General features: G+C 47.1%; 31 protein-coding genes and 1 long non-coding RNA gene across 56 annotated transcripts in view; 13 read left to right on the top strand and 19 right to left on the bottom strand.

Annotated features, from left to right (window-relative positions):
* gipc1 (GIPC PDZ domain containing family, member 1) overlaps nucleotides 1-830 on the bottom strand; it is a 3,132-nt gene extending 2,302 nt beyond the window's left edge. Inside the window, exons 1-2 of one of the 5 annotated variants that reach the window (XM_084678285.1) lie at nucleotides 718-817; nucleotides 574-629 (exon numbers count right to left, since the gene is read on the bottom strand). The gene's annotated coding sequence lies outside the window, so the exon portion shown is untranslated. Of the gene's footprint in view, nucleotides 1-121; nucleotides 446-467 lie in introns of those variants that run through there. The other 4 variants (XM_084678286.1, XM_084678284.1, XM_084678287.1 and 1 more) reach the window with 4 other exon arrangements.
* Nucleotides 831-980: 150 nt separating this feature from the next.
* On the bottom strand, nucleotides 981-4,753 carry dnajb1a (DnaJ heat shock protein family (Hsp40) member B1a). Its single transcript, XM_084678283.1, has 3 exons — nucleotides 4,188-4,753; nucleotides 3,177-3,760; nucleotides 981-3,013 (listed from the first exon to the last, which is right to left on the bottom strand). Exons 1-3 carry the CDS (start codon nucleotides 4,396-4,398, stop codon nucleotides 2,783-2,785), a joined length of 1,026 nt encoding a protein of 341 aa, XP_084534409.1. The 5' UTR covers nucleotides 4,399-4,753; the 3' UTR covers nucleotides 981-2,782.
* Nucleotides 4,754-6,089: 1,336 nt separating this feature from the next.
* Nucleotides 6,090-11,541, top strand: tecra (trans-2,3-enoyl-CoA reductase a). 6 transcript variants are annotated; one of them, XM_084678280.1, is made up of 11 exons: nucleotides 6,090-6,148; nucleotides 6,443-6,813; nucleotides 7,555-7,606; nucleotides 7,729-7,773; nucleotides 7,948-8,051; nucleotides 8,781-8,896; nucleotides 9,150-9,328; nucleotides 9,403-9,446; nucleotides 9,555-9,612; nucleotides 9,705-9,793; nucleotides 9,998-10,818. In XM_084678280.1, the coding sequence occupies exons 2-11, from the start codon at nucleotides 6,649-6,651 to the stop codon at nucleotides 10,169-10,171; spliced, it is 1,026 nt and encodes a 341-aa protein (XP_084534406.1). In that variant the 5' UTR covers nucleotides 6,090-6,148; nucleotides 6,443-6,648; the 3' UTR covers nucleotides 10,172-10,818. The 6 variants fall into 6 exon arrangements, 5 of the variants coding, with proteins under 5 accessions (XP_084534406.1, XP_084534403.1, XP_084534405.1 ...); XM_084678277.1 differs by having other exon boundaries at nucleotides 6,099-6,176; XM_084678279.1 differs by lacking the exon at nucleotides 6,090-6,148 and adding an exon at nucleotides 6,156-6,176 and having other exon boundaries at nucleotides 6,440-6,813.
* samd1a (sterile alpha motif domain containing 1a) lies at nucleotides 10,816-16,274 on the bottom strand. The gene is made up of 7 exons (XM_084678276.1): nucleotides 15,822-16,274; nucleotides 13,496-13,823; nucleotides 13,191-13,309; nucleotides 13,004-13,064; nucleotides 12,818-12,902; nucleotides 12,350-12,461; nucleotides 10,816-12,103 (listed from the first exon to the last, which is right to left on the bottom strand). Exons 1-7 carry the CDS (start codon nucleotides 16,167-16,169, stop codon nucleotides 11,957-11,959), a joined length of 1,200 nt encoding a protein of 399 aa, XP_084534402.1. The 5' UTR covers nucleotides 16,170-16,274; the 3' UTR covers nucleotides 10,816-11,956.
* Nucleotides 16,275-19,854: 3,580 nt separating this feature from the next.
* On the bottom strand, nucleotides 19,855-31,885 carry prkacaa (protein kinase, cAMP-dependent, catalytic, alpha, genome duplicate a). Of its 4 annotated transcripts, none has more exons than XM_084677250.1 (10): nucleotides 31,180-31,885; nucleotides 25,138-25,199; nucleotides 24,145-24,273; nucleotides 23,928-24,026; nucleotides 23,592-23,674; nucleotides 23,273-23,399; nucleotides 23,013-23,108; nucleotides 22,275-22,397; nucleotides 20,391-20,555; nucleotides 19,855-20,117 (listed from the first exon to the last, which is right to left on the bottom strand). In XM_084677250.1, exons 1-10 carry the CDS (start codon nucleotides 31,223-31,225, stop codon nucleotides 19,992-19,994), a joined length of 1,056 nt encoding a protein of 351 aa, XP_084533376.1. In that variant the 5' UTR covers nucleotides 31,226-31,885; the 3' UTR covers nucleotides 19,855-19,991. The 4 variants fall into 4 exon arrangements, with proteins under 4 accessions (XP_084533376.1, XP_084533373.1, XP_084533372.1 ...); XM_084677247.1 differs by lacking the exon at nucleotides 31,180-31,885 and adding an exon at nucleotides 28,838-29,033; XM_084677246.1 differs by lacking the exon at nucleotides 31,180-31,885 and adding an exon at nucleotides 26,450-27,030.
* A 1,034-nt stretch (nucleotides 31,886-32,919) lies between these two features.
* asf1ba (anti-silencing function 1Ba histone chaperone) lies at nucleotides 32,920-35,145 on the bottom strand. The gene is made up of 4 exons (XM_084677817.1): nucleotides 34,763-35,145; nucleotides 34,396-34,511; nucleotides 33,974-34,150; nucleotides 32,920-33,679 (listed from the first exon to the last, which is right to left on the bottom strand). The coding sequence occupies exons 1-4, from the start codon at nucleotides 34,869-34,871 to the stop codon at nucleotides 33,488-33,490; spliced, it is 594 nt and encodes a 197-aa protein (XP_084533943.1). The 5' UTR covers nucleotides 34,872-35,145; the 3' UTR covers nucleotides 32,920-33,487.
* Nucleotides 35,146-35,781: 636 nt separating this feature from the next.
* On the top strand, nucleotides 35,782-39,746 carry crb3a (crumbs homolog 3a). The gene is made up of 4 exons (XM_084676798.1): nucleotides 35,782-36,304; nucleotides 37,000-37,192; nucleotides 38,166-38,221; nucleotides 38,315-39,746. The coding sequence occupies exons 2-4, from the start codon at nucleotides 37,105-37,107 to the stop codon at nucleotides 38,522-38,524; spliced, it is 354 nt and encodes a 117-aa protein (XP_084532924.1). The 5' UTR covers nucleotides 35,782-36,304; nucleotides 37,000-37,104; the 3' UTR covers nucleotides 38,525-39,746.
* Nucleotides 39,716-42,437, bottom strand: tubb4bl (tubulin, beta 4B class IVb-like). Its single transcript, XM_084676797.1, has 4 exons — nucleotides 42,287-42,437; nucleotides 41,516-41,624; nucleotides 41,283-41,393; nucleotides 39,716-41,081 (listed from the first exon to the last, which is right to left on the bottom strand). Exons 1-4 carry the CDS (start codon nucleotides 42,341-42,343, stop codon nucleotides 40,024-40,026), a joined length of 1,335 nt encoding a protein of 444 aa, XP_084532923.1. The 5' UTR covers nucleotides 42,344-42,437; the 3' UTR covers nucleotides 39,716-40,023.
* Nucleotides 42,438-42,945: 508 nt separating this feature from the next.
* On the top strand, nucleotides 42,946-45,950 carry LOC146253301 (E3 ubiquitin-protein ligase TRIM35). Its single transcript, XM_084676795.1, has 6 exons — nucleotides 42,946-43,641; nucleotides 43,931-44,026; nucleotides 44,113-44,343; nucleotides 44,456-44,478; nucleotides 44,611-44,729; nucleotides 45,016-45,950. Exons 1-6 carry the CDS (start codon nucleotides 43,237-43,239, stop codon nucleotides 45,549-45,551), a joined length of 1,410 nt encoding a protein of 469 aa, XP_084532921.1. The 5' UTR covers nucleotides 42,946-43,236; the 3' UTR covers nucleotides 45,552-45,950.
* A 70-nt stretch (nucleotides 45,951-46,020) lies between these two features.
* On the bottom strand, nucleotides 46,021-47,004 carry LOC146253300 (G-protein coupled receptor 183-like). Its single transcript, XM_084676829.1, has one exon. It carries the CDS (start codon nucleotides 47,002-47,004, stop codon nucleotides 46,021-46,023), a length of 984 nt encoding a protein of 327 aa, XP_084532955.1.
* A 24,583-nt stretch (nucleotides 47,005-71,587) lies between these two features.
* gcgra (glucagon receptor a) lies at nucleotides 71,588-100,162 on the bottom strand. The gene is made up of 14 exons (XM_084678266.1): nucleotides 99,950-100,162; nucleotides 79,424-79,572; nucleotides 78,596-78,692; nucleotides 78,234-78,341; nucleotides 78,047-78,135; nucleotides 77,814-77,920; nucleotides 77,368-77,533; nucleotides 77,092-77,251; nucleotides 76,896-76,956; nucleotides 75,476-75,545; nucleotides 74,003-74,091; nucleotides 73,344-73,488; nucleotides 72,568-72,609; nucleotides 71,588-72,424 (listed from the first exon to the last, which is right to left on the bottom strand). Exons 2-14 carry the CDS (start codon nucleotides 79,469-79,471, stop codon nucleotides 72,044-72,046), a joined length of 1,563 nt encoding a protein of 520 aa, XP_084534392.1. The 5' UTR covers nucleotides 79,472-79,572; nucleotides 99,950-100,162; the 3' UTR covers nucleotides 71,588-72,043.
* Nucleotides 100,163-118,016: 17,854 nt separating this feature from the next.
* On the bottom strand, nucleotides 118,017-122,406 carry slc25a10a (solute carrier family 25 member 10a). The gene is made up of 11 exons (XM_084678011.1): nucleotides 121,861-122,406; nucleotides 121,030-121,149; nucleotides 120,770-120,884; nucleotides 120,632-120,680; nucleotides 120,312-120,353; nucleotides 120,161-120,204; nucleotides 120,021-120,091; nucleotides 119,853-119,945; nucleotides 119,515-119,592; nucleotides 118,946-119,002; nucleotides 118,017-118,821 (listed from the first exon to the last, which is right to left on the bottom strand). The coding sequence occupies exons 1-11, from the start codon at nucleotides 121,948-121,950 to the stop codon at nucleotides 118,720-118,722; spliced, it is 861 nt and encodes a 286-aa protein (XP_084534137.1). The 5' UTR covers nucleotides 121,951-122,406; the 3' UTR covers nucleotides 118,017-118,719.
* Nucleotides 122,407-123,658: 1,252 nt separating this feature from the next.
* mrpl12 (mitochondrial ribosomal protein L12) lies at nucleotides 123,659-126,225 on the bottom strand. Its single transcript, XM_084677633.1, has 5 exons — nucleotides 126,002-126,225; nucleotides 125,020-125,212; nucleotides 124,859-124,930; nucleotides 124,547-124,684; nucleotides 123,659-124,296 (listed from the first exon to the last, which is right to left on the bottom strand). The coding sequence occupies exons 1-5, from the start codon at nucleotides 126,058-126,060 to the stop codon at nucleotides 124,180-124,182; spliced, it is 579 nt and encodes a 192-aa protein (XP_084533759.1). The 5' UTR covers nucleotides 126,061-126,225; the 3' UTR covers nucleotides 123,659-124,179.
* Nucleotides 124,105-128,195, top strand: LOC146253296 (methyltransferase-like 26 B). The gene is given in 8 exon segments (XM_084677634.1): nucleotides 124,105-124,338; nucleotides 126,471-126,520; nucleotides 126,733-126,852; nucleotides 126,854-126,951; nucleotides 127,165-127,292; nucleotides 127,295-127,324; nucleotides 127,594-127,648; nucleotides 127,724-128,195. Coding segments are annotated over 6 exon segments (639 nt in total). The 5' UTR covers nucleotides 124,105-124,338; nucleotides 126,471-126,520; nucleotides 126,733-126,738; the 3' UTR covers nucleotides 127,938-128,195.
* Nucleotides 128,196-128,263: 68 nt separating this feature from the next.
* hgs (hepatocyte growth factor-regulated tyrosine kinase substrate) lies at nucleotides 128,264-138,521 on the bottom strand. 8 transcript variants are annotated; one of them, XM_084677626.1, is made up of 20 exons: nucleotides 138,330-138,521; nucleotides 137,021-137,105; nucleotides 136,619-136,694; nucleotides 136,394-136,486; nucleotides 135,194-135,311; nucleotides 134,816-134,868; nucleotides 134,587-134,655; nucleotides 134,140-134,264; nucleotides 133,723-133,855; nucleotides 132,874-132,972; nucleotides 132,682-132,777; nucleotides 132,496-132,534; nucleotides 132,195-132,371; nucleotides 131,738-131,951; nucleotides 131,249-131,421; nucleotides 130,989-131,129; nucleotides 130,651-130,828; nucleotides 130,334-130,461; nucleotides 130,029-130,211; nucleotides 128,264-129,776 (listed from the first exon to the last, which is right to left on the bottom strand). In XM_084677626.1, exons 1-20 carry the CDS (start codon nucleotides 138,364-138,366, stop codon nucleotides 129,672-129,674), a joined length of 2,322 nt encoding a protein of 773 aa, XP_084533752.1. In that variant the 5' UTR covers nucleotides 138,367-138,521; the 3' UTR covers nucleotides 128,264-129,671. The 8 variants fall into 8 exon arrangements, with proteins under 8 accessions (XP_084533752.1, XP_084533754.1, XP_084533757.1 ...); XM_084677628.1 differs by having other exon boundaries at nucleotides 133,741-133,855; XM_084677631.1 differs by having other exon boundaries at nucleotides 133,741-133,828.
* Nucleotides 138,522-140,013: 1,492 nt separating this feature from the next.
* cldnk (claudin k) lies at nucleotides 140,014-142,165 on the bottom strand. Its single transcript, XM_084677701.1, has 2 exons — nucleotides 141,792-142,165; nucleotides 140,014-141,092 (listed from the first exon to the last, which is right to left on the bottom strand). The coding sequence occupies exon 2, from the start codon at nucleotides 140,913-140,915 to the stop codon at nucleotides 140,271-140,273; it is 645 nt and encodes a 214-aa protein (XP_084533827.1). The 5' UTR covers nucleotides 140,916-141,092; nucleotides 141,792-142,165; the 3' UTR covers nucleotides 140,014-140,270.
* A 62-nt stretch (nucleotides 142,166-142,227) lies between these two features.
* btr02 (bloodthirsty-related gene family, member 2) lies at nucleotides 142,228-145,473 on the bottom strand. The gene is made up of 7 exons (XM_084677700.1): nucleotides 145,374-145,473; nucleotides 144,183-144,455; nucleotides 143,981-144,058; nucleotides 143,635-143,877; nucleotides 143,368-143,515; nucleotides 143,245-143,271; nucleotides 142,228-143,136 (listed from the first exon to the last, which is right to left on the bottom strand). The coding sequence occupies exons 2-7, from the start codon at nucleotides 144,450-144,452 to the stop codon at nucleotides 142,592-142,594; spliced, it is 1,311 nt and encodes a 436-aa protein (XP_084533826.1). The 5' UTR covers nucleotides 144,453-144,455; nucleotides 145,374-145,473; the 3' UTR covers nucleotides 142,228-142,591.
* A 286-nt stretch (nucleotides 145,474-145,759) lies between these two features.
* On the bottom strand, nucleotides 145,760-147,021 carry LOC146253292 (GTPase IMAP family member 9). The gene is made up of 2 exons (XM_084676629.1): nucleotides 147,006-147,021; nucleotides 145,760-146,914 (listed from the first exon to the last, which is right to left on the bottom strand). Exons 1-2 carry the CDS (start codon nucleotides 147,019-147,021, stop codon nucleotides 145,884-145,886), a joined length of 1,047 nt encoding a protein of 348 aa, XP_084532755.1. The 3' UTR covers nucleotides 145,760-145,883.
* A 957-nt stretch (nucleotides 147,022-147,978) lies between these two features.
* Nucleotides 147,979-152,769, top strand: rsad1 (radical S-adenosyl methionine domain containing 1). Its single transcript, XM_084677965.1, has 9 exons — nucleotides 147,979-148,401; nucleotides 148,512-148,645; nucleotides 148,775-148,979; nucleotides 149,145-149,510; nucleotides 149,637-149,700; nucleotides 149,807-149,954; nucleotides 150,118-150,172; nucleotides 150,266-150,369; nucleotides 150,482-152,769. The coding sequence occupies exons 1-9, from the start codon at nucleotides 148,261-148,263 to the stop codon at nucleotides 150,573-150,575; spliced, it is 1,311 nt and encodes a 436-aa protein (XP_084534091.1). The 5' UTR covers nucleotides 147,979-148,260; the 3' UTR covers nucleotides 150,576-152,769.
* An 842-nt stretch (nucleotides 152,770-153,611) lies between these two features.
* On the bottom strand, nucleotides 153,612-154,508 carry rasd2a (RASD family member 2a). The gene is made up of 2 exons (XM_084678198.1): nucleotides 154,255-154,508; nucleotides 153,612-154,160 (listed from the first exon to the last, which is right to left on the bottom strand). The coding sequence occupies exons 1-2, from the start codon at nucleotides 154,493-154,495 to the stop codon at nucleotides 153,640-153,642; spliced, it is 762 nt and encodes a 253-aa protein (XP_084534324.1). The 5' UTR covers nucleotides 154,496-154,508; the 3' UTR covers nucleotides 153,612-153,639.
* Nucleotides 154,509-160,301: 5,793 nt separating this feature from the next.
* epn3a (epsin 3a) lies at nucleotides 160,302-171,509 on the top strand. 2 transcript variants are annotated; one of them, XM_084678949.1, is made up of 11 exons: nucleotides 160,302-160,571; nucleotides 162,795-163,558; nucleotides 166,152-166,270; nucleotides 167,384-167,464; nucleotides 168,076-168,165; nucleotides 168,787-168,873; nucleotides 169,112-169,235; nucleotides 169,496-169,690; nucleotides 169,774-169,842; nucleotides 169,944-170,180; nucleotides 170,280-171,509. In XM_084678949.1, the coding sequence occupies exons 2-11, from the start codon at nucleotides 162,961-162,963 to the stop codon at nucleotides 170,573-170,575; spliced, it is 1,896 nt and encodes a 631-aa protein (XP_084535075.1). In that variant the 5' UTR covers nucleotides 160,302-160,571; nucleotides 162,795-162,960; the 3' UTR covers nucleotides 170,576-171,509. The 2 variants fall into 2 exon arrangements, with proteins under 2 accessions (XP_084535075.1, XP_084535076.1); XM_084678950.1 differs by lacking the exon at nucleotides 167,384-167,464.
* A 526-nt stretch (nucleotides 171,510-172,035) lies between these two features.
* arl16 (ADP-ribosylation factor-like 16) lies at nucleotides 172,036-173,277 on the bottom strand. Its single transcript, XM_084678952.1, has 5 exons — nucleotides 173,089-173,277; nucleotides 172,878-172,936; nucleotides 172,639-172,755; nucleotides 172,338-172,453; nucleotides 172,036-172,208 (listed from the first exon to the last, which is right to left on the bottom strand). The coding sequence occupies exons 1-5, from the start codon at nucleotides 173,147-173,149 to the stop codon at nucleotides 172,043-172,045; spliced, it is 519 nt and encodes a 172-aa protein (XP_084535078.1). The 5' UTR covers nucleotides 173,150-173,277; the 3' UTR covers nucleotides 172,036-172,042.
* Nucleotides 173,278-173,412: 135 nt separating this feature from the next.
* Nucleotides 173,413-176,017, top strand: fn3krp (fructosamine 3 kinase related protein). The gene is made up of 6 exons (XM_084678951.1): nucleotides 173,413-173,698; nucleotides 174,052-174,203; nucleotides 174,294-174,385; nucleotides 174,522-174,604; nucleotides 174,710-174,832; nucleotides 175,171-176,017. The coding sequence occupies exons 1-6, from the start codon at nucleotides 173,558-173,560 to the stop codon at nucleotides 175,507-175,509; spliced, it is 930 nt and encodes a 309-aa protein (XP_084535077.1). The 5' UTR covers nucleotides 173,413-173,557; the 3' UTR covers nucleotides 175,510-176,017.
* Nucleotides 176,018-176,120: 103 nt separating this feature from the next.
* On the top strand, nucleotides 176,121-200,861 carry tbcd (tubulin folding cofactor D). Its single transcript, XM_084678946.1, has 39 exons — nucleotides 176,121-176,701; nucleotides 176,820-176,870; nucleotides 177,222-177,319; nucleotides 177,404-177,505; nucleotides 177,674-177,820; nucleotides 177,953-178,008; nucleotides 179,185-179,317; nucleotides 180,167-180,212; nucleotides 180,321-180,453; nucleotides 180,549-180,691; nucleotides 180,792-180,852; nucleotides 181,128-181,202; nucleotides 181,314-181,408; nucleotides 187,107-187,263; nucleotides 190,323-190,380; nucleotides 190,540-190,569; nucleotides 190,840-190,925; nucleotides 191,718-191,798; nucleotides 191,909-191,982; nucleotides 192,221-192,338; nucleotides 192,540-192,600; nucleotides 192,834-192,856; nucleotides 192,957-192,988; nucleotides 193,107-193,169; nucleotides 193,288-193,364; nucleotides 193,492-193,573; nucleotides 193,669-193,787; nucleotides 193,945-194,036; nucleotides 194,468-194,608; nucleotides 195,655-195,738; nucleotides 195,857-196,015; nucleotides 196,975-197,113; nucleotides 198,774-198,895; nucleotides 198,996-199,073; nucleotides 199,180-199,269; nucleotides 199,368-199,455; nucleotides 199,765-199,874; nucleotides 199,996-200,080; nucleotides 200,636-200,861. The coding sequence occupies exons 1-39, from the start codon at nucleotides 176,515-176,517 to the stop codon at nucleotides 200,648-200,650; spliced, it is 3,591 nt and encodes a 1,196-aa protein (XP_084535072.1). The 5' UTR covers nucleotides 176,121-176,514; the 3' UTR covers nucleotides 200,651-200,861.
* Nucleotides 181,462-186,060, bottom strand: znf750 (zinc finger protein 750). 2 transcript variants are annotated; one of them, XM_084678948.1, is made up of 3 exons: nucleotides 185,839-186,060; nucleotides 183,021-184,331; nucleotides 181,462-182,882 (listed from the first exon to the last, which is right to left on the bottom strand). In XM_084678948.1, exons 2-3 carry the CDS (start codon nucleotides 184,310-184,312, stop codon nucleotides 182,273-182,275), a joined length of 1,902 nt encoding a protein of 633 aa, XP_084535074.1. In that variant the 5' UTR covers nucleotides 184,313-184,331; nucleotides 185,839-186,060; the 3' UTR covers nucleotides 181,462-182,272. The 2 variants fall into 2 exon arrangements, with proteins under 2 accessions (XP_084535074.1, XP_084535073.1); XM_084678947.1 differs by lacking the exon at nucleotides 185,839-186,060 and having other exon boundaries at nucleotides 183,021-184,628.
* Nucleotides 200,862-222,147: 21,286 nt separating the features above from the next.
* Nucleotides 222,148-224,218, bottom strand: LOC146253284 (uncharacterized). Its single transcript, XR_014731878.1, has 2 exons — nucleotides 224,113-224,218; nucleotides 222,148-223,070 (listed from the first exon to the last, which is right to left on the bottom strand). It is a non-coding gene; the product is annotated as an uncharacterized LOC146253284 (long non-coding RNA).
* A 4,385-nt stretch (nucleotides 224,219-228,603) lies between these two features.
* Nucleotides 228,604-235,728, top strand: metrnla (meteorin like, glial cell differentiation regulator a). Its single transcript, XM_084678325.1, has 4 exons — nucleotides 228,604-228,954; nucleotides 230,810-231,198; nucleotides 234,657-234,716; nucleotides 234,889-235,728. The coding sequence occupies exons 1-4, from the start codon at nucleotides 228,857-228,859 to the stop codon at nucleotides 235,200-235,202; spliced, it is 861 nt and encodes a 286-aa protein (XP_084534451.1). The 5' UTR covers nucleotides 228,604-228,856; the 3' UTR covers nucleotides 235,203-235,728.
* An 8,731-nt stretch (nucleotides 235,729-244,459) lies between these two features.
* LOC146253282 (uncharacterized) lies at nucleotides 244,460-247,081 on the top strand. The gene is made up of 3 exons (XM_084678307.1): nucleotides 244,460-244,647; nucleotides 244,723-244,751; nucleotides 244,945-247,081. The coding sequence occupies exons 1-3, from the start codon at nucleotides 244,528-244,530 to the stop codon at nucleotides 246,287-246,289; spliced, it is 1,494 nt and encodes a 497-aa protein (XP_084534433.1). The 5' UTR covers nucleotides 244,460-244,527; the 3' UTR covers nucleotides 246,290-247,081.
* A 583-nt stretch (nucleotides 247,082-247,664) lies between these two features.
* Nucleotides 247,665-254,969, top strand: slc16a5b (solute carrier family 16 member 5b). Of its 3 annotated transcripts, XM_084678397.1 has the most exons (6): nucleotides 247,665-247,859; nucleotides 248,057-248,819; nucleotides 249,144-249,649; nucleotides 250,996-251,136; nucleotides 251,256-252,107; nucleotides 253,088-254,969. In XM_084678397.1, exons 3-6 carry the CDS (start codon nucleotides 249,160-249,162, stop codon nucleotides 253,339-253,341), a joined length of 1,737 nt encoding a protein of 578 aa, XP_084534523.1. In that variant the 5' UTR covers nucleotides 247,665-247,859; nucleotides 248,057-248,819; nucleotides 249,144-249,159; the 3' UTR covers nucleotides 253,342-254,969. The 3 variants fall into 3 exon arrangements, with proteins under 3 accessions (XP_084534523.1, XP_084534521.1, XP_084534522.1); XM_084678395.1 differs by lacking the exon at nucleotides 248,057-248,819; XM_084678396.1 differs by lacking the exons at nucleotides 247,665-247,859; nucleotides 248,057-248,819 and having other exon boundaries at nucleotides 248,833-249,649.
* Nucleotides 254,970-255,319: 350 nt separating this feature from the next.
* Nucleotides 255,320-260,822, top strand: LOC146253280 (medium-chain acyl-CoA ligase ACSF2, mitochondrial-like). The gene is made up of 15 exons (XM_084678050.1): nucleotides 255,320-255,503; nucleotides 256,073-256,268; nucleotides 257,066-257,194; nucleotides 257,409-257,462; nucleotides 257,652-257,770; nucleotides 257,935-258,097; nucleotides 258,205-258,300; nucleotides 258,424-258,575; nucleotides 258,960-259,128; nucleotides 259,216-259,323; nucleotides 259,461-259,612; nucleotides 259,911-260,052; nucleotides 260,150-260,260; nucleotides 260,353-260,421; nucleotides 260,530-260,822. Exons 1-15 carry the CDS (start codon nucleotides 255,385-255,387, stop codon nucleotides 260,578-260,580), a joined length of 1,830 nt encoding a protein of 609 aa, XP_084534176.1. The 5' UTR covers nucleotides 255,320-255,384; the 3' UTR covers nucleotides 260,581-260,822.
* ndel1b (nudE neurodevelopment protein 1-like 1b) lies at nucleotides 260,823-268,926 on the bottom strand. 2 transcript variants are annotated; one of them, XM_084678051.1, is made up of 10 exons: nucleotides 268,772-268,926; nucleotides 267,005-267,101; nucleotides 264,889-265,042; nucleotides 263,977-264,125; nucleotides 263,623-263,759; nucleotides 263,306-263,479; nucleotides 263,106-263,197; nucleotides 262,713-262,858; nucleotides 262,429-262,515; nucleotides 260,823-262,160 (listed from the first exon to the last, which is right to left on the bottom strand). In XM_084678051.1, the coding sequence occupies exons 2-10, from the start codon at nucleotides 267,088-267,090 to the stop codon at nucleotides 262,064-262,066; spliced, it is 1,122 nt and encodes a 373-aa protein (XP_084534177.1). In that variant the 5' UTR covers nucleotides 267,091-267,101; nucleotides 268,772-268,926; the 3' UTR covers nucleotides 260,823-262,063. The 2 variants fall into 2 exon arrangements, with proteins under 2 accessions (XP_084534177.1, XP_084534178.1); XM_084678052.1 differs by lacking the exon at nucleotides 260,823-262,160 and having other exon boundaries at nucleotides 262,425-262,515.
* A 696-nt stretch (nucleotides 268,927-269,622) lies between these two features.
* LOC146253278 (RING finger protein 222) lies at nucleotides 269,623-270,557 on the top strand. The gene has a single exon (XM_084678538.1). The coding sequence runs from the start codon at nucleotides 269,710-269,712 to the stop codon at nucleotides 270,382-270,384; it is 675 nt and encodes a 224-aa protein (XP_084534664.1). The 5' UTR covers nucleotides 269,623-269,709; the 3' UTR covers nucleotides 270,385-270,557.
* Nucleotides 270,558-273,719: the final 3,162 nt, after the last annotated feature.

Below are 273,719 nucleotides of genomic sequence, written 5' to 3'. Positions count from 1 at the left end.
TATAAACTCAAAATGTGGCACTGGCTACATAGATAGCTTGACTGTAAATGTTAAATGGATGTTAGCTAGTTATCCAGCCAAACGTAAAACATATTTTGCAAAAATCGTACTGCCTACCTACCCGAGTCAGGTAGCTAGCTTCTCTAGCTAGTAGTAGTGATTATCCAATTCCCTTCGCGTACATAGGCTATCTGATGTTGAATCCCTAACCCCAACATTAATTGGGTTTTGAAGCTAGTTAGCTTAGGTAGCTACTACTATCTGCGATCTTATTAGCTTGATAGTAGCTGCGAATGCTGAAAAACTCTCTACAGTTAGTAGCTAGCTAGTTAGCAAGCACTGACTTGGCATTCAACTATCTTTATATACTGTTAACCTAATAGTGCTGAGCCAGAAAGCTAGTCTCTAGCCAACAAGCAAGAAAGCTTAACGTTACTGTACTTAGCCTGGCCACAGAGGATCTTAACTTTTAAATCGGCGGTTCCATTTGATTGCCAGTTTCTCAAAGCGGCTGATTACTCCAGCTAGCTACAGTGGCCCGGAAACATAGCAGGCCAGTCATCTTATTCTTACCAGCCAGGGTCAGAGACATGGGATAGCCAGTTCGTCTAGGTACCTAGGCTACCAAGCTAGGCGAGTCCAAGAAAAAAAAGGGTCAGTGAAAAGTAATAATTCCGTTAAAGTTAATGAAAGGCCACCAACCATCAAATTGCTTACTGGTGAGACAGGGATGCCCCTGCCGGTGTATGCTGCTAGCTGTCTATATACCGTTAACAGGCTAGTAAGACAACAGCATGGGTCCTCCGCCTAGTCTAATCTGACTGCTTGTGTTGTCCTAATAGCGACATTCACCTCACAAGGCTTTGCTGCCCTCTAACGGTGCGGCAGCTATTGTTCATGAGGGGTGTCTGTCTGGCATGAGACGAGTTTAATAGATTTCATTGTAGGACTACAAGTTAATTTTAATAATGACACACAAAATGTTTTGACAATTTATTTGAAAAACAAACACGATGGTTCAAGAGAGCTCTTTGGAGCTTAAATAATACCCATAAAGAGCTAGTGTTTATATATAGATAGCTACATTTATTTGATATATGCCAGTGATCAAACCAGTACAACAGGTGTGCTAATGGTGGACTTGTTCTTGTTAAATGTGAGGGTGGGATTAAAATACTTTTCCTTAAAAAGTAAAACATCTGCAAAAAAATGCAAATCTTTTAACAAAAAGAACAGCATTAAATAGATACAATCTAGTCATTTTAGCCACATGTTGGTATGTCCCCTAGAACAAACACAAACTCCACCTGGAGTGGAATGATCCATAGGAGGCAGTATATTGACAGTAGTAGTTCCCAATATTCCACCGCTTGATGTCAGACTAGAGTAAACATACATTTCAAGTACATGAAGTTGTGAGGGACAGTCCAATAATTGTATGACACATTTTAACCACATCTGATTAAAGGTATAACAAAACGGAACTACTGGCAGATAGCCTTGTTAACGAGACTATCATTTCAGAACAATGTTTTTATTTTTCCTAAAATATATTAATTTTGCTTCAGGTTCTGCTGGTCAGTTGTCCTTTGGACAACATTCAGAATCAACCTGATTTAGTTCGCAATAAATTTAGTACATTGACTTGCATAGAGCTCAGGGGGAAAAAACTGTTTGGGGGCTTATTTCACAGCTTAAAAAGAAGAAGAAAAGGCAGGGGAACAGCAAAATATAACAGGCACTGACTTGTGTTCAGTTTACAAAAGTCAAGCACAAATATTATTGAAGAATGGGAATACATTTGTATTGGACAAATACAAGAATAATGGTTCTCAAATTATAACCAGGTCCCACAAAAGTCAAAACTTGCTACAATTGTAGTTTATATACATTTGTGGTCCTTTTTCTGTTACACCCAACCCACAGAGGCCTCACACACACATTCATCATTGACTGTTTAGCATGCACACAGTTCTTTGGCAAATAACGCTCCTATTAACCTCCACTATTTTCTCAGGCTCTGAGTTTGCTAAACAGGATTTATGAGTTCTACACAATAATCCTGCCATTTTGCCCCCCCCCCCCCCCTTTAAGTGGAGGGAAAATTCTCAAATGTCAATATGCTCTCAGGCTTTCCTAGCAAACTTAAACATGTTTCACATATTTCACTGCATAGTAGGCTAATACCACAAAATGTATATAGGTAGCTCTGGATCATGATCCATACAAGCTACATTCAGGCATGCTTGCACCTGAGATCAGTTCATAAGTTGCCAGCAACATTTGCCATGGAAGCACTCAAACAACTGTTTGAACACACACGTCATTTCATGACACTGCTTCACACTGACATCCTCATCTCAAAGCCTCACACTTTATAGCCAAATCCATTGTCTTTGTTAAATTGGCTGCCAACTACTGCCTTATGTAAAAAATAAAATTGAGAAAAGCCATCTGTGGCCCTCCAAAGCGTTTAACGCCTCCTCAGTCAAATACAAAATCACACAAATCAAGCTGGGGAATAAATCAAGCATTAGTATAATTTTGATAATAATGATATGCTGATATTGTGAAATATTTTTGAAAACAATAACCTCCTATTGCATCACTTTCTCTTCTATACCAACCAGACTCAATCAAATTGTTGACTGGTAAATGAGTTAAATCCCAACATCTGTCCTGGGTGAGGCAGGGCCAAGCCTTCAGCTTAGAGCTGTACATGTTATTAGAGATGTAGATTGGTTGTCCGGGAACTGGCATTTTCTCACAGCCACCTTTTAATTCAAGGAGGAAGGATCTGACTTAATGCATCACGAGCATTCTGACCCAATTTTTCGGGGAATTTCACCACAAACTCCAGAACCATATCTCCTCTCTTCTCAGGGCACTTGGACAGGGGCAGTCCTTCTCCAACAATGCGTTTCTTCAACCCAGGTTTGACGACGTCTCTGGAGCTTACGGTGACAGTCCTGCCATCCAACGTGGGGGCATTGACCGTGCAACCACACAGCGCCTAGTAGGAAAAACAGAGACAGGCAAGACACATTTAGGGTGGTTTGCTAATAAGAAGATCCATAAATATGACTTGTCAAACATGACATTTGATTCCAGCATCAAAAGGTTAAATCAATGGGATTGATAGCAGGTTTGTAGATGTGGAGGCCTCCAGCACTCACTTCTCTGAGGGATATTTTTGCAGAGAAGATGATGTCAGAACCCTCCCGGCGGAAGACAGGGTGGGGTTTGTCTTTGACGACAAACACCACGTCAGCTGGAATGTTGGCCGGCGTCTCGTCCCCTTCTCTGGGGAAGGTAATCTTGGTCCCTTCCTTCCAGCCACGCTTGATGTCTACGGTCAGGATCTTGTCCTCACTACGCATGGTGTAGCCGTCTGGATTCAGGCGCTTGCGGGAAATCTTCATCTTCTTGGTGCAGCCGGAGAACACCTCCTCCAGGCTCACCTTCAGCTCATGCACCACTGGAGGGTCCTTCTTCTTCTCCCGTCCCCCACAGGACCCTCCTGGTTTTGACTTGAAGGACCTCTGGAACCCTCCTCCCATACCACCCATTCCCCCCATCCCGAAAGCAGCAAAGGGGTCATCAATGTCCATATCATTATCCCCATTGTGTGGGAAAAACTGTTCAAATGGGCTGCGGCCACCGAAAAACTCGGCAAACATGGCATGTGGGTCACCATGAAATGTGTAGTTAAAGTTCTGGCAGTTAGGACCTCTACTTCCACCCATGGGCCCCTTCAGACCTGTTAAAAAGAAAAACAAACATTTTTCCCACTTCAAATATTGAAAATGGTATGCTACTACTTTTTTTCATGCCAGTTTAGAACTGCAAGACCAGTTGCCCACACCTTTCCACACGTTTCTACAATGATGTGGGTATTCCATATACTTTTATTTATTACAGGACTGTGGTCTGAACAAAGAACAAGTAGGAAAGTTCCAGCGAACTTGAGAACGGTGACAACTGTTCTGTTATTCAGTTAGCCAAACCGTGCTCAAACAGACCTGTAACAATCATTCCAACAGATTCCTAAAATAAGAAGTAACGCAAAATAAATTTGACAGAAGACAGCACAACTTGCTCATGCCATGTTATGTTATCGAGTACCCTACCACTTGCAGCTTGCAAGGCTACAGTAAAATGCCAAAATAAATCTTGAAACATGTTACCTTCCTCTCCATATTTGTCAAATACATCCTTTTTCTTCGCGTCGCTGAGGACATCATACGCCTCGGCAATCTCTTTGAATTTATCCTCTGCCCCGGCAGACTTGTTTTTGTCGGGATGATAACGCAAGGCCTGTTTGCGATACGCCTTCTTAATCTCGTCCTCTGACGCGCCTTTCTGTATTCCCAACACTTTATAGTAGTCTTTACCCATTACAATAATCCGTTTGTTTGTTTTTAAATTTTTGCAAGCATTGTTGAAGGAGAAATCCTGACTGTTTCACAATTTACAGGAATGCAGACACGGCTTAACCTAGGTGGCTCGCTAGCTATATATGCTTCCTAGTACAAATCCTGTGCGCGGTATTTGAGTGACTTACAAACAAGCTTGTCGAATTAAATACACAAATGAATATATATAAAGATATATGTTACAGATATATTACGCTCTGCTAAGGAGAGCACTTTTTAACACTGGTGAGTAATGTAGTCTAGCCCTCATGCGCTCTTCAACACGTCGACAAGAGAAACTTCTAGAACAAGCTTGCTGATGTGCATTGAGTAGGAACATCACATTTCCTCATAAGTATCCACGCCCCTTGCCACGTCACGGAAGCTGTCATAGTCTAGGTTGAATGGAATCAGTCATAATGGTACTGCAACCCAGGTACAGTCATAATTGTACGTCAAAATATGCTGATGTGGTACGAACACGCGAAGTATGCATTATCCGCGGAAAAACTATACTTTAGGTTGTTATTTGGTTGTTAAAGTCCACATTCCAGAAGACTATCTCTAAAGATGTATTTATGTTAACTGTACAAATCATAATAATGTAAAAGGTTCTCATATCTCAGAACATATTAGAACATTTATCAAATACAAGATTTGAGACAATTAACTTATTTGACTAGACACTACTAGCCTGGACAGCTGCTACAGCCTAACCTCAAAAAAGCGTACTTCAGCATTGTTCAGTTTGACGACCGACCACACTGTGGCAGCATTACTTAGCTCCGAGCTTTTTCATGTGGATCTCATCTAATGGACTCACAATCCACAACAACTCAAAGTAAAGTGTTGATTGAACTGCAAGTCACGTAGGTTATTCAATTACTAATACTGATATGACCAACTTGATAGACATTATCTTGTTTCTTGTGGGATGCATTGACTGGATACATAGACGTCATACAATTACAGTGGCGTGGACAACAGCAGTGCTTATCAAGAGCCTTTTTTTGTTTAAAGTTCAGGTTCAAAGGTAATGAAAGTAACAGGTAGGCCACGGTGGGGCATAAACACCATAGCAGCAGCATGAGTACATCATCTAAAACATAGATAGCCATATGTTCTCTTTCTCCCTCTTCATCTCTATGTGTGTCTGTTGGGCTCTGAGTGCCAGTGGTGAGCTGCCGGATGGCCTAAAATACAGATTGTTCATTGACACTAACCACTACTACATTAGCACTATGAGCTTTTTGTCCTTGATTATCTGCTGCACTTAAACACATTGCATTGGATAGAATATTTTGCTCATTGAATAAGTGCAAATGAAAGTGCCAAATAAATAGCATGTAGAATATACGTAGATCCGCTGTGTTGACATATATTCGAGATGCTATTTAAGGATGTAAGACATCTTTGCATCGTTGACTTCTCCACAGCCATGCCCTAAGAATACATCTCCACTCCTGCACCCCCAGAATAGGGCATTTATTGGAACAAAAGATGGTGGCTAAGACTCTAGGAACAACACAGTCTGAAAATAAACACGTGTTTGTCTTTGTTCTTGAGGTCATTGAGGGAGAAAAAAAAAACACACACACACGCCAGCACAGGTGGTCTAGAGGAGGGGCATGTGTTGAAATGTCTGTCTTTCATCCAATGGATCGGGCTCATAGCGGGTACGGCGTGTGACGGGAGCGAGGAGCCGAGAGGAGAAGAGATGTGTCTTTGGCCTAGTGAGAGCAGAGTGGGATATGTCGCTGGGTAGGGTTTGTGTGTGGCTTACCAAGGTTACCAAGCTGGTGCAAAGCAAAGCAGGCAGCTTATATTTAGCCTTGTGAATGGCGTGCTGTGGATTATGTCTTGGGCCTCTCAGGTTTCGTCTTTGATGGGTTTTGGGATGTAGAAGGGGGTTCATGAGGATTTGGAGGCAGCTCTTCAGGTGAGGTTGTGGCTGACATCTCCTTCTCTGTACTAACCGTATCTACTTCTTCTTTGCTCACTTGCTGTCTCACACACTCGCACAGAAGAAGTGTTCATGGCCTCCTAGCCTTTCCCAGGCTGAGAAGTGACAGGCTATTTGGACGGAACAGTTCATAGGAAAAGTGGACCAAGAGAACAGTAACTTCAGCTGGACTACAGTGGGATTCTGTCTCTGATTGAGATATCGTTGGATCACTTTTTTCCACCAGTCTAGTTGTATAGAGGTTAATACGATTATAGAACCGCTACTGTCATGGATACATTAGCATTAGAGGCAAAAAATGCAAATGGTGATGTAGAGAAAAAGTCTTCTTCAAGACCAAGACCAAAGCCTCCCAAAAAGGCCAAAAGAATAGTTTACTTTGAAGTGGAAATATTGGATGCCAAGACAAAGGAGAAGCTCCTTCTGTTGGATAAGGTGAGTTCCACTTTAAATGAACAGTAAGATACAAAATTAAGAATATAATGCAAAAGGTATTTTAGAGTACAGTGTACTGTCAACAAACAATGCAGTTTTGTCATGTCTGTCACATCTCTGTCAATTAACAAATAAGTTAAGAAAAAAGTTCCAAAAAGGTTTTTAAAGTACTTTTTAGACTTGGTTCATGGTCCAAACATAGTTCAAGGCTGTGTAATGAGTTCATAGGAAACTTGTTTGCTTTAGCTCAAGAAGTACCCAGTCATCGTTTTGACCAGCAGCTAATTTTACAGCCGGTCATCTACTTCACAGACGGCATGGCTAAGTGTGGCAATTATTGGCGGGATTCTACTGAGATAGTGTTGCAGTTGGAAGGTGAAAATGCCCCCTGCTCTGGCAGGAATCTTCTGGACTTGCTATGTGTGAGCTCTGGGTTCTTCAGCCATTGGACTATGGCCTAGCACATGTGTTTAGGGGCTTCTGTGAATGTGACTAATGTCAAAACAATAATGAATCATTGCTAAGATAGAGTGTCACTGGTCTTACACATTCTTCAAGTCATCGAAACCTGGCAGTAGGCCTAGCAGTCTATAATAGTCTTCAATTTGTCAGCAGGGGAATCAGTCTACATGGTCTGCGAGTGAAACACATCTTGGTGACATGACACCATTGGAATCAGAATTTTTTAATTATATAATTAGATTTGTTTGTCTGTGGTTGAGCAACTTTTACTCTACGTAGGTGGAGCCAACATCCACCGTTTTGGATATAAAGACTTTGTTTCACAAGTCAAGTGAGTACCACAGGGCACAGTATTATAACAGGACATATTTACACACATATTGCAGTGACACTGACATGAGACTCCTGCCTACTCTGGTTCTGTTTAAACAACCAAGTGTTTTGTTCTGTCAGATCCAAATGTGTACCCAGCAAGGCAGTCCTTACGCCTAGACCCTAGTAAGTCACACATTTCTAACATCTCATATTTGACAGTATTAGTGACCTTCAGTGGTTGCTGTGCATGAACAATGTTTGTACGGAGATCATTAGAGCAACAGAGAGGTGTACTGTATGGTTCTCCGTTGTCTGTGCAGCATTATGGATGACCATGTGCTTTGTCGTACTTCCCAGAGGCCAAGTGCCTGAAGGATGAAGAGATTCTACAGACACTACCTGTTGGCACCACGGCCAGCTTCTACTTTAGTGACCTAGGATCACAGGTTACATGGGGAACTGTGAGCAGACACACACACAGGCATGCATGCACACATACACACACACACACACACACACACACAAACATACACCCAGAGAAGAATACACATACACTTGTGTTTAAATATACACAAGTTCACTCAATCAACCTTAGTCTTGCATATAAATAAACACCCACACTGACAGATAGATGCACTGTAGTGCAGTTCAGTTTTCTCTCACCTCCTGGACCCCCTATCCCCTGTCCTAGGACACATAATCTCATGGCCCCATTTCCCCACAGGCGTTTATCCCTCTGACCTCCATTTCACCCTTTCTCTGGCAAAGCCTCCTCATCTAACCATGCTCACCCAGCCACAGCCCACTTCTGCACCCACCCACCCACCCACACACCACCTCCTCCACCTCTCACTGACCCTGGAGGAGGGCAGTGTTCTGGCACCAGAGGGGGGGGGGAGATCAACAGTAGCAGTATCAGTCAGTTGGACTGAGCCAGGGTGTGAGAGAGGCTGCTGAGTCACAGATCCATGTCGTCACCATCCAAGTGTCAAGCTGAGCTTGTTTAGGCCACATCTCTGGGTAGGCTGCTGGTGGAACAGGCCGTCTCGTTAGCTCTGCCCCACGAGTTAAGTGTACATTGAACATGCCCCCCACCACCAGCCCACTACCACCCCATCACGACCCCACCACCACCCCACCCCACCACCACCCCACCACCACCCCACCACCGCCTTCCTGTGCCCTCTCAGGTCTTCCTAACAGAGTGCGCTGGGCCACTCCTCATCTACCTGATGTTCTACTTCCGTTTGCCGTTCATCTACGGACCAAAGTATGACTTCACCAGCAGCAAGCATTGGGTGGTACAGTGAGTTTCTTTGTATTGATTTTCATTAGCTTACATACAGTAGGGTTTGATGATACATGACCATATTCCCACTGTTCTTCACACTTTTACAAGTTGGTAGATGTTCCGATCCACATTGATGTCTGTAGTTCACATTTTCTATTCCAACTGTAACTCAGGGCCATGTGTGGTAGATGGTCTGCCATTGCTTTAACTGAGTCCCAGTTGAAAAACGAGCCTAAAACAGAGTAGTGTTTCCTTTCCTCTGCTACAGCCTGGCCTGCATGTGTCACTCCTTCCACTATGCCAAGAGAATACTGGAGAACATGTTTGTCCACCGCATCTCCCATGGAACTATGCCAATGAGGAATATATTCAAGAACTGTGGCTACTACTGGTGCTTTGCTGCATGGATGGCCTACTACATCAACCACCCTCTCTACACGCCACCTTGTAAGTCCGTGTATTCTCAAACACATTCTCGTATGCTTTGAACGCAGACATTTCACCTATTTGTCTGTTCCCAGATTATGGAAAGCAACAGGTGAAGACAGCTCTCATTGCTTTCTTGGTAAGATGGACGTGTATGTGTTGTCTGCGCTGGGGTTTGGGCTTCTTCTTGGTTTTTCTGCCGTGTTTGTTGGTGTCTCGTCACTGTTAGCTCTATCTGTCCCCACAGCTCTGTCAGCTGGGTAATTTCTCCATCCATGTTGCTCTGCGCAACCTTAAACCCCCCGGTGAGTTAGTGTCAGTAAACACAGCACTGTTTGTTGTAAGAGTTTGGAATCCACATTTCCATTTCCCACCAACTCTCCCGATTCTATCCTAGGTTCCAAGGTAAAGAAGATACCATACCCGACCAAAAACCCATTTACATGGATTTTTGCATTGGTTTCTTGTCCACATTATACATATGAGGTGAGATGATGTTACTGCAGTGAGACTCTTAAGACTCTTTAGCTTCCCAAGATACAGTGTGCAATGCGGGACCAGCATGTTGTTGACCAAGGATGTGTGAATGTGTGTTGCAATATGGTAAGAATGCCCTCTGCTGGCTTCAACCTTGGCTCTGTGTTTGTATCCACATGTAATATGTTTCCCATGTGTTGATCTTGCTGACAGCTGGGGTCCTGGTTGGGCTTCACGGTGATGACACAGTGTGTGCCCGTGGCCTTCTTCACCATTGTGGGCTTCATCAGGATGACCGTGTGGGCCCGAGGCAAGCACCGCAACTACCTTAAAGAGTTCCGTGACTACCCCACCCTGCGCTCCCCGATTCTGCCCTTCATCCTTTAGGGAGGAACTGGCCCAGGCTGACACCCTCCCCATGTCAGTGGTCAGTCCCTATGCTATCACCACGGGGGGGGGGGAGGTCCCTGCTTCCGCAGGGTTGTCAGGTTCCCAGGCGTCTCTGACTGGACAGGAGAGTTAGGGACATCACTGGGAGACCCCACGCACCGTGGCTGTGACAGCTGCTGGACTGACAGACCCTGGTCTGAAAGGAGCTATAAGACCCTTTGAGGCCTAAATGCAGATGAGTCTTAATGTAAGGAAATGTTCTTGGTAAAATGAGTGACAAGAGACATCTCTCCAATTTTTACTTTTACTACTATAATTGCTGTTTTTCAAAGAGTATAGTGTGCAGCCTGCTTCTGTGGTACAGATGATATCTCATTTGTATCTCTGGTATTTAAAATGACATTTTACTGTGATTAAATAGCAAACATAGATTAAGTAGGGCAACATGTGATTATGTAGGTGACGGGGATCTGGGACACTTTCTTTAGGTCCTGTTACAGCTTCTAAGTTACATTGAACAGCTGACGACTGCTCACTCACTGTGTGACGGTTGGGTTTCAGACAGTAACACTAACCCATTTAAATATTTATTGTACTGAGGCTAACTTTAGACACAGATGTAATAAATATCATGCTTCAAGTAACTGGAAAAGAGACAAGAGCTTTATTTTTGGCCCTGGTCGGGGTGCCTACATTTAACAAGGAACCATGAGAGACATAACAGATGGAATGTTAGTTTTTGGTGGCTGCTTTTCACTACGTTAAAGCCAGCTAGTTTAAATCGGGTGAGCAACATGGAGCACTACATTTCTTCTGCTATTTATATATTTAAAAGGGCATGTATGTTGTTGTATGGAGAATGTAAACACAGTTAATGATAACATCACAATAACACTTTCTAAATACATTGTTTTTTCTATTCCCTTGAAAATAATGTAAGCATTTCCCCCCCCCCCCTAACACCAAGGTAGGCCAAAATGTTTACATTGAAGGCATGTTGAAAGATACATCCACAACATTTTAAAATAATATGAGGAGACTAAATAAGAAACAAGACAAATACTCCATATTCTGATGCTTATTAAGTATGCATATTTTGCTTAGTACACATCAGTGAAACGATTAACAGTAACAAGGTACACTGGTAGCTCCTGGGACCATGAGAAACACTGGAGACAAACTAAACTGTCTTTGCTGGTGAGCCTGACAATATGAAAGACTAATTGCATACTGTACATTCATTTTCAGATAAAACTGACATTGCCTGAAAAAACCTGGGGAAAAGTCCAACAAATAAATGTCTTGTTGAACTTATGAGGCTTGAAATGTGATCTCTGAATAAACAATGAAATGACGTTGGTACCTTAGTTGATCAACTGAGCGTTTAACTATAATTTATCTTGTCAGTATTCAGGTGACAGCACTACAGTGTGCAGTCATTTCTCAAGTCCATGTGTGGTCCAAAGAGAGCAGGGTGAATCTGGTCACCTCATCAAGGTCAAACCTTCTCCACTTTAAACACCCATACCAAGGATTCCTCTTCCTTATAGAAGACAGATCCTACAGGATCAAGGTCACCAGAATGGGTGAAAATCAGAGTTTTGCCCGGTGCAAGACACAGAGGTAGGGTGATGACCTTGGAGGCCATGTCAAACCCCCGTCGTGACAGCAGTCGCTGTTTCCTCCCCCCCCTCACCTCCCGGCTGACTCATTAATGGTTCCAGGGAGAACTGTGAGAATGGCAAATGCAGGCAGGTGCTCCTCGAGTGAGGTGCTGTATCATCAGAGATCCACCTCGTCCAGGAAGTGGGTCCGCTGCAGAACCTTCACGTGACGCTCATAGATCTTCAGGGCGGGACCAAGACGGATGGACAAGCCAGTCAGCACATCGCTGCGCTGCATCAGGAGGAGGGACTTCCCATCAATTTCCTGTCAGGAGACGATGAAAGGGCATAATTCAAGGTTGTCCACAGGATTAGGTCTTACAAAGCAGTTAGCAACACCGAATATTTATCCAGCATATTTATCCTTGGGCACAAGATTAGACCTTTTCATAAATTAGGAGAATTTTCATATGTCCTGGTATAGAAAAGGACCTTCGTTTCAGTCATTGACAAGTATTCTGAAGGATGCTACCTCCCCCATGTGGTGGTTTGTGAAAGTGCGTGTAGCTACCTGTGTTCGAAAAGCTATAGCCTGCTCTGGAAAGCCTGCAGCACAGAAGTACGTCACCACATCTGCCACGCTCCACTGCAATAAGTTCTGGCTCATCTTCTCCTTGAGAGAGCTATGGGAAGACGTAAAGAGCGAGATGCAGACAACGATAGAAAACAAAGAGAGAGCAATGGAGAGATAAAGAGAGCGAGATAGAAAGAGAACGAGACATTGTCAAGAGAGAGACTTCACGCTGAATACACGTGTTGTGTGGTCATTTGCTTCTTCCTCAGGGGATTATCGACTCAGTACGCCATTTTACTTGTGTGTTGTCTTAGAGAGTTTGTGTAGACAGACCCGTTTTGCCTGTACAATGGCTGGGATCGTGACTAAACAATGGAGGTATGGGAATGAGAGGTGGGTTCCAGATGAGCAGTAGGGGATAAGTGCATTGTACATATAAGGCCGTCCACGGCAAGAGTCACTCACATTTCTCCGTTTTTCCCTCCGTTCATGACACTGTCCTGGGCCATGACATAAGAGGCGACGTCCATCATCTTCTTATACTCGGCACCTACACACATAACCCAGTAAAAAAAAAAAGAAAAGAGTAAAACGTGTAAAAAGTCCCACTTGATATACAGACTAGCGATAGCGGCACAGGAGGCCACTCACAGTTCTCCGAGGGTAGAGCCAGCGTTTGGGGCCTTCCACTGGGAACGGTCTTGGCGCCGACCTAAGGGACGGAGAGCGACGTGAGAGGTGCAGCTAGAGCTCCATACGTGTGCTGAACTCTGGGGGGAGCTCAGACACAAACAGATAACAGTGCGGGGGGGGGGGGGGGGCTTCTCTGCTGCGTTACCTGAGTGTCCACACAGTCAGGAACCAACTGGTCAGAGATTAGGGTTTGAGCGGACTCCTCCTTTATCTCCCCATCCTCTCTCTTCGCTGAGGTTTTCTGGACACAGGTCTTTGAGGGCCCTGCGACACACCGAGACAAACACCCAAATGAGACAAAACAACACTGAATGCTTGCCAAGGCCGTGACACCAATAACTCTTACTGCCTAGCATAAAGATCCCCGTCACTGTTAAGGTACAAAGGCATCCCTGCTTTCTCCTAAACCCTCCCCCCCCCACTAGGCTGCGTTAGGCACCGTATGAGTACCTTTGTCTCTCGGCATTCCTGGGGTCACAGTCTCAGCAGGGCAGCAGGCCGGCCCACAGGCACAGTCTTTCGGCCTCAGGGCCTGGGGGCTGGAGGGAGGCAGGGAGCTGGCCCGCCGGCAGCTCTTCCAGCCAGGAGAGCCCCCGGACCCAGAGCTGGTGCCAGGGCGGGAGCTGGAGGGGGAGCAGGGGGCTGAGTGGGCGTGGGCCGGATCGCCCTGCGCAGCGTTGTCCTTACGCCCAAGGTCGGGGGAGGTGGCATCCTGGATCCCCTCAGCTCCATCCTCCTCCACTGTGCTGTCTGTATCCACAGACATGGGCACCTCAGCCTGCGACACAATAAGGGAACAATACAACTGTTTCATAAAGTAAAGCGAAACCAGTGAGAAACATCACTTAAATGTAATAAAAAAAAAAAAAAAAAAAAAAAAGAAAGAAACTCATACATGAGGAGCCAAAACAGATTTTTCCTTTGAGAGGTCAACAGGTTATTACATATTCGGACAATGAGGTCAAGAAAGGGATAATCTTACCAGGTTACATGACTTTAACCAGAGGCCTATATATCCATTATTGCCATTGCACACATGGGAATAGCCTACTGCTACAGCATGGCTGTCTAGTCTTGATACTAAATACAATCACTTATTGATCTGTTTGGTTCAACAAAGATAATAGGCTTGGAGAGACTGGTAGGGAGCCAGAGGTACAGCGAGATAGTCAGCATACAGTGCATGCCTCTTCATAGGAGGGGGAAGGGACAATGGCAATGGGGGGAGGGGTCTATGAAAGAGCTGAGAGTGTGTCCCCCTTTCTCTAACTACATTCTGCGTTCTTACATGAGTCCAATTCAGAACATTGCATTTCAAACAAGGACAGGCCACACAGCACACGATCTGTTATGTCTTACTCGTGACGCAGAAACACGTTATGTTTCACAAACGCACCTTCGGAAAATCTGATGGCAAAAACTCGCGCATGCGAAACCTCTATTGGGACAGTTTCACGGGGCAAGAGCACATCACATGAGAGCTACTTTGAGGCATGTCCTAAACGACACGCTTGCATGGTAGGCTACTGATGTTGCAATTTGACCGCTGTCGATAATAATTGTCTTTAGAGGCCCTGTCCCCGCGGTGCACATGATGTTCACACTCCTGTCAGTGAGAAAGCTGCCAGAGCTACATACCGATTTTTCACCTAACAAATATTAATGCGAGTTCGAATATATTTTCCCGTTCAGAACTTAGTAACCAAGTAAAACTAACATTAAATTCGCTCTGTTTTGTCGATGATTGATCGCCAACACGTACGCAATAGGACAGGGATTGTGTGCGTGTCCATAACCACAAGGCGCGAGTGCGAGCGCGCAACTCAAGCCCGCCCCGCACCTACATACAGGCGCGTTGGGCAGACATTATAAAACTACTTTCTTCAATGAATAATTAACATTTCAATCATACACTTATGCCAGTGACAGAGTAGGCTGTTAAAGACATTCGAACACGATGTACGTCGCGCCATCATCTAACCAAGGAAAAGATGTGCTTCGCAAACTCTTCATTGAAACATGTGAGGCTAGAGAATCGGTACGCGAAAACGTGAAAAAAAAAAATCTACAATTCTTTTCAAAGAAGTGCGCAATGGAGGACTCGCGCGAAACACCTCCCCGTTCTCGCTTGGCTAGAGCGCTCCCGGATAAAGCTAGTCCCAAAAACAGAGTCCTCGTCTTGTATGAGCACACTGAGCCTTTACCTTGAGTACATTTTCTCCCCGAGAACGTTAAAAGCTTAACCCTAACTGTTTACGACATAGTCACCACATTTTGTCCCAGAATACACGAACCACTATCCCTCCGGGTCGTTCACAGACATCCGAGGTGTTTGTGTGACTTTTTCCCTTCAGCCCCCTCCGCCGCAACGCCGAGTTTAGGCTTGAAAAGCGCCTTCGGCTTATAATGGTGGTTGTTGCAATAGCAGGCAGCCGCGTAAGTTTAGCAAGCATTTTTGCACGTGAGGTTTCACGCTTTACTAACTCGTTTCTACAGTGAAGACCTCTTTTTACATTACAAGCGCAGATGCCATTGTTGGCAATTTTCACCTCCGTCGCGCTCGCGCGAGGTACAGCCGCTCCCCGTCTGCGGCAGTTTCTAGGTGCACTTGTATTTACACGCCTCCGCTCACTGACTAGGAAAACTGCACAATCAACCGTTCCTACACATCCTATAAAATATTTCAGTTGTTGTAAACGACTTGGTGCGGTTTTAGTAGCCTAAATGAGAAGGGATGTGCTGTCATGCCACTGACTGTCTGTTTGCCTTGCGTTACCTCAAAATCCTCCGTCTCATCTTGGTCAATGGGACCGAGTGCGCTGTCCCCGTTGCTCAAATCGGAGTGGCTGGCGTCTTCCACCATAGTCCTCCTGATTGTAATATCGTCCTTTTTCCTGCCTTTTCTGAGAACCTTAGCTGCATTTCGATACGAAATTGAACCCTTGTAGTTAACTTTCAGCACAGTTTGCTCTTGGATCAGTCTAGCGAGTTCCGCGCAGGTTCGATCTGGCTCCGACCCATGTCGTCTCCGGACCATTCGACAAATTCGTTCAAGGTCTGGTCTAGCTTTTCGAGACCGCAGTGAGTCAATGGTGTCCAATATCCATTCGCGGTATTCAGACATTTTTTAGATGGTTAGTTTGTTTTTCCTCAGTGCGTCAACCTTGTTCAGACGTTTTTTTCGTGATCCGCGGTCCGACTTCGAGCCCGGCTGATAAACGGAAACCTTGCTGAACGCTTGCGTTGCTTGTGCGCTTAAGGTGGACCGCTTGAGACCCAGCGCTTCCACAGGAGTTTTTAAGGTGGTATTACCACGCTGTTTTTTTCTCCATGCTGTGATACACTAAAAACGAAACAGTTACGTACCGGTCCTAGTTAGGCCGATAACTGTATTCTACATACAATATCTAACGAAGCCCACAGGACAGACTGTTGGTTCATGATTGATGTAATATATTTCATACGAATTATGCTATGGGGCTACCGTCAGAATTCCACAGAAAAGCTGCAATGCTGCTCCAACCACTCACGGAGCTTCTCTGGACAGATGGGCTGCAGCTGGAAGGCCATCTGTAAGGCCTTGAGTGAGGGGCGGACGTATTCACGTGGATATAACATTGACAAACTCACTCAGTTATGAACACATTTTTTTTAAATCTCCATTTAATGTACGACCACAAACCCCCTTTGATGTCTGCATTGACTTCATGTTGGCTATCTTCTCGGCCAACACAAATAGGTCTACAACTTCAAGAGAAACAATAAGTGTGTTACATCAAAGGTAAGTTCACAAAATAGTGATACCATATTAGTTTCAACAAGTAAAACTTTATTGGAATGATACATGTTGCAAAATATTACTTTATGTATTTTCTTAACATACTCATTGTGTCCTAAGGGTATTTGTCAAGTTCTCCAGAAGGTAAGATAGTTAAGACTGTCAAAGGCAGAGATATACATATTGTTACCCAAAGGGGCACAATAGACTACACCATCACTGTACCCAGGTCAGGAGGAGAAAAAATATATTCATGTTTTTGAAAATACACTGAAAAGATGTGAAAATAACGTTTTTTTTTCCATGATGTTAAATGTGAAACGTTCAGATGAAGTGAATGGAACTAGGTGCAAGCAGAGGATTGAAGATTAGCACAGACAAGTAAGGTGATGGGAACAAATGACAAAGGGGCAGGGGCAATAAAACAAAGAAACTCGTTCTTTTGACAAAGGGGCAGGGGCAGTAAAACAAAGAAACTCGTTCTTTTGACAGGAGGTTGATAAGAGAAGCCAAAACAAAGAATGTAATGCCTTCGGTGGTCTCGGGTTTATTGAAGCTCATGTTTCCTTCCGTATTCCAAAACTCAAAAGCTAGAGCTGTTCGTCAGATCAAACAATCTTCAAACCATGAAAATGAGCGTCCATGTCATTCCAAACAGCGAGTTCTTTTTCTTCTTCACAATTCTATAAACCATATCTTATCTGACAAGTGTGCTTTGGAGGGCCTTGGCAAGGCAGCTGAGAGGAGTGAATACCTGTAGGTGGCACTCCACCGCTCTCAGTTACGCTCAAACAGACCATACGTGACACTAGCAGAATATTAGTGGGCTATGAATGGTTTAAAATCCTAGTGTCACATACAATAAACAAGCCTAAGGTATCATTTGCTCTTCACTTGTTCTGCAGCATGCAAAAAATGCCATACAGATGCATCGGAAATGTGAGTTTGAAATGGGAAAAAAATGGTGTCATTTCAAAACAGCCTTGACGACGGGTTTTTCCAAATTTCTCTAGAACCACCTCTTTTCACCAGACACATCCAGATTAAATCAGACAAACTGGATTAAATGTTAACGCTTTCGACAACAACCACATACACAGACTGGCAAACGTCTTAAGGAGTAATCACAGAAATGCATTCTGAAGGGTACAAGAAGGGCCAAACATTTGCTGCTGACTGTCGAGGGCCCATACGATTGGCTTTCCAACAGTGGTTGGTTATACTATTACAATGCTCATTATCTTTAAATAAGTGCACAACGTAGCCTGTGGAGAAACTGCTTAACCAAGACAATGTGCTCCATCTTCACCACGCATGTCTACAAACCAGCCGTCAGATTTGGGTTGCGATTGTCTTGCATCCAAAGATGATCCACTTTCCAAAAAAGGATATTCACAGGACAGCTTCACAATACCCTCCTAATACCAGATCTTTATACATACGTTGTCATTAAGTGAAGAAAAACACAATTTTAATCCACGCATGTCTGTAGTCCCGACAGGTTTTATATCTGACTGGGGACCCATTCTAAAGTGTTTCATTTCGGGGGAAATACAAGAGAAAACGCAAAAGCTGGATGAGTACAGCTGCTAAAAGGACAATTAGATCAGCAAACCGCTTGAACACTGAATGAAAACAATCAACCATGATTCCTGGCAAAATAGTGGGCATTAAACCATTCCAGAAAGCTGAGTGTCAGTTTGACCAATCACCTCAGTATTCGTCTCATGATCCACTGCCCAACCCAGAGCGCACACTTTTACACCTGACTTTTAAAAGTGATATAGTACAAAAATAACATGCAACTTTTGCTGAAACGTTTTTGCTACTTTTGTTGCGTATTAAAACCCACCATCTTCACAGTTGACTAACAGAAACCTTTCAATTAAGCAATGTACTTAATTTGCAAATTTGGCAGAATTCATACCTATTTATTTCTGAAATCTTCATTACGGTTTCAAAGCTATGAGACAATGATGGGAAAAATATGGATAATAGCTATTATATATCAACATACATGTATACATGTGCTTTCAATTAAATAAACAATAGCCAGGAGTGTGTGATCAAAATGTTAGTCACTGCCAAATCACTGCTTTTAACCCACCCTAGAACACTAAATAACACACAAGCACATACTGACTGGAAAGGACAAAATGATCACCAAAAAGATTTAAAAATGCTCTAATAAATTTAGTTGAGAAGACAGACTTGACATTAGAAATGCTGAGCTCATGTACACTTTTTCCCCCCCCCCACAGGTCCCGAAAAAAAGAGAGTAAGACCTAGATGAAATTCGTACAGATAAAATGATTTTTTTTACTCTGATCATAGTGGTCAGCATTGCCTGAACTGCAAGCAGTGAGTGAATCCTCTGTACCCAATAATCATGCCACGAGCGGACAAAGGCGTGTGCAGAGAGTTTCAAGCTTCAACTAGAACGGGCACAAGGGCTGATGCCACCATAGCCAAAGCTCTGCACCAATGCTTTTGACACGGTTTTGCAACCAGTTGGCGTAATGATAGGCACGTCTGTTGGACTTGGTATTGCTTGGACAGATTCAGGACGGAGAGACAGGAAGGGGCAGGGGGAGGAGGAGGAGGGGGGTGGGTGGGTGGTGGACGGGGGTCAGGGTGACAAGATTGGACCGGTTGAAGACTCACAAAACAAGGGAGAGGACGCCTTTGTTCTTAAGAGGCGCGAGGAGAGGACCCCACTCACGAGGGGCTGAGCAGAGTCAGTACCGGAACAGAACATCGAGGCCTTACCCTGCCGAGATCCAACATGTGTCCCTCTACCTGCAGAAAGATTCAGACCCAAGAGAAGGGGGCTGGAGCCCCTTGGCTCTCCAGCCCCTGCCATTAACACGAGGGAAAACATGACAACAACAACAAAAAATGGATAGATAACAGGTGAGACACAAATCAGAATAAGCAACACTGCCGGTTCTGTCGGGTCCCTCCTCTTCTCTCAGTCAACTTGTTCTTCGTCGGGGAGGGGGTGTGTGGGAGGGGGGGGGGGGGGGGGGGGAGGTTACATTGTTGATGTCGTCAATACAAGATGCAAGTAAGCAGTCCAGCTTAACACCTCTCCTCCGGCTTCCTTTCGTTTTTTGTCCCCCCGGTTCTCTCTACATGCCTGTCTCTTTCCACTCCTCCTGGTTGGGCCTAGAACTCGGCAAACTCCTTCCCGCACTTCTCCGTGAAGGAGACCCGGATCTCCTCTTCCTCGTAGTCGTCAAAGTTGCTGGTGTCGCCGGGCCCTTTGCACTTGGGAATAAAGGGGGCCTCCACCTGAAACAGGACATTTACATTGAGTCATTTAGCAGACGCTCTTATCCAGAGCGACTCACAGCGAGTACAGGGACATTTCCCCCCCCCCCCCCCCCATCTGAATCATCCTTTTCTCTAAACCAGCCACCCCTCCCCCCCCTTGACACATTCCCTCTAGGCGTGCGCCCCCCCCCACACACACACACACACTCTCTCTCTAAATCAGACGCTGGCCCTCCCGGGGCGAGGTCTGAATACGGCAGCGTGTGACGGGTGTCATGTCCGTCCTCTCACCTTTCTCTGGTAGATGGCGATCCAGTCGGTGGTGGCGAACCACTTGTGGCCCTTGATGTCGTTGACGCCGTTCCTCAGGTTCCCGAAGCGCTTGGTCAGGTCCACCTGGAGCAGGTTCCTCAGTAGGTCCTTCAGGTCGGAGCTGAAGTGGGAGGGGAAGCGCACCTGGGACACACACACACACACGTCATGTCACGGCTACTCCGTACAGGCATGGTGGAAGTGAAGCGTGAGGAATGTCTTCTACATGCCGAGTGTCCATCAGGGACAGGCAAATATAATGACAGAAATTTAATTTGGGTAAGTTCATTTCGATCTATGCTGTCGGCAATGTACATGGGTGGGAAAACGTTGCTCACTGTGAGACAGCTAATTTGTTGGTACCCCTCCACCAAAGAACGAAGAATGCACAATTTCCTCTGAAATAACATGAAACTGATTAAAAGTAATTCTGCTTCCACTCCATTGTTTAATACATATTTAATAGAAATCAGACTTTGCTGTAGTTATGTACAATATGATAGTTTCCCAACACAATATTGTATATAATATTGTATATAATAAAACAAACAAAAATGTCAGGGACAAAAATGATGGGACCCTCAACCTCAGATTTAGTTGCACAACCTTTCGAGGCAACCACTGCAAATCAAACATTTCCTGTAGCTCTCAATGTGTTGCCTCACAGATAGTTAGCCCGCTCTTCCTGAGTAAACTGGTCTAGCTGTCACAGGTTGGATGGGTGCTTTCTCTAGACTGCAAGTTCCGGCTCTTTCCGTAGCTCTTTCCAGGATTCCGAGCAGGACTCATAGACGGCCACTTCAGAACAGTCCTATGTTGGGTGCTTTCAGCTGTGTGATTTTGGGTCACTATCCAGTTGGAGGACCCATGACCTGCGACTGAGCTTTCTGACACGGGGCAGCACGTTTTGCTCCAGAATGCCTTGATAGGCTTGAGATTTCATTGTGCCATGCACAGATTCAAGGCACCTTGAGTACGGGGCAGCAAAGCAGCACTAAAACACAACCGAGCCTTCTCCATGTTTCACCTGTAGCTATGCTGGTCTTTTCTTTGAAAGCTTCAATTTTTCATCTGGGTCGATTTTCCTCTCGCGGCCGCGCCCAGGGCGGTTGGCCACAGTTCCACGGACCTTGGAACTTCTGAATATTTGCAATTATTGTGACAGGAACATCAAGATGGTCTTATAGCCTTTACCATGCTGGTCTATTATTTGCTTTCTGATCTCCTCAGACAACAGTCTCTTCTGCTCTCTGATCCGTGTTCAGTGTGGTGCAAAGAACTTAACCCAAATGGCACAGTGACTTTCCTCTGTTTAAACAGGCTGAATGACCGATTGCACGATTGGAGACAGGTGATACTAATTAAAGAAAGTGATTGGTTTGGAATATCACTATAATCCAATTATTTATTACATTTTTCGAAGGGGCACCAACAAAACGTGTCCAGGCCATTTGGGAGGATCTTTGTACAAACGAGCAATAATTCATCTCTTTCCAGAGCGTCTTTGCTTTATTGTGCGACACAGCCCACGTATGCACAAGGTACATGACGCCACCGTTTGTCATGTCGTCACTTTTCACGAGGAAGAACGCGTTACTTCAAGGGAGCTGCAGGGGTACCGACACATTGGAGCATGTCTGTATGTGAGTCACGTGCAACGCGGTAGATTGTATTAACTGCCGAGCTGTGGAGTCAAGCCCTCCAGAGGCCAGGCGAGGAGGCAGGGTTAACTGGGTTTCCAGCGCTGAGAGACCAAGGGGGTTTCAGATACACAGGCCGTGTAAGACAACTGCATTATCTGAGGGGGGAGCTGTTGAACGAGGACGTCGCCGTGCGGGGGTGGGTGGGTCCGCCGAAACTCACCTTCCCCGATACGATCTTCTCATAGATCTGGATGGGCTGGTCCGCAAAGAAGGGAGGGTAGCCGGCAGCCATCTCATAAATCAGCACCCCGAGAGCCCACCAGTCCACCGCTTTATTATAACCCTGAGAGAGAGAGAGAGAGAGAGAGAGAGAGAGAGAGAGAGAGAGAGAGAGAGAGAGGGAGAGAGGGAGAGAGGGAGAGAGGGAGAGAGGGAGAGAGGGAGAGAGGGAGAGAGGGAGAGAGAGAGAGGGAGAGAGGGAGAGAGAGAGAGGGAGAGAGGGAGAGGGAGAGGGAGAGAGAGGGAGAGGGAGAGAGAGAGAGGGGGGCAGTAGAGCGAGAGCGAAGCGAGAGATAGAGGGGAAAAGAGAGAGAGGTGGGGGTGAAAAACATCAAAAGGTAGAGAGATAGATACCCAGACAGACACAAAAGAGAGGCGGTGGGCCAAGGACAGAGGTCAAAATGTTTCCTGAGCCAAAGGCGCAACGAATCACTCACTGACACCGCGATGCGCCTCATAGAGGCTCTACGCGAGACCTCGTCACGGTGTGACTTCAGTCGCATGCCCTCCGCGCTGCCGGCGAGGGCTGCGATGCTGCAATGCCGTCATAGACGGCAGGCCAACGTCTAACTGCTCAGGTGTTCTGGCCCCCGAGGAGGGGCTTTGGTGCCGCACCGGGGCCTGGGTTGGGGGGCCTGAGGGGAGGAGGAGGGCCTGGGGGGGGGGGCAGCACACTCACTTTGCTCAGGATGATTTCCGGGGCCAGGTACTCCGGGGTGCCGCACAGCGTCCAGGTCCGGCCTTTCACACGCTTGGCGAAGCCGAAATCCGTCACCTGGAGCACGGAAGGAGACGCTTTGTGATCGTCATGCAGCGGTATCCACGCGCAAGCTCCGTGCGGGGAGCGGTCGTTGACCCAGCCTACTGGGGGTATAGGCCCCCCCCCCCCCCCAGGTAGGCAGACACGGAGGGGGGGGGGGGAGGGGGTGAAGCGCCTACCTGGATGTAGCCCTGCTGGTCAATCAGCAGATTCTCAGGCTTCAGGTCTCGGTAGATGAGGTCCAGCGAGTGCAGGTACTCGAACGTCAGCACGATCTGGGCGGCGTAGAAGCGGGCGTGCGGCTCGCTGCAAGAGAGAGAGAGAGAGAGAGAGAGGGCCGTGTCAGCAGGGCTCCCTACCCTGGCTTCAAGGCTGACCTTGCCTGCTGTGAAGCAGGGCCTCGAGGAAAGAGGCCCGGTGGACGTCACGGTGGTTCTGGACCGGGCTGGTGGGGGGGGGGGGGGAACGACACAGTGTCGGAGGGAGCAGGGGACTCACCTGAATCGGCCAATTCTCCTTAAATGGGAGAACATCTCGCCCCCGGGGACGTACTCCATGATCATATACAGGTTTGTGTTGTCCTGCAGAGAAGGGGAATGGACATCAGCTCCCCCCACTTCCTGCCAGCTCAGTGCCTCACACCCACACATCGAATACACGCACCCTTAACATATACCAGAAGGTTGCCGGATTGATTCCCCGCCGTGCCAAATGACGTTGTGTCCTTGGGCAAGGCACTTCACCCTTGCCTCGGGGGGAATGTCCCTGTACTTACTGCAGGTCGCTCTGGATAAGAGGGTCTACTAAATGACTCAATGTAAATGTATATGGTACCTTAAAGGAGTGCTCCAACCGCACCAGGAAAGGGAAGCTGACTGCTTGCAAGATGCGCTTCTCATTCAGCGTGTGTTCGATCTGCTTCAGTTTCACCACCTGTGGGAAATGAGACAGGGTACAGAAGATTGGTCTGGCAACAGAGACTGGAGGCAAAAGAGACTACCCCTAGCCCCCCCCCCCCCCCCCCGCCCCCAGAGCCCAACAGGCCATTTACCTTCTGTTTGTCAAGTATCTTCATAGCGAAATGCTGGCCTGAATCTTTGTGCTTGACCAGCATGACTCGACCGAACGAACCTGTGCCCAGAGTTTTCAGACGATCAAACTGGTCCAGAGCCGCAGTTTGCTAGAAAGGACAGATGGATGGATGGAGGGGGGGGGGGAAGAAAGAAAGAAAGAAAGAAAGAAAGAGAGAGAAAGAAAGAAAGAGAAAGAAAAGAGAGAGAAAGAGAGAGAAAGAGAGAGAAAGAGAGAGAAAGAGAGAGAAAGAGAGAGGTGATATAATCAGTTACACAAACACTTCTCAGAAACAATCAAACAAATGTAGTCAGGAAGTAAAAATAAAAACATATTTTTTTCAAGGTGGATAATTTATAGAGTTGAAAGGATTTATAGAATTTAAAAGGTGTGTGTGTGTGTGTGGGGAGGGGCTAGCCTGGCTGCCAGCCCAGCTTAGCCCCGCCCACAAAAAAAAATGGTAGGGAAGTTGGGTCTGGAGTAGCTCGGTTGCGGAAAAACTATACCTGAACAGGAGCTGTTCGGACCAATGAAATTGTCAGGGCGGGCTTTATACGATAATGGACAGATGATCAACAGTAACGTAATCAACCACGTCACCAAAGAACGCTTGGGTTGAATTTGTTTTCAACAAACAACATATTACGTTGCTCTGATTGGTTGAAGGTTTATCCAAAGAGGCATTTGTTTTTACGAATTCGGTTGAAACACGCCCCATACTCACAGCCCAACGGAGAGTTATCAGACTCATATTCTGACTAGAATTATGAGTATGACAACGTCAGGTTAGGGGGGGCACAAGAGGGCACATCTTTTAAGATCTGTTTCCACTAGTGCCCACCAGAGGGCACACATCCTCTCTCCAAAATAGAGCAGTATTTTTGATAATGGGCGGGAACATGCTGGGGTCGGCAAGCACTGATGTGTGAAAGTTATTAACACTCCTGTTGCCCTGCCTTCTCTTTTCTCTCACCTGGGCTGGGTTCTCCCATTTCTTGAGGAAATCTTCTTTGGCTTTGGCAAGAAACTCTTTCACTGGAACAGAAACAAATAAACAACAATTCATTAGGATCGGCTTAACTTTTATTTATCCATTTCTTTAAAATCGGTCCAGTTTTTAGTCACATCAAATTGGATCCGTCAGTGACCAGACATCCTGCTTGTTCCTTCTGTGCATCTAAATGTGTTTGTGTTTCTGTGTGTTGGAATGTGTCCATGGCTACAGGCTATCTGTTCTAATTTCCACTGTTGCTGAAGCAAAATCGACTGGGCTTGTTATTTAATACATCCTGCCCAAGCCATGATGGAACGAGAGCAGAGTCAGTCAATAGCGATGGTGTGTGTGTGTGTGTGTGTGTTTGTGACAAACAGTATGACTTGACAACCTCTCCCACATTCACACACAGACACACACACACACACACCCTTTTCTCTCCGTCGCTCGCAAACTGCCGTCCTCATCTGCCCAGAACCCCCTTCCGCAAAAAGCATGGCATGCAGAAGTTCACATATCTCCCGCTTATCTTTATTGGGCTAATCTCAGTACTCTGTAGGGACATGCAGACACCAGCCCTTCCTCATTCCTCTCTGCTGCTATATGTGCACTCGCACCGGCCACTGAGCAACTGTCGAGTCAAAAGGAGAAAGGCCAGAGAGCTGGGCCATCGACCGAGTCAGTGAGGAAACGACTGAGTCCTTCCCCCACCGACTTTAGCTAACCCTGACAAGTCGAAAGCGGGCGAGAGGTTTCGCGTAGGGACGCCGGCTTCTCCGCGAGGGTCCTAGGAAAGCATATCAAAACGCGCCGAGCCTCCACAGAAAGCAGCAGCAAAACAAGCCCATCCCTCTCCGGAGCTCCGACTGCAGGAGTGGAGGGCCAGAGAGCACAGCTGAGACCAAAGTTCACACAAACATGGCTCGGGGTCACGCTGCTCCCATGTCAGACTCGCAGGGGGAAAGACTGCAACCAGAACGACCACCAGGGAGACCACCATCATTCCCAAGAGGCCTAACTTCTCAGTCGAGTGAAACTCGGAGGCATGTTCTCCACAGAAAGGTGCCCCCCCCCCCCCCCATTCCAGCCATAGAATCAAGACTAGTCAGTGGGCTGGAATGCTGTCAACCGCAGCCCCCAATAGAAAAACCAACCAGACGCCCTTGAGGAATTTAATTTGATCTGGTGGAGGCCGTGTTTATGTTAGATCTGTGGGTGCCAGGCAGCCATGACTACCGTGTGTCGGGCGCTGACTCAACCGTCCCTCTCTAAGCCCCTGCTCCCCTCTTACCGTCTGGGAGGACTACGGCCACCTCTGCTGTTGTCCCCGGTTCTGCAGACCGCTGGCTGGACTCCCCGGAACGAGAGCTCGACTCCCCGGAACGAGAGCTCGACTCCCCGGAACGAGAGCTCGACTCCCCGGAACGAGAGCTCGACTCCCCGGCACGAGAGCTCGACTCCCCGGAACGAGAGCTCGACTCCCCGGAACGAGAGCTCGACTCCCCGGAACGAGAGCTCGACTCCCCGGAACGAGAGCTCGACTCCCCGGAACGAGAGCTCGACTCCCCGGAACGCGAGCTCGACTCCCCCGAACGCGAGCTCGACTCCCCTGAACGCGAGCTCGACTCCCCGGAACGAGAGCTCGACTCCCTCTTCCCAGCATGCTTCCTGGAGCTCTTCCGGTCACACATCCGCCCTACTGCGTTCCTCGTTCCTCACAGCAGCTGGCTCATTCCTCCTCTATGAAAGCTGCCTGGCTCCCAGATCCCCAGAAAGCATTTAAGCGCACCTTGTCCCCTCAGAGTCCTCTCTCTCTCTCTCTCTCTCTGAATAACTCCACTCCTGTGTTCCAGTCAGCCAGAAGTCCACTCAGCCCACAGCTGCCCTGCTCCTGCCCGCTGCTCTCTCCCCTCCCCCCCCGCCCCTCAGTCAGATCAATTGGACCTGTGGCCAGTTTGTATCAATATTTATTCTGCACAGAGTGCCCTCTCTCTGTTCCCCAACCCCCCTCCCTCCCTCTCACCCCCCACACACACACACACACACAAACAACTAGCCTGGTCACCGAGGGGAGGGGCATCACCACAGCGCGAACGCGCCAGGTGGCGTTTGTAAAGCCCAGAGAGGACTCTGAGTGGAGAAGTGAACCAGGACCCTCGGAGAGAGTCCTGCACGGCCGAGCCGAGCGCGGCTCGAGAGAGTCGCAAACAGACAAACGGGTGTCGCAAAGCACACACCGAAATCCACACCGAAAACCCATTCCCCACAGCGATCCCAACTACCGCGCAGGACGGTGGCAAATTGATCCTCCGAATCAATCCCACCTCTCCCCTGGGCCTGGCCGTCTCTCCCTCTCTCTCTCTCTCTCTCTCTCACTCTCTGACGTAAGAGCAGAGGGCGAGTTAGGGGCTCACTGACCGCGATTTAACTCTGCGGCCCGCCAAGCCGTATCCAGCTCACATCAGGCCTCATTTAGGAGCACGCAGCCCCCAGGCTATATGCATCAGAGCCAGTCAGAGCGCGAGTGAAGCTGCGCACACACACACACACACACACAAACACGGGACGACAAAAAATGTTGCGCGCGCGAGAGAGAATAGCGTAGACAGACGCGGACAAAAGCCCTGCAGACCAAGCAGTCACGGAGCTTGCACCGTAAACACTCTTGTCTGTAGGCTTGGCTTTCCGGCAGAAACCGCTGGTGGCGTGCGTCCACATCCTCTTCACCAGCCTCGGCGGCTTGGCTCGACGGGTTCCCCCGCCCGGGCCCCCGTCTCCTGGTCGGGCCTGCCTCTCCTGCCCCGGGGGGGGGGGGGGGGGGGGTTGTCAGGGAGTCTGCTCTGATCCACAGACAGCGGGGGTGGGGGCCTCGACCCAGGCCGCGCGGCGCGATACAGTTATGTCCCTGTTATTCAAGCCCGTCAGACAGAGCTGTGACCAGCGCGATGTGAACTACGCGGGATATTTATAGGACGCGGTGAAAACGGCACCTTCCCACCGCGCCACACCGTGAGAGCACAGCCGGAGGCCGTCGCGGATCGTCAACGTACCACGGTGAGGAGAACAACGCCAGGTCAAGGTGCTCGTCAGCCATGCGGCAGACACGTCGATATCAAGAGTTAGAGGGTACTCTAAAGATCAAAGTGAAGAGTCTCATAGGGGGGGGGGGGGGGGGGGGACCCTGCCAGAGAGAGAGAGACAGACTACTGTTTCCGTGGAGACAGACAAACGGCTTCCCTGGAACTCGGGCTTGACGCAGAAGACTCCAGGCAACGGCGCAAACAAAAGGAGCAGTACAGAAGGAGCTGTGTGTGTGTGTGTGTGGGTGTGTGTGCTGGATACACCACAGCGCGCCAAAATAATCACAAATCATATCTTCACTAGCCTAAAGGCATCTCCTCGGTCCACATCAGAGTCCACCACAGTACATCCCAACACACAAACACACACACGACTACCAGGAATGTACCTTGTTGTTACGAGTACTACGGCACCAGTTGGAAAAACTTGTGGGATTATGTCCCGACAATACAGTCGGACAAACAACTTCCTCACCCTGTCCACCCCACGCCCAGCTTGAACCTCGAGCCCCTATTGGGTTAGTCCATTCCTCCCCCCTCACCGGGGATCCAGGCTCCACCCACACCACCCCTGCCACAGTCCCAGCCAAATCACTCACTCCAGAAGTAGGCCTCTGGCTCCTCCTCTGGCCGACTGTCTCTGCCCTCTCCGCTGCCCATGTCTCCCAAACAGGGCCCTGCTCGCTGGAACAACCTCCCTGCCAGCCTCTGTAGAACAGACATCATATAGGACTGGAGTAGGTACGAGGACGGGACGTATAGCCAGGCCTTCCACCGTTAAGTCCCAGAGAACCTCGGCAAAAAGTAGGTCGCCCCCCCCCCCCCCCCCCCCTCCTGTCCTCGAAGGTGAGGAAGGCCACCGGGGGGAGAAAAAAAAAAAACGGCGGGAGCGTTTTCGGGCTGTCCGTCCTTCGGGCTGCGCGGCAGAGACTGGCTCGGTGTTGTGCGGAGGCCGGGACTGGACCTTCCCTGCTCCTCCGCTTCCTGCTGCAGCCCGTCCGCCCCAGCTCCTTCCTGTGGGCCTGCTCTCAGCTTTCCAGAACAACAGCGACTCTTCCCCCGCCCCGTGCCCAGACCGGCGAGAGGTGAGGATAGGAGAGATCGCCTTCCTCCCGGTGGGGCCACCTTAGCCTCCGGAGCTTTAACCCTCTATGTCCTTATCGTCGGAGCCAGAGCGGGCTGCCATGTTGTCCTCTCTCCGTGGCTGCTGGGTGGAAAATAGCGTTCCAGGCGCGGGCCTCTGGACCCCCGGTCTGCACCTGTCTCTGGGGATCAGGGCGGGCCTACAGTGATGAGGCTGATAAGGATGTGGAGCGTGGCATGTGAACAAACCTTGACGGGCCGGGCCGAGACCTTACTCTGCCACTGTTTTTAGCCACACGCTACACCGCCCCCTCCCCCCCACCCCTCAATTAGTTTGGCGCCATAAAAAAAAATAAAAAAGACAACAGAAAAAAAATAATAATAATAACTGTGCGTTGCTGCGAAGCGACAGGCTGAGCTCAGGTCTCGCGGCGGCAGGACCCAGAGGTTGAGACGGCCGGCAAACTGCAGGCCACTCTTTACACTTACACTCTACCATCAACAAGGAGCTGAGGCTCATTTAACAGAGGCCTGTTCAAACCCACACTCCTGCCAGAGCTTTGGTGTTATGCCTGCAAATGTGCAACCCTTTTCCATCTCACACCTGTTCAAGGAACAGCAGCACACGCAAAACACACACACACACACGGTGTAGACAAAACAAATTGTCTACAGAACTTGCACTTCACAATGAGTGAAGAAGATGGGACGTTTAGGCTTGAGAGCAACAGCAAGAGATTGGGAACCATAAAAGCAAGGGCGAAGATAGAATGGGTGATATAACAAGAGTTCAAAAAGATAGCTGGGAAGGGAGGTGTGACCCAGAGGGGAGCAGGGGAGGGCGAGCAGCGACCGTGTGTGTTCAAGACACACACAAAGTGCTCTTGTTCTCAATGCTGCTCATCACATGATATTCAAGAGACTCCTCAGCGTCAAGGTTCTGCCTGAAGAAGATCACACCGCATGCATCATATGACCCCGCCCCTGTGGCTTCTCAGGCCCCGGACAAAAACCCTTCTTCGTCCTTCTTCCACTGCTCTCATGAAGACTGTGGGACCCGAGGCTTTGTGACCAATGGTTTATGTTTACAAAAAGGATTCCTCTGGGTAACTTCCCTTATATAAACTGACTCCATTTGGAGGAAAAGGAAAAAAAAAAGGGTCTTTACTGAAAGTTTTACAAGCTGGGGCTGGGTTAGTGACTGGAATCTGCTCTACATTTTGCTTTTTATTTTTATTTTGACGGAATACTTAAATGTGGAACCATTTGAATAATTAGTATGAATACGTAAAATACATTAATATGAAAATATTTGAACTTTTAAATATATTTAATAATTATATAGTTATATGGTTTTTATAACTAGACAACTTTTTTAAAGACTTTCTGTCGTTGAAATACAGTACATAATTGAATAGAACCGTATAGGCATTCCGATGTGCAAGCCATTGGAGCCATCAACTTTCCAACTGTGCCTTCCTTGGCAGACATGGGCGTGTATGTTAGCTTGTATGGGCCACCATCACTCCTTCAAAACAAGCGTTCACACCTAACTGTCTATATAACAAGCTACAACACAAGACCTTTCATTAGCGAATAAAGCAGAGGATTTGGGAAACTACAATAGTGTATGCATTTTCATTAAGATCATTGACAACGGCCTGAGTCAGTGCACAATGCTGATGTGTAACATTTTTGGTTGCTAGCAAGACATTCTGCATAGTAGCCATGTCCTCGAGCTAAATAGGCATTTAAACCATTTCAATGCAAATCAGAAGCAGACATTAACGTCGGTCTACCACTAGCAGGCTGTTATGCCTGCAGGTATATAGGAAGCAAGAAAGGTAACTAGACTCACCACTCTCCATCTCGTTGCCCTTCTTGGCGGTGGGCGCGTTGCCCATGACTGCAGGCCAATGGGGAGTCTCTTAGTAAGCGTTTAACTGTAGTTTAATTAACGAATCGTCAACGTTTGGTCACTAGCTAATGTTTTCTATATCTAAGTGTATTGTAGCGAGCGGCACCTAGCTGACTGCTGCTACCATTCCGAGTCAACGGGTTGTATATCTTCCACCACTGTTCCTTTATCAAGGTTGGAAAAAACTCCGGGCCGTATCGAGAATGCTCGCTCAGCTGGCCAGCAAGCGTACCAACGCTGGCTAGCCAGAGACTTTGCTAGCTTCACAATATTCCTGTTGCTACTGTTGCTCAGCTTCCACTGCTCCAGTCCATCCAGAACGTCGAAACCGGTTCTTATTGCTTAGTTAGGCTAGCTGTCAAGCTGCTACCAGCTAGCTAGCTAGTAGTATCTAACGTTAGCTTCCTAGCTAGCTAACTATCTCTGTCTTGCAATAAGGCCCTGCCTTTCCAATTATCGCGAGTCAATAAACTAACAGATTTTTAGACAAGAACAAGAATTATACAATTTAATGTTATCCCCGTCGTTTCCACGCAGAATCCCAAGCCCGCTGATTTCTCAGGTTTGAAGACCGATCAGCTATGGTTTACATGCCAATATCAACAGTCCCCTCCATTAATCCTCAGACTAGCTACAGCGAGCAAAAAGGAACTCCTCCTGCCTCACACAGAGATCCAGCCCCTGCATATATCTCATTGGGCAATATCTTTTTGACAGACATTACTATACAACAGTTGATTGGACATATACTTAATTAGATTTTCAATGGCATATTATGATTTGTCTGAACGGCTTTGTCCCGCCTTCGTCAACCACCTAACCTATTTCATCTCGTACGATTTCACATGACTCCATGTTCAATTTGCAAAACAATAATTTCACATTAGTAAAAACAGTAACGCATCTATATCGTCTGATGTGCACACACAACATTTTATTTATTGAAGGACAGAGTCAATAGAAGATAAACTGTTCTTGCCGAACCATCCTGCTCCACAAATCTGTGATTGGCCATGTGACGTCAAACCTGTCTATTTTTAGTAACTTGAAAGCACGTGGAGATCCTACGTTCTCAGAATATCAAAAGTGTATCCCTAATCAGAAAAACAGGTAGTACAGTTCAGTAGATAAATGTCTTATACGTATTTAATCGAGTGCAATGGCAGTTGGTCAACAAGTGTTACCTTGTTGACTGCACATTTTGTAGGTTCATATATGGCTGACCTCTTCCGCGAATGTAGCTGCTCCAATCTCATGTCTGTGATCTCAATTTTAGATGGTGCAAGAAACTTGCCATTGTCAAAAAGTTTGTCAAATGATGAGGGTCTAACAGACTCAATCTATATATGTGCAGAACAGGAAGGCCCACATACTGCTGAAATGTGTGCCAGAAGGAAAAAGGTTCACTTGACGGCTACATCATAGTATTACCAGTTCATGCAGTGCACACAAAATTGTAAGTTGCTTGGCAACAAGGAAGCAGGGCTTTCACTTTGTTCCTCTCTCCTATTGGAAGATCTCAGTGCACCTGACATACCAGACTACATTTTTGTGAATGAAATCCTTGACTTGGATTTGTCCATGCAAAGCAAATCCATTATAAACCAAGCTATAGTCAAGCTATTGGATGGTTCACTGAATGTATTAACAAGTCTTAAATATTTGCACTATAGGTACAAATATTTGTAAACAAAAACATTTTATTTGAGAAAAGACATGTTTCATGAAATAAAGATATATACATATCATGCCTCTAGTACTATTACCCAATCCAATAGACTACAGCACTTGATAGCTGGTAAACTATAACCCAGTGCAATAGAAAGAGAAATATAATGGCTGAGGAATAGCCAAAAAGCGCTTGTGTAGTACGATAAGTTTAACTGTCTGATTATTTTCCAACCTATGCTTTACTAGCAGTGTGAAATCATCTTTTTATCGTCACAAATCACAACTCTTAACAAAGCAAACATGTCTTAACAAATACACTGAATTGAAAAATACAGGTCAATTGATTAGTCCAGTAGAGATATTCAGTTTTACTAGACACAATAATCCTTTCTTGAAGTCCACGACGACGGGGGGGGTATAGTTAACAGTTGTTAATCGTGTATCTAAGACAAAAATGGACAGCTGTATGGAAACGCCGCATGTCTGGCAGTCGACAACCATATATGAATGTCCAAGGTCCATTCCGGAACAAGGGTTGGCGAGGGTGAAGACAAACAGTTTGTAACTTTGAGTGTTTCTATAAGCAGTCCATAGAGTTTTCTGGAAGCAAGCCCATGGGTGGGGCCTTGCCTGGAAGACAGGAAGGGGGCAGCATAGAATTGGGGGAAGGGTCCACATTCTCAGAGTCTTCCATCCGTTCAGCACATCCTTCCCAATTGATATGGAATCGTGTTACACGTGGGTTTGAAGCCAGGATATTTCTCTGCAGCTGAAAGACAAACAAACAATGTTAGGAGGCATTCCATTGAAGGAAGTGTGAATGATATACGAGTGTTGATAAATGTACACTGACAATTGTATTTGAACAATAGATATACTCAATTTAACAACACTTTTTTTGTTATTGTTTTTCTGCAGCCATACATCAGAGACAACAAGCATCTGCCCACCAAAGTAAATTGTGTAAACTACTTGGCGAACTTTAAACTTTATTCTGATTCATCTAATGCTACATGGTGTATATCAATTCATGATAACTCAGTATAATTCACCTTGGACTTACCTGTGCATAGTCTGGCTTGACAGGAGGGTTCTCACGCAGTTCAGGGTCTGTGTACTCATTGTTGACATAGTATCCGATCCTAATGAACTCTTGTCCACGATATGTGCAGGTGATAAGCGCCACAGTGACACCTACAGCATCACTCTCTGGAATCAGAGCAGTGTTTGGGGCATCAGCCTGTGGGTTGACACAGGTTAAGTCACAAGGTGAAGGAATAGAAGAGCAGCTTGTGTCTCTATAGATGTCTACAGCTGTTTAACAATGACGAACTAGTCGTTGTTCAGTGTATGTACAGAATTGTATAGAGTACAGTAGTAAGGAAAGACGTTCACTGAAAAAAGCACTGTTGTGACAAATGTTTTGTCACTAACTAACGTAGCTAGCTACTAAGGTTGTAATCCTATCAGATTTGAAAAACTCACTTGAAACACAAACATGTGTCTTCCTGCTGGTACTGGGCCAACCAGAACAGAATCAAGGGTCTGGTCGTATTCTTCGCTCTCTGCTGAGCCCACATAGATGATTTTCCATTCTAGGTCTACAACACATAACATGTTTCACACTGTGTTCAAACTTTAAATTTGCGCGCTAACGTCTAGCAAAGTCAGATGTCCAGTTAGCTCGCTACAGTAGCAAGGTAGAAAGTAGCTAATGTAGGTTAGCTAGCTAGCACTGGTTAGCTAGCTAGCTACCTAGTTGCTGTTCTGGGTAGAAAAAACGAGTTAGCTAACCTAGCTGACTATTTCGGAGAGCCACAGACTAGTTCTGGCAACAATCATATCAACTTACCTTCAGACAGGTCTTCCATGCACTCGAATGTTATTTCAAATTGGAAAGGGTTTCCGAAAGGACTAGGGTTATCAAGAACAGCAACATTTAGTACTTGGACCTTCGCCATTGTTGCAGTGTTGCCGCCGCAAATGCTGGGCTGGCGCGTAAACCAAATGCTCAAGTGTCAACGTTGGGCCCAGTTCGAACATCTAATGATGTAGCCTATACTTTCTGCTTCCTTCTTTCAGGGAATCGTAGGAATAATCAAAGCATTATATTGAGTCTTAATGGTGCAACGCCGTAAATTGCATAACACTATATTGATAAGATAATGGAAGTTTTGTTGACAATACTATTGTTAGTGTGCAAGGTGAGTGTGATGTTAGTCGAATGGGATCCCTTTGGAAAGGCATTGTTATTCATGTAACAACCAGATGAGGGCAGTTCATTTGTATGGTGCAGTCGTCTCTTTCACTCTCAGCGTCTGCATACAGAGTATAATTGTAGCTTAAATCAGCAAAACTTTTAAATAAGTAAGTTAGTAACAGCGTACAAACGGATTAAACCGAAACATATAAAATTTTACAACATTTGCACCAAAAAAGATTCACACAGCATACAGCATAATTTGAAGTGCCCCAATTGGGTAGGCTAATTATTGTTGGGATGAGTGAATCACCTGTCACTACGCCAATTTGAACGCCAAATAGCCCAGTCCTACAATGCACATTTACATCTAGCCGAATCTTTTTACTCTTGTAGGCTACATGACACTGCTGTAGTTACAAGAAAGGATTATTTTCGATAAATCCATTGTGGTATTTTAGGAATGTGTGATCTACATTTGAGACTACGATAAAAACGCGTTTTTGTGCACACCACTAGATGTCATATTTCACACTGAAACCAGATTAAATCTAAATTGTTATTACATCATAATAATGAGAATTGTAATAATAATGAGAATTACACGATCATATCACAAATACAGCCATGGCCTATGCTATAACTGAGATTAGACTACAATTACAGTTAAAACATATTTGGTAGAACAATTGTTAAGAGGCCAGTCATGAATTCCATTTAGAAGTTGGACAGAAACGTCAACGAAATCGACATGAAACGCAATATGAGAGGGGCCTGCATGAGTGTAGTGATAGGTCCATTGAGCAGGTGGATTTTCTCCTCTGCCTCCCTCTTTGACTCGGGTGTGCATACAAAGGCTATCTGTTCTTCCCGTGCAACGGGTTGGTACTATGCACAGGTACTGTAACATGAGACATGACCATGTGACCAAGGCCGAAGAGAGGGGGAAAAAAACTGTTTTACATAGTTAAAGCCACAGGTAGGCTAGGCTACGATGATGTCGAGACGCATTGATCATTTATCATCTTAAAGGATAACTTTAAAAAATCATTAAGGCATTTGATGAAGTTTGGATGTTCAGTTGGTCTCTTGATAAGGTGAGGCGGAAGTAAACAGTTGTTTTTACACGGAATCTACTTACTACTTATTTTCCGGTTGCCTCACCTGGATATCTATTGCAGGCAGAGCAAGTCGGTATGTACTTCATATTCAATATAGTTAAACATATGATGGTATAGGCTTACTGTGTGTAGAACTGAAGCGTTGGTCTTTCATTGGGCACGGATTACCAAATAGCCTACAGGCAACTGTTGCGGTTGAAGTACGCTTGAACTAAGTGACATAGCATATTTTGAAACCAACTATTACAATTTATTAAATCCATGATACGATTTCAGCTGTTATTGTTTTGATATAACTACTATTGAAAATATTTTCTATTTAAACTCGGATTGATTGTTATGGATGTATCGTACCATACACCCTTCCTTTTTGAACAGGTGCAATTTTAGACAGCGCCTTTTGCCCTTTTGGATTTCGCACGCACTATCAACAAAAGTACTTTAAAAAGTAGGCCTATTGCAATTGAAAACATCTATACCTATATCTCCTCCGCATATTCCTGTGCCTGACAACACTGGCATGTAGGATTCCACAGGTTTACTGTATCTCTAATCCTTGTAATGTGGGCTCAGTGGTCAAATCAAAGGATACCCAAATGAATCTTTTAGACACCACTGACTAATGTGTAGTTTTGGACCCATGTGGCATGTAACAGTACATTAACTTGACAATGATAACAACATTGATTAGACTCCCAAATTGGAATAGTTTTGTATTCATACACAAGCCATGTGATTTTTACTGTAACATTTCTGTTCACAATCTAGACAGCCTCTAGGGTTGTGTTGAATGTTGGTCCTGCTGAAATGGCCCTAAATTGATGTCCCAATGGCAGTCTACACTCTATGAGGCCCTCCTGGTGCTAGATAGACATGGCACTGCCCCTGGATATCATTCCGATGCCTGGTCTATTGGCAGGGAGTGTCCTGCTACTGGTGCTAGCCATTAATCATGCCGAAGGTGAGTCACTCCATCCCTACGTCCTACAACTACATTCATTCTGTTAGCCCTTCCTCTATACAGTAAAGTGTATTATACAACATGAAAACACACCCAGTCTCAATTATTGTAGCCTCAAAAGCTGTTGCAGTTGCTCATAGCTCAGAGAACCAGACATGTTATGACATGTTGCCATAGCAAGACCGTCTCATAAGATTTGGTTTAAATGTAATGTGACTGTGCTCAGGAATGTGACCACAATAATTGTTTAAAACCTCTGTAACGTTCAAACTGTCAACGTTCCATTGTATTGCAAGCTAAAAGTAACTTGCCAATATTACTGCCCTAAACATGTAGAGATCCAATAGAGAGAGCAAATGTATTCACCCTCCCCCAAGTATACCGTTTCTTTTTGTGTGTTTTTTTCAGAAAGGTGTACTTTTGTCCTTGAGAAACTTTCTGTTTACTCTAGTTAAAGATTAACTCACTTTAAATCCCCTGAGCGGACTGATAAGGCTTCTAAACAAGACACCTTCGACCATTCAATTTCTCAAAAATAAGCATAATGACAAGTTGACATGTGTTTTTTTATGATTTTAAATGAATGAGTTTGGAAAATGTCACTGACCACAGTCACAGGCTGCATTCCAAGCACTCACCTCCCCCTCGCTGTTCAAGCTGTTACTGTGCTTGTGATCTCAAATAAAAATCACATGGTTGGCCATGGATAAAGTTCCTGAGACACAGTTGCAGTAGCTGGACTTGAATACTTTTGCAAAGCAACACCTTGTGTATTCTATATTACCTAGAACATGAAAGTCCACATTTAGTTTTTGGTTAATTTGACACATTTACACATTACACACAGTATTGCTGGTTTAACTAGTGTTTGTGTTGTTTTAATGCAGTGTTTATAATGTCACACTGCTTTCATGACCAGGACTTTGATACATTTTTATTCAAAGGTAATAACAATCTTGGACTCTTTTCATAGGTCAGAACAATTCAACTACCAGTCCCCCTATAAATCTTACAACAACAAGTGCCTCGGTTAGTATGCTATTCACATTTTCTTCCTGCATAAGTTAGGCCATTTCACTACTGAAGAGAGTAGCTTTAATCCTTGTGTTATTCCACCTGCAGGGGCCAAACATTGCTGCCATTGTTGCCCCAACTGTTATCCTGGGGCTTTTGGCTATAGCTTCTGCGGTCCTTGCATGGCTTTTTTGTGTGGTTAAGAAGAGGCGGCAGACTGAGGGGACGTACCATCCTAGTGCTGAGGAGCAATCGGGGGCTCGCAGTGTCGAAGCACCAGACACACTCAAACTACCCAAGGAAGAAAGGCTCATTTGAGCCTTGCTCGTGGTGTTTGGGGTTGCTATTTGGTGGCAACTCAGCACCTGGAATCATTAACACCTCATTTGACCTTATTATTGGAGGAAGAACTACCTGTGCAGAAATGCAGAAAAGGATGTGTGAGCTGCAAGATGTGAAAGGTCATTACAAAAAAAGCCCTGGAAAAGGACATTATCAAGTTCTGGGTTCATGATCTGCTTTGGTAGCCACGGATAATCCCTGACTTTTCCACAATTGTTGACTGTAAATAACAATTGCTTATTCAAGAGGAACAAATGCTAAAATGGTCTTACGGACGGAGGTATCAGACTACTGCACTAAATGAAAGAGGAACAGTATTTTGTCATTACGCATTTCACTGATGTTGTGACCTATCGGTCACGGCCAATCTGTCTTGCTTTTCAATAGCTAAATGGTGGAGATTACAACCTATAAATACATTTCTGTTTCAGGATCATTCATTCAGGATGATGCGTTGAATACTGAATTCTGAATACCACTATTGACTGTTGATATTTATGATTTCTAGATCATTTTACTTCAGTACTGCACTGTATTTCAACCACAGACTAGTGTTGTTGAAGGAAACACTATGGACTTGCCTTTTATTGGTTATTAACTAGTCAATTATCTAATATCTAATATCAGTTGTTCTGTCTTATTATATTGATTCAAATAATTTTCAGTTAATACAATAGTATTGATTATATCACCAAAAAGGAATAAATGTTTACACTTGAATATTTAATCTTCCAATTATTCCACTAAGTAAATGCTGCAAGATTTCTAGAATTTGGTATGTCAATGAATAATGACACTGATGTGGAGATATTTAGCAATGTTTTATCTATGCGCACAGTGGAATAAACTGCTGGTTATGTTTAAAATTATTTACCTAACGTTGTCACAACATTAGCAATTGTGTAGCTGCTTTCTCTTAATGAATTATAGGAATGCAGAGTCTGCTTGTGTGTCTCATGATCACAGTAGGCAAAGCATATTGTTCTTATTTTGCAATATGTGGTGAATTGAGACTTGGATTTGAGCTGTCTGGCTATTTCTCTGGTTGTTTGACATGTTTTGAAATTAATACGATCATTCAATGTCAATGCTGCCATCTGGTGGCACACGTGTCACAAGTATTGTTTTTCAATACGTATCAAATTAGCATTTCTTTTTATATAATAAAATAAAGACGGTCAGCAAGATTATCAGTTAATCAGACACCAACTTTTAATTATTTTCCAATTCAAGGGTTTCACAGTTAAATTCACTTTCTTTCATAATAAAATTACTGGATGGATGTGGGTATGGGAAGAATTCATTGCATTCAAAACAAAGACACATAAAAGTTCACTACTATAAGTTAACATCACTGTATGCCAAACCATTTCATGTAAGGCAAACAATTTAAAGTGAGTTGAGACACAAAGGAGAAAGATAGGTATGGAGTTGGGAATGTAATGAAATGTTTAGCAATAAAGTGGCCGGAGGGTTTAGGCCACTTCCTCTTCTCCTTCCTCCTCAAACTCGCCCTCCTCTGCAGTGGCGTCCTGGTACTGCTGGTACTCCGACACCAGGTCGTTCATGTTGCTCTCGGCCTCCGTGAACTCCATCTCATCCATGCCCTCGCCAGTGTACCAGTGGAGGAAGGCCTTACGACGGAACATGGCGGTGAACTGCTCAGAGATACGCTTGAACAGCTCCTGGATAGCAGTGCTGTTGCCGATGAAAGTGGCGGCCATTTTGAGCCCACGGGGAGGGATGTCGCAGACGGCCGTCTTCACGTTGTTGGGGATCCACTCCACGAAGTAGCTGCTGTTCTTGTTCTGCACGTTCAGCATCTGCTCGTCCACCTCCTTCATGGACATGCGGCCGCGGAACACGGCGGCCACGGTCAGGTAGCGGCCGTGGCGGGGGTCGCAGGCGGCCATCATGTTCTTGGCGTCAAACATTTGCTGGGTGAGCTCAGGCACGGACAGGGCGCGGTACTGCTGGCTCCCCCTGCTGGTGAGAGGGGCAAAGCCGGGCATGAAGAAGTGCAGCCGGGGGAAAGGCACCATGTTCACGGCAAGCTTACGCAGGTCGGCATTGAGTTGGCCAGGGAAGCGAAGGCAGGTGGTCACCCCACTCATGGTGGCAGAGACCAGGTGGTTGAGGTCTCCGTAGGTGGGAGTGGTGAGCTTGAGAGTGCGGAAGCAGATGTCGTAGAGAGCTTCATTGTCAATGCAGTAGGTTTCGTCTGTGTTTTCGACCAGTTGGTGCACGGAGAGGGTGGCGTTGTAGGGCTCCACCACAGTGTCAGACACTTTAGGAGAAGGCACCACACTGAAGGTGTTCATGATGCGGTCAGGGTACTCCTCACGGATCTTGCTGATGAGCAGGGTACCCATCCCTGAACCAGTGCCCCCTCCCAGGGAATGGGTGAGCTGGAAGCCCTGGAGGCAGTCACAGCTCTCAGCCTCCTTCCTCACCACGTCCAGGACTGAGTCCACCAGCTCAGCCCCCTCAGTGTAGTGGCCCTTGGCCCAGTTGTTTCCAGCACCACTCTGGCCTATAGAGAAAGCAGAAGATTTGAGATGAACAGAAAAGCATTAGAGGATTACCCGTTATGATACTAAAAAGGCCTGAATTGAAGATAAACAACACATCTAGCATAACCAATCAGAGACAATTGAAAGTAGACAATGAAATTACAATGAAATACATGACTGGACTCCATACTGTTAGACACCTTTGATTAAAAAACACCTACCAAAGACAAAGTTGTCAGGCCTGAAGATCTGTCCGAAGGGTCCCGACCTGACTGAGTCCATGGTGCCAGGCTCTAGGTCCACCAGGATGGCACGAGGAACATACTTTCCACCTGCAAATGTGACAGGTTAATCCCTGATTGTTTTCACTGGTTCATGATGATGCTGGTATAGCATGAACTATAATGGTTTATTTAGGATAGGAGAGTTATACGTATACAGCAAAAATAACGACCTGAGGCCTCATTGTAATAGACACTGATCCTGTCCAGCTGCAGGTCACTGTCTCCATGGTAGGAACCAGTGGGGTCGATGCCATGTTCATCACTAATCACCTCCCAGAACTGAGGGACAGGGAGAGAGAATGGGTGTCGGTTGGGGAAAAAGGATGGGTGTAAGGATTTTGACTGATTAATTGCTAGTTTTGAATATAAACCTTACATATTTGCGTCTCATGAGCCATGCATATGTGATACATTGTGTGTTTGCAGCTGAACATTGTTATGCAATAATGGTAGCTTGAACTCCAAACAGGCAACTAAATCATAAGAAAGAGAAATGTAGAATAAATAGGTCAAGTTGATTGGGCAGGGAATGACATCTGATGGCATCAGTTTGAGACACCATGACAGTATACTACAATCTTCCTCCTCAATGATTATAACAAGGTAGACTAACAATGAGGAGCTACAATGCATTTGACATTAATTTGTGTGACCTATATTCAATAATTATAGGCACAAAAACAATAATGCTATATGATAAAAAGCGAATTGGATAGTCTACAATAATGTATTTATTTCATGCACAAAATATGCTAAATCTTCTGTTCTGTAAATCATGCAGTTTCATGATGGAAATTCAGGGATCCTCCATTTTCTGCGGCTTTCTAGCGAATTGTGATAGGATTAGTTGCCTTTCAGCTGCAAGAAAATGAATCCTGCAAGCAATCATGCATGTAAATATGTTTTTTTAAATCAAAATATCAAACTAATATATTTCATACCTTTGCTCCAATCTGGTTACCGCACTGGCCAGCTTGCAGATGCACAATTTCGCGCATTTTGATAAGAGGATTTGACAGAGAGCTATGGACTCAGGATTCTTCTCGCAGAACGCTCATGCGCTTTGGCAGTCTAGGTCACGCCCGTCTTTAAAACGACAATTGGACCAAATCATTGATGCAACTTTACGTCATCCCCATGGTAACCAAAGACAGGAGGAGGAGATGATCTTTGTTTGTGATAAAGATAGACATTGACAAGCTAGATCGACTAGAAGCTACGTGATAGCAGTAGCAAATATGATCAAAGATCATATGATTACTTTGCCTGTTTACGGGAAGTCAAAGTAAATGGGCCTGTATAATATAGCTCGTTTGAACACAATCAGTCAGAGGCGGGGCGGCCTCGGAGCCTTCCCAAGCGACACCCAAACTGACTAATAAATAACACCACAGACCTCAACCCTCTTCTTTTTTTTCTCTCATCTTGAATGTTTTGTATGTAGAATGTTCTATATAGTCATTGAATCAAGTATTCGAGTTTCAGACATTTCTATACCTTACACGTAAAAAAAACCATTCTATTCTAAACGAGTAACAACAAGTTTGAAACTATTTCACATTTGACCTACTGTAGGCTACCGAACAGGCTTGGCTTCCTGTTTCCCAGGGTTTTTGCATTCAGTGTGTCAAACGTGCTCTGCGTCTCTGGAGTCAAACCGAAAACAGGAAAATGGTCTTTTCTAAAATGGTTTGCTCTGCGTCAAGAACAATGGAACAACAAAGACTTTAGACTTTTCATTATACGCTAAATGCTGTCTAGATTTATGTAACGTTTAAAACAACCTATTTTTCTTCCTCTCTATTACAAAGTGTAGTTAGTCTTCAAGGTCGGACAAGTACTTTTTGGGACATTGGAGCTGCTGTAGCCAACCCCTGACCAGGTGAAGGACATGTCATGTGGCGTCTCTCTCCCCGAGGAGGACCTCTCCTGTCCTGTTTGCATTGACATCTTCAGTGACCCTGTCCTGCTGACATGCAGCCACAGCGTCTGTCGGAGCTGTCTGCAGCGCTGCTGGGACACCTCAGCCTCCAGAGAGTGCCCAGTCTGCAGGTGCAGGGCCTCCAAGCGCAGCCCACCCTCCAACCTGGCCCTGAAGAACCTCTGTGAGGCCTTGGTACAGAGCAGGCGGGAGAGCCATGCAGGCAGGGAGAGATTACTCTGCAGCCTGCACGGGGAGCAATTGAAATTATTCTGCCTGGCCGACATGCAGCCCGTCTGTGTGGTGTGCCAATCCTCCAAAATGCACAAACACCATGAGTGTTCACCGATAGAGGAGGCGGCACTGGATTGCAAGGTGAGTGAGAGGTTTAGTGACTCAGTGCCCACACAGAATAACACAAAAACAGATGACTCAAATAACCATGTTGTTGCATTCCAGTCAGGTTGAAGGTAGAATGCTTTACATTTTGACCAGGGAATTTGAATGTCAAAGCTTAGGTTTATCGCCATCTAACAGTTTATCACCATCTAATCAGGGGTCTTGATGCTGTCAAATACAAAACATTTCATGTTTAGAGTATACAGTAAGTGCATGAAAGTATGGATGGATGGCCTGGTTCACACAAATAGAATTCCTCTTCCAGAATGAGATCTGTGCTTCACTGAAGACCCTGAAAGACACTCTGGACTCCCTCACCAGGGTACCCAATACATTAAAGACCACGCTAGCACACATTAAGGTAACTCCTAACACATCACCAGTCTGGTGTCCAAAAATTCACAGAAAAAAAAAAAAAAAATGTATCTGTGTTTTTATGTTCTTCAGAGTCAGGCTCTGGAGACTGAACAAAAGATGAAAGAACAGTTTGGACAGTTGCACCAGTTTCTGTACGAAGAGGAGACGGCCATGTTAGCAGGTCTGAGGAAGGAGGAGGAGGAGAAGAGGAGTCTTGTGATTACAGCGATGACAGAGACTGCTGCAAGGACACTGTTTCTCACAGAGACTATCGCAGTCCTCGAGAAGGAGATTGCGGAAGATGACATGGCATTGCTACAGGTCTGTATACATCTAGGATACCGTCCAATTAATTGAGACAATCGACGAGGATCTTAACAGCGCTAATGGTATGTTAGGTGTGAACTTGACACAATGTGTTTGTTTTCCCCAGAACTTCAAAGCCACTTTGGAAAGGTATTTGAGCACACTGTCTGTGTTGAACAACCCCCCCCACACACAAACAAACACACACACATGCACTCACACATAAACACACATACACACATCCTTCCTTTCAAACACACTTTGCTTCCTATTTTGTTTCAGAGGGAGCTGTGCGCCACAGCCTTCAGTGACAGTTTCAGGGTTACTTGTTGATGCGGCCAAACATCTGTGTAATCTCAAGTACAGAGTCTGGGAGAGAATGTCACACCATGTGGATAAAGGTAAAGTAGTAGAGAGTCAAATGGCTGAGTGTTTAGGGAATCGGGCTATTAATCAAAAGGTTTCCAGTCAAATTCCCGGCCGTGCCAAATAATGTTTTGTCCTTGGGCAAGGCACGTCACCCTACTTGCCTCGGGAGAAATGTCCCTGTACTTACTGTAAATCGCTCTGGATAAGTGCGTAACATAGTATATGTAATCCAACAGACAGTCTATCTATTAATCCAGCAGGGAGATGGAAACTCTTTCCTGCCCTCTAATCTTAACTTTCCTATTTCCTTTCCCTCAGCTCCTGTGATTTTGGATCCAAACACAGCCCACCCCTGCCTCATCTTGTCTGATGACCTGACTTCACTCCACTACAGCAGCTTGCCCCTGGGTGTCCCTGACAACCCTGAGCGCTTCCACATGAGTGCAGAGGTAGTGGGCATGACAGGACTCGGCTCAGGAAGTCACTGCTGGGAAGTGGAAACAGGAAGTAACGAGGACTGGATTCTGGGTGTGGTCAGTGAGTCTGTACCCAGAGCGGCTGAGGTGTTAGCCAGGCCTGAGAATGGCTTCTGGACCTTGTGTCTGAGGAATGAAGAGTACAGAGCCATGACTTCTCCCCCAACACTGCTGGCTGTTGCTAGGAAACCCCAAAGGGTCAGAGTGCAGATTGACTGGGACAAGGGGGAGGTGTCTTTCTTTGACTCCACTGATCGAGATGCGGCCTTGTACTCATTCTCGCAAACCAAGTTTACAGAGAGAGTTTTCCCATATTTTTATACACAAAGTAAACACCCGCTGAGAATCCTTAATGAGGAAAAACAATGTGTTGGATGACAAGAGTTATATTTTAATGACAATGTCACAAATGATGAGGTTATGAAAAGGACAGAGTGACTTGAGAGTTTCATTTTTACTTCATGTAATGTAGTTTCCATATTATATGAATGATGATCAATAATGTATTTTTTACTTTTCAAGGAAATGATCTTGAATATAAAAATGTGCATTATGTTTCCACATGCAGTTTTAAACTTGTACACATGGTGGCGCCCCAGCTCCATCTGAATGCGATCCATAGAGAACAGGATGACGCTTACCCATAATATCTAATTTGCTCTTTATATATTTCTTCGTTGAAAATGTACAAGCTGATGTGGCTACATCAATACATCACTATTTAATAGAACTCTGCCTCAAACTACTTTTCCTTTGACTACTTGTCCATACTTTAAATCACCTAAGAAAACATACTATATGTTTAGCAAAACAACCTTTGGACAAAGACGTGGTTAATCTTTGACTTTTAAGCAGCATTAACAGGAGGTGAATCGGGCTTCTCCTTAGAAGTGTTCCATCTCTTCAGGCAGAAGTCAGGAAGGAAGGGAACCTTCTCAAGGCGGGAGAGGTAGATGAGTGGCTGGATGCTGCTACTGATGTTGACAAAGGCAAAGCCCACAGGCTGCACATAGCAGCGGAAGGCATGCGGCGGGTAGTAGTCCTGGAAGGGGAACAGGGCTACAGGTGGCAGGTAGTTAAACACAACAATAGCCAAGATGGAAAGCACCATGTTAAACGCTTTCTTCTTCATGGGGTGCATTTCATCCTTGCCTGCCCCACGGGACCTTTTCAAGGCCAACAGGATGGCAATGTTGCAAAAAACCATCCAGGTGAAGCTTGCCAGGATCTCACCAGTGAAGACCTTTTCAAAGTTACGGAGGCCCCCAACTGTCTTGGCCGAAGCATAGGCAAAGGTGAGACACAGCACAAAAACAGAGAGACCTATCCGGTACTTGTTGTCCTTGAGTTGGCTGAAAGCTATGGGGAAGATAACTGCCACAAAGCGATCCAGGCAAATACAGGAGAGGAAGAGGGGGCCACTGGTGTCTTTGACACCGTAGGAGAACTTAAAGGCCGACCACATCTTCATGCTTTCCCAGTAGTAGAGATTTAGGTAGATGAGGGGGACCATGCAACCAAAGTAGAAATCCATGAAGGCAAGGCACCCTAGGAAGATGTCGGACGTGGAGGGCTGGTGGCGGTTACGGATGAGGATCACCATCACCATGATGTTGGCAGGAATGCCCACCACCACGTTGAAAGTCTGCACGGTCAGGTCAAAGAGAATGCCTTCCACCATGTCGTCGCAGCCATCGAACACGCTAAAGTGGTGCACGACCGTAGCGTTGGCTAGGGTGTCAATGGGGGCGTCACGGGTGGATGGCAGGGGGGGCGGGGTGGTGGTGGTGGTGGTGTTCACTGTCAGGTATTTATTCAGAAGGTCCCACATGATGCCCTCACAGAGATCAGATTGAGATCAACAGCACGAGTCTGAAGGGAGAACATAGAGAAGGGTTAGGTTTGGTAAACATCAAGACATCCAGATGTACTCTCTCTCCGGCTTTGGCTCCATTAGTCTCATCAGCTCTCCTGAGTCCCTGATGATTGGAACTGGTCTACTGTGCCACAAAACCCTGTTGAAAAAACAGCAGGGACAAACAGAAAGAGGGCATCCCGCAGGCTGTTATTCTGTTTTTGAGTTGTGGTGAGGCACCCTCTGGGCCCTGTTTCTCTCTGGAGAACCACTTCTCTGTACACACCAGGAAATCAACTCCCAACTGACTCGCTCCCCCAGTGCTGTTCCACCAACCCCGCCCCTCTCACATGGAGATAAAAGGACACACGGCTGTGTAACCGGGCGTTAGAAGTCCTTGTCAGGCATCTGTGGTGATTGGTGCATTCAAGCAATTGTTGTGAGTCTTGGCTGACATTTTTCTATTCAGTTATTCAGAGTTTTTTTTTTTTTTTTTTTACACAAATGCAAGCAAGTCATCTATAAAACATGGCTTTTTGAAATCCAGGAGTTGCCAGAATACATTGTTGACAACAAATATCGACTTGACTGATGGAAACAGTTCTGCCAAGGAACTGTCAGACATCCTAGTCCTGATTTCCTTCGACAGTCTAAGTCCTGCTGTAGTGTGCGTGCCACAGGCAGGAATCATCCATGCTCCAGTACTCTGAGGGCCTGCTCTGGGTCACACTTTTTCCCTTCTTACCCCTCCTTACTTGTATGGTGTGTCATCGTTTTCGTATGTGTATTGTATGAGACCTGTGAGTTTTTGTATTCAGGGCTTTTATGTATTTATCTATTGTTTTTACTGTACAGCACTTCACACAGGTGTTCACTTTGGATTTTAAAGTGCTCTATAAATAAATGTGGCTTGCTTGCTTGCTTATTCTTTCCAGGCCTTTCTAGGTTTCTACCTCACCCTCTGACCTCTGAGCTGGTCCTTTTTCTCTTGTGGAACCAGAGGCCAGACTGTTGTTTTGTGCCGATGGTACTACAGATGCAAAACCGGATCAAAACATTCTTTGTTTATAACCAGCTGTGAAACCAAAATAAATGATGGCTGAGTTGGCGTGATGGTGACAGCCGGTGTTAAATGCCCATATAACACGATTACTGTTGAAAGCATTTAGCATCAGAGTCTAATTTGGTGTATTAGAACATTGGAGGAATTATGTGATATGAGAAGGTGATCATTCATAATCAATTTAGAATGTCACCCGTCACCTCAAGATGTCAATGTTTCATCCCGTCAAGGCATGTTATTCAACCCAATCCATGTTATGGAAACCTGTCACAATAACACTGCCTTTCTGTCTTCACTCTGGAACAGGAAATGAATAAACATTTCCATATTGGGAATGTTAATCAATCCATAACGTTAACACAAATTCACAACAACTGTTTTGTTTGAGACCTTCTAAGCCAAACTGACAAGGCAATCAAAATAAATCCATGTTGTCATTCAAATGATCAGCATGTCTTGATGTAAGCCTACAACACAGGGTAAAATGACAAAAAAGATCAAACATACACTTACCTCAGCAACGACGAAGCTCTATCTTGCAGAAAGTGGAGGTTCTCAAAGACGGTGATTTATTTGTGGGTTTCAGTTTATATATTCTCTGAAGAGGGATTTGTTTGTGCTGGGGGAAGTAAATGGGAGGTCCTTCCACTTTTAGGACATGCTCCTGTGGGGTCTAACACGTACTCTCTTATTGGTTAGCATGTGGTCCTCTATGGTCCACGCCATCCTTATCACCTCAAAGTATTTCTGAATGTTGGCTGACCATATCTACTAATGCCAAAAAATGCAAGTATACATTTAAGTAAAAGTATAATGAAGCATGATTGTTGTAAAAAAAAAAAAGCAGTCCGTCGATGATGAGTGGATCCTCTCGATCTACAATGTTACAGCTTGACTAAACGGCCTCCCTGATGCTTATACGAAGGAGGTGGTGTTTTGTGTCTCTCGCTTCAGCCCTCCCTGGGCCCTCCAGGCTCTCTGAGTGAATCCAGGGGCCTGATGGGCATCATGGGACTGGTCCTGCTGTAGCAGTTGGATTCAGTCCCCCCCGGGGCCATGTGTGTCATTTTCACTCAACACTTCATCTCATCTGCTGTACAGCCTGAGTTGGGGAACGCAGGTGTTCCAGCCGCCACCCCCCCCCCCCCCCCCAGAGCGGCACGGCGTCCACATGTTGATCACGTCACTCAGGTGACCTGATACACGTGTGTCCGCGCGTGTCCGCGTGTGTGCGTCTGGGAGTGGTGGTGAGGAATACTGGTGAGCACGCATGGACCTTTCGCTCACTCCGAATGTCTACCATCTCAAGGTGCTGCTGTTCAATTCAACTGGAATTGGAGCCGCGTTCCACGTGTTTCCAGGAAAACACGTTGCATTTGCAACTACGGATAAAGCATGTTTATGCAAATCATGACTGTTTCTTGGTCGGTCCTGTCGCTGCTGCAAAACAAGCAAGGTGAAGGATGCTCTACACCTTGTGTGTGGCCAAGTGTGTTTTAAAGTTTATTGGGATTGATTCTGGCACAGGGCGGTTAAGCGCGTTAGCCTGTCTTCTAGCAGGAATGAAAGAAGCCAATGTTCTGTTCCCACTGTGGACACGTTATCTGAGCAACACAATGACCCTGGGACTGGAAGACAGCCGAGGCAGAAAGACCATACACTTGATTGACCACAGGGGGCAGCAGTGATCTATAGTTTTTTAATTCCAGAAATCTGTGTGTCACCTACATCTCACTCACCGACGGCATCACAGGCACTGTGCCCTATCTATAATTCCAGGAGTGTGTGTGTGTGTCACCTTCTTCATCATGGGCACTGTGCACTGCATCTATCTATTGCTCAAGAAATCTGTTTGTGTGTTTCTCAGTTATCTTACATTTACATTAAGTCATTTAGCAAACACTCTTATCCAGAGCGACTTACAGTAAGTACAGGGACATTCCCCCGAGGCAAGTAGGGTGAAGTGCCTTGACCAAGGACACAACGTCATTTGACTCACCCGGGAATCCAACTGCCAACCTTCAGATTATCAGCCCGATTCCTTCACCATTCAGCCACCTGACTCCCTTCATCACCAACTGCACCATGGGTACTGTGCACTAATGAAATGAATGAAGTTTACAGTTCCAGTTGTACTTGAGGTTTCAATACTAAATCCTGATATTTGCCGGACTACAGCTTTGAGGTGGTATTGATGTGTCATCTTCCTACATCAGAGCCACTGGTGTGTGTGTGTCTCAATTGTATTATTGTCTCAGTATTTCACTGCGCTGTTGCGCCCCACACACCATTAAACTGACACAGGACACGTATTTTCACTTGTTTGTACCTGGAGGTGAAGGTTCAATCACTTGCCGTTAAGGAAGGTGGTACTGTCGGTTGCAGAGCAGCTGTCTGGCTGAGTAAATGTGGTGCAGTGCTATGGTGCCTCAGGAGATTTAGCTTTTTGAGATATGCAGGAGAACTCAAAGCCCCGGAAGGAATGAAAACATGAATATAGCATGGCTCCCCGCCATCTTAACGTGATGGATATCCATTGCCATCTCATACTCTAAAGCATAATATTCAGAGAAACAAATTCGGACGTATTTCCTACTCTGCTCTCCCAGTACTCTCCCAGTCTCTCTCTCTCTCTCTCTCTCTCTCTCTCTCTCTCTCTCTCTCTCTCTCTCTCTCTCTCTCTCTCTCTCTCTCTCTCTCTCTCTCTCTCTCTCTCTCTCTCTCTCTCTCTCTCTTTCTCTCCCCCCTCCTCTTTTTTTTGTCTGTCTGGGTAATTATCTCTCTACCTTTTTATGTCTTTCACCCCCACCTCTCTCTCTCTCTTTCCCCTCTCTCTCTCGCTTCTCTCTTGCTCTACTGCCCCTCTCTCTCTCTCTCTCTCTCTCTCTCTCTCTCTCTCTCTCTGTCTCTCTTGTCTCAAACCTTTGGGTGTAGAGCAAATGCTAGTGGGTCCATGAGGTCATGGCCTCTGTGGGATGCTGGTTTAGGTCACGTAAAGTCAGGGGATTATTGAAAAAGCAATAAAGAGAGATGACAGTCATAATGAGTCATAACTGGAGGAGGCTGAAGAGAGAAGGAACAACACAGTGAAATGAACTTCACTTATTCTAACAAGACAGTTTGTTTTCAAGGGTTTCTTTTCCCTGAAAATCGAAGGATGACTTAACTTGTTGCGTAAGTAATGGCAATTATCCAACACTGTCTCTTGCCACACCATCAATTAAATCAATGATCACAGGTCCTCTATTTGGAAAGCTCTAGAGAAACTTGTCACTCTCTGGTACCGACACCAGGGGGTCTAAACCAACCCATACGGCTTGTCCAATCTTCATGAAACTGTGTGGGCTTGCTGTAGTAGAGACAGATGGACTCATTAAAAACTCTTGTATTACAATCAATCAAATAGCTCACAGCCGTTTCCAAATTAAACATTATTGGACTCATTATAATTTGGCTGAGGCATGCCACTTCCGTGGACTTGGAACACCTGTGATTTAAGTCTTCTATCCTCCCAGTATTTTCCCATCTAAAGCATGGTGGAAGACATTTGTGGATCAATTTGTTTCCCCTGAGTTTCTCTTCGAACATATTATGTTGTAATGTCCGCAAGTGTATGCTGACACACGTACATACTTCAGCGGCCATGGTCTGCCCAGCTGGTATCAGCACACGGATCCCAGACACTATGAGAACTGTGGACTAGTCGTGTAAGGATTGCAGGAGATTCAGTTGTTCGTTTTGGAACGATAATGATTCAAATGGCAAACAGGACTGAAGTTTAGAATATGCACCCCCCCCCCCCCCAGAAACATAGCACTGTTTTGCACCTATACAACAAACCATCGAGAACCAGATGGAATCTGTTCGGACGGGAAAGAGAGTGAAAGAGAGCGAGAGAATGGGAGAGAGGGAGGTTCTATATTTCACTCAAATTGATCAGTGAGCAACAGTTTTTCACCTCTTGTTTACAGTCCAGGGTGTAAACCTTTCCTGTTTTCAAACTGGTCACAGTCAATCACTTGCCGGGGACAAAAAATACAACAGGGTCTTACCTCTGCAATTACTTTAATGGAACAGAAAACATGACACCTACTGCAACCACAAATCAAGCAGGCATGGAGCCAGGCACAGTTAAGTAGCGAATGAAACCATAGCCGTGGCCTTGTGGATGTGAAGTCGAGCTAGTCACGACACAAGCCTATGCTCCGTCACAACAGACATCCCCAATTAGTGGATTGGAGAATGCTGGTGGACAGAGAGTGAATGGGGGATGGTTGTTGGTCAACAAAGAGGCTTTGATTGCACCGGTATTAGCTGCCACATAGGCCATGGGTGGCTCATCAGACTCCTGTTAATTATCCAATTATGCCAGTCAAAATGTGAAGCAATTATCATAATCATGGGCATTAATGTGATGGCACATTACCAACAAACAAACAACCTGTAGTCTCATTTGACAATCTCTGCTTAATGGAGTTCATTATGAAATGAAACAAGAGGAAATCGTTATTCATAAGATAGCTTTCAACTTATAAACAGTTACTCGAGACAAAGAAATGTCACATCTTTTTTGTTGAGAAGTACTTTTTAAAGCAGCTCAATGAGAAAACTCTGCAACGACTGTGGAACTTTGAGTCAATGAGAGCCACAACAAGCTGGCTCACGTCCTCTGGTGAACGGAGGTCCAAGGGTACTGTGACACCAATCTCTGACTCACAACCCCGCTCCTACTGTGCAACCTCCTCATGCTGATTGAAAAATGATTTTACACAAGAACAATTCGAAGGAGACATTTCAAAGTGGAAAGATGTCATAAGAAAACTTGAAATGACTCACTCAGGACACTACAGTGTGTTTTGCTACAAAATATACTTCATCTGGACAAGCCTTTCAATTACAGTACAATGAACTTTGGAAACTTTCAGGTCAGTTGTAAAATCATTTGAAGATTCACATGGTCTGGTCAAACAAAAAGACAGAAATCCATGAGGATCCATGTTTTCAGTGTTCACAGTAGCCACAATGTCAGAAGTAGCCCACTTCAAATGTTTAAATATAAAATATACATATACAAGTACGTATACATTACATTTCTTATCTTCTGAGTTAAAGTGTTTTAAATAATCAATATAGATGGTTAATTTGTGATGTGTCATACAGGTATGTAACAAAGATAATGATTTAATTTAACGGGACAAAAATATACTTACCAAATGTCTACCATGAAATGAATGTATTATGAAATGTAATCAACAACACTAAACATGCCCCCCTCCCCCACCCCTCTGCCCCAGTGACGTTACGCTCGCTCTCATGCAGCGTGCTTGATAGTTTTATCAACATTATAACTCTGCCGCCGCTGTTCTGCACAGCCACTGGGTAGAACTCCCCCATTAGACAACACCAGCTAGAAAGGTACGTTATGTTACAGCAGTGCCTTTGTCTTTGCCTCCTACCTGATTTGATTAACACGACAAGCGAGGGATGAAGATAAAGTGAAGCATGCACAGGGCCTTGGGTTGGCAGGCCTATCTCCTCATCAGGGTTAGTGCAGGTGCCAAGGCATGGCCCTCTCCCGCGTCCTCGGAATGAGGGGAGAGAAACAGCCCCCGGGAGGAATGCAGCCAAAATAGCTGTGCAAGTAGTTGGAGAAACAACAGAGGCTGTGTGAGAGAGTCAGCAGTGATGCTACTGCTGCGCATCAAAAAGGTTGTCAACGGTTGCGTGAACAGGGCACAGCCGGCTTATACTGTACGCCTTGGGATTTTTCTGTATTCCGTCAGCAACTCTTATTTTTCATCCAGTCTTGAACAAATTACTGGAAAATCTAACATTACACTTAGGAGGGGCTGTTAATCTAACCAGTACAAGAACCCAAAGGGTCTATTATATCTGTTGGTTCAGCAACATGAAATTCAAATGTCTTGTCTAACTATTTGACCTGACTGTTTCCACTGGGTTGCGGTGTGATTGCTGCAAGTGTTTTAGTATACAGTTTCTCAACAAGTGAATACACGACAATGAAACTGACAAAAATCCCTACTATTGTATTTGTTTTTTTTACATTTAAATATGCATATACAGTACATACACCACAGAAATTGTTAAAAGTCAAGGCGAGATTTTACATAATCCTTCCCAAAACACATTTTTCTTTCTTTTATAAATTGTGAATAATTGGTCTCTACACTGCAGAGCGCCTTGCGTGTTAAACATGGTTGTGTGAAGATGGGCCGACCTGAGCCCCGAGGCTTATCTATCCCCATTGGTGATGTAACACCAAACTAAATTTGGAAGTATTTTAGTTTGACCATCAGGGATGCCTTCCTGACTCAGAGCTGATTGTGCTCCATGGACACAAAATCTTTCAGGTCAAAAATGAAATCTGCATGAAAGACATCCCTCTGTCAAAATACGAGACAGAACATCTGTTAAAAGATTGTGTTTTCTGCCTCCTTGGCTTGGGTACAGTATGCGCTGCAGTCAGATACTACTCTAGCATTAGTGTGCTTTATCCCATAAACAACATGTTTTGTTTTTACAGAATGAAGGTAATCAGTAAATTACAATTACATCTATAAGTTTCCGGAGGCTTCTATCTCATTACTTGTGTCATGACTCCAGGCTCCTTCCTCCTCCACCTCTGTGTGTGTAGTCACAGTAGCTGACCATGACCTTGTTACTTTGATCATTTTCACCTGTTGTTGTTGCTCTCTCCATTTAGACCCTGTCTGTTCCTCTCCTCTTTGCCGGATTGTTTTGCAGAATTCATGCGTCTGCTGTGTCGGTGTCGGGAGTGTTGAAGTGGCCGTCCTAAAGTTGAACAGCTCCTAATAACCTAACTTCCTCTGATGTTATGTTATCTGTGCTAAGCAAGGACACCAGATGAAGTGTAGTGGGTGGAACAGATCCCAAAACAGCGCTCTGTCTCACCCGGACCCATGAAAATGAATGCACAAAATACAAACATGCAGATGCACACACCCACTCACAAACTAAGGAAACAAACAAGCGCGTGTCAACTGAATTGTTCAATTATTTCCAGATAGAAGGGCGCTACAAAAGAGGAGGACTAGATGTTAATCCTGCAGTTTGGACCCTGAGTCAGACATGAGACTTGGGATGTTTGCTCTCACGTCCTCTCCTTCACCCTCCAGACATATTTCGTCAGCTGGAAGACATTTCCCTGCCTTTTGGTTCACTCCATGTGTTGGACAGCTAAATAATCCCAATTAATAATAATCTGAAATTAGATGTGGACTGCATTATAACCACCAATTGTTTTCATTTCAAACCTACACTTCAGATTCAACCTGAGCGCTCTCTCTCTTCTTCTTCCCATGTCTCTTCACCACAGTAATAATCCACAGATTTGAACTGGGCAGGTTTAAACCTTGACATGGCTGTGAATCAGGTGAGTCAAGTGGCTGAGCGGGTAGAGCATCGGGCTAGTAATCTGAAGGTTGCCAGTTTGTGCACATGACGATGTGTCCTTGGGCAAGGCACTTCACTTCACCCTACTCCCTAGGGGAGAATGTCCCTGTACTTACTGTAAGTCGCTCTGGATAAGAGCGTCTGCTAAATGACTAAATGTGAATGAATCACATCTAGTCCATGTTGAGCCAGTTTATAAGGAGCATCAAAACCACAATGTCTAAGGCAACAGCTCTTTTATCAAGATTTGGGTTCCAGACACTGGTGAAACCATTGAATTAACTTGGATGAGAGACAAGAACAAAGACAAAGAAACAGAGGAAAGCGGCAGAGAAATAAAGCAGGATGTCTTGATTTGATTCATTTCAACCAGTACTGCCAGAACATCCTCACATGCGACCCAAATTAAAGATAGGGCCCGGAGCATCTCTGATACATTATCTTAAGAAAGTAAAGGCAGCTTTGTGAGCTTAGTTTTTTAGCTTAAGCTGGTTTTGTCTGGGCCTGGAAGCTTATCATTAAATGACTTTTTTTGCGGGAGCAGACAGGACAGCACTCCCACAGGTTTGTAAAATTAATCAGAATAGCTGTGAGTTTGGAAGCAGAATGGATTCAGCCCATTCTGAGCCAGCTGGGATCACCGTTTTTAATAGAAAGATGCTAAATGAACCCAATCAACAGAGGCAGAGGAAAGTCAGTTATGGAATCATGAATCTGTCTTAAATGTCTGGTGCTAAACTAATCTTGTTTATGCATGTTCCGCTCCAAACATCTTTTTATACAAAAATAATTCACAGCAAAATAAATGTAAATCACTGAATTGTTCATTATGGAGAGTCAATGCTTCAGAATCATTACAAATATCTTCTAGACATCCTAAATGACCCAAAAACATTGAATAATCCAAAGATCTCATTGTCTGCTTTATCCAGAACTGTCAGAACACCTGATGCCCCCCACACTGCCCCCACACTGTAGGAGAGACAAGACCAATGTATCTCTAAAACTGAAGTCAAACTGGAGTCAAAAAGCAAGAGTCTTTCACTTTCGTCAAAGTGTCTTCCTCTTGGTTGCTCATGTCTAAACCCCGGGCTACAGTGATGACATTGAAAAAGCCAAACTATATGAACACCGACTTCATCACTCAGCTTTCCAAAACCTTTTATGCATTATAATGGATAAGAACAAACAGATTTTCCATGAATGTCTGATGTTTTTGGGCATTTTCATTAGCTTAATTAAATTCTCTTTTGCATTTCAATTATGGATAATTATACACTCTGTCTCTCTATTTTATGATGCTATTATAATTCCATCTACATTTAAATGAAATAAAAGGTTGAGAGAAAATGAGAATCATAAGATTGATTTTTTAATATACTAAAAACCATTACTCACACTCTTGAATTCATCTAGCATTGAATACTTCTTGAAGTGACTATAAAGGCAGTTCAAATCACAATGTGAAACTAAAACACATTTAGTCTCCTCAGCCTTGACTGACACATCCCTCTGGATGGGATCCTGGGACTGTTACGGGTGCACACTCTCCCCACCACTGAGTTAGAGATGCTGTAAACTCAGATTGTCAGCCCCACTTGGCCCTACAGATGTCTTTAGATAGAAGGAGAGAGTCAGATAGAAGGAGAGAATTAAAGAGAAGCAGGATTATGAAGTGGTCTGTAATACTACAATTGTAATTTCGCTTCAGATACAGGACTGCCTGGGGGATATCAGATATTCTAATGATCGTGTGTATGCAATTTTTATGGTATTACTGTACATGCAATGGCAAGCACTTACACGTGGAGATGATGGGATGCATTTTATTGCTAAATTAACGTGACATTCCACCCATGTCTAAAAGTGGAGGAATACAGTACATACATGATCCAATCTTGTCCCATTGTAGTGTCGGATTTCAAACAGGCGGGTTCCTTATCGTGACCACAGTCCATCTACTGACTTGTAATTCTAGAACTCTCATGGACACTGGACAAATCACTGTTAATCGGTATTCATGCAGCCGTTAACAATCTACTCTGCAGCATGACTGAATCTGTATTGGTTAAATACAACATGTTTGTCTGATTGTGTGTATGCATGTGAGTTTACATGTACATATGTGCATTTCCTTCAGTAGTAAGAAGTGCAGATTGACCATATTTAACCCCAGGGCAGTCTTAATGCTTAACCTTCTCAGAGAAGCAATACTGCTCAGTGAATAAAGGTGTGAATATTGCCCTGATTCTGTCTTTGATCAAGGAGATCGTTCCATTAGCCATCATCAAATGATAGCTATTTGTGTTGAGAGTCATCCTGGGCTCCTCTCAGCTCTTAAAGCCTGAGTAAATTAGCATCTTCTTGTTGTTTAGGTATGAACACTGGGGAATAAACATGAAGTAATTTCAGCATATCTCTTAATGGGTTGTCCTTAGTATCATTACGGGTTTAAGGAGACTGTTTCAATACAGTACACCAGCTAACGATAACTGCCAGCAGGAGAGTTTTAAATGGCAGAGGAAATGTTTACGCAAACCCATGTGTTGAAGAACCATGTAATCTCACTGATGGTAGTTTTTCTGCCTCTAGCTCCTTATAAGTAAGGGAACATTTCCTGCTTTACTGAGCAAGAGAAAACCAAGAGCAAAATAAATACAACGATATAAAATGAACCCTGGGGAGATGTGCCACAGTGAATATATCCTCAAAGCATTTAAAAGGGAATAGCCACCATTTCATGTAGAATTTCCTTTCAGAAAATGTGTTATTGAACGCAGAATAAAAGTTGTACAAGCTTACATAACATTCCTTTCATTGAACCGTTTCTGACTTGCACAGGGACGTAACATTTCTGAATGTGAACATGAATATTGTGTACTCAATGCTACTGCAGCACCCATGGGGCACTTTGTATTGACAACATCTCCCTCATAAACCTCTAAAGCTGAATAATCTAGAAGGAGATCTGACACCTACAGTATTTCAGAAAATGAACTGTAAGAATAGTCCTGCTGTGATTCACAAGGGACAGATATTTCCCCTGTGAATGAAAAGCGAGAGTTACTTTTGGTTTGAGGTATTTGTACCTTTTCTGCTCGTTAAAACACTCAAAGATAACCAGAGGAGGACAAGGATTTGACATGCGCATTTTGGTTCATGCCCAAGTAAATGCATGTTTGTTTAAAAGATAGCAAACTAATGGTGTAGCATCTGTGAAGAACTGTATGGAGATATGGTCTGCTGTAATGCATCTTTAATCACCGCTTTTTCCAGAAGTCATTATTGGAATGAGACTGAAATTTATAATGCCTTCTTGTCACCAAAGTGATGTTGACAAAAATCGAATTAGCAGAACCAGTTCTTAATGGAGCTTTTGTCAGTAAGGTCCTTAGGTGAGGATCTGAGAACCTGTGTTGAAAACCCACAACCACCCTTTCCTATGGGTGTTCTTAGCAAACTATGTTTGTAACTTTATCTAACATCCGAATCAGGAACAAAGTCAGTTGTTTACAATCTAGCAAAGAGCATGCAGACAATGGGTACTGACAATTTATCACATTCACTCACTCTCGCATGATAACCCTGCATCCTCCTCTGAAGACAAAATAGAAAGCGTATGTTTACATGGATGTAGGGCTGATTGCATCAACACTAGGGATTCAAGTTAAAGGTAACTGAGATGAGGATTTTCACTCAGGAAGACTTTCTTAGTGACAAATAAGGGGACTCCAAGTCAAGACACCAGGCCCACCCAGGTCATCAACACAGGAACAAACCAAAATGTATCTCATTTACCACTTCAGGGTGGGGTCCCAGCTCATGTGAGAGATAAGTGGACAGCTTGCCCTTTGCTTGTTAAAGGTTGTAGAAAGTGTTGGAGTGGTTGACTGTGCTTTCAGAGGTTTTTCTGGTTTGATAGCTGGACAAGTTCACACAGTTTACACCAGTAGTACACCATCAGTCATGGGTGATGATGAGTGACAGTACTCCCATGACAACTCCAGTGCAAGAGGGGGCGACCAGGTCAGATAACCCTGGCCCTCAGGTTTCAGGCTGGAAGTACTGGTGTGATGAGATCCAGTCAGCTGTGGATGAGCAGGCTAACACCTCCTGACGCCCACACAGCTAACAGTCTGGAGCTCACCCAGTACGAACCTTCTACCTCGAGAGAGCTAACAGCAGCCAGGCATCTAGGGTGTGTGGTCACCTATTGCATTTGAATGCAATGTGATAGGAACCGATTCCAAACCCAAGCAAATCAGCTGCTTGTCGACCCAGATGTTGACCCAATGGCAGGAACTGTTTTTGAACTCGGTTTCATACATTTTCAAAGGAAGTACACATCTGAGAGTTTGGCCATACACTTTGAATGTCCATTGTTCTCTCAAATATACGTTAATGAGTGCAATTCTGATATCATGCCAAAAAAAAAATTCAGCCGTGAGAATTTTCCATTCACCCAAAGTAAGATTGTTAATGTGACTTCCTCTCATCCTCACCATTCTTCTTTCTCTCCCACGTACTCATCTGTGACTCTGGATGATCCTCCACCAGGAAATTACTGTAAGGTTTAGACAGTTTCCACTTGGCTCCCTCTCCAGGGCTATGAGTGGGCAATCTCCACCTGCAGCTGTGAAGACGATGGAGGAATCCCCGACCCAGGGGATTAAACATGTGCATCAACAACCATGGGTTCCAGCTCAGCTGTCCAGCTCCACGCCTTCTCGTAAGTGTCATCCCATTGGCCGAAGGGTGAGCAGGCATCTGTCCTATCCACATGCGAACATGAATCCTACCACGATGAACTATGGGTCCTCCATGACAGTCAATTCATGCATAAGGATTTAGGTGTTTGTCTCTAAACATCTTCTCGGTAGGCAGTCAGGCTCTGGGTAAAACCTTTAGTTCCAGGCCCAGAAAGAGAGTGTTTGACTAAACAGCTTAAGTCTCCAGTCAGTATGTTCATACAGCCAGTTCTGTCTTTCAGAGGAAGCTCCAGCTGTCTGAGGAAACAGAAACTCTGCTGCTGATCAGACTGTCTCCAGGGCTCGCACACACGGCAATAGTACACACCACAAACCATTTTTCATCACCCCCCCCATCTCTCTCTTTCCTGCACTTTCTCCCCAACCCCATATGTTTTTGGGTCTCTCTCAAGCCCACTTTCCACACCAATTATTCTTTGTCTATCTCCCTCACTTACTGGTTCTCTCTCTCAGACACAAACACAAGCAGAGACATACACTAATTGTCTTCCATTTCATTCGTTCTGTTATTCATGGTTAATTTCTGAGATCAGAAGTTGACAGTGGACATTAGCAGGCAGATGCCTTCATTTGCAGGGACATTAGTTAGGTAATCGAGAGGTAAAGACCCAGGTTGCACTTCATAGTTGTGTTGTACATACATAGTAGTACAGTTAATAGTATTCACAGTAGTGTGTGAGAGTCACAGTCTGGCTGTTCATTTTCAAGGTCACATATTTGGCCCACTTGTAGTGAACTTGTGATCATATGGTATATTGATAATCAGGGGTGTGAGGGCATAGAAAGGGCATGCATAGAAAGTGCATGTCATGTCAAGTCATGTTCTTCACAATTACATTTTTACTGCCTGGTTCATGGTATTGTTCTACAGGCATCCCTGATTTGCTTGATACAAAAATAAATATATATATTCAAAACAATGAACCTATCTCGACCAGCTTTTTGTATGTTTGGTGTCTCATGTCTGTAAAACGAACTAACCAAAAAGCCATCAACTTCATCCGGAATGACAGATGGTTGAGGTGAGAATCTCTTAAGTGATCTAAGCAGTCTTTCCACAAGAAGTAGTTGAGGTAATATAACTATCATAGGAATAATTTTACAAAATGACTGACATCTTGAGAGGCATTGAGATAAATTATCTATTGAAGCCCTTCTCTTTGACATTTAGAAGCTTTAAAAGGCATTATAACAGCTCTTTATGTCATTCTAGTTTGAAAGGGACTGGAATTACCCTTTTCAAAGACTTTTGACTGTCCATGACATTAAGGATGTCAGAAATATAAAGACTATCAAACTGAAAATAGATGTACATTCACAGTTATTTCTTTGGTGTGTGATGTCAATGTGTTGTGAAGGTGATGGTTGTTATAGAAAATCTCTGACATGAGTTAAGCTGGGTGTCAGACTGTGGACAATGAACATCCTCAAATTTGCAATGGTCAAAAGTTCCTGTGCCTGGTCCTTCCACAAGCAGGAGGAGGGTGGGAAGAGTATGGGAGGAGGGAGGGAGAAGGGTGTGGTGGGTGGTGAGAGATGATGGTGAGTGGCTGGGGGGGGGGGGGGGGGGTAAGTAGGTATGTTTAGTTGCTTCTGACATTTAAGTCAAATTATGGTAGCTGGATCCTTCAATCAAAGACAACCCTCCAGCCTCCTATCTTTGTTAATACAACTAAGAGTGGGTGGACCTCATCAAGCAGTCCTATTCTCCCCCTGGGTCATTTCACCACAATCATAATGTTCACTACATGAACTTTATAATTAAAGGGTAAAGGGACTTTTTCAACAATGGCTGTGGGGGGAAACACTTCACATCAAATGTGGTAGATTAACAATTCTCACTGGGCAACCACATACTTCAGACCAGACAGTGGAATTGGAACCGTGTGCTGTCACAGGTACATTGACTGGAAGCCCCTCATGACCAATGGCTGTTGAAGTGCCATGGAGGTGTTAAGCCTCTTTGAGAACATGAGTTCGACAGGATTACCCCAGTGTTCAACACACACGCGGGCTAGAGAAGGAACATGGAGAGGGGACAGGTACAGGGTGTCCTTTTAGGGTAATACCTTACAAGAGACGTCAGCTGTGACCAGAGAATCATCCGGGTCCTTCAGAGGAAACTCCCACTGATAGGACGACTCGCCTCTCTGCTCACCTCTGGTCTCTCCGACCAGGCAGGGACAATGCAGGGTGACGGGCAGCCCTCCTCCCTGGGTCTCACATAGGAAACGTCAGAGGAACGTGCCATCTGGAAGCCCGAGTCAAGGGAAGTTCTGTTTATTCATGTGCAGAAAAGCGCTGTATAATGTATTCCTCGCATGCCTTGCAGCGACAGAGTGTCTCTGTGCGAAGCTGCATTAATATTCTCCACATCGAAACGCCTGTCTCTGTCTCTGCCCCAGGCGTGGCCTGAGTGTTAACTTGTGTAGCGTGTGCAGCACAGCTGAGGCTTGATGGAACACACACAGTCTGCACTCATCCCATTCCTCAATATCATTTTGATTAACAATTACAATATACTATCACAATATGTTAACTTGCAGGTCAATGAGGAATGGATGCTGAGCGCAGGCCAACCCAGAAATGCAGGATGTTGAAGGGTATTTTTTGTGGGTTTTGTTTAGCTCAGCCAAACATGAATGGAATTAGTCTTTCAGGCTTTCATGGACTGACGTTAATTGCCCCTAATTTCAAATGACTTACAATATAAGACGAGTCTCTGATGCAATACTGTATCCCTCACGTTGTACCCAAAGCTATATTTTGACAAGACACATACAAGAATGGATGTTCCGTTTAGAGAAGTCCTGTTTACAAAACCGGTTTTGAATTCCTATGCCTATTCCTATTCCAATCCTGAGCACATATACTACTGTATGAAACAGGTAAGCAATTTTATCCAGCAGGAGAGTGAAGTCAGCTCATTTTTAATCATAAATACGGTTGTAAATGGCAAAGTGCATCAGAGAACAGTGTGATCCCTATGTCTAGCACTGCAGATTCTCTAAAGTCAGTGCTCTGTGTGAGACACTGTCCTGCTCTCCACTCTCAAACAGATAGCAGGTGAACTCAGATGCACTTCAGAGGAAACCCATTGCAGTGAAGCGGTGTTCCTTTGAGGGACTGAAGCTGTCATGTATCAGGGGGAAACAAGCTTCACCTCAGGGTGGCTACCCAGGATGAGAGGATGCGTCCTGAGACTGCAAAATGCTTCATTCTTCTCCACTAGAAACGACTAGAAACACCTGAAGGGGCCGAGTTGGTGCACAGCAGCCTGTGGACACTTTCATATGTCATCATCGATGAATGTATGGCCTGAAACCTATGATCCTTTCATCCACACTGAATCGTATGAGTGAATGTGTGACGAGAATATGTTGAATGACATGTAGAACTCATCATTTGTTCAGATGACTTGGTTCTGTTCTAGGACGCATAACTCATTTATGTTGTACATGTAACAAAAGCTGAAATGTGCAATAGAGTGGAGTGAATTAATTCATGCCTTAGCATCTTTGTCATTGTTCGTAATCTCCATGAAGTAGATTCTATAAAGTAATTGAAACCAATGGTTGGGGTAATGAGCTGTATTAAAGGGGAATTACCAACACTCCACAGATGTATTTGCTACTATTTGGTGTAAGTATTCTCCAATTTGCAACAGTTGATGTCTCTCAATCAACTAAACAACATTGTTAGGAGTTCAGATTCCCATGATTAATTCCCATCTTATCAGCTCTGTGTACCATACATAATGTCTGACTTATCTCATTAGAGATTAGGAGCCTCAGATGAACTATGTCAGATTCATGTCGACAAATGCTAATGTGAAGGATAATAACAGCATCAAATGCAGATTGGTGGGAGCATGACTCTCAGTGACGATTCCAGATTTGATTGACTCCTTTAGCGTAGGAGTTGTCTTGGCTGCTTCCGCAGTGGGGGATGAGAAGGACAGTTTCATGAAACGGATGTGGTAGAGCATTAGGATTGCAGTAGGATTCAACGTGTATGGTGTCAGTTTGTAGAAGACGTAATAATGGCACATTCAATGGGAGAATGAATTAGCCTGTCAAGTTGTTGCCTTTGCCACTATAGACTGGGGTTAGAGAGAGGATGTCATGCACAAATTGCATTATATTATTTAAAGCAAATTAAATTGCCATCATTAGATTATTTTGAGCGTGTTGTTGCTCTGGAATATAGACATGAAGAAATGAAAGACAGGACATTTTATTTCACATTTCCATTATGTATTTCGGGACTTACTTGAGTTAGAGAACCTATTCATCCTCTCTCATTTTGTATGACAGTACAAACAAGGAGACGGAATGAAACCTTTAAAAGCTTCCTGGGATATGTGGTCAGTAATATGATTTAGCGGATGGACTTTTGACAGCTAATCATAAGTTTTTACTTGAGGACATTTCACTGGGTGCTTCCCAGAATTAAGTAAACTGGTTCAGTAAGATAAACAAGTTCAACAACACATGAACACAATCACACACAAGAAGTTTTACATTGAGCTGCAGCATTTCATAGATTTGTATCTCTGGATGTCGATATACTGTGTGGGATGGTGGGTCTCCTCCAAGGAGCTTAGGTCTGACTGTATAAACATTGTACTTAAGTGTGCAGGTTGGTGTCAGATGTTAGGTATTTAAATGGTTGAAGTGTTTGCGGTATGTAATATTACAAAACTGTAAGTAATGAGTGGGATCTTGTAAAGTGGCAATTTAAAGTTGTTTTACCAACAACATCAATTCTGACATGCACTTTTAGCCTTGGAAAACCCAACCTCCCCAAAAAACAAAGTTTGATGTGGGAAATAAGTATTGTATTGCTATGCAGTTACATGGTAGTTACCGTAAAGGCAGGATAGGCAAGTTTTGCAAAGCTAGCAATTTTAGCTTACTGTAAGATTGAAAGGATTCAAACCAAAATATCCCACCCCCTCCCTTCAAAGCCACTCCTAATAAACACATGAATGTCCTGCCTGACTACTGCCAGGAGTCGGTCCGAATGCCATCCAATCATCAGTGCCGGTCCGACCTTAATGATTGGTCGTGTTTACTGTATTACAGTCCAGCGACGCCCACAGTAATCAGATTGATTTAATTTTACTGTCAAACCTTTAGACTTATTGGTAGCTATCAGCAAGGCTGGATCTACCATATGGGCAATCTGGGCATGCGCCGAGGGGCCCTTGGGCATAGAGGGGCCCTCCATGATCGGAGAATTGTATTTATCCTTTTTTTGGCTACATAAAAACAGTCTACACAAGGTTTGCTTGGCCCTCGATCTTGATCGTTATCCAATCAGAATAAAATAAAAGTTGTTTAGAAAAAATGAATTATGAGTGGGGGCGGGAGGGGGCACGTGAGTTTCAGGGCCCAGGGGCCCTTTGGGGTACTAGTCTGGCCTTGGATATCAGGATGTGAAGTTTATTTCAGAAAATATGACGAAATGAGATTCTTAACAACATGACCTAACCTGCCTTTAATGTATCCTAATGAAAAGTGTTTCCCAATCAATGATTGTTGATTCATCGACATGTGAAGAGTGAATGTTGTGTCATGTTTGAGAATTATACTTGTGTGTTGTGTCCGTATCAACCATACTATATGTTCAGTGGATTGTTGCTGTGGTTTGAAGATAGTCCAGTTTTGTTTACGTAAAGGCCTGACATGTCTACGCTTGCTTATTCTTTGTTCTTTATTGGAATTTGGCACGGTAACTTTCTCACAGTTTTGTTTGTATGGCATATGGCAATATACATGTGACAATTTATATTATTCAATACAATGCGTTGTTTTTTGAGTTGATGTCAATCTTACTATAAGCAGGGCTTTGCTGTAAATATGCCACTGAGCATGCTGGACCTTTACACATACACACTTAGCACATTTCTCAGTGGCCATTTTCTGAGAGAGAAAGAGAGAGAGAAGTAGAGAGAGAGAAAGAGAGAGAAGGAGAGAGAGAAAGAGAGGGGGGGAGAGAGAGAGAGACAGAAAGAGAGAGAGAGAGAGGGGGGGGGAGAGAGAGAGATAGATAGATAGAGAAAGAGAGAGAGAGAGAGAGAGAGAGAGACAGACAGAGAGACAGAGAGAGAGAGAGAGAGAGAGAGAGAGAGAGAGAGAGAGAGAGAGAGAGAGAGAGAGAGAGAGAGAGAGGGTGATACAGTTAACAGGTTTCCATACATGCAGGGAGCTTGCACAAGTGAGATAACAACGACTTCTCGATCACTGCTAATGAGTGCTTGGATATTGAGACTGTTCTTGTATAAACGGAAGACGGCCTACTCTGTCTAGACCACTGGCCCACAATCAGTTAGCTATTTCTGCTCCTCAGTCAATGAGTTTAGAGTCAATCATGCAAGGGTTTTGGCAGCTTTGGAAAAATGAATGTCTGAGCATTGTCCTGAGACCTTTAAGGTGCTGCTAAACAACTGAAAGTTGAAAAGCTTCCAGCCTATTGTAATAAATGTTGAGGTTGAGACGGGATCTCCTTCAGGAGCTGTACTTTACATTGTTTCAAATTGGAAGAATTTGAAGATTAAACTTGCTGCTTTTGAAAAAATTAACCAGTGCACACTTGACATGCACTTTAAGCATAATTTCTAGTATTTTGTAAGTGATATAACACACCAGCTTACGTTCACATCAATGTGACAACTACCTTACCTTTGTGACAAATTACAAATTCTTAAATAACTTCATTTGGATAAAAAATAATAACCATATAAGTACACTATAACCAACATAGGTAACCTCTAAAAGCAAAGGAAAACAATTAGGACCAAACCTTTCAGTAGAGTAAAAGGCACTATGACAACTGGCCCCAGACTGTTTTTTCATATTACACAAACTAGATTGTCATCATGTCAAATATTGTGGTTGGCCAAGTGAGATAGATCAGTGGCTGTTGTATGACCACTGGAGGGTTGGATGGGGATTAGAGGGGCAGCCAGGCAGACTGGCCGTGCCCAGTGCCCACAGTGAGCCGCGTGGACAGACTTCATAGTGTGTGAGATGGCTCCAGCCTTGATACAGGACCAGGGAGACTCGCCATGCATGGGAATTTATTAGCCTCGTCTGTTGACAGAGATTCACTTCTAAACACAGCTGGGCAATCATTTACTTCACCGTGCGATGGGGCTACATTCAGCACCCATGTGTATTCTCTGTGTACAGCACAGCCGTGGACACATACATGTTTGTACACTCACACACACACTAACACACACACACACGCGCGCACACACACAAAGTTTGACAGAAGACGAACACATGAATGAATCTACAAAAAGGCGGACCAGGAATAGGAGTCGTTTGCCTCTGGGCCTGCATTTCCATTACATAGTCCTGCATTCTGCTGTTTTGTTCTCATTATTTCCGAGACCATGCGTTGACCTCTGGTATTATCCACACAAGATTTCAAATACCATCGGGCACATTTCATGTACTTTAACTCATGAAATGATTGCAACGTTTTAATTTGTGCGTGGAATAGCAGTTTCCCCAGCATCACATAATATTAAGTGTCACATGATTTTTCAGGTTCGGATTCCTTTAAGGCCCATGTCAATCATGTTACTATTCTATGTAAATCAGAAAAACCCTGAGGCCACTGTCACAAATCAAATCTGACTGCAAGGTGGCATTTAGTTTCACTGATATGTCTTTGACACTGGCATGTCGTATTGGAAATGTTAGTATTCATGCACAGTCTTCACTGACATGTCTCCCCAGCGTCGGGTTCGCTCCCGCTGTTGGGCTTAATGGAGCCTGGGAAAGGGCCTATCACTGGGGAGTCAGAGGCACAGAAGGCCAATCACAGCCGCAGAGAGGGGACCAACTCACTGGCTGCACAGCCAATTAGATTCCTTTTGTCCACATCGGGACACAGGCTGGCTCAGGAACTTTAAAAGGACGTGAACATAAACATGGGATTAAGTCTTCCCATGTGTTGGATACAGTGGGGATTCTGGGTTGCCTCGTCACATTCTCCGCACGGAGAGAGGCTTGGGAATTGACGGTCTGTTTATTTCATATTGATTTATTTCATGTTGATTTATCCTTTATGGTCATCATCACTTGGACAATTTGAAGCTGGAACAGGCATTCTCTATAAATAACTATTTGTTACTTTGTCTTTAAGTTGACTCTACTTCGATCAGTACTTAAAGAAAAAAAAAGGAATTGTCTGTGGTTTTAGAGAAAGTGGTTCTGAGTAGACTTCCTCTCTCAGATGACTGTTCAGGGGGTCTGACAGTGAAACAGCAGCTTGCTGTGGCTGTTGGCCAGAACAGACCGTGGGGAACAGTGCTTTTTAACACCTGACCCTAGGGTCCAATCAATGCTCACCTTCCTCGAGCACATCCACTTAGTCAACACCCCTCACCACACTGCTGGAAGAAACACCTGCTTGTATTAGGCTCCATTTTGTGATAATAACATTCAAACGTTTTAAGAGCTTTTTCAGGTGTTTTGAGTTTGAGGAGTTACAGTTGTAAAAGAAGGCGATGAATAGACAATCATGTTCCACACAGTCATTTAATTCTTTCCCATCATCTAGACTAAATTTGGCCATGGAACACAAGAAACATAATGTATATACAATAAGGTAGCATTCTGCTCTCTGTCCATCTGTTAGTTTGTCACACAGGATATAGGCTTCAACAAGCTCTTATGAGGGAAGATGGAAGCATGGGAACATGGGACAGAACTCACTGTGGGGAATACATTCAGACAGAGGCACTGACCCAGAAAGGGGAGCAACCTAAGTCACAGCAGAATATACACTTGTTTCAGCCAGAACAAGAACAAAGTTATTTTTAAATATGACTGCATACTAAATGAAAGCCATATCCACACATTACAAAATTATTTTCACTTAGTGGCACAATGATTGTAACAGAATTGCATTTATGCTATTTATAATGATTGTTCTCTAGAATGATATGTTCACTGCAATGTAAAACAAAACAATATGATGTCTTTTTTTTCACAGCTCGAAGGCATGGTGTCTGGTTATGTTCTTCCACTCCATTTGGAACCAATTGTGTGTGTGTGTGTATGTATGTGAGTGTGTGTATTCACCAGAAACCCCCTCCTCACCTGCAATGTGTTTTGGCATGTCACCTGGCTCGGATCTCTTTAGTTTAGACAGACAGCTGGCGTCATCCAATCAACAGTTCACTCAGCATCCCCACTCTCTGAGATCCTCGGCTGAAGGCACGACTGCTCACCTTCCTCCTGCCTCGTTGAGGCATTACTGCACACAATGTTAAACGCTGTATGTCATGTCATGCATGCGGGCTCTTTACGTAGTTGACATGCGATGGGGAAAGCCGACAGAGAATCACAGGAACTCTCAGACTTTTTTTCCCGGAGCCTGTGGGCCCAGAGACTGTCCAGCTGTAGCCAATGGAACGGTTTAGCCTAGCACAGTGCAAGCAGAGGAGGGAGGACTCTTTACTCCTATCAAATCACCACATTCCTGGAACCAGAGTCACCACTCCAGACAGACACACGCACGTGTTTTCATGCTCACACACACACACACCCACACACACACACACACACACACACACACACACACACACACCCACACACACCCACACACACACCCACACACACGCACACATGCTCACATCTACCCACACAGGTACAAACCCCCCCCCCCCACCACCACACACACACACATTATAGACATTGACATGGACAAATATTACAAATATGATCATGAACTAAATAAATCACTTGAATGTCAAAGTACACATATTTACATATTTACCATCATAAATTAACATGTGCAAATAGCCATACAAAGTCACATTGAGCAACACCGTGGTAACACAAATGATACGTATTTTTGTATGAGTATTCCCTTCTGTCGCAAACAACATTACACTTAATCAGATACACACTTTTCAATGACTATCACCTCGTGAAGGTTCATGCTGCTTTCGACATGGCAACCACGGGAACAATGTGCATATCACTACACCGGTTTTAGCCACAGAAGAAAATGACTGAACGGATTCCATTTTTGTTCATCAAATCTGAGTTTGTTCTACACTGACCACTGGCCACCACAATGTCATAGGACAGAATCTAGCACACGACACTGACGTTATGTTATAGATTGAGTTTAAAGTTCACTTGACATGGTGGCCTGATAAGGACTGGAGGGCCAGTCCAGTCACAGCCAGGTCAGTCTCAGTGGAGGAGCTTGCCAGGGGGCATGTAACTACCGTCCACACAAACCGGATGTGACATGTTTCTCTGGGAGGCAAGAGCTGTCTGCCAATGAGTCACACCACTTAAGCTTATTACACTTGTACAATCTGCATGCATGATAGAAAAGCTATTTGAATCGTGACAAAAACAAATTTTCCTTGAAGAGAGAAATGCTCTCATGCGTCACAGTGATGGCTTCATACTTCTTCATATACTGCGCGTATAGCCTTAGAGTACATTCCTGCCGAATGTGGATATTGGTTGGATGTATTATATTTTCAACCTTGATATGAACGTACAGTTACCTATACCAGTGTTCACCTACAGTGGCCCCAGGTGATGCATTTTGGGAAATGTATTCCCATGCTGTGTTTTTTTTAAATACCTGTGCAGCACAAGCGATTCTAAAATACCTTGATACTGGTGATCACCAAATAGATGGAGTCAATGCACCATGCACATAGTCTTTGTTTGATCGGACCTGGCCTCAGCACCACATAGCTTCCCTCCTCTGCTCGACAACACACGCCGATCAGGTTGGCATCAGTTTGAGTAATAATACAGTACATGCCCAAATTGATGCTTGTGGTCTTCGGTCGGTGTACTTAGAGTAGCAAAAAAAAACACACACACACAAAAGTCTATGGAGAGGATGAACGTGTGTGTGTGAATGATAAGACTTGATAACAGCTTGCTGGACCCCCCCTGCGCACGCCCTCCTGTGATACAAGCAGCTGCCAAGTTCCCATGAATCCTGGAGGAGTGTGTGTGTGTGTGTGTGTGGGGGGGGGCAGTGGTGCTTCCAAGATCAGGGTCTACCAAACGTTGCCTTTCAGTCTGGCCTACTTCATCAACAGGCAAAGGGGTCTGCCGTGACGTTCTGGCTCTCAAAGCATTCACTGTCTCTGTGATGGAAGTCATTTCGTCTGCTTGCTTGTGTATGGTAGGTTACATTTCCTCAATGTCCAGTTCGTCTTCTAGCCTCCAGTACCACAAAACACCAAGTTATCACACGATATACAGCAGAAGCTAAAGCTACGACCCTGTTTTTTGTTGATATTATTTACTTTATTTGAGGTTTGTCTTATTATTTTACATGGCATGTTTGCTCTGGGTTTTTTTCTCTTCAGTCCAGCATAGGCTCTGCATGCAGCGGTCGGCCACGCTGCCCTTTTGACGCCCACGTCAGACTTATCCGACATACAAGCCCGACAGGTGTCCAGCAAGGAAGCAGCGATGTTTGTCCTCAGCATGGTTGTCCTCTCTGACGGCAGAGAGGGCTCTGTGCCACCGTCTCCCACTCCCACTGGTCCCAGGACCAAGACTATCCCCACAGACAGACCCTCTCCCTTCCCCCGGCTAAGACCGCCGGCTCCTCACCGCGGAGGGCCGGGGGGGGTGGGGGGGGCGAGCGAGGGAAGAACGAGGAGAAGGGGGACGGCGGGGCGCCATGTTTCCAAAGGGATGACGTCTGTCTGCCTCGTCCGCTCGTCCCCCCCGGCTCAGAGATGGCTCTCTGCGCTCTCCACGGGAGTCTCGTAACGCCGGACCCGGTCTGGCGGAGGCGGAGAGACGTCCTCGATCTGGGCGCCGCGGCCGATGGCGCCCTCGCGCGGCGGCGGCGGGCCGGCGGGGAACGGCCCGCTGGACTTCCTGCGGCTCGTGCCGTTGTGGCAGCTCACCACCAGCGAGTGTTTCTCCTCGGGGGTGCAGGCCAAGCCGGAGGAGGCGGTGATGTCGGGGAGGTGGGCCAGTTGGGACACGTGGGTCACCATGCTGCAGTTCTTGGTGTGAGAGGGCTGGCTGTAGGTGTGGCGGTACTCCTCCTCGATGTTCCTCCCCAGCTTCCAGCGTTTCCATTTCTTCTGGATCTCCGACTGCACCTGGGAGCCGAAAGGGTCGCACGATGGATGGAGGGAGAAAAGGAGAGGCACAAAGGAGAGGAATGCTCCATTAGACAGCTGTTCTCACGGGAACTGTATGTTATGTCGGGAAGTGGCCGGGGAGAACGTAGACCCGCACGCACCTCTTTGTTGACGAAGCAGTACAAGATGGCCACCAGCAATCCCTGTTGAGACGTCAGATTGTGTTAATTTGCCACTAATGTGTCTCACCATGTGGGTCATATACCCAAGCTCACCACAGGCAATTGGTACTTTAAGCTCAAATCGAATCTTTTCCTCCATGCGTGTGGCCTTAGTGAGGTCATTAAAATGTGGCAGAGCGACGCCTATCACTTGAACTCCCTCAACCCTTCTCTCGCTCTCTCTCTTTCTTGACTTAGAGAGACAGAGACGGAGTGAAACAGAGAGAGAGAGAGAGCGAGAGAGAATGAGGGGGAAGAGAGAGAGCTCTCCATCTCTGTGTATTGTGGATGATTATCTTCATCAGGGTGATTCCTCTGATGATGCGGTAGAAGCCCGACTCCTCGCATCTGCGCCCCTCCCCAGCGTGTCACATTTAGTTCATCACAAAGTGAGTCAGCAGCAGTTATAACGACAACCCTCCCCCCCCCCGCCACACACACATCAGAATAATATCCTGTGCTCCCATATTGTTTTATCACACGATCTCTCACCCTTTCTGGACGCGTCAGAGCAACTCGCTGAGCACGACAGTACTATCGTCGTCATTGTTGCCTCGCAAATAGCTCTCACATTGTCGAAATCTCTCCACGTTAGTGTAACTGGCATGAGCAAAGATCTCAAAGATCCATTTGAGAGCGAACGACACATGGCTATGAAGCTCGTGGAGCTGTTGGAGGAAGGGTGTGTTATTCCCCCCCCCCCCCGCCAGTCTGACCTGGAAGGAGGTGAAGAAGAGATCTATGAAGAGCTTGGTGAGGTGCAGGGTGATGGAGTCCTTGGTGGACTCGTCAGTGATGAAGACAAACACCACCAGGTGGATGCCGAGCAGGGGGATCAGGGTGAGAGTGGACTTGGCCAGCCTGGAAGGAGAGAGAGAGAGAGAGACACAGAGAGAGAGAGAGAGAGAGAGAGAGAGAGAGAGAGAGAGAGAGAGAGAGAGAGAGAGAGAGAGAGAGAGAGAGAGAGAGAGAGAGAGAGAGAGAGAGAGAGAGAGAGAGAGAGAGAGAGAGAGAGAGAGAGAGAGAGAGGGTGATACAGTTAACAGGTTTCCATACATGCCGGGAGCTTGCACAAGCGAGATAACAATGACTTCTCGATCACCGCTAATGAGTGCTTAGATATTGAGACTGCTCTTGTATAAACGGAAGACGGCCTACTCTGTCTAGACCACTGGCCCACAATCAGTTAGCTATTTCTGCTCCTCAGTCAAAGAGTTTAGAGTCAATCATGCAAGGGTTTTGGCAGCTTTGAAAAAATGAATGTCTGGGCAGAGAGGATGGGGGCAACAGAGACAAATGAGAAGAGCAACAAGGGGGGGAGGGGGGGGGGGGCAAAAGAGAAAATTCACTGAGCAGGAAAGAGGGGCTGACTCACCGAAATTTGTAGTCTGAGTATCTCATCTGGTGCGCTCTCAGTTTCGACACGAGGATTTTGATGATGTGCATAAAGATGAAGAAGTTTATCTGTTGAAAGGGAGAGAAAACATCCAATATGGATGAGTTGACCAGATATACACACACAAAGAGGAAGCAATAAATGACAACACACTAGAATATTCCAGGCATTTCCCTTTTTACAATCCTAACCCTGGCACGACAGGGCAGCAGAGGAGAGAGCCAGACTAAGGAAATGGATTATTGTCTACCGGGCTTCCATGTTTGAAAGAACGCTCTTTGGGGACTTTCTCCGACAGACACAGCGACCAAAACTGCTTCATCCAGATGAAGACTGTGACCTGTTCTGAGTCAAACGACTGGATCATCTGATGCTCGGTGTAAAGTGTGGTTGCTCTTCATTGGCTTACATTTCGTCATTTAGCAGACGCCCTTATCCAGAGCGACTTACATTAAGTACAGGGACATTCCCCCGAGGCAAGTAGGGTGAAGTGCCTTGCCCAAGGACACAACGTCATTTTGGCACGGTCGGGGATCGAACTAGTGACCTTCAGATTACTGGCCCGATTCCCTAACCGCTCAGCCACCTGACTCCCATGCTCACAGCATTGCATAGTTAAACAACTGGAGGGACGGCTAAGCGCTCGACCACAGTGTTCTTGTACCTGAGCCACCTCTCCTCCCTGTGAAAACTCAAACACAGGAATTCCTGCCGTGCACAGACCACTTAAAACAGGGCCGCGCATGGAAAATGTTATTCCATCGGTGGAACAGACCGCACATGGCGGCCGTGACAAATGAGCCTGTTGTATAAGCGCAGGAATGACCTTTAGTAACCGTGGCTACGACACTGTCAGCTCGGGTAGGAATGCTCGAGAAACCCTGCTGAAAACATCCCAAATGATCACTCAGTCTGAAGGACCTGTGCATGCCAGCATCACTCGGCGCTCTGTACCAGGAGTGAGGGGCGCCTATAGGGTTGAGTCCCTTTTACCCCTCATGTATAATAGAGGTCTCTTGAATATTGTAGAGTGTGTGACTGCGAATGTCAGCCAAAGTGCCACATTGTGAACGTGTGGCTGATTGAACGGAGGAAGGTGGGAAAGGAGCTACACACTGTCGACCCGCACCAACAAACACGACCTGCCCTGGTCTTGAGCGTTGAAGAAATAAACAACATTACTTATTGACTAAATGTGTCACAACGGACATCGCCATCATCATTATCCTTGCATCATCCTCTGGGGAGGGAAGGAGGGAGGGAGAGAGGGAGAGAGGGAGAGAGGGAGGGAGGGAGAGAGGGAGAGAGGGAGGGAGGGAGAGAGGGAGAGAGGGACAGAGGGAGAGAGGGACAAAAAGAGACAGAGAGAGAGAGGCAAAGAGAGAGAGAGGTGAACAGACACAGAGAGGGAGAGCAAAGGCAGAACAGACAGAGAAGCAGTGTCATTCTTACCACAACCGCCAGCAGGATAGGAGAGCGTATGATCCACCAGTATTGCATGTTGCTGTTAAGCTCCCAGCATCTATGAGTAACACAGAGCAAGATATAGTGAGGACCAGGAGAGGAGAGAGGCCCAAGGCCGCTTCATGAAAAAAGATGATCCTCACACAAACACTGTGCAGACACACACCCGTGTGTAGTTACACATGCCCGTACACACAAACTCTCTATCTGTCTCTCTCTTTCTCTTTCTCTCTCTCTTTCTCTCTCTCAAACACACACTCACACGCGGTTGAAGCCGCCCCTTCCCACATTCATTTGTTGGGTCTAGCGAGGTCTGTGTAAATGTCAAAGTGAAAGTCAAAGAGTCTTAGTCCACCTCCTGGGGATGTGAAATGGTGAACCTCCAAACCCCAGAGACAAAGACTGTGCTTTGCCTCGAGTTCGGCAACGTTTTTCTTCTTTTTTAGATTGTTGTGAGGGCTAGGGGGCAGGCTTCATCTTTTTCCTCACTGAAGGAACATTCAGGGGACACTGAAGCACTGAAAGCCCTAACAAGGATGTTGTTTCTCCAGGGGAAGATCACATCCACGTGAGCACACACACATAGACAGACAAGCGCTTAGAGACACATGGACGCACACACGGAAACAAGCAGTTGGGCACACATGCACGCACACATGCATGAGCATGCTTGCGCAGACACATATGCACTCGGTCCAGACTTTTGTGTTCATGGTGTTCAGGTAACAAAAAGTTGAGGTTTCAAGACAAGACAATAGCAGTCGTCTCTTTGCTTTCGTATGTCTACTGGCACATTAAACCTTCCTACAGTGGGTGAAACAATACTTGACTTAAAAATACAAGTCAAGACCATTTTTCAGGTTTGGCCTTTTCCCTCAAAGAAGAACTGCAGTTAGCTTCAAAATGGTTTGATTTACTGTAAGTAATCGCTGTAATTAATCCATGAACTTCCAAACAACTATACCCTTCCCACAGTGCAGTGTAAAACTGAGGTGAAAATTAATCGTTTGACTGGTTTTAGTAAGATGATACTACATTACGATCAACAACACTCATCTAAAGGTCACTGTGCTTGACTTCCCTGAAATGCTGGGCTCCCACACTGAGCAGTGAGAAAACGGAGGGAGAAAGAGAGGGGGAGGAAGAGAGAGAGAGAGAGAGAGAGAGAGAGAGAGGAAGAGCAAGAGAACGAGAGAGAGAGAGAGAGAGAGAGAGAGAGAGAGAGAGAGAGAGAGAGAGAGAGAGAGAGAGAGAGAGAGAGAGAGAGAGAGAGAGAGAGAGAGAGAGAGAGAGAGAGAGAGAGAGAGAGAGAGAGAGGAAGAGCGAGATGGACAGTGAGAGAGAAATAGAGATAAAAGGAGAGGGGGCGAAGCACACCAAGGTTGGAGAAAGTAAGCTAAGAACTTACACTTCGTTTTCATACAAGTATTTCACTATGACCCAGGGCACCAGGAATAACAGAGGAGCACCTGTTGGAAAGTAATGGATAGAATCAGAATACACACACACACACACCCACACACACACACACACCCACCCCCACACACACTCAACCCCTGCCCCCCCCTCCCCTAACACACATACAAGCACACACACAGCCTCACCCCAGCCAATGCACAGGTAGATGTTGAAGTAGTTCCTCTCAGTAAACACAGCAATGACAAGGAGGTTGTGGAGGTAGATTCCTTCCACCAGCAGCCAATAGCAGTTGGCCATGATGCTGTACTGCATCATTACCACAGCGATGCGACAGCCAACCACCGTCTACAACACACAAACGGGAAGAGGCTTCTGTCTATTCAAATACCTGTGGAACACAACTGCTGGGGGGGGTCGCGTAAAGTTGTGTTTGTTTGAATGGAAGAGGAGGAGGAGCAAACCTCGTTGTTGACGAGCCTCTCCACCTCCGAATCAGGGGAGAAGTCCTGGCCGATGTTGAGAGGAGAGGGCTCGAGCAGGGCGTCTTTGATGAGGATGGACAGACCTCGCAGGATGAAAGAGGCAAACAGGTTCATGTGGATGTTGTTCCTCATGCAATGTAACTTCCTGGGAACAACGAGGAAAGGGAGGAGGTCACACAAGAGGCGGGACTGAAGTGTCCGGCGTCAAAAGCGCTGCCGTTTGGAAAGTCCCTGAGGTGTCAGAAACCTTGGATTAGGGTCATTCCTTTCTAGCTCTCTCTCTCTCTCTCTCTCTCTCTCTCTCTCTCTCTCTTTCTCTCTCTCTCTCTCACTCACTCACTCACTCTCTCCCCCCATTCTCTCTCTCTCTCTCTCTCTCTCTCTCTCTATATGTATCTCTCTTTCCTGTTAAACCTGGGTTTTACCTGAAAGATATCAGGATACCCAGTGCAAGTACCAGAGCTGCCAGGGATAAAGAATACCCCACAGTGTACATGGTCCGAAACTTCCTGAGGATCTTCCCATAGTCGTTCTGCAGAATCACACAAACACACACACAAACACACACAGATTGTAACCGATGGGGAGTGTATTCCATCGTGTATCGAAGGCCAGGATCACACAGTTCACAGCGTAATCTCCCTCTGACCTTACTCACATGTTCAATCTCGTCGCACTCGCTCGTGTTCCTCCGAGTCACCCACTGACCTTCCGCATCACACTCTTTGTACACGGAGCCATGCTGGACTGGAGCACACACAGAAGGCAACGTTTCAGGGCGCGTGGGCGCGGGGGGAGGAGGGTGAGGGTGCCTGTTCTGGCTGTGGGCAGCAGGAGGTACTTACCTGTGGTGTACCAGGGCAGGAAGAAGGGACAAGGCACGCGCACAGTGGTGTTGGGCTGTCCATCAGGCCAGCAGACGTACATGTCAAAGGTTCTGTTGCACACCACTCCTGTGGGGGGATGGGGGGGGGGGGGGGGGGGGGCAATGACAGCCAATCAGATAAACACAGACCGTTCCCTTGCCCCTCCCCTCCCGCCCCCGCTCTCAATAATCGAACCGCTCAGAAAATGACAGACCTCCCGGGTTCATGTGCCCCCAGGATGTCCAAATCCCCCACTGCCGCCCCCCCCCCCCCCCCACACACACACACACACACACACAAAAGTTCCCAGAAGTGAAGCTCGAGCTGGCTGGCCAACTCACCACTGGGCAGGGGCTCTCTGCTAAAATTGCGGCTGCACTCCTCCTTATACATGATCCATTTGGTCACCACCAGCTTCAGTGGCTTGGCGGGGGACGCCTGAGGGGACACAGAGAGAGGACAAACGCAGCAGGTGCCGCACGTGTGATAAACTCCACTCTCTTTCTCGCGTTAGCGTCTTCATCGAGTGGCCTCGGGTCAAGCCCAGGGAGACAGTCGTGGGATCTTTCCTACGACTGCACATGAGGAGTTCACAGATGTTTTGGCACATCTGAGCGATTGCGTCGATTTATTGTCGTGTGCTTCCCGGGGGTTGTTTAATTCTGCGTGTTTCAGGAGGTGAGATAATGTGTTCGGCGTGTTTAGCAGCGAAGGTCAGTGTTATGGTCTCCTTTCAACACATCTTCAACACATTCCACTTAGATGGTTCATTTCATCACTTGGTTTTTAAACACAGGGGGTGCAGAGAGAGCATGTTTAAGCTGCCAAACAGAGGCTGTTCTCAGGGGATTCAATCCCTCCCTGTAAACAGCGGTGATGAAGTGTTACTAACAAGGGGACTGGTGTACCAGGGGCCTGTAGCTCTCTGTCTCAGATGGCTTCCTACTGTACCCTCCATGTGTATGTGTGTGTGTGTATGTTACTACATATGTACAATCGCGTGAGGGAGTTTATTTTTGTGTGGGGGCTTGCACTGTATCTTCTGTGGCAGAGCATTTGTCTCTGTGTGTGTGTGTGTTTGTACAGTACCCTCTATGAATGTGTGTGTGTGTTTGTATGGTACCCTCTATGAGTGTGTGTGTGTTTGTGTGTGTGCGCACTGTCCTCACCGGGATGCTGGAGGTGAGCAGGGTCAGAAGAACCAACGCCCGTGACATCCCTTAGTCCTGCTGTCGAGGCTGAGAGGGAGGGGGGGGGCTGAGGGGTGAGGGGGGGGGTTCACCTCATAGGGTGGCTTCACCTAGGCACACCACACTACCTGGATGACACAGAGAGATACATGAGGCAGGGCTTAGAACATACACACAGACACACACACCTACACACACACACACACCCACACACACACACACACACGCACACACACACACACTGTTGACCACAACCAACTCCAACCTCTTCCAAACCAGCACATACTGCAGGAACAAAGGAAATAACAGGAAGAAGTCCATGTTGACATTCAGCCTACACGTGAACACAGCCAAACCATGAACAGCTGTGTTCCGTGGAACATTCTGCAGGACTCCTCTCTGAGTCTGGATCCACCGTGGACCATTGTCTCCACCCATCCGAAGCACTCAGCTTTTGTTTACTCTCAGCTGCCTGCCTCCCAGCCCCCCCCCCCTCCACCAGTCCCCCCCCCCCTCCACCAGCCCCCCCTCCCCTCCACCAGCCCCCCTTCATGCCTGTTTCGCTAGTCCTAATTAGAGAAGCTCTGAACTGATTAAGGAAGGACGCTATCGACCACACAGGACAGAACAGACCGCTGGGAAGGCCTGCAGAGGTCAAGAACCCTCAGGGAAGTCCAGTCCCATTAGACATGCAGAAAAGTTTAGACCACATTCCATCACAGACGCGTCTGGCTGATGTCCATGTCAGGCTCAGTGTACGTGTGTGCGCGCGTGCGTGTGTGAGGGCCAGACACCGTTTGTTTTGGTTTGATCTCAGGCAGAACAAGCCGTCACTCACCTGCTTTGCGATCCGCACGCCACTACCCCCCCCCCCCTCCACCCCCCCACCCTCAGAGCTTCAGTTGAAGTTGGAGAACGGAACGAAATCTGAAACGTTTCTGCAAAAAACACCTTTACCATGGAAACATTTTTGGCTAAAACGTTTCAAATTCCATTCTGTTCCAATCTCTTGGCAGGGAACGGTCAGGCGAGGGAGAGCGCGTGTTAGGATGTTGCTCTCTGGTGGTATAAGCTCAGCAGACAGGAGAACACAGCCATAGCACAGATGCACGTTGTTAGGCAAGCTCAAAACAAACAGCTGGCATCCCTACTTCCTGTCCCTCCATGGCAAGGTTCTGGTGAAGGGGCTACCCACAACACCGTAGTAGGGCACAGGTCCACCTCGGGAACGACAGTCACCCGCCCCACATGACACAGGTGTCCAAACACAGACCGGGCTTCACATGACACGACCCAGGACCGGACGGGTTCATCGGAAGGGTGGAGAATTTTATTGCGGATCAAAAGGTTGCAGGTTTACATTTACATTTATGCGTTTAGCAGACGCTTTTATCCAAAGCGACTTCCAAGAGAGAGCTCATTGTAGGTTCATTGTAGGTCGCTTTTAAAACAATTATATCAGAGCTACTGAGCTAAAGAGCTGGCCCGAAATCACCCTGTCACTCATGACAGGATGCAGTTAGCTGGCTTTACTCAAGGACCTCAGGGCGAAGGAACACCTCGCCAATGACGTTCTGACTGGTAGATCACTGGTAGTCATGTCAACTCGAGTCAGGACCTGTCAATCATCTGGCTACAATGATTCCTATATAAAGCACAGAATGAGCAACGATCCTATTCAAGCACTGGAGGTGATGTCCTATGTAGCCCCATCCAAGGATATAGGTTTGGAGGTGAAAAAAAAAACTGTCAAACCCTATGTGCCAACACTGCCCCTGCTCTTCATGAATTGCCCCTCTTCAATGGTCTTTGGTGGTGACATTGGTAAGGACATGCCTCGAAGTGAGCTGTCTGGAGATTCTTAAGGACAGAGACCTGGGCCAGACGTCCACGGAACAGAGGGAGAACTGTCCTCTCTTTCACCTGTGCGAGTGGGTCATGAGCAGACCCGAGGCCAAACCCAGACACCACCTGTTTGCACTCCAGTACTAACAAGATGAGACACAACATACAGGTGCAGCCTGCAGGACTCTGATCACCATAAAACATCAACTCAGATTTCATATGAAGGGCTAGCTGCGGAACGAAACACTTTGCACAATTTGATCATATGGTTGATAACACTCTACAGTGATGCAGTCTACCCCGGTTAATCACTATTAACACCCATTCACGTCCAATGCATCCAATCGATCCCAGTCACGTACTGCACTGTATACTTTAACCAGTGGGTGACCTGTTACATGGTTAATGACTTCTAATTAGTTCCTCGATTAATTGTAAGAACTCAAGCAATTCACTTCAGCGCAGCGCAACTGCCAATCAGAAACAGGTTTATCCATGAACTCAAATAGTCCACTACCACAATATTTCCATCCATGGTAGCTGAAGGTTCCTAGTGCTTACCAGAGAGAAGAGGCAGAGCACCTTGTGCAGACATGCTGGCTCTGAGTGTGGCTCCAAGTGGCCCGAGAGGCTGGCAGGGTGGAGAGCACATGGTCTCGGCTCACCAACCGCATGGCCGGAGAACGTCATCACCTCATCAAGGGTTCCCCCATTTCCTCTCTCTCTCTCTCTCTCTCTCTCTCTCTCTCTCTCTCTCTCTCTCTCTCGCTCTCTCTCTCTCTCTCTCTCTCTCGCTCTCTCTCTCTCTCTCTCTCTCTCTCTCTCCCTCTCTCTTTCTCTCTCTCTCGCTCTCTCTCTCTCTGTCTCTCTCTCCTTCTGTGTCGCCTGTTCTCTCACCTTGTTTTTCTCTCGTCCTTTCTCTCTATCTCTTTCTGTTTCACTCCCTCTCTTTCTCTCTCTTTGCCACGCGCACACGAGCAAACTCTTTTACTAACACATTACCCGACTTACTGTGAGTTTTGCCACGAAGCACACGTAGGTGCAATGATTAACCAGACACGACTCCATGAGACCTCATGACAGAGGTAGAGAGAGAAAGCTTGATAGACAGAGTAAGACACGTTAAAAAGGAGAGAGATAGGGAGAGGCCCAGGGGCCCAGGGGTATGGACATGGGGAGGTGACTCCAGGGGTGGTGACTGACCATTCATTAACCAGGACCACCGGTCAAGGTCTGACATTATGCAACCAATACAGAGAAAAACAGCCAGTCCAAATCTCATAAGCGGCTGCAATCTGACTGCACAGCTGCTGCCAGTGTAGCCACTACTAGACTTAGCGGGCAGGTTTCGAGATAAACGTCATTCTGTAAACATAATTATTCAGTTTGAGCATACATTCCTTGGGTTCGTTCAAAGACATTCAGGGTTACCACAATGCCACGCATTATCAGACTTTGATTTGACTGCCCCCCCCCCCCTCCCCCCCCCATTTAATGCTTGATACAGGACAGAATCAGTCCTGGCCCTTAATAACACCAAGGACTAAATTGTGGTATTCTCATCCCGGAGGTGTGTAACACATTAAATTGCGTCTTGTAGCAAATCTCCTAACACTAGCTAACTTGGCGGAAGCCAAAATTATCCCCCGTTGCTTATTAGCACGGAGGACGGCAAACAACACCTCCAGACTGCAGGTCCCTGGGGCTCTCCATCTGCACTTAGCTTCCCCAAACATGTCAACATCTTTAATTACATCAAGGGCTCAAATGGCGAAAAACAAGCCAATCTGGGAATGGACGCTAGCGTTGTTATTCCACAGAGAGCAGGGAGTAAACAACACGTGCTGGACCAGGGTGAGGGTCTAGCGGATGTGGAAGGCCCCGAGGACTCGCTGTGGTAGGGGGGAGACCTCATCGACGGCAGAAAATAGGCCTTATTAGCCCAGTGCAAAAGAGCTTCACACCTCCGAACACGTTAATTCCACTCCGGCGGAGTTCCGATGGCCGGTGTAATTGCCGTAATCCACATTACTGTGAAGGCACTGAGGTGGACATGTGTACGTGAGAAAATAACGTGGACCAGGCATGAGACAGCAGGGAGCATATGTTCCATGCATTGATTACTTCTTGTGTTTTGAATGCCTTCGATGGTAATAATGAGAGGACTATTCTTGGTACAGCTATGTCATGCCCTTTTCAGACACTTAAAATAGCCAGATATTCATGGGAGCAGAACATATTCTCAAAAGCATGCAGCACATGATAATTGCCTCTATTTGTCAGGCACAAAACACCGTGCCACACAGTGGTCAAGTATATTCAATGGGCCCAGTACAATAGCCATTGAAAACATATTTTTTTGGAGGATGCTCATATTTGATTTGATTACTGTGTATGTGTGTGTGTGTGTGTGTGTGGGGGGGGGGGGGGGGGTTAGGGTTAGAGAGATTCTGTGCAAACAAAGAAAGCTTTACATTTGTGTTGAATAACCACAGTATTTCTCATCTACAGTCCAGCTGCTCACATGACCCTCCTCCCCTCCTCTCATACAGGGAACACGGCTAAGCAAGTTTCACAGTCATACAGATTCAGAACTCAGTTTCCTAGAATACCCCTGGGATGAATTAAACAAATGAGAGTAGCCACAGTCTTAACCTTCCTCGTTTTATTATCATCCATGTATGAAAGATCCAATGAACCCTAAAACCAAATTGAAAATAACAGAGGTAACCAAGCTCAGAGATTTCACGTCCTTTTGTCCCCACACTCTCAGTCGGACTTTAGGAGATAAGTACTGAGCCGATCAACACTGTAAGTCGGTTTACCAGGAGTTCAGTCCACTAAGTCTCTTCCAGTGTTCTCCCCTCTCCGTATATCAGGCTGCAAAAGCCATCGAAATCTGTGTCTGATAACACTGTAGCTGGGGATAGCTGGCTGGGGATGACAGCGAAGAGAGGACAGGGGGAGGAATTCGGGCCATTCACCCGGCGGGCTTCTGTGGACGTGACAGTGAGATGCACTGCTGCATGAGTGGTCGCCTGGGCGGTAAGAGGGTGAAGCAGAGTTCAGGGGCTTCTCCGGCTCGTTCTCCGGGTTCGTCAGGCGGGCAGATGGGAAATGGTTCCTGACTGGATGTCAGACATGGCGGGTTTGCCAGATACCTGTCGACGATGATTCTCCACAAGTCTCAATTACATTTACGACTGTAACTTGACGTTTGACTGCAGGAGACTCTTGGAGACTCTTGAAGAGTTGACCAAACACATGCATCCTGGCAGTGAGCCAGAATGTTCACTTCCCCCACGGTTTCCTAGTGCTACCCTCCCTCTATCATAGAGGAATATCAACAAATGTCAAGCTGGTAATGATTCTGAAACGACATGCTATTTCACCCTTCAGGGATTCTAACTCTTACCACTATCTTTGGAAGATGCCAATACTGAGGCTCGAACCAAAGCTGTTGAATTGCTGCCCTGCAGCAAATTGACCTCGCTGCAATTGATTGGTCCACACAGTTGTAAATCAGCGGGTAATCGAATGGCTTCAATCAAACTGTCAAACGAGTGATTGTCTCCAGCTGTTTAACATCATTGCACGCAGTACGTACAGTGTGGTATCAATAAATATGCTTAGAATGGACCACCCCCTTCGATACTTTAGAAAGAAACTGATGAGAAACTAAGTTGTACCTCGGGTTCTTATTGAATTGAATTAACAATGAGAGCCTGTGGGTTTCAGACTTGGATCTGTCCTGGCGGCTATGTGTGTGTGTGTGTGTGAATGTGTCTGTGCACGCGCGTTTGAGTGTCTGAGTGAGCGTGCGTGTGTCTACAGGCGCACGTGTGCATCAGTGTACCGGGTCGTGTGCCTGTTCCCCGTCAATCGCTACCAGCAGCAGAGGCGTTGGTCTGTATCACCGGGCCTGATGACATCGTAAAGTGCTGGTGCAGTGATGACTGATGGGACCGTGCGCCTTCCAGGCGCTGATTAACTCGATGTCACCACTGATAACTCATTCAGCGCTCTCGTGCCATTGGTCTCTACATAACCCAGAAGACGCATACATCATCTCACCTCTCTGCTTACAGACAGACACGGACCTGGTAGGGCTTAGTGCTGGGGTTAGCATGTGCTGAGCTCAGTCACCCACTCGTCCTCTCAACCACCACGCCTCGAATTCGGCATTTAAAATGTATCTACGTGAAGACAGCGTTTCAAATAACCCAGGGTACGAATAGAAATATTGATGAGGTCCTTACCCAGCACAGAGTATCGGGAACTTTTATTTTGAAAGAAAAGTCGGTGCCATTCCGCGAGATGAGAGCATGGAAATCGTGAGATGGCACGTACGGCCTAACTGTTTCCTGACTCTTTCCCAACCACACACCATCGCATTGTGCGCTGCAGAGCCGCGCCTGCACAGTGCACAGGAGAGAGTGACATTCCCCCGAAAATCCGAGTGATGAGTGGGACCGGAGGGGGGTTCAAGACAGGAACACCCAATGTGGGATTGAACCAGAGCAGTTCTGTCTGTCGCCAGCATCCTGAAACCTGTCATCCTTCATTCGAGTCTTGCGTTCCTCCCTCCTCTCCTCCGCTCAGGTCCAGCCTTCCTCCTCTCATCCCACCATGATGGGAGGAAACTCAATGAGTCACTGACTGTCAGAGGTCGACTTGCCAGGGCTGTCTGATTAATAATTAGCCACTTTCCAGGTTCCTGTCTGGAGCCATGTAGTGTAGGGCCGTGCTTTTCTGTTTAGACCAGATGTCATTTACTTGATTTTCCTACTGAAGTCTACAAAAAATGACCTCAGCCTTATATTACAGGTATGACAAGCATTGAGTTCCCTTTTTGGAAGTAAAATAAGTCTCGAAACTAAGTCAATAGACTTTGTGAAGTGAGTTTAATTGCAGCAGAGTCAGTGGAAAAGATTCAATCCCTTGGCGCCTGAATAGCACTCCAACAGTACTGTCAGTGGGCCAACTTTAAGATAGTACGTTAGTTACGGCTATCAGAGCGCATCCGTTCTGTAATACCATCTGAAATCTACTTTAAACAGGGACTGTGCTGAATAATTTACGCAAATTTCACTCCCTTTAATTTGATCAAAAATGTATCTCTGGTACCATTGCCATATCACCAGCCGATTACAGTTCTTTTCATCAGAGGCAGGCAGAGATGCTGGCTCAGCAGGGACACGGCATCTTTAAAGAAGCCAATTAATATTACCACAACTTCCCATTCGTCTCATCACGGGCCAGTCACACCGTACCCCAGCACTCGGCCCACTTGTTTTACAACCCAAATGTGTGTTTTAGTGGGACATTTTCACTTACTACGTGTGTGGGTTTCTCTCTTTCTCCCCCCCACCCACCTCTCTCTCCCCCCCCCCCCCTTCTCTCTCGCTGTCTTTCTCCCTGGCGTGATGAGTGAGCGTCCGTGGGATAGAGGATGCAACGTTGCCTCAAGGTGTGCTTTGAAACTCCCATCCTTCTGACTCGTGGCCGTGGACGTTTTTAGACGCGGGTTACGGCGGGAAGAAAGCACAGAAAGGACGAGCGGCGCGTGGATGGCCGCGTCGCCGGGGAGCGTAAATGACGGTTGTGAGCTCGCCAGTGACTCTTGACACAGTGGGAGACCGGACTTTACACAGTGTGACTCATGGCTTTGGGCAGACACAGCTACCGTGACACGGAGGTGAACCGCTCCAGGGCTCGTTCCCGTTGGTTGGAAGCATGCTGAGTCATATCGAGAGAGGTGTGAGGTGCAGGCAACCGAAAAAGGGGACTTGAAACGCTATGCTCGAAACTCGACAGGATGATGCTTCAAAATTTGAGAGTGGCTCTCTTCATGTGTTTGAGTGGCCAAGCACTTTGACATGGATTTGAGTTTATTTATAGTCCTTTCTAGACACCGGGGGCTGTCGTGAGGAGGTGGTGGGGCTTTATATATGTTATATAATACGATTATTTACCTGTATATGGAATGGATTCATTTTGACTGAGTGGGAGACTGGAGTTGACTGTACATCCGCTCATGCACTCTTAAACAGGCTGTTGTGAGGGCACACTAGCATCACTTCCCCAGCAGCAGATGCTCAGTGTGTGTGTGCGTGCATGTGTGTGTGTGTGTGCGTGCATGTGTGCGGCTCTCAGTTTTAACGTGAACTGTGAATCCACAGCTGGGCACGCTGGTAGTATTAGGTTATTAGCTGGCAGCTGTCTATCCCACTTTTGAAACACATTTCGTGCCTGTCGTTGAGCTCAGAACTTAAAATCGCTCACAAGGTTATTTACAGCTCTGATTAGTTTTACTGATATGACTCAGCCTTGCAGTATTCATAAAATTGTACGCAGGAAATATCCCTAATCCTTTAAGTGCTATGGAGTAGATGGAGTTGTCCATTCACCTCTGTCCTCCCTTCAACCTCCCCCTCCTCCGAATGCTGTCTATGGATTACAAAGTTTCTTTCTCCATGTATTTCATAGATAAAAACAATTCAGAGAGAATTTTGACTTCCATTATGTGCTGAATGCTAGGAGGAAGAAAGGAAAATGTCAAATCTTGTTGTTACCAAGCAGACCACGGATAATCCAGCTGGACAAAGTCCTGCAGAATATTCTGCTTGACTGTAAAACCTCCCGTCGTCTTCAGACTGGAAAGCCTATACCCTGGGCCTTTATTATCCACATAGTTAGACAAGAAAAGACAACAATCAAGCCACAACTTTTCAAAAAACGGGAGGAAGTACACAACCCTGAACGAGACCGCCGCCTCACAGTGATGTGCAGAAAGCACTGCCAGTGCCATTTCACGTTCCACGCTGCCGCTTAAAGGCGACCTCCATGAATCACACGACACGATTGCTTTCTCCGAGTAGTAGATGTTCAGTCACAGCAGAGCACATTCTACAGCCGTGACGTTCCCACTGTGTTCCCGTCAAGGACCGAAGCACAAAAGAACACAAACCCAACATTGTCATCTCCTCCATTGATGACAGCAGCAGCCGACGCACGCTTCCTGTCAACGCCTGCAGTTTACCCAGAGACTCCCAGCTCCTGACTGTGAGTGTGGCTTTAACGCTCTCCAAAGTGGCCTTCGCCAAAAACGCTAGCACCAAAACGTGTGACATGGTTCACCCCACGACTTTACAATGTACGTCTGTGACACACACACACACACATCCATGCAAACAGACATACTATCACACACAGACACAGTACATGCAGACCCTGGCACATACTTACACACACACACACACACACACGCTGTTGTCCCATCACAGCCCACTGTTCAGATGCTCTGGTGAGGTGTGAACAGGTGGCTAGTGGGGATGAGGGTGGGGTAGTCAGCGATCCTACCTTCTGTCATGGTGAGTGGTTGCTCTTTTCATGCTGGGCCGTTACAGTAATTAATGAATATGTGTAAATGTAAACGAAAGGATGAGCAGGTTCAGCAGATCTCCTGGACCCTCCATTTATGAGTCAAACTGAATGCGTCTGCTCTCCGGTGAAGATTACATCACCGGTGGACAGTGCTAAAAGTAGCTGTTTGACGAACAAACAGCCTTATCAAAACCATAAAGGCAGTTACCCAATGAAGTCCATATCGACTGGGTGTCTCTAAGTTCATAAAGACTGCTTCTATGAGGGATGGAGAGAGATAAGAGATAGCACATCGAGAGAGAGGGCGCGAGACAGAAAGAGGAGAGACAGAGGCGACACAGGGAGAGAAACAGAGACATGTAGAGAGACGGGAAGAAAGAGAGAGAGAGATAGAGAGACAGAGACATGTAGAGAGACGGGAAGAAAGAGAGAGAGAGATAGAGAGACAGAGACATGGAGAGAGACAGGAAGAAAGAGTGAGAGACAGAGAGAGAGACAGAGACATGGAGCGAGACAGGAAGAAAGAAAGAGACAGAGAGACGTGGAGAGAGACAGGAAGAAAGAGAGAGAGACAGAAAGAGAAATAGAGAGATAGAAGGAGAACGGTCGCGCCACAGCTGTGCGTTATCGCTTATCCAGTCACTCGTGCACAACAACCACCACCATGAGAGCATGCCCAGGAGGGCTCACAGAAGTCCCGACCTCACCTAGTTCATGTTAATGAGTTCCACTGAATAATGAAGCATTCCTCCACATTGTGGGCCCTGTATAAGAGGTCCTCCCCAGCTGCTCTGGATGCGTCGTAGGCCATTAGTGTGTGTGTGTGTATGGGTGTGTGTGTGTGTGTGTGTGCGTGTGTGTAAAGGCCCAGGGCGACGTTCGTCCTGCGGCTCTGTCCGCGGGCGGGGACGTTTCACCGACACGAGACGATGGATCGACCTGCTCATGCTCATTGAGCTGTGTAGAGTCCCAACAGTGTACGAATAGGGGGCCCAACAAAGGAAGAAGCACACACAAGCATGCACACACACATACACACCCACACACACACAAATGCATGCCATATACATACACCAGTCCATCTGGTAGATAGAGATGGATTAGCGGGCAGATGGCTAAAGGGAAAAAGACAGGGCACTGGAAAGAAGGCACTTCATGCCTCTGTAGAATGGACATGTTGCTATGAATAACAAGACACAAAGTCAATATTTATAAAATGTGATGCTTGCACTGTAGGGTTGCCATCATATCAGAGGATACCAGGGTTTGTCCCCTCATGCCTTGTCATGAATAAAATGTCTTACTGAACACAAACAAGGACAGGAGTAATGAAGACTTCGCACTGTGGGCCCGCGCCAGAGTGTCTGTGCCTGTTTGCAAGTCTGGCAAAACGGACGGAAGGGAACACGTTGCGTGCATGTAGGGGGCACCTCAGGAACTGACAAAGAGTGACATGAGCTGATACTGTCCTGGGCGACCCCTGTGAAGCACCACAGTCTCTGAAATATTCACTGTTGTTTACAGTATAGGCCCGAACCATGGCGGTTCAGCGCCGCTCAGATGCAACTAAAACCGACGTCTGTGCGTTCATGATATATTCATGGGTTTCAGGGAACATGCATATTTCCCAGTTTGGGATAGAGAGGGACAGCCCATAGAGTAGCTGAGGGCCAAAGTTGTTTTGTGGAGGAAGTTGTAAAAAGATTTCCATGTTAAGATGACTGGAAATGTCTTCTTCCTGCATTCACTCCACAGGGAAACATCAACATAGATTGGGGTTATTTGTCTCCACTACCGATGGGCACCGCCTTGTTTCATTGAATTCCTGTCTCGCTCATCAATGTTTCTTCTCTCTGTTTTCCCCTCTGAGAAAATGGATCCTCAGACCTGATCTGATTAGCAGGACGTCCTATCGAAAGAATAGGACGGTACAATGTGTATGCTGTCTTACGGTATACTTCAGTATTCTAGCGCATACTGTCTCTCTGTCTCACACACACACACGCACGCGCACACACAAAGACACACAAGATGCTTTCAGACATAATTATGTAAACCTTGCCTGTGGGCCTCCTTCTTTTCTGGAACAGTGAGAGAGAGGGGGGGGGGGGGTCTCATTTGTTCAGCCTTGTCTGACAACAAAGTCGAGCTGAAAGTGACAGACCGCTCCACCCTCTCCTCATTTCTCATCCCGCTGCCTGCCAAAGGCCACATTCGAAGACGACTCCTTGGTGGAGCTAATATCGTAGCTCTCTTAACACCGGCATCAGGCCTGCAGACTGGGGCCCGGCGCTCACTTACTGGATCCAGGATGCCAGGACCCTCTGGGGGCCAGTGGAGCTCCTGTGGCTCCCAGTGGCTCCCTCGTTCTGATCCTCTTCTCTCCAATGCATGGCTGTGAGGGGTCAGGCACTGGCAACAGCCCCCTTGATGAACGGGCTGAGCACGCATGAATAGAAGGCCCCTGGAACAGACGGTACTTACAAACCCAGCTCTGTCGGTGGAGGCAGCTCACCAGCAACAACAGGGTACTCGAGCGTGAAGCTATGCTAAGAGTTAAACAGCTTTGTTTTTAGGGCTCTAATTGGGCGCGAGACAGATTGACATTTCCGCTTTCTCCGTCTGTGGAGAGTTTTCAACTTCTGCCAGCGGACACGCTGGTCTCCCATCTCGTATCTTCTAACCAGACAGAAGTTTTCAATCTTTATGTATTCATGAAGGAATGAAGTGGAAGCTGAGATATCACCATGCCATGCAACAGTGAACAACAGAACCAATGGGGAGGAGAGATGTCTCGGTCAGGGAAAGGGACAAAAACGACTGGAAATCAATCACGCCCTTCAGTCTGGGGACTGGGACTATCCTGGGAGCAACTGTAAAAAGAAAGCGAAATGATCATACAAGTGAAACAGGGGCTTAGATAACGTTCTAGTCTCGGGGGGTCGAAGTGCTTTGAAACAGGCGGCAACCACAGAAGCCCAGGGAGAGGACGGGTCAGGGCGGACCATTCTGCTGAGGCCATCTGTCACTCTTTGAAACGTGTCGGACGACAATAAACTCTCGTGATTCATCCCAAATGTCTTTGGAATCCATTGGAATACTGTGAAAGAGTGACAGGTGTGTGTTACGTTCCAGAAGGATGGAGCCCAACACACAACTGTGCCCAGGTGAACAGGTACAGGAAGATCCAGCTGCAGAGGGGTGTCGAGACAGCACCCACCGGCAGAAGTTACTGTGCACATACTGTCATGTAAATGTATTCTGTAAACAGAGGACAACTAAGCAGTATAACAGATGTGCAGTCACACACACACACAGGCAAACAAGCACACAGACACACACACACACACACTTACACATACAGACACACACACACAGATGCAAGCGCACACACATCCCTCCGGCTTAGAGTCTATAGACACGGAACTGGGCAATTAAACACTGATGTCACTGAGTGTAGGGCCAAGTTGAGGTCAGCTGCTCCCCATAGAATACTGTGTCACCAGGGAATGGTCCATAGGGATGACAGCCCAACGGGCTGGAACTCTGCCCTCACAGCGATAAGCAGCGAGAATGACAACAAGACATAGGCAGAGACATGGCAATGTCTTTTATTGGACTAAAACATACTCTGATTGTCACACTGAAGTCATACGGTTCCATTTTTTGTGTGTGTTCTATTTTCTGCTGTGGTGACATCCAATTCAGGGATTATCTCCATTTAAGATGCAGCTAACATCAGCAGGCCCACTGATGAAAATGTACAATCACAATGAATCCAAGCAGGCAGCATATCCCTATGATGGATTAGTAAAGAAGGACTGTGATGCTGTTCAGCCCTATGGGCACTTTGATTCGATTGGGAAGACTTTAAAACACAGCTCTTGAGAAGCCTCACCTCAGTAAAGCCTTACTGGTCTAGCCTCGTCTCCTAATCCTGACCGTCCTAACCCCCCATCTGGGAGAGATTTACAGATAAGCAGACTGTTAAACGCCAACCTTTCTCAGAGAAAAATGCTTGATCTGTTTTAAAGACTTCTCTCATCTAGCTGCCGTTGAAGAGCATTAAGAGGATGAGGTTTCGTGGAAAGCGGCAGTCAAAAGTTGGTGCCGGGGCGTCAGTGGACTGGTCCTTCGGCAGGTGGATCATTCGCCTGGGGGAGGTCATTGACTCCTGCTGTGTACACAGCAGCTGCAGGCCCCGGCCCGGCCCCCGCGGGGGCCACAAACATCCTGACATCAGCACTCCTCAGCATGATGCGGTTTGTCATGTTGTTTTGCTCCAGCCACTGGGAGCAACTGCTCACAAAAACATAACGGAAAGGCTCTATTCATTAAAAGGTAACACTTGAATGCGTAGAAGGACATGGCTCTGTTAGAAATAAATCGGATGCCGTTCGAATCCCTATGTCTTCAAAAAGAACAGAACCACTGTGGTGATTCGGCTGGCCATAGCACAGTGATGTCATTTTTGAGGTAGCAGACATATTTGTGTGGATAACATCACAAATGTTTTGCCCGTCGAACGTGTCAACCTATGTCTGTCAGGTTGTCCGACGTGATAAGCTTCTATTTTATTGCCCTGAGTGGGTCTTTTTTTCTGAAATGATTTACCACCTTTTATTTAGCCTTCAATCCTGTGCTATCGAGTGGGCTGCTAATCTTAGGTCACTAGAGAAATCTATAAATCACTGGCAAATCTCCACTTGAGTGAGGGCTAAGTGTCTGAACCCTGTACACAGCAACGCCTGAAAAACAATTTCTTACCCTGGCCATGATATGAGAAAGCCCTGTCCCCTGAGGATGGATTGTGGCACTGCGGTACTTAACCACAGTCGCACAAACTCACCGAGTCATGCGCTGACCTGGCATTGTATCTATCGCCTGGAAGGACCGATGCTGGACTTTATAACGCTGAACCACTTGGGTTCAGGTCAGGCAGGTTAAAAACTGTCCACATCTTCACTTCCCAATTTGACGTGTCATTCGAGGAGCATTGTCTGAGTTGGAGGCTCCAACACTGGTTGACAGTCTGGGATGTTGTAGAGCTGTCAGTAAATGTGATCTAATTGCACTAATTGCGGTAATTGTAATACAATCACGACCTACAGTGTGTATGAAAGACTGGTGTCCCTTGGCATAAACAGTTGTCAGATGCCCAAAAGGTTTGCTGAAAACTGCCTTACTGAACTTTTTTCAATCAACAACACGAGACAACCAATAAAATGACACATTTAGCAACGACCAAGTGTGTTGAAATTTGTCTGTACCAAGTCAAACAAATATGTTCAGTATGCCAAAGGACAAGAAGACAAGTGAAATGTGTCCAGAGAGAACTGGGTTTTCTAAGCCCAGGCTGAGGCTAGGCTTTGGCTGTTTTCAGTTGAGCACTTGCTGAAATTGTTTGTGTTCTGTACTGGAATATAGGTTGTGTTTGTGAGCCAAAAGAATTGACCCTCAACCTGTTCACGGAGCAAGAGGGGGAGGAGGGTATTTTTTGTGCTGTGAGTCCGCACAAACATCAAATGACCAAGCACAGTTTACTCCTATGTTTACAAAGCAGTTCATGGAAGAGCAAATGCTCGTTGCCGTCTTTCATCCTCTCTTTGTCCAGGGATCCAAATGTTATTGATGAATCCCCGTCTGAACGTATCTGTTTGTTTCCCATCGATAACTTGCTACTCCCACTGCAACAGGTCTTTCACCATGTTTGCTCACAGGAAATTGCTAACCAACTGAACCAAAGGTTGAATCTCTCCCTGGGTGAGATCCACAGGGAGCACTGAACAAGCCCACCCAGGACCTCCAGCCAGTCCCACCACCCTCCAGTAATTACAACTGGGGAACAACACAAACTTTACTACACCTTCCCAGTGAAGCAGTAATACAGGTACTTAATGAGTAATTCTCCATTTTGAAGTGTAATAAAGCGAGACCTGTATTGATGAAAGTGTAATTCCTCATTTGAACCGGAAGAGCAGAGTACATTTCCATCAAGATAATACATTTATACACTTTGCAGATCGTATTATGCGTCTGCTTGGCCGACTCAAATCATGAGCTCAGCTACATGTTGTAACCAAGCTAATCTAGTACTGAGATCTATAATTAAAATTTATGGACTGTGCTACTACCTTCATACTGTTTTATGAGATACCAGGTGTCCACTGCACTCAAGAGTGATCATTTTTTATAACCAACTGACCTTAGAAAGAGGCCACCTTAAAGTAGCTAATGGTGAATCTGTGGGAGGACATGAAGTAAAAAAAAACTGCAATGCTAGTTTCAAACCCATTTTTATGAATTATGCATTTCATAGACAGATTTGACAGACAGATTCAGATCAAGGAATTTCAGAGCACCTGAATGTCATTGGACAAGTACTAACTAGGTTAATGGCAAGCAGACAAAGCCAAATGCTTTCATCCATATACTCTCTTAGGTTATCCACTGAAAAAAACACTATTCTACTCTTACCTCTCTGCTCCAAAATCCTGTTGCAAAGGGTCATAATCCTGTTATTTCTTTAAGGTGATTGGCTTAAGGACAGAAGTCTTTTGCATCCTTGTACAGTTCTTTGAGAATGTAAGCTTACCCTCATGCTTTTTGGTCAATCATAATGCTTAGAAGAATCAATGGCCTCTAAGAAATCGAGGGCCTCAGAGGCAGAGAGACAATGACAGACAATAGTTTTTGGGCTTTCCTGAGGGGTGCTGTTCTTGTCTGTGGTAATAACTCTTTAAATTATGAAGTTTGTGAAACTGGGAAAATATATTATGGCAGATGTTTCTTCACTCGGAGGCAAACACACACAAACTCACAAACATATGCATGCATGAATGCACCCACCAAGCAAACACAGACAAACAAAAACAAAAAGGGTTTAAAAAAAAAAAACGCATTTTGAATTTATGAAACACACCACACATTACTGCCTCATTTGGTTGTTGTTGCTCCCTAGTGTTTTCAATTGCCCACACAACCAAACAGAAAACCAAAAGTGCTGATGCCTTTTGCCCTCCATGCAGAAATCATTCTTTCTGTCCACTGTAAAGGGTTAGGGCAATAATGGAATGTCAAATCCATTTCTCCAAGCCATCATAGCACAGACTGCATGAAAACAAGCAGATCGTTGTTCTGCAACGCAAGATGTTGGCAAGCCTCCACCAAGCAAATGTTGTAATGTCTGGATCAAATCTGGTCTCAAACAAAGCAACCAGGATCAAAGGTTCCCTGGCAGCACTGCTCCCATGTTGGGAGTTGCCCTGAGAGAGAGACCTGTTAGGATGGAGTCCAGAAGATGGGCACCAACACTGACACTTCAAGGGCATCCACACACACACACACACACACAAATGAGCAGATAAACAGCAATGGACACATTGTTGAAACGATGCTTCTTCATACACAAAGAGAAAGATCTTCACTCATGACACGTCAAACTATTTGTTGGACGCCGTTCAAACGTCACGCACATGTGCAAACATGAACACATCATTGTATGTGTGCGTGTGTGTGTGTATGTGTGTGTGGGGGGGGGGGGTGGTTAGGTAGCCTACTTGAGCAGTGTGCAGCATCATTGTCCATAGCTAAAGTGTGTTCGCTTCTAAAAGACGGTGAGAATGAATTAGAGGAGATGGGTTTGGCTGCGTGCACACTGTTAGGTGAACAGGGTAAGATTGAATAAACTCACAACTAATTTGTTTCATTTTGCAGGGTGACCGGCATAATGGCTATCAAATGAAAGCTGGTTAAGACTGGGAAGTCAATACCAACTTAATAAGACATGGCTAAATGTTTCCTCCTGCGACAGGAAATGTTTGTCCTGATTTCTCACGCGCGTTTGTGTGTGTGTGTGTGTGTGTGTTGAGTGGGTGAGTGTAGCTAGGCCCTGAAGCAGTATCCAGTTCTTATCATCCCTCTAGCATCTCCTCTCTGGAAACAGAGGCTGACAACCCATTGTAGCAGAGGCTATTCTTAGAGCCTGTGGGGCCACCATGCAAGCCGTCTTTGAACCCAGAGTATCCCAGAGTACAGGCTGTGTTGCTGTCCTGCTCTCTAATCCACTGTGACACGAGCAGTTTGGCGCACACAGTCCCATCTGATGTCCCATCTGAGGATACTGTTTTACTGCACAGCAGACAGTCCAAACGCCTGGCCGTAAAAGCAACAACAATGTCCCCTCATATCACCTCACCCCTGCATCATCCAACCACACTTCAACCCCCCCCCCCCCCCTCCTCCACCACCCTTGACCAGGGATGTGTTCTGACACGTGTATTTTCAACCTTTGTTTTAAATAGTATGACAAAGTCTCCCTCTTATCAAAGGTAAATAGTTGATACTGAAGTTTCAAAAACACAAGTAAAAAATTACAGCAAGGATTCCATTTCAGTGTTGAAGATGCTAATTGTGAAACTGGCATGATAATGGCAATTTCAAAGCCTGTATTATGGCAGATAGCGAATGTCCTCCCACACAAATTAGGGGTTATCTTGGTCAGAGTTTTACTTTCACATCCAACACCTTCCCTTGGGTCCCTGAGAAAACCGAGGAAATGGTTTTCCTCTGTGAAGAGGAACAGCCTCACACGTATGTCCCTGCCAACACACTCTCCTCTGCTCCACAGCCATATTCCCATTCCCAACACTACAACGAGGATGTCTATTCAATTTCAGTGCCCAGTCTGACCTTGTGTTGTTCTGTGTACCTGACAACTTAAAAACTTGAACTTCAGTAATAACACGTCTAAAAACATTTCCCATTTCCATTTTCACTTGAGTCCTTTAGCCAACCCTTGTATCCAAAGGCGCTCATGATATTTGATCATGATAGTTATTGAAGTTACTGTACATTCAAGTCATCTCAATGGTGCCTTCTTCGAGAACAAGCAACATTAGCAGTCACCGTGTAAGATCACCCTTTTTATTCTCACTCAAAATACAAACCCGTCTCTTGTCCCAAAAGAACGACATGACTTGAGAAGATCTTCCGGCTGATCACAGGCTGTCTGCAAAGTGACTGAAAGTGTTGCAGGTGCAACCCAGGATGCTGATCGGGCCGTCGTGCCAAGGACCTGAGACTTCACTGATCGATCACATAGATCCTCTCTTCATCCAGCATCCTGTATCTGTGTAACCAATACAGATGCAGAGCTCCAACCACCATGATGACCTCATCACTAGCTTGAGCCAGCGTGTTACCAAATGTTCGTTGGACACATTCCAGAATCCTTAACAAAGTGATTCGCTTCCATACTGTATGCCTGTGCCGTGAAGAGATCCATCCACACTCTGAAAACACATCGCACTTTTTTTTACACTCCCGGGACGACAAAATGGTGCAGTTCAAAATGGTGCAGCATCAAGAACAGGCAGAAACTGCCCCACGACATATAGCCTGGGAATATGTCACCAGCAGCAATGCACTGAGATTTACTTATCTCCAATACACTGTCACAACAGGGCATGAACCCTCAGCCCTGTGCTAATGAGGGGTCTGTGTTTCTCCTTACAACCTCCCTGGGGTTGTTCCTGAACTCGGCCCAAATAGAGACAGCTTTGAATAAATATGCTTCCATATTGCATAACTGAAAGTGTGAGACAATATTCTCCTCTTGGGCACAGCTAACATAGAAACATTGCATGGAGGAACCAGATGGCAAAGGAGAGAGGGTATACAGAGGAACTTAGGGTGCGGGTTGGGGGTGGCAGACAGACACAGGGGGCAGGTTTGAGATGGGGAGACATGGGGTGAAACTGGTTGTAATACGTAATGTTTTTATTCAAGTCGCACATTGTATCCACTAGGTTCAGATGGAGAAATGTATTGTCATTCTAAACTACACTTATCTTGCCATAAATAATTCATAGCAATCCTAGACATACATCAGGCGAATGGGGGTGTTCAACTGAAGAGTCTGCCTGCGATGTCAGAGCTGCAAATGTATCAGAGTGGCCATACGTTAGGTCAGGGTAGTTGCCTGTAATGGGTTTGACCAGAACATAGCTAACCTAATGAGGCAAAGACTTGAGTTTTTTTGTTGTGCTGCTCAGCATAGGCATAGTAAAGGTGAATCACAGAAGCCCAGCTCCCTATCTGTGCCAGCTGCAGAGGCTCTGCACTTAGATGTTACAGATAGATGATACATACATAAGCACCTGTCATGGGGAATTTAGATAGTGGCCTTAGATCTTGGTGCAGTATGTTAATGAATGAATGTCTGGAGAGTCTAAAGATAATCTGCATGCTCTACAGGCTACAATTTCTTTCATGTACTTTAATGTTTCAAGCATAAATATGACTTCCATATTTAATTCATATTTCTAAAGAGGTCCTGCTTTTAAAGAGGTTGTATATAGGTTTTACACGGTGTCATGATCCTTCCATCTAAGATGTAACTTGAACATTCAATTCGGTTCTAAAGAGTTCTGTCACATAGTTTAAAACCACATAGACCTCCTCTGTGAAATGCAGGAAAAACTCAGTTGTAACTGGTGCACTAACCTATGTGAATAACAAAAATTGACAGAACAGAAATAGTCTGCAATACATAATGTGGCTATTGAAGTAGTTGTAAATAAATATAGGTTATTAGTTTAAATAGCTCCCAAACAGACACCGGCTTGGCTCCAGAATGAATTGGATGGGGGGGTATTTGGTGTCCACAAGGACACATTTTGTATATTGATCTCATAGAAACTACAGCTTTATTCCATTTGGTGGGACATTGCCCGTCAAAGCACACCCCTTGGAGCGGACCCTGAACAGACATCAAATCTTTACTCTACTTGTTGGTAAACCCTGCATGCCTAGACTGCAAATTTGTAAAGAATAATCCATATGTCGGTCCATAATCTTGTGAATCACCGCTCTTTACGAAACATTGTAGGATATATTACATGAGATTAAAACTGTGATTGATTTCACATTTTGCAAATAAGTTACTTGTGTGCACTAGGCTACATGCAATTTAAATACGTTCAAGCGCAACTAGAAATCCAATAATTATCTTACATAAAACGTTCATTTAACGTTCATTTAAGGTACAAAATTAGCTTTCGCAAATGTGCCTTATTACAGAAATAATTCAGGGGCAACATTTTTGAGCTTGCAACATTTCAACACCATTTCAAACTCCAATGGAATTCCCCATGGATGCGTAAAACGCGGTTTAGAATGAAGATACAGCCGTCACAATTATTTGTAAAAGTGAAAACTACAATAAAGTTTTCTATAGGACAGGCTTAATATGCCTGGGCACTGAGAGCCTACCTTTAACTGCATTGAGCTCCGCTTGTTTTACTATCTTCACTTCGCAAATGCCGCTCATCTTCTGAGAAGCATTTAAAATTGAATTATCCTTCCGAATGAGTTGCGGGGTAATCCAATTTAAACGACAATGAAAACAATGGTACTGGTAGGAAAGTTTGACTGTCAATTTCAGATCAAAGACTGTGCAGTTTTTATTTTCAGAAGTGCGAAAGGGAACCGGCGCGCGTTTCAGTGAGAGCTACAGTAATAAGCGCGGTGCGGGATTCGAAGATTTGTGCACTTGGACTTACAGCCATGTGACGTCACCAGAGCTTCAACGTCCTACAGTGGTTTAATTTCTCTCTCTGCACAGTTATCAGTGGACTAGGCGATGTACAGGTATGTGCTACATCCTTTTTATTACACTTATGAAGTTTATCCTCCCATTTCAAGGACTCAGCTCTTGGATAAATTGATTACGACGATAAACGACTTAAAAGATGCTGATCAATGCAACCACAGAGAATGACAACGTTTATTTATGTGTAATATTATAATACTAATGTCGATAGTTTTCTTGCTCTCTTACGTTCTGTCCTGACCCCACTTCTCAACCAAGACCTCTAATTATTTTCCCTGACCCTCCTCGCCTCACTTGCCACGTTTGACACAAACACCGTGGCCACTTTTCATGTGCACTAGGTCATCTCAATACCCCACAGGGAGGAGGACTGATTTTCATACAACCCAAAAGAGACTTGAGCCCCTCCTCTCGACCCCCCACCCCCCCTTACCCCTCCACACATCGCCTTGGAACACAACTGAAATGCCAAGCTGAAATAAAGTGTTTTGAATATGGTTCAGTGACCTTCATGAGTGACTGAATTCTGAGTAAAAGTGTTAATTACTAAAATAAACAGTGAGGAGTGGAAAGACTGAAGCAGGCCCACGATGAAGGTCAGACTAGAAAGCTAACCTGGCATTAAACTGCTGCAGGATTAACAGATAGTACATAGAAGACTTTCAGACCTATGCAGGGAAATTATTTCAGTAATCATCCCTCAGGTTACAGTAGTAAATTTGAAAAGCAAAACAATTGGAAAAACAGGAACTGCGTAGTTAGGCAAAGCTTCCAAATATTTGTCTGAGAAAAACCTATAACTGACTTTGTTTTACATGTGAACTTCGTCCTTTAACAGCGTTCACTGACCTTGTTTGATACGTCAATAAGGCATGGTGTGTCACAGTGAACACAAGCAATGATGAAGTTAATTTCCTGTATTACAATATTGCAATTTCAATTGTAACATTAAGTTACTGTAAAAATGACTACAATGACAACTATTTAATGGAAACAATTGTGTAATGTCAGGTTAGCTAGTTAACTGTACAGTGAAACATTTTATTTGACAATTAGTTAAATGCTAATCGAATTTTATTTATGATACTGGCTTTGAATAAGTCGTTTGAGGATTCTTCCGAGCGACCCTTTGTCGCTGCGTGTACCCTGTCTGTTTCCCGTTTTGAGAATAAACCCCTTTTTGTTTGACAATGCCAGCTGACTCCCCTGCATTTGGGTCCAACCCCACCTCACGTTGTGACAGTTTGGACAAGAGAACTGATAAGCAGTAGTGGGCAGGCTCACCGAAAATCCTTCGAAACTAAAATAACCCACATGTTAATTCCACCCTCTGAACAATAAACCAGAAAGTGCCTCTGGACACATTAATTATCAGACACCCTAACTCATGCAAATAAATAATAATACAACATGCTATAACATTCAGAGACAATTCCGTTTAATGAAGATAAATGTTAGCCGTAGTGTAAGGAAAACCAGTCCGGAAAATCATTAAAAGTTTGCCATCTATCTCCTTGGAGCGCTTAAAACAGCCCTCAGAATGTGTGGTCCAAGGTGCAGAAAGACACGACTCCATGTGGCCTGAAGTCTCCCTCATCTGAACCCATGAGTGTGGATGAAGCCGACAGGATGCCCACACTGTGCTCAATCAGTTGTAAACATTGGAGATGTTGTATTGTGACCTACATCCACATTTAGATGATCAGATCAGCAGATGAGTGCATGGGTACCGTGTGCCTTCACAGTCACAGACAGAGCATGGCTGCAGGACATCGTTGACTAACACGTAAAGCGACCAATATATAAGATCATGTAATATGTGTGTACGTCACTTTAGATAAAAGGGCCTGCCTAAATGAATACATTGGAAAGCACTACTAATCTTTTGGTGTTCTCATATTCACAATACCGCATCATTTGATGATTCATAATAACCACGATTTGGATTTTCAAGCTCAGACTCCAGGATGTTGTCCAGTACACTGCCCATCTTTCAAATCACAGCCTTACAAAGGGAAGTCTCCAAGCCTTGTTCGCCTATGTTTCACTAAGCATTCAAGACCAAATCCGACAAGCCAAACGTAACCAAGTTATGCTGTTTGACAAAAAAAGTATTTTAAGATTCTCAAAGTTTTTCCGTATGACGTCATCTTTTTTTTAAATATACTGTACATTAATGTGAACTGTGACTAGATAAGATAGACATGGGATCCTATTGCAGGTATTAATAGCTGCTATCCAGCTGGGTTTCATCAGTTATTTATACCTCAAACATCCATTTAGATTAGAAGCCAAGGGTCTAATGACATGTCAACGTAGTGACACAGTGCTGTTGCATCATTATGCTTCCAATACACAAACAGCTAGGCAGTGTTATTTCATAATGACATACTATTTGTATTTTTACTAACATATAGTCCTTTCACATCAGTGTAAACACACAGTACAATGCTGGATGCTTTCGTGACAGCTACAAAGAGCAATCTCTCCTATTGATAAATACCCCTCTGGGCTTCTGGTTTGGTATATCGAGCTGTAACTTGTTGGAAAATGGAAAGGGTTTTTACAATAAAGCGTTACTCACCATCACAAACTGACCCCAGCCTGTGCTGGTATGCTTGTTGGCACAACCAACAGAGGGAGATGCTGGGCTGGTGCTTCAAATAATTAATGTCAGTATTGATTGGCTTTATGCGATTAAATGGATTCAATTAAATGATTTACGAGGTCTGTGTTATCACATTATTTGACTTCCCTCTCTCTCTCTTACTCCTGCTGTTCCTTTGCATGCATGCATGCACAAAAGACGTGTGTGTGTGTCGGTAACAGCAGGAGAAAGAGCAGGGGCAAGATAATGTGCAAGGGTGCATGCACACACAAGAGGAAAGCATACCGTAAAATAAAGATAGAATAAGACATGAAGTGGACTAATACCTTTATAATTCTATGCACACCGAAGAGAAACTTCCTAAAGGCAATACAAGATCTGAGTTATGGTCCAGTTAGTCAGCCAGTTAATACTGGGATTTTTTCTTCTGTTTTGGGAATTGACAGATGTCTCTCCCAAGGGCTGTACAGTGTGGGAAGGGGCTGAGGGGGCATGCGGTAAAGCAGCACATGAAGCCTCGTCAGCTCGGTTGTGACCCTCAATAATCCCACAGTATACCGGGCTCAAAGCCCCTTCTAGCGAATAGCTATACAGAGCTTACACAGCTCCCTGACATTCTTGGTGGTGTGAAAGGACTACAAGGCTAAATAATAAACCAAAGCCTCATCGAGGTTCCACGATTCTCTACAGCTGCCTGCTGCCAACACTCTTCATTCCACTTACACGCGCTGCTTACACGCTTATGCACTTTGATTGCCCACTTTCCCCTGGCATGCCCTCCACATCCACCTCCTGGCGGCAGCCAGGAGTCTTTCTCTCTCCCTGATTTTATCATTGCTGTGTGTGTGTGTTGGCTTGTATGGGTGAGGCTCCAGTCATCAAAACATCCAGTCCAGGTCGTACGCTCTCCTTGATCTGCTGACACACCTGCGAACCATCTGCTCATCAACCCAACAGTATGTGAACCCCGGTGAACCAGTCACTCCCAGCAAGTTTGTCATGACTGACTCCAAAACCATTGGTTCGGTCCATCTTTCAGCCCATCCGTCTGTACAGCCTTCCATGCCTTCACCTGCTTCTCCCCCTACCCTGTCTTGTTCTCCAAGCCTCTACATTTAGACATGTAGTCATTTAGCAGACGTTCTTATCCAGAGCGACCTACAGTAAGTACAGGGACATTCCCCCCGAGGCAAGTTGGGTGAAGTGCCTTGCACTAGGACACAACGTCATTTGGCACAGCCAGGAATCGACCTTCTGATTACTAGCCCAATTCCCTAACCGCTCAGTCATCTGAGCGGTTAGGGAATCAGTTAGGGAACATACCCCGTCCCATCTTTGTCCTTGTGTTTGTGCCGAGCGTTTGGGTCCATCGGTCGAGCCCCGTGTTATCAGCCTCAGAACCAGAACACAGAGAGACACCGAACCCAGATCACAGAGTCTGTTTCGTTATCTTGCTCTTCCAAAAAATTGTTGGTCCACCATACCTCAGAAAAAAAAAAAAAAACATGCAGGTTTTTGAAGATCTTCTTGGGACCAGTCGCACCGCCTCGTGGTTATTTGTCTTGCACTCCTCGACTCATTTTTTTAAATACTGCCATAGAAATCAGATGTTCCTGTATACTGTCTATGCTTTAATCGAAGTTTTGGGGGAACTGAACCTTAAAACACATGGCCTCTTACCTAATACTCTGTAATTACACTGCACTGCACTTTTAATGGCTCACAGAATTCTTGAGAGCTTTTTTCAGCTGTTTGTAGCTTGTTTTCCTCAAGGTTGTAGGCTTGGTCGCCAGTGTTAATGTCTTATAGGTTTCTGTGAAGCCCTTCGTGGTTTGTCCCTGTTTCAGATCTCTGCCGGAGACAAATTTGTTTTCCAAGAATGGACACACTGTGTGGCTCTAAGGGTAACCCTAATCATTGCTATCCCGTCTCAGCATCAGTGGCCTGAAAATGTATTCTGTTCACCAAGCAGAATCCAACGTCCGTCTTCACCTCAAAACGAGACTGCGTGGGAAATGACCTGCTCCCAGTTCCTGGGGGGAAGCGGAACCTAGTGTATCTATAGACCGCCATGATGACCAGTGACTATCCAAGACTGTAGGAGCATCACCGGGCTGTTTAAGGATTGCAATCAGATAGGAACGGCAGGCTGTTTTCTGCAGAGGAGCCACAGCCTGGATCTAAAGAAAATGATTTGTCCAGGGTCATGCAGTGTAATATGCTGGGTAGACTGATCTTCCTATGTTGTGTAAAAATGGCCGAGAATCAAAGAGCTCCTCTGAGTCCAATCACCCCTTATATATGAAATTATTCTTGGATAATAGCATGAAACTGTCAGAGAGAATATTGGAAGGAATAATTGATGATCAGGGCCTCCTGACTTAAAACAATAACAATTGTTTTTTTCCGAAGCTATCTCCGTACTGCAATACCTCAGAGAGTATACAATCATGACAAATGAAACCCTTTTGAAAACAGACTTCTTGCAAGGTTTCAATTTTGTGCTTAATGTGCAGTATGCTGACTTGAAAAGGAAAATATATAACAAATATAAGAATGACAAGACATGTTATGTTGGTAGCTTCTCTTGTCAGGAGTGTCTGGTTATTCTGGAGTACAACGTGTGATCATCGTTTGTGCTCTGGGAAACGAGGTTCATCGAACGTGGCTTCCTATGTCTGTTAAATGCGAAACAAAGGCTTACATGGCCATGAGCTAAACACCCGTAATGTAAACCATGAGAACTGCATGCCTGATTGCTTCACAATTCACCTTATTGTGTTCCCCGGCAAAGTGCAAGAGTCCAATAGAGGGTTAACAGAGGGCTCCGCGAAGGGCTTTGTTCCAGAAGGCTAAAGATGGTGCCTCATGTCAGCCAGGCCTCTAATTACATGTGCCATGTGGAAGAGCTAAATGACCTGTTGTTTCAGAGGAAAGGGTGGCATGACAATCAAAAGCTCGCAGAACAGAAAGGAAGCAGGTTGCCCTGTTTCACTCCACTTACTGAATACATGAAGAGTGGGCCCATAGACATGAATAATACACGTCATAAAGCATTAGGGAGGCATGTCAACCGGTTACAACTGAGTTTGTGAAGATAAAAGGAAAGCTTCTCATGTACCGGTTTTACTAGTGCACGTCGCATGGGATTACGTGGTGTTTTCATGGATGAAAATTGAGGGGTTCAGATGTCGATACAGAGGCTTGCTTTTTCTCAAGATGCCTCTAAAGAAGCAGTTGATCGATCATTGTTTCTGATATCGACTCAGACAGTAAGGTTACCTTGGTTCAATAAGTTAAGATAAAGAGGCCCTCTAAGAAAATGCTTCCTGTAAAGTGGCAAAGGCGAGCGACCGGACCACATGTACTGACTGTGTGAGTGTGTGCATGCGCAAGATTGTATGGCTGTATATGTGAGTGTGTGTGTTTTTTGTGTATGACTCTATAGCTACATGTGTGTGTGTGTTTGTGTGTGTGTGCTCTGCGGCCAGATATCCCTCAGTGATAATGGATGGCTGTACAGAGACAGCTGACAGATGTTCCATCAATCAGAGTAAGCAATCAGGCTGGTTCTCTCCCTGCTATGACCACCACTGACAGACCGCCCCCAACAATGAGTTAGTATATGCTGCATGTGTTGCAGGTGCTAAGTGTCAGAGAGAAGGATGCCAAACAGCAGATAAGTATATCATTCTGGGGAGGGTATAGCTCAGAGGTAGAGCGTTTGACTGTGGACCAAAACATTGTAGGCTTGAATAACGCCACTCCCCCTAGAGTACATTGCTTTGGACAAACGCTAAATGAATGTCTTATTACATTTAGCAGACAGTCTTGTCCAGAGCGACTTACAGTAAGTACAGGGACATTCCCCCCGAGTCAAGCAGGGTGAAGTGCCTTGCCCAAGGACACAACGTCATTTGGCACGGCAGGGAATCGATCCAGCAACCTTCCGATTACTAGCCCGACTCCCTCACCGGTCAGCCATCTGACTACCTTATTACAGACATTATCATAGGGAGATTGGATTGGAAGCCGTGACACTCGACGACTTGGCGTGGTGCTTGGCTTGGAACTCCGAATAGAATGGCATCACGCCTCAGGCAGAAGAGAGTGTCTCTAAAGTGGCTAACACTGGAAAAAGGAAAGATATAACACTGCATCCAATTTCCAGGTCCTTAACGAGTGAGAGAGAGAGAAAGAGAGAGAGAGAAAGAGAGAGAAAGAGAGAGAGAGAGAGAGAAAGAGAGAGAGAGAGGGGGGGGGACATGCACTCTTCCCTCTGACAGGAAGAGTAAAACAAACCGCGGTGTGTATAATCCCTCTTACAGCAGCGGTTGACAGGTGTTTACTCAAGGAGACCACTGAGAGACAATGGAGGCTCATCTTGCCCAGCGGCTCAAGTCGCGGCCCTGGCCCACGGCACTGCTTGTAAAAATAACTTGCTGGCCTCAAGCATGTCGCCTGTTATCTGTCTCCACATGCACCAGCACGGGCTGTCACCCTCCATCCACCTATCTCTCCTCTCCATCCCTTCTTTGTGAACGCTTCACATCAGCAGGGCTGCCCCCCCCCCCCCCCGCCCCCTTGAAACAATGACAGCATGGCAGGGTCCTTTCTCGGTTTTACAGCAGATTACTCTCAAGAGCCCTCGGCTGTGCTCAGGGAACATGTGAGCGCTACAAAGCGTGCCCAGGTCCTCCTTCAAAGAGAGTCACTGCTGTCCGTCGGTTGAGACCGTGCTATCACTGAGTCCTTCGGGATCCTACAGACAGCTTTTGTGCCTGGCATGTGAGAGAGTTGAATTGACTCGTAGCTCCGTTGGCCTCGTTGCTCTGGTGTACAGCGAGAGTCCTGGGAGGCCTGACTGAAACATGCATGAGCACTCAATGGCAAACCAACCTGACAGTCGCTGCGGTTTCCCCCCTTGTTAGGACGAGAGACCTTGAGACTGATGGAGGGTGTCAGCGTCATTGTTGAAGATTTCGATTCAAGCCTCGGTTGCTTTGGAGAGACAAGGTGTGGAGATATCGTGTGTCCTTGCGCCGAGACAATGTCTGATGTTCATACTGTGTGCCTTGATAGCACAGCAGGCCACATGCAGGCATGTCTTGCTGTACTGAACGGAACACACAACATAAAAGACATTACAACACCAGGAGCCCTTTCCGGCTGCAGAATATTTTATTATCTCCCTAATACGTGCAGCCATGACAACATAAAGGGTCTTTGATGTCTGCAGAGCAATGATCACGTTCTCTAATGTTCTTCCTTGGTTTTCTCACAGACATAAAACAATTTGTGAGGGACCTCAGGTGTTAGTCAGTAGAATGCGAATTTTTAGTTGGGTGAGGAGGTATTCCTTAGATATATTTTCACCTGGGTTTCTTGATGATTATTACACAGTACTTCAAGCTGGGATCATCATGGGAACATGTTGTCAGCCCCACGTGACTCCCCCGATATGACGGTTGGTTACTGACCAGCTTAATAGAGAACAAGCCAAGTGTGTTCACTCCGTAAATTGGATTACAAAGATGTGAAAGTAATTACGTTAGCTCGGGAAATGAAACGAGAGGATGAAAGTGGAATTGAATTGAAATAGAGGATACCGATGATGAATCTTATAATAGAGCAATTCGTGAAGCAATTCACACAAAGTTGTTTTTCAATGCTGGACATGTACATCTATCTGGGGACGCCATTCAACCAGAGAAGACAATAAATGATACAAAATCTAAAAGAATGTGACTGTACTTACCGGACTGTATTGTTGTTCTTCTTGCATGAACACACAAAACTTGGCTGATTTTTCACTAAAAACATCCAAACGTAAAGAGAAAGCTGAGGTGGAAGTTTAGTTTGAGTTGACTTCTCTTTTGCTGTGTTTTTTTCTTTTGGGGGGGGGGGGGGGGGGGGATAGCAGAGAGGTGCAACAAGAAGGCTGGGGGAGTGACAATGTATTTAGTGTGAAATTGTATTTTATTGTACATTTTATTTCATTCTAATTCCACTTAGTACTGCTAGTTTATGTACCCTTAGTATAGATATATTTTAATTTTAGGTTCCTATATATTTATTGTATGCACCTTCCTGCCAAAGTGAATTCCTTGTCTGTGGAAACTTTCAAGGCGAATAAATCCATTTATGATTCTGATTCTGACACCATAGAAGCCCCTTGCCAAAGAAACCAGAACATTAAATGTTTAAATAGAGGCAGGATCACATAAACCTGTTTCATTAGAGATGACTGATTACATTTCTTCAACCTTATCGTGAGCAAACAAACTGCAGTCCAGAGGAGTATTCCAGTTAGCAGGTTATGCAACATAACCAGGTAAGTTAACCCACCCACCGATTCACAATGTTGTAGCAACCCACTGGCAATGTTGCTACAACGCTGGGTGTCAGCTGGGGATTTAACTTACCCGCTTATGTCACATAACCTGCTTTCTGGAATACCCCCCAGGTATGTAGTTTGGTTCTCTGTGACTGGTGAAACATTCAAACAGATACTAAATAAGTATCATAAAGAAATAGAAAAGAACTGATTGAAAATCAATAAATAAAAATAAAATACATATTCAATATTGTAACCAAAAATAAACCAAAACAAATACAAAATAAACCTCACATCGACTGAGGATGTTTGAATGTCCAACTGCTCCACAGGGAGAATATTATTTCGGAGTGGGATCAATACTTTCGAACCACAAGGTTTGAAACGCCCTCCCCTGCACACAGGCGTGCACACACACATGCACAAAGACACCTACACACGCACATACAAACACACACACAAATACACGCATACTGTACACACACACACACACACACATAGCTGAGAATTGGATTTGTGCGGGGGCACTCCTCCTCCCACTGCAGAGAATCCGACAGGCTGCAGTGAGCCTGCAGAGTAATGTGTACTGTACCCTTCCTAGAGGACAGAGTGGATTCCATCTCCTGACATCCATGCAAAGTAAGTCAGGAGCAGCATCTGGTGTTCTTTCAGACGGTGTCAGACTGGAGTGTATGACAGCCTCATCCAGGAACTAAGCTCCTGCCACATTTAGACAATGGGAGTTGATGGATACTCGGTTTGGCCCCAGAATACCCTTTCAATTGCAGAAACTGCTCACCTTAAAAAGTCTACGGCGTTAGAATGGATTACGATAAACCCCAGAGGGTTGGAAGACACATTTAAACCAAAACGGAAGACTTCCCCCTGTGTGCACATGTTGCAAGCAACACGCATACACACCCTGCATCCTCTCTTCCCTGGAGTGGGGGCAATGAATGGCTTTAGGGAAGAGCATTTCAGTCATTATAATTGACCAATTAGAAAATCAAGAGGGTAGCTTTCCCCTGGTGAGTGGGATTAATGGGCCCATTAAAGAGATGACGAGGAACTGTGTGGAGATTACCGTCAATGGATGTTGGCGTATATTTACAGTTAGTGAACAATTCACTCTTTTTCCACACATTTCTTCGGTTTACTCTCAGTCAGTTTTCTGAAGAACAGGTTGGAATTACATCTGCCCAGGACACGACTGACTGAGATGAGAACAGTAGTATTGAAGAGGGAACACTGAATCTCTCACTGATTCAACACTGGAGGCTAAAAAATATTTTGTTCTATCGGACAGAAGAGGTGCAGTGATCTGAACGAGACCCCTCTCTGTCAGCCGCTGTCGTTGGGGACATCGAATTCCTCGTCTGTATCCAATAACCGGCGGCATTCTCATTCAGGTTCTGTCCTATCACGGCTCCATCATCCCCTCAGCCCATTTACCTGTTCCATTACCTCCTGGTAGTACCCAGAGCTGGCGCCAGCGAATGCAGAGCATGAAACACCACGGAGATGAGGAGAGCTGCTTTGGCTGGTGTAATGACACCCCCCCCTCCATTCATGCTGTTATATTTGTTCCACTGAGACACACAAATATGAACCCGCCTTCACACATACAACACACACACATAGTCGCCCTCTCTCTCTCTCTCTCTCTCTCTCTCTCTCTCTCTCTCTCTCTCTCTCTCTCTCTCTCTCTCTCTCTCTCTCTCTCTCTCTCTCTCTCTCTCTGTCTGTCTCTCTCTCTCTCTCTCTCTCTCTCTCTGCCGTGCACAAACCTGACCAACATACTTGACATTCTCTGCCTTGTTTGGTTGCAGTCATGGAAGTGTACCTCATTAAGAACTACAATTGAAAAAAGACTGGCCTCACATAAAACATAAAGTAAAGAATAACATCATTCATTTGTACAAGGCACAAAACAATGTAATAACAAATGGCTCCACTTGGCAATGAAACATAAGTATATCACATGAGATTCACCACTCAGATCCATGTATTCATACATACAAAAACCCTTTAGTGAGTTTGAGGCATGGTTATGGTAAAAAAAAAAAAAAAAAAAAAAAAAAAAACTAGCACAAAACAGGCAAGCAAGTGTTTGTGTGACAACATAATTTATTCTGCATGCTCGGAACACTGACCTCTTGACCTGCTGTATCTGTGCGACTACTGAGTGGAAAGCACACACACAGAAACACACACACACAGGAACACACACACACAGAAACACACACACACACACCCAGAACCACTGCGACCCCGAGCCCAGCAATAGATGCTCCCCTCCTCACAGACTGGGGCCAGAGTGAGAGAAAAACAATATGCAACTAAACGTCACCTTCCGCTGGTTAATGGCAAGGGCAAATTGGGGTTGTAATGACCAGGTTCCAGACGTCAGCAGCTTCCAGATCCAGATGCATTAAGTAGCAGCCTATTTGCCATTACGGCTGCAGTTATTGCCTTTATCTGAAATATTCATTCATCGGTGAGTATGCTGTTTCCGACGGTTGAAATGGCATTAATTTCCAGCACCTTGGAATTGGTCACTGTGGACAATATATGGAGGCAAAGGAAATTGGGAGAGATTGCTTCTTAATGTGTGTATGTACACGGACATCTTGCGATCTGTTTATGGGTTAATGTCCCAAGGTCAATTTGCAGGCAGGTTCATGTTGTGTGCAGACACAAAGGGAGGTGGAGGGGGCAAAGGCTTCATTTCTGCTAACCTAATAGGCCTGTGTGGACTGGATGTTCCACAGAGCAGTCTCACACAAAACACGGACTAGGTGATGTTTACTTCTCCTGGGAAGAACCCTATTCCAGGTGTGCGTCACAGACATTCGTTACATCCTATCCGTTGAAACAGACTGTTCCCTCTTTGGCTGTCACATGAAACTATGCACACACACACACACACATGCTGTAAGCCATGCGCGTACACACACGCGACCACAACCACACACACAGACTCGCACGCACACACACACACACATGCTCTCGAGTGAGGAAAGATCCTACCCTGGCATTTCACTTTGAGCTCTTTAGACCTTCAAAGGACCCCACTGCCTTTCCTCAAAAGACCCCAAAACTTTCTGCCACCCCGAGGGCTGGAGCCATGCTCCTGTTGTGTTGTGTGTGCGTGATCTGTAGCCTGTCAGTTGCCTCTCATTCTCTACCTCTTCGGGGCTCATCTGTCAGCTGATATCTGGCTCCCGCAGAGGCGGATGTGGCTCGACAAGAGTGACAGCCAGCCAGCCAGACAGACGGGAGCGGCATCGATAGACTCAGAAAGGTGTGAAATGTAAAAGGAGGGACCCCGTTGAGATGGTGAATAATCTTGGTCGGCAGATAGTCTGAGGAAGTGTGCACACGCCACGTCGAGGGAGGAAGAGAGCTAGTTTGACCATCAATTCTCGCTGGGAAATGTATAACGGAGAAATGTTGAGTTAAACGCTGTTTAACTCCCACATAGACTAAACAGAGGACACTGTGGGCTTATATTCATGTTCACGGCTTCAGATTGGGAGCTGTGCCAAGACCACATCTCCATATGTTTGTTTAATGGCTCACGTGTATAGTAAGAACGCTACATCGCTCATTACACACTTCAACAGGTCATTCCGTCCATTGCATTCGGTTCTGACAGACACACTTTCTCAGGATTTCCCAAGCCCCTCTCAGGACTGGTCTCGACTAGATTTAGAGGCTGCTGAGCTGTTAATGTCCTCTCTATGGAACTCAGAGTGAATCTTAAGGCTGAGCATTGACCTTTTTCTGGAGGAATGCTTCTATAGAGGAGTAAATCTATAGTTTTATCTAGTAATTTACAAACCCCAGCAGGGTTGTAGAGAGGTCACACTCGGCTCAGCACTCTGCTGGCATAGTGTTGAGGAATCAAAGGTTTTCAAAAATCAAAGATTTTTGAAAGGTTATCTACTTAAAAAAAAAAAACAGTTGTCATAAGTGCGTGCAATCATTTAACTTCTATACTGAAGTTAGTACATTGTAGTTCTGTCTGAGTTTCATTGTTGTCAGGGATGTAACACAAATTGTGCTACAGTAAGTGGAAATGTCGTACTGTGGACTGAACATTCTCATTTAGACCTGTGTCTTTCTTCCTGATCTTATACCTACACCTTCCCTGTACATATGACCCCAGGTCCTCGACAGAAGCCCTTCATGTTTCCACCACCTACAGCTATCATATCAGGCTTTGATCATCTTGATCCCAACAGGATCCCCTAAAGGTTATTATCTCTATGACACCTACTATGCCTGAGTGTCCTTTCAACAAGAAACATCCCCTCTTACCTCAGAGGAAGGACAAACTCACAGTCACACAGTGTGATTGAGGCAGTGTGAGAGTCACACAGTCCTCTCACATCCAGGTAGTTGATGAGTGTAATTTATGCTGTTGAGACAGAAAGCTGTTTTCACCACATTACCAGAAGAGGAGAGAGTTGGGCAGGCTAGAACACACAGCCCAGGGAACATCCACTGCCTCCAAAATAACTGCCGGCTCAGATAACCTCAATCTCAATACTCATCATGAGATTACACAGTCAGCCGAATTTATTCAACTGATCCTTTGTTGTGGAGCACTTCCATTTCGAATATTGTTCAAGGGAGGTTCAGTAGAACCTAGATGTTGACTTGAATTTGAGCACACGGATGTATCATTTGAACAGAGCTTCAGAATTCTATAAGTCATGAATGAATGAAAGTTCTGGCTTTGAGTGGGCTGAATGTTCTCATCTTTGGCAGGGTTATTACAGTAATGACTTCACCTTTCGACATAAACTGCTTTAGTGTAGCAGAACGGCAGCAGGGAGAAAATAGAACTTTAGAAAAGCTCTTTTACTTAAGAGAGTGGTTTTAGAGTTACTTTGTAACATTACATTCACTTCTACATTTTATTTACACTGTCCTCTGAGATCATAAAAAGCTGTCGTGGGTATATAAAAAAAGAGCACGTTTTATCGAATAGAAAAGTATAAGATGGACTATCTGGGGACGCACCCCTCTGGAAAGAGATGATGAACATGGCATCAATCAAGAAGAGGAGATCAAGAAGTCTCCACACATCAAAATGCGGTCATACCTTTTATACAACAACATTTTGAGGAATCCAGCAATTACTGTGACGATGGGGCTAGGCCCCTATTGTGACCAAGGTGTCTGAGTAGATCCTGTCTCAGAGCCTCCCTTCGTTTTCTGCTGCCTATAAGAATACATAGAAAACATTCAACACGAGTACCAAGCCATTACCAGGCATGTCTGTCTTTCTGTCTACTAATGTCTACTAATGGATGGTCATTAAATGCCTACGGATGTTTTCAACTCCTAAATGACTCACACAGGATACCAAAATGGTGTCACCATTGCGCTTTTGAAACTTCACTTCTGGCTGGATTTGCCCGAATGGACAGGGAAATAATTGTTGTCATTTTTGTTGTCGATTTTTTCATCTTTTGCTTTTGTGTCTGTAGTCGTATAACCTTCACTCGGGCATCAGTTAGAGAGCAGCATGATCGGATTTGAAGGCAGCCCACACTACAGTAGGCTGCTTGTCTGTTGTTACTTCTTGTCCATCTATTGTCTGCCTGTCTGTTTTCATGCCAAGGCTTCAGACAGATAAACATCTTTGTTATGATGTCGACTGACCCAGATGGTGAAATAATGAGATAATTGATGTCTGAACAGCACAGTCGGACACATAGTGGAAGTTCAGCTACTGTTGGGCTAACCTCATGACTTTAGTGGTGCGTGACTGAACAATTTGAAACCATGACCGCTAACTGAACCTTGTTTAGTAGTGAAACAGAGCCAAGAGGAGCAAAAATATGCATCCCGCGGAATATCCACACTTGGAGACCTCACTCTCCATCCCATGTGTTTCTGTATCATGTGAGGCAGTGAGAGCCATGGCCGTCACCCACTGCCTCCCAGCATGAGTGGAGTGACAGAGTTGTTTCACTTTCTGAATCACATTCCGTCCCCAGCCGAGAGCTAAAAGTACCGACAAAGAAAAACTCTTTCTCGAGTCTTTGGTCTCAAGGACATGCTCAACCACAAGAAGAGATGTGGAGAGTCTCGATGGTTCGAACGTGGAAAGAAAAAACCTTTTAGATGAATGAGAACTTCATCGGTACAGAAGATTAAGGATGAAGATTAAGGATGAGCGCAAACAGAGGCTGCCAAGATTAGGTCACAGACCATAATAGCCCGTGAGGTCTGTCACTGAACAAATGCATGCTGTATGCTGTGTGTTGAGATGGAAATGAATCTGGACGGCAGTCTTCCAGAGAATTTGACGCCACAGAGAAGACTGCAGGTTTAGACGTACATTTTCAGAGAAATCATCACCTGATTTTCTTACAGCTTTCATTCAAAAGGTGTGAAGCCTGAAAAGTTAAATTCATAAACCGAAGAGCCTCTCAATCCTGGCCGTCAACGTCACAGCCATGACACAAGTCACAAAGGGCTGCATGACTGTCTTTGTCCTTATAAAGACACTCATCAGTGCTTTTTTGTCACAATCAACACCGCGTAGTAAACACCATGCACAAACCTGACAAGAGGATGTTGAGTCCATGGTCGCACCCAGCAGTCAAAGCTGTAGTGACTGTTCAACGACACCTCTCTTCATCAGCATAACAAGGTCGTTGCACAAAAGAAGAATCCACTCGATACAGTGGGAGAGGTGCTCCAGAACACACAACAAAGGTAGAGAGGGAGGATAGTGTGGACTGTTCGAATACTGGACACAGGATGAGAGGGCGGATGTGGCATGGGTTTGAAAATTCTCGAAATTATACAGGAGCTCAGCAGAGGACATAAGAGGGTCATTCAAAGCAAAGGTATGACATGGTTCAACCAAACGTAGGCTTTTTCAATTGGCAAAATACGTTTATTTGAAGCATTCGACTGTTTTGCCGTTGACTGCAATGATATGTTCAACACAAGCGCACAGAGTTTATGAATGCATGTGTTAAGAATAAATTACCAAACGGCAAACCTATAGCAACTTGTTTTCACACATAGGGTATTATCTTAACGATGTAGGAAAAGCTGCTTTGAACAACAATGAAAAGCTTGTTTCCATTCCAACATTTATGTGTCACTAATGTTCCTATCTCAATGCCTTTACTGCATTTGAATATCGGCTGTGCTGTGTTGCTCCTCAAACAGTGTGGATCTCTCTCTTTTCCCGCGTTTGCCTTGGATGCAGTTCTCTGTGTGGCAGCAATGTGTTTTGCGTGATAAGGTCTCCACACACATTGTAATGTCTCGATTACCAGTTCAAAACCGAGGATGTCATGAAGACGAACCACTATGAAGCCAAGTAAACTGTAAAACAATCACACCGGGAGTTATCAGAGCAATGCAAACCAGCGTATTTGATTCATTAAGGTTAGATATAAAACCATAGCCACAGAGAAAGCCATGTTTGGCTCAGTCTGTCATTCTCTAGTCCAGCCTGAGGTGCAGTCCTGTGGTTGTGTCCAAAGCATCGTCCCTAACTCCCCTGATGAAGAAACCACACACCACATGCTCCCTGATAAGGTTTCATCATCAGTATTTTGCATTAGCCACTTCCCTAATGGATGTTGGCTTACTCTGTGGCCTCTGTGGTTGGTACACAGTCTGTGATCGCATCCCTGATAAACCACTGAGCACAAGAAGAAACCTGCGTCAGTGGCCAACCGAGGTGAGGCCAGGGTATGAGAGAGAGAGAGAGAGAGAGAGAGAGAGAGAGAGAGAGAGAGAGAGAGAGAGAGAGAGAGAGAGAGAGAGAGAGAGAGAGAGAGAGAGAGAGAGAGAGAGAATGACGGGGGGGGGGTCCTAGTCGTGAGACTGTAAAAGCCTGAGATGTGCGGTTTTTATATGATGCATTCATTAATCGTCATTAAAAAGTCTGTCACCCATCTGCCAACTCCAACTCCATCCAGGACTCTAGAGTAAGTAATGCATACAGTAGACGTACCTCAAACTATCATTGATCTCATATCCACACAATACTGTGTCCCACAACAAAACTGTAAAATAAATCTGACAGGTTGTAAATCAGTTGTTGTATGACAGATAAACCTTTCCAAGTCAACCTTCCAGCTTGGCAGGTGGAACAGCACTGGGGTCTCTCTGCATGTTCTGCAACCTTCGCTTAACCTCTCATGAGCTTCCAGTGCAAGACTGACATGGAATTTGCCCTGGAGTGTCATGCCTAGCGCTAAGCCATGGAGACAGGATCCGGGCAGCAGGTTAACTATGTAGCAACACAGCTTATCGGGACTCTCTGAGAGTTGAGCATGATGGATTGTGCCTCATGCCAGATAGTGCACAGACAAGCAAAACTGCACATCCACCCACCCACACGTGTACAAGCCCCCACGTGAATCTCCACTGAGACACACACAGGACTGGGAGGAGAAATGTACTCCTGTGAGTGTCAAGAGGTAACTCTGCCTATGGTCTCATCAGTTTGTAACGCTTGACGATCACGTTTGCAGTTTGTCTTGTTGAATGTCTACCGGACACAATGAGCAGCCTGGGCTGAGTGCTCCTAATTCAGGGCCGCAAGTCCCTCTAAGTGTGGATCCTGTCCAGACATTCCTATTTCAATGAGTTGGAGCAGGAAGAGAGGCTGGCAGAGCTGCTCGCTGAAACATAACTCATGTATTGTCACACAGTAGAGCCCAACTCACAGCTTGCCAAATTTAGCATGACAATGAGAAAGTTAGCGTGACAGAATGCACAATTAGAGTCATTTTTTTATTCAGTACTCATTTATCAAATAAACAGGATTGATATGGAGATTTGATACGTCTATAGAAGAGTCATTGTTTTAATATTTCAGGTGAATCAATCCGTTTGGATGAATTCTACGGTACAAAATACAAAATACTGTTATTTAAGAATGGCCTTTGTTAACTATCAACTAATTCCTTAAAAAAACATCCATCCTCTGTCACACATCCGCACTAGAGACTTGTAGAGTCTACCTGTGACCCACCAATTGGAATCTCACAGTGTAACACTGCCCTCTGCAGGGCATAAACAACAGGCAGCAAGTGTAGGATGGGTGAATGTGGAGTTGGCTATTTAGCTCCAATACAATTTCCATTGAGGGACATGTCTATATCTGTTCACAATTCAGTCACAAGCACTCCTTAGCATCCATTCATTCCGTCACCAATCAAAGTATGGTCTTATGTGTCTTCTTCCAGTCACTGTGCAGCCTCCCAGAGTTGAAGGGTGCGTTTCTTGCAAATGGTACATGTGACAAAGGAACGAGGAGTCATGCAGCCATGGCCTGGTCCTGGTCTCTGTGCAGTCATTTGGGTCCAGGCCCGGCTGGGTGTATTATGTAGATGGGGTCCGCTGAACCAGTCTGCCGACCATGGTGGAAGGGCCGGGAGTGGCTCTGGCACTGGGGCTGACACAGGTCAGAGGTCAAAGGTCATGGCCTCTGCTCAGCTGGTGACCACAATGCCAAAGTGCTTCCTCAGCTGCTCCAGGAAGATGAAGGTTAAGACGGTGTGAGGAATGAGCCGGATGCCAGCAGGAACAAGGCCCTGGAAGCACAGCAGTGACACGCACAGATAAGTCTGTCTGTCCCAAAGTGTTCTCTGTAAATTCAAAAGCACAAAACTTGAACTTGGCAACAAACATCTACATTTCCCAGTAACAGAAGATGACCTTGTAGAAAGCTTTAGGTCCCAGCTTAGCCGTTTCTGTCAGACAGTGGAACACCCCCTGAAACACAGAGTCACTTGTCATTCAAGCCGTGCTATCGTCTCCCTAGCTAAACAACACATGCAGACAGATGAAACACCTCAGGATTACTAGGATTGCTAGTTTCCTCAAGGATCACAATGACTCTTGCTTAGAGACTGTTGATCTTGTTGGTTAGTGGTAGCTGATTTTAACTGTTGTATTCTATTTTAGTTAATCTTATTTTTATCTTACTGTTGCTTGCACTTAGAGATTCATGTCGTTTAATTGTAACTTGCTTAACTACATGCTCTTCTGGTTTTTCCCTTTGGCACTTTTTGGTTGTTCACAATGTGTGCTTCTTGTTTTGGCTACCCGCAATGCTTTGGGGCTATCTTGTTGTTATTATCAGTGACCTATGCACTTTGTAATGCTCTCTCTTGGAAGTCGCTTTGGATAAAAGCATCTGCTAAATGAATACATGTAAATGTACTAGTAACAACAGCAGGAGCATTCCTTGATGAGTTATTGCTCCCACATAAACCCATGCTCACCCCATATTCTCCCTTGGAGTTCATCAACCTGGTTTTCATGACATCCAGGGGTTGGCACAGGACAGTTGCACAGCCGCCCTGTGGAGAGGACGGCGTATTAACACATGATGATCGAGAATCTGCTTATCTGGAGCAGTCAAAATCATGCAGATGACACAAAAGTATGACATCTAAAAATTCACCCGTAATCTAAATGGCCAAGTCCAATAACTCATAGTGACTCGAAATGAAAACTCAGTGAGGCCTACATATCTTTAAATTGATTGTCTACAATCCTACCTTTCCACATTGAGACGTAAACTCACAGCGAGGTGACTGAGAGCGGTTGGAACACTTACTGCAAAGAGGCTGGCCACAAAGTGGGTGAGAATGTTGTCAGTCATGGCCCCGGTTGCCAACACTAGCTGCTTGGACTGGTCATAACAGGCCAGCTGAAGAAGAAAAGGATAAGATCATTTTTCAAAATACATTGAATTGAACACGCCCACTCCTACCCTGTTTTGTACCTGTCCAACGGTTACCAGTGCCCCTCTGGTTGATGCCATGGTGGCTCCAGAGAACAGCTTTCTCATTCCCTCTAAAGGAAAACAGTGTCAGAGGATGTCATGTGACGTACAGTGAATAACGTCAGGCCAATTCATCTTACCCTCTTTCCAAACCCGGAACAGTCCGTCAAGTGCATGGGCATAGCTGGTCGAGAAAGAGACAATACTAATGAAACCACAAACATATAGTCCACAGTAGACATAACCCCAAAATATGAAAACACTCATTATTTGTTACTCATACATACTTACTTTCTTCTGAGTTCTTTGGGCAACTTGACATCATTCTGCATTCTGGATGGATAAAACAACATGCATGTTTGATGTCAAATCACAAATCAGCATCATGATAAAACAGAAAAATAAATACATTTCCAACAAAGGGATGTGTGGAAATTGTGAGCATTACAACATAGACATCTAGTGGCAAACCCAGAATGGCATGTGTATTGATATATAGTAATCCATGAGCTCTTCTAAACAATAAAATGAAAAAAAAACTATTATTTCAATAATAGTGGATTCTTATAAACAGATATGGTCATAGGACCTTGCCAATGCAGAAATCTCACCTGACATTAACCATGTCCGCAGGTGTCCCAATAAAACCACCTGTGAACCCTAAACAGGAACAAAGAAAGGGTAGGTCACTTCAAAATATCCCAGACCGACCATCTGTTCTCCAGCAGAGACAGTTGGGCAATGCCTACCTCCAAAGGCACCCAGTAGAACCTTCTGGTAGAAAGGCATGGGTCCTTTGTTCCGAGTGCCCATCATGTCCCTCACTGTCTCATAGATTGCGAAGCGGGAGAGCGAGTATGTCATCTGGGAAAATGATAACGGGTGATATCATTTTGCACTATTTATGTTACTTTGGATGAAGGCACATCGAAAATGAATGCATGTGAATGTATGGATTTGATCGTGTCAAATAGTACGGATTTGGGTCTCTGTGCATGTGCGTACCCACCTGTCTGCAGAGGGAGGCACTGAGACCACTGTAAAGTGCCAACAGCCCCTCTCGTCTCACCACACTGATAGCCATGCCCATCATCTTCATCCGTACTTCCTGTTGGGTCTGTAAGTGCACCTGTGGAGGTCCACACCAAAACACTCCAGTGTTTACCAACAGTACTGCAAACACGTGAGCTGAGAATTAAACCTACTCACTATTAGACCTTATGCCTTATAACTTATCCAAACAAATCGAATACACTTTCTCCAAAAACATGGTTGAACCCCGTTTTGTGATATTATGAAAAGTTTCACGTCTATATGTACACGTACAACACATTAAGTTCTTCCATTCCACTACCATTCACTGAAACTAAATATATGGCTGACAGCTGGTTGTGGTGATGTCATGTGGCCAGTCCACCCTACCATCACAGACAAAACCCATAACCAGGCCATGAGGCATGTTTCACTGATGTCTTGAGTCTATCCACTGGTTTGCAATTTGCATTTGATAAGTATTTCTGCAGATTTTCCTAATTCGACCCTATACAAAGAGTTTTGCAATACACATTTAGATTGTTGTCAGTGGAGAGTCTGAAATGTCCGAATGAATGAAATTCTATCAAGTTCATTGAAGTGCAAACTCATGGCAGGCTAAGTCTTTCTGAACATGATAAGGCAAAAAGAGCAGGCCTAACTGCCAGGGTGTCTGTGGCTTTCTCTTTGGTTCTGACAGCAGATATTTACGCACCATGGATATACCAGCGGCCCTGTTAATTGTGCACACATGGCCGAGAAAGTCAGGAGAATTGTTACCAGGATAGATTAGGATCTTAACTCTTACCTTGATCAGATCTAAGGGGTGAGTTATGCAGGCAGCAGCGCTGGAGGAAATTCCACCAAAGTACCAACGTGAAATGTGCTTCTCCGTCATTTTGGTGGAAAAAATCTTCCCGGTGTATGTCGAGCGCAGGAATTACGCACTGGCCTCGCTCGCTCTCTTCAACTCCCTTTAATTAGCCTAATCTTAAACGGCGGAGGTGATTGGAGGGAAATGTCGCCCGGTTCGTCTTGCACACTCCTCTCATAGGCATTTCATACGCTACATCTGCAGACAAATGATTATCAAAATATTAGAAGTCAAGCGGCGGTTTATTTGAAGCAAGTGGTCGATTTGCACCAAGAGGAAACCGCGATCAATACACTTTAACTGTAGTGTAGCTGTGTAGTTAACCATTTCCACCTATATGGTCCACTCCAACTGCCTTGCCAAAAGCTTCGCTATAATTGATCAATGTTAAAGTGTAAAGTAAAGTTAACTTTGAGAGAAAAAACGCCGACAAGCATGCAATATGCTTCCTCCACCGTCCCGTGCCAAGAAAGGGCGCAGCATATTTCTTAGTGAAGTGTACGTGACCGATGTAAAAATAGTGTCAGCTTGTTCAGCCCTGCTGTTATGGAACTTAGGCCTATAGGATCAGGATCACGTATGGACTAAGACACCGACTACAATATATTCTACTTCTAATAACAATATTTGGCGCATGAAGACACAAATATGGGGTTAATATGGGGAAATATGTAGTTTTTTCTACAGGTACACGCTTGCACTCTTGTGGGGAGTTTCATGTTGTTCAATTGTAACTTGTTTAACTGCCTGCTGGTTCTTCCCTTTGGCACTTATTTGGTTTACCACAATGTATGCTTCATGTTTTGGCTGCTTCATGTTTTGGCTGCTTGCAATGTTTGGGGCTATCTCGTTGTTATGATCAGTGACCTTTGCTCTTTTGTAAAGCTCTCTCTTGGAAGTCGCTTTGGATAAAAGTGTCTGCTAAATGCATAAATGTAATGTAAATGTTAATAACATTCAGCAAAAATAGACCCTTCAGTAACAAATGGGCGTGAGACTATTAGGTTCACAAACAAAAACACTACTTCATTTCATTAATAACTGCTTGTTAAACATTGTAATCCACACTTCGTAGCCCATGTGTGGAAAGGGGTTGAGACATGACAAATCATGTGTTCATTGTGAACACTTGGTATTTCTGAGCAGGACAGTAGAATGAATGGGGGGCGTGGCCAGTTAGGGCAGTGCTGTGCCTGAGAGGGCAGGAGGGGGTACATCTGGGGAGACAGTAACCGGACACCCACTGGTTGAATAATGAAGCATGACATGAGCTACACCAATCCCTTTCTCCCTGAGTGTGGGCTGGCACCATGGGATTGGACTAACACATACTGTAGCGACCCATTAAAGAATGGGAATACAACACAGGCACAGCACTTGCTGTTTGATTTAGACAAATTCTGTGATCCATGGCTCAGTAAAACTGGATCAAAGATTTTAAGCCCCACAGCTAATTCTGTAAGAGCTGTAATAAGCATTCTTAGAATGTGACATTGATTATTTAACACAGTTGCTATGTTAAAATACTGAGGTAGTAGGTCCTCTAGTGGTTCATAAGGATACTAGCATTTGACCCAAGTTCAAATGTCCTTCCATTAACATCTGTTCAAACACATACAAAACTGTTCACAAAACATAACAGAGCATGATGAATACTTCCTTGGCACTACTATGCACCCCGATTACATCCATTGTAGAAGTATATTGAATGAAGAACAGAAATGGAAACCAATTTAGTTTTAACTTTAATCACATAATTGATCCTATGCACCTTTAGGACACAGCCCACTCATTTCCTGTTCTAGATAATACGTTCATTTTCACCACAGGCAATGGGAGCTGTGTCGCTATATCCAGGATATACCCCCAGTTCCCAGCCAGGCTGGAACACAGACAGAATGACTGACTGACAGGCCCACAGTCAGTATGTCTGTAAACCTGTGCCTACAAGCATCAGACAGATAAACAGATAAAAGGACAAATGGGCAAGCGGCCAGGCAGGCGGTCAGCGTTTTCAGGCTTGTTTTCCCGAAGAGTTCAGTCCGTGAGTTCTACCATCCTCCCTGGCAACCGTGCGGATTGTGGCGATGTCAAAAAGGCATTTTTCTTTACATCTTTTTTTTGTTGTTTTCTTCACCCCTCCCCCCCCCCCCCCCCAGTTTCCTTTCTTCTTTGTTGTATAAAAAAAAAGGGGAGACAGATAGAGGGAACACGCTGACAGGACGGCAGAGAGAGAGGACCGGGCGTGCGGCTCTACTCCAGCACCACAGTGCCCCCTGCCGCCTCCAGGGCTGCTTTCAGCTTCTCGGCCTCCTCTTTGGACACGTTGACCCGAATCTCCTGGGGAAGCGACTCCACCAGCTTCTTCGCCTGGACAGGAACAGCAGTGAGATTCAATGACCCACAGACCCGGTAATACAGTCACCAATCCTTGTCAAAATCCTACATGAGACAACTCCCTTTCAACTACATCTTTGGGCAGCCAACAATTACATGTGTCTTGTATAAAGTCAAAGTATCAGAAAATCGTACTGGCAGATACTTGTGAATGGGACAAACCTTCCATAGAACTGCACATGCATAGCGATACGACAAAAACACTGTATACACAAAGACATACCTGCACCAGGTTCAAGCCTTGCATGCTGTTCTTCACTTCTTTTATAAGTTTGACCTTCTCAGCTGCTTTCAATTCTGTCAGTTTGACTGTAAAATGAGTCTTCTCCTTCTTGATTGGCGCTGCCTCCTCCTCCACTGCCTGTGACCCATACAGGATTATATCCAACATATTGTATGAAAAGTTATAGTTCTGAAGCATTCAGTGGATGCTGGTTTAGGTCAAAGTAGCATGTGACTACGATTTTAGGCTAAAAGACAAACCACACCAAATTCCAACTGTACTGATGGGAGGTTTTAGTTGTAAATGGCATACCTGAGTTATGGGTGCCGCTCCTGCCATTGCAGCCATAGGCATCATTCCAACATCCTGGATATTTAATGTTTTCTGTGACCAAGACAAACATTATCAACACATGATACCAACAATTAAATCTACCTTAAATGCCAACCATTACAGTAGGTATCGTTATATACCTTTAGTAGTTCATTGAGGTCTGACACCTCTAACAAGGTAAGGCTGGCAATGTCGTTGACCAGCTGATGGATTTTTGGGGAGTACTGTTTGGGGGCTCCATCGAGAGAGGGAGAGGCGATGACATCAGAGCGGTTGGCTGTACTGGTCTTGAGGGTTCTTGGTGCACATACTGCTGGTATCTGGAGCTCCTGCCTGTGTTACAAGAACATAACCACCATCCTTATCATCGATTTGCAAACGCCATCTAATTCAACGGGCCCCTGTATTAATTAAGCTGGCTATGTTTGCTTGCTATCTCCTTCTTAGCTCATACATACTCGTGAGTCTAGCTGTGGTCCATTTCGTAAGCTAGCTGGTTTAGCAAAGGCAATCCAATATGCATGCATTAGAAAGCCTTATGGAGCTATATTCTTGAAATGAATTGCGGTTAGTTCATGCAGGAGGAAAGCTCTGACTTTTTGAGCTGACAATTATTTCACCAAGACACAAAATCACATGCCATAAAACCCAGCTATGACCTTGGCACTGCGACCAGAACACAGAGGCAATATGGTGAGCGTTACATACTCCCGCGATTATCAGACATAATGCATCAAAAGCAGTTGATAGCAGGCAAAACCAAACTATGAATGTACCTAAAGCTAAAGATAAGAACAGGTGAATTGGCTATCATTGAGCTCCATCACTGACGTAACCTAGGCTGTTGGCATCAAGTTAGCAAATAGCTAGCCAAGTATGTGTCCATGATCACATAATGCAAGTGGCTACTGTATCGCTGAACATAGCTGCAGATAAACTCAATACAACTGTAGGCAAGGATGAATCATTCATGTCAATTTTTCTTTCAATTAATTGTCCTTGAAGATTCCAAGGCACAGTCCATAAAATTACGGTAGTTAGCTAGCTCTGTTAGCTGTAGGCTACTGTTTCACAACTGTTCTCCCGTAGCTTCAGTCATGTTCCGGTTGGGTTCATGCTTACCGGTGCGTCTTCACCGCGATTCGCAGTGCTGTCCGAATGCAATGTCTGGTGCAATACATTGTATTTGTACAACAAGTAACCCGTCTGTAGTCCGTCCAGATCTCCTTCTGCTGCCTTGAAATCACAACCACTGGGAGTCAGTGTGGCAGTCTGTCAGATCCTCTCTCTCAAAAGCACATGGCGTCCTCCACTCTATTTTCCTGACCTACCCACAATGCATTGTACATCAGTCTAGAACGAACGCATGCAACTTTATTAACAAGGCATTCAAATAACAATAGTGAATCACTTGCACACCTTCCAAATAAATTATTGATGTCTTCCCATTTGTCAATTCAGTTAATGGACTAGTGTATTTTGCCTTTAATAAAAATACGTATGTGTGTGTGTGTGTGTGTGTGTGTGTGTGTGTGTGTGTGTGTGTGTGTGTGTGTGTGTGTGTGTGTGTGTGGGGGGGGGGGGTATGAAGCATAGGTGGAGCACAGAATTTGGGGTGGAGCACAGAATCCTCTTAACAAGGTAATCTGCAGACCCATCTGCTCTGCTCATCCACCACATCCAGCCTCCACCAACATGTTATTTTCATTAACTCTCAGCTCAAGAAAACGTATAAGACCACCTTAGGTTGTTTATAATGTCACTCCTAGTGGGTTAGCTGAAAAAAAAACCCATTTAAAATAGCTTGGGTGGTACTCCACTCATCAGTGTCTATAACAGCTTCTCTCCCACAGTAGACCATGCTGCTGTCACCGCTAGCAGGCAGGACCCAGGACTGCCTGTTGTCAGTGGTGTGGGACGTGCTGGAGGAGCAGTCCCACAGAGACCTGTTTGCCTTAGAGCTGGGCTCTGGCACTGGGCTCTGGCACTGGTCAGCATGTGGTACACTTTGCCATGGAGATGCCCTTCGTCAACTGGCAACCGTCAGACATCAAAGAAGAGTCCCTGGAAAGGTGGGTCCCATGTCAAATGCTTACTTCCCCTGTGGTCTCTGTAGAAATTGCTCTCACATACACAGTACGCATACACTACAACACATGCATCCTAAATGTGATTTGATGTTGTCATGTGATATACAATCAGTGCTGACTGTCCTTTAATCATTATCATAGTGTAATGTGACGTGAAGTTGTGTGCATAGAGTATACAATGATTCAATGTTTTAGTATCAGAGGTTATATTGTAGCATCAAAGGTTAAGACTGTCCTGCAGCCTGTGCACCTGGATGCTCGCGAGCCCTGGGAGAAATGGGCGGGCCTTCCACAAAAATCCTGTGATGTCACAGTTGCCATAAAAAACTGCAATATAGCCCGCTCAAAACTGCAGAGATACATATCCTTCATTATGAACATGAATCAATATATGACAAATAATGTGTGATGTGCAGTGAGCATTTACTTAAAAGGTGGGTCCAGACGTCCACCCTCCCCCGAAGGTGATCTCCTACAGAGCGGTCAGGACTTTAGGTCACCAGACATTTCTCTCCAGCCTGCTGCTAACTCTGTACAACCTAATTTAAAACCCATCACTTTGGCACACATCCTGAAATCTCATTACATGTTCTCAATTTCCGTTTCTTTTCAAGTTGTGTTTCCAGGGTGTATTCGAAGGAGCAGGACTCGGACAGAACGGTTTCCTCATCATGTATGGGGATACTCATGTTATACTGTGTTCAAATATGAATTAAGTGTAAAATATTTATTCAAATTTAAAACATCCTTCCTATGCTTATGCAATCAATTGCATCATCACACCCAGCTGTAACGAGAACTTGCACCAAGAACTAAAAAAAATAAAAAATAAAAGTTTTCGACATGCGAAGGCAAATTCATTCCCGTGTGTAACGTCAGAAGATTCCTCCGCACACCTCTCCCCCTCAATCCTGTTGTGTCCTGCATGTCACCTCAAACCTCAAGTGTTACCAGTAAAGTGGTCATAGGCCCATTTGGCATTCAAAGAAATGTATAAAACATTCCATGTTTCCTGTAACATACAGTATGTAATACCTCACACTGAAGATGTAACTGTCTTTTATGTTTTAGGTTGTGTATTTTTGTCGCTACATTACATTGACTTTTAGTCATTTAGCAGACGCTCTTATCCATAGCAACTTACAGTAAGTACAGGGACATTCCCCCGAGGCAAGTAGGGTGAAGTGCCTTGTTACATACCCGTTACAGTAAATAAAGATAATTCCCAAGTCAATTCAGCTCAAATGTTTTCGTTCATAATTCACGACGGCTGACAAACACATGATTCAAAGTGGACAGTAAAAGAACAAGATATTTATTAAATATAATCTTAAAATTACATGAGTCAGACAGATCAGTATGATGGACTAAAGAAGTTCACAGATGGCATTAAAAAGGTTACAGGAGTCACTGATCGTGTGTTACATACATGCAGAACATCCATCCATCTTGAAGCACCACCAGCCCTCCCATGTTTCTGGTATTCAACCAACACACTCCAGAGGAATGCTCCTCCATCAATAAACTCTGCATATTGGGTGATGTTATCCTCCCTACTGCCCAACAGAAGCACAAGGTATTTCTAAAACAGGCCAAAGACACTCACTGACAAATTGTAGTTGAATTATTGGCAAATGTACCACATAATCTAAATGTAATGTCTATCTTCCAAGAGTGGTGCAAGCCATTGTAGAAAAAAAAAAAACGTAGTGATATATAATACAGGACAATACAGCAAGAGAGTGCAAACTGTATGTTAGGAGCTTACCCATGCCAATAAGTAGAGTACTATGGCAGCCTGCATGACAAACCCACATTTCTCCACCACAAACTCCAAAAAACGACTCACCCAAACAAGAAAATCACCCAAAATTTGATGCAGTGCACTACAAGGCATTGCCAAAAAAGGAAGGCCATCTATAGTTTAAGGATCTGTGTACAGCTAACTTTCTGTGTGTGCCTGTGTGTGTGTGCGTGCGTGCGAGTGAACTTGACTCGATGGTTAACTCTGGGAAGTGAGGAGAGTTGGTTTGGTGAGTCCCCACCGCTGGTGCTTTCACTGGGACCAGTTTGCCTGTGCTGTCTGCCCTTGATCATCCCCTGGGTTCTCACATGCTCATTCACACACAGCCTCTCAGACGCCACTGACTGACGCGACTTCACGCGAGCGCCACAAAAGGTCTCAGGACGGGCGACAACGCTTGTCTTCTAACGTCGAAAAATGAAAAAAAAAAACGATTCAACACGTGCACATTTGCGTTTGGAAAAATATGAGACAAAGGATGGTCGTGTCGTGTCTTTTGCGATCCGTATCATATTTTCTCACCTCTGATAAATCTATAATACCGATGACGATGTTGATTTTTCAGCAATTTTATAAGGAAATACTACATACATATCTGAGGACCATGTCTGAGAGGGAAAGAGTAGACAGGACCTGGGTGGAAGGTCAGGACCTCCCAGCCTAACCACCCCACTCAGAGAGGTGGCCAGGGCGGCAACGTTTCTGCAACCTAATCACAAGAAATCCACATTGCCACAAGATCACAGCAACATTGGCAGAACCATCCATGTTCCCGAAGGGATACCATCAGCCCAGGAGAGTGTGGGAGGAAGGGGGGGAGGGGAGACCAGAGGAGAGGGTACTAGAGGAGAGGTGGGGAGGGGGGGTTGTAGTGTGTTGGACCCTGCAGCTCCAGGCTTCAGTCGAAGCAGATGAGCTGTGCCTCTGCACTGCCTGGGAGGGCCTGTTGCTGCTGCTGCTGCTGCTGCTGAGCTTGCTGCTGCGGACCACCAGGGGGAGGCATCTACACACAGACAGGCAGACGGGCACAGATGGTGTGACCAGATTGCTGATTTGGTGTGATCATGTCTATGCTACGAGGGTACAACAACATATGGTAGACAACGAGAGCGAGAGACATAGACAGTGACAGAGAGAGACACAGAGAGAGGGAGAGACAGAGAGAAAGACAGAGAGAGACACAGGCAGAGAGACACAGAGAGAGACACAGAGAGAGACACAGAGAGAGAGAGACAGAGAGAGAGTGAGCGCTCACCTGTTGGTACATGGGCTGCTGGCCTGGCATGTAGGGCTGTTGGGGAGGCATGTTGGGGTCTTGTCCTGGCAGCGCTGACATCATGTTCTGCATGCCGTACGGCTGGTAGCCCATGTAGGCCATGCCGTTGGTGGGGGCAGGCTGGGGCATCGGAGGCAAACTCTGGGCCTGGGACACAACGTTCTGCTAGAAGACACAGCCGGGGGGGGGGGGGGGAGGAACACAGGTCAGCCCTTCACCTCCACGTCACCTCATCTCATTCCTGGTCCATGTCAAGCGCACCACGTGAAGGAACACCACCGTACCTGGTAGCCCTGGGAGGGCGTGGGCTGGTAGTTGGAGTAGGGCGGGCTGGTGGTGGGAGGAGCCTGGCCAGGGGGTGGAGGCTGACCGTTGGTGCCTGGATTCTGGTACATGTAGGCCATGTTGGGGTCTGGAACAGAGAGCAGGCCGTCATGGTGGATGAGGACTCGAGAAAAATACTCCTCCGTACAATAATGACCCTGACACCTCAATACAACAGGCAGAGGACTCATCCGATGACGGTTTTCCCATCACCAAGTGTCTTTCATTAGTGGTCAAGTCAAATCGGTCAGAGATTTACACGGAAAAAGATACTCACCTGTGGGGGGCATGGCCTGGTACTGCCCTGGAGCCGTCTGCCCGGGCTGGCTCATGTAGACGTTGTGCATGGGCGAGCCCTCCACTGAGCCAGACGGGCTGAAGGTGCCAGGGTAACTGGGCGGGCCTCCGGGCTGGTACACCATCCCGGGCGCCACGTTGGGGGGCAAGGACTGCATCTGCACCGGGGGGGGGGGGTGAGAAACAGGCATTTAAACCATTTCAAAGTGTCCTCGGCTCCATCAAATCTCGTTGAACCGATGGCGGATCGTGAATTGCGGGTGAAGTGGGGATGCTGGGGGGGGGGGGGGGGGGGGCGGTGGGACGAGCGGAGCCGACCTGGGCGTAGGGCAGGGAGAAGGCCGGCATCTGGGCCCTCATCTGGATGGTGTGTTTCTGCTGCTCCAGGCGCATCTGCCTCTCCTTCTCCTGCTCCTGCAAGCGCTGGATGGCCAGCTGCCTCTGCATCTCCAGATACTCCTGAAACACACGCACGCACACGCCCGCGTCACAAGGGCACGCCACGCGCCCGCATGCGTGTCTACCAGACCGGGACAGATGCCCCGCTGTGGCTCTGTGGTTGGTGGGCCTGAACTTGCCTGTTTCTTCTGCCTCATGATCTCCAGCTTCTGGGCCAGCTGGATCTGCCTCTGCCTCTCGGCCTCCTCGGCGGCGCGCCGGAGCTTCTCCCTGTGCTCGTCCCTCAGGGCGTTGAGGGCGGCCCGCGCGTCGCGCACCTGGGCCAGCTTGTCCTGCAGCCCCTCGTAGTACACTGCGGGCCGCGGGCAGGGAGACGAGGTCAGGAGCTGGGCTCATCCCAAACGAGACGTACACGTATGGACACACACACGGGCACACACACAGGCAACCATGCACACAGGCACACACACACACAGGCAACCACACACACACACAAGCAACCACCCACACAGGCAACCACACACACACAGGCAACCACACACACACACAGGCAACCACACACAACCATACAGGCAAATGTAACAAGCACCCACACGGGCACACGTAACAAGCACACGTCCACCCCCCCCCCACACACACACACACACACACACACAGTGGGCCCTCACGTCTCTTCTCGTCCAGCTGGTTGAGGATGTCGAGCAGCTGTGGGTGCATGTTGTTGATGGACTGGAAGAGCGACAGCACGGCGCTGTCGTTGGTGATGCTGCGCCCGCGCATGTGGTTGCTCTTCATGCGGTTGAGGAAGGTGCTGACGGCATTCTGCAGGGCCTTCAGGAACTGCTCGTGGTTCTCCTCCGACTCGCCGTTCTGGTACTGCTGCTGCGGGGGGGGGGGGGGGGGGTGTAAACCAGCGTCACTCAGGACCGCAGAACTATTCTCACAAGGACACTCGGATAGGATTCTGATTCGGGGGGGGGGTTATTGATAGGAGTGTTGGAGACAGACAAGTAAGCTGGGAGAGAAAGGGGGGGGGGGGGGGAGACGTGCAGGAAATGGCCTGGGTTGGATTTCGGCCCAGGCGGAAATACGAGCAGTCGTCGTTGTTCAGCAGATACAACTCACCTCCACAACGTTGACGGGCGGCTGGACTGGGACGGAGACGGGGACGTGACTCTCCACGGGCTGGCTGACTGGCACGGGCTCAGCCAATGCCACCGGGGCAGGAGCGGAGGGGGTGGGGCTCTTGCGTGCCTCTTCCTGTTTCTTCTCCCAGTACGTCCTGTTCAGGTAGCGTGCCAGCTAGAGAGACAGAGAGAGAGAGAGCGAGACAGAGAGAGAGAGCGAGAGCACACAGTTCACAACTAGCCTTTGCAATACTAACAGGTAGGAGCTAAATAGTCAGTAACAGCGTCTAACACCTTACCTCTGGGTCAACATCCTCAGCAGAGGGGGCGGAGGAGTTCTGCAGGGGGGGGAACACAAACAGTCGTCAACACCAGTAACACGGCACTTCAGTGACTGCGAGTGCAGCGACCTCGTTCGATATGAGGGCGGGACTCGATGCAGAGTCATGTGAGAAGCGAGGGGCCCCAAAACGAGCAGAGCTTACCACGGGGGAGGTGTACAGGGTGCTGACGGGAGGGGCCGAGGAGGTGACCGGGGTGGGGTCGGCTTTGGGGTACACCCCGTAGGAGTTCTTCTGTCTCTGCGCACACACACACACAACATCAGGATCCGCTTCTTTGAAAACACACACGCACGCTCGCAAAAACCATGTTAGATGAAGGGTTGTTTTACACACCATCCTCTCCTTCTCCTCCGCCTCGCTCTGGGAGAGGGCGATGGCCAGCTGCAGCTCCTCCTCCTCCTGGAGAGCGGCTTCGTCTCTTTTCGGGGGCATCTGGGGAGAGAGGACCGAGGTCAGACCCAGCCAGGATCAGGGGTGGGGCCAGGGAGGGGGCACCAGGGAGGGGGCACCAGGCCAGGGAGGGGGAGGGTGGACCGGGACCAGGGAACCAAGGAGGGAGGCCAGGACAAGGGAGGGGGGACCAGGACCAGGGAGGGGGACCAGGACCAGGGAGGGGGACCAGGACCAGGGAGGGGGACCAGGACCAGGGAGGGGGACCAGGACCAGGGAGGGGGACCAGGACCAGGGAGGGGAACCACAACTAGGGAGGGGGACCAGGACCAGGGAGGGGGGACCAAGGAGGGAGGCCAGGACCAGGGAGGGGGGCAAGCAGGGACATGAAGGGGGACCAGGAAAAGGGTGGGCAATGGAAAGTAAACTTTAATCGCACAATACAGCCACACATGTCTTTGTATTTAACACCCACTCCAAACAGCAACTTCATTAAGTAGGTTGGGTGACCCTTAACCCTAACCCTGACTATTTCTAACCCGAGTCTTCCCTACAGGCTGACACACAGGCCAGGGAAGAAAGAACATTTTGGGGCTCGGGAGCAGTCAGTTACCACAATCGGGAGCATCAAAGTTAGCCAGTACGCTAAGAGGGGCCGCGGTGGCAAATGCTACCTCCAGCTCCACAGACAGTGGAGCCGGGCCTCTTGGGGGGAGGAGGGGGAGGAGGGGGGGCTGTTTGAGTTTGATGCCCCCGTGACTGTGAGAGCTGAGCAGCCATGACTTTACTTACTGTTTCCTGGACCACTACCTGAGACTGCTGGGACAGCGGGCTGGTCAGGTACTCCGGGGGCAGCTCGGCGGGCCCGGCGACGGTCGCAGCCTTCCCCTCCGCCTTCCTGGGGGGGGGAGAGAGGGAGGGGTGGCTGGTGAGGAGAGGGGGAGCAGAGGGAACAACACCAGCGGGTCAGTCAGCGGGGAGGGTCAGCAGGGTTTGAAACATCAACAAACCAGCTGAACGAGTGAAAGTGCGCAATGTCCCAAGTGTACGTAAGCGCCAAGACATGAAGATACTTTATTTTTTTTTTTTTTATGTATCTTTACCCAGACAGCTGTATTATTCTAACTCTGACAAAAAAAAAAACAAAAAAAAAAGGATTGGAATTTGGGCCGGTAGTGACTTTCGCTCGGTGTTTTTTCGGGCACTCACTTGTTAAGAAGCTCAAAACAGGGCTCGCACACGCGCACTTCCTTCTCGATGCCAAACTTGGGAATGGTGGAGTACTTGGAGGAGCACTTCCCACAGAAGATCTGACCACACGCTCGGCAATGGTGCTGGAAACGGAAAGATGGGGCGTTGGCATACACTGAGTCATTTAGCAGACGCTCTTATCCAGAGCGACTTACAGTTAGTACAGGGACATTCCCCCCGGAGGCAAGTAGGGTGAAGTGCCTTGCCCAAGGACACCACATCATTTGGCATGGCCGGGAATCGAACTGGCAACCTCCAGATTACCAGCCCGATTCCCTAACCGCTCAGCCAACTGACTCCCGAGTGTAAATGCATGAAGTTCCACCGGAGAATGCTTTCTATCCCTTTTCTAGGTGTTTCTCAAAACATATAAAAAGTGTATTTTCCACAGTAAAGCGAGCATACCTTACGAGTCATAACACCAAACTGAACCCTGCAGCGATGACATTCCTCTGCATCCACCCAGTCTGGGGCCTGGTCAGACAGACAGACAGACAGACAGACAGACAGACATACAGACAGACAGACAAACAGACAGACAGTAAATCCAAAAGGGATCTCAAGCCAAGATTTGTCTTTTTCAAGCAACTCTCAAGTAAACCAAAAACCAGCAATCAGGAGGGCGGCTTCCTACCCTCTCAGCCGCAAACATGGCATCACTCTCCTTAAACTCAGGGAACACGTGACCTGGGAGAAAGACACCAGACTATTAGTGCTCTTACTGTGGCATGCGCACACTATTTGGATGGATATTTCGGCAAACTCTCCCCAGTGGTTTCTAACGACAACACAATATAACTTTAGCTTTTGGCGCTTGAATGTGCACGCAAGACAGACGGGAAAATAAAGTGTATGTTTGTAGAATATAGTAGTGTTGTCACTTGTTCTTATAAAAATGCTCTATTGACGATTAATAGCATGTACCCTCAGTTTTTTTTTACGGGAGACAAAGGTACTTATTGAACGATACTTTGGGCAAAAGCTGCTAAATGACTGAACGCAAGACACTCACCCTCCACCTTCATGATCTGGTAGGTGTCCTGGACCACCTTGTACTTGGGCTCGTTGCGGAAGGCGTGAGCCCAGGCCTGGATCAGATACAGGATCTTGTTCCTGACATTGGGCTCCGTCTGTGTATAAGGACAGGAAAGCACCACTCACTCAACAAAGGCTCACTAACCCTTGATAGTTCGGGCTCACTAACCCTTGATTGTTCAGGCTCACTAACCCTTGATTGTTCAGGCTTACTAACCCTTGATTGTTTGCCAGCCAAAACACAAGAGGCAAAAACTATGAGTCTCTATCTTCCCTAAGCAAAAGTAGGAATTATATTTCAAATGCTTAAATGTCAAACCCCTGCCTTGTTTTGTTCTGGTTTTAGTGGGAAGTCCCTTGGTCAGAGCCGAGGGAAGGCATGTGACTATGACAGCACCAGGAAGTCAATCCTAGAATGCCTAACCACATGACACGTAAGAGGATCCAATCAAAAGCCTGCTTCCTTACCGGTATTTCCCTAGCTGCACCCATTAGCACAACCTGGTGTCAGAGTGACAACAGCAGTAAATGCTTTTCAATTTCAAGATACAGGCTGGGAATAGTAATGAGGCTTACAACTAAAACAAGCAATGACACCCACCCACAGGTCATTGTATAACATAAGATAAAATCTATATCTTGTATACTGAGCAAAATGATTGACAGCAAAGCTAATTATAATACACTGAACCATACATATCAGAATGCTAACTTGCTGATGCAGTTGTTCTGGGGCTTTGCCCAGCTACAGTACATTACTGGAGAACTTGAGTCATTTTTTACATTTTGTTATTTTAGCAGACGCTCTTATCCAGAGCGACTTACAGTAAGTACAGGGACATTCTTCCGAGGCAAGTAAGGTGAAGTGCCTTGCCCAAGGACACAATGTCATTTGGCACAACCGGGAATCGAACCAACAACCTTCTGATTAACAGCCCGACTCCCTAACCGCTCAGCAGTCTGACCCAACTTAGAACTGTATGAAGGAGCTCTGCTGGACATAGGGACAACTCTCTAATGAACGCACTAGAATGGTAAACTGAGGACTAAAGACAACCCCCCAACTTTGTTCTCTAATCGAGTGTGTTTACTGTGTTCAATAGGGGGGCACGGTGTGAGGACACAGCTACAACAGCAGCACAGACATGTTTACTGTGGTGGACTGAGCCAAGGTCACCTTGAGCAGTTCCTTCAGTTCCTCCATGGTCTGCTTACTAGCCACTTCGTCATGCACCGTCTGGCCACAGTTCTTCACCACCGACTCCAGGACCTAATGGTGGACAGTAAGATTCAACTATACAGCGCGACACACACGTTTAGTACAATTAGGATAAACTAAGGTTCCCCCATGAACCAAATTGTTCAGATTAATAGTTATGTGGGTTAAGAGTACTCCACCTACCTCAAGAGCATATAGGGCCACATGAGGATTCTTGTCATTTAGCTTCTTCTTAATGGCAGCAATGGCATACTTTGCCCTATAAAGACGGAATAGCATTAGTCTGACATTTCTGCTCCAGTTCTTATTCAGTCCACATAATGTAATGCATTTGATTGAATATGTATATATTTCAACTATGGAACTGACATATTCACGTACAACAAACTTGTTTTATATCCAAGCATTTGATCTAAATTGTATTACAAGGCTTAAAGGGGAAATATAAGCTGTATACATTTTCTCACAGCACCAGAATCAGTATCAGCTCTAGATAATCTTAAATAAATAAGCATAATCTGTTTATACTCAGTGTCCAAAAAAAGGCAGGGGGGCTTATAAGTGGAAGACAGGCTGGGAACTCACTGGGTGTCTCCTTGGCGGATGAGATCACAGATTTGCAGGATGGACTCCCAGTCTGTCTCCAGCAATAGCTGGCTGGTGGCTTTATCTATGGAAGACATCAGTGGAGGTGTTTTATAGGTCTTTTTCAAGGAGCCAGGACACGATTGCATTTATACACAGACATCATGGCTACTGAAGTACACTGAAGTTCATTGTCAATCTCGTTCATAACAGTGAATATGAACGAGGATATTGTGATTTTACATGATCCTTTACAGGGTAAAATTGGTGTCGGTTATTCACAAGAGAACCGTTTACTTGTTCTCATCAGAGGGCCTGATTTGCTTACAGGACCAGATAGGACTCATTACCACCAAAGTAACCCTTCAACGTCGATCCAAACTTATTTGAATACGGTGCAATTGGAATGTGATATTCAAAGTGTGAATAGCTCAACCTACAACAATGATAAGCTGCCATTATGACTTGAAGGTAAGTGTTAACGTTACAGAGCCTCATATAAAACACATCCATACATTATTTTATTGTAATATGTAGTTCTGGCTATAGTCATGCTCAAAAGAAGGTTGTTTTTTTTAGCTAGCTAGAGCTAGCTAGATAGAGAAACGTTTGTCTATTCAGGTGGTAGACTGGTGGAACAGGCAGAACTGCTAAAAGGCCAACAGTCAAGCTAGCATGGAAATGTACCTCAACTACATAGAGCTACTCATAACGCCCAAGGCTTTAGTTAACAACATGAATTCGTTAGCTAACTAATTAATCGTTGTATAAACAACACTGTGGCCCGACCTCGCAATTTACATCTGCGAATATAAAAATATCTAGTTTCTTGGACAAGTTAGCCATCAACATCTAGCGTTAGTACAGTGTATGTGGGAAAATAAGGGGCGCTGCGTAAACGAACCGAATCATCTCCGCACTACTAGTACAGCAGTAGACTACTGTGGTACTAGTCTTATTGCGTAGACTACTAGTCAAGTGTACTCAACTAATGCTAGCTAGGTAGCTAGACACTACAGTAGCGTAGCGGCCCAACTCGTCGAGGAACGGGAGACATAGATTGACATTCATTTGTTCTCACATAAACAGATTTAATATGACGTGGCAGTCACATTACTGTGGTAGCATACATAATAGCAAACGTTTCCTAGCTAGTCCAGAAAAGGCCTTGGCCCGTCGAACTTAACAGACCGTCAGACAATGCCTAACTAACCGCAGCCCAAATGTCTGTCAAAACAATACGCAAAAACATTGCTGTGTTAATTCGACTGAAACAAAATGTCTACCTATCCGAACGGTGATGTCTTACCAAGAAGCCTTTCAAATGTTCCTCCGCCTTTTCCCATGTTTAATCAACGTATTTCGAATTAATAATCGAACCTACTTTGATTAACCCAATTTTTTGGCACAGGATGTCGGCTAACTCGGCTAGCTAGTCACTGTCCGGCTGTAAAGTTGTTAGCCAGGCAATTTAGACGGGGCTCTGTTGTTAGCTAATAGCTACTTCCTACTTCCGGTATTGCCGGATTTTTGCTAAATAAACGGTCTGCCCCCTACACTTAGAAGAAAGTATGGCCACATTTAAATCAAAACGATCAATCAAACATGCTTGCTGTTGAAGGCAGGTTTTTATTCATAAATGGTGCAGACTTGAATGCAAACACTTTTATTTGATCTCAAACCCTGTAGCTAGGTGCTTCAATCATGTCCTATTTACTCAATAATCTCAGTCCAAAGTAAAGTCTTAAATGCAAAATCTGTGTGGCTGCAAATCATCTGTTACAGGAGGAATGTGGTGAAATTGATATGTATCTGTAAACAGTAAAAAGTTTACCCGGTCTTATTCTCTCATCAGTTATATTCTCATTACATATCACTGTGGTCCATCCTCCTCCACCAACACTGGTATACTTAGGTCATGTATGAGTCACTACCTGGCACTCGGAACACCAGCCTCATTGTTGCTGCAGTGCTGCTGATGCTCTGTACAGTGGCATTGTTTTTCTCTCGTAAGCCCCTGGACCTACAGTCTAACAGTGACAGGAAGAAAGCCAAGAATTTCATCATCATGGAAAAGGGCAACGTATAAGCAACAATACAGTCGATGGCAAGATGTATTTACGGATGTCTTTTTGATTCAAATAAAAAGAGACTGTATTAATGACTGTAATGGCCCTCTCGATTTTAAGTTGGAATTCTGAAAGATGTTCATGTTTCGTGAGATCACTGGAAGCTTCCTGAGGGTTTTGAAGCCGCCAGGGGGCTAAAACCCCTATGATCACAGTAGCATGAAGAGTAGAATCTGAAGGATCTCAGTTATGTCTCATGAATAAAGATGAAGCTCTCTAACTGTGGTTTGAGACATCCCACATGACATGCTTACACACACACACCCAGGCACACGCACAATACACAAAGTTGAATCAGGATCAGTGTGTGCGTTCTCATTGTATGTCCTGAATCAGCGGTTTGGAGAGTTGACCTCAGCTCATATGGAAAACCAACATTGCCTGCTATTGTCACCCATATATGGGGGAGGAGATACCTTTAACCCAATGATGTCAGCTATCCATTGTTAACAGTCTGGTTTTTCCTGAATCTAAACCCCCATGCCTGACACACAGACAACAAAACTGATTCTTGGCATCTCAAGACATTTATAAAGCACACATATTGTTCCAAGTCTTGAAAGCATTGGCAGGAGATTTAAGCTAGAGGACTGCTAGTTGGGTAAAATACCATTCACACACTTTCTTCGACAGTCTACCACCACACACACCATTGTACACACGTCCCCATTGTTCCGTTGTTCCGTCCCAATCAGCACCACTCACACTGCTGTCCACATTAACCGCCCATGGCTTTGCTGGGCAGCAAAGATCTTTGTTTTCCATGACCAGAGCAGCGTATCATCCCTCTCTGATCAAATACAATGTGAGTTTAAGATTCTATATTTTATGTCTACTACAGATTAATTCACGCGGTTTGCAATGTTGGAATTGGTAGACCGAAGATTTTATTGTGTTTTACACTGACAGACAAGAAAGGGTTATCAGAGTACACAAGGTTTGACATAACCAAAAGGCTTCACATTTCCCCCCACAGACTCTTACAACGTTTTGAATGACAAAACAACAATGAATAACATTAAATATCAAAGTATTAAAAGGAGTACTGCCAGAGAAAAAATAGCTTCAATTTTCAGTTGTCAGGGATGGTTTCATTGGAACTGACTGGTGGGTTTCGGAACTCAGACGTAACCTTTGACCTGTGCGGCTGGTGCCCTGCGGGGGCTGCTGTCGCTGCTGAAGGTAGGTGAGCCGGGTATACCAGGAGGACTGGACCCGGCGTAGAGCAGAGAGCCCCCAATGAGGAGGAGGGCAGATGCCCCCCAGCCCAGGTAGAGGGCAGGGCCCAGCTCTCGCTTGTGTGGGGCAGCCACGTGGGGGTCATAGAAATCCCTGATGATGGAGTGGGCAGTCCAGCAGATGGGCACAAGGTAGAGGAACCCCGCGATGGCAAACAGGGCACCAGCGATGCGGGCGACGCGAGCCTTAAGGCTGTTCTGGCCTATGCATTTGGTGCACTTGACCCCCACCACACCTAAAGCCAGAGCCATGCCACACATCAGGACAGAGAGCACAGTGAGGCCCCGGGCCGCCTGCATGTCGCTGGGCAGGGCCAGCATGCTGTCGTACACCTTACATTGAATCTGGCCGGTGCTCTGAACAATGCAGGTCATCCACAGGCCCTCCCAGATGATCTGGGCCGTCACTATGTTGTTCCCGATGAAGGCAGTGACACGCCACAGGGGTATGGCACACACCAAAGCCCCACCCACCCATCCCACGATGGACAGGACCAGGCCCAGTAACTGCATGCCCGTAGTTGCCATGGCAATCGGATTTGGCGGATTGGTGTCGGGTTTGTCTTTGGTGCTATGGTTGGTGATGGAGTGTCACAGGGTGGCCAAGAATAGTCCCAAACACAGCGACAGACGTTAAATGACTTGCACAATCTTCCTCTCCAAGGTTGATGTTGAAGTCTACTGGGGAAGTCAAAGATAGGTATCCTAAGAGAAAGACCATAAAAAAAACTATAATATCCAGATGAACTCACTTGTGTCAGAATACAAACAGACCACGACTGGGACATGGGACTACGATAACAGAAGCAAATGTACAGTAGTTCGACTAAGATATTCAGTCGGCAAAGTAACATAGCATTATGAAGGCATCAAAAGACTTATGGTGCTTATGTTTATCATAAATATTTGGAGACACACTGGGGGGGCCTGGAGTAAGTGGATTCCAGTAAAGACCACAGATAATGGTTTCCTTTCACACAGCTGTGGGTGTAGAGCTACGCCTGGCCAGGCGAGTGGATTATCACAGAAAAACATGAGGAGATTCTGAACACAAGCAGCTTTCATGGAAGCTGGAGTGGGCCATGACGACCTGTGTCTGTTTATGGCTGTTCTCAATGTCCATTTCTTACCAATACAATACTCTCTCCAAATTGAAAATGGGAGAGAACAGATGAGGCTACAACTTTGATGTCTATCAGGAGTTGGGCCAACCCGCTTTTTCTTAGAGGATATTCACAAAACTGAGCATCACTGACACACTGTTAAGATTATCACGATAAAGCAATACAAAATCATGAGTTACGTCACTGTAGCTACTCCACAGATTTGATAGATACCAACACAGAGATTTCATTTTGCTTTGTTACGCCGTCTTTGGCCGATTTATCATGTTGCAATAGTTACCTCAGAAGATTTTGGTTCTCTCCGTGAAGCGATCCTCTGAGCGCCAGCCAGTGTTGCTTCAGCAGTTCTGTGGATCAGACGTGAGGGTTCCTGGATCGAGTTGATGAGGGTCCAGTCAGTTCAGCTCAGTCCACAGGTAGGTGACAGATTAGCACAGGAGCATCAGAGGTCAGGTGAGCCTCAACAGAGGGGCGAGCTTCAACACCCAGGACAGGACTGAAGAGAGGGCTGCCCTCTGGGATGCCAGCGCAAGTTTGTGTGACAGTGGGCAGAAGCACGCGCTTGTGTGCGCGCCCGTGTGCCAGCGAGTGAATGAGTGAATGTGTCTGAGTGTGTCTCCCAGTGCCTGGTGTTCAGGCACAAAGACACGCTGTTCTGCTGTCCTCTGCCCCTCGTCCCCCAGCGCACCCAGCCCCCTGACCCCATACTCCACCATCCATCCACCCAACAACCCCTTCTGTCTTTTTCATCTTTTGCTCTCTTGTTCCTTGATGTGCTCTATTCTTTTCATACGCCCTCCTTCTTGCTTTTCTGATGTTTGATGGGTACTGAAGGTGTTCAGTCAGAAGAGTCACTGAGTGCTTTTTATTGTTCCTTGCCTGATGTAACCCTACTTGTCTCTCTAATAAAAGGAAATACAGAGTCCATTACTCTCTGTAACCCATCTTTAAACCTAAAGTACTTAATATAGCTCCTTACTCTATTTATAAATTAAATATATTTATTACATGCTTTGCTCAATTAATAATAACAGTTGTTATAAAAGACCTCTAATATCATATGTGGTGTATGTTGAGGGTTCAAATGTTACAGCAGCTGGATGAGATTGTGAGAGGGGAAGCATTTTTGCCTCCATGATAGAGACCAGGAGAGAAAATGGGATGAAGACTGTCTGTGAAGGTATCCTTGAAGGAGAACATGTAAACACCCGTCTCAACACAGTAGAAGGACACCCGGCCTTCCCGGTAGTCCAGATACACCCCAACCTTCCTGGGCCTTTGTTCCATAGCCACTGGAGTGACAGGGTCTGTGTTTGCAATGTACTGACCCCCATTCTTCAGGCTTACTGTCCAAAAGCCATTGGCTGGGATAACGTTGAACTTCCCCTTCCTGTTGATGGACTGTCTGGCCACACCCAGGGTCCAATCGATCTTGTCCCCCACCTCCACCTCCCAGTAGTACCTCCCTATTGTGAAGCTTTCTCGCCCCAGGACGTTGGCCACGCGGTCAAACCGCTTGGGGTGGTCAGGGACCTCCTGGCGCTTGTCTGTGTGTCTGACCTGCTTCCGGTTCTCTGAGATGAAGAGGAACGCATGGGCAGTCTTGGGATTCAGAGTGACCTCAGCTAGGGTGAAAGAGGCGGAGGGGAGGATTTGTGAGTGGCAGTATCGCATTGTTAAAAACTAGTGTCAACAGCATAATGACAGAATCTCTGGTTTGTGTAGAGACATACCTGCATATCTCTGTATTCTCTTCAACTCTGCAAAATATTTGTGTAAAAGAGAAAATGTTTCACTTTCACACCACAAAAGGAGATAATGAAATGATACACAGTAACTTGTATTGTCTCACTGACCAGCCTTGGAGAGTCTGTTAACCTCGGACTTTATCTTGACCATCACGTCTGACATCGCTCCTCTGGTGACCCCCACACAAAGGTCAGTTTCTATGGTAACCTTGGACCAATCCTTCAGCTCAGAGCAGCGAATGGAGGGGGTGTTGCTCTAAAGCACACACAAATAGGTAATAAGCAGTTTATTGTCTCTTAAGTCAAAAGTATACGTCGGCAGACATTCTAGTTCCCAATAAGATTGTCTGTGCGTAATGTTTCCCAAATACTCACTAATGTACCATGCTTCTTGTCTACACATGGTTCATCAGCGTCCGGAGACTTCTGCTCCGTGCTTTTTTTCATCAGCTCCTCAATCTCCCGCTCCAGATCCTCCACCATTGTCTCCACCCTCTTCTCTTCCTCCGTCTGTCTTTCCTCGATGGACGTCACAACTGCTTTGTGGCTCTTTTCCATGAAGCTCACCAAGGCCGAAAACACCCTCTGACTTTCTCGCACCTCTCTTAAACATGAATTCTGATTGAACAAATAAGAGGGTTACCCATTTATCTTGTTGAAAACGTTATTGGAGAAAACAAGAATTCGGCCACTCCACATTTGCGAAACATGTTGGACTCACTTTCAAGAGCTGCAAGGAGTGTTTGAGTTTCTCTACTTTCTCAACCCTCTCCTGTATCATCTGGTCTACATCAACCACCTGTATGGAAGAAAGACGGATACACACAAACTGTTAAAACCAACCAGGAAACAACAAACAAATTAGACATCAGTGGCGATCGGGTTTGCATAAACGTCAAAACGCAGAAGATGGCTGACAGTACCGTCTCTTCAGCCACGGGTTTCTCCGGTCTAGTCTTCCTGTAGTTGTCACAGACATCATCCAGGATGCGATTGACACTCAGGTCGGGTTTGGCCTGGTACACTCTCTTACAGAGGGGACAGTAGTCACAATGCTGGCGGCTCCAGTAGTGACAGAGACAGGCCCTACAGAAGCTGTGTCCACATGGGATGGTCACCGGGTTGCTGAAGATCTTCTTACACAGAGCGCACAGGAAGTGCTTCTCAGAGAGGAGGCTGATGGTAGATGCCATGCTCTGGAATCAGCAGCATGTGCTGTTAAGTTCTCACAGTCGTGTTATTGTCTGGCAAGAACATTTTTTGAGTGACAAGAGTAAGTAACTGTAATGCAACACCTGTGGGAGGCTTTTAACTGACATTTTTATGTATCAGTGGTATTTCGTTTTCTCAAGGATATCAGTTGCGTTGGAAAACAATTATGACGTGAGTGAGAGGTGTGTTTCAAGGGCTGTTATGACATTTTATGGAACAAAAAATGTTGCATAACAACAAGCTTTTTTTCAATTCAAGCCGACCTTCCACAGAATAATTAGTTGGTGAAAGGCTAGAGTCACGGAATGCAATTTACTGAAAGACACGATGTGGGGTGTTACCAGAATTCAGACTGTCTAAAGACGCAAAATAATTTATTGTCCTTGTTGACATCGCTAAAGCAAGCAGAGCAACATTCCATCTCATGCAATTTCCCTGGACAAAAGAATGTGAAATACCTAAAGTGTGGTCAAAGTCATGATCATGTACACAGGCTATCTCAAGATAACAGTTGTCTGTCTCTGCGTGTGAGTGTGTGAGTGTGTGAGTGTGTGTGGGTGGGTGAGGTTATAGGATAAAATGATTGGATGAAAGTATGTTGTAGAACAGGTTGCACCAAAGTTTCAGTTACGTCATTGAAGATCAAGGAACCAATCGTATCAGCAACAAAATAGTTATTTAAAATCATGTTATGAGGAACGCTTTCAAACTCTAAGTTCTATAATTTTTACGTGCAATCATTGTCATACTAACAATCAAAATGTAATCTGTTCTAATGCTTTAAATGTATGTGTTTACCTGAAATGACTGATTACCAGTAAAAGTTGTCAATTCTCAAAGCACAGTCTTTTATTCTGAATAATAGTTTCTGGATGTACAGTAGCCTATAGGGTTCTTCTTACCTGACCACTGGTTCCTGTCTGGAGTCAGCGGCAGTCTGTCGCACAGCGTCTGTGTTTCTGTGTCAAGTTTCTAGGTAGTTGTGAGCTGAGCGAGTTCAGGTTATTTGTGTTCCGCTGTGCTGTTGGTGAGTAGGCTGTGCCTTGAGACAACAGCAGTCTGAGTTACGACTCCTCCCTGAAAGGCCCTTGGCAGTGCTTACCTGCCCTCTGTGTGTGAAGTACAACTGCTGCCGGAGGTTTGGATTTCAGTTTTTGTCATGTTACATAAGTGAAACAATCACAATGGCAGCAAATAAATGAGCTTTTAAGACAACATTTATTTGGACACATTTATTCAAACATGCTATGTCATGTCTCTATTGAATTTACAGTTTTTAGCCGTAAATTTTTTTTTTCTAGAGATGGAATTCAGTCAAAAGGAATACTACCACAAACTCAGATACTGGTTCAGTGCATTTTGTCGAGTCTGTACAGATCCAACACCAGGGGATGATACACAGCAAAAACAAGTCATAGTCGGGGGGCTCGGAAGAAGCGGTTGATGAAGACAGAGTTGAAGTTGAAGAGGTTGGCATGGGGTCCCACCCTGTCCTCCAGATGCTCCACGGCCACTTGGGCAGCTCCTCCCGCCGCTGCCCCCACTGCTCCACCAACGGCTCCGCCCACCGCAATGCCAGCAGGCCCCTCCACGGCCCCCACCACCATCCCCATGACCGCCCCTGCCGCAAAGCCCAGCCCCACCCCTACGGCCAGCGAAGTCCTAAGCCAGCTGTTGTCCATCTCCGCCTTTGCCCTGATCTCTGCCTCGACGCTGGCGTTATAGGCGTCCATCTGCCAATGGAGCTCCTCCCCTCCATACTGCTGCTGTAGCTCGTTCCACGCGCTCTCTGTTTCGGCGGCTCTCTTCTTCTGCAGCTTCTTCTCCTCCTTCCTCACCTTCTCCTCCGCCTTCTGATAGGCCCGGCTGGTGTAGCAGCGCCCCCCCATGGCGGCCAGCATCCTCTCGATCTTCTGCAGCAGCTCTCGGTCCTGGCTGCGGTCGCGCCAGTTCTTGTTGAAGATGTGGTAGCGTCCCCCGCACTGGTCGATCAGCGCTTTGAGAGGCCTGTCGGGCCTCAGCACGCAGGCTTCCAAAGCCGCTCCGTCCAGACTTCCCTCGTAGGCTAAGAGCACCATGCTGTAGTTCAGGGAGTCCAGTCCGTACTTCTTCACCACCAGCAGGGAGGTTTTGATGTCATTTGGGGAGATCTCATCCAAGTCAAAGGAAAAGAGCAGGGCGTGCGGCCCAGGGGCGGTCAAACACTTGGACCTATTTAACTCCTCTTTCATCTTGGCGTGAGACAGGTCTTTGTTGTACAGGTTAGGCGCGTTGACCACGGCGACGCGCCTGCCAGCCAGGTTGCCATGGTTCTTCCTGCTCCCTGGGATGATGTTGACGTCCTTGGAGAACTCCTCCCGGCCCAATATGGCGTTGGTGAGGTCGAACTGGGATGGTCCACTGCTACCAATCACCAGAACCCTCAACTCCATATCAGTGGATGCTGTTCAGAAGAGATGACCCCATTTAACACAAATGTACATTTTCATTGTAGGTATACATTACAACGGTCAACAATATAGTGAATGACTCACATTGCCTTCTGTCCATCTGATGAAGATACAGATTCACTCCAGGGTTTTCTACGATGTTCAGCCTCTGTGATCACTACTGGATCTCTCGTCCAAAGACAGTTTTGGACCCACCAAATATAACCCTGCCTCTTTCTCTCTGTTGATTGGATACCAGTTTTCATACTAGGTGGAAAATACCCAGAGGGCAGAAAGCTGCTGCAGCATTTAGTTCAGTTCATGATAAACATGAACTGGCCCCTAACATAAGCAATAATTATGCTATTGCTAAAAACAAACAAGCAAAATGTTATATTTGCATTGTTTTTGTACAGCTATATACATAAATCTCTTTTTAAGAAGATTTAAATGCCAAGTCGATTTCAATAGCAAAAAAAGAAGGCCAAAATCTACTGGTCATCGATGGACAAATGCTAGGCTGTATGTTTTAATCATAATTTTAGGATAACTTTATCATAAAATTATCCAAAAGGTCATTTAAATGTAATAGTTGTAAGACGTGTCACCGCACTAGACAGTGTGATGGCTTGGATCAGGACGATCAATAGCTCATTATGTCAGCTTGGTTCTCTGCGGGACAAGAGACACGAAAACATTCTAAATATAGACCACGGTTTCGGTTACTGTGTAAAATCGAAATAAAAAAAAGGTAGACGTGAACAAAGTGTACTATTCGTGTCATTAATGCCCCCTGACAAATCTGTTCAAGCCAAGGTTATTAAATTCTGGCGTGCAAAAAGCCCTGACACTTAACTTTTGTAAGAAAACATTTAACCACCAGTTGTTGGATTTTGTTCCTATAACTGTTTTAATTTCCGTGTACCCTACTGCTTGGTTACAGCAGAGAATGTCTAGTTACAGTTTAGCTGCCAGGCTCTTCAAAATGTTGCCTAGAGAAACAGTACCACCGTCTGGTCACAATATAAAACTGAAAGGAAATAGAAGTGTCTTCTTCCTGTACTCAGTATGTCACGACTGTGTGACATTTACGTAGGCTACTGAAGTCTCTGACACAGCGTAATAGGCAGCGAATGAGTTACATTGTAGCCCTTACGAGTTATTCGCATAGGTAATTGTCAAAGCGCTGTCAGCTCAGTCAAAAATAAAGATCACCAGCGCGGATTACTTTGACTTGAGTAGCCTATGTATAGATTGCTCTCCAAGGGCAATTTGGGCTATCTCAAGATTGATCGAAATGTAAATGATTGGACGAGCTTTTTACTTCAGAGACTGCTGATGCACAAGGGCGAAGGGAGTGATGCTGAAATTGCTCACAGCCGCAGCACGTGTACCCACTCCTTGCGTGGGTCGGTGTTTCTCTGTAATAGGGGGTGAAGAGAGATGCGCGGTGTCCAAACTAGCTCCACCAATGTCAACACAGGCTTCACTTTATGTGCACGTGAGTAAACAGCCTGTTGCATGTATATGGGCTCTGAGAAGTTGTGAGTGAAGCGTTCTCAAAATCAGACTGCCTGAAGGTTTCAGTTTAAGTCCTATGTTTTCCCACAGTGGCCCTACTGTCTGAGGCGATGCTCCTACTGCAACTTCAACAAGTACATCCATCGGTCTGATAATGATGCTGTCATGTCAGACTGCTTGCAACGGGAAACAGAGACACTTTTAAGGCTCAGTGGAGTTTCCTGGTATGTGATGTCAAGTAGTCATTTGAGCAGATCCAATCCTTTTTTCCTTGCCACATACAGAACCTGCAATCGCTTGATCTGCAATTCCAGCCTCCTCACCTTTTGATGTCAACACCTCATATTTTACAGCATAACCTCTGTGTTTTTCGGAGGGGGGACTCCTAGCCTGGCCCACCCGTCAACCGTAGCGGCTGTCCTGGAGACGGTTGCCAGGCACGCTGGTCTCTCAGACAAGGCTGAGGTCACACTGGAGGTGAACCCAACCCCAATGGGGAAGTCCAGACTGGAGGACTTCCTGCTTGCTGGGGTGAACCGCTTTTCCATTGGAGTACAGGTTAGTGGCATTTTCCTGTCAGTCTGATGTGACTTTTAGCGACGGCAGCCAATTATTGGCCTTCGTGAAGAAAGTCAAGAGTCAACTGTCAACGTATCCCACCACTGCTCTTCAATAATCATTGTTATCAATTGTAAGTGATAAATATAACTCTCCCTTCAACAGTCTCTGCAGGACAATGACTTGAAAGTCCTGGGGAGAGACCACAACTCCCAGCATGCTCGGCAGACGGTTGCAGAGGCCCAGAGGCTGTGTCCCGGTAGAGTGTCTGTGGATGTCATGTTTGGTCGTCCCAATCAAAGTGTTGAATCCTGGGAAAGGGAGCTGGAGGAGTTACTGTCCCTGTGTGATGACCATGTGTCTCTGTACCAGCTGACCCTGGAGAGAGGCACACAGCTCTTTAAGCAGGTCCAGCTGGGGGAACTGAGTGTGCCGTCTGATGATGTCACAGCTGACATGTACAAATCTGCCAGGAGAATCCTTCACGAGAGAGGATACCTGCAATATGAGGTGTCAAACTTTGCAAGACTTGTAAGTTATCAGTATAAAGTACACCGTCAATTTGATAAGGCTGTCGTACATGTTTTGCAAACTCTTACCTGATGTGGAGGATCTTTGAATAAAATGTGTGTCTTTTATTTTGTGCATTAATTATAGGATGCGGTCAGCTTGCATAATATGAACTACTGGAAGGGACATCAGTACATTGGGATAGGCCCAGGTGAGCCATGGTCACAATCCAATGCATTTCCTAACACTCTTAGCCACTGAGTTGAATTGACTCGTTTGCTGTCAGTGTTCAGTGTGGGGTTCGATTTCCCTCCTAGGTGCACATGGGCGCTTTGTTCCCTGCGCGGAGGGGGGTATCCTCAGGGAGGCTCGGACGCAGACCCTGGAGCCCGATGTGTGGATCCGAGAGGTCCAGCAGAAGGGCCACGGAACCCGCCGCCGGATCCTGCTCAACCATCTGGCACTGTAAGCTTCTCTAATGGGTCATGGTTTTCACACTGGGCTTGTGCTCCGAAGGCCTCACCCGACAGGCCTGCCATGACAGACAGATGGCGTGGGTCGGTGTTATCTTTAGTTCTTTTGTGCCCATCTTGTGAGTTTCTGCATCATTGTCGGTGTGCGATTGCAGATTGGAGGAGGTGTTGGTGATGGGACTGCGTCTGAATGCGGGCATTAATCACAAGGTGAATCATCCACGCCACATCTTCGAATCTGGATTGTGCAACATCTGATGTTAAGATTGAACGGCTTAATTACCGGTTTCCTCCATGTGACAGCATTGGCAGTTGTTCAGTCCTGCAGCCGATTTTCACAAAATCTTTGAAACGTCCAAGGAAGTACAAGAGTTTCAACAACTGGGTCTGCTTATCCTGGACGACAGGTGACAAAGGGACACATATTGTTCTTGCCAATCACAGAAGCTAGAACTCCTTCATACTGAGTCTCGTGACCTACTGGCTTCCTATCCCTGATGTATCTCCTTCTCCTCCTAGGGGTCTCCAGTGTACTTGGCAGGGCCTAGGTTTACTGGACAGTATGTTGCCAACCCTTCTGCTCGAGCTGGAAACACACGTTACCCAGAGCTAAGGCAAGGGTGTCCAAGGACAACAAGGGTGGATGGAGAGGAGAATGGACCTCCAAGCCTGGGTGACAGAGACATTGTGAAGACTTGAAGACAGGTTAGATCTTATGGACATACGCAAACCTTAAAGGATATTTACGGGAAGGTCTCAGGGACATAGTCCACATCTTGTATATTCTGTTGCTCTTTCTTCCCCGTAATGGACTGCAAAGAGACAATATACACTCTGCTTGGCTTTTTGTATTTCCAGTGTACTCATTTACGATCTCATTGCCTGCCACCTGCTTCATTCTGAAATCTTATCTCCATATCTTGGTGAATGGAGTGACCTCCTCCACTGTTCATTATAGCCCTACAATGGAGTTTCTCGTCATCTCCCTAAACCAATGAGTAGGAATGGGGATCGTTAATTGTTATCGATATCAATAACATTTTCGAGACTGCTTAACGGTCCGAGTCTTTATCGATACCACTATCGATACTTCTCTGGGGTAAGCTTGAGCTAACCACCATCTAAATGAATGAATTTGGCAAATGTTAAACATATAGCAGCACCCACACAACCCATGCCACACTTTATGTAAACAAGATTACTGAACAACATTTATAACAATAACTTAAGTTAAACAGATGTCCAATCGAACAAGGGGAAGGTATTGCTCTCAGGAGGAGGCTGGATAAAAGGAGCATATATTGGCACAATGGATCCTGGCTCTGGCTAAATCTACAATCGTCCACTACAGATGTAATATCCACAACCTGGATAAGTAACTAGTGTAAATGACTGTGATTGGTTGTTGACAAAAAGTGACATTCACAAGCCGTCATTGTTCAAAACGTTATGAAAAGTTTAACAGGTTTCAACAAAATGCACCTGGTATAGTTTAATGACCAGCTAACCAGACCCAAACCTTCCTTATCTCAGCCCTATTTTGTTGTCTCTGTTATTGTTTAAAGGCAGGTGGCAGGCCATTCAATTGAATTTAGTAATTTGATTAGACAATCAATGTAAGTTTGTGCACCAGTGATTTGATTTAAATGACTTGACTTATCTCTTGAGACATTAGATGCATTATATTACCTAGTCTCGCGGTATCGATAAGCTCGGACCTTATTGATCTTCGGGTTTTGAGAAATTTTGAACCGTGTCCCTACAGACCCGGGTATCGATCCCCATCCGTAATTGTGAAGACTAAACAGGTTAGATCTTATGGACCTATGCGAACCTTAAAGGATATTTACGGGAAGGTCTCAGGGACATGGTCCACATCTTGTATATTCTGTTGCTCTTTCTTACCCCGTAATGGACTGCAAAGAGACAATATACACTCTGCTTGGCTTTTTGTATTTCCAGTGTACTCATTTACGATCTCATTGCCTGCCACCTGCTTCATTCTGTAATCTAATCTCCATATCTTGGTGAATGGAGTGACCTCCTCCACTGTTCATTATAGCACAACAATGGAGTTTCTCATCATCTCCCGAAACTAATGACAGCAATCTCTTTGTAACAGCTACTTTGACTGAAAAAGAGGAAAGGTTGTTAATATGCAGAGTGGAGCCCTGTGTGAGTGCTATATCTTCTTTGTTTGGAAATATCCAAAAGCTTTAGCCGGCTATCAAGGTTCTTGATATTTTGAAATGAGTCATATTTCAAACTCCCATACCATCGGCACTTATTCCCCCGTAAGGTTGTGTCCTGTCCCCAACTCTTCTCCCTGTAAACAAACAGCTGCGCCTCCAGCCATCGGTCAATCAAGCTTCAAAGTTTGCAAATGACATCACCCTTATAAGGCTCATCTCTGGTGAGGATGAGTCTGCCTTCAAGTGGGAGATTGACCATCTGGTGGTGTCCTTGTGCAGGCAAAACAGCTCAACACACTAAAGACAATGAGGATGTAAGTGGACTTCAAAAAGAACCCAACCCCACCTACCCCCATCACCCTGTGTGTCTTCTTCCTGTGCACCATCACCCTGTGTGTCTGCTTCCTGTGTACCATCATCCTGTGGCCCTGACCTGACATGGCCCAAGAGGGTGTAGTTCATGCGGGAACTGAACTACAGCCAAAGCCAATTATGGTGCACTTGTACACCATCAATTTGTCACATGTTTTTTTTATTTTGTGCCTGCGTGTTTTTGTCCTTAGACTAGTATTTTGAATGCATCATCAGACCAAATGAATTCTTTGTGTTTGAAAATTTGGCAATAAAAAAAATTCTGATCATTCATACTTCAAATTTAGGCCAATGTCCATTTGTTGCTCAAGCTTGGATGGCTCTAATTGAATATATTCAGGAACAAAGTTGTCAGCTATAAAGGAAAGAGCAACACCAGACACTAATAATTACCTAATTAGACACACTGTATGTTTTGTTGCAAAGTCTCTGAGACCTCATTTTTATTGTAAAACAGATAAGGCACCAAATCTGGTATACAATCTAACTGCTAAATACAATATCGCAGTCCTTGTATATCATGTCGTGTATGTACTGCTTATCATACATGATCCTGACAGCTTCCGTCCTGGTCTTAGCACAGGACATGGAGAAGACATGGTGACAAGGCAATACACATACATGACTGCAAACGAATCAATGTTATATAAGATAGATATAGGATATATAAGATAGATATAGATAATGTAAAACTGAATCTACTAATAGGAATTTACATGTGCAAATCTTAACTCCTTCAATTTCCCCCGCGATGTGAACAATCAGTCTTCTTCAAGCATATGACGGCAGTCTGGAGCTGAAGGCTATCTTTACACATTTGTTCCAACATCAGTTTGTTGAAAGCGCCAGCACCACCCACACATTATCCTGGCCATAAATGATTTTAGTTATCTGTTTAGTCACCGTGTTTGTTGAACCAATAAGCAAATGCCTATTCCACAAAGTGAAGAGTCAAAGAATACACACTGAAGAAGGCAATAATATTTACTTAATTCATTTTAAGTACAATATTTACAATAAAATTGCTCTGGTCCAGCCAGATGCCATAGAGTATAACTCCATACATAAGATGTATTGTATTACTACAATATGTTTACTGAGAAATCTCATTATTCATTGAATATGACACTTCTCCATAGCTTTGCTCCGTTTCGTTGAGCTTTGCCCAAGAACATTCTGCAGATCACTGCTGTAACTGGGGCGAGTAGCCAAATATACCGCGCCACAAGGTCTGTCGAAGTCGCGCACACGGCTCCCTCTTCTGTCTCGTTGGCCGGTGCTCAACTCCTGATATGTACCGATGGATATTGTTTGGTGCTGTGACGGACGGGTCTCGGTGGGTAGTCCACCTAACTTTGCAAGGGCTCCGAACATCTCTTCCAGTCCCGTGCCATCTTTAGCTGAAGCCTCGAAAACAGCAGCCTCCTCAAGAAAGGCGTTGCATATTTCGGGACGGTGGACAACCCTTTCTCTTTCTAAGTCCACTTTGTTGCCGCATATTACAATTTGCGTTTTGGCAATATCTTTCAACTTCTTAAGCTTAGTTTTAGCATCAATGATCTCTTGACGCAGTGCACAGGCCTCCTTGAACGACTCTTTGTCATCCACACTAAAGACAAGGAGAAAAATATCGCCTGTTGAAAAAAGGAGGCAATCCGTTAACAATTACATTGTTACATTTAATGTAGCCTACATTCGTTAGATTGTGGCAAGGCAAATAATTCATACCTGTCAGTATGGATAGCCTTCTTTTGGCTGGAAACTCTCTCTCTATTGATGCGTCCAGTATGTCAATCTGGTAGGTCTCCCCTCGAATGTGGTATAGCTTCCTGTGGAAATCTTCAGTGGTTGGCTGGTATTTTTCTTCAAATTCGTTGTGCAAGAAACGCTGTACAATATTTGTTTTGCCTACTTTTGGTGCGCCTAGCACCACAACTCGTCGGCAGTTCTTTGGCTTGGTATGGAGCATTTCTTGCGGTGGAGTAGAGGATGTTTGGTCATGCTGTACCAACGCTACTTGATCAACGGACTTAATGTAGAATGGATCAGATGACGAATGCCGATTGCCAGTGCTGGAGGATCGGACAACTTTCTTCTTTTCTTGATTTCGCCACTGCGCCTTGACTGTCTTGATAACGTTCATGCTTGATTTGGACGCGTTGGAGTATTTATACTGCAAGAAGATTTGTGGCGAACTACAGCTTACACCTGAAACACTTGGGAGCTGAATCGTTTTCTTGTCATTCATGCGTAATTGGTGATGCCCGGCACAAGAGCTGAACGTTTTGGCGGTGCCATCAACGGAAGGGTAAATCTTCTCGCTTGTGTTCACCTCCATGTTCCTTCTTGGCTCCGAATCATTCAGATGCTATTAGATTTGCTATTCTATTGTTGAGTATGAGGCAAAAGCGTGCGCGCGCTCTTATATGCAACCCACAGCCCATGTGCAACGTCACTGCGCATCATCAGCAACTCAAAGGAATACGTACCTTTTATAGTGATGAGGAATTCTGATATAAGACCCTCTTTCGGCCTAGAATATTCTCGAAGTCAACCAGGGAATCAGTTCTAGATATGATTAAGAATGGACACTCTTTGACTCATAACTATCAATTGCAATCTGATGCCATGGAGTCAACATTGGGGGGGACGAATTACATTTTTAATGATAATTTCGGACAGCGTGCGTGGTTGCCTGTCGTATAGTAGCACATTCATATTTTGATATCAATATATTGGGGACGACAACATTTTGACCAGATGTGAATATTGGGGGGATGTGTCTCTCCCCCCCCCCCCCCCACCCATTAAGATTACGGCTTTGGTCTGATCAGGCAAATATATTCAGTTTAGTGTCGTTATGGTGTTATATTTCCTTTTTCTAATGAATGGAAGCTGAATGTATTCAGTAAATAGGCCTAAATAATTGTTAATAATCCTCATTCGTTTGTTTCTATTTTGGATATGTTACACCTGTCATGTTACACCAACAACACATTTTTGGAGCCTATAAACTATGAAAAAAAGTGGTTTTATATTTAACGTGTTTTCAGTTATTTATGGATTTCCGAAATGTGGGTGGTGGTGTTACCCTGCTTCCTCTGTGAGTGCCATGGATTATGTGTTCAGATGTTGCGCACGTCATTGTTGTCATGGACACACTCAGATGTGGGAAAAACGCGCACTCTCTGTTTGCATATTGTACAGTAATTGTCACAATGTCTCCAATTATTGGCTGGGGTAACATTTATGTAACCTACATAAATGCTCATGCAGGTTAATTAATGTTCTGGTACATTAAAAATAGAGATACAGTTAAAGCATGGAATGGCTGGGAAAAAAACGTCACAACGTTTGCATGAAAGGAAAAATAAACTGATGCCTGATTGCTGTGGTTACAATGTTGAACACTGTCAGGTTAAAGTCGGTTTATCATTATTTATTTACCTTGTTTTTGCGCTGCGTGACGCAAGCATTCCTGATGCTTGTCTACAGTCACGACCTGAGCGCTTTGTCATTCGAGGTATTACTGCCAACACAAGAGTTGCTATTCAGTGCAGTTCTCCTGAGACTAGAACTAAAACTATTCTGGATATTGCTTACCTACACATTAGACATATATTAGAAGGAGTACAGCTCCTTAATAAGCAATACTCCAAATCTTAAATATTGCAAATAATTTAACACATACTATGCTTATAAGATACTGTATTTTAGGGAAGTGTGTGTAATGTGATTATTAATCTTACTTAGTTAATATTTCTTTTACTAACGGTAAATAACGAATAAGGTAAATATGTGCTTTAATAAGGTTGCATTGCCAAATGTCAATGACAGTGAGGATTTTTGCATAGTTATGCCATTTGTGAGGCTTTGTTCCAACTGTGCTACACTAACTGATCAGGCCAGGTGGAGCCATGAGTCAACTGCACCTTGTGCGTTGTTGATGTCCTTGGTGCAGAGTTCATCCACTGGACAGTGGAGGCAACAAGTTTTCAAATGGATTCTCAGAGCAGAACTGCTTTGCATAAGGTGTGAGATGATGGAACTCCGCATGGAACTGGAATCTGCCTTGTTCGGTCTGTTAGATTTCAGAAATCTTTTTTTTTTTTAACTGTATCGTTTGTGTCAGTATGTTGCATTCCTGCAGTGATCACAAGAGCCCTTGTCTTATAATGATTGATATGAAATCATATAGAAAAAGCACAATATTAAAACCAGGCATAACAATTACAATTGAATGCATGGTCAAACAATACTATAATTACAAATTTGAGCGAACATTTTTTTTTTTTACTAATCTATGCACTTTTTTATTTCTCTAAAGGTTAGAAAATACTGAACTCAATCACTTGCACAGTTGTTCTCCATTGTCCATTATTGCTGTGCATAATGTGAGTCACATTTCTGTGTAGGGAGGTGTGTATCTGAAGGGTTTGACAATAGTTAACACCATCCTTAATCCATAAAAGTCTGTTTGGGGCTTCAAGAGCTTATTTGGTTTTAACCCCCGCTGGTGGACGAGGAAGTTCAATCACAGATTATCATCTGTGAAAGTCTAGTCATCCAGGTTAAGAAGTGTAATGAACCAATATCCACCAATACTGTCATTAATTCAGAGGTTCATTACAGTTCAGTACAGATTCATTCCTTGGTGCTGTGATGAAGACTAACTGACAGGTCACATAAACAGTATCCTCTTCTTACAGTACATTTCATTCATTCCATCCAAGGACATTTCAACCACCCACTACACCCACACTTCATGGAGGTAGAGAAATAAAAGAATGTACTGGGTCGAAAAAGGTAAAATGTATTACCATGGAGACAGATCTTTTGTGTCTTGTACTCGACATTGAATTCTCTCGAAGTCCTGAATGTCATTGAAGAAAGATGTGCAGTATCTATGACAATAGAATGGAGCTCGGGTACACAAGAAGCAATTGAAATGATGGAACAACATGTCTTTTTGAAAATACAAATACATTCCAAAATGTACCATCAGAGAACTGTGTAGAATAATAGCCAGATGAAACCCAACCAACCAGTGGGAATGAATGGTAAAAAGATTAACCATGGCTTCTTGGAAAATGTAGACAGTTTATTAGTCAGCATATGTGATGTATTAAACTGCAGACATGGTTTGTGTCGAGGGTGGACAAGAATTGGAGTACAGGTACAGGCGCCTGGTTGTGGACTCGGTTGGCGCAGGACGAATAACCTCCAACTGAAGGCCTTACTGCTTGACAACAAAACAAACCGGCCATGGAACACCATCAACCTCTAAAGGGAAGTGACTGAGAAGACTCTTTTACGCACTGAGGCTCAAATCCTTCAAGGTCTGCAGCAAGATGCTGCAGATGTTCCATGCGCCTGTTGTGGCCAGTGTCCTCATCCAAGCTGCAGTGCACTGGGGAGGCAGCATGATGGAAAGGGATGCTAGCTAAACAGGAGAAGCTATTGAGGAAAGCCAGCTCTGTAATTGCTGACCAGATGGACACACTTTGTATAAAAGTTGAGAAAATGACTCGTAGCAGGCCGCTGTCCAGCGTTGACAGCATAGACTACCCCCTCTTCAACACATTTGAAGGACAGAGGAGCATGTTAACCGACCGACACATTTGAATGGGAAGCTCAAATTAGCGCCTAAATACGTTTTTTTTCTCTCCCATGTACAAAAGCCACTTCAACACTTCTCCATTTGTGAGATACTGGTCAGATCTGAGTCGCTGAGCAGACTAATGGCCTAGTGACTGTTCTCCTCTTACAAGCTCATTACTGTGCATCTGTTCTGTTTCTCTATCTTAAATTGAATTTACAGTTTTTATTATATATACAATATTATATATTCTCTATTACAAGTCTCTAACTAAATATATTATTTTACACCTATTCTATAACTGTATATACTATGCAACTATATACATATTTCTATTTCTATACTCTATTTCCTACATATGCAACTGCCGTACTATAATTTTTCTCAAGTATTTATATTTGTGCACACTGCACATTTAAGTGCAAAAATATTAGTTATGAGCTTTCTTATGCTTAAAACAAGTACATCTGGCTGCCAGTGCTGTAAGAACATTTCACTTGATAAGATTTCAAAGAATAACGTGTTGTTTACTTAAATCAAGTTACTAGATAAGGTATTTATCCTAGAAACAAGTCAACTAGATTTAAATGCTAAAAACAAGATTGTCACTCAGATGTTTTGCATTGCCATAAAACCACATGAGGGCAGCATTGAGAAGGACATTGTCTCTCTCAGAACAAAAGCCTTTGAAAAGCATTTTGTTGCATAGACAGCTCTGGTATTTGTAATTTAAAGGAAATAATTGATATGAAAACTATAGAACCCTAAATTACTCCTTTCCACTCAATCTCAAACTACTCATAGTTCAGGTTTTAGTCAATCAGGAGGTTCCATGAACAAAAACTTGAAATATAAATGTTTAGTTGATTTTTTAGTTGGTCCCTCTCTCTCTGTCCCAAGGTACCATCTTTTAAAGGCCCTGTGATGTCACTGCTGTGCCAATCCTCCCCACCCCCCCTCTCCCGGACACGGCCAGCATATCCCTCTGCAATGACATCACCAGGCCTTTGTTGGGAAACAAAGGCTTAGCTCGGGACACTGTTTTCAGGAGAAATAAAGACAGAAAGGGAGGCCTGGAGCAAACTTATGAGTCACAGAGAGCTGGCTGTGATGATAACCGACCTTGTGGCCATGAGAAGGATATGAAAGGATAACATTGTGATGTAGCAGGTGCAGCAACAAGTTCCTTGTTTCTCTGGAGAGGAGGGGAGTTAGCAAACATAGCACAGCTGGCCTTCAATGTGGAGAAAACGCACCCCCCGTGAAACAGTCCTTCCAAAAATATTCATTTTCTAATACTTGATTAGATTCACTTTCTTAACATCTTGCTTTATGTTTTACTCCATGTGACTCAGGTCATTGTTACCATGGTGGAGCTGGTATTTCCTGAATTTCCTGCTTTCTTGACAACCACTAACAGGAGAAGGACCAACCAACCGAAGGAGTCAACCTCTTAGAGGAATGTGCTTTCATTATTTGCAATGACATGCACACTTGTCTTTGTACAAATGACTGTGTGTAGGTGGTTGGTTAATAGAGAAAGGGACATAGTCAATATTGCTGTTATTAAAAAAGAATGTACAATTCCACTGAGGTGAAATAAAAACAGACGATGAGCTTTGTATTATGCATAGGATGTGACATCAACAGCCCATTACTGGAAATGAATAAGTAAACAGTAGAACACACAGCAAAGAGGAACAAGGTATAAGAGGGAGGAAATGAGGTGTTCCCTTAGGAACATTAACTTCTACCATTACTATGGACATCACTTTGACATGGCCATGAATATTTCCCAACCATTAATTGTAATCTATATTTCAGTGGTTTCAATTACTTTTGAATGTTATTCATTTGCAGCACACCTTATCTTGATGCAAAAACTGAAAATATCCATTATGTTTTTTCCCATTAAAGAAAAACGAAAAAACTAAAAGAAAATGGCAGGGAAATAAACAGACAAATATGATACTAATGATAATGGACCGGACCCACAGTGTCTGGAGTCTGGACCATCCAGTATCATTCCATCACTTGCCTCTGTCAAGCCAAATTTGGCTTTCGTGCCGGGTTGCCAACAGGCAGCGAATGGGTTAAGTCTGACTCTGCAGGCACCGCGCACCCCTCCCTATTTTACCTCCCTCTTTCACGTTCCATTTTTACTGTGTGTGCATTGGGGGGTTCTGTGCCCTTTGCAAACCTGGCGCTTGTGTGTTATTACGCAAACCAAACTTTCTGTCGGACACCTACTACCAGCTCCCCCTATAATTCAGTTTCAATCTCGGGACATTGTAAACACCTTCAATTTATCAGTAGATTTTTTCTTTTGTGTATTAACCACCTTTGCGCCGTGGGTTTATTTTCAAGCCACGAAAGATGTCGGGAAAAGGCGTTTCAATCGACCTGGTCTCATAAGTTGGGACGCCAATGACGCGCAATGTGAGAGGTAAGTGATACCATCCGCTGGTTAGTAAATCGTGATTTAGCTGGTTTTATTGGCTTTTCGTCATCAATTTACCTCTTCCAACCAAAGCTGAGTCACGGTTATGCACTTTGACTGGTCTCGCAGTTCTGGTCTTCGGTTGTCGTATTTGACGCAATGTAGTAGGTTATTGCTGCATGATGTCGGTTCGTTCGACCCAGTTTGATACTTAAACTCGAGAACGAAAGTGAAAAGCTACTTCAGAATAGCCTACAACTTAACACTTAGCTTAGACACATCCTATTTTGATATTGTCCAGAGACATCAAAAGTATAACATTGAGTCAGTACATAAGTACACGGAACATGCGTTATGTTATTTATTATAACATAGTAAAAGGGATAAGATATGAAGGGATTTACAATATATTGTAGTTTATACTGCAGTATCTAATGAGACCAGACTCAAATGCACTATAATTATATAGATAAGGATACTTCTAGTAATAGACAACGCTAGTATTGTTTTAGTTTTGCATGTGAAGGTCATGGCCAACCTTGGAGATTGCAGATTAAACACACTCAAAAGATAAGAGCAGTATTACATCTGAAACAGTGAAAAAGTTTGGGGTTGTTGATGACAGGGACATCTAGCTATAGGCCCTCTTACATATCGTCTTTGAACATATCTTATGTGTGACACTTGATACTAATCTATAGAAAGTTCAGCCTTCATGATTGTATTTCACTTGAGTGGGTAACACAGAGAAACTAAGGTGTGTACTGTGAGAATGATCAGCCACCATTATGGCACTTCGTCCATCTTGCCCTACTGTCTCCTCCCTGTCCAGTTTCAGGACTCCGTTGCATACTGTCCGACCATTTTATAGATATTTCCTGTCCAAGGCTTTAAGACAGGAATTTGAGAAATTTCTCCTAGTCTTGTTTGGGTGCCAGTTGGTGTTGGATGAGCTGAAAGCTGGACTGGGGCCTCTACCACTTGAGATTCTGACCATGGTCAGCTGACCCAAGAAGCATTCTGGGATGTTTGTTCAGTCATCAGTTTATTTTTGTGCTCTTACAGTACACTTATCTGATACTGCCCTAATGCTGCCCCAGAATAGATGAGGTACTACCGTTGTCAACCTAAGATTCCAACTGTACTTTGGTTTTGTATTTATCCTAGCTCTACTGTAAATGATAGTGTCTGTTGTACTCACAAGGCCAATATGGTCAAAGGGGTTACAAGTAAATCAATAGGAGTCAATAACACAGCATGCACAACCACAAAGCCTCTCATTACTACCTCAGAGGACTTTGAGTTAAACATTTGAGAAATGCTAACCCATGCCAGTACACTGTTATGGGACTGATCCTGCATGTGCATTCATCAAGGCTCTGTGTTTAATGGCTAAGGCAAAATTCAGAGTGGAAAGTTACTGGTGCCTCGGGTTAAATAATATACTGTATATAGTTCGATGCCCACATTTCAGTAGGACATTATGCCTTCCTAGCACATTTTTTAAATAAGACATTTCTGTAATGAAGGAGGGTGTATATGCATGTATAGTCACAACAGTGAAACTGGTTTGTTGCAAGACTTTTATAGGTATAACTGAACCCTGAGAGGCCCCAGTGCTGCAATGTTAATCCTTTCACCTCAGCCAAACAGGAGATAGGACGACTTCTGTTATGATAACACTTGGTTCAAAGGAAAATGTATTGGATTAATTCACTAGCAACACTGGGTCATGCCCCCTGCGGTCAAGTCCCTTCTTCTACAAATGTTTGTCCTCCTGTCAAAAGCAGCCTCCTTTGATGATTCATGTTCAAAATGGCTGACGGGCACAGCTCATCTTTGCTTACTCAGGGAAGATCTAGTGTGGCCGGCTCCCACAGTTCTCTTACTGTCTCAGTAAAATTTCTCTCAGGGAAAACTGAGTCCAGGTGTTGTGTTTCACATTACTGGGAGGTGCTGAGCTGTCCCTCTCTCCTTCCGCAGTCGGCTCCTGAATGGAGAGAGGAATGTGCGAGGTGTTTTCAAATGGAAAATACTTCCAAGTGAATGTTATATTATGCAGACATGTAATATAAGGGCTAACATGATAAAGAAGGCCTACTGGTGCCTGGGTCAAGTTGTTATAGAACCATTTCAGTTTCACTTACTGCCTGTTTTGAACTTAACAAGACTTTGACCAGATAATAATCGGTGTATGTCCAACTGTTTAAATATTCTCTCACACACCAGGAACTCACTGAACTTGCCTAGAGGAGGACGGCCCCATTCCATCCCCCTTCTGAACTGACTTCTGTAATAGTGTCCTCCTCCAGTTATCAAAGAGAAAACTAGTGGCTGGACCACTGATACTGTACTCTACCCGGCACCTGTGAGAACCCCCACCCCTAGCGCCACCATGCAGACCTCCTCTCTACGTCGGCAGATGAAAAACATGGTCAACAACTACTCCGAGGCGGAGATCAAGGTACGCGAGGCCACCTCGAACGACCCCTGGGGCCCCCCTAGCTCGCTCATGTCGGAAATTTCCGACCTCACCTTCAACGTGGTGGCCTTCACCGAGGTGATGGGAATGATCTGGAAGCGCCTCAACGACCACGGCAAGAACTGGCGCCACGTCTACAAGGCCCTGACGCTGCTGGATTACCTGATCAAGACGGGCTCGGAGCGCGTGGCCCAGCAGTGCCGGGAGAACATCTTCACCATCCAGACTCTGAGAGACTTCCAGTTCACCGACCGGGATGGCCGTGACCAGGGCGTCAACGTGAGGGAGAAGGCCAAGCAGCTGGTCACCTTGATGAGGGACGACGACAAGCTGAAGCAGGAGAGGACCCAGGCCTTGAAAACCAAGGAGAGAATGGCAGGAGCTGCAGCTGGGTTGGGCTCTGGTTCTCTGCCACCCCCGTACCCAGGGCGCCGCACCAGCCAGCCCAGCATGGCAGCTCTGTACGGGGATGAGTTTGGCAGGTCCAGAGGGTCACCCTCCTCCTTCAACTGTGAGTGGCATCTAGCTGTGACTATTCGCACACATAGGCATGTTATTTATGACCGCGCACACTCACACACACACACACACACATACACACACACACACAGCTTTACTGGGAGTTTTAGGGACTTTCTGTACATCCTCATGTCATATTCTGTACATACATGTCTATTTTGTATTACTACCATACCGTTTAACATCTTCTTAGTCTCATCTGAATCTTGTCATTCTATCTCCTGCTTCCTTGTAGAGACTTGACTCATGGTGATTTTGGGTGAGACTCACTCATTTGTTTTTGACTGTTTTTGGAGAATGACTGCAGAGATGACTGGCTATGACACAAACCACGGCCTGCTTGATCTTGTTTTTCCAGTCGCCATCTTAATAGCTATTAACCTACATCCACTTGACGATTCACAGATAATGTGTCAGCAGTTTTTTGGGGTTCCTTTTCTTTTGTTCTTAAAAAAAACCAAATGACAAACAGATATAATTATTTTTAGCAGATGGCTACATCAAGCAGTCACTGGACAGTAGATCAAAGGTCATAATCAAACTATTGTGGTTCCAGCTGCTGACATAAGGACTATGACAAGTCATCCTTCCGTAGTCCCTCTTTCTCCATTCTTTTCACAGCTCAATGTTTGTCAGTCTCTCTGCTCCTTTCCTATGCTTTGGTATGGTCGTAGACAACATCTGCATTCTTCTCATTCTCCAGCTCTCATTCGTGCCAGCTAAACAGGAATGACAATGAAAAGGGGGGTGGGGGGTGGGAGGGGGTTGGGGCTGGGGAGGGGGGGGTGGGAGGGGGTTGGGGCTGGGGAGGGGGGGGGGTGGCGGTGATTGTTTCTCTGTGTCACAGCTCTCACGTGGGTCCCATGCACTGTGCTCTGTGTTGACGGGCTGTAAGCTTTTGTGCGGTAGCAGTTGTTCCATACAGGAGGACAGTGATGTGAAACCTCGAGGGGTCCCTCTGCCTGCATCACTGGCCAGGGATGTCTAGTGACCAGATAGCGACTAGAGGAAGCTGTGCTTGGTGTGTTTACATATACACAGCAGCTGTGGCCATTACCATCTGATGTCTGGGCTGCTATGAGATATATTTAGAATCAGAAACGGCTTAACTGCCAAGTAGGTTTTGGCAATTAAGTTATTTGGTCATATATAAGTCGTTTGCTTTGGTGGTGCATAACAATAAACATATAGTATACAAGAACAAAACCTGCCAAGTACCAAAATACATACAGTGTCATTATATTATATGTGTGTGAACACTTATGTCTTCTAGCTTGTGTGTGGTTTTTGCCATGAGGGGGATTCCTGTGCTTTCAGTAGGACGTGAGTCACTGTGTTATTGTTGTATTTTCCCAAAAGAGAGAGAGGCTGACAGCTGATATCATTATGCTTGTCACTACTTTGCCCCACTATGCACCTGAACCTTAACCTATGTCCCCGTTGCTGTTCTGCTCCACTGGGTTTTCTGCTTGATTGGAATCCTTACGGACCAGAACCAGGCCTCCCATGTTGCAAATAGGAGTCAGAGGATTTTTCTCCATGAGAACAGACATACCAAACTGTTTGATTTGGCACACTCTTTCAAACAATACCATGGAAACGTTCTTACTGTTGACTTTTGGGGCAGCTGCAGTGCTCTCTAGGCTACATATGTGACCTCAGATTATGGATCTATTACACACGTCACACACTGGTAATTAGCAGGGCCCACAAAGAAATAGTTTGGGACGAAAACCGATTTGCCGTCCTTTCAAGTAGGCCGAGGCTGATGGCCAGTAGATGTTTTTTGGTCGATCTCTTAAGCGTTAGAGGAGGGTTGTGTGATTGAGTGGCTGTTGGTCTTTGGGGGGGGGGGGGGGGGGGGGGGGGGGGGGGGGGAGTACGGCCCGGTTGCCAGCCTGTGGCTGAGGGTTTGATAGGGGTCTGATGGATGGAGTGGGTGGGGGTCATGAGGTTGGCAGCAGCAGCTCGCCCGCCCGCGTACATTCCAGCCCAGGCATTGAGGGGCAGCGCAGTGGAAATGATTGGGGGGTTCAGAGACCTCGCTGTGCCAACGTCTGCCCTGCTACCCTCCCATAGCCGTCCCTGACCCGCTGCCTGCCTGCCATCCAGACTGCCATTCCTGCGTACACTGCCATTCCTCCTCCCCAGCCCCCTCCCCCCCCCAAACCTAGGCCTGTCTCCTAGTGTCCTGGAACAGACCAAGGGGATTCGGGGTAATAACGTAGGCCCCACTCCACCGCCTCTTTCTGCTCTTCCCCCTCCGCCAACCCCATCACCTCACACAGAAACCCCATTGTTCGCAGTGTAGGCAGAGTTAGATAGACCGTGGCAAGCAATGCCAGCCAGGCCTGGAACAACAGGCATTGGACCACAGAATTAACATGCAAAACCAGCGCCAACTCACTTTTAAGTTTGCTCTTAAAATCCAGACTAATGCGAGTCTCTCTTTGTCCTCTTTCTCCCCCTCTGTGTCTCTTTCCCATTCCCTATTTCCTCCCTCTCCCTTCTCTCCCTATTACTCATTTTTTTTGCTTCCAAATCCCCCCCCCCCCCCCCACACCTGCTCTTCCTCGGGGCCTCAGCCTCCTCCTCTTCTCCTCATGTAGCCTCCGACCTGGAGCAGGCCCGCCCCCAGACCAGCGGGGAGGAGGAGCTACAGCTGCAGCTGGCCTTGGCCATGAGCCGAGAGGAGACTGAAAAGGTATAACACACACACACACATGCACACGCACATAGACATCCTCCTGTCTGTCAGACATAGACCAAGAATAAGGTTCGGACCCTAACCCTGACACTGAGAAAGGAGGCTTGTCCACTGTGGCTGACGCCACGCTGTGTGGGAATGCAGTAGACAAGGCAGCCTCCCACTCAGACTCCATGTCCGACAGAGCTCAGCACCCCCTCCCTCCCTCCCTCCCTCCCTCCCTCCCCCCCCCCCCCCTCCTCAACCATCAGTCTGTACTCTAAGACAGGTCGGTTCTCAAAGTGGGGTCCGCGAACCATAGCCAAGGGGTCCGCAAAATCATTTGCCACATATTATAACATTATATATTATAAATTGTGCTGAATCATTAAAACGTTAAAAATATATTAGAATCTACAGATGGGGACCATTTGCACCAATAAAACAAGCATATTGTGTCCAGTTAAGAGCACAAAGGGGATGCTGAATGGGTGTTACGCCTACGGTGGGGTCTTTGGAAAATGTTCGCCCCTGTAAGGGGTCTCTGGCCCCAAAACGTTTGAGGACCCCTGCTCTAAGAGGCCTACATTTCCCGTAGCCCGTAATGGAAAGCAATATCATCCCCTCTCTGCCTCTGATTCGGTCGATAACGGAACTCTAGCCAATCAAAGGGGCTGATGCTCAGGGGTGACTGCAGAGTGAACGAGGGAATAGACAGGATGTTTGCATTGATCCCCTGCTCATCAGCCTAGCCTGGCTGCCAGAACTCATATTGATAGCAAGGGCATTGGATGCCCTTTGTGAGTGTATGGGGAGAGTAATGTTGGGTTTTGTTGCAGGTTAATGTGCACACAAGGCCAGAACAAAACCGAGGCCCTTGTCAGATATGGAAACTGTATTATTAGCAGTATTATACTAGTATTATACCGCTATCTTACATTCCCCTTTTACTACTTATGTACTGTGTGAAAACGGTCTACTGTATGTAAGACTGTCCGTCATCCCTCTGGAAGTGTTTATCAAGTGGAGCAGTGCAACTCCTCCTGTCTGAATCCACCAAAGGGCCTTCTGCTGAACCATAGGCTACCAATTCCATCGGTCCTCCTCTTAACTCCTCCCCCTTGACTCTAGCCGCCTCCCCCTCCCGTGGATATTGACGAGCAGACCCAGCTCCAGATCGCTATGAGCCTCAGCAAGGAGGAGGCCCAGAAGGTACAGCGATGCGGGAGCCCGGCCCCTGCACCGCCCGGTCCCTAACCCGACCCCCTCTTACCTCACGGCCCTCCGCTCTGAGACACATGTCCAACGTCTGTTGATGTGTCCCTCAGAGTAGCGCATGCGTGTGCGACTCACCCTTTCTCCTCTCCAGCTTGGGTCTCTACCCACCCCTCCACCCCCCCATTCCCGACCGGCAAAGCACTATGCGCCCTCTCTCTCTCTCTCTCTCTCTCTCTCTCTCTCTCTCTCTCTCTCTCTCTCTCTCTCTCTCTCTCTCTCTCAGCAGACAAGGCTGCATCCTTTCTCTTCCACTAACCAACAACGCTCTGTGTCCCTCTTTGTTAGACCAATGGTATGACATTCCCCTCCCTCCTCAGCCTCTCTGGTCTCTACTATAGTTTGGCTGCATGGGCCTGTCCCTCTGCAGGGAACTTGCTAAAGGACAGTCCACGCCTTTTGCCCTGATTGGACTGCCGGGCAAGCTCCTCCCCCCGTAGAGTGGCTTGCATGCAATAGGGAGATTATTGAGAAAGGTTGTGCTTTCATCTATACAAAAGTGACTGATTGTACACCCCCACCCCTTCCACTAATTGACGCCCTCACAGCCCGCCCCTCGCCCTCCGGTTGCCTTGGATATGGATGAAGACGCGCAGCTCCAGATAGCCCTGAGCCTGAGCAAAGAGGAGCACCAGCAGGTAGCGCCCCCTGGCTGTCACTGAGCATCCTCCCTCTGGGCTCCGAGGTCCTCTAGCTCGACCTAACCCCCTCTGGTCCTTTAACAGCACTCCTCCAAGCCTCCCTCCTCCTCGTCTTCTCTGGCTGCTCATATCCTCTCTCTCTGTCTCTCTGTCTGTTTCTCTCTCTCTCTCTCTGTCTTTCTCTCTCTCTCTCTCTCTCTCTCTCCCCGTCTCTCTCTCTCTTTAATGTTTCAACAGTCTGGGCTTCCGCTGTACTCACTGTTACTGCTTTGGTTTGTACCTCTGTCTCTCTTTCTCCATCCCTCACTCGTCTCTATCCCCCTCTTTCTCTGTCTCTTGTAAAGTCTTTCTGCCAGGTAAGCACAATGGGAACACTCACCAAGTCACTTGTGCTTGACTGCTCGCTCCCCTCTCTGACCAGAGGATTCCTCTATCTTTCTCTCTCCTCACATGGTCCTTTTCTCAGACATGTGTTGCTGTGTGTTGTCCAGCATGTTTGTTTCTGTCGCTATATGTCTTGGGGTGTGGACGATTCAGAGAGAGTGAGCTTTGCCCAAAGCATTGTCATGACGACAGGCTTCTGTCTGTCTGTGTGCGTGTGTATGTGTTCGTTGTCAGGAGCAACGGAGTCGCCAGGGAGACGAGTCGTTGCTCCAGAAAGCTCTTGAGGAGAGCAAGAGAGAGATGCAGTCCACTGGAGGCGGGGTAGGAACAGTGTACACCAAACTCCATACTCCCTTTGTGTCAGCAGTGCCAATATACCACACCTATTCAGGCGACTGTTGCTCAAGAGAATTCAAGTTGACAAACATCCATCAATAAATGACGTGTTCCTGCAACAATACTTTGTGCGCTATAGCCTTTTTAATACAGCAATCGTAGCGCAGTGCAAAAAAATACTTGCTTGTGAGCTTCAAGATCCTGTTCCCTTTTGTGTGCTTAGTCGGCCATGAAGGACCTTGTCGATGTTTTTGCGGTGGCCTCTGAAGCGTCCCCTAGTCGCCCGCCCTGGGACCTATCCGGAGGGGCTGCCCGTCTGGCCAGCTCTGACCCCTGGGACTCCCTGGGTGAGACTGGGCGCTAGCTCTGCTAACACACCCCTCTTCCTGCTCCGGCATGACCTCAGACACGACAGTCACGCCGTCCAACCCAACTAAATGTTTCACTGCTCCCAAATGGATTAATGACGTAACGCATTCCTGTGTTAGCAAATCATCCACACACACACACACACCCGCGATCAGATAGGGAGCTTCAACCGCCATGTGGCCCGGTTAACGCGATTGCTGTGGAAAACCTCATTTGTCGTTCCTCTGTTTCGGTGCAGTGGATGCACGCTCCTCTGCCCCGGGGATAGAAATACCCTGGATGGCACCTCCGGCCTCCAGCAGCCCAGTTCCTCCCTGGGAGCACACGCGGTCCCCTCCGGATCCATGGGAGGCCCCGCACAGTGCACCCAGCCCCAAACCCAACCTCGGCTCTGCCTCCAGCACCCAACCCTGGGCCTCCCCTGCCGACACAGGTGCCACCGCCTCTGGGACGCATTCGGACATTTTCGGGGATATAGAGGCTAATGTCTTATCTCACCACGGTGCGTTGTTTCAGGTGCGACGGCTGTAGATCCCTTCACTGGTATGGCAGCTAAAGTCCCTTCTCGACCTGGGAGCCCCTCGGGTGAGTAGCGGTATAAAAAGGGCTGGGACTGTCTCCCTAAGCCCCCTTGCTCACAGTGAATTCATGTCTGACTCCCTGCTTTCATCCCTGCATCTTTGTAGACGGAGACTTGTTCGATGAGGCCATGGACGGGGGTCAAGTGAATATGAATGGGCGAGGTGGGGGCAGTCCAGAGATCTTTGACCTGTCCCGCCTGGGTGAAAGTCTGGCCGCCCCCAGTCCACGGACCTGTCGGACCCCCGAGGCCTTCCTGGATCCCACCGCAGCCTCGCTGGTCAACCTGGACATCCTGATTCCGGCTAACCCCCCAGCCAAGACCAAGAACCCCTTCCTGTCAGGTCAGCACGAGCACACGCACTCTCCCGCCTCTCCGATCCAGCACACAACGACGCACGTGTACTATGTCAAGTAAACACCTACTTCCTGTTTCTCCGTAGGACTGAGTGCACCCTCGGCGACCAACCCATTCCAAAGTGAACAACCCCGCCTGACCCTGAATCAGATGCGTCCCAGCTCCACCTCCCCCGTGCCTCCAGCCAGCTCCCTCCCCTACAGCGCCTCCTTGCCCCTGCCCGCCAGCCACCAGCCTTCAAGTCTGCCCTCCTCCCTCACCCACCCCACCCAGCCCGGCCAGGACATGCCTGGGAACCTGCCCCAGCCCCTTCTGCCCCTCTTCCAAGCGACGACTCTGAACCAGCAGGCTGAACAGCACAGTCAGAACCCCTTCCTATGAGGTCCAAATGGACTGGACCAAAACTCGGAGGGAGAGTGGAGATACGGTTGCATTCTTGAAGCCAACCTCAGACTCAACTGGAACTCTGAACTGAAATCATTTGGTTTAGTTTTTTTTTTAATATGGGCCATGATACTGTAACCCTTAGATTGCTGCCTGCTGAACTGTTCTCTCTGTGATCACACCCTGTCTTGTTCCTTCTGTGTAGGAAGGAGTGACAGAGGAAGGCCTTTCGGCGAGTGTGTTGCAATAGAGGACAATGTCATGTAGAATCTTATCATAAGGCCATAACACAATCCTCATTTACTTCTGCTACAAGCATCTGTCCAGGTACATTCATTGCTAAAAAAGCACAGTTGAATTAGACATGTTGATGCCACAGTACTAGGCTACTGTTTAGTGAGAACGTGTGGATCTTTTTCTCAACTTCAAGTCACATGTCCACTCTTCCTGCTTTTCCTGATTGGACCACATTGCGCTTGATCCAGCCACTGATTGTATACCAGATATGCCTGTTTATCTGACTGATGGCCCAGAACGCCCTGGGCTAACCCACCTGCCCCTCTGCTGAGCTGCACTGTCAGGTCCCTGGGCCCTCTTCTGTTTGACTTACTACTGACGACACAATGCATAGAGGCCTGCCAACAGACCCATCCAGATAATGACACATGGTTTTAATTCCCTTTATTGCAGTAATAATGTTCAATGCTCAAAGGAGTTGGTGGATTGTTGCTCGAAGAGTACTGGTGAGAATGAGGCTGACGTTTGCTTCTATTGTAATAGAATGGGACTGTGGGGTTAAAGTAAATATACATTGGGTATTTTCCAGCAAGAGGCAACTTCATAGAATTTTAGAAAAATCCTGATTTTTTAAAATTGCTTGTTGCTTGTGAAACACTGATTCTCATGAAATATAATGGCTATAATTAACCAATATGTGCAATTCATTGTTTATTTTTACATATTTTCATTGCTTTGATAACATTTATTTTCACCATTCAATATAACATGTACAAAACCGTGTTCATGACATCACTATTTATTTTCAAATACTTCATAAAACATGAAAAAGCACAATTAAATATTTAGACAGTGTTGCCCCCTGCAGGCCAGCATTGACAATGCATGTATTGTCAATTTGTTTTTAATGCCCCAGACCAAAATACTTTGGTCATACACCTGTTCATAATTGTTATGTACATCCCTCATGTGTAATACAGGTGTATAATGTATGGATGATACATGCATAATTTACTTGCTGGAATATGACTAGAATATGATATGGCATCAAATGGCAGTGTTTTAAAACACCATAATCGCATAAAAAGTACAAGATACCAGGCAATGATATTTGCAGTATCGCTTTCTTTGTGTTGAAGATGAGGATGCCTCCGAAACTGGCACAACAACACCATTGAGAACCTTGTGGCACAAATGTCCCTGAGAATCAGGGGGGATGATACAAGGTCACTCTCCAACGGTCGAGTCCAGCCAGCTCAGCACCCCTTGGAGTCCTTGGCCAGAGCGAGCACTAAGCTCAAGTGTTGTTATTGGCTGAGAGGCACAAGCGATGATATCATCCATCCTGAAAAGTGACTTCATTTCCACGAGGCTCATCGTGCAAGGGAGGTCCCTGGAGAAAGAGATGCTGTCAGTCTTGGGTAGAACAAAAGGTACTACCCCTGGTAGTTCCACAGAGGACTAAACAAGATCAGAGGAAATGAAGACTGGTGCCCTGGAATGTGTGTTGTGGGAGTCTCACCTCTTGTTAAAGAGGACCAGTACAGAAGCTTTATGCAGTGGCTCAGCCGAGAGAACAGACAAGAGCTGAATACAGGAGGAAGATATCTGGATGATATTGGCAGAGTCCACCATGAACTATGAAGAAAAAAAAACATTCACAGATCTCACTGAATCTGCATAGTTACCTCAAATATATCATGTTGGAATGAGTACCTTGTAAAACGTGGGGGCATTTTCATCTAGTATACCACTTATTTATATTAAACAGCATTGTCAACATAATAGTGATTGTATATGTCGGTCCCAGAACCTGAACTTACAATGACAGAGGAGCAGTCAGTGAAGTAGCTTGGCCAAATAGGTCCCATGCAACCTCCTAACTCCCTCACGGTCACCCTCTTCCTCTTCAGGATCAAATCTGTTAAGTTGGTGCCAACCTAGTAGGTTAAGGGAATATATTACTGTACTTGTTCAGTTGGTCATTTTAGACCATGCATCCAAACAGATGTGGTGAGCTAACTAATTTGGCTAGTAATGGGGCCAGTTTAACAAGGCTTACCGTGGGCAGAGTAACTGGAGGTTCTCCTAAATCAAATGACCCATCACGCGAACTGAGCTGTAAAAGACCCGTTAAAGAACATGTGAGGTGACGATTGAAATGAAAACAGGTAGCTAGTAGTACTACTACAGTGCTAGCTTCTAGTTACTGTAGCTAACTGACAACAACGGTCCAGTACAGTACAGAATGCGCTAGATCATATAAAGGATATTTTGTAAACGTTTTAACAGCAATGTCTTTCCAACACCCGTGGCTCCAAGCAGCAAGCACATTGCATACAAATGAATATATGTCAATACAGTTTGAGATAACCAGTTATCAGTTTAGATAGCAAGCAAGCTACCAAACTAGCTTCTTAGCTGGCTATCGCACTAAAGCTTTCTTGAACACCATGGAGACTTCCATATGACCAGACGATCTGTGCTCTAATAGGACCAATACAAACCAATCACTGCTGTTGTGTTTCTTATTGGGCAATGTGTTTGTCATGTGATCCGGAACCAAAACATTGGTTAGCAAGTCCCCTGCTAATAAGTCCATCCTCTTTCTACTTAGAGCTGCCAACACATAAGCTCCCGTACCATAGCAGTACTACAAGTTGTGGAAATCGAAAATCGAGGCTGACAAAACTACATAGAGAACAATTGCTGGTGCATTTAATTTAAAAAAAAATAATAGTCATGGAAGCTCAGTTAAAGAAGGAGTTGTCAACATCGATACTGAAGTCTACTGGCCATTCAGGTGGTGGCTGCATCAGCGAGGGCCTGAGTTATGACACTGACAACGGAAGAGTGTTTGTGAAGATAAATCACAAGAGTCAGGTTCTTCATTACTTTATTACCAATATATACATATGCAATGTTTTATTAGATTTCTTTGTCATCCTTTTCTCTCTCATGTAACTATAGGCTACAGTACTTTTAATTCAAAGCATAGCTGTTACAAGCAAGCAACCAAGGACAAATCAAATGTACTTCTGACACAAGCAAATCAGTGAATAGAGGGATTTGTACTGACAATAGAACCATTCAGTTAGGATGATGGATGAGGACTAAGGACTGTAGATGTTGTACTAATTGATGTGACAGCCATAGTCTTTAACTGCAGCTGGCATACCTAAATAGCATCAACAAGCCATACTTTGGTGATTTTATTCTCCTGTTTCATCTTACAGGCCAAACTGATGTTTGATGGCGAGATGGCAAGCCTGGATGCAATCCTTATGACAGAAACAGTTCAAGTACCCAAGCCTGTGAAAGTGATTGAACTTGACACAGGAGGTACTGCATTTGTCATGGAGCATGTTGACATGAGAGGACTTAGCAAGTAAGCACAAATATCATACTGTTCTGGATTTTTAAAACCAACTCATAAGCAGCACTGCCCTAATGTTATCCCTGGCACGGATTTCCACAGGCACTCGAAACACCTGGGAGAGCGTTTAGCTGACTTGCATCTCCACAACCAGAGACTGAGAGATAAACTAACTCATGAGCAACAGACAGTTGGTAGTTCTCCCAAGCAATACCACGACCATGATAAGAAATCCCCACTACAGTGCAATACACGTCATGAAAATGTAGCAGACATTCTGTGACGTCTGTGTGTCATGATGGTCAATCCTTGTCATGTGCACACATACAGGTAAAGGAGCTGGACGGTCAGACGTACCTGTCATTGACAAATTTGGCTTTCATGTGCCCACATGCTGTGGGTACCTGCCTCAAGTATGTTACTTAGCAACAGAAACTTGATGTACTCTACTAAGCATATGCATATACTAATGTCTCAGAATATAGACAGTCTTCCTGTTTTCCCTTTGATTTCTTCAGGAGAATGACTGGCAGAATGACTGGGTGGCATTCTACTCTCAGCAGAGACTACAGCACCAGCTTAACATGGTTGAGCAGTCTTGTGGAGACAGGGAGGCCAGAGAGCTTTGGGCCCAGCTGCAGGTTGGTAATACTGTACTTCACGAGTGGTCAGATGGCTGAGTGGTTAGGGAGTCGGGCTATTAATCAGAAGGTTGTTGGTTCAATTCCCGGCCGTGCAAAATGAAATTGTGTCCTTGGGCAAGGCGCTTCACCTTTCTTGCCTCGGGGCAAGAGAGATTCTCTTGGGGAGAATGTCCCTGTACTTACTGGAAGTCGCTCTGGATAAGAGCGTCTGCTAAATAACTAAATGTAAATGTAACAAGGGAATCTGTGATAATACATAGAAATCTCATCAGATTACATTCAGGATGGACATGCCACCGCTTAACTCTGCACTTGTATATTTCCCATTTGATCAGCTGAAAATTCCCCAGTTGTTTGCGGATGTAGAGGTGTTTCCTGCCCTGCTCCATGGAGACCTGTGGGGAGGCAACGTGGCCGAGTGTTCAGAGGGCCCTGTCATCTTTGACCCAGCCTCCTTCTATGGCCATGCAGAGTATGAGCTGGGCATTGCAGGGATGTTCGGGGGCTTTGGTAGCTCTTTTTACTCAGCTTACCATGAAAAGATCCCCAAGGCTTTGGGTTTTGCAAAGCGGAATCAGCTGTATCAACTCTTTCACTACCTAAATCACTGGAACCACTTCGGTGGAGGCTATAGAGGTTCCTCGCTGAGAATCATGAAAGACCTTGTTAAATAATGTGCAACAACTTGCTTAAACCCCGCAAAGTCCTACACTGCAAGCTAGTCTTGGCCCATGCAGAGGACGATTATCTGACGCAAAACACTGTAGTGAATACTGAATTACTAATACTTTAAATGAATGAAGGAACAAATGAAAGAAACAGATGCCACTGTTGTACAGTACAGTAATCTGAGATAATACGATTTTAAAGGAACATTCCAATTGCTTAATAACACTATAGATTAGATTAATAGTGGTATTAGTAGTTTTGGGTCATTGAAAGCAATACAATTAATTCTTTAAATTTTTGTTTTGTTAATAATTGTACATATTTAATAGTAATTTGATTATGAGAATTTGTAAAGATTATTACAATACCTTTCAGTACTGTAACAATACCTAAGCAATTCACTGACCAATAGTTTTACTGTCCTTTAATGTCCTTTCCTGCAGGCCTTCCACTTGTTAGTTTTGGTATTTGGTGTCAATGCAGTTTATCCAATTCAATAAAGCACTAAATTCACGGTCTCCTTTTAATAAACGCTCTTTAAATGTCCCTTATCGGACACTGTACTGTGGAGTGGATACCAACGCGATGCTGCGGGAACTTCACAACAGAGGAACCTACGCAATCAAGTAGCTGAAACAATTCTATGAGCTGAAAGCTAGCTTTGAGGCAAACATTTTTGTGTGTAATTTTTGGACGTACATATACAGAGCTAACCCACAAGCTACATCCCGTGTATCGTATTCGTTTAATTCAGTTTATGTCTATGTCTGGCTACTCTGCTAGCTAGCTAATCTGACTGGCTAAGCAGTTGTTTTAGCAAACCAGTGAACGTTAGCAGAGCTTGACTAGTCTAAAGTAAATCTTCTGTCAGCATAAAGCATGAATGATTGCATGGCTATGCAATGATTTGAGCTGTTGATGCAAACTCACTGCAGTGCCTAAAGTTACCGTCTTCAACCGTCTCCAACACCAGTGCACGAATTAAACATCTCACAAAAAGTCAGACAACCATGGCATTAACCGAGGTAGACAATGGGTGCAATGGGGAGGATGGTGTTGGCGAGCCCGAAGTTATTACCAAAACAAGCGTCCTGGGAGGGTTCGGCGAGAGCGCTGAGACCCGTGCCCTTATTGCGAGTCTACCAGAGGCCTATGGAGACATGGTGTCAAGGGAGTCCTGTACCGAGAAATTCCTGGGTGAGTCTTCTCGATTGACTGATAATACATAGTATTTACATGTGAAAATGTTTCTTGCACGAACAGTTACTGTTAAGCTACACCATTTTACGATAACAACATGTTTGTTTTTGTGAAGTCATCATGGACCGTTACCAGGAGCAACCACATCTTCTGGACCCTCATTTGGGTAATGCATGTTGCACGAGGAGTATTGAAGTGTGTGAAATTGCGATGTGGTTACTGTTGTACTTTTTAGTTCAGAACATAATCCCCGACTAACCTACCTTTTTACCGAAGCATTTAAGTATTTTTTTTATCTCAGAAGGGTTTTACTACTTTTATTAGTTATATTATTGTTGCTATTTTAATTATGACTTTTATCACTTGTATTATTGTTTTTATTGATTTAATATAAATCACTTTGAGCTACAATTCTTGTATGAAATGTGCTATATAAATAAAGTCTTACTTACTTACTTACTAACAGACCACTTCTACAATATACTACAGTTACAATCGACATTCTCTCTTGTAACAGAATGGATGTTGAACATGCTGTTGGACGTTGTGAGAAGTGAGAAGTCTCCCCCTCTGCTGGCCCATCTGGGCTTTAAATTCCTCTACATCATCTCCAAGGTAAAATAGGCTCCAGGAAGACCGTCCATCTTTCTCTGTCCCTGTGTCACATGCTTCTGTGATGATAATCCTTCTTGGCGTTAGGTGAGAGGCTACAAAGTCTTCATGCAGCTGCTTCCTCATGAGGTAGCCGATGTCCAGCCAGTTCTGGATCTCCTGTCGAGGCAAGACCCCAAAGATCCAGAGGTGAGTGACACCTTTATTAACCTTGTATTGTGCCTAGGCCATGAAAGGGCACAATGGATTGTTATTATTATTATGATATCTTCTGCGATCTCAAAATGTGTCTGATTTTAGGCACGTGTATTTTATCTTTCCTAAGCGCTTCCTTTATCTTGCTTCTGGTTTTGTTAGACATGGGAAACCCGTTACATGCTGCTTCTGTGGCTCTCAATGACCTGCCTCATACCCTTTGACCTCTGCCGTCTGGATGGTCATCTGGACCCAGAATCGGGCCAGGCCAGAGAGCCTATTATGGACCGCATCCTTGCTATCACCAAGGTAACATCAGCCCCTCCACAACATGCGTTGGGGTAAACATCCGCTAATTTTCATAAACATCTGTAGTGCGTTACAGTGATACATGTTATAAATCTCTGTTATAGTTAATAACATGATTTTTTTACTTTGCAGTCTTATCTCACAGTTAGTGATAAGTCCAGAGATGCTGCGTCTGTTCTGGTATCAAAGTGAGTACAGATTTATTATTTTTTATTATTGTTGATTAACTTATAATGATGGACTTACAATATGCAATAACAGGCATTGTAATCACTCACAAAACAAACCTCTGCTGAACTGTAATACTTCATATTTAGTTATTCAGTTTCTTACCAGAAGAGGGCAGTATTAGATAAATCGTTTCAAAACCCAAGAGTGTATGGCTGCAGCCTGCAGCCTCCCATCTCATGCCCTCCCGTCTCATGCCCTCCCGTCTCATGCCCTCCCGTCTCATGCCCTCCCATCTCATGCCCTCCCGCCTCATGCCCTCCCGCCTCATGCCCTCCCGCCTCATGCCCTCCCGTCTCATGCCCTCCCGCCTCATGCCCTCCCGTCTCATGCCCTCCCGTCTCATGCCCTCCCGCCTCATGCCCTCCCGCCTCATGCCCTCCCGCCTCATGCCCTCCCGTCTCATGCCCTCCCGCCTCATGCCCTCCCGCCTCATGCCCTCCCGCCTCATGCCCTCCCGCCTCATGCCCTCCCGCCTCATGCCCTCCCGTCTCATGACCTCCCGCCTCATGCCCTCCCTTAGGATTAGTTTAAGGCCAGGAGTCGTAGCAGAGGTCGAGGTTAAGGTTAGAAACAACCACGACGGTTGGGGGACAATGATGGTCGGTACAGCACACCATGCATTTTGTCACCTGCTGTGTTTTTGTTGTTGTTTTGTGTACCTGATGTGTACCTTAAGGAAAATCACAAAAAAAAAACATCAAAGTCTGCAACCATAAATTGCTCTAGGTAACGTTAGCTAATATTCGCTAACAAATGTCAACATAAAACGCTGATGCAGTTTTAAATGAAGGTTATCGCAGGTTTCATCAAATATACGTTAACATCAGGGACAGAACAATAACATGCAGAAATCAGCAAATAATATAGGCCTATTGATATTAAAGTTTTTCAATTTATTTCAACAAACATGCTCACGAACTAACCTTTAACTCCATCCGTAAAATAATTAGCGATTTAGTATTTTTGACCCTCTTAATTTACCGTTGAACAGCTTGGGCATGAGAAGGGAGGGCATGAGACGGGAGGACATGAGAAGGGAGGCTGCAGGCTGCAGCCATACCCATCTCTCCAAACCAGTTGAGTCTCAGCTTCACTCTTCCTGTTTATATTGACATTGTCATGTTTGGTGACAGGTTTGTGACTCGTCCTGACGTGAAGCTGAGGCGCCTGGGAGACTTCCTGGACTGGAGCCTCACTACCATATCCCAGGCAGATGACCACACCATGGAGGGGATAGTGGTGTTGGATGGGGCTATGCAATCTCTGGTAAAGCAAACACAAACCTGGCACTCATTCCTCACACCTATTTAATTGTGCGTGTGTGCGTTTGCCAGGTAATTGTGTGTATGCACGGTTAAACAGCCTCAACCTGTTATTTGTAAGTGTCGCCGACAAGAGCCGACTTGACTGGTATGTTTCATGTAATTGCTAGTGTGGTTGGGACAGGTGCATAGTACACCTGCTGCCTGCTGTAGGCTATCTGATAAGCCAAAGACAAAAGGATCTGCTTCAGTGTCTGTCTTATTAGGGACCTTGAATCAAACCACCCCCTCGTAAAGAAAGTAGGTCTTTCGGACCAAAGTCCATTGAGATCATCTCATTCTCTGGTCTCCTTTTGGATGTTATTGGCACTTGACACACAATGACGGGTGTTGCTTGAGCCTAAGCTCATTGATTGCAACCTTCAAGTGTAATGTCAGTGAGATTGGAACCAGTACTACAAGTTTGAAGCGTCCCTCCTTACACTTTGGATCTGTGAGTTGGACATGTCTCTATCTGGTGCTTGGAGGCTTTCAAACAGGCTCTGTGTGTTCTGATGCCCTGGAGGGCTTAAACAACCTCCCAAGCTTGCAGTGTACAGCACCCCTTTAGAAGGCACCAAGAACAGAAAATGGTGATGGAAGAGAACATTGTGAATGGACCAGATGATGTTCCAAGCATTCCATATTAGTTGAATTCCCATTCAAAAGTAGTACAACCAGTGACTTAATGCCATATGTTTCCAATATTTAGTACAGCTCATTCGATAGCGAGCCTGAAAATGGGCAGTACCTTACTGTATTCAGTATGTTTCTGGATTTGGAGACCAAATTGATGACTTCCTCTGTCCAACAGGCCCAGATTTTCAAGCACGGAAAACGGGATGATTTCCTCCAGTACGGTAAGTTTACCCGCACATCCTTGTTGTGACTGAGCTGTCGGTGACCCTCCTCCCTTGCATTGCCAGCGACGAAACCAGTGAGCCTGTCCTCTCCCTCTCGGTTCCCAGCCCCGACCGTGCTGCAGTGTCTGGACCAGCGGCGTCTGTCGGAGAGCAGCCAGGCCATGTTGAGGAAGCTGGGGATCAAACTGGTCCAGAGACTGGGCCTCACCTTCCTCAAACCACGCCTTGCCAAATGGAGGTCCGACCGGAGGGTTCCCCTTCACTTCCATCTGTTGTCAAAAAGGCCACCGACTCGGCCGGACGTGTCCTCAGTATTGTGTGTGTGTTTGTCAGATATCAAAGGGGGAACCGTTCGCTGGCATCCAACTTGTCTCAGAGTCCGTTGACCTCGACCAAAGACCCCGCATCGCCTGTCGTGGAAACTGAGGATCGGGAGGAGGACTATGACATTCCCGAGGAGGTGGAGAACGTCATTGGTGAGAACGCCGTTTTGTCTGTGGTGTCCAGTCCGGTCCAGTGGTAAAAGGCTGGCCGCCCTCGTGTGTTCAGACGGTAACGCTGGATGTGGTTTCACAGAGCAGCTGCTGGTGGGGCTGAAGGATAAGGAGACTATCGTTCGCTGGTCTGCAGCTAAAGGGTAAAATCCTCTTGTTGTATTCGGTCGAGCATAACCAAACATGGTTTAAGGCTCGGTCGTGACCTTTTGCGCACCTCAGTACTCTCTCGTACGCGTTGTTGAAGAATACGACAGGATTTAGAAGCCACCCATTGACAGAGCGCGTGGATAACATTTTGTTATTTGATGAGTGTTGGTGTTTCCGGTCGAGCCTACTGTAGCTACAGAGAGAATCAGTGTGCATAAAGGCACCTGCTGGGTCCCAAAGCTGAAGTGTTGCTGTGATTTTTAATCAGAATTGGGAGGGTGACAGGACGGCTTCCTAAGGAACTGGCTGACGAAGTGGTCGGATCGGTGCTGGACTGCTTCAGGTATACATCTGTCAATCCGTTTTTATAACTCGCATTACTAAACAGGCCTACCTTTTGTTCATATAACCGTCAACCTCAACACTAAAGAAGGGTTGTGTGTGTTTGTTTTAGTTTCCAGGAAACAGACAATGCCTGGCACGGGGGATGTCTGGCCCTGGCAGAGCTGGGCAGAAGAGGACTGTTGCTTCCCTCCAGGCTCTCAGATGGTATTACCTCACACACTTGTGGCACAGAAAAACGCATGGGTTTGAGTTGTATATTTTTCTCTGTTTTTTCTTTTATTTGGTGTCCTTTCATTATTTAAACGTTGCAACAGTACCTGTTCCCACCACCACATAAACAGTACACCTGTCCGAACATATATACATATATATATATACAAAATATGTTATGTTTAAATAATATATCATTTTTATAAAATATATTTCACCTTCTTCATGAGAAAACAGAAGAAAAAATATGGAGGGCGTCCCTGACATTTACAGGCTTTACAGTATTGTTAGTGTACAAACACACTTTCAAACCATTAAATATTGTACATTTGTATCCCCATTTTTCAAAAACACGTGTCAATATTTCAAAACTCACAGTCCCTTCTCCAAATCCGCTTTTTTCTCTCACTTCATTAAGACGTCTTATTGATTTATTCTGCGTCTTTTACCCTTTTGCTGCAACAGACTGACTAGCTTTAACAGCTATGGCATGCAAAGTGCCTTTGTTGAAGTGATTTCATTGAATAGATCAAACCTATAATTAAGTGGTATGATGTAGTTTGTTTTGTGGGGTACCAATGAATGACCTGAATGAATGTATCCTTTCCTAATTTCTCAGTGTGAACCCAAATAGAATTATCTTTGCCTCCTCAGTGCATGCACAGTAACACAATTCAGAGATCCCATCCAAGTGTGCGGTCACACCGAGCTACCACAAGTGTAATATCAATGACAACATTGAAATGGCCTTGTTTCAGGTCTCGGTAAAACGTTCATTTGTGATCCCCTAAGTTCTCCCGTAGTGAACAGTCTTCCAGCAGGCGAGAGGTGAGGCTGCTAGAGCAGCTCGGTGGGTCGTCAGCAGCGAGGCCGTTTCCTCAAGGCCCGACCGGCCTCCTTACCCCTGCTCCTCTTGGCTGGCCTCTTTGCCGGAAGCGGGGCCTGTTCACTGCTCGACCGTTTCACCTGCTTGGCTCTGGGGCCCTGCTCTGTCCTGGCCTTATGTCCCTTCTGTGTGACGGCTGGGCTGGTCTGGGGAGGAGGGCAGACAGGCTGTGTGGAGATTTCTGACTCCAGGGTGCTGACTGCAGTACTGAGGCCACAGGACATGTTGGTTGAGCTGGCACCGGCCAGCTGGCACAGGGCCAGGGCTGCCGTCTGTCGCTGCTGGTCGCAGGGCTCCTTCCCAGACGGATTCTGGGGGAGGCCTCCAGGGGCGGCCAGGGTGGGACCGAGGCCTGGGCTGCTGCCGGCTGGAGCTCTCAGACTCAGGTTGAGTGGCAGGTCCTCCTGGGGGGCTCCTGCACCAGGACAGCTCCCTCTGCTGGCGTGGAGGTCATGTCTGACGTCCTTGTCCTGGTGTCTTGTCGAGAGGTTCAGGGGGGCCATGTCTTCACCGCGTTCAGATAGAGGGTCACTACAGTCCTCGGAGACGGGTGTTGTGCTCTCTGCGTTCTGCTCTGGTGGCCTGAGAGAAGTGGGGGGGAAAAAAAAGACATAGTTATTTTAAACAATACAGCTTGCGTTGATTGAATCGCCATTTTCCCCAAAGCTTTCATGAAACGTGTCTTCCTTCCATGTTAGAGTCCAACATGTTTCTACTAACCCTTCTCCCAGGCGCGCTCTTAGCTGCAAGCTCTTTGTGGATTCATCTCTGCTCGCGTCTGCGCCGATGGGTTGTGCGGTCGCACCTGCGTCGCCCGACTGGCTGACCGCTTGCGTCTCCCCCGGGATGGTACAGTGGGGGAACTCGGTGTGTTTGTGGCTCAGCTGGGAGTGTCCGGGCCTGTCGGGTGACCCCGAGGCAGCGCAGCCCGCCATGGGGCTCAACCTGGTGGGCTTGTGTGCCGCCTGCCTCTGGCTGTCCTCCTGCTTCTCAGCCGTGCCAGCGGGCTCACCGTGGAGACGATGGTGGAAGTAAAGGTCATAGTCCCGGAGCCCCGGCCCCGGCCGGTACACATCCAGAGGAAAGTACCTGGAGCCTGGGACTGGAACCTGGAGCTCGTGGGGCCGGTACACGCCGTAGTGCACCGAGGGTGCTGGGTGAAGAGTGGGGCTGTATCGGTACGGGTACTGCGGGTAGAGGGAGGGGTGGGGGGGCTGGGCCAGGGGCTGAGCCAGCACTGGCCTCTGGGACTCCAGGAAGTCTCTGTGGTAGGGAGAGGGGTTCGACCCGTTCAGGTGAGGGTGTCCTTGGAGGAAGTAGTGTGGGTAGAAAGGATGCAGGGGCCGCTCTGAGAACATGTAGTGGGAATATTCTGGATGCATTTGAGCTGGGTGGGGCGGTTTAAAGGGCAGCAATGGTCCCAGCGGGCCCCATGTGTAGGGGGAGTTGTCGGGTAACGGAGCGGGGATGGGCGGCTCCTCCAATTGGTGGATGGGTGACTTAATGTCGTCTGCACTATCCCGATTGGGCGTGACTGTGGAGAAGGCTGAAGGGCGGGGCAAAGGCCTGTCCTCTTTGTCCTCGTTGGTTTCCAGGCTAGCTTTCAGGACATTGTGAGTGTCCTGTCGGACTGGGCCGACGTGTTCCACGTCGATTTCCTCCTCCTTCTTGTCCTCCTCCTCCCCCTCCTCCTCCTCCTCCTTGTGTTCCCCGTCTTCTTGGCTGGGAGGGCTGGGGCTCCGGACCATGGGCTGGGGACCGGGGGCGTCGTTTGGGGGCAGAGGGCCAAGTTCACCCTTTTCCAAGGGCTTGACCTGCCTTCCGACATGCCCGCCTTTCTGGGAGACCAGGGAGATGGAGTTCTTGCACAAGTTGTATTTCATGTGGTTGAAGAGGTGAGACTTCTCGTTGCAGGTGAAGGGGCACTGGAAGCACTGGTACTTGAAGGGCTTGCCCGGCGGCCGGGGGATGTAGTGGGGCCTCTTGGGCTTGCGCTCCTGGACGGCGTCCATCTTGGTTCCTCTTTGCGCTCTTTTAGGGAAAGGACGACAGGTGGAGATGACGGGGTTAGGGCTTAGCATTGCACACCCCAGACTCTGACTCCTTCTTACACTTTGCTGCGGAACATGTCAGGCTTTAGTACCAACAATGGGCCGAGAGTGTAGATTTAGCTCATCTTTCTCTCGGCCCTGAGCTGAAGAGGATTAGCCTACTCGTGTTGCCAGACCAGTTCACAGGGAGCGTTGCTAACACCAGTAGAATGTAATGTCCCGAATGCTCAGGCAAATGGGTGAAATGGTGCACCCTGAGGCTAATCTATTCCAGTAACTGTGGCTTGGCCCTCATGTTGGGCAGCAAACACACTGACAAGCAACAAAGCCCCTATACAGTAAGCAAACTACCCACATGTTTACATAGACTTTGTGTCCCACTTTGGACGTGCTTAAGTGGTTGTTCCTACTTGCCTCTCCTGTCTGTCTGTCTGTCTGTCTATTTCTGACTGTCTGTCTGTGGGCGAGGAGCCTAGCCGGGCAGCAGACAGGCCTGGAGGGCGTGCGTCGACTTGCTCCCCTCTCTCTCTCTCTCTCTCTCTCTCTGTCTCTCCTCTCTTCCCCTCTTGAAACCGCGCTCTCGGCCTCGTGGGAACCAGCAGCCACCTGCTTCCCATGACTGCACCTGCAGACGGACGCGTTAGACACAGCCCGATGACACATCCCCAGCCTGTCGGAGTGCGAGCACGGCCCTCGGGAGCCTGGCCTACCTCCCAGAGAAGCCATGAGGTGGAGCAGAGGGCCAGCCTAACACCCCCCGCCCCCCCTCCCCCCAGACCAGTGGTGGGGAGTCATTCGGAGGGACTTTTTTCCCAAACGGAATCCCTCTCGTTTCGGGCTGCCGAGATTTTTCCCCTGAACTGCCTCCTAGGGCCATGACTTTACTTAGGTGATGGGCGGTTCTTCTCCAGAAACCAGCTTGTCACGCACTGTCGCAAGAAGTCGTCATTCAAGTTTCCGCCCTGGTGTAGCTCGTCGAGCCACTTCTCTTAGTCGGTTGGCAAAGCTTTTATTTTTGGGACACAGCGTTTTTCACGTTTTTAGGAAGCCAAACTGAAGTGGAAAGCCTTAATAAATCGAATCTGTCCATATCGGGTGATCTGTCTTTGCACAGGGTCATCTGCGCCTTCTCATTTAGTCAAAGTCATTCGACTACAATTGCCACAACTCCCCCACACCCTGAACCGGGTCTTTGCGTTGACTGTTAAAGTCGCTTGTAAGGCGTTCTCAGGTCCTGTCTGTCTGAACGATATCTACAGCAGGATATTCAAGCACACAGGTAACAGGTGCACTGGGACTGAGTTTCAACCCTAACACACAGTTGGCAGGATTTAGCACTACTAACACGACTTCGACAAAGGAAACATGCTCTGTGCGATTTTAATCAACAAAATAAGCCGTTATTATGTCTCCCATGGTCTCGTTCACTAATCGCAGCCTCGCCAGTTGACTACCCTCAGTCAAATGTAGAAAAGCAACGGTCTTACCTGCTTAGCTTCCGATAGTGACGCCTCCAGTGTTGGTCTCTGTGACTCTCAGTCTCACCCTTGGTATCCGGGAGAGATCTTCACCAAAGTACCTGCTAGAGTCCTCTGTGTGTGTGTATGTGTGTGAGTGCACACGGCAGGTTGATCTCTAACAAGTGGTGAGTAGCTATGTGTGAAGTCCTAGCGCTCTTGGGGGGGCGGGGCCTAATCCCAAGCACCAGGGCCTGGAGGCAACATTGATGCACCTGATATTACTTAAGCCCCAAGCCATGATTTACATGATGGGGAAAAAAAAAAAATTCTTTCGTGGGAAAGACCACAAGGCCATCAGCAGGATGGGTAGGGCAAAGCTCAGATCTGCTCTCAAGTGTGCAGTCTAATGGGTATGACTCGGGAATGTCGGGTTGAGTTAAATGGCGTAACTTTGCTGTAGACCTTTTTAGTTCTAATAATACACCAGCTGGAAGTGTTGAGAAATTTACATTTGCCTCCTGGGAAAAATAAAGATGGCATTGCCTGCTTATCTGATATTATAACGACTTTCTCTTGTGTAAGCATAAGGGCTGTCATGAGGGGAATTAATATCATGTTCAGTTAGCCCCTCCGCTTATTCTGCCTGCCCTCACACCTGTTGCTGCAATGTTGAACTGCATGATGAACACCATCAGCATGCCACACAGTATCACAGTGTTCTTTCTGCGGCACACGCCCGTGTGGTGGCTTCACCTGTCGCCTCAGCAACCGGCAAAGGAGGACAATTGTCAGGGGGCGGGATGAACACATGATTTGTTTCACAAGTTTTTTTACTCGCTCTCTTTTTTTTTTTCTTCTTTTTTTTTCATTTTTTTTCTCTCTCTCTCTCTCTCTCTCTCTCTCTCTCTCTCTTCCTGTCTCTCCCTCTTGTTCTCTCTGTCTCCCTGTCTCTCTCTCTGTCTCCCTGTCTCTCTCTCTCTCTGTCTCTCCCTGTTTCTCTTGTTCTCTGTCTCCTTCTCTGTCTCCCTGTCTCTCTCTCTCTTGATCTCTCTGTCTCCCCCCTCTCTCTCTCTCTTCCCCCCTCTCTCTCTTTCTCTCTCTCTCTCTCTCTCTCTCTCTCTCTCTCTCTCTCTCTCTCTCTCTCTCTCTCTCTCTCTCTCTCTCTCTCTCTCTCTCTCTCTCTCTCTCTCTCTCTCGCTCTCTCGTTCCCCCCCTCTCTCTCTCCCCCCCCCTCTCTCTCTCTGTCTCTCTCTCTCTCTCTCTCTCTGTGTCTCCCTCTGTGTGTCTCATCGCAGTGGTTCCGGTCATCCTGAAGGCGCTGACCTACGAGGAGAAGAGGGGAGCGTGCAGTGTGGGCGCCAACGTGCGCGACGCGGCGTGCTACGTGTGCTGGGCCTTCGCCAGGGCCTACGAGCCGGTGGAGCTCAAGGCCTACGTCAACCAGATCGCCTGGTAAGTCTTCCTCCGCCCTCCCGCCCAGTCACCCCAGGCGGACGTGTGGCTTGACCCTGTCTGGGTTCTGCTGCTGGGAGAATGTCCCCTGGTAGTCAGCCCCCATAGGTGTGGAGGTCCACATTCAGTTTAGTTTGAGGCTTTGCGTGTTCAAGATGGAAGTGAACTGATGTGTATGTGAACCGATATGAACTGAAAGGAGATGCAGGTATGAACATCTTCTCACGACCTCGATAGTGCATTCTGTAGAGTGATTTATAACACAGGTACAACGCACGACCCGAGATCTCATCGGTGCAATGTCAGCCTGAGATATTATTGGTAATTGCGTTTATCCTGATTTGCATAGCAATCTCACGGCTTACCTGTAAGCAGTTACTTGCTGCCTGAAACCAGTTTTTCTATCCCCAGGTAACAGGTGGCTGCTTTCCTCTCTCTCTCTCTCTCTCTCTCTCTCTCTCTCTCTCTCTCTCTCTCTCTCTCTCTCTCTCTCTCTCTCTCTCTCTCTCTCTCTCTCTCTCTCTCTCTCTCTCTCTCTCTCGCTGTCTCGCTGTCTACTATATCCGTTCATTTCTTTTCTAAAGATTGTTTTAATTTGTTTTTTGAACAAAGTCTCCAACGGGACCGTGTTTTTTTTCTTTCTTCTTCTACCGGTTTGACAAAACCGCGACATCTCTGAAGTCAACCGAGAGACGAGCCTTTTGTCTACACACGGACACAAAGCCGAACACACACCTTCCCCAACACCCTGGGTGCGGTGGAGTCTCTGGGACAAGAGTTGCTCGTTGTCACGGCCGGTCGTCACCGACCTGTTGCCGCGGCCGGCTCGCAAGCCTCTGCCTGCTCTGTTCCAGAGTAACCCCTCCCCTAGCCAAGCCTCTGCCTGCTCTGTTCCAGAGTAACCCTCCCCTAGCCAAGCCTCTGCCTGCTCTGTTCCAGAGTAACCCTCCCCTTGCCAAGCCTCTGCCTGCTCTGTTCCAGAGTAACCCTCCCCTAGCCAAGCCTCTGCCTGCTCTGTTCCAGAGTAACCCTCCCCTAGCCAAGCCTCTGCCTGCTCTGTTCCAGAGTAACCCTCCCCTAGCCAAGCCGCTGCCTGATAACACGTGTTCGGCTTGTTCTCAACCTTTTTTATTGGCGTCTCGTATCGCAAGCCGTTAATCTGTTCCGCGTGAAAGGCAGTGCGCTCTGATCCCTGTGTAAGCGTGGCATGATGGGAGTTGGAGTAGAACACGTTGAGGAGGGGGCTAATCTCCTTTTGTGGGAATGGGGTTGAAACTGAAGATCAGTTGCACTGCCTTAAAAAATAAATAAAAATGAATCGACCCAAAATATTGACCTGTTACTCCTCACCTGTCATGTAAGTCTGTTGTGTGCTAAGTGACTGCACGTTGCCGAAATCCGACGTTAGCATTAGACGTCATGCACTCTTTAACTTCCCTGGCGACATGTGTGGGCCTGTGAGTCCTGACTGTGCAGACCAGTAGTGTCGGTTTGACGAACCCACTTTCTCATCACACACACACACACACGCGCGCGCGCACACAGACACACACACACCACCAGTAGCTCCCTCCCAGTCCCTCCAGCACTGCCAGGTTTCGCTTGTTGAGCCTGGTTTCGGTCGCCGTTTGGCACCAGAACTCAGGCAAGATGGGTCCTGCTCCTTATTCATCACTAGCTGATGACACCTTGACGCAACCTTAATGTAGCACACTTAAATGCAACAGTTTGTTTCACAGACACACTCACACACACACACACACACACACACAGGTGCAGTCTCCCTCACACCCCAGCGCAGGATTCAGCATGTCCCCAAGACAGTGTCCTCAGCAGAATCCCATATCTCTGCTTTTTCCTCCCCCCCAGGCCACGAGTGGTCAGCACCCCCCGCACCACACACACATACACACACACACACACACACAAGCTGGCCAAGAAAACAGAGCAATGAGACGTTTCTCTCAGGCTGTCGTAGGGACTGAGAGGATAAGCCACCGCACAATGGCTCGTTCACACTCGCCATCTCAACCCAAACAAGTACACATCACACCTTCAGACACCACCCCACCCACGAAGGATCAAAGACTTCTTTCTTCCCCTGGGGGGGACAGCCAACTCATTGACATAGCAGTGATGTGAAGTGCTTCTCGACTTGCATGATTAATGTGTTAGTGGGAGTCTTTCGCAACATGAGCTTGGCAGTGCTTCTGCAGCAGGGTCCATCTGTGTCAGGGTCCAGCTGTGTCAGGGGTCCAGCTGTGTCAGGGGTCCATCTGTGTCAGGGTCCAGCTGTGTCAGGGGTCCAGCTGCGTCAGGGTCCAGCTGTGTCAGGGTCCAGCTGTGTCAGGGGTCCATCTGTGTCAGGGTCCAGCTGTGTCAGGGGTCCAGCTGTGTCAGGGGTCCAGCTGTGTCAGGGTCCAGCTGTGTCAGGGTCCAGCTGTGTCAGGGGTCCAGCTGTGTCAGGGTCCAGCTGTGTCAGGGTCCAGCTGTGTCAGGGTCCAGCTGCGTCAGGGTCCAGCTGTGTCAGGGTCCAGCTGTGTCAGGGTCCAGCTGTGTCAGGGGTCCATCTGTGTCAGGGTCCAGCTGTGTCAGGGGTCCATCTGTGTCAGGGTCCAGCTGTGTCAGGGGTCCATCTGTGTCAGGGTCCAGCTGTGTCAGGGGTCCAGCTGTGTCAGGGGTCCAGCTGTGTCAGGGGTCCATCTGTGTCAGGGTCCAGCTGTGTCAGGGGTCCAGCTGCGTCAGGGTCCAGCTGCGTCAGGGTCCAGCTGCGTCAGGGTCCAGCTGTGTCAGGGTCCAGCTGTGTCAGGGTCCAGCTGTGTCAGGGTCCAGCTGTGTCAGGGGTCCAGCTGCGTCAGGGTCCAGCTGCGTCAGGGTCCAGCTGTGTCAGGGTCCAGCTGTGTCAGGGGTCCAGCTGCGTCAGGGTCCAGCTGTGTCAGGGTCCAGCTGTGTCAGGGTCCAGCTGTGTCAGGGTCCAGCTGTGTCAGGGTCCAGCTGTGTCAGGGTCCAGCTTCCTGTCATTGTTCATGTGTCCCTCTGTGTGTGTCCCCCCCCCTCAGTGCTCTGGTCATCACTGCTGTGTTCGACAGAAACGTCAACTGCCGCAGAGCTGCATCGGTGAGGGCTTCAGGTTCAAATGAAATGCATACATTTAGTTTTAATATCGATACAAAGACCCCACCCTAGTTGTTTACATTTTACCTACGATGACAGAGATGGGTGAGAAAATGAACCCCCCCACGCCTAACTTTATTTTTCCGCCTCCATCTCTTCCAGGCCGCTTTCCAGGAGAATGTTGGAAGACAGGTTTGTTGGCCCAGTTCGTTGGAAATTCATTCTTCTGTTACTCCTTCGTTGATTCGCTTAGTTTCCATTGCAAATCACGGGCCCCACTCCTATTCCACTGTGATCTTATCAAATGCCGCAGAGCGCAAGCTTGTGGCTGCCCTCACCATGTCTGGGCGGGCACACACACACACACCAGTCTAGGTCTGCAGACTCCAGCCTGTAGGCCGTCGAGTGTTTCTCCTCAGTTCCAGACACCCGGGTTTACTTCCCCTGTTTTTCTTCCTACAGGGAACCTTCCCTCACGGCATCGACATCTTAACAGCAGCCGATTACTTTGCTGTGGGGAATGTGACCAACTGCTACCTGTCCATCAGGTAAGCAACGGCGAGATGGACAGGCACGAGCATCCCCACTGCTTTTTTTTCTCTCTCTCTCTCTCTCTCTGTCTCTCTCTCTCTCTCTCTCTCTCTCTCTCTCTCTCTCTCTCTCTCTCTCTCTCTCTCTCTCTCTCTCTCTCTCTCTCTCTCTCTCTCTCTCTCTCTCTCTCTCTCTCTCTCTCTCTCTCTCTCTCTCTCTCTCTCTCTCTCTCTCTCTCTCTCTCTCTCTCTCTCTCTCTCTCTCTCTCTCTCTCTCTCTCTCTCTCTCTCTCTCTCTCTCTCTCTCTCTCTCTCTCTCTCTCTCTCTCTCTCTCTCTCTCTCTCTCTCTCTCTCTGTCTCTCTCTCTCTGCACTCTCTCCCTCCCTCCCTCCTTGCCTTCCTTCTTTCGCTCTGGCGCTCCCGTCTTGCTCTCATTCTCTCCGCCGGCCATGTCATCTTCGACATCTAAGGAATGAACCCAGAGTGCCACCAACAGCAACCCTGCCTCTGACAGAAATGTGACCGTCAGCCCAAACATTCCATCGTTTGCAAATGAACAATGAGAAATATTCTAAGCCCTCAGGGCAACCAACTGCTACAGGTTCACGTTCAGTATTGAGGAAGCGAATCAAATGTCAAGCGTCCTGTGTGAAGGAATCCTTAAGCTTTCGTTTGGGGAATTTAGTTTGGGCTACTTGGAACCTCTTCCGTCTCCCTTCCTTTTACCAAATGTGATCATGTGAAACGACTCCTCCTTAACCTGTAAAGAAGTGAACTATCAATGCCATCCTTTCTCTCCCCCTCCCCAGCGTTTACATCGCCAGCTTCCCAGAGTACACCAGGCCAATGATCCAGCACCTGGTATCCATAAATATCAACCACTGGGATGGGTGAGGGGCTCATACGTCTTGGTCGAGAGATGAAACCGCAGGACTCGTTGATTTATTGGACTGGCGTTTTTGTTTTTTGTGTTGAAGGGAATCCTATGTTTTGGTTGCAGGGTGATAAGAGAGCTAGCGACCAAGGCCCTGCATAACCTGACGCCTCAGGCCCCGGAATACATGGCCTCAACGGGTAAGTCATGTCGTGTCACCTGTTCCCCGGCCCTGCAGTTGAGGTAAAACGAACGACTCGATGAACAGTAAACATCTCAAACTTTGGGCTCAGTTAATTGGAGCTTCACTGACATTTACTGACATAAAAAATTAAAATAAAAAAAAAGTGACATTTAATCCCCCTCAGCCTTTCGGGGAGGAACAATTCTGGATTGTTTGGTTTCTCCCTAAACTGTATTCGGGGGTTCCCTTCTTAGTTTTACCTCAGCTGTTGCCCATGGCGATGGGCATCGACCTCCATGGTCGTCATGGAGCCATCCTGGCCTGTGCTGAGATCAGCCACGCCCTCTACAAGCTCGCCGCAAACTCCAACAGGTAGCCCCCCCCCCCCCCCCCCCCCCCGCAACCCAGCCAACCAATCAGACAGCCCAGGGCTCAGCCAACCGCCTACTTAACAACACCCTGCTTCTTCGCGCAGAGCATTCATCTCTCATGCTGTCCTGAAATCCAAGAAAATGGGAGTTTTAACGTTTTTGGTATGCACTGTATTCAGAGTATGTGTTCTTTCACCCACAGGCCCTTGACTAGCTTAATATCCTCAGAGTGTGTGGAGGGACTGAAAAACATTCACCAGAAGGTTCGTTTTTTGGTTGTGTAGAATGCTGCCCCCCCCCCCCCCCCAGCTTATCTGTGTCCGGATTGGGTGTAGCTCAGTGGGGAGTTTAAGGTTAGGTTCCAGGTTCAAAGACCCCCCTCTGTATGTCACTTTTGAAACTATGATACTAGTGTGTTGCTCAATGAATTCAGTGTTATTATTGTCTTGACTGTAAATATCTCCCCGTGAACTGGCCTGTTTGTTGTTCCCTCCAGCTGTTTGACAGGAAGCAGTATAGGTGAGCACTCTTCTCGTCTCCAGTACCAGTGAATAGCTAAATCGGTCTGTAGGCTTTGCTAGTCAGCCCGTCGCTAACCCTTGCGGTGTTGTTTACGCAGGGGTTTCGGCGGAGAGCTAATGAGACCGGCAGGTATGTACGGACCCCGACCGCCAGGACAAACACCACATCGGGATGTCTGTGGGGGAACCAATGGGGCCGCATGCAACACACATCAAAGTGTCTTCTCTCTCTTCTCCCTCCCCTGCAGTCTGTACTCTGATTCTGAAGCTGTCCCTCTCCAAGATGCCCTTCAAGGACGACCCTGTCATCGGTGAGTCTGCGGGGGGGGGAGGGGGCCGTCTGTGTCCGCGGTGACCCTGGCAGGGCCTCGGTTGTGGGGGCGGGTGGGTGGTGGTGTACCGGCACTTAACGCCGTTTCTGGCTTCCAGCCGGCTGGCAGTGGCTGATTGACGACAGCCTGAAGAGCCTTCACCTCCTCTCCAGCGGAGTTCGGGACGGCGTGAAGGTATTACCCCCCCCCCTCCCCCTCAATCCAGACGACCTCAGTCCCTGTATTTCTGCCCCCGGCGGGGCCAGTAAGTCCCCTATCGGTCTGACTGCGGTTCTCACCCCCCCTCCCCCCCCCCCTGTAGGAGTCCGTGGTGCAGGCCCTGGCCGCCCTGTGTGAGCAGTACTACCAGGCCCAGCCTGGCCAGGCGGATGCCCAGATGCAGGGTGAGTAGGGTGGACGCAGCGAGGCGCAGGACCTCCACGATCGCGTCAGTGCTGTGGTTCTATGGGATATGACTGTAATCTGTGTGTGTGCGCAGAGGTGCTGGTGGCCCAGTATATCCAGTCCCTGAAGAGTCCAGAGGTGCTGACTCGCTGTGGCGCTGCGCTGGCCCTGGGCTCCCTGCCTAGATTTATGATCCACGGCAAACTGCAGCCGGTGTGTACCCTTATGTGTGTGTGTTTGCGTGTGTTTGCACATCTGTGTGTGTTCAGTTCCTCTTCAAGATCAGATCCCTCCGGGCCTCCTCCTGACACATATGCATCAGGTAATTCACGTGTGTGTGTGTCTGTGTGTGTGTGTCTGTGTGTGTTAGATCCTGGAGGGGCTCCGGAAGACATGCGTCATCACCCAGAAAGAAGGGAGCTTCCCCGAGGCGAGGAGGGACGCCATCCGAGCCCTCGCCCAGTGAGTGTCGCCCCCCTCGGCGTCGCCCCTCCGCGTCCCTCCCCCGCTGTCGTACGCCCCTCGCTCCTCCCCTTCCCGTGACTTCCTTTCCCCCCTCTCTCCCTCTGCCTCCCTCCTCTCTCTTTGACCTCCGCTCCTCCCGTCCCCCCGCTCGCCGTCCCGCCCACCTGGCTTCCTCACCCCGTTGCCCTTGTCTCCTGGTCCCCCGGGCGCCTTGTCGGCGCGACTGCTCGCTCGGCCAATCGTGGGCAGCCTGCTCTCTCTCGGGCACCCTGGCACCGAGCGGCCGCCTCGCCGCGGGCCCTCCCTTTCCCCCCACCCGTCTCGCTCGCCGTCTCTGTCCTGCTCGGCGTATTGTCTCCTCGACCCCTTTTTTTTGTGTGTTGCGTCATTCATCGCCGTCTCTCTCTCTCTCTCCCTCTTCCGCCCAGGTTGTGTGTGAAGGTCGGCGTGCGCGCCCAGGGTTCGGCAGACTCGGCGCTGTGTGCGGAGAACGTGACGGAGGTGTTCGGAGCTCTGTTGGCCTGCATGAGGGACTACACCACCGACAGCAGGGGAGACGTGGGGGCCTGGTGAGGCGCGCACACACGCAGTTTCTTCTGCCCAGAGGGGGTGGAATGTTCCCCAGCAGGACTCCTGGTGCCTGGCTCTCTGGTGGCCCTGGGCGATGCTTACCTGCACCCAGGAATGTCACTAGACTTGTCACTAGATCTCTCTCTCTCTCTCTCTCTTTCTCTCTCTCTCGCTCTCTCGCTCTATGTCTATGTCTCTCTCTCTGTCTATGTCTCTCTCTCTGTCTATGTCTCTCTGTCTCTCTCTCTCTGTCTCTCTGTCTGTCTCTCTCTGTCTCTCTGTCTGTCTCTCTCTGTCTCTCTGTCTGTCTCTCTCTGTGTATGTCTTTCTGTCTCTCTCTCTGTCTCTCTCTCTGTCTGTCTGTCTCTCTCTCTCTCTCTGTCTGTCTCTTTGTCTCTCTCTCTCTCTCTCTCCCTGTCTCTCTCCCTGTCCTCTGGTCGCTGCTCCCCCCCAGGCTATGCCAGCTCGTGCTTGCCTAACGCCAGGGCAGTCAGGCCCCGAGGGAGAGTTCTGGAGTCGTACTCGAGCGAGGCGACAGCGCCCAGCCCAGCGTTTAGGGGACACCTTCCCTCATAGCCCGCGGCAGCGTGCACCTGTTTCTGCCTGCGCCGGGCTGTTTGAAACGGCGGCTCTCTGAGGGCGTGCCTTTCCTGAACAGCGCTATTAACACGGAACACAAACAGAGTCCACCCTCAGGGGAGACCAAGCTGTGCCTCATTTGTGTATTAGGCCGTACAAACCAGTTACATGACAAGTTGGATCCAAAGTGGGTGTGAGTTTGTGTGTGTGGGTTTGTGTGTGTGTGTGTGTGTGTGGGGGGGGGGGGGGTTGGTATGTACATGCATGCGGTAAGTCAGGTGGCTGGGCGGTTAGGGAATCGGGCTAGTCATCCGAATGTTGCCAGTTCGATTCTCGGCCGTGCCAAATGACGTTGTGTCCTTGGGCAAGGCACTTCACCCTACTTGCCTCCGGGGAGAATGCTCCGCATGAGAGCGTCTCCTAAATGACTCAATGCAAATGCTAATCCTGTGTGTTCTCTCTCTAGGGTCAGAGAGGCGGCGATGACCAGTCTGATGGAGGTTAGTCTCCTGGTGGCCGGCCACGCCCCGGAGCTCCTCGCGCCGCATCTGTGAGTGACCGATGCTGGGAGTCTGTTCACACAGCCGATCTAACATCGCCATGACGGACCCTCTCACAACTGGTCTCTCTCTCTCTGTCTCTCTCAATCCTCCTCCCACTCCCTCCAGCGTGAAGCGCATGATGTGCTGTCTGGCTCAGCAGGCAGCAGAGAAGATCGACCGCTACAGAGCTCACGCCGGCTCCGTCTTCCTGCGTCTCGTCCACAGCTCCCAGCCCGCAGTGCCACACATCCCCCACCGGGAGGAGCTGCTGAGCATCTTCCCCCTGTGAGTTTCCAGCCCGCCCAGCCCTCGGGCTGTGTTATTGGAACTTGGCAGAGCCTGACTGGAGTTTGCACACACACACACACACACACCTGGGTCCGTTTTCAGTTTGGGGGAGGCTGGCTCTGACGATGTTATTTGGAAATATTGACTTAGATGACTGTCAGTTGACCTTTCGCAAAAGGTCCCCACAAACGGCTTTGACTAATCCTACCTTTAGCAGCCGCTCACGACTTGAAGAAGGGCCGTCAAGCTTTCGGTCGCTAAGGTGCAAAATGGCCTATGGAACCTAGAAATCTGAAAGCATGTACCCTGAAAGTTTAGAGGGGAAAAGTCTGTTTTTCTCCCCGTTTTCAAAGCCCAAAACCCAAGAGGAAAGATGCCTGCAGTGGATAAAACGTGTGGGAGGCAGCTAAATACCTTCAAGATCAACAACAGAAACTTCTGTCTGCTCCAACGTAGCTACTGCACTGTAGTTGGCTGATCTGGAATCATTTACTAGCCGAGGCCATGTTAGATAACAGGGACGGTTACTATGAAGCGTTTTAACACTGACAATCGACTGTAGTGGTCGCTGTGGAAATCGGTGTGCTTCGATTGTTGTTTCGTCCCCTTCCTTGTTGATTTGAATATTTTAAATATATCTCTACTGCATATGGCGATCCCGTTTGCCTCGAGGCGTCACTCTAAAAAGAATTCCCCACACTGACTGGGTAGTATGCTGCTTGTACAGCAGATTGCAGTAGCAACCGCCATACAAGCGAGCCCAGCTTGACAGCAACAGTAACTCATGTGGGCGGGGCTTTTGCGAAAAAGTCCATTTCAGTTCCTGCAGTTTCAGCAGGACATGGGGTGGGGACACAGCCTTGGGGGGGGGGGGGTTTGTGGCTTTGACAGGCACCTTTGCTGTGAGTGAAACCTGTGTGTGTGTGTGTGTGTGTGTGTGTGTGTGTGTGTTTCAGGGAGGAGGCGGAGAGCTTGAACTGGAATGCTCCCTCCCAGGCCTTCCCTCGCATCACCCAGCTCCTTCACCTGGCCCAGTACCAGTACCACGCTCTGCTGGGCCTCACAGTGTCTGTGGGCGGCCTCACCGAGTCCACGGTAACCCCCCACCCCCACCCCCCCTTCCCCAACACGACCCGGAACTACAAGTGGGCCTTTGTCTCTGCCAAGTGTTTGTATCGTTGTGTTTTCTGTTTTCTTTTAAAGGTCTGTTGTTGCCGATGTCGTTTGTTTTCATGGTCTTATTCGAACCAAATGTGCCTTCTGTGAAGCACCTTGTGACCTGGCTCGGTGACAAGGTGCTCGGTGAAAATCCAGTTGACTTCCTGACGACGGCCGAGCGCTTTCAGCAGCAGGCCTGCACAGCCACGTCCCGAGGGTCCCACCACTGGTCTGGAGTGAGCCGACTCTGGGCAGGAGGGCCACAGCTCGTCGTGGGTGTCATTGTCTCCCTGCTGGATGTCCTCCACAGGGTGGCATCAACTGCTGCCGGTTGTTGTCGTGTAGCTAGGCGTCACTTTGGCCAACAGAGGGAGCTAGAGATTGTTGTGCGGCTCGTACAGTATTGCGCAAGAGCCTTAGGCACCCATGATCTTTGACTAGAATACTCACTTTAAATATTATTATTTTTTTTGGGGGGGGGGTCTTCTGTACTGGTGCTGCAGTATAAAAGTGCAATTTTGAGAGTTGTATTTATTTTCATCTTTTCGTGATGTCTCGAAGCATTTTTTGCTCGACGTTGACACTTTTGCATTTGTGCCTACGACTTTTGCACAGTAATGTATATCTAGTCCACTGCGAGCGGAGGAACTTTGCTGGTTTCTAAAAAAGCCCGAAGGATCAGGCAGTTGTCCTCTGGCGTGTATCTGCTCTCTCCTTGAAAACAATGAGAGTGTAGCCCAAGCCGTGGCCAGAACCAGTCCCACGGGTCAAATTCAAGTGAAACTGACATCGCGGAAATTGGTCTGAGGCGAGTCCCTCCCACAGGTGACGAATAAAAACGTGTGTAAAACAAACAAAAACAAAACATGTGGGCCCTTTCCCTCTCCCTGACCCCCGGGTACCCGTCACTCTGCAGGCCCCCACCGGAGGGGCCCGGGCTGGGCCTCAGACCAGGTCCTCCCCCAGACCTGTGAGAGCCTATCCGCCCCCCTCTGTGGGGTTTGGCCCTGGGGGACATTCACTCACCGTGATTTGTGGAGGTTGTGGTTCTTTTTAAAACGTCACCGTTTTGTGGACGTCATCAAGAAAAACCCGGTGAGGGGGGCTTTACTCGGTGCGGCGAGGTTAGTAAAGCGCCGTTTCAGGGGGGCTGTGTGAATCAGAGGTAGCCAAGACCAACGCACATCCGTGGCTGGATCCGAGGGTTCTCACAGCCCCGGAGACCCAGAGCGATGGAGCCCTCCTGGAGCGTCCTCTCCTGGACTCCTCTCCCGCCAAACGCACCAGGAGTGCCACGAGGCTTTGGCATCTCGTCGCTGCGCGGGGATCGGCGGTTGCGTAAGACGTCGGGGGATGATTGATGCCAGCACAGCGTGACGATTCCCGCACGCCAAACGACGACGCCCCGTCTCAGCGTGACTCTGTTTTCCCCCAAATCTGCCCATTTTCAGACGCGCTCGATAAATATTGAGAAGAGCTCTCGTGTTCTGTTATTCCAGAGTGCTGTTTTGGATTTCCAACTGTTCTCACGACCGTGGTTCTACGAGGGTTGCGCGCGTGCGTGCTGGCGCCTAACGGTCCTCTCCCTCTCCCCCAGGTGCGTTTCTCCTCCCAGTCACTGTTTGACCACCTGAAGGAGATCCAGCAGGACAGGGCCGCCCTGGGCCAGTTTGAGAACACCCTGCTGTCCATCTTCAGAGACCACCTTCACAATGACCGGTACACACACGCACACACGCTCTCTCTCCCACCACGAGCAGCTTTGCGTGGGTCCTGCTTGGCTGCCGGGATTGGTAACGCGATGCTCTCCTCTCCGCAGGGTTTCGATCCCCTTCCTGAAGATGCTGGACCAGATGTTGGCCAACAGCTGTTTCGAGATCTTCACCTCGGAAGACGAGTGAGTGGTGGTCCTCCGAAATCTCCCTGTTGGTCCCCTGCAAAAAGCAGGGAGACGATTCGGCAGCGAGTAGTAACACGGATCTGTCCCTCTCCTCCGCCCTCAGTCACCCGTTTGGTGTGGAATTGCTCGCGCTCTGCAAAGACGAGATCAGGAAGTCCAAAGACGTCCAGAAGTTGCGCTCCTGTGTGGCTGTGTACGTGTCCTCCCTTGTAACACACGCACACACGACACAGCTTGCATTGTGCTAACGTGACATGTCTTGTTATACGATTCTCCCCTTCCCCCCTGCAGGTTCTGTGGGATGGTCCAGTTTCAGGGGGAGATCAGGCGGAAGGTTCTGTTCCAGCTCCTGTTGCTCCTCTGCCACCCGTTCCCTGTGGTGGGTCCTGCTCTCTCAGTCTGGTCCCTTCTAGATGCTTCTATCACATTCTAAATATTCTGTCTGTCTCATTTTTCATACTCTGTCTGGTACATTCTAGTTACTCTGTGTGGTTCCTTCTAGATACTTCCATCCCATTCTAGATACCCTGTCCCATTCTAGATACTTCCAAAATATTCTGGATACTCTGTCGGGCCCATTCCGTATCTGGGGATAGCTGTCACGGTTCTCCATCATGTGTGCATGTGTGCGTGCTTCAGTGCGCAGCCCAAGGCAGCCCTCACGGGTCTGTCTTCCTTTCGCCTGCAGATCAGGAAGTCCACGGCCAGCCAGGTGTACGAGATGCTGCTGACCTACGACGACGTCATCGACCCCTCGGTGCTGGACGACGTCACGACTCGGCTGAGCGACACCAACTGGTAAGTGGTCAGCGGCGCTGCGGCTCAGGTCGATCGGTCGTCATATACGAGTGACACACGTTTCATGTGATGCTGTCTGCACATACTGCCGAAAACATGGCTCTCTGTCGCCCCCTCTCAGGGAGAGTGACATCGCCACGGTGAGGAGCCACAGGAACGAGATCTGTGAATTGTTAGGGGTTCGACCACCCCAGCTGGTCACTAAGGTAACTGTTATGTGTGTGAGTGGTCCCTCTAAAGCAGGGGTTCCCAACCCCTGGTCCTCGGGGACCCCCTTGTCCTGCACGTTTTAGATGTTTCCCTGCTCCAACACACCTGGTTCAAATGAATGGGTCGTTATCCAGCTTTGCAGAAGCCTGCTTATGACCCTTCATTTGAATCAGGTGTGTTGGAGCAGAGAAGCATCTAAAACATGCCGGACAAGGGGGTTCCTGAGGACCAGGGTTGGGAACCACTGCTCTAAAGGCACATGCTAGGTGCAGTGCCGCACGCTCATTTCTGGGTTGCGAACTGAAAACGTTAGTACATGTTGGTTTGATGATCCTAAGAATGCACGCTCGCTTCCCTTTGCCAAACCCTGGTTCACTCTGCCATGTAGCTGAAACTTCATAAGGCCTCTTCAGTCACAAACACAGATTTAACCTTCAATGAGACCCCATAAGGGCTTTTATTTGTATTTTCTTGTACAAAAGCTAATGTGGTCCATGTCCTGGCTTCCCCGCCACATCTGTGTAAGCTGAGTGTCTCTCCTCTGTCTACAGAGCCACGTCCAGTAGTGCACAAGACGCGTGCCTTCTCTCGATGGACACAGTACAAACCCAGAAGGAAGAGCTATGCATGACATAGCACTTCCTGGAGCTGTCTGTTGACCTGAGTGCACTGGTCCATCTGTTTGCCTGAACACAGAACATTTAGAATAAGAACAAGGTTGGCTCCGTTTAACTTATCATTGTCATGTCATAGTCATTGAATAAACACACAAAAGAACTGTTGCCTGTCAGTTTGTGCAGCCTACGAATAATGACGATGGTAAAATGTTTTGCTTGTGCCGAGTTGTGTGAAACAGAGTGCATAAGAGGTGCTGGCCCAGTCTGGGATGACTGCTTACTTAATTACAGGAGGGAGGGGAACGAGCTGGCCTTTAGCTGGCTGGAACCAGTGCCCACAAAAACACAGGCAGGTGAGACAGTAACTGGAGCTCGTCTATATCATTATACTCCAGGGAAACGGCTGCCATTTAGAGGGTAGTGGGGAGTTTGGACAGCTCTTTCCGGCTCCTGTATCCTATGAAACCTTCCTTCGAGTTAGCGGAGGTGCCAGAGGCCGGAGGAGGACCAGGGGAGAGAGGAGCCATCCTCCCACCCTCCGGAGCAGGAACTGTGGGCACTGAGTCACCGTGGGTCCAGGCTGTCTCATTAGAGCCTGAGAGAGGGCCGCATTGTCTCAGCCAACTAAGCTCGCTTGTCCCACGCAAACAAAGGTGGGATTGTTGCATGATTTGACATGGGTCTGAATAGGTCGTATGAATGTGCTGGTGAGGGGAAGAGGGCTGCTAAACCGTGTCTGTGTCACAGGTTTGGCAGGAGTCTCCTCAAACTGTAGGATGGTGCCGGAGGGCAGGAATCTTTTTTTATTGGATTACTTTTTCTTTATAATGTCGTTATTCCTGCTTAGGCTTTTTTTTTTTTTTTTTTTGCAACCCAAATCTGTTTTTATCGGGGGGACTTTCCATCTTTATCATCTTATATAACTTGTTCAGATTCACAAAATAACTTTATACATCAGTAACAGTGTGGCTTTGGCAGTCAGATATTTCATCAGATTATTTTTTTGTAATAGTAACCACACTCACATATTTCACATGTTTTACCATAAAGCCCTGTTGAGTAATATAATCATTTTATCAGTTTAATAGCATTAGTAATGGCGCCACCTGTGAGACAGAGGCCTCTACTGTGACGGGCACCACAATGCCCACTGCCCAGTCATCCAGCACCAGCCTTCCAGCATCAGCCATGCATGCCCAGTCACCCAGCCCAGTCACCCAGCCCAGTCACCCAGCCCAGTCATCCAGCACCAGCCATGCATGCCCAGTCACCCAGCCCAGTCACCCAGCCCAGTCATCCTGCACCAGCCATCCAGCACCAGCCATCCAGCCCAGTCACTGCTCGGAAGGATGTAGAGGACTCTGCCCCAAATATAAATGAATATGGTGGTGAGAGAGAGAGACTAACATGCTTTGTCGGCCAGGGTGAGGGCCCACTTCATGTCCTCAATATAAGATGTCTGCATGGACACTTGTCGTACAAAACAACCCATTTCGCAGTAAGCAGTAAGTGGTCATTTCAAGTAGCTCTTTCACAATCTCTTCTGGTCATTGTGGTCAGAGCACTGAGGTAGATATCCAATTGATGACCGAGATAGCCGAAGCCACTGATGGTCCATAGGAACATGATTCCCTCACAGGGGTAGTTTTGTTCCTACTCTGCCTCGTCACTGACGATTAGAGCCTCTGTTTCCCATCCAGCCTGCCTCCTCACACAATCCCCGGTCCATGTTCGCCTCCATCATCCCTGGGCACCGCCGTTGGGTTGGTCTGACTTGTTCAATATTGCTCCGTAGCCCACTCACCATCCAGTAATTCTACTTTAATTAATTCCCAGCTAGATGGAAATTCCTGTTTTTGTTATTTAAAGAAAATGGTGTGTTCCTGTCTAGGGCTGCTGGTAAACTGAGCAGCTTTGCTACAGTGCTCTGAAGAGGGAGGAATGCAAATAATTCTAAAAGGCTTACAGTTCGCTGGCAGTAGTCATGGCGATGCCTCTTATACAATGGTGGCCTTTTAGAGAGAGGGAGAGGGGAGGAGGCTGCTTCCTCGTTGACTCACTTTAGTGTGATATTAGGAAAGACCTCCTTGTACTCTCCACTGTTCTGTTTATTATGGGATTTAGAAGTGCCCATAGCAATTTGCCCAACTCAGATAATGGAGTGGCCAAAATCGGTTTAATAGACTTTTAATAAGGTCCTATCTTTTAATAAAGTCCTGTCTTTTCATGACTATGTAAAACTTCAGCTGAGGGGATATGGGTGTCCATGTTAAGTGAAAGGCAGTAAGACAGAGCAATAACTACTGTTCTGACAGTTGATCGTGACATGATCCATGTTGTTTATTATAAAGACATGGCAATTGGGTTCCAGCTGTCCAGTATAAATAGCTGTAAGGCCCTCTATTACATAGTCAAGCCAAACCAGTAGAAACAGCGGTTCTGCCTCAGGGCAAGGTAAGTGGACCAACTTATCTCACCTACTTAGTGTGTGGACACTGACATCGGAACAGACACTCGCATAAACACACAAGGCAGTATCACGAGGGGATTTCCAAACCTCCTGATTTTGATTATGATTTATTTTCATCTCGTTTTTGTTTTCCCCTCCTGCGTCATCTCAGCAGGCCTGCAGACCTGGCTGTAGGAGGACAGTGAGGTCTGGTGTGTGTTTAAGAGAAACACAATCCAGTCTCCCTGTCTGGCTGTGATTACACAGAAGGGGAGAGGCCTTCTCATTTGTCTCGTGTGATTCCCTCCTTTTAAATGAGAAGAAGCAATAGCATGGAGAGAGTCAATCTCATGCCCCGATGACCTGAACATGGAGGCCAAGTAAGGACTAGTGTTGTCAGCATTATGCGAACAACTACAAGGATATGGTTCCAACGAATGATGGAATTGATTTAGTGTATTGTTGAAATATCTTTGATTCAGTGTGCCATGCTGTAGAGTATAATTCTCATTCACTCATAAAGCTCCCTTGGTACCAGTATAGATTAATTGAGATGTTGAGTAATGGAGAGGAGGGGAGAGCTGGCTGGCCTGATTGCCCCCAGGTGTTGTTCCTGCTGGGAGTTCTTGTCTGCCCTCCAACACCTGGCACAGGAGACTAACATGTGAGCTCCAGCTCATTAGCCCGTTATGGCCCCACATTCATTAGCAAAGCTGCTAATTATCCCCCAGTTATAGAGTGCTGCTGCTGTGGGGCAGTTATTAGAGCACTCTGTCATATTCAAGGTATTTTTTTGCACCCTCGAATGGAACCCAAACATAGAACAATCGTGGCCTGTTCAGCTTCAGCAGACCACGCCGTGCCTGTAGTGCCCTTCAGCACTTATCTCAATGGAAGAGCTGACATGAATGATATGTCTAACTATGGGCGTAACCATGGACATAACTATGGGCGTAACCATGGTGTTTTCTCCGCTGCCGATAGATAGGAAAAGAATGCCGCTAAATACGTGAATGAAGTGGGAATTGGCGACGTGCTAAACGTTTTTAGGCAGTCCGTAAACTCTTAATCGTTGCTCTGATCTTGCTAATTTCAACATTCATCAGTGCTTTTGTCTGAGGTGCATTATGAATTCTGAAAACGCAAACATGTCAGAAGCACTGTAGAACATTTCAAAAGAATATGTTAATGTCAAAACTGTCGAATAGTGGAGAGCTAATTATATGATTGATCGAAATAGCAGATAAGTTATTTACACGATTATGATGGAAATAACAGAAGTGCTATAATTATGAATATGACAGCTGATTCCGCCTCTCCTCAGGAAACCACATTCTTCATAAGTTTCCAAAAGGCCGTAATCAGCAGTTTGCCAGGCATACGCTCCCTGCCTAGGAAATTACCACGTTGTTGTTTGGAATTATAGTATTTTGTGGATGGAGGCAGCTGGATGGCTTAAAGAATGTGGACTAATTGCTAGGCTCTGTTCTCTTATAGACCACAGGTTAATGGGCAGTGTGTTTTTATATCATGGGTGCCGCAGAGACAGTTCTAGATTATTTGCCTAATTGAGACAGGAGGTCAGATTGTCTGTCTGAATTTACTCTTTTATCAAATCCAATCCATTACTCTCTTCTGACAAACTTTCAATTATGTCCATTGCCTTCAAAGATAAGAGCACTTTTTTTTTTTCAAGTCTCCTATAAGAACCTCTTCACATATTGTCAGTGACAAGAAGTCTTTGTTCATCTAATGCCATTCTTGACTTTTACAACAAGCCAGATTTGGGCAGAGTTTAGTCTACTGAAAGACCAGCTACCTTGATTTCCGTTGTTTTTGTTTAGGCTGTATAGTAGCCAGCCTTGTTAGAAGGGAGACAGCCTCCAATTAGGCCTCCCACTTATCTATGCTTTCCTAGAGGAGTCAGACCAGTACTATCAGCTCAAGCACCTCCCAGATTACTCTCACATGATGATGTGTGTGCCTACGAGTGTGTGTGTTTGTGTGTGTGCCTGTGTGTGTGCCTTTGTCTGTGTGTGAGTATCTGTCTGGCTTTGTGATAGAGAGGGTAGAGATGATCTTAGGTCATCGGTGTGTCAGGGATGAGAGGAGGGAGTGGGACAGCTCTGCTGTTTGGGTTGAGCTGATAATGAGAATCCTGTTGAGACCAGCAAGGACTTCAAGGTCCTCTGGCAAGTCTCAATCTGATCAAAGTTACAGAGGACAGTTCAAAATATGCTGGTGGTCACGTCATTCAGGGTACTCAAGGTTTTGTTTCAAGATCATTTTGTGCTTTACAGTAGCCAAGTTGTAGATATGATCCCACCACAGAGAGCCCTGACAGACTGCTCCCTCTCCTCCCTCCTCTCTCTCCCCCTGCTTCTGACCCTCCTTCCCATTACATTTCTTCAGCCGCCATGAGCGAGTGTTTCAGTGCCTCCTTTTAGGTCTCCGACCTTCTGCTATTGCCTAGTGCAAGCCACATGGTTTGGCTCCAGAGTGTCACTCAGACCTGAAAATAACTAGCACTTCCTAGGGCTTGTGGGTATCTGGTGACATCCGGGGCAGTGACAGGAATTCTTGGACAGGCTAGTGGCGGCCTGTGCCAGCTCACGGTCAAATGACCTCACCTCGTTTTGTAACAGAGTTGCTGTTTTTCTCCTGGAAGGTCAGTTGCGTTGGCCTCGAGTGGACCTTAGATGCTCTAAGCCCCTTTTTTGGCAGGGTGGTCATTTGAAGAGGGCCTTTTGTCTGTCTGTTTGTGGAGTCTGTGTTGAGTCCGTCTTGAGTCTGTGTTGCCGTGCAGGCTGGGCCTGGCTGGAGCTGTGGTGGTCCATGCTTGCAGAGTGACTTCATGGGGACAGCTCAGACTTCAGGGTCCTGGATTTGCTGTGCTCCCTCTGGACCCCGGCCAGAATGAGCTCATCCCCGACGGCACAGCCAGCCCCCTCGCTCGGTCGCTGGGGTGTCGTTTACACGTAACCTCTGCCCCCCTGAGTTGAACCCTTGGCACCAGCTGGTGTGAGAGCCAGGTCAGTGTGACACCCTTCCCAGCAGAGCCCAGGCCCAGCGGTTGACCAGAGTGGGCCGGCCGCCCCCTCGGCGCCTGTGTTGCAGCAGCCTCTGGCCCCCACGGTCTCCAATGAGAGGCCCAGTTTGCTCTGGACGTGTGCCAGCGCAGAGCCACAGGGGACAGGGTCGGGTCAGTTCTCTGGGGTGGTCCGGCTGTACGTGCGTATGTGTGTGTGTGTCTACCCAAATAGAGTCATATTGATGGTGTTTTGCTTTTGTTTTACAGCACTTTCATTTCCACTTTGCCCCCAACCTCTTTTGACGAGTAGATCTTTCTATCTTTGTGTCTAGACCGCCATATGTCTTGGGAACAAGGAGGCGGACAGAGTGAAAAGAATTACGATTCGGACTCATACCAACTATTTCTATGAAGATTAATGTTGGATCTGCTTCTGGGGGAGGGACAGTGTGGACAGAGAAACAGAGCAGCCAGTCAGAAGTCCTGTCCAGCAAACACTGTCTGTCTTTGAGCCCTGTGTTACTCCCATTGCGCTGGGTGGGGTCGATGCTATCAGCGTCAGAGCTGCCTAGGGAGCCAGTGGGAGGGAAGAACGGCGAGGCTCTTTGTGATTCTATTAGTCAGACTGTTATTCCGTCAATCAGTCAGAGCCCGGGCTGACCCGGTCAATCTGGACCCAATCTGCTGCGAGGCACACGTGTGCGTGGGGGCCATCCAAGGGTCAGAGCACGAGACGGAGCCGTATCTCTTACGCCCCTTCCATGTCCACCCCCCCTTCCCCCCACAACTCCCCCCCACCCCCCACCCCCCCCACCACTGCACCCGCTCCCACCCGTGCTAACCATTTGGAAACCATTATGCAACTCGGTCAGAATTCTCTGATAATTAAAAGGAGACGTTTTTCAAAGTTCCCCCTCAGATTAACGGCTGTTCCCTAGGATCAGGCTGAGCCAAGGCAAACACGCGAGGGGTGGAGAGGTGCTCTGGAGAGGCCAGAGGGGTGTGGTGCTGGGGGGGGGGGCGGCGAGAGAGCCCGGGGCAGGCTGCTAGGGCAGGCTGCTAAGGTGGTGGGTGGCTGGAGCTGGGGCAGTTTGTAGATAGGAGCAGAGATGTTGACAAGAAGCTCTGGGGGCTGAGGTCGGAGCTGGGGCAGGAGTAGGGGTAGCACTCGGCCTGGGCCTGGGCCTGGGCCAGCCCTGTGGCTTGGGCAGCCTGTCATAAGGAAAGCAGCAGCCACAGACCTATTCTGAGCCTGTGGGCCAACTCTGGCCCAACTGGATCTCCTGACAGGGCCTGGTGGAGGGTGGTGAAGGGATTTGGCTGGTTTACAGGGAGGTCGAAAGCTCACTGTGATTGGATGCCATGTGTTCGACTGGATCAACCCATTCCCAATGAGTAGAACTTTCTGGCCAGTGCTCGTCTCTGTAATTGTTTTTGACAGTATTGACTTATATTATTAGCTTTTGGCCAAAATACATTTTCCAATCCATTTCAAGTTTTTTTCCATTTGTTGAATGAACATTTAATAGTTTTTTCTTCCAGCTCAGATTGTTATACATAAGAAACAAAATACAATTTTATGACATGTCTTAATTAACAAGAAACCTTTACCCAAACTCTATTTATTCATTGAAATGTACTCGTATATCAGTGAATGCAGAGGGAGTTGTGCCTGAGAGAAATCTCTGTGATGTCGTCAAATAGGTCCAGGACTGTAAATAAGGCTGATGTCTTATTGAGGGGAAAAACCTGATGAGTCAGTCTCTAGATGACATCAACTCCCTGCATAACAGTGCAAATGTTAATGATTTCATTGCATCTGTTACAAGTGAGTCATTTTCCACTGAAACAATCTTCTTATCTGTGTCTTCATCTGATCGAGTCAGCTCCCTGGTCCTCAAGAGATTTTCCACTGAGCAGAGTAAACAACGAACAGGTACTAGGACAGAGGCTTATGATGATGGTGGAGGAGTTTGCTTACGGGACCAGCAGGAGTTCGAAAGGAATCAAGTCACCAGCAGTGTTGGCTTGGAGCACGTGATCGGGTCACATCTTTGACCTGTGCCTCAGTCAAAAGATGGCAGGCCCTTCGGTGGGGTCATCCGTGGTGCAGTAGCTCAACTTAGTAGCTCAACTTGTGATCCGCTATCAGGGGGTGTACCACGCACCCTGCGGCCCCGCAGATGAGACAGGGGATTCAGACCCCTGTCACAGGACCCCCAAACGAGATTATCGGCCTCTACTGTTTCAGCCTTTTGTTTCCGCGTTTACGGTTCCTATTCCCTCAGTGCTCCGTCACATGACACAGGACGTTGCATTCATGCATCAATTACAACCATTTAGGACTCGCTCTCAGTCTTTCCTGTTTGTTAATGCTGTGCCCCACAAGCAGCCGTCCTCAGGATGACACCATGTCTTGGTGTGGATCCCCAGTCATGATCAGACACAACTCTACAACTCTGTGTGGTTTGCGTGCCCCACTGTACATAAACTTGTGTATCGATCCAATAAACATTAGTTTAGTTGATCAAAAGATTCCAGTATACTGTAATGACTACCTTCTGAAAAACGAATTTGAGTTTATTTTTTATTTTTTATGACTGATAGTTTCAGTACGGCATGTTTGTTTTGTCTATGTGTAACAGTGATTGTACCCAAAAATGTGGTTGTGGTTGGTGTCAAATCGTGTCTGGTTAACCTCAGGGAGACAGTTGAGGGTCTGTTTAAAACGTTCTTGTCTGTTACCCTAACTGACTTGCCCTTCCAGTGAAAAACCAATTCCTCTTTACTGTACACAACCACACAAACCTGAATTTCTCTTTTTCCTGGCTGTATGACTTTCTCACCTCGGATGAGAATGCTTGAGTCGTCGCCCAGCGGGCGTCCAGATTAGCGGCTGGAGGTCCGAGACTTTCAGGTGGTTAGATTATACACACTCAGTTTAACCTCTGCCTCCATAGAACCGCTGCAGCTGCTCACGGCTCATTTCCTCAACGGGCCAGCCCCCTGTGGAACACAGATGCGTGTTTGTCCTGAGTCTGGCGTGTGTCGGCGATTAAAATAAGATTAACGAACACAAACCACATCAACACCTTCTCCACACCTCGACGTCAGAAGTGAATCTTTCACATGAGCCGGTTCTAAAAAAGAAATAGATGCAGCACACGATACCATGTCAAAGAGATAACATCTTCGTTCTGTAATCAAACTGGGCTCTTAATGTGCGTGCTGGCACCCGTGTGCATGTGCACATAGAGACGCACACATTTGGAATGTCTCTGAAATCTATGATGTTGAACCCACAACCGAGTTGTGGTGGAAAAATATGAAGAGAGAAAAATAGAGAGAACGGCAGGCAGACAGAGAGAGAGAGAGAGGGAGAGAGAGAGAGAGAGAGAGAGAGAGAGAGAGAGAGAGAGAGAGACAGACAGACAGATAGAGAGAGAGAGAAAGAGAGAGAGAGAGAGAGAGAGAGACTGTCTGAGTGATGCCATGCTCCTCTCCTCAACATGGCTGGCCTGCTGGTGTGGTCACAGGCCCACATCATCCTAATAACAAGCTGCTGCTCCAATCAGGGGCTTTCAGACATCCGCCAGGGCCTCCGCTCTCTCTCCCTGCCTCTATTTTAGGAGCCAGACCGAGGGGGGTGGAATTACACTCAGATAGGCTTAATCATTTCCATCGGTGATGTGGGTGGAAGGGAGAAGAGAAGTGCTCTCTGAGGTTGTACAAAAGCTTCATCTATATTCCATAATTCACAACACACAACATCCACACAGCGATACCCCAGGGGTTTTGCGGAAGGGGGGGCCACATAAGTACAGTTTCGAAGGGGAAACGCTTTGAAACTGTAAACGATTTGCGTCATTGCTTGCAGTGACCTTGCAGGATGAGGATGATGTGTGGTGGCGGAGGGGAGCGCTGCCGGGCGAAGCGAACGCTGCATGTGGTTTGTGAGGGCTACCATGATCTGCCAGCCCTGATAAGTGACTCGACCGACAGACACGGCTTTTGAGTTTCCAATCAGCCCCGAGTGAAGGGCCTTCTCGTCTCTTGTGTGTACACTGATTGGCTGGGGGTCAAAACAGCTCGACAGCCCGCTTCCTGGTAGGTTACACGTTGACGAATCAGTGTGCGACCAGTGTGCTGATTGGTGTCACTGTTTTCCCCTCCCTGCTGGACTCGTCATGTTCGATGTCACAGTGCTATCAGTGGAAGCTCACCGAGAACAAGGACAGCAGACAGACAGCAGGAAGAGGGACTCCCCCCTTTTCATCAACTCAATTGCCCTCCCCTCTCCCCCATCTGTCTTGTGTGTGTGGTTTTTTGGCTGGGGGGGGGGGGGCCTGGGTGATGGTGGGGGTTGACGGGGGTTGGAGGGAGGGGGGGGTGGCGGTAGAGGAAGGAAGGCCCGGGCCAATGAGGGGACTGAGATTGTGGGCTGTCGTAGCCGATCCCCCCCGATCCCACTGGGGCTGGGGGAGGAACCCCCGATGCTGTGATGTGGTGGGCCGCTGACACACATGGCCACCGTCCTCCGTCCCTGGACGGCCACATCGGAGCGCCGCCCGCCGGAAACTCCCCCCCCCGCCCACCCCCCCCCGCCCACCCACCCCCCTCCCCCGACCCCGCGCCCGTGCCTCCCGCCACAAAGAGAGCTTTGATGCCTGCGGTGGTTCGGGGTCTGCAGGCCCCATGAGAGGAAGCCATTATGAGCCGGGGTCCGCCCTCCAACTGGGGGAGACGCGGATCTGAAACACAGCAAACCACACATCTGCACTGTGAGGGGGTGAAATGCAGTCAATGCACGGAAGGGCTGAACACATACTGTATGGTTCTGCCTCTCCGTGCTCTTCTCGTGTCATTGCAAGTACGAATACTCCTTACCAATGCGTGACTCCAGGCCAACGCGATGTAGCACGCTGGCAATTCTCCAAGGGCATCACTGGAGAATCGATGTGCCAGAGGCGGTTAGCCCAACTCCTCCTACCTGCACACAGTTGCATTCAGTGTGAGGCAGTGAGCCAGAGGGGCGACGCATGAGGGAACACTGGAACAATGCGTGTGTCTGTTGGGGTGGGCAAGGATCCACAGAGGTAAACAGGAATACAATGGCCTTGTAATACTGTAAGTACCCTGCGAGTACCCTGTTGTCTCAGCTTGAGGATGTGAGCCTACTGCTGCCTGTGTGTGTGTGTGTGTGTGCTTGCGTGTCTGTGTGTGTTCCTCTGTTATTTAGGTGTAGGGGTACTCCTGAACAGGAAACAGGATGAGTACCTGGATCTGACTGTCCATATGGAGGTAAGTGAAGGACAGATAAGAGCTCATTTACACAGACAGCACCCACACACAAGTAGACACACACGCACACACACACACACACACACACATAGACACACACACACACACACATAGACACATGCACAGTCCCTCACAGGCCCGCAGTTTCTGTCACAGACCTCCCCAATTAACCTCCCAAAATCAGGTGCATTGTGGTCCAGAACGGGTCCTTATATGAGGAGGTGCGAACATCATCTGACAACACACACACACACACCACACACACACACACACACACCTACCTGTCTGACCATTAGATATCACAAACAGACCCCAAAAAAACACTGACCGGTCCAGGTCTGCCCTCACTCTGCTGACTAAGCCTGGTCTGTGTGTGGATTTGTCCCTGCTGACAGGAGCTGTCACCCCCGGTGAGATAGCATGTTCATAACAGGTGTTAATAAGGCCATGGAGACATGACTCTGGGAGCGGGGGGGGGGGGGGGAGAGCATGACGAAAGCACTCGGAACAAAGATCCGGCTGTTTGCGCGCGTGCTTCTGGAAGGGCGGACTCGACGGCACTGGGTGACAACCGCAGTGGCCTGGCGATCCGCGCACGTCGTCGTCGGTGTGCGAGGCTTTGATCTTTTGGCTTGCCTGGATTTCCTGTGAATGGATCCACTCTGTCCTATCTCAGTTTGTGACCGCTTTGTTTTGCGTCCCGGGCTTTGAACTTTGCCTCGAACCTCCAGGTAATTTCCCCAGCCATGTTCTTAAATATGGCAGTGATTCCTTTTATTGGACACAATGAACCACATCCCTTGTGGTGCGATGACTGAGATGGGGAACTTTGACTTTTGAGCCTATGACTAGTGAACCCAGAATCTGTATGGTGAGGCAAAGCTTTAGTCAGTAGACTGCAGTCATTCGGTCTAGATGCAGAGGTGAAATGATTCAAGAGCTCAGTTGAACCGGTGAGTCATTAACAGGGAGTAGCTCAAGCCTTGTTCATCCAGAGGAGCAGTAGTCGTGTTATGTCTGCCTTCCCCCTGTGTTTACAGACAGAGATGACCTTTGACTCCCCCTTCCCTCGCCGACTCCCTCCATCAAATCCTGTATTTAATAAACAGTTCACCACCTGTCTCGCTGGTCCAGGGGAGCCAGTGAGAGGAATGTTTGCGCCTACATCTTTGGCTGTGTAGTTGATAAGCCAGGCGGGTTAGGGAGGGAGGGAGGGATTGTAAAAGGTTAACTGGTCTGCTCCTGTGGTTTGGGTCTGCTGTTGCACACTTTGCACAAGGCTGCTGCTGGTTCTCTCATTAGCTTGGCTTCTTCTTACGGCTCTCTGTCCCTCATTCCGATCCGATGTGCCAGTGGTTTCTTTTCTGGAACACTGAAATAGCCTCTGTCTTGTTTTATTTGTCAAGGATTCAGTCAGAATTCCCCCTCCAACCACAGCTGGCCCAGGAATGTCCCTCTGGTCTCTCTCAGGTCTCTGTTCACTTCATTGCCCTCACTCTCTCTTCTTTTGTCTTTCACTCTCTCAGGTCTCCCGCACACACGGTTTGTCCATCTCTCTTCATCTCTCGCCACCTCTGTCTCTCTTTCTCTTACCCTCGGTCTTTGCCTCTCAGTTTCTCTCCACCCCTCCCATCTCCCTTTAGCACCTTTTGGTCTCTGACCCCTGTTTCCCATCTCTCCTCCGTCTATCTCTCTCCCCATCTTTTCAGGCCTGGCGGTGGGGAGGGGAGGGGGCGTGCTGCGCGGAGAGGACGCCGACAGTGCCAAAGCTCACAGACTGTTCCCTGCAAACACGAGGGGTTGCTGTGGAGATAGAGGCACATATGGCTAAATGAGGTTGGGTCTGTTTGTCTCTCCCTGTCTCTGTCTTTTCTTCTTGCCCCCTTTTTCTCTGGGCTACATCTTTCGTTTCAGTTGGTCTTCCTTTGAGTCGCCTCGGTCTGTCGCCGGGCCTGGCCCGTCGCCTCTCTTCCACAAAGAACCAGTCTGAGAGGCACCTCTCCAGGAGTCAAGCATAAACATCTGTCACTGATTACACCCGTAATATGATGAACGTACAGTGTGGGTATATAAAGGTTTATATAATTGATATACTCCCTGTGAGACTGGTAGTGGTCTCGCAGTCGTTCCGAGGACAGAGTAAACCTAGTCCTGTGTTACTAAGAACACAGATGAAAGGAATGTTCCCTGAGCAAAACTCACCATCCCTCACACTTGCCGAATCCCTCCATACGCCAGAAGTAGGAGATGTGCGTCGTGTACACGTTGTCTTCAGAGAACCACTGGTAGAGATCAGTATATTGACCGCATGTGCACATACATAGCTTTACAACACCTCCACCCAGCCAAGCTACAGTCCCAAGAACTGACAGACAGACACACACACAAACACACACACACACGCACACAGGCTTCTATAAAGCAGCAGCTGGCCAAAAAAGTGATTGCTCAAGGGGCCGATAGCCTGTAAGCTTAGCAGTTATAAACTACAACCAAAACTGTGACCCATCTGTTTAAAATGATTTACAGCACAGGACCCGTCGCTTTCTTTTCTGCGTTTTGCCTTTGGAAACAAAGAGAGCTCTGTTAGACCGGGAGCCAACGCGCAGGGCAGCTTTACAGGTGGGGGGGCTAGGTCAATGCAAAAGGTGGTTGGATAAACATTGTGTTTGATGCAAGGACAGAGTCCAGTGTTGTTTCGTCTTGGTTAGTTTCAGACCTATTTTTATCACTGGACAAAAGGTTATCCAGATTACACATAATTTCCTCAAGGGGAAGTTTGACTTATTCTTTCTTCCCCCCCTGGTGAACTGCCACAATAATTTAATAATTTCTCCTAAAGGATTCGGAACTACATCCCCCTTGGTCCCCTAACAGGCCTCCCCTTACTTTCGCTCCAGCTCCGATTCAAATGAGTCAAATCATGTGTAATACGGCAGACTAAGAATTCCTCTTCAGAGAAGGACTGAATCATCATTGTTGGACTTCGCAACTGAACAAAGAGTTCTTGTTAGCTTTATCAAACCCAGGACTCCAAGCCCACTAATCCACCATGACTTTGGTGATGGTGTATAATGTACAGTTCTTCCAAATAGAACAACAGAGTAGCTTGGCATGAATAACACCCTGTCTAATGCCTCATTAAATATACACTGAGTTGAATGGCTCGCCCCTAATCTGCTGAGATCTGCAACACACCACCTTCTATGATTCATATTCTCAGTGTGTGGGGGTGCATGTGTGTGTGTGTGGGTGTGAGGGAGAGGGAGAGAGGGAGGGAGAGAGAGAGATAGGGAGATAGGGAGAGGGGGAGAGAGTGAGAGAGAGAGAGAGAGAGAGAGAGAGAGAGAGAGAGAGAGAGGTGGAAGCGCTCGGTGATGCTGAGTCTAAAGTGAACCAGATGTAGAGGATGGGACATGCTGCGTTTCTGTGTGCTGAGGTAATTTTTGTGGTCTGTTTTTGTGACCGTATATTTGTGTTTGAGCACGCACGCACACACACACACACATACACACACATTACGTTTTAAGATGGACAGGCAAGTTTATCCTACAAGTGTGAGGGAGGGTAGACAGTTCATATACCTGGTGTTCCCACATGGATTTAGTATAACAGGTAGACATATTAACAAAGATTTACAGTACAAACACACCCACACATTCACACACATGCACTCATATACATTCTAGAACTTCACCACAAACTTGAACTTTTCTTCAAGTTTAAGGTTTTACTCTGTTATCCTCCCCCACACTTGGACCAGTCGGCAACATAGCCGTTAGCATATTTTTGTGGGGAAATATAAAAAGCAGGTTTGTGTTCCATATCCTGTAGGATAATTCAAGGGTAATACTGCAAGTACAGTGTTACCAGCCAGGATATTCACTGCAGCCTTATTTGTTCAGCCTGCCAGTCTTACACATCACAGTTCAGCTCCCTTGTTGACTGCAGAGAGAGAGCGATATATATATATATAGCAAGAGAGAGAGACAGAGAGAGAGAGAGAGAGAGAGAGAGAGAGAGAGAGAGAGAGAGAGAGAGAGAGAGAGAGAGAGAGAGATAGAGAGAGAGAGAGAGAGAGAGAGAGAGAGAGAGAGAGAGAGAGAGAGAGAGAGAGAGAGAGAGAGAGAGAGAGAGTAAATGATTTGTTTTTGAACAAATGGTTACTCAAAGCCACTTATCCAAAGATATGGCAACAGGGTAGTGGAGCTTCAGTGCTTCTTTCTGGAAAGTTTGGGCATTTACAGTGTTGTGTGATATCCTCAGGTGTCAAAGTATGATTTAGTCTGTTACTGTAGAGAACCTCAGTGCAGATGAAGAATGACTGTTTCCCCTTTCTTTCCTATCATGCACTGTGGCCTTTCACCAGTTGGCAACACGTCCCAACATCAACTTGACAGTTTGCTTCCAGAAAGTTTTCCAGACTGAATTGGAGCTTTTCCTGGCCATGAAGCTGAGCTGTGGACGTTGAGCGCCAGTTCAGCTGCAAAGTCCCTGTCTCTACTCCACAAGGCCTTTAATCTAAAGTGGGCCCTGTCCTGCCGCCCCGGGGGCCCCCGGGGGCCCCCAGACACATATAGGAGCCGTCCCTGTCTACATAGGAGTCCCCCTCACAAAGCTCCCACTCCGTCTGGGAGCAGAGAGCACTAAACCTGAGACCCCCCTCAGGCTGGAGGAAGAGAGAAGAGGGGGGTGGAGCGTCCGACGACACAACGCCTGCGGGCCGTGTCATCCAGAGGGCACGTCTTCACCCACGACTCTCCAAACAAACAAGAGACCCTGCCAGGACCTAGCCGTCGAAACAAGCCCATCCTAGGGCAAGCCCATCCTAGCGGTCGAAACAAGCCCATGCTCGTGCATTCGGGGGAGACTTGCGTTACAGGCACGCGCGAGCGCGCACACAAAACGAGAACGCAGCCCGTGGAAACAGCAGACGTGGCGCCGCGACCGCCTCATTGCGCAATGGCGAGGGGTGAACGTGAACCAAGTGAGAGAGAGCAGGGATGGAGGGTAGGACCGATGAGGGCGTGGCTCATCCTCATCCAGACCCGCCTCTGCCTGAGCGGGGCCGGCGGGATGGCGACCCTTCGCCCGTCTGCGAAGGGTACGATGGTACTTTTCCCGGGCTCACAACCTCCAAGTGGTCACCGGAAGTTCCGGTGGTTGATTGGGCTCAACGCTTCCCTCCTCTCCCCCCATTCTTCTTGCCCTCTTCCGTCACCTCCCTCCGTCCTCTCGGTGACTCTGGTGGCAGTCGACACCGCGCTCGGCTATTTGACCCACGTGACGTTCCCAACCGCAACCCGGCTCACCGCCCTCTCTGCTGATCAGAACCAGAGCAAGGGGAGCGCCGCCGGATATTGAGAAACCACAGTTTCCAGTCGCAGGCTGTCGGGAGGCAGGCCCCGGGCAAGGTGAGAGGCCCCGCAGGGCTCTCTCCGACAGAGTCACGAGGAAGCGGTTGGGGTCGAATTCATCGGAGCCAGGATGAATACACACGGATCGGGGCGAGGGGAGGAAAGTCCCCTGCAACGTTCCTTGAGCACGTCAGGATCCCGCGGGACGGGAGGGACAAGATCCTCGTCGGCGACAGAACAAGCGGCCCGCTCTCCACCCCCCGGCTGCCCCACCTCTCGTATACTCGCACACCAGCGTGGCCCTTCTCCCCACAGCACAGGAGAGTCTTGAGTACACAGAGAGGGAGCAGGCCAGGGGGGGCTCCTCCGCTTCGCCCACCCCAGCCTTGGTCAGAGGCCGTGGGCCTGCTTTTGTGCGTCAGCCGGGGATCAGGTTGCTTTTGTTGGGCCCGGCCCAGGACCACGCTGCCTCCCTGGCTTCAAAGGGTCGTGTCAGGGTACGTTAGAGGAGATGAGAGGAGCTCGGGAGCGGGGGCCCCCCGGCACAGTGGGATCAGCGGGGGCCACCGCGGCTCCCAGGCCGCCCTCAGGACCGACGGGTGTTGTGTTAGCAGGGGGGGCAGTCACGCAGCACTGAGGCAACACAGGGGGAGAGGTGTCCTCGGAGGCTGGGCGAGCGAGGAGGGAGAGAGGAGCACCGGGGAATCCAAGAGGAGAGACGTCGATGGGGGGAGGGTAAATATTTCTCCCACAAAGGGAAAGGTGGGGAGGCGGGGGAGGGGGGGGGCGGCGGCAAGGAAGAAATACAGGGAGGTGATGGGACAGCTCTGGGGATTATAGAGGGAATTATAGACGGAGGGATTAGAATGAGGGTAACCCAGGGCCGTTCGTTCAGTTTGAACTGACTTTGTTCCAAGAGTGAAAGTCAAGTCTAGTCTGTGGCTGTTGTCGTTAGCGGGGTGCTGGAACCCGAGGCGGAGCGGGTCGAGAGAGGATGGTGGAGGAGGGGGCGGGGGGGTCAGGGGTCATCTCACAGGAGGCAAAACATCCTCCCCTCAACTCCCAAAAACGACAAGCCCAGCGTCGCTGCTGTGGGCCTGAACATCCTCTCCCACAGCCTCGTCCAAACACAGACACCCTGCTCTCCCCACACCCCGTAACCACTGCACGGACAGCCAACCTGCTGAAACAGCCATCCATGGAAGAGTTCAACCTAACTGTGTCAGATGGTTGTAAGGTATTTTTGTGTGTGCACAGTCGGGAGGATGACTCATATCCCGCCGCCTCTGGAACGCTCAGAGCACCCTGTCATCAGCGGCGCGACCGAGGTGGACGAGGAGACGAGGCGGAATGAAAGGCCAACCGCTCCGAGCTGTAAGCAGACCTCAGGGAGGGGCTTGGCGGTGGATGTTTGTCTTTTGTGTCGAGCGTGTGGCCGGCAGGTGCTGCGGTGAGCGGGCGAGGGAGGAGCTGGGGGCTCGGGCGCTGGGATGGGGGCTCCTTCTTGGCAGGTGTGACCTCTGACCCCACTCTGTCACCACCTCGGGCCTGCTAGCTAGGTTCAGACACGCATCCCCAACACTGGCTTTGTCTTCTCACCTGCTCAAACGGATACAATAACCTTACGGCGCTAGGGCCCCCGCACACGCCGAAGGTTTCTCTTTTCTCTCTTTATTCACTTTCACAAGAGTTGGATACTATGGTGGTAAGTGTCTTTGAATAACTGAATGCCTTTGAATATCTGTTGTGCTTGGAGAGGGAACATCTGTACCAATAATATATGTCTGATGAAGTAAGGGGGAAAGAAATATTTTTGATTTAGCTGGTGAAAGAATGCTTTGTTAAGAGTGAGCGATGGTTTCATTGATGTAAATGCATCCCCGTTGAACCGGAAAGGACACAAACATGCCGACCATCCCTTACTGACTCATACTTTATGAAAGTTTGAAAAAACCTGTTTGGCGTTGTACAGTAAATCCTCAGAATACACGGCACTGAACCTAGCTGTCGTCCACACACAGACACACACACACTTGCACACACACACACACAAATCATCACTTTCGACCGGTAGATACATCCAGATGTTTCCTAAACGGATGAAAGACAGGGAAGCTCCACGCAGGCCTCCCTCGGCATCCGACTCGACGGAGGAAGTGAAAGGCCACCAGGAGCCCACGCTGCCTCCACGTCGCTTCCTCCCCAGGCCCCTCCCAGCAACAATCACCCCGCTGATTTATCGGCTCAGGATGTGTCGGGAGCACGGGGAGGAAGAGGGGGCTGACATCCCTATCTCTAAACACAAAGCCTCGCGATAAGAGACAGACGAGGGGAAAATAAATAAATTGAAGTTGGCTGGGGGGGGGGGGGGCAACACATTTCCAGCTCTGGCACATAGTCATGCTTTGGATGAAATCATTTTTTTCATAACTGTATTGTTTATGTGCAGTAACATTGAAGATGACCCCCCCCCCTCCCATCGTTTTCCAAGTATGTTTGATTCAATCCAGCTTTGTGACTGGCAGCCGAGGATAGTCCACCTACCCATCTGGCAGCTGTGCTCTCGTCGCACGTGATTGGTTCACCTGCAGGAAGTGTCAGCATGTTATGAGAGCTGTCACTCCTCCTCCTCAGCAGGACATGCGGTCTGGGGCCGGTCTCCGCCAAGACACACACACACACACACTTCCGTACTGCTGACTGCTTGTTCAGGCCTCAGCCCAGGCCTCAGGTGCGCTGGCCTCTCCTGTTTTCTCTCCCGACTTAATTTAACATCACTCAAACCCACAAAAACATGAGAAAGTATCTTTGGGAGTCACTCGTTCACCTGAAAGAGAAAATTGTCACAATTACAGCATTACCTCAGCGTGCACAAAGGGGCCTTTGTTAGCTGACCTGTCTAACCAGGATGGTGGGTGTGGCTTAGGGAGAGGATAGGATAGGGAGGAGAGAACGGGAGAGGAGTGGAGAGGAGAGAGAGAAGAGGGAAGAGATGAGAGAACAGAAGAGGGGAGGAGGAGAGAGGGGAGGAGAGGGGAGGAGAGGGGAGGAGAGGGGAGGAGAGGGGAGGAGAGGGGAGGGGAGGAGAGGGGAGTGGGAATAAGAGAGGAGAGGAGTGGAGAGAAGAGGGAAGAGATGAGAGAACAGAAGAGGGGAGGAGGAGAGAGAGGAGGAGAGGGGAGGAGAGGGGAGGAGAGGGGAGGAGAGGGGAGGAGAGGGGAGGAGAGGGGAGGGGAGGAGAGGGGAGGGGAGGAGAGGGGAGTGGGAATAAGAGAGGAGAGAACAGGAGAGGGGAGGAGGAGAGTGGGAAGAGGAGTAGAGGGAGGGGAGTTAGAAGGAGGGGCTGATGGGACTCAGAGGCAGAGCAGGAGCCAGCTACGGGCTGAATCGCTGGCTTTGTTTGCAGACATGTCCTGGGATTTTGATCATACGGTTGAAAAACAGACGGGGCACAAAGCTACTTAGCTTTGCTAGAGTTCCCACATGTGACGTTAGACATGAGACAAACGTCACAGCGTGCTGCACACATACACATGTATGAAACCATTGTTTATTGCACTGTTTCAGTTTCCCCATACACATTGACACGCACATTTCTCAAAGAAGTTCAATTGACACCTTCTTTATACATAGGCACACACATTTCACGAACATAGGTCTGCTTCTGCCTCCTCGATGTTTTGGGGCCTTGAAGCATGCCTCAGATTGTACCTTGTGGTACACCTGCATGCACACACGTGCCATATCATGATTCCTTACTTTGATTACAGTAGAGGTATCAGCCAACGTGAGTAAAGCCACCTCCATATTTCCATATTTTACGAGGGCACCTTCAGAAGATCGACTTGCAGCAAGGGACAAAGGACACAGGAGCGAGGCTTGTGTTCTAAGTGTGTCTTGGAGAAACATTAACTTAGCTGCACACAAGGAGTTTGGTTATCAGATAGGGGGGAGATCGCGCACAACCCAACCTGCTGGTTTTAAAGGTTGCGTGTGCCTGTAAATGTAGGCTAGTGAAACTTCACACTTTGGAATTGCATTGTGCGGAATTTGCAACGTAAACAATTAGGGTATCATGTGGTGTCTCAGTTCCACTGTGAGAGTATCTTTACCAGTGTCCCACTATAGCAGTTTCCGCACGCAACGACATGGTAGTCAGCAACGCATGACTGCGTGTGTCTCTGTGTGTGTGTATGTGAATACCGTCTTGATGGAAGCCTCTTCAACATCCGCCGGCTCCAGGCCCACACCAAGACAAAAACACGCCAAATCTGTGAGCTTCAATATGCTGATGACTGTGCAGTCATAGCTCACAGCCCGGATTCTATGCAGCACGCACTCAATACAATATCTGGTCTGTATCAATCCTTTGGCCTACAGGTTAATACTCAAAAAACCGAGGTCATGTCCCATCTCACCACTCCCGCCCCCACACCCCCAAGTTTTCACATACACGGTGTTCCACTTAAAACAGTGGATCACTTCACCTACCTTGGGTCCACTCTGTCCTCATGCTGCTCCCTTGACACAGAAATACACACCCGGATCAACAAAGCCTCCTCTTCATTTGGACGCCTGCGCAGCAGGGTTTTTGAAAACCGTAACCTGAAGGTCAGCACCAAGGTTGCTGTGTATAACGCTGTCTGTCTCTCCACTCTGCTCTATGGGGCAGAGTCATGGACCCCATACCGCCAGCACATCACCAACCTAGAGGCCTTCCACACCCGCTGCCTACAGAAGGTCCAGGGTCTGTCCTGGGAAGATCGGACGCCCTATACAGAAATCCTCCGCAACACTGGCTCTGTCTGTATGGAAGCAGCTGTGGCCAAAAGACACCTGCGCTGGATAGGGCACACCATACGAATGCCTGAACACCGCCTGCCCCGCCAAGTCCTCTACAGCCAGCTACTGGACGCAAAGCGCTCCGCTGGAGGACAAAAGCGGCGCTTCACTGACTACACCAGGGACATCCTAAAGCGAGCAAACATCCCCTTCACTCAGCTTGAAAACCTGGCCACCAACAGATCTGCCTGGCAGGGAACCTGTGCCATGGCAGTTTCCCAAATCCACCAAAAAACCCAGGACAGAAGATCCGAGAGGCGCACCCAGCGACACCAGCGGGCGGCTGGTGTTCCCCTGGCATCTGGCTTCCCGTGTTCCATCTGCGGGCGAGTGTGCGGCTCGAGGATTGGTCTATACGCCCACGAGAAGTGGCACCAGCGGCAACGTCGCTGACCCCCCCCCCCTTCCCCAACCCAACCCTTGGAGCAAGCGTCATCATCGAATACGATGGACAGCTAAGATGGTATGTGCGTCAGCACGCAGCCCTCGGAGGGTGTGGAGCGTGCCTGTAAGTGTGTCAGACTTCAGAAGGGCAGGATCCAGGGTCAAGGCGTACGCACACATGCACTTGTGTGTCAGGGTACAAAAGAAAGAAAAAAAAAACACGAAAACCGGCCAGACAACTCCCAGATACGGCCCTGTTTTGCCTGAGGTGTGCGTGCGTGTGCGTGTCTGTAAGTCAGCAGCTTAGCCGTGTGCTAAGCCCGGGCCACAGAGACGTGGACTGCAGCGGAGTGCCGGGTCACAAAGAGCACAATAATAAGATCACAGAGCACAGCCTCCGTGAGCCCTCAGCCGAGGCCTCGGCTCCTCCATGTTCCAGCACTTTCATCTCCAGCCAAGATCCGAGCAGATAGTCTGCTCTCAACCGAGCGTCAGTAGAGACTCCCAGTCAGACGGTTTCAGAGTTGTACAATGTGCTTCTGATGTTTTTATCCAAGCGGTTTCAGTTCATCGGGGCCAGCGTTGCTCAACATCTCCGTACGGGATTGCGTCCAGGGCGGGGCTCTGTTTTCGGGCCTCCACTCTCGGTCCCTCTCTCTTCATCTGTCGGCTCACTGTGTTTCCAGCATCTTCCATTCGCTGTCGGCACGGTAACTGGGTTCCTGCAAATTACCCTTTCTTTAAGAGATATGTCAACGTGGAAGATTGAGAATGTCAACTGGGGCAATTAGACCTCCAAGACAAACTGGGAGGCCATTTTCTTCCGTATTTTCCTTTTCTCAACCCAAAATGGCTGACAGTTTCCCCCCAGGCTCTCTTGGCTCTGGGCCCATCATTACCTCAGGATGGATCCAGTAAGATACAGACCCAACAGGTTATTTGTTTGTCACTCTTTAATCCAGAGAAGCGTTATAGTACAGGTCTTGGCACGTCCATGTTGTTTTCCTGTGAAACAAGACAAGAGAGACGGAGAGTGTTTTGCAAGGCCTTGGCAGTAAGCGTCACTAAGCTGTGTCGTGTACTTTTACGCAATCCTCATCAGAAAGGCGATACTCCTTCAATGAGCCAAAAAACGAAATGATATTGTAATGTGGCCATTTTATACCCAAGGCCAGCCAGCTTGCTCCCTTTCAGAAACAGAGAAAAGCCCACCAAAGCTATAAAGAATGTTTTCCCTAATAATACTGCTGGGTGGGTCTTTCACATCCTCTTCTTCAATCTTGTTGTTTTAGTAAGTGAATGAAAGTTTCAGTTTTGATGTGTGTGTGTGGGTGGGGGTTTTGGGGCGGTGATGTCTTATATAATTGACACCAAAAGTTCATATCGTCCTATTTGATGTCCTCTACTGAGGTTAGCATCTAATTAACTAAATGAAAGCATTTCAAATTAATGCTAGTGAAGCAGTGCAGCATGCTGTCTAGGACGCCCTTATTTCAGGGCTCAAAACGACAAGGCAGACGCAGAATGGTGTAATTACACCTAATGATCGTGACAATTACGTCAACATATCAGGCAGTCAGCGAAGGACAGCTCATGCTCTCGGGAGACTTGTCTAACAACCAATCATTTCAACTGTCAACAGGAACAAGATGATCTCACGACAAGTCACATTCCAATTAAGCCTATACACGACAAACGGACTCATTGTGCAACACCTCTCTGGATTGCTGTGTACTGTGCTGAAAATCCACCTCATGCCGCCATTTTGGTGTCTGTTCTCTGCCTCTGTCAGAAGTGACTGAATGAGACAGGTGGCTAACCACCTGTAGCGTCTATGCAGGTCGTAAAGAGCCAGAAGTGTTCTAGAACATGTTAAACAGGAGATGAGAGGTTCTAACAACCCCACACAGAGACATCAAAGTCAATGAACCACAATAACCCCTATGTGGCTATGGTGTGTGTGGTGTACGTGTCTGAGTGTGGTTGTGAGTGTGCTGCCTGTTAAACTGTTGAAACAGCGCTAGGTGACATAAACACTGACCCTTACCTTTCTCATGACCCCTTCCTCTCCTGCCGACCTGTCACGTCCAGTCTGAGCCCTGTCACCAGTGTGTGAATCTCTGGGCTAGCAGGGTATCACCTTCAGAGTGGACGCCACCATCGGAACTCAGGGTTTCCGACGACTAGCTCCAGTTTCAGGGAGAATGAGATTCATTCAGAGGGTGCCATAAGATGTTAAAGAGCCCTCTGTATCAAAAAACTCTGACAAACAGAACAGCCACTGCAGAATTTCCATTGAAGATAGGAGGAATCTGTTTTATACCAAGCTCTGGTGTTCTGTTAAGATTTAAATAGTTTGTTGGTTGATTATTTCAGCAAACCAGGCTCTTATATAAAACGTGCAAAATGTGGATGGACACAATAGAGCAACTGTTCTCTGGACCTGTTTCTCTCTCCCTCTTGTCTCTCCTCTCTCTTACTGTGTAAACACATGAGTTAGTTAGTGTCAGTTGAACTGAAAGAGCGTAGCCTGGTGAGGTCTTTGTTTGTGTGTCCAGGAAGAAAAAAGTGTGTTTATTTGTGTTTGTGTGTATGTATGCATCGGCTAAAACAGCCAAAGTATGACTATGGATGACCGTGAGTGTATAAATGTGTAAACTAGTCAGACTTTTTGCAAGTAAAGATTTTCACATCTAAGATCCCATGTGTGTTTCAAGCCCATTTCAAATAAATCTTACACAAAATCCCTTCCCCTACAGAGGGTCTGGCAAAGGTTACCAAGATACAGTAACTCTTGTAACTCTCTGATCGAACACAGACAAGTACCCCTGCAATGTTTACGCCTTGTAAAAATCTGTTTCTCTTTTCCCAGGAAAACTCAAACAAAAGAATAGGATATAGAGACTGGCATGGCCTTTGTGAAACTGCATTTTGGGAATAACAGAGATTGGGTTGTCCATTGTTTTGAATATTTAAACATTTTAATTGAATGTTGTATAGTAGAGCTTTGAGCCTTCAAGCTGCTCATGAAGGTTGTGAAAAACACGGGCAGAAACAAGGATTTCATCCTGAGCTCCCAGGATTTCACACAATGACACGCACACTATTGCTCTCTCTCTTTCTCTCATTTTCTCTCTCTCTCTCTCTCTCTCTCTCTCTCTCTCTCTCTCTCTCTCTCTCTCTCTCTCTCTCTAAAGACACTCTCTCAAGGCACACATACACACATACACACACACAGAGACACCCTGTTATGGCTGTCACACAGCATCATGGATTGCAATGGCTGATGTTCTTTGGGGCCAGGCTCGTAGACGGATCCAGCACAGTGCAGAATGAGGAACGAACAAGGAAACTGTGATCCCCAGTCCTGTGGCGAGGCAGAGACACAGGCCAGAGCATCGTCTCCGCAGGAAGCCGTGAGAATCAGATCACTGTGGCTAATCTGGAGAACGGAAGTTCTCCCTGCCTACTGTGGGGGTGGGGGGGGTGCCTCCCACATGCACTACTACTTTCAGCGCAACACCCAGCAAACTGCAAACATGACCAGCTTTTACTGCTTTGCTTTGGATCACAACTTCCTGAACTTTCCTGTGGGGGAAACGTGTTAGCGTCATGGTTGGCGTCTCAACCCTGTCATTCCGCGAGCCCATGCACCACCTGGGTTTCTGGTCCTAAGCTCGTTCTTATCCCTCTTAAATCTGAAGGCCGAGCACAGTTGAATTCACTTTCATTGCGCTGCTTTCATAAGACAATAAGTCCCCCACCTGCTAGGGTGAATGGTCCGTCAGAAAGCAGCCTGACCTAAATTCCTCCTGGGAGATTTGGAGCTGCAGATCTTCAGATTTATGTGGGCCTCTGGGAGCAGGCTGGCGGTAGGGTGGTGGGGACAGCTTGAAGGCATTAGGACCTAATACTGCGTGGACGTCCGCAAGTCGCTGTAGAGCCTCTATAACCTCCAGCACCCCACACAACCCGCCTCTCACGCACACACGTGTTAAGGCGCACTGGGTACACAGGCGCAAGCACATACGTACACATGCAGACATGCACACATAGCCCACGCGCGGCCACAGAGCTCCTCATGGTCACATTGCGGTTGGAACAAGTCTGTGCTTTGTGTTTTCAGGACTGCACGGATTTCGAAGAATTCTGAGGGAGACGTAACTGGGGCATTCCCCAAATGTGTCACTTCCCCTCTACATATCTTGAAACGAGTTACTGTGATAAAAAAAAAAATGAAGAAAAAAAACACCCCAAGAGCTCTACTGACTGATGGTAATGAAGGGGTCAACAGTGAGGTCAGATTCTTCTCCTTCTCTGTCGGCGACGTCAACACGAAACGTAGCATGACGTCATCACCAGCGACCTGAGCTGTACAAGGTGTGCCGATGAATACAAACACCGCGTCTGTCTTTAGACGGGACTGGCACTTGTATGACATGTTTCCTGCATATGAAGAAGAATGTGAATAATGATAGTATCCGTGTAGAGGCTATGGCTTAAATGACAGGCAGGCAGAACGCCAGGAGAGGGATGTTGACAGGCAGAGCGCCCTGAATGCTATCAGCACCTTGCTATCTGCCTGTGCATACCACTGAGATATTGGACATGCTTGTGTGACTGAGGTTTACAGTTTATCTGGACCAGATAACAGGCTTAATAAAACTAGGGACAAACAATGAGAACCGAGTGGTGGCTTAGCCATTATACAGACTGATTCTCAGCGCAGGAAGGGAGAGCCGTGTCGAGAATTAATTATGAACTAGTCCCGGTTCACAACCACAAGCAACCCTTGTCTGAACATTATTGAGTCAATAAGGCGTGTATTTATCGTCTCTACTCGGCAGAGATGGTTTAACAATAGACAATAGATTTGTGGCTTAATTCTTTTTTCTATGAATGCCTGTCTTTACATACTTTGTAAATATGGTTAGCATAGTTCTACCGGGTCAAAGGGTTTCTCATTTGACAGACTGGGAGAAAACAGTTCGTTCTCAGAATTGAAAAGTAAGTAAGGACACGACGAAGAAGAGCACAGAGCCACACGGTCTTATCCTGACAGAAGCACAATCCATTTTATTGCTGTTTTTCACCTGGAGGCTGTTGTCAGACACAGTATGTCACTCTCAGCATGGGATCAGGACAACAGCCCCAGTGAAAAAACAACTCTCCCCTACTCTTAGTTTCTACCCTCCCCCCCCAAAAAAACCATTCTACCCTCCCCCCAAAAACCCTTCACCTCACTCGCTCCTCAGCACTGGCCTGAGCTCACCCCCACCCCTGCCTCAACCCCCGTTGGCCCCAGCCACGCAGCATATTTACCAAACATGTCCAGCCCATTCACATTCACCGCGCATCACTACTCAATAGAAATTCTTTTCTGGTCTGTCAAGTTTACCACCAACATGTACACACACACACACACACACACACACACACACACACACACACTGGGATTACCTTCCTTTTCCCCTTAATTATCCTTGTTGCTTTTAGTTTTTCTTGTTGCCCCTTTCCCCTCCTCCTCTGAAATGCGTGACAGGTGGAGGTTTAGAAGAAGAAAACCTGCTTTCCCTTAAGCTGCAATGAGAGGGAAAATAACAAACACTGGAGTCAATGATAAAGCAACTGGAATAACAAGAAGACGACAACGGATCTGCCTGGAAAAAAAGGAGCAGAGCTGGATCTCCTGTGGAGTTGCCATCACAGCAGCTATAGCGTCAGACATTTGAGTATGGATTGAGTTTTTAGTCGTTTAATGCACATATTATTCTGACACAGAAGATCATCCCTCGTGTCACCTTCTTTCTCTTCCGCTCTCTGGTTCACATCTTCAGACACATTTGAGAAACACGTACAAGTGTTATTGTCGGTCTAGGTGGCTGTAGCTGTGTGCAGGTGTCCTTGATGGATGCTCAGACAGCGTGTTCCGACATGCACTATGATTATGACAACACAGGGCCTTGTTACAACACCTAGACAGCAAGCCTGGAGTGTAGCAAGAAGAAAACAGATACCCGACACACATGCTCATGTGCGCACGCACGCACATGCAGAAATACTCACACACAAGGATCGTGCACACACACACACACACACACACCACACACAAACCACAGCCAATTACTTGTCCAGATATCAGAGGAGAAGTAACAGTTACAAACAACTCGTTTCCCCTGTTAAACGGGTTTCCATTTTGTCTTAAGCCGAAACACACTGCAGTGGAAAAACACAAATCTTTACAGAAAAAGTTGTCAAATTGTTCGGAAGAATTTACACCGTAGGCCTAGACATTTTTATCTAACAAATGTGAAACAATGTGAGCACAGATATAATTTTATGTATTATTATTGTTATATATACATACTATATATTATATAATGTAGTCTACATAGTAGCCCAAAAAACAACCACACATGTGTAACATGGAAGGTTTACTATGGGTTTACTATCACTGTTTATATCTTGGAGGCACGCTCCGTAGAGCGCAAGCGCAATATCTCCTGTGGTGTGACGTGGGGAGTAATCAGGGCAAGATTACTTTCTGAACTTTCAGTGAAGGAACTCAATTCGGCATATACGCATTCACTCGCTGGAGCTGCCGATGTCCGTAGATATGGTCTGAAGTAGTTTGCGACGGAATGCCGAGTTTGTTTCTGTGTACAGTCGTTTATGCCTAAAGGACACATGGAGACAATATGTAGTTGGATTTACGGAGGTGGACTTTCTTATTTCACTTGAGAAGAAGAGGACAGTGTTGCGCTTCTTGCAACTGCTTGTGTGGGATAAACATGGTCACACCGATCTTGGCGCATTTGCTATCTTTTCTCCTGTTTTGTAAAATTGTGCTCTGCCAATACTCAAGCGACCAGTGCAGTTGGAGGGGCAGGTGAGATTAATAACATGTTTCACATTAATCAAATGTACTTCCACTAATGTCATTTTTATGCGAAGTGTTTAAAAACGGCTGTGGTCTGGCTATCAGCTAACATAGCTTACTAAATCCCAACGTTAAAATGCTACAAATTGTTAAACCTCTGCCATGCAGAGCTTTAACACCACTGATAATAATACTTTAATTCATGAATTGCAGCGCTGCTTGACATTCTTTTTAATCAATGTTTATTCTGGTCCATACACCATTTTCCCCCTTAAGACTCTTTACTAACCCCTCATAAGGTGAGCTGTTAAATCTTTATTTGTAGGAAAAATTATTAGTGCTTGGGTCCCTTTCATTGATATGTAAACTAGATAGGGATTTAAATTATGTCATGCCACTGTAATAACATCCCTAGCCCAATTATACTACCCCGCCAAAGTATCACTGAGCAGGAATCCGAGCTGGTCCTGATCAACGTTTCAATGAGAAGCTCATTCTTTTGAATGTATATGAAGTGTTACATTCTACCTCCAAACGTCCTACAGCCAGTAAAATCCGTTTTTCCTCTGGCTTAGTAAAAAAAGGTCTGACATGCCTTTCATCTTCAGAGCCAGGAAGGGTAGCTCTATGCTGCACTGATCTGTTGCTCATTAGCAAGGCTCCTAGCTAATGTATTATAATTGCATGCAGAGATGATGAAGTTAAAAACGACTTAATTAAAGGCGTGCCTAAGACATTCTGGTTCTGGGGCTTTGCTACATGTGTTCAGCATGTGCCAGCTCGCTCCAGATCTATGGCACATTCGAATTTCAGCATCTCATTCCCAAGGCTGGGTGTTTCTCTCAAGGAAAAGCAACCGCTAACTTGGCGTCCACATGGGTCGAATGGCCATGGTTTCCTGCATATGGCTTTGCTATGAGTGACAGACGGTCGTTTGGATCGCTGTGCAGGCAGGCATTAAGAGATTCAGTTGGTCATGCTGGCGCCAGGGTCTCCGAGTGTTGCCCGGACAAGTCTCTTCCAGTCCCTTTGGTGGCATGAAAGCAAGGGGAGGTTCAGTGCGTGACCCGCATTTGCACTTGCATGCAGTAGGCCCCGGCTACTGTTTGTGCTGTTGTCGGCGTCGAAGCCTGTGTGTCCCCCCCTTCATTCAGCCACTTTCTGTTTCCAAACGCTTCCCAAAGGCAGACTGCCAGTGGTGCGTTTGGCCACAGCCCTGAGGGGGGAAAACAATGTGGTCGAAGGAGAGTGTATTGGGGCTGAGGTCAGCGTAGCCGCGTTTTGGCTCGTGACTCGTCATGCAGCCGGGCTTGCGCGCACCCGGGGCCCTCACACTCTCTCTCTGTGAGGATATTAAAGCACATTCCTCCCAATCAGCCAGGAAGCTTCTCCTGAGCCTGGAGCCAGGCCCACGCACTGGCTCAGTGCGTGGCCCCACAGACACACACACACAGTGGGGTTTGAGCCCTCGGTGACCCTTTGACGGCTTTGTGTGGAGATAGTGTGAAGAACCTGGCGTTTTACTCAGGGCTTTTTTTGTGGTGGTGGAAATGGCGGGGGGTGGGGTTGTGGTGGAGGTTGGCTGGTAAAAAAAACCCGTACTAATCAGGCTTTCAGATTCCTGGCTGGTGGTTATTGTATTTTATCGCTCGTTCTGTTGTCGTTCTGTTGTTTTTTTGGTTTGCTTGGAAATGCAAATTGCATTCGAGTTAAACATCTTTTTACCCTTTTGGCCCCCTCCTCTCTCTCTCTCTCTCTCTCTCTCTCTCTCTCTCTCTCTCTCTCTCTCTCTCTCTCTCCCTCTCTCTCCCCCCTCTTCTGCCCCTTCTCTGCTCTCCCCCCCCCCCCCCCCTCTCATCTCTAGTGGACTGACCCACGAGGGCCATGCCAGGGACGTGGAACAGGTGTACCTGCGATGCTCCCAGGGTTCCCTGGAGTGGCTCTACCCCACGGGCGCCATCATCGTCAACATGCGGCCCAACACGGCGTCGCCCGCCGCCGCCCGCCTCTCCGTCTGCATCAAGCCCCTGCAGGAGTCCAGCGGAACCAACATCTACCTGGACCGGGCGGGCAAGCTGCGTCTCTTGCTCCACGAGCGGGACCAGACCCAGGGCAAGGTGCACTGCTTCGGCATCCAGGAGGGGGCGCTCTTCATCGAGGCCATCCCCCACGTGGACATCAGCCGCAAGATCACCGGCTTCCAGTACGAGCTGGTCAACGACAGGCCAGGAGCTGAGCCGAGCTCTGTGGCTGGTGAGTGGTGCTCCTTTGACTGCTAAGGTGGTTTTCCTCAGGGTGGGTGGAATGGAAAGCTCTTCTTTTTTTTTAAGATTCCTAGATTTCAATTTAGGAATCGAGATGGAAGTTATTTACGAATCGCAAACCCTTTCGTCCACATTTAGGGTTCTCATTCCAGCCACGGGCTGGTTTGCTTTGTCCCTTAGTCTCAGTGCTTTTGGCAAACTTAAATGTAGCCACCTGCTGGTGAGAATCTATTTTGAAGGCCCCTTTTCGTGGTACATGTCCTCTTTGGCACTTTTGACACAGACACTCACGTTTATATCTTTGTCAGCCAGTATTGTTTTTGTAGTTCGAAACATTTGAAAGCCACACTGCGGTATCAAAACACCGCTTACCCCCCACCCCGCCTGCTCTCAGTCGTCTTTATATTTGTATCAAACTTTGTTTGTAGGACAAAAGTTCACAGGTAATTTCCCACCGGTTCGTTTATTATCAGTTACCCTCGAGGACCATGTGTTAGACAGAGGCTTGCACTGCCGCCCAGTAAAACTGTCAAGAGATGAGCTGTGTGGAGAGAGGCACAGCCAAACAGAGAGCCTCCCTTTCAAAACACAGCCTTATTTTCACGCTGTGTACCTGCCAAACCTGCATGACTTCAAGCTGCGCCAATGTGCACAATCTCAGCGTTTTTTTTCTTTTATTTTTTTTTCTTCTTCTTCCACACGAAGACAAATATGAGGGATGTCTCTCCCCACATCTGTTTGTAGTCCCAGAGTTCTCTTATCCACATCCTGCAGAACCTGCTGGCACAGCGGGGATGGGGGGGGTGGCGGTGGGGGGACTGGTCCACCCCATGGCCAGACGCTTGTTTTCATCCAGCAGGCTTCCTGCGCCGGGTGCCTGCGTGTGTGTGCGCATGCGTGCTGCTGTTGTGATGTGGGATGGCACGGCTAGGACGCGGGTCTCGTGCCGCTAGCAAGCAGGGCTCTCCCCTCCGCCGAGTCGGTCCTTTTTTGTTCCCAGTCCTCTCTGACCCCGCCGGGCCGGGCCGCGCCGGAACGCGTCTCGCTCCAGACGTCGGGAAGGACCTCTCCCTCTACGCGGGGCCCTGCTCCGCTCCGTCTTCGCGCCTCTCCCCCCGCCGACGCCCCCGCCGCCTCTCGTGTCGGCGTCTCTCCCCTACGTCTCCATTTGTCCTCCTGCCTTCCATTTGTCTGCGCTGTCTGTTCCCTTTCATTCCTCTGCCCTTCATCCGTCTACCCCCCCCCCCCCCCCGCCCCCCTCTCCTCCCTGTCCTCTGAAGTGGTTCTCGTCTGGGCGGAGCGGTATTACCGAGTCGTGCTCTATTAGGATGGAATGCGTCTGGTGCCAGATGTTGCAGGGACACTATCTTCCCCCCGCCAACCCCCTCTCCGCCCCTCCCTCCCTCCCCCCGTCCGCCCTATGAAGTGGTTCCGATCGGAGCGGTGCGGCGTGCGTTTGGGGCGGGGGGTGGGGGTTGGGGTGCACGCTGTGCTGCCAGGTCATTCCTGTGGTTGTGTTTCATGTCTGACATGTGAGCTCCCAAGCCCCCGTACTGGAGCAGCATTGCACGGCTGTGGAGCAACAACACCAACCCTTTGGGCCAGAGGCCTGGTCCCTGGTGCCCGTGGAGGCTGGCCCTCCTTCATCAGAGGTCCCTGGTTCCAGCTCTGGGCCCGGCGGTCGACCACTCTGAGGTCTCCCTGCTCTCCAGCTGTTCCTAAGCCCCTGGGCCCGTTCCTGGGTGACCCCTGACCCCACCGCTGGCGTGCCGGAGCCTTGCGTTGCAACGCCAGCTGACCTGAGACGTGCCCCACCTCGCCCCGCACGCTCTTAACTTAAGAGCAACCTGTCTAAATATAATCGAAGCAGCTCCCAAGCATGGCAAAGGGTCTTGGGCACTATTGTAACCATAAGCCTTTTTTTTACCAGCCTTTCGTCGGCTATGAATGCAATACACGGGATACAAATCAGGGGGCAAAGGTTTTGCGTAAATCCTCTTCCATACCCTTCCGGCCTCAGCAGAAGGAAGATATTTTTCAGCTGAGTAGGTGTACCCCATCTGGACAGACAGACGAGGCTGGACAGACAGACGAGGCTGGGGCTAAAAGCTGCCCCCCCTCCCCCCCGCCCCCTCAGCTCACTGCTGACTGTGCACCCTCCTTCCCCCCCTCCACACCTGCCCCTGTGGCCTCCTCTGGAAAACAGATAACCACACCAAGTCCGGGGGCTAATAAAGCAGTTTGCTCCTGACCCAGACTCGGGACCACCTGAGTCAACCAATCATTGACTTGACGGCTCTCCTTCAGAGGCCTTTCCCCTGTCGTAAAGCAGTCCGAGGCCTGGACAGGACAGGGCAGGCCAGCGGAGCCTGCTGGGGTATGACCAGCGTGAGGTTAAGCTTGGCCTGAGGGCTGTCGTCTTCAAAGGCTGGGCTGGAGGTGGACGAGGCTACTTAAAGGGTCACTTTCGATTTGAAAATCCTTTCTTCTTTTTTTTGTTGTTGCCCTAAAGTGACTGGAGACTGTGCTTTCCTACAGGTCACAAGTCAAGCACAATCGTGCGTCTGTGTTCTTTTCTTGTACATCTGTTCTGGTTCTATTTCCGATATATCTATTCAGGCATTTCCAATGGCGCGTGTGGTCACGTTGCCAGCCCCGGGTCATGTGGGCCCGACCCTGTGCGTGGCTGCTGCTGCTGCTGCTGCTGCTGTTGTTGTTGTTGTTGTGAACCTCAGCTCCAGCAGACCTCGTAGACGCTGACTTGACTCTGTGCAGGTCAGACATGTAGCAGTTTGGCCCCGCCCCGCCTCGCTCCACCCGAGTCATCTGGTTCACATTAGTGGAGGGGTGTCAGGCTCTTCAGAGAGAGAGAGAGGGAGGGGGGAGGAGTGGGGGGGGCTCTAGCAGAGGCAGCAGTGAGAGGTCCTTCCTGGGGCTGCAGGCCCAATGACCCCCCCCTCTCCCCTCTCCCTCCCTGCTTGTAGTGGCCTGTATAATGAGCAGAGAAAGTCCTACCCCCCCCCCCCCCTCCTGTACCCCAGCTCTGTTTGGTGTAAAACCCAGAGCCATGACAGCCGACTCCCGTTCAGCCGTCCACATAAATAAATAACCATCCGGGGGAGGGAAATGAATCACAGAGGAGAGATCCTGTGTGTGTGTGCGCGTGGAGCACGTGCCCTACACGGCTGGCTGCGTCCGGCTGGGTGTTTTGTGTTTGAGGTCGTTAGCTGGAAAGTTGTGGGGTGGACTGTGAGATCTTTATCACTGTATGGCAGGGAGTTGTTAAAACAATAAAGGCCCTCACAGTGTTCCCTGTTTTCGAGCGACGGTCTGGCCCCAAGCTCATCTGACCTCTCTCTCTCTCCCTCTCTCTCTCTCTCTCTCTCTCTCTCTCTCTCTCTCTTTCTATCTCTCTCTCTCTCTCTCTCTCTATCTCTCTCTCCCCAGCTCCCTGCCAGCCTTGCAGCGATGCCGAGGTGCTCCTAGCAGTCTGCACCAGCGACTTTGGTAAGATGACCTCCACGTGACCTCACGTTTGCCCCCCGGGGGGCTCCTTTTTGTACGACACGCCGTGTGCATTTCCTCATTAACTCTCATATCCTCCTGACCGGAGAAGACGCCGTAGTTCGACCCTGCTGCAGCGTTAACCCCTTGCCTTACCTGTTCTGTCTCCGTGCAGTGGCGCGGGGCAGCATCCGGAGGGTGGAGCGGGAGGACGAACAGTCCTCGGTCACCGTGGCGATCAGCCGCCTGTACCGACAGAAGACCAAGGTGTTTGTGTCCGGCGGCGCGAGGGCGAGGGGCTGGGCCGGCCGGGTCAAGGTGCCCCTCCAGTGTGGCGTGAAGCCGGGGCAGGGCGACTTCCTCCTCACGGGGACCGTGAGGTTCGGCGAGGCCTGGTTGGGGTGCGCCCCGCGGTACAAAGACTTCCTCCGGCTGTACCAGGAGGCGCAGAACCAGGGGACCAACCCCTGTCACGTGGACACGAACTGAGTTGTCGAGCTGGCCCGATTCGGGAAAACAAGCCCCGGTTGAGCAGAAAGGAACACCTTGTCCCAAGTGCTGACTCTTACGGAGGAAAGAGCAGGGGGGGTGTCGAACTGACAGAGTGACCCCCTTCTCCTGATTGTCTTATTGCTCTGTGAGACAGAGGCTGGTGCTTGTCAGGGTTGCCAAGCAGCATTGAGGTTGGACTCTGTTCTCCAAGCCAACCTTAACCCACTGAGGAATGTCTGAAGACTGAAGACCTTTTTCCTGGAGGAGGAACTCCTTGTATATAATGTGAAAGAACATTCTAAAATGGAAGCTCCAAGTGCTTTGTAAAAAGCTTGATGTACAGTTTTGAAGATGTTTCTTATGACAGAAATGTATAAAGTTAAAGCCTGCCTTTTATTTGTATTTTGATCTTAAGAAAATTAGATGTGCAATTTACCGTCTGAATTCATGTCCTCATGCTGTTTAATTGTGTAAAAGATGTCTTTGCCTTTTTTTTCAGCAAATAAAACGTGTATTTTCTGGACTTCTTTGTATGAGTTCAGTTATTTAAATAGGTGATGTGTCGTGTCAATTCCTGGAATCCCGTCTTAAGTAGTGCTGTCAAACGATAATAACATTTAATTGCAATTAATCGCAATAATGTCATTGTTAACTTGCGTTGGTGGTATTTTAGACTGGACGTGCTGCGATGATAGCTCAGTTCACAACGACAAAACACACAGATCACTTTGCTCTTGTCAATGGGACCATTTGGCAACTTTTTAATAGTAAACTTTCCATTCAGAATCTTATTGGCATCCATTTCGGCGTCTCACGCTCGCCATCTACTCAAAACGTAAAGTTAGCCAATACTCTTTATCCAGCTCGCAAGCCCAAACAAGTGTGTGCGGCGTGCCTGTTGTTTTCGGTGTAGCTAGATCCGGTGTGGTGATGTAGTTTTTCTAACATCAGTAGCTGTTGCAATAGCATATGAAAAAACTACAACAATTGCTGGGCCAAAAAAAACGTTAATCGCGCGATAAAAAAAATGGACACAGTTAAAATGGGTGTGCGTTAGCGCAGTTATTAACGCGATAAACTGACAGCACTAGTCTTTAGCAAAAGCAACCCAGCCAAGTTCTGTGGGTTGGAAGTTAGTGGGCAATGTCCCGCTTAAAAAAAAAAACACAACAAATAAAACAAGCCTTAAATTCCATATTGTGAGCAAAGCATTTCCCGCCCTTTGGAACGCAACTAGAAAGATGATATCATGGGCCCATCTCCATGTATACACTGATCCCATCTGAAATGCGCGGCAGCATTAGCTGGTTATTTTTCCACAGTCTAGTCTGGGGTTTGAACAGATGCCCTTCCACACAACGTGCATTATCCTTCCTTCCAAGGTTCACCTCAGACTCAGAGTTGAGATTGATATCTCTGGTTGGAATGGGACTTGGGTGGATTCCTCTGCATGGTTCCTGTGGTGTTGGGGGTGGGCAGTGCGTCAAGGTCAATCTGAAAGGCCTCTTTGTTTCAGGAGCTGCCTGGTATGAGGAGTCAGAGGACAGGCCTAGGGGACTGCGCTCAATACGGCTCTGTGACCGGTCTCTGGGCGGGCGACTGCACCCAGGAACCAGAGTCATGGTTTTGATAAGCGTTCCGGATTCTTCTACTATGCCTTTCTCAAAGAAGGCCTTTCATTTGCTCTGCCTCAGGTTAAACACCGAGTCAAAGACTCAGTGTTGCCACTGTGGATGCTGCTGCCTGAGTATTTGTTGAGAGACTAAAAAGTCTTTGTTTCTCTTTTTACTTAAACGGAAATGTACCTTGCACTCGTCTTTCAATAAGTTGGCCCAAGTAGACAATTGCTATTCCAGACAGCCCTGCATGCTGAATGAATGTCTGAATTCCAGCTTGAAAGCCAGCAGCCCCGGAATCGCTCACTGGGAAATGCAAACAGAGTTCCTATGGTAACGGTGCCGTGCTGTGAACCCTTTCTCCTCGGAGAGGAGAGGAGCAAGCAGGAGGAGGAGGAGGTGGAGGAAGCAGGGGGAGGAGAGGGAGGGGCCGGGGTGGCTGTTGACAGGGTGTTCATCTGCCCAGCTGTCCTCCTTGTCATTCCTCTCAGCCCACCTTGCTCTGTTGTCACTGGTGTGCCTCCAGCAGCTGCCTGGCGGGTGCATGTCTCCATTCCTCAGGTGCTAACCCTTGTCCTTCTCACACAGACCTTAGATCACACAAGAAAATGTCCTTCTCACACAGACCTTAGAAAGACTAGATCAACCGGTGATGACTAGCTCCCGCACTTGACGTGTTTTGCGGAAAAAACAAAGAAGGGGATTGATCTGGGATTGCTTTCCGCAGTTCGTTTCCCTCAGATGATTTCCTTTTGGCGCGCGTCAATAAGCGAGGCCCTTGAATAAGGCTTGTGTTGGAGAGCTTACTCACAGCAGCAAGACCTCAGTGAACGAACCACACAGACCATGATAATCACTGCGGACAACGCCAGATGAATGATGGTCCTGTCCTCCACGAGGCTTGGGCACGGCCCATTTGGTGGGGCTGAATAAAAGAAGGAAGAGACAGCCCCCGTCCAAATGTGCGGCGGCAGCAAATTGCACAGTCACTTGGCAGGAGAGAAGGGACTCGGTGAAAGAACGAGAGGTCCCCCGGAGAGCAGAGCGACACCAGAGCAGAGCCCAGTGAGCCCAGAACACTGGTGACATTTCCGCCACTCTGCAAAGTGGCGGAATGTGGAGAATGCTGTTGACTTCACGCACGCGTGCACGGTTCCCCCTTCCCCCGACAACCCCCCTGCCCCCCGCCTTGATTAGAGGGAATCAATGGGGACTCTGTGGTGTGTGTGTGTGTGTGTGTGTGTGCACGTGGCCCTGCCTCCAGCACACACAAACACTGGGCCCCAGCGGAGGGACCGCCGCCACCCACACCGAGCCGCAGCACCAGCAGCAGCTGCGCTGACACCTCTGTGGGCCACCCCAACGTGGGGGGCTTCGACAACACGCGGCCATGTAAGAAAAACACACAGCTTCATCTGCCGTCCGTGGAAAAAAACGTATTTGTTTATCGCTCGTTGGCTTTGAAGTTTCTCGACACTTTCTTGTGCTATTTTGGGTCGCTCGCGAGCTTTGTTTGTTGCTTTGACGTTTACCGTGTTCATCAGATACGGACGAACACGTCAACAGGATGAGGTGGGAGAGAGAGTGGCAGAGCCGACGAGGCGCCTTCCAGAACGTTCTCTAATCCTCAAGGGGGCCGTGAGTCTGCCATGATGAAATGCCTCTCAGCCCTTCTCTGCCTCCTTCACCCCGCCTCGCCCTCCACTGTAGGGTCACAGGGGTACAGCAGGATTAAGGCCAGGGTGTTGGGTGTCTCCAGCAGAAAGTGGTGTTGGGGCCGTGCTATGGGCCTGTCCAAATATCAGGTATCAAAGGGAGTGGGGATTGTGTGCGCCTTAACAGTGGAATGGGTTGATGTTTGTAGGTGAGGCTCTTCTCGATCTGGCATAATCTAACTCTTCTACTTGAGGATTACTTGGGTTTTTGGTTGACACTTACCATTGAGATCACAGTGAGTCAAACAACAAGAAATTCCTTTTGGCCAGAAGACATTAAAAGGGGGTTTTCTTGATCAAATGCTTGCTCGTCTAAACTCACCTCAAACAGCAAATGTTCCCAACACGCCTTGGCATGGCGTTGATGTAGTCTGTCAATTAAATGTTGATTTAGTGACCCTCTCTCTGTTCATAAGCAGATAGTCGGTCTGCTGCTGTTACAAGTTTGGCCCCTTTCTCATTTGTCCCTCTCCTTCCTCCAGTTAGGTTACAGTGAATAGAAGGGGCTGCTGTCTGGTCACATGGCTGCAGAAGGCAAGGCTGGGGGGAGGTGGTCCACACAGCAAACACATTGAAACAAGGAGGTCCTCCAGTCTCTCTCTGCACTTGGCTGATGGAAGCTTCTGGGTCCTCAACAGCCCAATAATAGAGCAGTGTTTGGCTTCAACAAGAGAAGGACCTCAGACAAACACACAGCAAATGACACTTTTATTTACATACGTACCAAGGCCTCTCTTCCTGCCTCCCAACACTCCTCATCTACCGAGATGGGCAGGGTGTTTAGACAGCGCCATGGCAACGGTAGCCCGGGCCATGTCAACTTGGAGGGGGGGGGGTTTCTCATGATGTCATCGTGGCTTCGTAATTGGCGGTCGCCCAGGGATGAGATGAATGATGCATAGCATCGTTTTCCACCGGTCCCTCTCCGGAACACTCCTTCATGGAGTCCACGAGTGCTCTGGATTATGCAGAGATGTCTGACCATGAACCGATACTGCCTGCTAATGAAAGTCAAGTTCTGGTTTTCCTCATGTGAAGGTGGAACAGGAGTGGTGTTTGGAGCCCATCAGCATGCCTTCCTCCTGAGTCTTCCTACACTGGGATTCAAACCGCACTGCGCACACCAACTTTTCTCTCGGTGTAAACCAGCTACTCCACTACAAAGCAAGCTCTTCCATGGTGCGGTGGGCGGTGTTTATACTGAAGAGCGAGGTCCAACTGCTACATAGACAAAATGATCCATTCACTCCAGAATGATCCATCCCCCACTTAATCTTTCCATCCTAGATCTTATCAGTACAGTGGTCAGTAGGATCAATTGCGGATGAACGATTTGTGGAGGATGTCCATTGTGGAGGATGTGATGAAGATCCAAATCAAATTAGTTGGCGCCGATAATGGCTGCCTCGGTAGGCACCTTCCTGCCAAAGTAAATTCCTTGTCTGTGCAAACTTTCATGGCGAATAAAACCCATTCTGATTCTGAAAACAGTCATGATCTCGCCATAGCTCGGTAACTTTATGACGGCTTTGAATGAAGGTGTTTGTGTGCACTCAATACATCAGCCATCGCAGCCCTGTGATCCGATTGGCTGCGAGAGATTTTCCCAGCCTCCTCCACTCCCAGACACGTCACTGTCAGGGTCAGGGCCCAGGATCTCTTGTTTGCACAGTCCCATGAGCACCAGTAGCTTTGTCGCTCTGTGGAAGGTCTCTGTGGCAACCAGCCTGACCCTGGCTGACCCCTGGTCTGGAAAGGCAAACTGGATCTCAGATTAATTCAGTCATTAGAGCCGGGGTAGACAAGGGCGTGCCCCCTGGCCCACAGGAGAAACTCACAAATCTCGAGGCATTGTTGCCTGACAATGATCATCAGCCTTGGCATGACGAGTGGAGAGCGTGATTGATGGCCTAATTGAACGTGGGACGTTTGAGGGATGTCTAAATAGGGGCCAGAGTGGAGGGCGTGATGGATAGGTAGGAAGTGAGGACAGAGAGCACTTTTTTATCTTCACACAGGAGCGGATGTGAGCTGTTTACTTTGAGTCGACGAATGATGGATCGATTCTCGTGGGGGCAGAGGGCAAGGGACGACCGGAACACAGCAGAAGGTGCACGTCACATGACACATGACACAGACACAATGACACATGTATGTGTCTGTCCCGAGTTCACCTTTGTTTCCACAAACAGTGTGCAATACATGGATTGGAAGATCCACCCTTTGGCATTGCTCCTGGTTGTTCCAGTTCCATTTTCTGAGAAACCAAGTGGTACTTTCATAACAGACAACCGGGTTACCATGGAGAAAGGATTCACCGTCAGATCATAGCCAATCACCTACCAGCTTTCTGTGGCATCCCCTCGTCATGTGATCTGAGCTCTTCCGAGCGGGATCACACAGGACAATGGACTGTGTGTCTGAACTGGGTTGCACAAAAGAGACCAGAGAGAAAGTAAGGATGTCTGTTGGATAACGGAAAAAAACACAACGTTACAAATACATTATTGCACTGCTGAATAGATTGACAGAGAACGTTTTGTTAGTTTGACTAATTCTGTGAGCTATGAAAATATTGCCACAGACATCATTACAGAATTGCAAAACGAATCCCCAACGTTTTCAGCGGGATGTAAATCCGTGGCCATTTTCCATGCATGTCTCCATAAATATTTTACCACGTCAAATGAAGCCAATTCCAAACCCTCAATTCAGTTTCTTTCAGCCATGTCTGTGCTGTGATGTGACCTTTGAGAAAAGGCTCTACGAAGCTTAGGTGGGGGTGTAAAAGAGCTTCAGCTTGCCTTTTGAACACTGTGAGTCTGTTTTAAATGGAAACCCAAGCTGACAACACAGCAGTCTAAATTCAGGAAAGTATCAATGGAATTTGGGAGCACTCACACACTATTGCCATGCACATAGCACAGTATACGGCCTAGTGGCACATAACTCCACCGATTGACTTTACTTAGATTTTGTTTAATGCTGATTTCACAGGGTCCCAACCACACACCGCATAATGGTTTGTGCAGAAGGATGAAAATCATTACTGTTTGTTGTGTGGGGTGCAATTGGCCACGACAACAGTTAGAGAACGACAAGTGTTTGCGGCAGCAGCTGGGGAAAGAATGGCTGAGCCTAGGGAAAGTAGAGCTTATGGGGGAGGTACAAATGCACGCACACACACACACACACCACACACACACACACGCCGAAACAAACACAAGGGTCGACACATTTTACTTATAGCTCAGCCGGACTCAGAGCTGACAGTCTGCCTGACCCTCGTCTGAGGGCCTGGCATCTACTTTTGCAGCCAGGCCCCTGACAGGGGTCGTGGGAGGTCATCCCCTTTTACTCCATTAGGTCAGGTCAGAGGATGTAATCAACAAAGCTGAACAGAACTAAAAGTAGACCAACAACTGAAGATAAACTACAACTGTGTTTTTTAATGATAATGATTGTGTTGAAATGAAATGCAACCAGGTCTTGGGGGCCTGGCAAATGTTAGATGGAAAGAAAGTGATTATTTAATCACCCCAACTCCCACCCCCAATGCAGGCCTGTATGACTGTAACACAAAACAGAACCTGTTCAGTTCGTCGGACTTCTGAAAACAAACAGCATTTTAAGAGACCGACACTTTTAGAGCTGAGTTTTAAGAATGTGAAGCTAGGATAGCGATGCTCTCTCAAGGTGAAACGATCGAGTTGATCTCTCGCCCCACAGCGTGAACATGTGAGGCAGCATTCAAGCATGGGATGACATAATGCTGAGATTTAATGGGGATTATCGCTGTTTTACTATGGAATGTATGCAATGTTTGGATGAGGAGGAGAAGCAGGGCGGGAAGAGAGCCCCTCTATATACTGTGCTGACGGAGACATTCCCTCTCACCCTGCTATCTCAAGCATGTAAGAATGCCAGGAGTTTTTTTAAATTCTTACTCTGTCGGTATACTTGGTCCACTGCAACTCCAGGAGTAAAGTAAAACAGTAGAAGTCTTTATAACCCCTCCTTGTTGCAGCAGTAACTATAAATCCCTTTGGATTTCTCCATGAATGATTTATAACAGTTCATTTTCTGGAACTGGATGCATACTTCTAGCTTATTCTAACTTGCAGTGCCAGGACTGATTGAATATATAAACATTTCAGCCCTCTATGGAGCACGAGGCAAAATGTGTGCATGTTCTAATATCTTAATGTAGCCCTGTTCCTGAGACTTTTTCATGACAAAGATTTTTTTAAAGGAAAAATGGAACAATTCTTTTTTTGTAGAACAGGTGCTGCCCCCTTCTGGTGTCTAACACTAAGACATACATCTGGTAGGCTATTTCTTTGGAACCAATCTGTGACAAATTGATGATTGAGAACAGAGGAAGTTCATGTTCACGATGGAAGAGAACACAACACAATGTGATTTATAAAATGTATCTTTCAACAGAGGCAGCGTAGTTCACCGAACGGAGGAACGTCCAGTTGCATCAACCAAGTCAGGACATTCAGTTGACTTTTCAGCCTCACTATAAAATCCCTGATATATTACATACACGTCATATTTCAGTCTGCTAACCCTAACCCCCATAGACGGAGAGAACACAGCATACTGTACAGCGAGCGTCACGTAGATAGAGCCCAAGGGGCCTCTCGTGTTTCCAACCGTGGCAAAATGGAGATTTATAAAGCAGTCATAACAAAGCACGAGCGACACACAGACACCCCATCATTAAAAGCCCGGGACTTGATGTCTGCGTTCTGATGGATGAGCCCGGTGACCTCAAACACAACAGTGAATTCAACCCATCATAATCAGGAAACGGCAAGTCCCGCCTCAGCTCAGTGGGAGACCAAGACTACCTTTAGACGTGATGACACATGCAGACGCAGCAAAACAAAGCTTCTCCCATGACCGTGAAGACGATTGGCCATGAGAAGTCATTTATAGTTCTTAAAAATAATACATTCAGAGCCGAATGAAACTTGACTCCACTTCTTGGTGGGACTGCTTTGGCCAAGTGTGTATTTAAAATCTCATCAGTGTATCCATGAGGGGGGAGACCCTACTCTTTCAGTTAGTGTTGGATGACTTTCCAGACCAAATTTAGCATGCACATATTGTACTATAGATCATGTTATTACTATCTGGGAAAGAGACCAGTAATAAATCTGCTGTACATGTTCCCACAAGAGGACAGGGATCCTCTCTAGAGCAACTTTACTTACAGAAGTTCTTCATGGCTTGACTATGTTGTATTACTACATCAACGCAAAACAATGTTCCCTTCTTCTAAAATCACCACATGCATTTTTCACAAATACCAAATGACTTCAAATGTCTATTTGCACACATGAATCCATCAGTTATTTCATGATCATTGGTAATTTCACAAACTACCTTGAACAGCATATACTTTAACTGTATACATTGCAATTTGTCACTGTATAACGCCATACATGCTTCGGAAAGAGCTTGGGTCGGGTGCAACTGCAAGGTGTTGTTTTTGGACACTAGCCATGTTGCTAGCGACTGGATTGGTGTGTGCAAATCATGGGTGCAGACTGCCACCTGTTGGTGTACGAGGCATTAAATAAAACAGATCGTCAGACTACTTTTTATAGTAGCCTACATGATCTGGAATTGTGTGTGTTTTTCAATCTGCAGGATTATGTAAATGTGTTCTGTTTAAAAGACCGATACTATTTAAAAACATTATGCAAAGACATGACTCCATGTTGTTTGGGTATTGTGTATAGAGTATATTCTCTGGACAGGCCCTGTTTTTTTTTTTCTTTCATCGTTGTAAAGAATACAATTTAGAATCTACAATTAATTGTTATGTAATAAAGGGTGTTTCAACCGTGCATTCTATATGAAATTAGAATGTAAAAACAATTTTCCAAAAAACATTGGCGTGAAATGCTTCTCGCTTCGCCACTATGTTCACTGCTCCAAAACATCATTTCAGGAGTAGAGAACATTTATCGAGTCATGCAGTCGCTGGACCTTGATGTGACAATTCTTTTCAAGGGCGCTGTGTGTATACTTTGTATTATCCTGATGATATTGTTGTTGGTTGAGCTACTCAAGACATGGAACCGATACAGTGAGGTACAAGGACATTGTTTGAATCAACTGTGGTCATAAAAATCACTGTTAACTTGTGCAATTTTCATTCTTTTTCAGGAGGAGGATTTTTATCAAACATCTGATTTGTAAGCAGGCCTAATACTTTATCATTTGTGTGTGTGTGTGTGTGTCAGAGAAAGAGAATGTGTGCGTGTGAGAGAGAGAATGAGAAAGCAAGGGCAAAAAAATGTGTGGGTGCCATTCTGTAAATTAATTAGAATTCAAATGAACAATAACTTTTCTAATTTTCTTATTGTACATCTGATCCTGTGTTGAAAGGAAACTTCTGCAGGAGTTTTCATCACAGACTGTCACCTTGTTCACTGACTGCCTAGACCAACTCGGACAGCTCGAGGAACTCACAGTAAAGTCCCATGCTGCAAACAGCTCAGTTATCAGTCAGTGCGATGACTCTGACACCTCTGACTCCGAATGTCTTCTGGAGACAAAGGCCTCACAACCCCAGCAACATCATGCCCAGTTCCCATCTGACTGCAGGAAGTGCATGCCTATGCACCCCTGTGATAACACGGATAGAAACGACAAAGTTATCGGAGTGCAGTCCCAAGCGTCTAGCGAGGACACCTCCAGGATTGGGAGAGAGAACATTGTGAGGCACTTGTTTGATGGACCATTAAATTCCAAGGCCCCTCTCAACTTAGATTCTCAGGTGAGCAAGGCTGCACCATCTGTCAAAAAAGTGTTAAATTTCCGAGCTACAGGGACCCAATTCATCCCTCATGAGTACAAGGACACACCGGTGAATCACATCAAGCACACAGTGACACAACAGCGTTGGGATTTGCTCAGGCTTGCTGTCCGGTCTGTGACGGCATTCAAGTTAAAATACACCTTGAGGACAAATAACCCTCCAGCCTTTCCAACTCAGGCTACTGATTATCTAAACGAGCTAACTTTATGTGGGTGGACGAAGGAGAGTCAAGAACCGAAGAACTGTGAGTTGTTCTCCCCTGTTCCGGAACAGTCTATGAGGGAGCTGTTTAAGCCAGGCACGTGCATTACTCTGCCCAGGGTAAAACATATTTTGTTCATGAACCATGAGGCCATGAAACTCATTGAAATGACCCAGAGGAAGAAACACTTGGAGAATCTGTTTGGCGCACCCACTATCTTCACCGACTCCACGGAACTGTTGGAAGTGATCATATCTACAGCAGCCCTGCATTTATCTCAGAAGGCTACACCTCCACCAAATGTACACTTGGAATTCAATAGTTCCGACTCAGAGACACCATTCATCAGTAAAGAGATCCGAGACAACCTTGAGTTTCACATAAAGCACAAGAAGATCATACACCAGCTAGGTTTGTCTGAGCAAGTCGCATGGACTTTGAAAACCCCCACAGCAAAGACTCACAAGGTGGCCGGCTCTAAGCTTTCCTCAACAGGCCATTATCAGATCCAAGTGATGACCAGTGACCTGTCGTTTCTGACCAAGGAACGGAAAGCGGCTCTGGAGGATAATGTGATGAGGAAGAAGGCTCACAGGAACTTGAGCTACCCAACACGAGTGTTGGACTCACTGAAAGTATTTGCGCTTCCTGAGGCAATTGCCATAGACCTTGGACTGAAGTTTAACCCTCTTGGGAGCCCGTCAGAATAGACATGTGATCGATGCCCCAGGGGTAACAGAGAACAACTCTAAAGAGGGGAAAAAACACTTTCACTCTATGTATAAACAGCAAAGTGGGGAACAGCCAATGTGTGATTGATATCTATTCTAAGTCTCGCCTCCTCATCTTTCCTAGAGGAAGGACAATTAATTCCAACCCAATACAGTGTACATTTTGCGTCATCCCTTGTTTGTGTAATATGTATTAGCTGTTTAAGTGCGTAGATAACCCACAAGAGGGAGACCTACACTCAGTAGTACACTTGAAGAGCATTTTGTTTAATTGACTGAAATGCATTCAGATATGATGGAACTGTACAGAGCAGAAGCGAAAAACCTGCCAAATTCATACAAGCTCCTGTATCTAGATATAGGAGGGGCATAGGTTTCATCATACACTTTTTGAAAAAGGTTAATGTGTCCTACCAACTTTTTAATAAGAAAATGTCATGTAATTGCCACATCCTCAGTAAAAAAAAAAAGCTGTTGTTCCCACATTTGAAAACAAACCTATACCCCGGGCATATAGGTTGCATTTTGACAGATTCACGTTTCTCAGTAAAACTGTAATTTATTTTATTTTTTACAACATGTACATGTAATGGGGATCAGTTCTATAGCATCAACCTTCTAAGATTAATTTTAAGTGACATATTTGCGTATTTTTTGTTTTGGAGTTTTCAGAAAGCCACAAGTTGACATAAATATGTTTTGGTTACTATTTCAAGCCTTGACTTTTCGACCCTCCAGAATCTAATGTTTCATCCTTGACTGTATATTAAAGCTGGCTATGTTGCCCAAGCTAATTTTCTTCACTGACAGTTTGTCATATTTTCACTTTTGTGATCCAGTAAATGTGATTTTATGTCTGGACAGACTGGAAATGACAAGAAAGCCACAGTACATTAAGAGCCAGAGGTTAATCTCACGCCCAATTGAAAACCCTTGTATCTCTGCCAGAAATACAGGGTGGATCCTCACTGACTCCTTCCTGGGCAGAACAAAAGCACATAAGGGCCTACATTTCTCAAGTCAAGGTCAACCATGTTGTGTTTTACTCAGAATGAACTCCTTTCCTGTGTTGGACCGCCTAGGTTTTGTTTTTATAAGATCAATTATCATCCATTTGGGTTAGTTGGGTGATGCGGCAGAGAAATGAAATGCTTTCCAAACTACTCTACTGTAAATATGTTATAGTCTACACTTTGCTTAAAACTTGATGGTGAACTAAATCTGTAAACTGGTTAATCTGACTACAGTTCGACGCTCTATATGAAAAAAGATGGCAAATCATTTAGCCCCCTCCTCGGTTTTCCTCGATGATGTGTGTAAGTAACCACGACCCTCATGTCACGAGTTTTTTTTACCACTACCGACACCCCGTTCAACTCAGAGCGCAGCTTCTCTCTGTAGCTGACAGCAGTGCTGCTAACTGCTTCTGTTACGGTAAATAGGGAAAGCGCGTGGAAGACTTAATGTCAAGGAAAGCTGTTAACCAGACAAGAATACGTCAGAACATGATGAAAAGGAGGTTAAGTGTTTCAAACTGGTGTCAAAACAGGTAATCAACTTAAACGCCGATGTAGGAAAAAACTTTATTGGGTTACTCATTTATAGGCTGTACTGGCAAATTGCTTTATCATAGCCCATTTATTGTGTTTAGTGATTTCCTAAACATACTGTAAGCATGTGTACTAATATGTTTGTTTCTAGGTGCTGCTAATGATTGTTTTGTAAAATTATCTGGATTTATTGCAGTCCGATATCCTGTAGAGCGTGCAGGTGCAAGCCTGCCCGGGCTGTTCCCATGGAGACAAATGCGCATGATGTGCTAGTTAGATGATTCTTGTCCAGAAGAGCCACTCAACGGTGGTTTTATACAAATACACTGACAGCATTCTGACTATCACGTCCAGTTGAGGTCTTTTAGAAGAAAAAAATAAACACATATAATTAAAAAATGAATATTGGACTAATGTCGGTCAGAGGGGATTGCCTCGTGCATGTGGCTTCCATTCAGGTTTGGATTTCGCAAGCCAGATTGTACCGGTTGGCTTTTTGTCCAGTGTGTATAGTTCAGAGGGCAGTGGAAGTTGAGAACAGCTGCAGCAAGTTTCCCAAGCTATTTAATAAGATATAATGCAACATTTAGTTGATGCAACGCAACAAGATGGTGAATGAGGTAACCTGACACCATCGCGCACTGAAGGGTATAATTCTAGAAAAAACACGGGAAGTAAATTTGTAACGGGCAGCATAATTAGGGATTGACGGTAGTAAAGAAGGTTTTTTTATGCAAGCTAAGATAACTTGACTAGAAGGCTTTCACATGGCAGCAGTTTTCTGGGGATGGTGAATCAATTGTTCATTTAAATTAATACAAATGTGACTAGATCACCGAGAAAATGTCTTTCGGTTTGGTAGAATATACTCAACTTTATTGCACGCAGCTGCCACTGCTGGGTCAAAGGGATATGATGGTGTTTAACAATAAAGGTGCTGGAGCAAGTTATGTATCTAGGTAAGTATTTCCATTAAAAAATGTAAAGTTACATTTAGAGTTAGGCCTACTAAAGCTGACTCATTCACTTGACTCGTCAAAGTCAGCTTCCAATTGAACTTGTCCTTATAGGGCCACCACACTATGGCCAAGTGCTGGCTGTAGGCTAGCACATAGCCATATATCTCTATCCTAGTAATTATCAGAGTACACTTTCCAGTCTCAATATCACAATTGTATGCTGCATTTAAAAGATCTAATATGAGTTCATGACCAGTAATAATGAAGGCAGCAGTAGACTTTGCTCCATCAGTCAGATATCTCCTCCTCTGATCGTCATCACAGGAAGCTGGCCTAACAGATGCTCCCCTGCCAGACGGCCAATATGACTGAGGGGGTGGAGGGCCTCCAGATGCCGGCTCAAAGGCCCCAGCACAGGCACAGCACAGGGGACACGGTTGTCTTCAGGCGGGGCAGCACAGAGGCAGCCCAGGGCCCCAGGGATCCAGAGTCCCGGTGCTCTCAGACGCTGGATGGAGAGGAACACGGGACCACGAGGAGCACTGACAGTGGTTCAGATGAGCTGAAGGATCCGGCCGAGCAGAGGGGGTTCCCCGCGGGCCGTCCGGAAGGGCAGGAGGATGGGGTGACTAAGCATGGCCAACAGGTGGCCCCAGACGGAGGCTGGGGTTGGGTGGTGCTGGTGGGTACCGTCTTGGTCCTGGCTCTAACACTGGCCTTTCCCTCCTGCCTTGGCATCTTCTTCACTGAGCTGCAGACCGAGTTTAGCACCAGCAACACAGAGACGTCCTGGGTGCCAGCTATCATGACTGCAGTGCTGCATGCCGGCGGTAGGGACAGACTGCTTTACTTGTACATTTACATTGAGTCATTTAGCAGACGCTCTTATCCAGAGCGACTTACAGTTAGTACAGGGACATTCCCCCCGAGGCAAGTAGGGTGAAGTGCCTTGCCAAAGGACGCAACGTCATTTGGCATTGCGGGGAATCGATCCGGCAACCTTCTGATTACTAGCCCGACTCCCCTTCACCGTTCAGCCATCCCACTCCCATCCCTTGTCCCCATCATGTGTGCTGCCTTGTTACTCACTTCAAACCAACCTCCATTTATGACGGTCGTTTTTTGCCTAGTTGGCTCTCTTCTCTTTGCTCCCCCCTCCCTACACACACACGCACACACGCACACAATAACACCCCATCATTGTGAGTTTGTGAAATAAGATGAAGAGTTCTGCAAACACGGCATGTTGCTTGCTTTACCCCTGGTTGGAGGAGGTTCAGACAGACAGCAGTAAATCAGGCGTTGGTTGTTGTTCTTGCTGAGCCTCAGTTCAGGGTCAGACACAGCCAGGAGTCCATTGTTCTTACACTGGGAAGTTTATTTATCTTTGGTCTGCCTGTTTCTGCTCACTCCAATAGGAAATTCTAAACTAAGAGGAACATTGGGCGAAACAAATGTGTGCCAAAAAATAAGAAATTATTGCGTGAATTAAATCATCATGTTTTGGAAGTTTGATCTGCTTCACTGTCAGAAATGACACCTCAGCAACTAAAGAGAGCATGGATTTTCAATCACTTCAGTTTAGGCTAACATGAGTTTGTCCATGGAGTGATGAATAAAGAGCTCATCTTCCAGTGTTAGCCTGTCTGCTTGAGGCAGTGGGAGGGACAGATATTACTGTCGTTTATCCTTGAAAGACCTCACAACCAGACCACATGACAATAGCAGACATAATCCTAAAAGCTGTGATGGGCCAATAATACAGCCATTATTATGACATCAAAGAGCCGAGAGACTCGTTAAGCTGAATTTCATGTCAATTTATTAAATTAGCCTGATATGTAGTCCATTTTTCTTTGGTTATAGATTTGAGAGCTGGAAAATTCATTTGGATCATTCAAATCTACAACTTATTCCCAGTTGCTGGCAAGAGTAGAAAGCATGGACCCAAACACGTCTCTAGTTTAGCTGGATTTCTGGGAATTCATTAGAGATAAGTGGATAGTGATTGTTTTTTGTTTTGCAGACCATTGTCCAATGTTTAGCAATAACTATCCTGATGCAAATGTATAACTGTCATGCTAAATACGTCCATTGTGTAAAATACCCAATGTGTGTGGACACTGTCCCTAAATTTGAATCTCATGTTTGAAACTTGTTTCCTCTTTCTGTACAGGTCCACTATGCAGCGTGCTCGTGGAACGTTTCGGTTGCCGAGCGACAGTGATGGTGGGCGGGGTACTGAGTGGGCTGGGAATGGTGGTCAGTGCCTTGGCCAGAACCATCACAGAGTTGTACATCACTGCCATCATCACAGGTCAGAGGTCATAGCCTAAAGTACATATAGCTTCCAAGGTCACACCCCCGAAAACCTCCTATCCCGGCAGTCCTTCTTTGTCCTGATTGTCATCCGATTTGGCGTCATGTGATCCGCAGGGTTGGGGTTCTGCCTGTCCTTCCAGCCCTCGGTGACGATGATGGGACACTACTTTGTGCGCCGCCGTGTCTTCGCCAATGCCTTGTCGTCCACCGGAACAGCACTGGGGCTAAGCACCCTGCCGCTGCTGTCCAACTACCTGCTCAGCCAGTTCGGCTGGCGGGGAAGCTTTCTGGTCCTGGGAGGGGTGCTTTTCAACTGCTGTGTGTGCGGGGCCGTGATGAGGCCTCTGATCGCCAGACCACGACCAACCAAACGGAAATCCTCCGCGTGGCCCGCCGACCCAGCCAATCAGCTCCGGGAGAGGGAGGGGCTGAAGGTTCGGCTGAGGACCACCTTCTCTGACCTCGTGGCCTTCCTGAGGCACCACATGGCCTTCGACCTGCTGGTCAGCAACGTCCGCTACCGTGCCTACGCCCTGGGGGTGACCTGGATGATGCTGGGCTTCGTGGTGCCCCTGATCTTCCTGGTCCCCTATGCCACCGACCACGGCATGGCGCAGGACCGCGCCGCTCTGCTCATGGCCATCCTGGGCCTGGTCAACATCGCCGTGAGGCCCGTGGTGGCCCTCCTCCTGGGCCTGCCCCGGTTCCAGGGCAGCGGCTGCTTCGTGTACGTGTTCGCCGCGGCCGTGCTGGTGAACGGGCTCAGCAACGCCGTGTGCGGGGCGTCGGCCAGCTTCCCGGTGCTCGCGGCTTACGTGGCGCTCTTCGGCCTGTCCATGAGCGTGATCGGCTCGCTGCTGTTCACCGTGCTGATGGAGACGGTGGAGATGAGCCGCTTCCCCTCCGCCCTGGGGCTCATCAGCATGCTGGAGAGCGGCATGCTGCTGGTGGGGCCGCCCCTCGCAGGTACACACACACACACACGTACACACACTAACACGCTATGTATGTTTTCATTGTGGGAGCTTTGTGCATGTCGCACTAAGTACTGTGGCTAACGGATGTCATCCATTAGTTTAACATGCGTGTTTAAATATTGACACGACGGCCAGGCTGTGTAGCCCCCCGTGTTTATTCAGAGTTTGTCATTAAACTGGCAAAGGGCACACAAATCTCCCATTTCACAGTATGGCTTTGTGCGCTCCGAAGGTATGGGCTTGTCACACAGCTGTGGAATGTTCTATCCAGCACACAAGCCCACGTCATCAAAGCTGGAGCTGAGGCGGGTCATGTGCTCGGTATTCCACGAGGCTGAAGGGGGGGTGGGGGTTGTGCTGGGCTGGTGGTGGTGGTGGTGGTGGGCTCAGTCCTGCTGGTTGCTCCATCATGAGTCAGCGTTTTCCCCACCGAGGAGTGGGCGCCACAGGCAGGGGAGAGTAGGGAGAAGCAATTCAAAAGGCCCGTCTCTGGTTTCGAGCGCCATGGTAACTCAAATGTCACGCTCGGTGTCAGACATCAGACCGGGTCTTCACAACAGGGTTCCAATAAGAGCCTGTCCCCCACAGGTGGTCGTGAAAGGATAAAAAAAAGAAAGAAAAAACGCATCGTGATATATCTTTTGGCTGATACGAAGGCTTTCGTCATCACATTTACATGAACATTTACATTTATTCATTTAGCAGACGCTTTTATCCAAGGCGACTTCCAAGAGAGAGCTTTACAAAGTGCATAGGTCACTGATAATAACCACAAGATCACCCCAAAACATTACGAGTAGCCAAAAACATGAAGCACATATTGTGAACAACCCAAATAAGTTCCAAAGGGAAGAACAACAAGAGTACCACTGTAGTTAAACAAGTTACAATTAACAACATGACCCGCTATGAGTGCAAGTCACAGTCATGTTTCTTTACGGTTTTGTTTGTCTTGTGTCGTTTCTTCAGGCATTTTGGTGGACAGCACTGGCCAGTACTCGTACGTCTTCTACGCCTGCTGTGTGTGTGTATCCTCAGCCGGTCTCTTTCTCATGGCCTCTTTCTACTGGCTGGACAGACAAGATAAGAAGAAGAAGAAGAAACCGTCGGCCCCTGCTTATCCACAGAAGCCTGCTCTTATCCTGGCGCCTGACTGCCAGTATAGCCATATACATTCACAAGCAGGGAAAACATCAGACACGGTTTATGTCACCAATGTGTGACAAACCCACGCACACACACACATACCGTACACTGTACAGTATCAACACCTCAGTGGTGTATGATTCAAGTACAGGCGAGATACGTTACATTTTACATTTAGATGTAGTCATTTAGCAGACGCTCTTATCCAGAGCGACTTACAGTAAGTACAGGGACATTTCCCCTGAGGCAAGTAGGGTGAAGTGCCTTGCCCAAGGACACAACATAATTTGGCACAGCCGAGAATCGAACCGGCAACCTTCTGATACCTTACTAGGTCACTAGGGAACAAAGTTACAAGTCACCCATTACAATACCGCTTCAATAAGTTAGTATCGGATTTTAACAGTATTTAAGTATCAAAAGATACAACACAACACGAATGCCCACAGAGTTTGTTTTCGCAATGAAACATCCATCAACTCGCAATTATACTTTACATTTCTAATATAGAGGCCGACAAATGTGTGACACTTTCTGATTCACTTGCATTGATATAGGAAAAATGAAATCTGAAAAAGAAAGAAAATAGTTTTGTACTTTCAAGTACGGTGGTGTTATAATAAGTAGGCTAAGTACTAAGCTGTACCAATGATACTTTTGGCACAAAATGGCCTCGTAGCCCAGACACACCTCACACGTTCAGTCACCTTCACCACCCCTTTACAAGAGTAATGACCAGCTCAGACACACTGTTGTATTTGCAAAGTCAGGGGAAGGATTTTATAGTGAATAGAGAAAACAAAGATAACGTAGCCAACAGTTGTTCATTATTCAATCAGGCGGACACAACATCATAGCATCATAGGACTCCTAGAAGCTTAGCCTGACTACTGGTAGTAACTGCACAGGACTGTCATTGATACACAATATCGATTACAGTAAGAACACACGAGTCATAAGATACAATGATAATAAGGCAATAGCTAATTAACTGATTGTATTTCATATAAACACATGATGTATTATGGATGAAATGTTGAGGCATTGATAACAGTATGTGTGTGCATACATACACACCGCATGGCTTACACTGTGGACCTGGAAGGCACATGTTCAGTCCGATGCCAAAAGCTCCTCCCCTCGTGTTCCCATATTTATCCATCTCTCTATTTCTGTCTATAGACAGGGAGTTGTTCCTGTTGTTTTTCAGCTTCTGCCCACAGGTCATAGAACTACTGAACATTCCTCTATCTATTCATGACAGTAATGCTGTTTAAGATGGTCAAATCTACAGAAAATCGCCTAAATTTAAAATGTTGAACTGAAAATCCACATTAATGGGAATATTAGATTTAATTTTCTAATTAATGTTGGCCATATCCTGTGAAATGGTATAGAAATGTGTTCATTCATGAGTTGTCAGTTAGGAACACAGCAGTATTACAAACTATGTATCAGGGTATAAGTGCACTCAGAAAAAAGGATTGGAATCATGGCCTTGTGCTATGAATATAGAATGTAGAATGTTTAATGAATGTATTCCTCAGTAAGTTGTATAGATGGATTCATATAAATGAAGTGGTAGCCTTATGTAAAAAAAAAAAGGTCAGAAATGTTTTTTGTATTAGTTATAACTTATTCTTGAATATTTTAACAATGTTCCATCTAAAATGTTTGCACAGTATTAAAAGTGTTTTTATGATAAGCGGATTCTGTATCTGAATTTGGTGGTCTACTTTTTTTCTAATCTTTGGCACCCCCTAGTGGAAATGCTGAGGTAGTTCACTGTTGACTTTTCAAAAGCAGTGAGCGAAAAACAGAAGTTGAACTATTTTCTTCTGCGCTGTGCAAAAGGCTGAGGCGGCAGCTGCTCCCTATTAATTACATCATATCTCAATGATAGTCTAACCAATCTAGAAGTCAAGAACCCAAACATTATTGAAAGTTAAAGGTTCACTGACACATAACTGGTTAGTGTTGGCCTATGTGCTCTACCTTCCAGTTATGTGCAAGTCACTCCAACCAACCAGAGTGCAGAGTTAAAGATTATGTGAGTCAAGAGTAGCCAGGACTCTGGCTTCCCTGGGTCTGTCTGTCTCTCTCACAGCCTGCCTGGAACCATGTGTGCTCGTCTCCCCTCGTTACTACTCAGGTCCTACTCTCACAATTTAGGCTTCATGATTGCACGCACTTTGAAAAAAACATGGATTCCTATTAACACGAACTGGCTCTGTTGTCGGTAAGTTCGACTCTCTTTGAAATACCATTGCCCTTCCACCTTTCGATTTCACGTTGTTTATTAACTCCATGTTGTTTCAGGGTATATCTCTGTCAGGGCCTGTTCACACCACTGCACAGGAACAATGCCTGCATGAGTTCCATTTCATAAATATTTGGATTGATCACGCCGTCCATATTTTTTGCTTGGTCTTTGCCACGAGATCTGGGGTTTCAAAATGGTTGTCTTGGCACTGGTCGTGTTTTTCCTCCCATGCGTTCTCTCAGGTTCCCCCTCCGAAAGGCTGCACCGGTTCTGCGACCCCCATGGGTGTGGGGAGTGAGAGTGTTGTTGCTGCGGCTCCTTGGAGAGCGACCCACAGCAGCCAGCGGTTGTGAAACGCCACGAGAGAGATCCGAGCCGTGTGGAAGAGGACGCCCCCCCCTCCACCCTTCCCCCCCCCCCCCCCATGCCTCTTCATTCACAGACCCCCCCCGTGTTCCCTCACAGTCCACGCCCATGAGACCGAGGGCCCCATTCTCCATCGCTGCACTGACCATTTCTCTGAAAAGTGTCTCTTTCCCCCCCAGCTCCCTCAACGTGGACAGCCCCCCGCACGTCCCCACTCTGACCAGCAGCTATGTCCACGGCACCTCCTCTGTCTCCCTGCTCCCTCTGACCGCGGGCCAGAGCCTGGACGCCGCAGCCCGTCGCTGGCCCGAGCGGGAGGCCCTGGTCTTCCTACAGGACGGCATACGCAAGACCTTTGCCCAGTTTAAACAGGATGTGAGTCCCCCCCTCCAGCACACCCAGCCAGGCTTCTCCAGTCTCTTCCATGTGTAACCGGTGTGAATCGGTGAAACTCACTCCTCAGCTAATAAATTGGCCACCCGCGTCAGTTAGCTGCCAGCTTTTCTTTGGCGTAGTTGGTAGTGGTTGCGCTTGGAAGTCGAAAGGTGGCAGGTTCGACTCCCCGTGGGAGTGAACATTAGCCAGATACCTCTGACGGAGCTTGCAAGACCACGTCCGTTACAAACCCACTACACATGTGCTGCTCATTCACCTTCATCCCTTTCAAATAACCAGTTATTTCTTTCTGGTTTTCTGATAAAAAGTACTGAAAGCTGTGGTGTACTGTTCACGGTCATGTTGGACTTCAGCCTGCGGTGGTTACGCATTAACATCGACTGTTCGTATAGCTAGGTGTAAGGTCGAATCTCTTCTTGGAATTCTTACTAGTCCACCAATACAAATAGACGCATTTGTCTTCCCTTGAATGGGGAATACCTTGATTTTATTTAATCATTTGAAGATTGTATGATCGTTATTTTATAAAGCGTACTGGAGGGAGACAGGAAACAGTGGGGCAGAAAGGCTACAGACTAGAATTGCATCCAGGCCAATGTGTTAAGCTTACCATTGCCTTAGTGGCACACACTTACCTGGTGAACCACCAGGGCACTCTTGTTAAACACCTTGATTTTTGCATGCTCATTGAAACAAAACCACGAACAAGTCAAGTCTCATTTGAATGCATACAGTAGGTACATGCTGAATGTTGCCATGTTCCATGTGTGCTGCAGGTTGACCAGGCAGCTGCAGGCTTGCTGGCCCTGGGTCTGAAGAGGGGAGAGAGGCTGGCAGTTTGGGGGCCCAACACCTATGAATGGCTCCTCTTCCAGTTTGCCTCTGCCAAGGCTGGCATCATTCTGGTGAGCCAAGCAGATTGAAAACCTGGGGTAGGCACAGGGTTCAAAGGAAATGACACAATGTCATGCCTGCATGTGTGCCAACATTGTATGGATGAGTGAAAGTGATCAAATATGGCACGGTAAATGAAACATAGCATGGTCTTTCTTTTTTAACACAATAGCTTTGATCATGTAATCTTTCACAAAAGAAAATAAGCAACTGCTTGTCCCGCAGGTATCAGTGAACCCATCCTATCAGCTGAAGGAAGTGGAGTTCACTCTGAGGAGGGTATGTGGACAGTTGCATTTCATTATCCATTTAGAATACACTTTAGACACTTTAGCGAAGCAAGTTGAGCTCCAACATAGTTCTACAACAGCAAGATGTTTGCTTAAAAATAGTTAATAGTAACCAAAGACGTCTCTTCACCATCCAATACACAATCTGAACAGTTGACCCATGATCTCTGTTGTTCAGGTCCAATGTAAAGCAGTGGTGTGCCCAACCCAGTTTAAAACCCAGAACTTCTGTGAGATATTGAAGGAGATCTGTCCAGAGATCAACTCAGCATCAGCAGGGTCGTTCAAGAGTGCCAGGTATTTTGTTGTCGTCATAAACTGTATGTAGACTGTAGACTGCTGATTTTGGTAACAGTATAAACATGACACTGTTGTCAACGGACTCTGAATGTAGCACTGTAACCAACCTGTGTGTTTGTGTGAGTTGACTGTATTTGTGGGCATGTATGTATGTGTGTCAGACTGCCAGACTTGTGCATGGTGATATTGACGGACAGCAGACAGCCAGGCATGATCCACGTGGATGATGTGATGCAGGCAGCGTCCAGACCGCAGCACCAGGAGCTGCAGGCTCTGCAGAGCTCGCTGTCCTTTGACGACCCCATCAACATCCAGTTCACATCAGTAACTCCCCATCTCTTCGTCCATACAGCTGCTCGTAACAGGTCATAGGCAGGCCGCTAATATCTCATGTCAGCCTCTCATCAAGCGACGTGTCTTGGGGTTTCTAGGGCACGACAGGAAGTCCCAAAGGCGTCACTCTCTCCCATCACAACATCGTCAACAACGCCTATTTCATGGGCCTGAGATTAGGATACGGCTGGAGGGTCAGTGTGCCGGACATGTTCTACCGTCACGTATTGGATTCGCACGTCTATAATCGCTGACACGTGCGTTCACGCGCAGAGACAGCGGGTGCCTGAGGCCTTTGTTGTGCCGGCTTTCTGCAGCCCCAGGTGCGGGTGTGTATTCCGGTGCCCATGTACCACTGCTTCGGCTCCGTGCTCGGAGGGATGTGCATGGCCGTGCACGGCATCACGCTGGTCTTCCCCTCCACTGGCTACAGCAGCCGCGCCAACTTGCAGGCCATTCAGGAGGAGAGGTATGCCTTCACGCCCGGGCCACAGTGCGAGAGGGAAGGAGGGAGAGAGAGAGAGACAGAGAGACAGAGAGAGAGAGAGAGGGAGAGGGGGGAGAGAGAGAGGGAGAAAGAGAGAGAGAGAGAGAGAGGGAGAGGGAGAGAGAAGGAGAGAGAGAGGGAGAGAGAGATAGAGAGAGAAAGAGAGAGAAAAAGAGAGAGAGAGAGGGGGGGAGAGGGGGAGAGAGAGAGACACAGGGAGACAGAGAGAGAGAGAAGGAGACAGAGAACAAGAGAGAGAGACAGAGACAGAGACAGTGTGAGAGAGTATTGGGGTTGGCTGGGTGGAGAGGTTCAAGGAAGTGTGGGAAAAAAAGGTATGTTTATTGTTTTCCATTGGTATTCCAGGTGCACATTTGTTTATGGGACACCCACCATGTACATTGACATGCTCGGGCAGCCTGATTTCGACAAGTATGACCTGTCCTCTGTTGAGGCTGGGCTCATGGGTGGATCCCCATGTCCACAGGAAGTGATGAAGAAGCTGAGGAGGGACATGAACGTGAAGGAGATGATGGTGAGTTTCCCGCCTTCCTGTCAAGAAGCCCGTCAAGGAAACCTAAATGTCAAGTGTCTTCATTGCTTTTCTGCGTTTTGGCGTCAGATAGCTTACGGTACGACGGAGAACAGCCCTGGGACGTTTCTGGGTTTCCCATCGGACAACGAGGAACTGAAGATGAACACCGTCGGGTGTATCCTGAATCACACTGAGGTAGATTGGCCGTGTCATCCGTTCCCATGTCTACCGACGATGACCGCATCGTCGTGTACCGGCTCTGCTCTCACACGCAGCTCTGCATGTGTGTGTGTGTGTGTGTGTGTGCGTACGCACATGTGTATGTTGTCCAGGCCAGAGTGGTGGAGCCCTCTAGTGGGCATTTGGTGCCTCTTGGAGCCTCTGGAGAGCTTCATATCAGGGGCTACTGCGTGATGCGGGAGTACTGGGACGACCAGGACAACACCAGGGCGTGCGTGTCCACAGATCGCTGGTACAAGACGGGGTACGTGTTGCACAGCCCATAACCTGGGCGTCAGGTGGCTCAGCAGGTAGAGCATCGGGCTAGTAATCTGGAGGTTGCCAGTTCAATTCCTGGCTGGCGCACATGTCGTTGTGTCCTTGGGCAAGGCACTTCACCCTACTTGCCTTGGGGAGAATGTCCCTGTACTTACTGTAAGTCACTCTGGATAAGAGCGTCTGCTAAATGACTCAATGTAATGTGAATGTAACCACACGGGAAGAATGACAGGGAGTGAGACGCGAGCTTAGCTCGGACTGGCGTGTTTGGTTCCCCTACGCAGGGACATTGCCAGCCTGGACGGGTTAGGATATTGCCGTATCGAGGGCCGCATCAAGGACATGATCATTCGAGGAGGGGAGAACATCTACCCTGCCGAGATAGAGCAGTTCCTCCACGCCCACCCCAAAGTCCAGGAGGCGCAGGTAAGGACTGCGGCCACTAGAGGGCCACAGAGAGCAGTCTAGAAAGTTGGGTCTGAATCCATGACTAAAAGAAGACCTGTGTTTTTCTTTGCGGCAGGTGGTCGGAGTGAAGGATGAGAGGCTGGGAGAACAGGTGTGTGCTTGTGTCAAGCTAAAGGAGGGCCAAACCTGCAGTGCGGAGGAGATCCAAGCTTTCTGCAGGGGCCAGGTGAGATAGTGGTGGGCACCGAGACCTGTGACCCATGGTCCAACTCCCTTCATATCTCCATGTCAACATAGTGTATTGGCTCCCTCTCTCAGATTTCTCACTTCAAGATCCCCCACTATGTGGAGTTTGTGGATGGATATCCTCTGACAGCCTCCGGGAAGGTATGTGGTCAATGGCGAGGCTAAAAGGAGCCAGGTGTGCAGATCTAACTGAAGATAACTGGACTGTGCGCCTACTGAGGGCTGCTGTCGTCTCTCTGCATTTTGTAGATCCAGAAGAACCAGCTGAGACAGGCCCTTGAGAAGAAACTGGGCCTGTGACACCAAGGACCTGAGAGTGGGTCAAGCTGCAGACCCACAAGGCTGAGACTGGGGCTTGTCATCAAGGCTATATCTGTTTGGGCCTGCTTGTCTATACTCACAATGTGTGGAATTTGGTCAACGTTCCCACCCTAAAACGTTCCTTTTTTTACTACAGTTGCATATATTTTTTCCCTGATTATAGTTTCACAGGTCAACGTTTTGTGAATTGCGACAAGCAAAATCAAACCATCCACTCTGAATTCATATCTTTATTTCATTTATTTATTTTGAATAGACTGAACTGATTGCACATAACATCATTTTTAACCGTTGTACAATTGTAAAACACATTCTTCTTTCAAAACATGCTATAAAGAATCTTAAATAAATAAAGCTGTAATGCCAAATGTCAATATGTACAAACGTGGTAGGCAACGTTACAATTTTCATAAGGCTACAATATATACATGGGAACATAGCAACCAGCCCATGGGTTGCTCACGGCAACGAGATGTTAGCCAAAGTTGACACATACTATTTGGATTAAGTGCCCCAAATGACGATGGTAAAAGTCTGCAAAGATAATGGGGAGACCAGGTAATGTAGAGTCTAATGGATTCAAACTGCCAGTATGGGTTATTTGATGAATAACAAGCCTAAATAATATCAAAATCCACAATTTAAAAAAAGCAAGAGGCACATCAAGAGGTGCACAAAAACACAGAATCAAACAGGGAGCCTCGTGACAAGACAAAACACACCGATACCAACTGATGTAGTCCAACTGACCTGTGCTGCGAGGGGATCCACGTTAGAAATAAGAAATACTGTATTCGGTTCAGCGGCGTCAGCCTGCTACTTCATTAAACGGAATATACTGTGAACCGTTATGGTGGGGGAAAACAAAGGTAGCAAGAAATGTCCCTGAAACGTCATCGGCCATCTTGCTCGTCTCCCCAGCCTGAACATGGAGATATCCAGGATCAGTAGAGGTTCAGTCCCATCAGGGTGGCCACGTGGAGCGTCCTGTGAGTTTGCCTGCCTCCCCCCCCCCCCTCTGGGTCCCCGGCTGCTCTGCATCCAGGGGAGGAACAGAAGGTCTACCCACACGTGGCTCTGAACACAGGCAACATGCACCTCAGTCCTTCTGGCCACGTGGGCCCCCTCACCCAGCCTCCGCCCGACCCCACACCACACACAGTTGTGCAAGCGAACACGTAGGACATATCAAAGCATACAACACAATTTGAGTAACTTCAAACTTTAAACGTATCCCTTTTAGGTGTTTTTTGTTTTGTTTTTTAAATATAACTTATGCGACACAGAAATGATCTCAGGTGGTGCAATAAACTGAACAGGTAAATGAGACAGAACGATCTTTCTCGCCGTTTTGCGGTCTCACTGAAGACTTTTGTCAGGTGGAGCGGTTTGAGCGGATATGCGGAAGTGGGGGAGGGGGAGAGGGGAAGGGGCATCCTGGTACCACTTGGAGACTTGGAGCTTAGCAGGCTGCCGCGTCGCCACGGGCACGCGTCGGTGTGCGGTCGACCCACGCGCGCACTCGCAACCCGTGCCCACGCAAACGGGAACATTTACAGCTGCAAACAGTGAGGCATGTCACGTGTGTATTATTCAAGTTTCTCTCTCTAACGCGCAAACACACACACACACACAGACACACGCCCTCTCTCTTGCACTCAAGCGCACATGCTCTCATTACACACCCTCTCTCCCCGTCAATCAAAGAGAAACGCCACACGCGACGAAACGGTCATTCCAGGGCTGCGTTGTTCCCTTGCTTTGGGAGGTATGTATGTGGGGGCACAGTGGGTGGAGTGTGGGGGGGGGGAGGGGGGAGGGGCTCACACAATGAGTGGCAGCAGGGCCGGGGGGGACACAGTCCTGGGCGATGCCATGGCAGTCAGAGTGCTGTTGTCCAGTCCATTCACAGTGCTGCAGAAGAGGTGCATAAAACTGCCGGTGAGTCACATTTTCAATGTTGTTGTTTGTGTGTGTGTGTGTGTGCAGATTGTGAGTATGTGTGCAGTGGCAAGTTGTGTTTGTCAGGGTCAAGTGAGGTGGGGATAATACGTGTGTGTGTGTGTGTGTGTGCGTGGGGGGGGGGTGAAGATCACTCCAGAGACACTCACGTCTTGTCAAAGTAGGTGGTGTGCAGAGAGTGGGAGAACTTGGTGGCGTTGCTGTTGATGAGGGCGCCGTTGGTCGTGGAGTAGCTCTTCCTGGCAGAATGGTCCTTGGCGAAGTTCCTGCAAGCAGCTAGTTTGGACTCCAGCGCCTGGGGACAGGCAGAACCGTGATTTAGGACACACACACCTGCTTCTCAGACGCTAAGTGGGTGACCAAGGCAGCACTTACTGGTGCAGTCGTCCCCCCCCCCCCCCACCAAAAAAAAAAGAAACGCCTGCTCATCATCTCTGGGCCTTTTACGACGTACTTTATCTCGTCGCCATCGTGGGTCTCACAGACACGTCTCAAAAGAGAGAGAGATGGAATGAATGCATTTTTGAACAAATGATATTTACCCCGACTTTTCTCAGAAGGTCACCGACGATGTTAAGAGCAGAGATTCTTGCCGAGGGGGTCAGGGGAGTGCTTCCACAGCCGTTGGTCAGGGCTGTGCGGGGGAGACACATACGGGGGGGTTAAGACACAAGTCGACTCGATTCGACGCAGTCCGACGACGCCCCGCGGAACCGACTGGGGAACGGGGAGGGGGGCCGACCTTTGGAGCCGACGAAGGGGTGCTCCACGCCCTTCCCCACGGGGGTGGCGGGAAGGGACAGCGAGGCTTGGACGGCCGAGTCCATCTTGTCGAGCTCCAGGGTGGGCGAGCCGGGCGCCGACGTCCCTGTCGCGTCCGTGCTGCGCTCCCTCACGGCCAGCTCCTGCCTCAGGTCTAGAGCACACAGACGCCACACGGATATTAAGACGGGCCGGGAGCAGAGAGAGGGAGTGGGAGGGGGGGGGAGGGTATGGGGAGGGGGGGGTTAGCATGGGGGGGGGGGGGGGGGGGGGGAGTAGCGAGGCTCTGTACTGCACCTCTGGCCTCGTCCTTCAGCCTCTGCACCGAGACCAGGAGAGACTCCTTCTCGTCCAGCTCGCTCTCCAGGAAGGCGTTCCTCTCGATGGCCTGGTTCAGGCGGCCCTCAAAGTCCTCCAGAGACACAATGGTGGCCCTGGGAGGGGGGAGGGGACAAGTCAAACACGTCACTTCCTGGTTGGAGCTGTGAGCAAACCTGCGGGGATCCGGCCCCCGAAGCAAGCTGCCGGAGAAGCAGCCATAGCCTGCAGCCTGCATCTGGCTACGATCGTGAATCATTCAAAGACGCTCGGTCATGAACCAAGCTTGATAGCCAGTCCAATTGACCGGAGGCATGTCCTGGGCCTGCTGACCTCTTGGCTCTCTCCAGGTCGTCGTTCGCCTGCTCCAGCTCTCGGACGTATTTGTGGAGCTGCTCCTTGATGCTGCGCGTCTGGCCCAGGTCGTCCTCCAGCACGGAGATCTGCTTGTAGCTCTGGGAGTAATGCAGCTCCAGCTTCTCCTGCGCAGGGAAGAGAGGGAGAGGGAGACGAGAGAGAAGAGGAAGTTGACAAACGGGGGCCAAGCGGGCGCGGGAAGGTCCCCGTCTAAGAGTAAACAAAGGTGACACACATGGATGTGACGTATGAAGACGCTAGCCGACGCAGTCTTGTTGTTTTGAATCGGTCCTCCCTCAATCCCTGTCCTCCAGTGCCATCTAAGGCTGTCTGTGGAGAGCTGGCTCGGTGGAGGGGGGAAAAAGGAGAGGAGAGGAAGGGAGGAGATGAGCGCGGGGTCCTCTCGGGTAAGAGGCGTGGCTTAAGGCTGGTCAACGTTCCTGGACCCTCCGGGATCGTGACCGGAGCAGGGTTCGTGCTCTCCTCGCACCCTACGACCACAACAGGAACCCCCCCCCCCCCCCCCGCCCCCCTCCATGAACAGCAACACGCGTGCATCTGTTTTTAGAAAGGGGACCATAAAAGAGCGAGAAGAGCGTCAAACCGGGAAGAGCGCCCTGAGGTTTGCCGTGTCCCTGCCGTCTGCTATTTCCTGCTCTTTGATCCTGACATCCTATTATGGCGCACTGCCGGATTACGTCTGGCTCTGTATTCAGCAGGCCCGCACCCCTTCCCTGCCCGCCAACACACACACACACAGCCAAGAGGGCCAACCTCTCACTCAGCCACCTAGCTGGCGCTGGGCTCTTGTGTCCAGGTGGGGGGGGGGGGGGGATCTGTAAGTGACATCCAGGCTAGGCCGGGGCTAATGGGTCAGGCTTGAGTTACCTTGAGGGAGTCCACGTCGCTCTTCAGCCTCTGGTTCTCCGTCTGGAGGTCTCGGAGCCGGTGCTCCGTCTGGCCCAGCTGGGCCTCCAGCTCGGCCTCCAGCTCGCGGCTGCCCTCCTGGAACTCCTGCAGCTCCTCCTGGGCGTCGTGGTAACTGGGGAACACGGCAAGGAGACGGTTTAGGATGCATGGAGCCATACAAGTACACTCTGCTGAATGTATCCGGGCTCGGAATGGCAGGCTTTGAGCCCTGAGTGGCACAGTGGACTCTGTGGCGACACACGAGTCGTGCAGCTTCTGATTGTTGGAGCTCTCTTCATTGTGGGGCCGCGGGACAAAACGCAGCCCGTCGCAAAAAAAGCCCTGCGTTTCGCCGGCAATGTTGTCTCCCTTCAATAGAACACGGCGACGCAGAAACCGTCCGAGCCAGGCTGAGCTGAGCTTCAACCAGACTGTGCCCAACGGAGGGACAGACCGCTCTTAATTAGCTCCTGAAAAGAGGCAGAACAGGTGGCTAGAAAACAGGCCTTCTGGCCCAAGTGCCGTGGAAGAGCGAGAGCTTCAGGTCAGAGGTCGGCAGCAGGACACCAGGGGGTGTGGAGACAGGATATGAGCTCACACACACACACAGGAAGTCTCACTGTGCCGTGGCAGGGCTGACCCCTGTACAGGAGCGGCTTCATAGACACACAGAGGACAACAGGCTATCTGGTTCAGACAGCGTTGAGGTTAGCTGTTCGGGCCCAGGCCTCCTAATCACAGGCAGGGGTCGTTGCTCATAGCTTAGCCTAAAAGGTATTCCCCCTATTGGCTCATTCCACGCATTCCAGCAGCCCTGGGGGCCACCTCATCAGTGGCTCCCAGGGTCAAACGGCATGTCTGTTCACCAAGGACTTCCTTTCACACCCCACAACTCGCTGTTTTCTATGGCCTCTATGCACAGCCCGCTTTATCATCGTAACAAAAACAGCTAAGTAACATACAGACTCTAAAACATAAATTAAAAAAAAACACTGTGGTCAAAAACAACAACAAAAAACATTGTATCCTCTTTGTGGTCTCCTCTGACAGCGTCAACGCTCAAATATGCGTGAGGTCACCCGCGGCTGGCTAACTCTGGGCCTTGGTGTTCTTTTTCCATGACGTTTCCCCCCCCCCCCTTCCTCCGAGGCAGGAATCCTCTAGAAAACTCCTGGTTTTTAACTGCCTGAGTGCCGCTGCAGCAGTGCTCCGAGACCAACTGGAGCTGGCTAGCAGCTGTACGACACTGGGACACACTGGGGGTATTAATCCTCACCCCTTCCTGTGACCTTCTGTACACCCCCCACACACAGACTGACCCTCTGAACCCTACACAGCTGTCAGACCAATGGTGGACTTTAATGAGACAGTCACTTTCACTCAATAACCATCAACACGTCGTGCCTAATAGTTCGATCCTGACCAAACCCGAGCACAGCTGACTCCTCAAGTCGTAATCATCGACACAAATGGCCTCCATAGTAATGCATTTACAGTATAGAACAGTCTGTTGTATTTCCAAATATTTCCAGCTTGTGTGTTACTGTGGGGTCAAAGCTTGTTTGTGGTCAAGATGGCTGATTACATGACAAAGCGGTTTACTCAAAGCTTTGTGTGTTGGTGGAAGTCCACAGGGTTCTCAGTGAGTGTCTATGACATAAGATCTTGGACTGGTTGCACGCTCCCTGGTGCTAGTGAAAGGAGTAGGCCTAAGCTCTATCCGGCATTAATTAGGACACTACTCAGTTCAATTTCAGAAACACTGATATGCTAATAATTGAGGCCAATTGATATACTGCTCCATTAATAAATAGTACAAAATCTCTGTCTGCACAGGTAAATAAGGCCAGTCAGGTGATATGATGATATAAGATGATTAAATAGTGTTGTTGAGCAAACACTAAAGCTTCATATTATGTAACAGAGCAGAGAGCTCGACATGTGCGGATGCCTGCACAACCATAACTAACCACAACAAGAAAAGACTGGTTCTGTTGCTTTATCCAGAGGCCTGGACAGAGGGGATGGAAACGACAGTCGTCATTAGAAAAAGCACTCGGCCTACGTTTCTCAAACAAACATGGCACTTCCATACCTTTCCTTATACTTCAGGGAAAGTGTCTTCCAGTAATCGATTTCCTCGTCCTTGGATGAAAATTTCGGAATCATCTCTGTTTCCATGTTAGGGGGACCTGAGGATGCAGAGAGGAAACAGTTATCGGTCACACACAGTCATCAGTATTGGACAGACAAACAGTTCCTGAGGGGTTACAACTGAGAGGTGAGTTGATAACATACATATCCTGCAGCTAAGAGTTGGAGTCAGTCTGGACTTGCAGTGTGGTCAATGAGACTGAAGGGTCCAAAAGTCTGAGATCACTTATCAGATGGGCTTTTTCTAAGTCGGTACACATTTTTGATAAATCCTATCAGCTTAACAATTTGAGTGAAAAGCTGAATGTTTGAGAAATGTCCAAAATATATCTTGGCATCCTTTTCATTATCCTTTTTTTTACTTGAGTGACACCACCAGTTTGTGCAAAACCTGACGACCCATGCTACCCCAGCATCATTTGACAATGTTCCAAAGAGCTTCATGTGACAACAAGTCCCTCATTAAATGTTCAGCATGGCCCTACACAATGAACCTCTTCATGATTGGCTGAGTCTCCTACTCAGTCTGAGTAGGTCAAATCACCCTCGCTGTCCTGATATTCGGTCTGTCATTCCTACTAGGCCTGACTCGTGAGGGGGAGGGAAGGGTGCTGCTTGGGTAACTGCCACAGCGCCACTGCAGGACTGTGGTAACGTCTCAGACAGTTACTCCCTCGTGAATGACTCACTCGACCCGAGTTCCTCTTTTGAAGAAAAAGAACATCATTTGGTGAACGGAACCAGCCAAACATGGTTGACATGTCATCTAAAACGGATGGGGCCCTATAGAGTGAACAAGGAGTTGCTCATTCAAATGCCTAAGCACCTCGTCATCAGATTGACTACATGTTTGTTTGTAAGCATGTTCGAGTGCACTGGAGTCATTTCCAAGCCCAGGTCAGCCCACTCCTTAACTACCATGGTATTGTTTGTATTCCTGTGTGGAGCCATACGTGTTTGTCCAACACAGTATGATAGCCATGTAAGTCTACCATAGTGCACACAGCAGTTTCTCTCTATTTGCAGACAAACCGAAGTCTAGTTTTTTTTTAGGCCTTGCTGACACTTCTGTTGTTATTCAGGAAAGTGACCTGGTGAGAGGGACGTGAGGGGTCAAAGGCAGAACAGCCTGTTTCTGTCCCCTCACGTTCCTCTTCGTTGTTAACTTCCTCCCAGTGTCAGATGTACTGGAAACCCACCACCGTCCTCTCACGTGGTATTACACCACTGATCTGGGCAACACACTAGAAGCTTTGGGGGGACAGTACAATCTAGAATTTAAGTGATCAGTTTACCTCTCCTCCCTGTATGATTTGTCCATTGTCACAAGATGTAATAGACTAATATTTTAAATCGTCTAAAAACTATTTGAGGTGAACATAAGCTACTTTTGAAGTAACCTAATCATGCAGACACTGAAAATGTGCTATTCTCGTAATAGGCCTATTCGACTTGCTAAATAGCCTATGAACTGAATATTTATAAACTTTTAAATCAGCGTGAATTTTAGCACTGATCACAGTAATGAAGACCAAATAGGGTATGGTGTAATGCGAATGTAAACCCTACGAGAAATGACAATGAAAAAAGCCACTGAAAAGGTATTAAAGAGTAAGCTGTAGGCGGAAGCGTAGGCTACAGTCGGAAGGACTCAAAATCCACATTTGAAAAATCATTTCAAGATATGTTAAAATGCCGATTTCATTACCTTCGCATGTCCGACTGTCTCCAATGTCTCCGGTTTCGGTAGCTTGTCAGCTAGAAAGCATTTACCACATCTTATCCTTGGATAGTCAATGTAGGGACCGACTTCCCGTGTTTAGGAAATTGCCAACGCGTCTCGGAAATGAAACGTAGCTTCCTATACAGCGCAGTGACATCAATGGACGTCACTACGTCATACAATTGCTTTCTCTCATAATTTTGTGGTAAATTATTACGTGCGGCACAAAAAAACACTGCAGTTTACTAACCTACTATCTATCGGCAACATTTCCTTTGTTTAGGTTTAGATTGATGCTCTTATAACACGTATTTAATGATTACGTAACGTGACTAATTGAGGTGCCAGTTTAGAACGTTCATGGACTATGCCTCCACCTAGAGGTCAAGCTTGATGCTATGAGGCCACTTCACTGATTCATCATTCATCAGTCTAATTTCCCTGTTATCACCGAATGTTGTCTTAACTGCACACAAACAGAATTACAACATACCTGGATGTTTGATACAAAATGGCCTGATAGATAGGCTACGTTTAAAGGAGGATAGGCTATTCATTCAAATAGGCTGCAAATACATAGAGAGAGAGAAAGAGAGAAAGAGAGAGAGTGAGAGAGTGTGTGAGAGAGACAGAGACAGAGATAGAGAGATAGAGAGAGAGAGAGAGAGAGAGAGAGAGAGAGCATTTCTTCAATTGGAATGTGATGGTCCATTCCAAACACGACAAATCTTGTTACACTGCTCTCCAAGTAAGGGAGGGGTTCTAAGTACTCACGTAAGTAAATGCTTTGTCTTGTTCAACACGTTCTCGCCTCCACCCATACAGGTAGGTCCAGGTGACAGTGGTGAAAACGCAACCCATGGCAACACGAACAAGTCTTTGGTGCGACATTGTCAAGAAGTGTCTGGTCTGCTCATTTTCAAATGTGCTGCGCACTAAGTTCCTTTAGGATGAATATGCAGGCACTTGAGGGGGACGATGCACCGGAGGACTCACACGAATGCCCAGTGTGCTACGAGTGTCTATCAGGCATTGAGAGGACTCTGAGTTGCGGACATGTTTTTTGCCATGATTGTTTGGTCAAAACCCTGGTCAGCGTCAACAAGGACGGCGGGATAATAAAGGATATGATTATATGTCCCATATGCCGACACATAACATTCCTCAAAAAATTGGAGGGCTTGGCTTCAGAAGGTATGGAAAAGGACGCAGAGGGGCGGCAGACTCTGGAGGTCCCAGTCCCCGCACCTACTGGAAACTTACAGTTCCGAAGCGCACGACGCGATTCAAGAAATACTGCACCAAATGGATTCAACTGGATTGTGCGACGTCTTAGAATAATTGTGGACAGGTTAAACAGACACAGACTGATCAAACCCAGCCAAATCGATTCTCAGATTTTCATCATTAGTGCCCAAGGTCGACCAATGAAGGAGGAAGATGCGATGAGTGTTGTTACGGTGACCGTTCAACCTAACCGCAGGCAGCGGCGGCGACTCAAAATTTGCACAACTTCGCGTTGTTTGGTCGTGCTGCTTCTGCTGTTTACCTTGTTGGCATTGGTAGCAGCGACACTTCCTTGGGTTTTACTGGCATAAAATATTGTGGACATTCGACTGAGAAGGCCGGCCGGCCGGCATGATATATATTTTTTTTTAAATAATTTCACTTAGACACACAACAAACACAGTTGAACATAATGGTTATTACAACAAAGTAGCCTAACTCATGTTGCTCATCTTTGTATATATATTTTTTATAACAAATTAAAAATGGTGATCTGATGTCAGCTGTGGCCTTTGATGTGTGTTTATATAACCTTGTGAGCGCACCAATGGAATTGTTGTGTAATTGTCTGACTGCGAGTCTGGTTGATTCAGTTTCTTTGTTGTTAGATACTATGTTTCTAGAGTAGCCATTTTCCGAGGTTTCAGAGAGAGAGACTCTCCAAGTGGTCCGGTCTCCTTGACAAATAATTAATGCATCTCGACGTTTAGGAGAAAGACTAGCAGGTATAGATGAGCTGGGCTGGTTAATTGTTTATTGTAAGGAGATACACAGGTAACCAATGGTATTGACTTACATCAGATTGCACACTAAGGCCAAATACTTAATGTTAGTTGTGCTGTTGTATAGCACATCAGAATGTTAAGAATGATTAGGCCTATCCATGATAAATCATGGGGTCAGTGCTAAATAAGTACATTATTGTTTGAAAAACAAAAAAGTTCACGGTCAGCAGTGGCTGAAATGATTTGTTCCCATTTCCTTGACAACAGGGAGGTGTGTGATATATGGTTCAGAGTTTCCTCCTGTCACAGGTGTTAGTCTCGTAGTTCCTGTCCTGCTGGTTGTATCTCTTGTCATTCCGTGTTTCTCAGACACCTCTTGTTGTCTAGTGGGTTGGGATAAGGAGGGGAACAACTGTGATTTTAAATGAAAAGTTACATAATTGGGACACAGAACCAACAGTAGATGAGAGTGGATGGGCAGGGTCTCATTACAGAAGCATAATTAATTTTCATTTGAAACAAACCCCCCAAAATCCACTTGAAACTAAACAGCCCAAGGTGGATTAGATGACTGAAAGCAAGACAGCTTCCCAAAATGAAAAGGGTTTCAAAAGAAGAGGGTAATGTTACTGTATATCACCATAATAATACACTGTATAAAGACAGTGCTTTAATCTCTCAATCCCTTTGACGTTGACAGATATTGATGACTAAAGAGCCCTTCCCATAGCAACAATACCAAAAATGCTCCAGATTAGTGTGACTTGATGAAATAACTACGTAGTTATTTCATCAAGTCACACTAATCTGGAGCATTTTTTTCGGATTTATAGTCATCATAGAGCCATTAAAACAGAGGTCACCATTTCTGACGGCCGTCAGAATGTGTGACCCACAACAAAGATTTTTTAAGAATGTGTGCTCCCACCCAAACTGCTTCCCAAATGTATTAAAACTTCGAAAGATGGTTGGGGTAGTTATTTCATCAAATCACACGAATCTGGAGCCATGTTTTCGGACGTAGAGTCATCAAAGAGCCATTACCACATAGGTCACCATTTCTGACGGCCGTCAGAATGTGTGAACCACAAAAAAATACATCGTTTTTTAAGAATGTGTTTTCCCACCCTAACTGCTTCCCAAAGATGGTATGTGGTAGTTATTTCATCAATTCACACTTATCTTAAGCCATTCTTTCGGATTTAGAGTCTTCACACAACCATTTTTAAGAATGTGTTTTCCCACTATTACTGCTTCCCAAAGGTATTAAAATTTTGAAAGATGGTATGGGATAGTTATTTCATCAAGTCACACTAATCTGGAGCCATTGTTTCGGCTTTAGAGTCAACATAGAGCCAATAAAACAGAGGTAACCATTTCTGACGGCCGTCAAAATGTGTGACCCACAAAAAAGAAAGAAAATGATTTGTTATTTCATTTAAGAATGTTTGTTCCCACCGTAACTGCTTCCCAAATGTATTAACACTTCGAAAGATGGTTTGGGCTCGTTATTTTATCATTCCACACTAATCTGGAGCATTTTTTTCGGGATTTAGAGTCATCATAGAGCCATTACCACATAGGTCACCATTTCTGACGGCCGTCAGAATGTGTGACCCACGGAAAATAATTCGTTTGTTTAATTATGTGTGTTCCCACCCTAACTGATTCCCAAAGATGGTATGTGGTAGTTATTTCATCAATTCACACTTATCTTTAGCCATTCTTTCGGATTTATAGTCATCATAGAGCCATTAAAACAGAGGGTCACCATTTCTGACGGCCGTCAGAATGTGTGACCCACAACAAAATATTTTTTAAGAATGTGTTTTCCCACCATTACTGCTTCCCAAAGGTATTGAAATTTCGAAAGATCGTTTGGGGTAGTTATTTCATCAAGTCATACTAATCTGGAGCCATTGTTTCGGCTTTAGAGTCACCATAGTGCCATTAAAACAGAGGTAACCATTTCTGACAGCCGTCAGAATGTGTGACCCAAAAACATAAGGATTTAAGCATGTGTGTTCCCACCCTAACTGCTTCCCAAATGTATTAAAACTTCGAAAGATGGTTGGGGTAGTTATTTCATCAATTCACATTAATCTGGAGTCATGTTTTCGGAATTAGAGTCATCATAGAGCCATTACCACATAGGTCACCATTTCTGACGGCCGTCAGAATGTGTGACCCACGGAGAATAATTCGTTTTTTTAATTATATGTGTTCCCACCCTAACTGCTTCCCAAAGATGGTATGTGGTAGTTATTTCATCAATTCACACTTATCTTTTGCCATTCTTTCGGATTTAGAGTCTTCCTAGAGCCATTAAAACAGAGGTCACCATTTCTGACGGCCGTCAGAATGTGTGACCCACAACAAAGATTTTCTAAGAATGTGTTTTCCCACCATTACTGCTTCCCAAAGGTATTGAAATTTCGAAAGATCGTTTGCGGTAGTTATTTCATCAAGTCACACTAATCTGGAGCCATCGTTTCGGCTTTATAGTCATCATAGAGCCATTAAAACAGAGGGTCACCCACAAAAAAATATATCGTTTTTTAAAGAATGTGTGTTCCCACCCTAACTGCTTCCCAAATGTATTAACACTTCAAACGATGGTTTGGGCTAGTTATTTTATCATTTCACACTAGTCTGGAGCATTTTTTTCGGGATTTAGAGTCATCATAGAGCCATTACCACATAGGTCACCATTTCTGACGGCCGTCAGAATGTGTGACTCACGGAGAATAATTCGTTTTTTAAATTATAGGTGTTCCCACCCTAACTGCTTCCCAAATGTATTAAAACTTCGAAAGATGGTTTGTTGTGGTTATTTCATCAATTCACACTAATCTGGAGCCATGTTTTCGGAATTAGAGTCATCATAGAGCCATTACCACATAGGTCACCATTTCTGACGG

Source organism: Hypomesus nipponensis, chromosome 17 (genome assembly GCF_054491055.1).
Source record: "Hypomesus nipponensis isolate SF chromosome 17, ASM5449105v1, whole genome shotgun sequence".
Classification (NCBI taxonomy): Eukaryota; Metazoa; Chordata; class Actinopteri; order Osmeriformes; family Osmeridae; genus Hypomesus; species Hypomesus nipponensis.
This window is presented reverse-complemented; position numbering and strand designations above follow the sequence as displayed.

Bases quoted from the DNA above. Each gene is read 5' to 3' on its own strand.
- dnajb1a (XM_084678283.1), bottom strand. From the start codon at position 4,398: ATGGGTAAAGACTACTATAAAGTGTTGGGAATACAGAAAGGCGCGTCA. The intron at 3,761-4,187 runs GTAACATGTTTC...TCTTTTTAACAG, and splicing joins TGACAAATATGGAGAGGAAG to GTCTGAAGGGGCCCATGGGT. The intron at 3,014-3,176 runs GTGAGTGCTGGA...TTTTCCTACTAG, and splicing joins CAAAAATATCCCTCAGAGAA to GCGCTGTGTGGTTGCACGGT.
- tecra (XM_084678281.1), top strand. From the start codon at position 6,649: ATGGATACATTAGCATTAGAGGCAAAAAATGCAAATGGTGATGTAGAG. The intron at 7,774-7,947 runs GTAAGTCACACA...CGTACTTCCCAG, and splicing joins GTCCTTACGCCTAGACCCTA to AGGCCAAGTGCCTGAAGGAT. The intron at 9,447-9,554 runs GTAAGATGGACG...CTGTCCCCACAG, and splicing joins CAGCTCTCATTGCTTTCTTG to CTCTGTCAGCTGGGTAATTT.
- samd1a (XM_084678276.1), bottom strand. From the start codon at position 16,169: ATGTCTGAATACCGCGAATGGATATTGGACACCATTGACTCACTGCGG. The intron at 13,824-15,821 runs GTAACGCAAGGC...ATTGTGTCGCAG, and splicing joins ATGAGACGGAGGATTTTGAG to GCTGAGGTGCCCATGTCTGT. The intron at 13,065-13,190 runs GTAACGCAGCAG...TCCGTCCCTTAG, and splicing joins CTGACTGTGTGGACACTCAG to GTCGGCGCCAAGACCGTTCC.
- prkacaa (XM_084677246.1), bottom strand. From the start codon at position 26,849: ATGTGTGACCGGAAGAGCTCCAGGAAGCATGCTGGGAAGAGGGAGTCG. The intron at 24,027-24,144 runs GTAAATGGCCTG...CATTTCCCACAG, and splicing joins AGATACTTGACAAACAGAAG to GTGGTGAAACTGAAGCAGAT. The intron at 20,556-22,274 runs GTGAGTTTCGGC...TGTGTGTCCCAG, and splicing joins AGAAGATCGTATCGGGGAAG to GTGCGCTTCCCCTCCCACTT.
- asf1ba (XM_084677817.1), bottom strand. From the start codon at position 34,871: ATGGCGAAGGTCCAAGTACTAAATGTTGCTGTTCTTGATAACCCTAGT. The intron at 34,151-34,395 runs GTGAGTTTTTCA...GTCAACCCACAG, and splicing joins GACACATGTTTGTGTTTCAA to GCTGATGCCCCAAACACTGC. The intron at 33,680-33,973 runs GTAAGTCCAAGG...TTTGTCTTTCAG, and splicing joins TCAAGCCAGACTATGCACAG to CTGCAGAGAAATATCCTGGC.
- crb3a (XM_084676798.1), top strand. From the start codon at position 37,105: ATGGCACTGCCCCTGGATATCATTCCGATGCCTGGTCTATTGGCAGGG. The intron at 37,193-38,165 runs GTGAGTCACTCC...CTCTTTTCATAG, and splicing joins AGCCATTAATCATGCCGAAG to GTCAGAACAATTCAACTACC. The intron at 38,222-38,314 runs GTTAGTATGCTA...TTCCACCTGCAG, and splicing joins TTACAACAACAAGTGCCTCG to GGGCCAAACATTGCTGCCAT.
- tubb4bl (XM_084676797.1), bottom strand. From the start codon at position 42,343: ATGCGCGAAATTGTGCATCTGCAAGCTGGCCAGTGCGGTAACCAGATT. The intron at 41,394-41,515 runs GTCGTTATTTTT...TCACATTTGCAG, and splicing joins CTATTACAATGAGGCCTCAG to GTGGAAAGTATGTTCCTCGT. The intron at 41,082-41,282 runs GTAGGTGTTTTT...CTTTCTCTATAG, and splicing joins GCCTGACAACTTTGTCTTTG to GCCAGAGTGGTGCTGGAAAC.
- LOC146253301 (XM_084676795.1), top strand. From the start codon at position 43,237: ATGTCATGTGGCGTCTCTCTCCCCGAGGAGGACCTCTCCTGTCCTGTT. The intron at 43,642-43,930 runs GTGAGTGAGAGG...TTCCTCTTCCAG, and splicing joins AGGCGGCACTGGATTGCAAG to AATGAGATCTGTGCTTCACT. The intron at 44,479-44,610 runs GTATTTGAGCAC...ATTTTGTTTCAG, and splicing joins TTCAAAGCCACTTTGGAAAG to AGGGAGCTGTGCGCCACAGC.
- LOC146253300 (XM_084676829.1), bottom strand. From the start codon at position 47,004: ATGTGGGACCTTCTGAATAAATACCTGACAGTGAACACCACCACCACC.
- gcgra (XM_084678266.1), bottom strand. From the start codon at position 79,471: ATGTCACGGGCGTTGGTTCTTCTGACCCTGCTCACCTCCAGCATCCCG. The intron at 77,252-77,367 runs GTTTGCTCCTCC...TGTGTGTTGTAG, and splicing joins AGAGGCTCGTCAACAACGAG to ACGGTGGTTGGCTGTCGCAT. The intron at 72,610-73,343 runs GTCAGACTGGCG...ACGTCTCAACAG, and splicing joins TCTTCTTCACCTCCTTCCAG to GGATTGCTGGTGGCCATCTT.
- slc25a10a (XM_084678011.1), bottom strand. From the start codon at position 121,950: ATGACGGAGAAGCACATTTCACGTTGGTACTTTGGTGGAATTTCCTCC. The intron at 120,885-121,029 runs GTGGGTACGCAC...TCATTTTCCCAG, and splicing joins GTGCCTCCCTCTGCAGACAG to ATGACATACTCGCTCTCCCG. The intron at 120,681-120,769 runs GTAGGCATTGCC...GTTCCTGTTTAG, and splicing joins TCTACTGGGTGCCTTTGGAG to GGTTCACAGGTGGTTTTATT.
- mrpl12 (XM_084677633.1), bottom strand. From the start codon at position 126,060: ATGTATTGCACCAGACATTGCATTCGGACAGCACTGCGAATCGCGGTG. The intron at 124,931-125,019 runs GTATATAACGAT...TCTTGGTCACAG, and splicing joins ACCTCAATGAACTACTAAAG to AAAACATTAAATATCCAGGA. The intron at 124,685-124,858 runs GTATGCCATTTA...TATGGGTCACAG, and splicing joins GAGCGGCACCCATAACTCAG to GCAGTGGAGGAGGAGGCAGC.
- hgs (XM_084677624.1), bottom strand. From the start codon at position 138,366: ATGGGAAAAGGCGGAGGAACATTTGAAAGGCTTCTTG. The intron at 136,487-136,618 runs GTAGGTGGAGTA...GTCCACCATTAG, and splicing joins TGGCCCTATATGCTCTTGAG to GTCCTGGAGTCGGTGGTGAA. The intron at 131,952-132,194 runs GTGAGTTGTATC...CCCCCCCCGCAG, and splicing joins CGCCCGTCAACGTTGTGGAG to CAGCAGTACCAGAACGGCGA.
- cldnk (XM_084677701.1), bottom strand. From the start codon at position 140,915: ATGGCAACTACGGGCATGCAGTTACTGGGCCTGGTCCTGTCCATCGTG.
- btr02 (XM_084677700.1), bottom strand. From the start codon at position 144,452: ATGGCATCTACCATCAGCCTCCTCTCTGAGAAGCACTTCCTGTGCGCT. The intron at 143,878-143,980 runs GTGAGTCCAACA...TTGTTCAATCAG, and splicing joins ACTCCTTGCAGCTCTTGAAA to AATTCATGTTTAAGAGAGGT. The intron at 143,272-143,367 runs GTCAGTGAGACA...AATATTTTGCAG, and splicing joins TAACAGACTCTCCAAGGCTG to AGTTGAAGAGAATACAGAGA.
- rsad1 (XM_084677965.1), top strand. From the start codon at position 148,261: ATGCTGAAATTGCTCACAGCCGCAGCACGTGTACCCACTCCTTGCGTG. The intron at 148,646-148,774 runs GTATGTGATGTC...CATATTTTACAG, and splicing joins AGGCTCAGTGGAGTTTCCTG to CATAACCTCTGTGTTTTTCG. The intron at 150,173-150,265 runs GTGAATCATCCA...TCCATGTGACAG, and splicing joins ATGCGGGCATTAATCACAAG to CATTGGCAGTTGTTCAGTCC.
- rasd2a (XM_084678198.1), bottom strand. From the start codon at position 154,495: ATGCTCCATACCAAGCCAAAGAACTGCCGACGAGTTGTGGTGCTAGGC. The intron at 154,161-154,254 runs GTATGAATTATT...TTTTTTCAACAG, and splicing joins AAGGCTATCCATACTGACAG to GCGATATTTTTCTCCTTGTC.
- epn3a (XM_084678949.1), top strand. From the start codon at position 162,961: ATGCAGACCTCCTCTCTACGTCGGCAGATGAAAAACATGGTCAACAAC. The intron at 163,559-166,151 runs GTGAGTGGCATC...TCGGGGCCTCAG, and splicing joins GTCACCCTCCTCCTTCAACT to CCTCCTCCTCTTCTCCTCAT. The intron at 166,271-167,383 runs GTATAACACACA...CCTTGACTCTAG, and splicing joins GCCGAGAGGAGACTGAAAAG to CCGCCTCCCCCTCCCGTGGA.
- arl16 (XM_084678952.1), bottom strand. From the start codon at position 173,149: ATGTGCTTGCTGCTTGGAGCCACGGGTGTTGGAAAGACATTGCTGTTA. The intron at 172,937-173,088 runs ATATCCTTTATA...CGGGTCTTTTAC, and splicing joins GCTGTTAAAACGTTTACAAA to AGCTCAGTTCGCGTGATGGG. The intron at 172,756-172,877 runs GTAAGCCTTGTT...TTAACCTACTAG, and splicing joins CTCCAGTTACTCTGCCCACG to GTTGGCACCAACTTAACAGA.
- fn3krp (XM_084678951.1), top strand. From the start codon at position 173,558: ATGGAAGCTCAGTTAAAGAAGGAGTTGTCAACATCGATACTGAAGTCT. The intron at 174,386-174,521 runs GTAGTTCTCCCA...GCACACATACAG, and splicing joins TCATGAGCAACAGACAGTTG to GTAAAGGAGCTGGACGGTCA. The intron at 174,605-174,709 runs GTATGTTACTTA...TGATTTCTTCAG, and splicing joins GCTGTGGGTACCTGCCTCAA to GAGAATGACTGGCAGAATGA.
- tbcd (XM_084678946.1), top strand. From the start codon at position 176,515: ATGGCATTAACCGAGGTAGACAATGGGTGCAATGGGGAGGATGGTGTT. The intron at 187,264-190,322 runs GTAAGTCTTCCT...CCCCCCCCTCAG, and splicing joins TACGTCAACCAGATCGCCTG to TGCTCTGGTCATCACTGCTG. The intron at 192,601-192,833 runs GTTCGTTTTTTG...TGTTCCCTCCAG, and splicing joins TGAAAAACATTCACCAGAAG to CTGTTTGACAGGAAGCAGTA.
- znf750 (XM_084678947.1), bottom strand. From the start codon at position 184,381: ATGCTAAGCCCTAACCCCGTCATCTCCACCTGTCGTCCTTTCCCTAAA. The intron at 182,883-183,020 runs GTTAGTAGAAAC...CACTTCTCTCAG, and splicing joins AGAGCGCGCCTGGGAGAAGG to GCCACCAGAGCAGAACGCAG.
- metrnla (XM_084678325.1), top strand. From the start codon at position 228,857: ATGGTCACACCGATCTTGGCGCATTTGCTATCTTTTCTCCTGTTTTGT. The intron at 231,199-234,656 runs GTGAGTGGTGCT...CTCTCTCCCCAG, and splicing joins TGAGCCGAGCTCTGTGGCTG to CTCCCTGCCAGCCTTGCAGC. The intron at 234,717-234,888 runs GTAAGATGACCT...GTCTCCGTGCAG, and splicing joins AGTCTGCACCAGCGACTTTG to TGGCGCGGGGCAGCATCCGG.
- LOC146253282 (XM_084678307.1), top strand. From the start codon at position 244,528: ATGCAGTCGCTGGACCTTGATGTGACAATTCTTTTCAAGGGCGCTGTG. The intron at 244,648-244,722 runs GTACAAGGACAT...ATTCTTTTTCAG, and splicing joins CATGGAACCGATACAGTGAG to GAGGAGGATTTTTATCAAAC. The intron at 244,752-244,944 runs GTAAGCAGGCCT...CTGTGTTGAAAG, and splicing joins TTTTATCAAACATCTGATTT to GAAACTTCTGCAGGAGTTTT.
- slc16a5b (XM_084678395.1), top strand. From the start codon at position 249,160: ATGCTCCCCTGCCAGACGGCCAATATGACTGAGGGGGTGGAGGGCCTC. The intron at 251,137-251,255 runs GTCAGAGGTCAT...TGTGATCCGCAG, and splicing joins CATCACTGCCATCATCACAG to GGTTGGGGTTCTGCCTGTCC. The intron at 252,108-253,087 runs GTACACACACAC...TCGTTTCTTCAG, and splicing joins GGTGGGGCCGCCCCTCGCAG to GCATTTTGGTGGACAGCACT.
- LOC146253280 (XM_084678050.1), top strand. From the start codon at position 255,385: ATGTGTGCTCGTCTCCCCTCGTTACTACTCAGGTCCTACTCTCACAAT. The intron at 257,771-257,934 runs GTATTTTGTTGT...TATGTGTGTCAG, and splicing joins GGGTCGTTCAAGAGTGCCAG to ACTGCCAGACTTGTGCATGG. The intron at 260,422-260,529 runs GTATGTGGTCAA...TGCATTTTGTAG, and splicing joins CTCTGACAGCCTCCGGGAAG to ATCCAGAAGAACCAGCTGAG.
- ndel1b (XM_084678051.1), bottom strand. From the start codon at position 267,090: ATGGAAACAGAGATGATTCCGAAATTTTCATCCAAGGACGAGGAAATC. The intron at 265,043-267,004 runs GTATGGAAGTGC...CGTGTTCCCCAG, and splicing joins TCCCTGAAGTATAAGGAAAG to TTACCACGACGCCCAGGAGG. The intron at 263,480-263,622 runs GTGCAGTACAGA...TGTGTGCTCTAG, and splicing joins GCTGAAGGACGAGGCCAGAG to ACCTGAGGCAGGAGCTGGCC.
- LOC146253278 (XM_084678538.1), top strand. From the start codon at position 269,710: ATGTGCTGCGCACTAAGTTCCTTTAGGATGAATATGCAGGCACTTGAG.